Genomic DNA, 288358 nt, shown 5'->3' with positions numbered 1-288358 from the left:
CCAACTGCCCAACACTACAATAGGAAACAACAATGCAAACCAGCCACAGGCTGCACATAGCACAGCCAGTGATTTTCATACAGAGCGCTACGTGGCGTTACCAACACAAAAACCTAAACAGCCTACTTACAGTGTCACTGCAGTATCACACCGACTCATCTTACTGAAAGATCTAACGTATGGAGAATCGAACGGAATCTATGACCAGACAGGGGATTACTGTATCTATTTCAGCACACGTAATCTGCAAGCCATTGAACAGTGCACAGCGGATGGTAAATCGCACCAGTATAATTAATTTTCTTTCTTATTGTATTACACTGAACTGCCAAAGAAACTTGTATATGCATGCGTATTCAAATAAGGAGATATGTAAACAGGCAGAATACCGCGCTGCGGTCGGCAACGCCTGTTCAAGGAAACAAGCGTCTGGCGAAGTCATTAGATCGGTTACTCGTGCTACAATGGCAGGTTATCAAGATTTAACTGAGTTTGAACGTGGTGTCATAGTCGGAGCACAAGCGGTGGGACACAGCATCTCCGAGCTAGCGATTAGGTGGGGATTTTCCCGTACTGCCATTTCACGAGTGTACCGAGAACATCAGAAATTCGGTAAATCATCGAATCTCCGACATCGCTGCGGCCGGAAAAAGATCCTGCAAGAACGGGATCAATGACAAGTGAAGAGAATCGTCCAACGTACACAAGTGCAACCGTACCGCAAATAGCTGCAGATTTCAGTGCTGCGCCATCAACACGTGTCAGCGTGCGAACCATTCAACGAAAGATCACCGATATGAGCTTTCGGAGGCAAAGGCCCACTCGTGTACCCTTAATTACTGCTCGCCTCGCCTGGGTCCGTCAACACCGACGTTGTACTGTTGATGACTGGAAACATGCTGCCTGGTCGGATGAGTCTCGTTTCAACTTGTATCGAGCGGATGGACGTGTACAGGTATGGAGACTACCTCGTAAATCCCAGGACCCTACATGTGAGCAAAAGACTGTTCAAGTTGGTGGAAGCCCTGTAATGGTGTGGGGCGGGTGCAGTTGGAGTGATATGGGACCCCTGATACGTCTAGATACGACTCTGACAGGTGGCACGTACATAAGCATCCTGTCTGATCACGTGCATCCATTCAGGACCATTCTGATGGACTTGGGAAATTCCGGCAGGACAATGCGACACCCCACACGTCAAGAATTGCTACAGAGTGGCTACATAAACACTCTTCTGCGTTTAAACACTCCCGCTGGCCACATTATTGAGCATATCTGAAATGCCTTGTAATGTGCTGTTCAAAAGATATGTCCACCCCCTTACGGATTTATGGACAGCCTAGCGTTTCCTCCATTTATGTCTCTTGTGCCACTGTACCATAGGTGGGATTTTGCATAAATATCAGCAGTGACAATCACTTTTCGTCCCCGCAACGCCGTGATTACTCTTGTGAAGTGGTCCAAGTGTTGGGCGATATTATCTCCGTACCGGAAGTACATACTTACGAGAGTTAATACTCTCGTGGGAGATTTCATTTGCCCGACGTTGCAGCAACTGTTTGTGTATAGCGAGAGAATTGTTACGGACAATAATTTGTTTGTAATTATTATTGCCATTCTCGGGTCGTCGCCATTTTGCGGCTGTGAAGGCTATTTGCCCAGCTTGAGAGTACGCCTCCTGCAGGCAGAGCAGGTCTAGTCTCTTCTCCTCCAGCACCTTATGTAGCTCCTCCATCAACAGTCTGCTGTTGTGAGGGTTTAGTTGACCAATAGTTATTTTTGTCATTACTGCAAGTATGAATGTATGTGATCATCTCGAGAGTTGTTTTGAAAGGTTTCTGTATCCACCTCTCATTAGACCGGTAGCCCATTTTCACAAGCATTTCTCTTTCTTTTCCTTGTTTCTCTTTTCTTATAACTCTCATAGTGGCGTGATTGAATGAATGTCGTTGCTAGACACCGCCGGCCGGGGTGGCCAAGCGATTAAAGGCGCTTCAGTCGGGAACAGCGCGACCGCTACGGTCGCAGGTTCGAATCCTGCCTTGGGCATGGATGTGTGTGATGTCCTTTAAGTTCTAGAGGACTGATGACCTTAGAAGCTAAGTCCCATAGTGCTCAGGGCCATTGAAACTTTTTTTTTTTTTTTTTTTTTTTTTTTTTTTTGCTTGACGGTGGCATAGTCTGCTGCAGAAATTCTGCGATAGTGATACAGATTCAGCAGCAGTTGTACAGAATAGCCAACTCTCGTAGTGGTAGTGGTCAAGTAGGCAAAGAGGTTTGCGCTACTTGTGAGAAATCCACCTGCGCTAGGTTGGTGGCGGAAATGGCATCTTTGGGTTTTCCGGGCCACACGTAGGGTGGAATTGGCTGGAGAAGGAAAGGGGAGGCAGTCTGCCGCCGGTACGGGAAGCGTTCACAACTGTGCCGCAGTCGAAGAAGGGTGAGTTAGACTGACCGCGTGGCGCGTTGTTACTTGGCAAGGGGAGAGCTGTTAGCTTTTGGTGTCGCTTTTCAACTCTGAAAGATTGTTTTGCCTTGTCACAGTAAGGAATGCAAAACTTTGTCAGATTTTTCTTTTAGTAAATTTCTATAGTAGACTTGGATCCGCCGGAAGAGCGCCACACAAAGGTGTCGATATGAAGTGAGCACTCGCTTCTGTATGAATGTCTGTTTGCCTTCAGCTGTGCCTGTATAAGCTTTTATTTTTCTAAATATTAATAGCTTTGCCATCTCGTAAATTGTCCTTGCTTTATGTGTCTTTCGTCCGTGGGGAGCCAACCACGTGGTTGAACATTAGAGTTTGTTGGGCTACCGTCATCACTAACTTCCCGATCTCATGTTTGTTTTAAAGAATGTTAACAGTTCATGATTGTGTGATGTGATATAGTTGCAACTTGGCCACGATACCTAGAAACTGCGTCCCCACAAACCACGTGGGCACGCGGGTGTACTACGAAACGTGTACCGTTTCACGAGTTATTGCGATCAGTTATCAGGCAACAGCAGTTGTAGGAATGATTCACAACAATGATTTTAGGTGCATATTATAACGGTGAATGTATCGATGCTTTTCTTTAATGTTTTAGGAATTAATGTTATCAGGAATTGTGTACATGCCTCACATCCATATCTTAGGAATAAATTATTTTAGCCACAATTGTCTCTTGTATTCCGAGGTTACGTTTTTGCTCTTAAGCCACTCACCTCATATCCTTCCCGTTGGCACATCCAACGCGTTTCCTTACGCACAGGTCCAGTGATTAGCTTCCCCTTTTATTTTAAAACAAATGCTCCAGATTAAGTCTTATTTTCTGGTGTGTTCCTGGGAGCCGATCGTATTCACAGTGTTCATGCACTTTCTATTTTATTTTAAATGTTTGATTCTCGTGAACAGTGCACGGGCAATACTATTAATGACATCGCATTCCCTGCGAGCGACACCACAACGTATGCATTTTTATGAGTTTTTGGTCTGTGATCAAATTAATTTATTTTCCGACTCGGGCAAACTTTTGATTAGTTGTATGGTTAGAGTCGGTGGCGACCCTAATCTTAACGTAATAACCCATAGAAACAGGTTAGTTACACCTTTTCCAATCGAAAGCAATGCGTCCGTTTGACAAGACCGATTGTGTGTAGATATCACCAAGATCAAATTTTTCGCCTCGTCTTTCAAAAACTTCCTTGAGCAGATACCGGAGGGCTCCGAAGTCGGTGGGGAGATTCATCGACTTTGGCTGTATTCTGTCCACAGCCTCCATCACCGAGAAGGTGACCTTCCTACCATGTTTATGCCCTAGCCGGACCAAATGTCGCAACGTAGCGGTCAGGGTAGTCGGCTTCTCCAACCGTGCCAATTGCATGACGTGTTCTGTGTTCGAGTACACTCTAACAGGGTCAGCAGGCGTTATTCTGACAGGAGTGGTGTCTTGTGCAGCTGGGAGCACACTGGTGCTTCTTATTGAATTTTCTTGAACTAGATATTGTTCCAGTCTACGTAGTTCGTTTTTCTGTATGGCCACAGGTGGGGTCTCTACCACAAGATGCCCTTGCCGCTCTGGGTCTTTCATCGGCCTTTGGAGGAGGGAGCTGCAACCATCGTGGGAAGCTCTGTCCCTATCCCGATGCCAACCATTTCTAATTTTTGGGTGCCCGACCTCAAGAATTGCCCTCATAGCGTCCCTCCTCCTTTTACTCGGGGACTTTCGCTTTGGCATCCTGTTCCCATTTATGTTTTCAGCCATATGTATTATGTGATTTTCCTCACCGCAGTTGGAGCAAGCCGGCTCCCTGGTGCAGTGCTTGACAATGTGGTCCAGGTCACCACAGTTATGACGACGAGCTGCCACGAGATGGTCCCTGACGTTGACCACGTGAAAACCAGTATAGAGTTGGCCCATTGTCATTACTTTCTTCCACACGGCTCCGGTGACGTCAGCAAAGTGATGGACGACTTCACGTACCTGAGGCCCCGTCTTAAATCTCAGCTTAAAACTCCTTTTAAACCCTTCATCCTCGGTATCTTCAAAATTCTGTCTTTTTATTGTTTCCCATAATTCCTCATCTTTCATTGAGTTTATAACAATAAATTTCGACACTGGTTATGATTTTTTTTCCAGAAAAGAATTGTCCTCGTTTTACGCGTCAATCAAGTCGCAGCGACGCGCGGAGAGGCCGTGCGGTTATAGGCGCCACGTCGCTGACGGCGCGCTCCCTCCCGCCGGAGGTTCGAGTACTCCACCGCCCATAGGTGTGTGTGTGTGTTGTTCTTAGCGTAAGTTAGTTTACGTAGTGCGTAAGTCTAGGGACTGCTCACCTCATCAGTTTGGTCCCTTAGGAATTCACACACATTTGAACATTTTAACAAGTCGCAGCAAGCGCAAATGTGTTCTTTCTATTTGTACGGGAACCAAGGTGTGCGAGACAAAAAGCACGTAAATATCCCTTTTTCCGAACATTTTGAAGAATTTCTCGAACAATTGCTTCAGAGAAGTTGCTCCATTGCCTTAACAACGTCCGCACAGTATGATCGCACATCCACTATTTAACACTGCTTCTTCGTAAGTAGCTGGTCGAATCCACATCTGTTGTTTACAGTTCCAGCTGTCACTTCAGCGCCAACGTCGTTTTACGTAACGAATAAAATCAAACTCGAATCTTTTCGGACGGACGGTGCAGGTCTTTTGTGTTTTACTTGCTTCACCCTCGAATGGGATAGGAAAGAAAGTGTCTAAATCTGTAGATTTAGAGCAAATCGTTGCAGCAACTCGTCTTGCGTCCGTAAATTTTTCCACCGCCTGATACTATTGTACACCAATACAAAATCTATATCTGTTGCAAGATGAAAATCTGTCATGATCACTTTTTTTTGTTTGTTTTCTTTTTTTTACAGCTGTTCGGTTTTGTCTCTGTTTCGTTACCTTACGATTAAAGCATACCCTTGAGCTGAATTGTGTGTGTGTGTGTGTGTGTGTGTGTGTGTGTGTATGTGTGCGCTAGCGCCCACGCCTATGGAATTGGTGGGAGAGGGGGAGGGGGGGGAAATAAAGTAGGAGTGGAGTAACTTAAATCTGTTTGGTGAAATTTTTCTTCTTTAGGGACAGCAGCGTAACATAAGTCTAATAACGATATGATTGTTAGAGTAGATACACCAAATAGCTGCTTACAATAAGTTATCTTTATTTACGACAGATTGTTTCGGCTTAGTCGCCATTTTCAAGAACATCTAGGCTGATGTGACGTCCATATTGCATATCTACTCTAACACTCGTGTTTCGTGAAAGTAGGAGGGGAGAAGGAAATAAATTAACATGTCTTCCAAAATAAAACACAATACTTGCTTTGAACAATTATACATGACTGTGCTTAAACTGACACACAATATTTTTAGCGCAACGCAATCTGACTTTCAGAAATCCCTACAAAAGAATGGCCCTGACTAACATTAACCTATGCATTTCACAAATCGCTTACCTCACAAAAATCTTCGTTACTCGAACTACTGCAGTACAGCGAGCGCCACTACTGCCAGCTAAATAAAAGATTCAAACTACGGAAGGCACTAACTACTGATAGGCATAGTTAGCAAATGAAAGATTTTAATAGAGAACAAACAATGTATTTACCTTAATAGTCATAATATATATAGCAGTTCATGACAAATTACAAAACTCCGCCATCTCTCTCTGCACATCCACCACTGCTGGCGGCTCACCTCCAACTGCGCAATGCTACGCGCTGTTCACAGCCAGCTGCCTAACACAACAATGGCGAGTATTACAACAATGCAAAGCAGCCACAGACTGCACACAGCACAGCCAGTGATTTTCATACAGAGGTGGCGTTACCAATACAAAAACCTAAACAGCCTACTTACATAGCCCCCATGCTCCCCACAAAAAATTTTACAAATTGTTTTGGGCACTGGGCAATACATATTTGTTAAAATTTTTAATAATCATAATTACAATAACAAAGAAATCAAATGCACACACTTATTGATACAATGTTGGTCAAAAGTAGAATTTTCTCACAGTCCATAAAGACAGTCCTGATCAATCACAGTAAAATTGCAGTGTTTTTCTCAAAGTCTGAGCAGTAAAATAAAATGCACATGGAAGTAGTGGATTTCCATGCAGTCTTGAAGAAGTAGTGTTGTCCTTCCAACGGAAAGACAGTGCTGACTCTTGACATGCAGACAGGTATTGGTCCACAACAGAGCAAACCCACAGGAGAGTCAGTCGACGTTTTGAAGAATATTGGTATGTATGTCATCACAGAGTAGACCCACTGTAGTCCTGGTAGAGATTACGGTAGTGGTATTGGTGGGCCACCAGAGGTGCAGACCCACTGTAGTCCTTGTAGAAATGGCCAGCAGCCATCTGTTGTGACTGTGCAGGTGCACAATCACCATTGAAGAGTCTTGCGGACAATATAGCAAGTCCATAAACCACCACTTGTGCACTCACAAAGTTTTTGGAATTGTCCTTAGAACCAGCAATGCTGTTATCCAGTCCCTTGCTGAATTATTAACACACGTGCAAACACTAACAGTCCCTACTTCTCACATATTGTCCATATACTATGACCAACAGAAATGTGTGCAGTGAAATGGAACTTACAAGTTAATAATATGATGAACTGGTGTCAATTACAATTTTATAACATAAGAATACAATTACAAAGGTACAAAATACATCATTAAAGAACATAACAATACAGATAACATTTGTAGTAACAAACTTTACAAAAGAATCGAAATAACATATACATCAGTGTTACAGGAATTATGACATAAGTGAATATATAAAATAATGAGAATAGTTTTTGAAACATTAATTTCACACATTAGCATTAAAACAGAACAGAATAAATAATGTCTAAACAACTTTACAAAGAAAATAACATAGTATTTGAAAAATTCTACAACATAAATCTTATTAGCTAAACACATAAAGACAGGAAAAAGACAAATACACAAGGGTACATAAAGACATACCAGAAAAACACAGGAGGAAAGGACAGGGTTTGTTTTCAGTGTAACATTTGGTACTGCAGTCCAACCCAAAACTTCATTCCATAGATCTTTCGTCTTATTTCAACATTTGTTTCCACCAAAAAAATCCTATCCATCATGCTTTCTGTATTTATATGTTCACATATTTCTTACCTCATTATTTATTTTCAAGAAAATCCTACCTATACCTGCTTTCTTTACGTTTTTCGTATAACTTCTCAATGCATTTCTTCCAATTCATCGCAACTCATTCTCTTCTATAGTCTACCCCCTCTTGAGCTAACTTAAATCTACTGAGCTCAGATGCTAAACTAAGGGACGAGGCAATGCAGCAGCACAGAACAATTAACACAAACAGCAATAAAAAAATGGAAATTTGCAAAGCAAGCTACAGTAAATCTAAATTACCAAGCAATTCAACATTACAACTAATATGAGGCAATGCACAGCAAACAAGAAAATAAATCTGGCTTAGCAGAGTAACACAAATTAAAATTCAGTAGCACTATGCCTGGCAAACAGCAGCAGTAAATGCTATAACGTATACCTAAGCATGACAAAGCTCAAGCAGAAAAAATAGTACACTAAAGATAACAATGCAGATAAGGGAAATGTATAATCACATCTTAATGTCTAAGTAATTGAAGTGGTGCACCACAAAAACTAATTCTTCAAAAAATTACCAAGTACTTGAAAAGAAAATTATGAATGCAGTTCCTGTGAAGGTAAATGTCTTTTTGTGCTCCCTCATTTTTTGAAAAAAAATTATTATTTACTCGATCTGTAGACAGAAAATATTTATATTAGTACATCTATAAAATTTTATTTTAACCAATGCTGCAGTGCAGCTAGAAACTAGATATCAAACAAAATGAGCAAATATGTACAAAGGAAGGCATGAAACATCAGTCATTAGCCATATAGCACTTCATAAGTTAGTAGAAATTCTCTCAATTCTCAAAAGACAGTAGTCATATACAGGTGTATAGACATAAAAATATTTATCGTCATTTCATTAGGAATTTCAGTAAATATCATAAATTAAGAGCTCCACAGTATAATCATATGTTTTAAAGTTTGAGCGTGTCGTATTTGTGACAAAGGAATGTCAATAGCGAGGATAATGGCCTCTTCTTTTTTTTTGCACCTAATGGCTTTTTCTCAAGGAGGCTGGCACACCTGGCCGCTCACAACGCATTACGTCACGGTCACTTACCTTTCTTACCGAAATATTTACGACAGCAGTTTCCGCTACAGTGACAGTCTCATATAAAAAATTCACAGGTCAAGAATTTGCGTTACAAATGTGTAGAAACAAAATTCTATAAATATAACAGTGCCCAAAAAATTTTCGCCGGCATTGTGATACATTCACGCAGGTACATACATTTCATAAACCTTAAAGTACGATCCTTGGTTTCCAACAACCTTTTTCACAAACCAGAGTCCCTAACCACTACTCATTATTCCTTACCTTATTCGTCGACACTTCTTCAATATTTTATGATAACAGATACGTAGCATACTCAAATAACTCATATAGCATCAGCTTATTGATCATAAACATACCGCAACAGCATAATACACATAGTCATTGTAATAATAGCATCATAACACCTCAGTCAAATCTCAAAAACGTCGTAGCTTCCTCCAATAGTTTCAAAACCAAAAAAAAAAAATTCTCTCCTCATGTCAAAAGTTTCATCCACCTCAAACGTACTTTAAAGATCGTGATCCCATACCAAATATATCATTCAAAGCTCTCATAATATCACAATGGGTCCGAAAAAATATGAGCAGTTCACAAAGTACAGATGAAATACAATTTCATAAGTGTAAAGTTACCCAACTGTGTAATTGCGTAAACATGTGTCCCTGATGTAGTAAAAAAAGTTTATCTCTCAGTTAAATGATGAGATAGCTGTGTAATTTGTGTGTTAGAGAAATATGGTACCGATGTGTAAAGTTGTATAAGCAAATACCATATTAGCTAGGGCTCCTTGTGCTTGCCAAACACATGGTACACAAAGTAAGCGTGTACCCCCCTGAGGATTAATGTAATTATACCCTCAGGTGTTACAGATTACAGCAATGGAATGAAATGTATCACGGAAAACCTTTGTATCATTGTACTTCAAATATCTTTAAAAATAAATGTTTTAAGTACAAAATTAATCACTCAAATACGTGTACTGTAGCGCTAAACTGTGCGTCTTGTTGTAAGATAATCTATGTGGAAGTGTCGTAGTTATCGTCCTCTGAAAGCTAAGTTCTGCAGAAGCCAATGTACTTACCTCATGATACACAAAAGTGAAATGCTTTGCGTATAGATATCTTAGTTATTATGCTTATTTCCGTGATGAAGAAAGTACTGTGCTGTAACGTATTGTTGTGCTACGGGAAAGACTGTCTCATTATTGCTATACCACACAAGTTACTACCAAACATGTTTCACTTTCCAGAATAATGCAGAAAACCTGTGCAGATATAAAACAGAAACACCGCAAAAGCAACATTGTAAATTGTCACTCATTAGTAGCGTCGTGATAAAACCGTGTAGTTGTCACTTAAAGTAACCACTGTGTCGATTGGTATCTCACAGAAAGTACTTTAAATCCAGAATGTATTTTCAAGTAAACCAAAATGTTGCATTAAAATCTCATTAGCAGTACCAGTATATGTTCTAAGTATGTGAGCCTGATAGTTGTTACATAATCGTGCAACTAACAAGCAAGAATGTACAAATACAACACTGTGTCGTCTGTTCACTATGACAATGCAATCGTAATTTCTGTTTAAAAATGTTCCCTAGGTTCTAGACTGGATATTTAACTTCAAACATTGTTGCATGTTAACAGTTTCTTAAGTCTGACAAAATATACTAGAAATGTGAAGTGAAAAGTTTTATGGCAAAGACAAAGTTAAAAAGCAGATTATCTCTCAATAAATGGTTTTACATGTGAAATGTGGTGTAAACCTTTACTCTTCCTAGTACGCAGAGTTTCAACTTCAACGCAATTATCATGTGGTATCCGTCGGATTCTGTATGGTCCATTGTAAACTAGAAAGAATTTGTGACTCAAGTGTTTCTTCTTATGTGACAATGAATGAGCTTTAATGAGAACTTTCTGACCAATGTATAATTTCTTTGCATTTGCTTTACCGTGTAGTTTTCTCCTTTTGTCTGCTGCAGATTTTATATTTTTAAGAGCCAAATAAATTATGTCTTTGTGTCGAAGTTTACGTGTATTTGGGAAAGGTACAAGCTCTCTGATTCTGTTCGGTGGTTCTACATTCTTCAGTACAAGAGTAGGTGGTAAAGCAGTGGAATCATGGGGCATTTCATTCAGCACGTTTTGAAATAAGTGTAAATATCTGTCCCAATGATGATGCTTTCTGTGACAATAAAGTCAGCAAAGCTTATTGATTTCTTTCATAATCCGTTCAGACGGATTACAATGTGGTGAGTACAATGAAATAAAAACAGGTTTGATTTTATGATTCCGAAGCGTGCGTGACCAAACAGCAGATCTGATTTGCGGTCCGTTATCTGAAATGACTTTACTAACGTGTGCAACTTCACGTAAGAAATTTTTAACAAAGGCGTTGGATACAGACCGTCCAGTGGCTTTACGTAACGGAGTGAAAGAAACAAATTTTGAAGTAAGTTCAACAGCGACTAGAACGTACGAAAATCCATTAGATGTTCTGACAAGCGGTCCCAAGAGATCAACAGCAGCAAATTCTTTTAATTTAGAAGGAATAATAGGAAACAACGGAGCACGATGTGAGACAGTAGATGGTTTCGCCTTTTGACAAAGTTTACAAATAGACAAGAATCTTCGAATTCTTTTTTCCATATTGTTAAAATAACAAGTCGTTCGAAGAATATGATAACATTTTCGTGGACCAAAATGTGCGTAGCTGAAATGAATGTACCAAATGAGCTTATTAACAAAATCGTCTGGAATGCAAAGTACCCATAGCTTGTCATCAACAGTGCAGCGTTTGAAGAGTATGTTGTTTCTAACCAGGTAATAATGCCGAATCTGTATGTGTGTCTTTCCATGCCATTTGCTCTTGATGTCTTTCCAAATCGGATCTTTATCTTGTTCATGATCAAAGTCCTTTAAAGATGTGGTGATGAAGTTTTCAAAGGCGACTTTCTGAATGTAAAGAATACTGAAATTTTTCTCGAGTTTGCCTTCTGTGTTACTTTTCTCAAGCCCAGCCGGTGCGCGTGACAGTGCGTCCGCAACGATGTTCTCCTTGCCGGGAATGTAGACTATTGTGAAGCGGAATTCTTGCAGAAACAATGCCCAATGTTTTAACCTGTCATGATTTAATTTTGAAGACAAAAGAAATTGTAATGCACGATGATCACTGTATACTTTTACGTGCTTACCAGAAAGAAAGAAACGGAATTTGTTAAATGCCCAAACGATAGCTAAAGCTTCTAATTCAGTAACGGAATAATTTTTTTTCAGATTTTGTTAGCACTCGGCTAGCAAAAGCAGTGGTTTTCTGAACAGTAGTGTCATTTTCTATGGCTTCTTGAAATAAATGAGCACCAAGACCGACTTTAGAAGAATCCGTGCCAAGGCAGAAATCTTGTGACAGATCTGGATGAGCTAGTATTGGCGCGTTAAGTAACGCTTCTTTCAAAGAATTGAATTCCAACTGTGATTGTTCGTCCCAGTTCCAAATAGTATTTTTTCCAGTGAGCGAACAAAGTTTTGGTGTAACAAGAATTTGCATATTCAGAAAACGACCGTAAAAATTTACGAGACCTAGAAAACTGCGGACTTGTTTTTTTGTGGATGGAACTGGAATGGCTCTGATTGCTTCTAACTTTTCAGGATCCGGCTGAATGCCTTCAGAAGAAATAATATGTCCCAAAAACCTCACCTTTGACCTACCGAATTCAGACTTGTCCAAGTTCACTGTAATTCCAGATTCTGCAAAAATACGTAACAAACTGTTGAGGATGCGATTATGTTGTTCCCATGAAGCTTCCGCTATTAGAATATCGTCCACATATAAGGTGATGTGACGTTTTAAGAACTCAGATAATATGGAATTTAGCCCGCGAATGAATGCTGCCGAAGAAATGTTCAAACCAAAAGGAAGTTTCCGAAACTGATAACAAACGCGGAAACAAAGGAAAGCTGTGTATTTTCTACATTCTGAATGAAGTTCGATCTGATAAAAGCTGGATCTGAGATCAATGGAAGACAACACTTTTACACCATTAAAATTTTGAAGAAGTTCTTCCAACGTTTGCGGCCTGTCTGTTTCAGGAATAATGATAGTATTGATTTGTCTCGAATCTAAGACAAGCCTGATCGATCCATTTTTCTTCTCAACAACATGTAATGGATTGTTGTATGAGCTTACTGCAGGCTCAATAATGCCCTCGTCAAGCATAGATTGTATTTCTGTTCTAACACGTTCCCTATAATGTGCTGGAATTACGTATGGTCTAACACAAAATTTAGTATGCTCACGAACACGAAATTGGTATTGAAATCCCTTGACTGTTCCTGTTTTGTGAGTAAAAACCGTGGAATGTTCTTGTAAAATCTCAAAAAGGTCCTGCCTATCATTGTCATTACAATTCTCAATTGTTTGAATTTTATTCTGAATTAACTCATTAGTATCAAATGCGCCGTCGATATCACCCCTGTCAGTACTTGCAGAGTGATTGTTAGTGTCAAGTTCCGTCGAAAATTCAGAACTGTTGTCTAACAGGAAGTAAAGCCGATTAATTTCTTCGTCATGGTTTGAGAGCCAATCTTCAAATTTCAAAGCTATTGACTTACCTTCTTTCTCTAAACTTATTTCAGCATCGTGAAAGTTTAAGATTGCTTTGTATTCATTCAAAAAGTCTACTCCCAATAATATTTCCGTCGACAATAATGGAACAATGAGAAAGTTCATAGAGAAGCTGTGGCTTTGACAAAAGAATTCTAAATTGGTTTGTTGGCGTACATCTACACTTTTTCCAAAGATTGCACCTTGTAATTTAGTCTTACGTAACGGAAGTGTGGGGCAATCGTTCGATTTGTTGCATTTGCTAAAAGCTGTTTCACTAATTACTGAAATGGGACTGCCAGAGTCAAGTACTGCCGTAAATTTTACGCCATTTACAGTAATGTGAATCACAGGATATGCAATGTTGTTATGTTTTACGTCGTGTTCCTGGAGTAAGATGTCCCTAATGTCTTCCATTTTTACGTAATTACTAGCTACGGCAGCTGCGTCGTCAGTTTCATAAGCACGTTTTGTGGCTGCCAGCAGTATGAGTCATTGCCTATTGTCTCTTTGTTGGCGCGCGTCGTTATTGGGATTTGGAGACCTAACTTCTACAAATTCACCGTGACGAGAGGGCCCTGCCCTGTTTAAATCCCGCCAGTTTTGATGCAGTTCAGGTCTGTCGTTACGATCATACCGTCTGTCGTCATGTCGGTAGATTCCATAGTTTCTTTCTTGTCGGTCACGTGGTGGAGAATTTCTCCCTGAGTCGTAACTGCGCGCTGGACCGTTGCGTCTAAAGTTATTCTGTCTCCCTTGATAATAATTATTTTGGTTCCCATATTGTCTGTTTCTCTGAGTGTCACTGTGATATTCATTACCGCGGAGAGGTGATCTTTCCCTGTAATTATTACTACTCTGCCAACGGTTGTCATGCGGGTGGTGTCTGTTTTGGTCACGATTTGTGTTGTGAGAATAGCCTTGTCGTGTCCAGTTATTACTTCTTTCATCGCGGAATTGCGACGGATGTGACCTGTAATTGTTGTGTTCTTGTTTTCGCGTTCCGCGATTGTCAGTGTCAATTTCTAGTTCTTGTAACAGTCCCTGAAAAGCTTCAATGTCGTCTTTGCAACGTCCTGCTAAAATAATATGCCGTAAATGTTCAGGTAATTTGATTAAGCAAATGCGGATGAGTTCTGAGGGGCTTTATGGGTTTCAAAGGTACTGATTCTTATGCAACATGTCTTCAAAATATTTCATAAGACTGGAAAATTCAGATTGTTCGAAACGTTTCATCATTATGATGCTATGTTTTACTCGGTCTTGTGTAGCTTGAGACCAATATGCTGAGATGAAGGCATGATAAAAATCTCCTTCACTGTGACAATCGTGAATGACCGATCGCATTCTTACAGCTGGTTCATTCTCCAAGTAGCCACACATAAATTCTAACCTGTGCTCCAATGACCAGTTGGGAGGGAAACAATGAGAGAATTGATGGAGCCACGCTTGTGGATGAATGTCGTTGGCAGAATTCTTAACTGTTTTGAATTTACGTGTAGTAATAAACAGCTTATAGTCAAAATCATCGTGTCGGCGAGTAGCATAACTGTCATTGTTACGTCGTGTCGGCGGTTCCATCTCAAAATTCGGTGCACCTTGCCAATTTCTTTCATAATTTCCGAAGTGTCCTGTGTTATTATCTTGTGGGTGTTCCGTATTTCTAAGTCCCTCTTCCCGTGTTGGGGCGCGAGTGTCCTCTGAAATACGTAATTCTTGTATTACCTGTGTCAGCTGATCTTGTACTTCCCGGATTTCTCTTTGGTGTTGCGTATTAATTTGATTCAGATTTTGTTTCAGTTTCCTAATTTGTTCGCACTCTTCTGTCTCATTAAAGACTACTGGTTTTGTGTCATTCAGATTATCATCTACCTTCGTAGATAAATTATTTAGCTGATCCGAAAGTTCAACTACTTTCTCTGATAATGAACTAATTTCCTCCATGTGTCTTTCTGAACCAATTTTCAGAGTATCTAATGTGTCCTTTAAGTTTTCCTGAGTTTTTGCAAGTTGCGTAACCGAATCGGTAGATGCAACTGAGTCAAATTTAGCTTGCAAGGTCTCATGATTTTCATGAACAATAGTTTGCAGTTCTTTTATGGCTGCTTCGTGATTCTGTAATGCATTTTCATGCCGCGAAAAAATAGGTTGGAAATGCTCACAAATTTGAGTTTTTACGTCATTACAGACTTTTTGACATTTCGATTCAATGTTATGTAACTCAGTAGTTAAATCTTCACGTGTTTGTTCAAGAGTTTGTTCCAATGAGTCTAACTTTTTAAGATTTTGTTCCACTGTGTCTAACTTTTGAAGCTTTTGCTGTGTTTGTCTCTGATTTTGTTCCATTGTGTCTAACTGTTGCTGTGTTTGTCTCTGATTTTGTTCCATTGTGTCTAACTTTTCAAGCTTTTGTCCCATTTGTTGCATTAACTGTAATAACAATGCACTGGTGTTTGAAACATGTTCCTCAGTGCTTTTCGGCAGTGAATTTGCACCGGCAACATTCACATTTTGACAAGCGGAAAATGTGTCTAGACTCATTTGAGAAAACGGTGAGGACGCAACACCTGAATCTACAGTATTTGCAAAATTGTGTCCTGTCATTTCCGATTCCTGAGGCGAGCTGTTGCCGAGCGATCGATAGATAATGCTTCCCTGTTCACTACCTGTTTCACTGTCTACGCCATTGTTTGCAGCCCGCTCCATTTCCCTATGCATAGTTACTAAATTACTACTTTGAACGTCTGTTAATTCATTACACAGTGGTGCTGGCAAGCTACGCTCGTCGTCACTATTATTTCTCAGTTTACTTTGGAGCCTAGTGTTACGTTTTTCACACGCCATTATTGTCACAATATTTCAGACGATAACACAGAAAAGCACAATTTGAAAAGCAAAATAAGATAACACATTAACACAGAAATGGAAATAATGTCTACTTAAATACTTAGTGCAAATCTACATGCATGTCACAACTGTTTTACTGTACAACAATGAAAGACTGCAACTACAAAGGAGATTCTCTCTACAATTACGCGCCAGCAATAAACAAAATCTACACTAATTACACAAACTACAAGAAAAAATCAGAAGATTCCAGTGAGGTATCCTCGGCTAAGAGTCGACATATGAAACGTCCCCTTTGAACAATTATACATGACTGTGCTTAAACTGACACACAATATTTTTAGCGCAACGCAATCTGACTTTCAGAAATCCCTACAAAAGAATGGCCCTGACTAACATTAACCTATGCATTTCACAAATCGCTTACCTCACAAAAATCTTCGTTACTCGAACTACTGCAGTACAGCGAGCGCCACTACTGCCAGCTAAATAAAAGATTCAAACTACGGAAGGCACTAACTACTGATAGGCATAGTTAGCAAATGAAAGATTTTAATAGAGAACAAACAATGTATTTACCTTAATAGTCATAATATATATATAGCAGTTCATGACAAATTACAAAACTCCGCCATCTCTCTCCGCACATCCACCACTGCTGGCGGCTCACCTCCAACTGCGCAACGCTACGCGCTGTTCACAGCCAGCTGCCTAACACTACAATGGCGAGTATTACAACAATGCAAAGCAGCCACAGACTGCACACAACACAGCCAGTGATTTTCATACAGAGGTGGCGTTACCAATAAAAAAACCTAAACAGCCTACTTACATACTATAGAAAAACGGCTCTTGCTACCATTTTATAATAGATGTTTACTATCTACAACATAAAATGAAGTATTGTGGTTTGCATGAGAGTATATCATTCGCCGTTATTCAGGTAACGTTCAGATACATGCGAACAGTATATTCAGATCTTAATGTCGTTCGATGTTAGGTACTAACACGAGAAACAAAATCCCGAATTGAAAGTACAATGCTGCTGAATGCTTTGAGAAGTCAGAGTTGTCGGATATATTCCGTTAGCAGGAGAACAGCGGCGGATCGAAAATAGTTTTGATACATCTACAACAAGTGTCTCCAGGTGTACTTACTACTAGACAATATCCATCTCCTCAAAATGGTACTGAACAGAAAGGGCAGTGTGGCGGAGTAGGATTGGATCTCTGTCCGTAATAATAATCATAATCTTCTTCTAAGGTAGCGGGAGTGGTGGGGGGGCTGCAAGGTTGGGGGAGCTGCCTTCCCCCTTGCCGTTCACTTGGTACGCCCGCACCTTAGAATCAAACAATTTACTGTCAAATGGTCATTAGAGAGCTTAGTAGTGTACGCCTCAAGTGAAATGGTGGAAGCTGCATTCATGCTCAAGTCTTAACTATAGTGGTGGCTGTTGTGGGCTGGTATACTTATCAGATGTTCGCATCTAGAGAGCCCTGTACCAGAATTTGAATAAATTTTCTTATTCCGTTTTTCGATGATGACATTTATTTTTTACGTACAACTCATTTTTTACAGTGATTTGTTGAATCTGAAGGTGACTCTGTGACTGACGTAACAGGTTTTTAATGAAAAGTGTTACAGACTGGAGTGTTGCAGAAATTGTTACACACGGGGAGACAGCAAAGACAGGCTACCCGAAATATATCGAGAACCAATCAATACATCGAGATGCGCATTTTTGTTTTTTTTTTTTTTTAGTTTACGCGGCAAGGAAGCTAAGACAGGTCATCCCAAACTATATCTAGAATGAATAAATATATCGAAATGCGATTAATGCCAAATTATAACGGACAATACGACGCGTTTCGTTACGAACACAAGTACAAAGAAAAAGCGGAAAATATGGGATTAATCTCCTGCCGACATCGAGCTCATTACAAACGGAGCACAAGCTCGGATTGTTTCCAGGACAGGGAAGGAAATCCGTCGTGGCCATTCAAAGGAACCATGGCGGCATTTGCCTGAGTGGTTTACAGAAATCACGGAAAAACTAAATCAGGATGGCCGGACGCGGGTTTAAGCCGTCCCACTACCGAATGCGAGTCCAGTGTGCTAAACTGGGGCATTAACTACGAGTATGTATACGGCAATCGAAAAACCTCTATGGCGAATGTCGCAAAACTATTAGAGCGGCGATGCGCTTGTATGCTAAAGAGGATCTACATTATACCAAACACTCACACTCTTTGTTTGCAAACATTAGAAAAACAAATAACGCATGCCAAGAAAATGAAGAGCATCCGATGAAAAAAATGAGACTTACGTTTTAGCAGCAGTAACGCACAATGCAAATGTTATTAGGGGCTCCGGAAAGGCTCAAAATCATGAAAAGTTCTATTTTTACTTTTTTGCGTTTTCTGAATCTGCAGACTATTACCTTTTAATAGATATATAATTTATTCAATTCCGAAGACTACAACTATTTTTAAATGTTTTTTGAAATGTGTTCTACATGGGCGTGACCCACTGTGGCGCTGTTAAACTGCTGTCAAATGGTGTTATTATTAACGTCCGTGTTCATCAGGTACATTTTAGTGATGTGAGATAAAGTATGTGTTGTGGCTAACCTGTGATGGTTCAATATATATCGCTTGTGTGATTGTCGATTGTTTCATGTTTATTTACTCTGTCGTTATCTCGAAAATATTCGTAATTAATTCTGTTTCTTGAGTCTCTGTTTTGTTGAAGTATAATAATGAGTAAAAGTAAAGTTATTAGAAATCCTCTGAAGGCTTTTAAGAAAAGGAGAAATGTTGGAAAGCCAAAGGTATGTGTTATTACTGTAAACAATAAAGACGATGAAAATCCCCAACATAGCTTGTGTCCCAAAGAAGAAGACAGTTGGTGTAAATATAACAAAGGATTGCTAACTGGTGAAGCGTACACTCATAAGCATAGTCTGCCTCATGCAATAATGGAGGTGATAAAACCTATTTTCAGAGACTTAGCAGCACCTGAACTGTTGAATAAGTGTATTCACGGAAAAACTCAAAACCCCAATGAAAGTGTAAATAGTGTTATATGGTCGAGAATCTCCAAGACTGTATTTGTTGGAATAGAAACACTTCACTTTGGTTTGTATGATGCTGTTGCGACTTTCAATGAAGGCAACATTGTAAGGTGCAAGGTATTTAGAAATATGGGAATGAAGATAGGTTCTAACATGGTACGAGCGATGCTTGCTTTAGACAAGGAACGCCTTCGGGCTGCAGACAGGGCTGTAAAGAGTCTAGAAATACAAGCAAGAGAAAACAGGAGGAGGAACAAGAGGAAGCTGGAGGAGGAGTTTGCAGAGGATGAAGATAATCCATCCTATGGACCTGGAATGCACTAAAAAGTTAATCCAATCTTTGTCGCTCGATTCCCAAAACTTTATTTTCTCATACTAATTACATGTTTTCTAAGGATCTTCCAAACATATTTGTTTCAAACTTTCAGTAAATGTTACACAGTACCTTCTGCATAATTTAACACAGCCTTTTTCCAAAAAACTGTATATTTTTGAATATATAAATAAAAAATTGCAAAAAATGTTGAATTTTCATTACAATTGAAAAAAAAATCATCTTTAATAACTGAACTAAAATTTTGTAAAATCCCTGTGTTAAGTTGTAGCCCATATTCCAATAAATAATCTGTAAAAAGTTCAACTTCCTACCTCAAATACTTTGTGAGGAAAGATGTAATTTATAAGCGTTATTTTAACATTGCAAGTATAGGGCGTCCCGGAGCCCCTTAAGAGATATCTAGGAAGTACGACAGAGATCGATCAAATGAGTGTTCTGCGAACACTACATTCCACGCTGTTTCCATGGCTCTCGGGTGTTCAGCCGGATGCGACCGTTGAAGTCCCATGATATTTCGGTGAATAACCTTTCCGTCATCATCAGTAGTTACTGATGGAATGGCCTGTCTGCCCCTCTCTCTCTCCCACCTTTTACTTTCCCCTCCTTGGGGAAGTGTACGGAGGAGTTTGTAGCCTGTTGGCTTTTACTCCACAATGTATGTTATGTGTGTATAGGTGTCTTCGATAATTTTGGCGGTCTATGTATAGTGATGATGCGTCTTGTACTTGCCATAGGTAGGCGAGATGTTAGGTATTTTAAGAATTAAGCATTGGTATGAGGACTTGGAGATTTTGGGATTTTTCTCCTCGACTTAGTCGTCGAAGATCGTCATAGGCCGTGTGCGCATATTGCTGGAGATGTCATACCGACCTAGGGAGTGGATGAGATTATTTCGAGATCTGGAGAAGCTCTCGTAGAAAGCCCTCGCCAGATCTTGGAATCTTTCTTTGAGGAGGGGAATTTCGGCAGCGGCGTGCATATCGTCGGTGGGAAATCCCATGGGTAGATGCAGAGCCCTCCTGAGGTCACGATTCAGCAGCGTCTGGAGTTTGTCCAAATGCTGCTTCGCCGCGTACCCCGAGCCAGGGCAAGCGTACTCCAATACTGGCCACATAGGGGCCGGATACACATTTACTCGTACAGAGCAGGGAAGGGAGCTGGATGTGTTGAGGACTGGGTACAGGATGGACATTCTGGCACAGACCTTCCTGTGGACTTCGTCTGTGTGGCGTATCCACGTTAGTTTCGAGTCCAAGGTTACGCCGAAATACTTGGCGGATCTGCGCCAGGGGAGTAGGGATTCATGTAGTTGTAGGTGGGAGTGGTGGGGAGGGGGGGGGGGCAATGAGGGGATCCCCGTCTCTCGAGCCTCCAGGTGATCAGCATAGACCGTGTCTTTTCAGGGTTGATGGTGATGCGCCAGCCACGGACCCTTTGTAGCCTACGAATGACCAGGTCCTTATTCGCATTATGAGTGTAAAAGGCTGTGTCGTCAGGATACTGTGCGGTGTGCACCAGTCGGCTGTGGGAGTGTCCGCAGTGTACAGACTGTACAAGACAGGCCCCAGGACCGATCCCTGTCGCACCCTGGAATGAATGCGCCGTTTGGTGGAGGTGGCTGTTTCTACCTTTACAGAGAAACTTCTGTTCGTGAGATAGATATGGTTTAACCAGCCTATGCTCCCGGGGAACTCCTGAGTGTTTTACTTGTATAATAGCCCTCTGTGCCATACTGAGTAGAAGGTTTTGGCTACATCATGTTGCACTATCCTTCATAGCCTCTGTGGTTGAAGGCCTCTGTGGCTGCTTCCACCAGTGTCATGATCTGTTGTGGGGCGGAGTGCTTCTGTCGAAATCCGAATTGGAAATCCGGTGGAAGTCGCTTGTTGGTGATGTGATCTGGTATGGGTATTAGCAGGAGGCGGTCATAGATCTTGCTGAGAGTTAGCAAGAGGGTAATCGGCCTGTAGTGCTGCGGGAATAAAGGGTCCTTCCCTGGTCTGTGTATCGCGACCACTTCCTCGTGATTCCAGTGAGCTGGGAACTCACGGGTATGAGTAAACCCGTTGAAGACGTTCGCGAGGTGTTCGATAGCCGAGGGCGAGAAGTTTTTGACTACCTGACTGGTGACACTCTCGTGTCCTGGCGCCTTTTTTGTAGGGAGGGAACTAATTACTTTTGCCACGGCTTCTGGAGCAAAAAGTGGGAGTCTGGGTCCTCCTCAGCATTGAAGAAGGCAGCCAGTTGACGACGGACTACCTGTTCATGTTCATCACCCTGAGGTTGTGCTGCTTGCAACTGCTTCTCGAAGGAGTCGGAGAGCGCGTTGGCTTTTTCAGTACTGTAGGCCAGACACCACTTGCCATGCAGTGGTGGCATCTTATCGCGTCTTTTGGTGAATCGCTTGGTTTCTTGCCATAGTGTGTTGTGAGGCGGTTTTGCCATTGCTGGTTTCTACTGTCACTGAGCGCTACCTTCAGCTCTCTCTGTAGATGATTGAGCAGCCTCCTGGTGGCCTCATTACTGGTGATCTTCCAGTGTTTCGCCAGTCTGTTCTTTTGTAGGATTTGGGCTAGCATTTGTTCTGGGAGTAGTACTTGTAGGGTGGGCCGTCCATTTGTGGGGAGTCGCATCCTCCACTGCCTCCAAGATGGTACCTGTTAAGTCTTGTAGCGCTTGTTCTACTGCTTCGGCAGTACGTGGCGGAGCGCGTGTGATATCAGAGGTGACAGTTTCTCAGTATCGCTCCTAGTCTGTACTTTTTTAAGACGTCTGGTGGCGTGGGAAAGCTACCCATTCTCCCACATCGAAGTCTAGAATCACAGGGTGGGGTCGGAGGACATTCTGTTGATTTTCCTTGTGTCCACAAACCCCATGGTTCTCCTAGGGGGGCTATGTCCAACACATCTGGCCTATCTCCATATTTTGGAAAAGGTGTGGGCTCGACCGGACCACATGTTTCGAAGTGGTGGTCGAGCGTTAGCTGTTGCAGTTTGGTGCCTGCTATGGAGTTCCAATCGGGGTGTTTGGCATTGAAGTCGCCTCCTATTAGGAGTTTGCCTTCAATCTGCTCTAGAGCAGCTATGTCTCCCTCGTCTATCTCGTCTTGTGGGGATCGGTAGATTGCAAAAATTGTTAGTGGTTCGGTGGCAGTCGCTACTTCCACCGCCACCGCTTCGATTTTATTGGTAGCTGGTAAGTATACCTGGTGGTCGTGGATCCCTCTCTTTATATATTTGGCCACTCCTCCGCCTTGCGTCGGCCTGTCTTTACGATAGCTAATGTAGTTGGGAACTGTCGATTTTATTCCCAGTTTTAGGTGGGTTTCCCCATCATGCATATGTCAATGGAGAACTCCGACCTCTTGATTAGTAATGCCGTCTGCGGTAAAGGCGCACATTGTCAGGCCTTGGATATTTGATTGTCTATCCATGATGGGCTTTTCAAACTGCTGAGGAAATCGCAGAGTGAAGTGACTGTGGGACTGCTGCCTGAAGGTCAACGAGGATCTGAGTATTCTGCCTCCTGGCCTCCCTGAACTCATTCGTCATTTCCATGACGAGGTTAGTGGTCTAGACCATAATGCCTAACAACTGATCCGAGGGCGTGGTTTGAGTGTGGGGTTCCGTAGAACTTCCTCTGTCTTGATGGATCTGGTCGTTGTTGTGTTTTTCCCAGTGTTGTACTTGCATGTGTGTCTGGTGTTGTGGTGACAGGGCTTCCGTCGTTTCCTTACGTTTCCGTGGCGGTCTGTCTGCTCATTGTTGGTGTTATTTGTCTCCGTCAGTCGGGCTTCGATTCCCTGAGCCGACGGTCCGACTGCGGCCGCCGATATTCCGATTGCGGGCGCCGACGCTTCGACTGCGGCTGCCAACAGTCGGTTTGCGAGCGCCGACCCAGGTGCGTGCCGTCCCTGGCGTCGCGCCGGCTGGTGGAAGATGCAGAACGCCGTGAAGTGTCCCCGGCGGCCGTCGTGGAAGGATCTTGTGTCCGCTGGAGGCGTGACTCCTTGATGAAGCTAAGTAATTGTTTCCTTTCCTTGCTGAGTTGAAAACCTGTGTCTCGGCTGATAAGTTTGTACATTACGCGAATTCCAATGACCTTCTTGAATATTCTGTCCCAGTAGATGCTGGTAGGGGCCAGGTTCTTGGTCTCTTCGCATTTCGCATTGTGTCCAGCTTCCAAGCAGTGTTCTCCCTGTGCCGATTTGTTGGGCTGGCCTAGGCGCGTGTGGAGTTAGTCTTCTTTGCAGCGGTATTCGATTGTTTGGATTTTTTGACTGATGTAGGATTTGCCGCAGCCGCATGGAATATGAAGCCAAATCCGTCTTTCTCTGCCCCAGTAAGGCGCATATCTTTGACCGTGGTTGGAAGACCGTGTCAATTTTGTGTTGTTTTAGCAGTCTACCTGTTTTTGACGTCACATTGCCTGCATACGGTAGAAAGTCAAGCCTTGTTTTCTCATTTTAGACTGTTCTTCACTTGGATTTCTTCTGTTTCCGTCGTCTGAGGGCTGTCTGGATCTGTCGATTGCTGTACCCGTTCTTGCGGAACACATTTTCTAGGTGTTTAAGTTCTTTGTGCAGATTTTGTTCGTCCGATATCGAGTATGCCCTGTGAACCAGTGTGTTGAGCATCCCATTGAGTTGTGCTGGATGGTGGCATCTGGAGTCATATAAATATAAGTTACTATGTGTGGGCTTGCTGTGCACGCTATGTCCCCGTGTGCCGTTTGATCACCGCTCTACAATTACATCAAGAAAGGGTAATTTCATTTCCTTCTGGTTTCCACGGTGGACCGTATGTTGTCGTGAACCGAATTTAGATGTTCTAAAAACGTCAGTAGATGATCAGGTCCATGGGGCCAGATGACAAACGTGTCGTCCACGTATCGGAAAAACACACACGTTTCCGTTCTACATTAATAAGTTGGCTACCATTGGTGAGAGAGGGCTCCACATAGACACCCCGTCGGTCTGTTCGTAGTATTGGCCGTTGAAGACGAAGTAGGTGGATGTAAGTGGGCCGTGCGTGGCTCGCTTATTTTACATTGTGTTTTTTTTCTTTTTTGCGTGCTGCCACCTCGTTATGTTAGTTTCAATTTCTGTTGTCACTGAATTGCTGCTCTGTCTGCCCGAGAGCGGCAGCAGCAGCGCCTATCGATATAGCCCTCACGTGTTATCTTTGCTGAACTGTTAATAATTCAAGGTTGTCGTCTGTCGTCGGTGATTTGGAACGTGCGAGGAGCGCAGTTCGGACCTGCCAGTCGGAGTGTTGGAAGGCAGCGCTAGTTGAGTCGGCTGGAGCAGCAGTGAGCCCCAAATGTCCATGGGTCGTGCAACTGTGTGTGTAGTTGGTGTCATTTCCACTGACAACTTGTTTTAAATGTTGTCAAAGAAATGGCAGTGAGTCGGTCGGTTGGTGTGTATCAGCCAGGAAATATCCGCGCGACGCACTGGGCAGGGTCCGCTGGCGGTCTCTGCGCAGTGTCGGAGTGTGTGGGAGCTGTTCCGATTGCTACGAAGTTCGTGGCTCACCGACCCAGGACATCAAAGTTGAGTGGTGATTTAATTACCGAAGCCAGACTGTTCACATTGTGCGTTGGTTTTCATGGTCGGCTGTTGGCGGTATTCCCGTGAGCAACAGCGAGTGTTTGAGTCGACGAAAGTTCGGCCACCATCCGGTGGAGTTTAACTGTACGTTGGTTAATTGAAGTCCAAGTGCACCAGCGGAATTTTCTGCCTTGTGGCCGTTAGGGTTCCGGTTACCTGCCCTGGCCGCTGTCATAAAATTCAGGCAGTGTCCTTTCCTCGCTGTGTTGTTGCTGTCCAATGAACTAGGATCAGAATACCAGGTCACCAATTTTTTAAAACCTAGTGCTGGTCTGGAGCAGGTGACAAAGGATTTAGGATCACTTTGCAAAGATTTCACTAAGGAAGACACCGTGGTTATAGTGGGTGGGGCAGGTGACAGTATTGACAGAGATCCTGGGTACAGTATAGAGTGTAACCTGGCGAAGATTGCATCAGCATCGAAGCAAACTAGTGTTGAGTTTGTATCTGTTCTTGGGCGCCATGATCGATCTCATTTGAACTCTTCTGTCAAGAGAGTTAATTTGGAGCTGGAACGGCAGCTCATGTCGGGTGCGGGGTCACACATTGGTGCGGTTCATGTTGATTCTCTCAGTAGGTGGGATTATACTAGGCATGGCCTTCACCTCAACAGGAAGGGGAAGGGTAAATTGGCTGGGGAAATAGCAGGAAAGTTAAAGGGGGAAGGCACTGTCATGAGTGGTAAAATACCAGTGGTTATAGGATTCAGAAAAGACCCTTTTTTAGGGTAGGGAGGACAGAAAGAAAGCAAATTGTAAGAGAGGTTAGAACTGAGACAAACCATCAGTTTGACAAAGAAATCAAAAAAACATAATTCCAGCTTATTACATCAGCATAAACAGCCATTGGTTAAGAATTTTCAACTGTCAGCAGATATTTTAACTCCAACCAATTTTAACTCAGTCAATGAGAAATGTCAGCTATCTTTATTGCATCAAAATATTCGAGGACTGAGAAATAAAATTAATGAATTAACTATCTGCATAGATGAATTAGAGTCTTCAAACCCAGCTGACATAATCTGCCTCTTTGAACATCATGTGACCACTGGTATAGAACTTTTAAGTGTTACAGGGTTTAGGTTAGCATCTCACTTTTGTAGATCAGAAATGGAGAAAGGAGGAGTTGCCACATTCATCAGGAACTGTCATAAATTTAAGAACATAGACATTCATAAATTTTGCCTAGAACAGCATATGGAAGCATGTGCAACAGAATTAGAATTTCACAAAAAATCCTTCATAATATTAAGTGTATATCGAGCACCTGCAGGTAACTTTAATCTGTTTGTCAACCACCTTGAAGCTGTACTGGCCCATTTAACAACCAAAAACAAAGAAATAGTGGTTACTGGTGATTTCAATGTAGTTTTCCATAAAGACTCTCCCAATAAGAACTTATTTGAGTTAGTAACACCATCATTCAACTTAATTCCCACTGTAAAGTTCCCCACTACGATAGCCACTTGCTCACAAACAGCCATTGATAATATCTTTATAGAAAAGTCCAATGAACCAAATTATATTACAAAACCAATAGTCAATGGCCTCTCAGACCATGACATGCAGTTGCTTCTGTTAAATGTTAATACTGAACAGGATATAAAATCTGTTAAATCTGAGCTCAAGAGGGTAATCAGTAAGCCAAAAATTGATTATTTTAGGACACTCCTCAGAGACATTCACTGGACTGATGTTTACAGCGTTCATGGCATGAATGAAAAATATAACATTTTTGCTAATAAAGTGCTTACCTTATTCGAACACTGCTTTCCCCCAAAACTTACCAAGGTTAGAGCAAAGTCTACAAAGAAGCCATGGATTACTCGAGGAATAGGGGTATCTTGTAAAACAAAAAGAAAACTGTATCTGTCACTCCGAAACATTTCCAATGTTGATGCTATAGCACATTATAAGAAATACTGCAAAATATTAAAGACTGTAATACGGATGTCAAAGCAAATATATTACAAGGAAAAGATAGTCATATCAGATAACAAAATAAAGACAATATGGGATATAGTGAAGGAGGAGACCGGTAGAACCAGACATGAAGAGGAACAAATAGCATTAAGAGTAAATGATACATTGGTGACAGATGTGTATAGTGTTGCAGAACTTTTTAACAAACATTTTATAACTGTTACTGAAAAGATGGGGTTGTCAGGTTCGGTAGATGCTGCTATGGATTACCTTAGACCAGGCATTTCAAGTAACTTCCATAATATGAATTTGACCCTCACTACTGCAACAGAAATAATGTCCATCATAAAATCTTTAAAATCAAAAACATCTAGTGGGTATGATGAAATATCAACAAAGTTAATTAAAGAATGTGATTCTGAGCTAAGTAACATATTAAGCTATCTGTGTAACTAGTCGTTTATTAGTGGAATATTTCCTGAATGGCTGAAATATGCTGAAGTTAAGCCACTGTTTAAGAAGGGAGATAAAGAAATAGCATCAAATTTCTGTCCAATTTCACTGTTGCCAGCATTCTCAAAAATTTTCGAAAAAGTAATGTACAGTCGTCTTTATAACCATCTTATCTCAAATAACATACTGTCAAAGTCACAGTTTGGATTTCTAAAAGGTTCTGATATTGAGAAGGCTATCTACACTTACAGTGAAAATGTGCTTAATTCATTAGACAAAAAATTGCAGGCAACTGGTATATTTTGTGATCTGTCAAAGGCATTTGACTGTGTAAATCACAATATCCTTTTAAGTAAACTAGAATATTATAGTATAACAGGAAATGCTGCAAAATAGTTCAAATCTTATATCTCTGGCAGGAAACAAAGGGTGTTATTAGGAAAGAGACACGTATCAAGCTATCAGGCGTCATCCATCTGGGAACTAATTACATGTGGGGTCCCACAAGGTTCCATTTTGGGGCCCTTACTTTTTCTTGTGTATATCAATGACCTTTCATCAGTAACATTACCAGATGCCAAGTTTGTTTTGTTTGCCGACGATACAAACATTGCAATAAATAGCAAATCAAGTTTAGCCTTAGAAAGATCAGCCAATAAAATATTTGTGGACATTAATCACTGGTTCCTAGCCAATTCTTTGTCACTAAACTTTGAAAAAACACACTACACGCAGTTCAGAACTTGTAAGGGGTGTCCCAAGAGTATATGTCTAACATACGATGACAAGAAGATAGAAGAAGTGGACAGTGTTAAATTCTTGGGATTACAGCTTGATAATAAATTCAACTGGGAGGAGCACAACACAGAACTGCTGAAGCGTCTAAACAAATCTCTGTTTGCAATGCGAATTTTGTCAGACATAGGGGATATAAAAATGAAAAAGCTGGCATACTATGCTGGCATAATGTCATATGGGATTATTTTTTGGGGTAATTCATCAAGCCAAGCTAAAGTTTTCCGGGCACAAAAACGTGCAGTGAGAGTTATATGTAGTGTGAACTCAAGAACATCCTGCAGAAGCCTGTTTAGGGAACTAGGGATACTAACTACTGCTTCCCAATATATTTATTCCTTAATGAAATTTGTCATTAAAAATATATCACTTTTTCAAATCAACAGCTCAACTCATGGAATAAATACTAGAAATAAGAATAATCTTCACAAGGATTTAAAGTCACTTAGTCTTGTACAAAAAGGTGTGCATTATTCAGGAACACACATTTTCAATAACTTGCCAGCAGCCATAAAAAGCTTACAACCAATGAAATTCAGTTTAAGAGAAGCCTAAACGATTTATTGGTGGCCAACTCCTTCTACTCCATTGATGAATTTCTTAGTGAAACCAACTGATTTGTATATAAGTACAACATAACTTCTGCATAATTTCAGTGCAGTAATGTGTTCATTAAAAATTTGTGTGTGTGTGTGTGTGTGTGTGTGTGTGTGTGTGTGTGTGTGTGTGTGTGTGCTAGTATAATCTAACTTCTGCACCATTTCAGTGCAGCAATGTGTTCATTGTAAATAAGTATTACAGTAGTTGTATTACCTTATAAATAAATAAAAAACTTTTTTATTTTAAATTCAGTGCATTAGTATTTGTAAAATGACTCTTAGTCTTCATTAAAAATGACGATCATTCCACTTGGGACCTGAGGAATGGTACATTAGCTTATTTGTTTTAGTTGTAAATATTTGTCATGTATTGTTGTTTTTCTGACATGTTCCACATCCTGGATGACCTCCTCACTACGGATCAATTGGAATGAAAGTAAATCTAATCTAATCTAATCAAATACGTGTGTGTAGTTTTGACAGCTTATGCATACTTGGTTATGGGCTTTGGAAATTCTTGTGCACTGGTCGGTTGGAAAGAAAGTCGTCTTTTCTTTGTCGGTGGGTCCGTTGACTGTCTCTTGATTTGGTTGACGGCGGCTCGGATATAGTTGTCTCCCTTTTTTTTTTTTTTTTTTGGTCATCAGTCTACTGACTGGTTTGATGCGGCCCGCCACGAATTCCTTTCCTGTGCTAACCTCTTCATCTCAGAGTAGCTCTTGCAACCTACGTCCTCAATTATTTGCTTGACGTATTCCAATCTCTGACTTCCTCTACAGTTTTTGCCCTTTACAGCTCCCTCTAGTACCATGGAAGTCATTCCCTCATGTCTTAGCAGATGTCCTATCATCATGTCCCTTCTCCTTATCAGTGTTTTCCACATATTCCTTTCCTCTCCGATTCTGCGTAGAACCTCCTCATTCATTACCTTATCAGTCCACCTAATTTTCAACATTCGTCTATAGCACCACATCTCAAATGCTTCGATTCTCTTCTGTTCCGGTTTTCCCACAGTCCATGTTTGACTACCATACAGTGCTGTACTCCAGACGTACATCCTCAGAAATTTCTTCCTCAAATTAAGGCCGGTATTTGATATTAGTAGACTTCTCTTGGCCAGAAATGCCTTTTTTGCCATAGCGAGTCTGCTTTTGATGTCCTCCTTGCTCCGTCCGTCATTGGTTATTTTACTGCCTAGGTAGCAGAATTCCTTAACTTCATTGACTTCGTGACCATCAATCCTGATGTTAAGTTTCTCGCTGTTCTCATTTCTACTACGTCTCATTACCTTCGTCTTTCTCCGATTTACTCTCAAAACATACTGTGTACTCATTAGACTGTTCATTCCGTTCAGCAGATCATTCAATTCTTCTTCACTGTCACTCAGGATAGCAATGTCATCTGCGAATCGTATCATTGATATCCTTTCACCTTGTATTTTAATTCCACTCCTGAACCTTTCTTTTATTTCCATCATTGCTTCCTCGATGTACAGATTGAAGAGTAGGGGCGAAAGGCTACAGCCTTGTCTTACACCCTTCTTAATACGAGCACTTCGTTCTAGATCGTCCACTCTTATTATTCCCTCTTGGTTGTTGTACATATTGTATAAGACCCGTCTCTCCCTATAGCGTACCCCTACTTTTTTCAGAATCTCGAACAGCTTGCACCATTTTATATTGTCGAACGCTTTTTCCAGGTCGACAAATCCTATGAAAGTGTCTTGATTTTTCGTTAGCCTTGCTTCCATTATTAGCCGTAACGTCAGAATTGCCTCTCTCGTCCCTTTACTTTTCCTAAAGCCAAACTGATCGTCACCTAGCGCATTCTCAATTTTCTTTTCCATTCTTCTGTATATTATTCTTGTAAGCAGCTTCGATGCATGAGCTGTTAAGCTGATTGTGCTAGAATTCTCGCACTTGTCTGCTCTTGCCGTCTTCGGAATTGTGTGAATTATGCTTTTCAGAAAGTCAGATGGTATGTCGCCAGACTCATATATTCTACACACCAACGTGAATAGTCGTTTGTTGCCACTTTTCCCAATGATTTTAGAAATTCTGATGGAATGTTATCTATCCCTTCTGCCTTATTTGACCGTAAGTCCTCCAAAGCTCTTTTAAATTCCGATTCTGATACTGGATCCCCTATCTCTCCTAAAACGACTCCTGTTTCTTCCTCTATCACATCAGACAAATCCTCACCCTCAAAGAGGCTTTCAATGTATTCTTTCCACCTATCTGCTCTCTCCTCTGCATTTAACAGTGGAATTCCCGTTGCACTCTTAATGTTACCACCGTTGCTTTTAATGTCACCAAAGGTTGTTTTGACTTTCCTGTATGCTGAGTCTGTCCTTCCGACAATCATATCTTTTTCGATGTCTTCACATTTTTCCTGCAGCCATTTCGTCTTAGCTTCCCTGCACTTCCTATTTATTTCATTCCTCAGCGACTTGTATTTGTGTATTCCTGATTTTCCCGGAACATGTTTGTACTTCCTCCTTTCATCAATCAACTGAAGTATTTCTTTTGTTACCCATGGTTTCTTCGCAGCTATCTTCTTTGTACCTATGTTTTCCTTCCCAACTTCTGTGATGGCCCTTAAGCAAACTTTAATATTTCAAGTACAGACCGCCCCTCGGAAACTTCTGAGGACCGCTGGCTCTACTGCCTTTTCCTATTCGTGTTTGATTGTGTATTTTTAATGGCTTATTGCATTTGAATTTGTATGCTTGTAGTTGGGTGTTTAATAATGGGCCTTCAGCCGCCTTAAGATTGAAAGTTCCTTACGTGTCAAGTCTTGGATTGTTTGGGCCTGCAGCCTGATTTAAAATTATTTTTACATGGATAAATCTTTGGACCTTCTGCCTTTTGGAAAATTATTGAAGTTGTGTTTTTCAATAATAGGCCTTCAGCCGCTTTAAAATTTTGTAAGGTAACGGGCGAGTCGTCGCGCTCTGAAAATGTTCTAAGTTCGGAGGAAGCAGTGGCCGCAAGAGCCGCTCAGCAGGCCGACCACCTACATCTACATCTACATCTACATCTACATTTATACTCCGCAAGTCACCCAACGGTGTGTGTCGGAGGGCACTTTACGTGCCTCTGTCATTACCTCCCTTTCCTGTTCCACTCGCGTATGGTTAGCGCGAAGAACGACTGCCGGAAAGATTCCGTGTGCGCTCGAATCTCTCTAATTTTACATTCGTGATCTCCTCGGGAGGTATAAGTAGGGGCAAGCAATATATTCGATACCTCAACCATTACCGCACCCACTCGGAAGCTGGACAGCAAGCTACACCGCGATGCAGAGCGCCTCTCTTGTAGAGTCTGCAACTTGAGTTTGCTAAACATCCCCGTAACGCTATCACGGTTACCAAATAACCCTGTGACGAAACGCGCCGCTCTTCTTTGGATCTTCTCCATCTCCTCTGTCAACCCGACCTGGTACGGATCCCACACTGATGAGCAATACTCAAGTATAGGTCGAACGAGTGTTTTGTAAGCCACATCCTTTGATGATGGACTACATTTTACCACGTGGTGCCACACGGTGGTCGAAGCAAGAAGGGTCCAGCCGCGTGGCAGGGAATTCCATGATGACGCTATGTTGATGAAGGAGACACCCCAGGAGTGCCAAAGATGGCGGACTTCGTGAAAACTTAATGGCAGAAATTTCACAGTTCGTGCAGCAATTAATAGTAGACTGATGAATCATGATACATCAAAAAGAAACATCTACACTAGTATTATTTGTACGACGATTCTGAAGGTGTAATCAGATTCTCAGTGTCTTTATTAGTTTACCGTTTAGTATCTGACGGTAAATTATACAAATAACACCCAGCAACGAATTTCCAAAATATAAACGCTTCATCCGATTTGTCGATCGCCGTGTCTTTAGAAAGCTGTTAGTGTAAACCTATATTGGTATAAATTACAGGCATGTAACTTGAATAGTACATGAATTATTGGAGGTCAAAATGGCCGATTACTATCGATCGCGTCAGGCCATAAGTACTTCACAGTTACACGAAAAAACGGTAGCAGCATGCTTATAAATATATTTATGCATCTATGTCTTTGTTTATATACGATATATGCTATTCATGAAGAAATTGGTTAAATATTTACTGTGTGTTAGAAAGAACAGAGACATTAGGCTACTGGCCTACCTTTCGTTCTGTTCCTTTGATATATGTTTATTTAATTTGTTTATGTATCTAATAATGTGTCTTAGAGCGTATTTATGGTCCTTCCGTAGGAATATTTATATAATTTCAAGTTATTTTAAAAAAATGGCTCCAAGCACTACAAGACTTAACATCTGAGGTCATCAGTCCCCTAGACTTAGAACTACTTAAACCTAACTAACCTAAGGACATCACACACATCCATGCCCGATACAGCACTCGAACCTGCGACCGTAGCAGCAGCACGGTTCCGCACTGAAGTGCCTAGAACCGCTCGGCCACAGCTGCCGGCTTCAAGTTATTTAAATGCAAAACCAGTACTTCGAATGTGTTTCATTATGTTTGTGTGGGTGCGTTTGCATGAAGACACGGCGCGAGTGCTCTAGTGAGTCACAGCGCTTGTGAATGGGGAGACTGGACGGAAGGGAGTTCGGAACGGCGCGGCGCGCGGGACAGTCGCACAGCACACGGGATGTCCTGGACGCGACGGCGCGGCGGACGCACAGTCGCGAGAGAGACCTGGAGTGTGGAGCGGTTTGCGCGTCGTCGCGAGGGACAGAAATACTTCGGAGTGACCACTTGTGCACTTGTGAGATTTCCGTTGCTTCTACAGTGTAGACGTAGTGTGCGTTTAGAATTGAATATCTCGCGAGCTGTGTTGTTGTTCATAACTAATTACGTGCTGTAGGAATCTATTGTTCCCCTGCTATTCCACTTCTATTTTATTTATTCGCTGGACCATCGACACCAATAAGTGTTTTGCAGAAATATACCGCGTTCTCAAAAGTACTTCTACTGTCGTACTCATCCTTTAAAGTCGTTAAGATAGTACCTAAAGATTTTATTTAATTGCAATCTTTCATTTATAAGTTTTTATGTTACTTTCAGAATTCGCAATTGCCGAGTGATAGAAACCATCGACCATTCGATTCATGTGTGTATTCTTATCGTATACTGTAGAGTCAGCAGTATTTGGCCTGTAAGGCGGCAACTACGATTCCCAGCCCCTAGACAACGAAACCAGCCAAAACCTTTAGTACTGCAACTCTGAGTCGGAGGGCACGTATTTTAGGTCAATCACATCTCATCACCATCATTTCAATTTATTATTTGACAGCCCGCAATTTAAATTCCTTATTTGTTAAATCTGATGTCGTTTGGGCTTTCAGCCTGTGTAAAATATTGTTTAAAGTAAAGCTTTAGGCCTTCTGCCTACTAAAAATAATTTTAGTTGTTTTAAGTTATCGGCTTTCAGCTGTTTTTAAATCGAAGTTCTTGTCTTTCAAGTATCGGCTGTGTGGGGCCATCAGCCTAATTGAAGATAAGGCCTTCCGCATTGTGTTTTTTTTAATTAATTTTTACCTGCAGTCTTAAATCATGAGCCTTCAGCCGTCTTTAAATTAAACTTGTTTGCTTTTCAAGTTCTAGATTTGTTGGGCCTTCAGCCAAGTTATAGAACTTACTTACGTGAGGCCTTCTGCCTTCTAAATATTCTGTTGTAGTCTGTATTTTAAGGTAATGGCTATCAGCCGTTTTTAAATTGAAGTGACTGTGCTCTTTAGGTATAAGATAGTGTGCCCTATTCAGCCGATAACTAAGTTCAAAAAATTTTGCTGTATTGTTTGGACCACTAAATATAGTTATATGTGTTTGAGTGCAACTGACAGCCTCCTCTTGGCCCATTTCCACAATTCCAACTACCTGTTCTGTCATGCGGACTTAAGCAGGGCGTATCAGTAAGTACATGCCTAAAAAGGTGGCTCGACTCGGGACCAAATTTCTCGCTGATAAGGTGGATTGAATCTTCTAGTGGGACCCGTGTGAAAAGTGACACGACATCAATGCTGACCATGATGTCTGTTTCTCGTAGCGTCAGCTCCTTAATACGACGAATATGGTGTTCGCACTTTCCCACATACGGTCTCAGCAGGCCTGCCAGGAGTTGTGTTAGAGGATACGTGGGCGCCAATATGTTGCTGACAATGGGACGCATCCCTTCCTTATGTGTCTTAGGCAGTATATTCTCGAAGCTACTGCAGAGCGCTGTCGAAGTCTCTTGACATCCTTCACCTCAAGTGCGCCATTTTTCAGTAGGGTGGCAGTGCTTAGTTGTATCCCATTGGTCGGGTCCCTCTTGATCTTCCGGTATGCCAGGTAGTCAAGTAGTTGGAGCATCTTTTGTTCGTAGTCCTGTCTGTTCAGAACGACTGCGGTTTATTCTTTGTCGCCTGGAAGGATGACGGTCTGTTTGTCTTCTCTGAGGGCTCGAAGTGCCGCTCTTTCTTCCTGTGAGATGTTGCTGGTGGTCGGTTTCGGCTTGGAGACAATCCGACATGTTTCCGTCCTGACTTCTTCAGCCTTGTCCTCGGTTAAGCCCCCAGAGCGCCTGTTCCACTGTAGAGATGATGTCAGTGTAGGAGACGTGAGCTGGCGTCTGTGCAAAATTAAGTCCTTTTTTGAGTATGGAAGTGGCTGCGTCGCCTAATGGCTTTCCCGTGAGGTTAATCACGGTTTGTTTCATCGGCTCTGTCTCTTCTTGTTGTTTGCCTGGCAGCCTTGCAAACTTATCAATCTGTTTGTCAGTGGATTTCAGGTGTGTCCAGCCAGCCTGGGCCCATGTGACGCCATCCACCCATTCCCTCGAATGGTCTTGAAGCGTGGAGGTTAATTGTAGCTGAAGATGGAGCAGTTCCCCTGGCAGCAACCCCCCCCCCCCCCCCCCCCCACCATTCCGCTACAGACATGGTGACGTCCACACAAAATGCGACAACACAGAGAACACAAACAAATAACTACATTGTCAGTATCTGCGATCCTCTCCCTCCTTCCCCTCTCCTGAGCCCGCTCCTGCTAGCCAACTCCCAAAATCGATTCGCCCAACACATCCTCCACCTAAACGATGGCAAGCAGAAGTCCCGTCAACCGACTAAAATCCTCCCCAAACCCACAACTGCGACGCAAGTCCCTGCCCGATACGAATTCCTTAATCCCCCACACCAAGTGCACGTCGACGAAGCAGCAGCGTGCAAAGAAGGACCACAAGGATAGACATAAGAATTGCAGGAATCCCACCCCCCACCCCCCAACCCAAATGACCCCCCTTCCCCCTTGAGGAGGCCGCTGTTCCTGAGCCACGGTCCTGGAAGGGAACGAGGAAAGCGCCGCCCTGGAAGGGGACCACGGAACCGGGGCAGGATTCGGAAGGCTTTGTGCTGGTGAGAAAAGCGTTTCGCAGCGGAGACTTCCACCTACTCGAGGGGTGGAACTCACACCGAATAGGTTTCAGGCGGTGGCCGATGCGCCACGGGAACCATACGAAACAACAACACAGAATCACACATCACACTGCCTCCCACCGGACGTCGCAGCGTTTTCCCGTAACTACGAGGAACTCCACGACATCATCAAAACACAAATGAAGGTGGACAACTTCAAAGCAAAACCAACAGGGGAGGACAAAATCAAAATCACACTACACAACATAGAAGACTATAACACCATAAAAAGGGCCCTCACTGACAAAAATACACCACACTGCACGTTCCCAATCACCAAGACAAGAAACAAAAACATCGTTATTAGGGACCTCCCCAGGCGGCTATCACCCCCCCTCCCCCCCCCAGGCATTCAAAACGGACCAGACTGCCCAAGGATATTTTGTAAAAACAGTTGAGCAGATGAGCAAAAATGGGGCAGACAGTAAGTGGACATTATTCCAAGTCACTCTGCCAAACATACCCCACAACAGGCGGGAGCTCAAGATTTTTCTAGCAGTCCCTGTCACCACAGAGCCACTTCACCACGAGTACCATATGGTGCAGTGCTTCAGGTCTTACGAACTGGGTCACATAGCCACCCACTGCTAGATGCCCGTGCACTGCCGAAAATGCGCCAACACCACGACACCACAACTTGCACAATAAAACGCATGGAGCCCAAAATAAGGTGCATGCTGTTTGGGAAAGACCACAAGGTAGGGTACCAAGGCCGTGATATCCACATCAAACACACAGAGAAGGTAAAGGGTGCGAAGGGGGCACCCCACACACGAAAACAAGACACCACAACCCCATCAAACCACAAAGAGATACAAAACAGTAAAACACACACAGACAAAACTTTGGTAAAACCAAGGACCGACACACCAGGGGCAATATACGTCTAAGTATTGAAACATCGAGATATCGACGCAGTCCCAGTCACCACAACACCAGCCACACACTCAAGAACAACACAGAGGAAAACAGTACAATGACCAGGTCCACAAAGACAGAGGAAGTTCTAGGAAAACCCACATTCAATCCATTCCCTCGGATTAGTTGTTAGACATTATGATCCAGACCACGAACCCCGTCATGAAAATGATGAATGAATTAAGGTGGCCCAGAGGAATAATATTAAGTCCTCGTTGACCACCAAGCAGCAGTCGCTCCCTTCTGCAACTTCCTCAGTAGTATGAAAACTCCATCATGGATATACAACCAAATAGCCAAGGCCAGACAATGTGGGTCTTTATCGCAGACGGTATTACTAATCAAGAGGTAGAGTTCAGAGAACTCATGGCGGAGTTCTCCATTGATATATGAATGATGGGGAAACCCACCTAAAACTGGGAATAAAAGCGACAGTTCCCAACTACATTAGCTACCGTAAAGACAGGCCGACCCAAGGCGGAGAAGTGGCAATATACATAAAAATAGGAGTCCCCCAACCACCAGGTATACTTACCAGCTCCCAATAAAATCGAAGAAGTGGCAGTGGAATTACTACCACCGGACTCCTAACAGTTGTTGCAATCTACCGATCCCCACAATACGAGATAGACGAGGGAGACATAGCTGCTCTAGAGCAGATTGAAGGCAAACTCCTAATAGGAGGCGACTTCAATGCCGAGCACCCAGACTGGAACTCCATAGCAGGCGCCAAACTGCAATAGCTAGCGCGCGACCACCACTTCGAAACATGGGGTCCGGTTGAGCCCACACATTTTCCAAAAAATAGAGGTAGGCCAGACGTGTAAGACATAGCTCTCACTAGGAGAACCATGGGGTTTATGGCCACAATGAAAATCAACAGGATGTCCCCCGACCCCACCCAGTGATTCTAGAGTTCGATGTGGGAGAATGGGTAGCTTTCCCACGCTACCAGACGTCTTGAAAAAGTACAGACTGAGAGCGATACCGAGAAACTGTAGCCTCTGATATCCTCGTGCTCCGCCACCTACTACCGAAACAGTAGAACAAGCGCTACAAGACCTAACAGGTACCATCCTGCAGGCAGTGGAGGATGCGACACTCCCACAAAGGGAAGGCCCGCTCCCACAAGTACAACTCTGAGAACATTTGCTAGCCCAAATCCGACAGAAGGACACAGTGTCGGAAGAGTGGAAGATCGCCAGTAATCAGGCCACCATGAGGCTGCTCAATCATCTACAGAGAGAGATGAAGGTAGCGCTCGATGAGCGTAGAACCCAGCAATGGAAAAACCGCCTCACAGCACACTGTGGCCAGCAAACAAGCCATTAACCAAAAGACGCTCTAGGACGCCGCCACTGCACGGCGAGTGGGGTCCGACCTACAGCTATGCTGAAAAGGCCAACGCGCTCGCCTACTCCTTCGAGAAGCAGTTTCGAGCAGCAGAACCCCAGGATGATGAACATGAACAGGTATACCGTCGTCAACTGGCTGTCTTCTTCAACGCTGAGGTGGGTCCAGAGGACGAACGCCCACATTTTGCTCCCCAAGACGTGACAAAAGTAATTAGGTCCCTCCTCATAAAAAAGGTACCAGGACACGACAGTGCCACCAACTAGCTAGTCAAAAACCTCCCGCCCTCGGCTATCGAAGACGTCGCGAACCTCTTCAACGGGTTTACTCGTACCCGTGAGTTACCAGCTCACTGGAATCTCGCGGAAGTGGTCGCGATACACAAACCCGGGAAGGACCCTTTATTCCCGCAGCAGTACAGGCCAATTAGCCTCTTGCTAACTCTCAGTAAGATCTATGAGCGCCTCCTGCTAATACCCATACGAGATCACATCACCAACAAGCGACTTCCACTGGATTTCCAATTCGGATTTCGACAGGAGCACTCTGTCTCACAACAGACCATGAGACTGGTGGAACCAGCCACAGAGGCCTTCAACCACACAGGCTACTGCGGGATGGTGCTACATGATGTAGCCAAAGCCTTCGACTCAGTATGGCAAAAAGCGCTATTATACAAGTTGCACACACAAGGGGTCCCTGGGAGCCTAGTCAGATTAATCCAAAGGTATCTCACGAACAGAAGAGTTTCTGTGAAGGTTGATACAGCCACCTCCAGCAAACGGCGCATTCGTGCCGGGGTGCGACAGGGATCGGTCCTGGGGCCTGTCTTGTACTGCGGACACTCCCACAGCCGACTGTTGCACACTGCACAGTACTCTGACGACACAGCCTTTTACACTCGTAAAGCGAACAAGGACCTGGTCATTTATAGGCTACAACGGGTTTTAGATGACACAGGAACCTGGGCTCATCGCTGTCACATCACGATCAACCCTGATGGCTATGCTGATCATTCAGAAGTTAGGGAGACGTGGACCCCTCAATGCCCCCCCCCCTTTCACCTACACTTATATAGATCCCGACTCCCCTGGCGCAGATTCGCCAAGGATCTCGGCATAACCTTGAACTCGAGACTAACGTTGAAGCCCCACATATATTTGGTCCGTAGAAGGTCTGTGCCAGAATGTCCTTCCTATACCCAATACTCGACACAACCACTTCCCTATCCTGCTCGATAGGAGGCAATGTATACCAACTACTCATTCATCCAGTACTGGAATATGAATCTCCTGCCTGGGGGTATCCAGCGAAGCAGCACCTGGACAATCTCCAGAGGCTGGAGAACCGCGCCCTCAGGAGGGCTCTGCATCTACCCATGGGATTCCCCACCAATGATCTGCACGCTGCTGCCGAAATCCCCCTCCTCAACGAAAGATGCCAAAATCTGGAAAGGGCTTACTACGAGAGCTCTTCCAGATCTAGAAATAACCAAATCCACACCCTATGTCGGTCTGACATCTCTAACCATAAGTACCAACGCCCTAAGACGATATTCGACGACTAATTCGAAGAGAAAAAACCCAATATCTCCAAGTCCTAATACCAATCCTTAATTCTTAAAATGCCCAATATTTCGCCTACCTAATTCAAGTAGAAGAACAACCAAAACACCATCAATATACATAGACAGCCAAAACTATCCAAGATAATCACACACACACACAATATACAATGTGGAGTGAAGGCCAACAGGCTACAGAGCCTCCATACTCTTCCCCAATGAGGGGAAATAAAAAGGTGTGTGTGTGTGTGTGAGAGAGCAGATAGACTATTCCATTAGAACCCCCTGATGATGGCGAAAAGCTTATTCGCCGAAATATCGTGGGAATTGAATGCTCGCATCCGGCTGGACACCCGAAAGCCCTTGAAACAACACATACACAGGGAAAGCCTCTGGTCACATAATATTCCGTGCTATTTCATCCTTTTCACATTTCGCTGCCTACACAGATTCAGAGCAATAGCCTACATTTCTCTGAATGTTAGCCACGAGAAGTGCAATATGATGTGAAGAAGGATCATTTACAAAGGACACGGTTCGCGCGGCTGCCCTCTCCGGAGGTTCGAGTCCTCCCTGGGGCAGGGTGTGTGTGTTGTCCTTAGCGTAACTAAGTTAGTTTAAGTAGTGCGTAAGCCTAGGGACCGATGACCTCAGCAGTTTGGTCCCATATGAACTTGACACAAGTTTCTTATTTCCTAACGATGCTGCTGCCATAGTTATTTGCAGACACCGCACTGGACGTAAGGAAAACAGTGTGGTACCATCATGGCGGAGGACCCTCCCTCCCCCCTCCCCACCTCTCATGTAATGACAGACCCACCTTATAAAATATTTGGAGAATATTGCAATGGTCGTTCAGGAAACGGAAAATGAGTCGCATATACACCAGATTTAACACTTCTATATTTTTGTCTGCGGGTAAAATTGAAACGAGAGGCCTATTAGAAAACATCAACGACTCCCGAAGGAGCAAAATGCCTTACAACAATAGCCTGTGCTGCCGCTAACTCCAGATGAAATTCAACGTGCAGTATTGTTTCTCCAGAATCACGTTATGGGATGTAGTAATGCTCGAGATCAATATAGCGATCACTTGCTTTGACAGCCGTGATAATAAACACACAGACCGTGTTTGGTTACATTTGGTATTATAGGACAGACGTCTGTTGAACCCATACTCGTGTATGTCTGTGGCGACAGTGGTTTGCTGATAATATTTCATCAAGTCCCATAGATGTTATGCCGCGGAAGTTCCCTTAGACGCTTCTTTCAAATGCAGCAGAAAACTAGTATATAGTACCTATTAGAAAAAATCACGTTTTATTTGTTGTTTGTCGTGTTTTCTGCTCGTTAGCGAAGTTTTGTGTCGCTGGACCGTCGAGAGTTCGAATAATGATTCATTTGGTGACACATGCTTTGTGAAAATCCGCGTATTTCACATACGGTAGTTAGATGCAGAGACGGGTCAAACAGAAGTGCTTGTAGGGCTCAGTACGTTCATTACGGCGAAAATGTCAGCCTGCCGCACACGGTGAGTAGCCAGAGCGGGCTATTATGATCACTAGCACTGCACCGGCGGCGGAACAAAGGCGAGAGTCGGTGCGGGCAGCCTTCCGCACCGGCGACCGCCCGCACAGAGAGCGCCACCAGCAAACAGCGCGCTGATCAGCGGCAATTTGTCCGCACTCACAAACACCGGCTGGCCCCCGGCCGCGCTTGTCCGCTGCCGTGACGCGCTAACGAACGGCCCGCTCCTGCGCTGCGCGGCGCGGTTGCCGCGGCTGCAGGGGCTGCGCCGCGCCTCGCCGGCAAGATTGCCAATCAGCGTCACTCAATTTGCGACGCTCGGCGCCGCACGGCACTGCGACGCAGACGTCGTCGCGGCATCGCAGCGACACGGAGCGACGCGACGCCGAGCGAGGCGCCAATTACGGAGTCGGTTAGCCAGCACGTTGGCTGTTGCCTGCACGGGCGCCACTTCCAGCACGATAACGCAAAGTGGAAGTACGGCAATTCAGGTGGGCCTGCTACACTGATAGCTACTCATTCTTACAGGTGATCCCGACAGCGCGCAAACCCAAAACTATACCTGTTCATGAAGGGTTCAAATGGTTCAAATGGCTCTGAGCACTATGGGACTTAACTTCTGAGGTCATCAGTCCCCTAGAACTTAGAACTAGTTAAACCTAACTAACCTAAGGACATCACACACATGCATGCCCGAGGCAGGATTCGAACCCGCTACTGTAGCGGTCGTTCGGTTCCAGACTGTACCGCCTAGAACCGCTCAGCCACTGAGACTGGCTCATGAAGGGTAAACTGCACTTGCTGTCAGTTTTCGAAATAGATCATCTGTGGTTGAAGGTAACTTTTTAAATTGGCACTACAGCATTAGCGGTTTCTGTTAATACTTTTAGTAACTTTTTTTTTTGGGTCCCACAGTGCAAAATATGTCCTCTGATCATTTTTATCAATATCAGCTAGCTACACTGCTCTTTAAATGGTTTTTATTTTTTAAATCATTCACGATGAGCCCATTTCGGCATAGTGCCATCATCAGGTGCTCTTCCATGCAATATTGTTGTTGCTGTGTCCTAACTTTTTTTTTTAGAATTATTAGAGTCTACTTAGATATACGTAGGAGACGTCTATCTGACTAGTCGGTTTTGTGAGTGCTATTTTTCTCTTGACACCTGATCCACTGTCATCCAAGCTGTCAAGAAAATGTTCAAATGTGCGTGAAATCCTATGGGACTTAACTGCTAAGGTCATCAGTCCCTAAGCTTACACACTATTTAACTTAAACTAAGGACAAACACACACATCCATGCCCGAGGATGGACTCGAACCTCTGCCGGGACCAGCCGCACAGTACATGACAGCTGTCAAGAGAAATATACCATACGTACAAACTGACTAGACTCAGATATACAACGTACAGCAAAAAAAAAAGTTTAAAAAAAGAGAGACAGAACATGGCAGATGCCGAAATGGGCTAATTGTGAGCCATTTAAAGAGCAGTAGCTATCTTATACATATAAAAATGCTTTGTTCGTATATCAGATTTTTTGTTGCGCAACAAACAAAATACTGAGACGATATAATTCTCGTTGTCTGAAACACCATGTATTTGAATCCAGAGTGGAAAGTTCTGGCACCCATGTGTTTGAAATTGCACGCAACCCAAGGTAGGAGAAGAGGGAAGCAGGAAAGTCAAAGTTTATCCTTTGACAGAATTTTACAGAATATTGGTGTTACATGTAGTTGTTATAAAGCAAGCAGCCTTGCCGCCGTGGTAACACCGGTTCCCGTCAAACCATTGAAGTTAAGCGCTGTTGGGTTGGGCCAGCACTTGGATGGGTGACCGTCCAGTCTGCCGAGCTCTGTTGGCAGCGGAGTGCACTCAGCCCTTGTGAGACAAACTGTGGAACTAATTGACTGAGAAGTAGCTGATCCGGTCTCGCGTACTGACATGCTGTCGGGAGAGCGGTATGCTAATCACATGACCCTCCATATCCGCATCCAGTGATGCCTGTGGACTGAGGATGACACGGCGGCCAGTCGGTGACGTAGGGCCTTCATGGCCTGTTCAGGCGGAGATTTTTTTATGTAGTTGTTTTAGTTTACTGTTGACAAGGTTTAACAGAGCGCAGCCCTCGATGTCCTCAGCAGCTATGAACATTGGAACACGCGTGACCATGTTTGGTGTGTGTCGTGTCGGCAGAAATCCCCACAAAGTGAGAGAAATTTCTTACGTTGAGGTTAAAACATGCAGCTTATTCGCCCGAAAATTAGTGGAACTAACCTTGAAACGCAACATTCAATATCGAGTGTGCAGATGCCCTTTGCAAACAAGAGCATTACCGTTGTTGTTTCGGCGTATTGACAAGCGCCGGCACGAAGACGAAGGTCGCAAGAGCAGAGAACGTCGGCCAATGGTGCGCTGATCAAGACCACACCACGACAGGAACGCCCCCTAGCCGAAGAGAGTATAAGCGCCGCTCCTGCCAGCTTCAGTCGGACAGTATTAGCAGAGACCAGTACGAAGCAGTGACGTGTGATCCACACCAGTGGCTTACATGAACATTGTCTATAGAAAAGGACTTATTTGCATGTCGCCCATCGGTTGCGACACCACTGTACATTCAAAGTTAAGTACTGTCAATCTGCTATATTGAAATAAAACTAGTAATGTTATTTGCTTGGATTGTTGTATAGCATTCCGAGAACGCAGCATCCCCTAGGCACCCTATACGAGACGAGTGGGCAAGACCCCACAGTTGTAATTAGTAAAAGTTTCATCCGGATTACGTGAATAGCCCTATAGTAAAACTTTTATTGTAAGATTGTAACTATAACGGAGAGTGTACTGTCCCAGACGTGAATCAGAATTAATAGTGCAATCAGCATATTCGTACAGAACTGAACTTTCTGATTGCCGGTGCTGTGTTAAGAGGCGACTACAACTCCTTCATACATGAAAACGGCTGCGGCTGGTGTCCCATAATATCAACACATAGACCGTGTCAAACCAGCGGCCTTTCGTGTGCGCGCGGGTTCGTGAACCAGTCGCGAGAGTAGAGCAGAGTGACCGGTGATCTGCGAGGGTGATTACAGCAAAGTGCTGAAGGGCTGCGGGACAGAACTTTGCGACTTTGAACTGCTTTTGTTCTCCACTAAGCCTGTTGTCACCGAAACCATAATATCTGTAGGTACTGCTGTTACCCTGGAGATACTAAAAGGTATCAGATAGATTATATAATGGTAAGACAGAGATTTAGGAACCAGGGGCAGATGTGGACTCTGACCACAATCTATTGGTTATGACCTGTAGATTAAAACTGAAGAAACTGCAAAAAGGTGGGAATTTAAGGAGATGGGACCTGGATAAACTGAAAGAACCAGAGTTTGTACAGAGTTTCAGGGAGAGCATAAGGGAACAATTGACAGGAATGGGGGAAAGAAATACAGTAGAAGAAGAATGGGTAGCTTTGAGGGATGAAGTAGTGAAGGCAGCAGAGGATCAAGTAGGTAAAAAGACGAGGGCTAGTAGAAATCCTTGGGTAGCAGAAGAAATAATGAATTTAATTGATGAAAGGAGAAAATATAAAAATGCAGTAAATGAAGCAGGCAAAAAGGAATACAAACGTCTCAAAAATGAGATCGACAGGAAGTGCAAAATGGCTAAGCAGGGATGGCTAGAGGACAAATGTAAGGATGTAGAGGCTTGTCTCACTAGGGGTAAGATAGATACTGCCTATAGGAAAATTAAAGAGACCTTTGGAGATAAGAGAACCACTTGTATGAACATCAAGAGCTCAGATGGAAACCCAGTTCTAAGCAAGGAAGGGAAAGCAGAAAGGTGGAAGGAGTATATAGAGGGTCTATACAAGGGCGATGTACTTAAGGACAATACTATGGAAATGGAAGAGGATGTAGATGAAGATGAAATGGGAGGTACGATGCTGCGTGAAGAGTTTGACAGAGCACTGAAACACCTGAGTCGAAACAAGGCCCCCGGAGTAGACAACATTCCATTGGAACTACTGACGGCCTTGGGAGAGACACTCCTGACAAAACTCTACCATATGGTGAGCAAGATGTATGAAACAGGCGAAATACCCTCAGACTTCAAGAAGAATACAATAATTCCAATCCCAAAGAAAGCAGGTGTTGACAGATGTGAGAATTACCGAACAATCAGTTTAATAAGCCACAGCTGCAAAATACTAACACGAATTCTTTACAGACGAATGGAAAAACTAGTAGAAGCCGACCTCGGGGAAGATCAGTTTGGATTCCGTAGAAATGTTGGAACACGTGAGGCAATACTGACCTTACGACTTATCTTAGAAGAAAGATTAAGGAAAGGCAAACCTACGTTTCTAGCATTTGTAGACTTAGAGAAAGCTTTTGACAATGTTGACTGGAATACTCTCTTTCAAATTCTAAAGGTGGCAGGGGTAAAATACAAGGAGCGAAAGGCTATTTACAATTTGTACAGAAACCAGATGGCAGTTATAAGAGTCGAGGGACATGAAAGGGAAGCAGTGATTGGGAAGGGAGTAAAACAGGGTTGTAGCCTGTCCCCGATGTTATTCAATCTGTATATTGAGCAAGCAGTAAAGGAAACAAAAGAAAAATTCGGAGTAGGTATTAAAATCCATGGAGAAGAAATAAAAACTTTGAGGTTCGCCGATGACATTGTAATTCTGTCAGAGACAGCAAAGGACTTGGAAGAGCCGTTGAACGGAATGGATGGTGTCTTGAGGGGAGGATATAAGATGAACATCAACAAAAGCAAAACGAGGATAATGGAATGTAGTCGAATTAAGTCGGGTGATGTTGAGGGTATTAGATTAGGAAATGAGACACTTAAGGTAGTAAAGGAGTTTTGCTATTTGGGGAGCAAAATAACTGATGATGCTCGAAGTAGAGAGGATATAAAATGTAGACTGGCAATGGCAAGGAAAGCGTTTCTGAAGAAGAGAAATTTGTTAACATCGAGTATAGATTTAAGTATCAGGAAGTCATTTCTGAAACTATTTGTATGGAGTGTAGCCATGTATGGAAGCGAAACATGGACGGTAAATAGTTTGGACGAGCAGAGAATAGAAGCTCTCGTAATGTGGTGCTACAGAAGAATGCTGAAGATTACATGGGTAGATCACATAACTAATGAGGAGGTACTGAATAGGATTGGGGAGAAGAGGAGTTTGTGGCACAACTTGACCAGAAGAAGGGATCGGTTGGTAGGATATGTTCTGAGGCATTAAGGGATCACCAATTTAGTATTGGAGGGCAGCGTGGAGGGTAAAAATCGTAGGGGGAGACCAAGAGATGCATACACTAAGCAGATTCAGAAGGATGTAGGCTGCAGTTGGTACTGGGAGATGAAGAAGCTTGCACAGGATAGAGTAGCATGGAGAGCTGCATCAAACCAGTCTCAGGACTGAAGACCACAACAACAACAACACAGCTGTTACACGTGAATGGTAAGCAGGAATTGTGAATAACTGATCAAACAATTCCCAGCAGTAGTCGAACGTATCGTCAACAAAAATTTTGTCACTGTCGCAAAGCAGTCGCAAACTGCTTTCAGCTGAAAAGCACAACGGGTTAGAATCACTAATGAAAATGGTGCTTTCTTATTTTTTACGCGTAAAATAGGCGTTTGTCGTAACGCACTACCAAATGCATTTAACTTTTTTGTCAATGGCCGATGAATACATTTTGCAGTCTTTGTAACATCTTAGCTGTAAATGAGTCCTTTGGAGGCAATATCTCTACGCATTAATTTTAAAGATTTCGAATATAATGCAACAATAGCCATTCCTTATTTCTCTGTTAACCATATCAATGGCTGCATGGTTATTGCGAGGTAGCAGTGGAATGGTGGTGTGGGGGTTTACAGGTATACATAATGACATGCCATTGAACAAAGTTTCGTGCTTTTATTACACACGGATTTTTAACCAGAAAAGTCAAGAGGTCAACCCCCAGTTAGACTTATAAGAGAATCGATAAAACAATTTTACGACACATTTTTAATACAACTTTTAAGATCTGTGATCAAGGAAAATGTGAATGTAAACTTTCATCCCCGTTTTACCTTTAAGAAGCAACTCATATTGAAACAGCAGCTAATGAACCAGCGTGACGTAAGCTACTTGGAATCAACCAAAACAACTTTCAGATTATGTACGGGGTTCACCTTCCTGCATTTAGAATAAACAATTGTAAAGAGTTCGCAGACAATCTCTAGGTAAGGAAAAAAATTCCATTAACTAACATGGCACTACAGTCTGTAACCGCGCGCCCGCTACGGTCGCAGGTTCGAATCATGCCTCGGGCATGGAGGTGTGTGATGTCCTTAGGTTAGTTAGGTTTAAGTAGTTCTAAGTCCTAAGGGACTGATGACCTCAGAAGTTTAGTCCCATAGTGCTCAGAGCCATTTGAACTAACATGGCAGACAGAAATCGCACAGATCTCACTAGCAATTAACAAGAAAGATTAAATTTACGCAGTGAGTTCACCGTCCTGGATATCGGAATAAATAACACTAAAATGACCACAGGAAATCATTACACAATAGACAAGTCCATTACCACACGTTAACATTACCCAAGTACAGCCGTAGGCAGGACTCAATGTAATAAAAATGGTTCTTGTCGAGACAAACACGCGCATTCAAAACCCCTTGGACTCAATACAATAACCACGTGACGCACCAGTAGCGTACTTCACTACAACCAAGCTATTCAATCGTGTGAGGAGTAAAGCCGCCTTTACAAGCGTAACGGCCACACAAATCCACACAGGCTAACAGCTGCAAACGGCCGGCCATCTCGATTAACATCACCCTTTTTCTTATGTGACTGTTTGACATCGCTCAGAGTCCACAATTCGGCGAATGGCAGCTTGCAGCAGTTCCAATGGCCCCTTCATAAAATTCTTCATACCCACTCGATCCAACACCGACCCAGAACCTCCGGTTGACCGACCATATGCCCCGACGAGTCCAACGGATCACCAGGGCAAAGCACTGCGGCCAATTTTCCTGAGCCGCCTCTGTCGCAGCGACAGGTTTCCGTCGTCCCCCTCTGGAAGGTTCTGCCAGCAGTATGGACGCGACAGATACCGGGGCAGCCTCTCAGTCGAACGGCCGCCGGAGGCGCAATTAGACGGGAACTCTAAAGAGGCTGCCTCTGGCGCCGGAATCAAACCGCCACAGTTATGACTGACTTCATTAGTAAGCAGAATGGGGCCTGAAGAACTGTTTAACGAAATATGTGACTCATATGCTTTTATGGTACACCTATACGCCACTCCAAGCTGTGTTTCTTATCTTTCTCTGTCTTTCGGAAATTAATTTCTTTCAACAACGATCGACTTATGCGTCTTTCACTGGTCACATGCTCCACAGCAACGTTAAAGCCCTTTTCTGGTTTAATGTAGTTCTCGACAGTGTTTATGGCTTCTGGGAAGTAGACAGTTGCGCAACTAGACAGTCAGTGCTCAGTCTGTTTCCACGTTCCGTAGTAGTAACCTTTCTTCATATTTGATCATTCATTCCGCGCCGGAAACTACAATTCACTGATTTCTGTAGTATTCCTGTGAGTTTTCTCATAATAGTTGAAACACCTAGAAAGCGCCAAGTGTTACATATTCTCGCAAGGGCCTTCATTTTTCAAGTGTATACGTGCTTCAGGCAGAGGAAGATTCTGGTGAGCCGGTGGCAAGGATCAAAATGGTTCAAATGGCTCTGAGCACTATGGGACTTAACATCTGAGGTCATCAGTCGCCTAGAACTTAGAACTACTTAAACCTAACTAACCTAAGGACATCACACAACACCCAGTCATCACGAAGCAGAGAAAATCCCTAACCCCGCCGGGAATCTAACCCGGGAACCCGGGCGCGGGAAGCGAGAACGCTACCGCACGACCATGAGGTGCGGACTATAAACTGATGTAGGCATGCATATTCAACGACAAACATATGTAGCGACACCACGTTTTAGGATAGGGAAAGTTAGTTTTGTGCGATATTCGGAGCACGAGTTGCAGTCAGGTGTGGGCCGGATTGAAGTAAGTTACGCATACGAGAGGCGTTTGAAAAGTCCGTCCAAAAATAAAAACTACTCACATGTTTGGGGTAATCCTTTTTTATTTTTCGACATAGTCTCCTATTAGATTTATACACTTCGTCCAACGCTGTTATAATTTGTTGATCCCTTCTGAATAATAGGAATTGTCCAAGTCTGCAAAATAGCTATTAGTCGCTGCAATCACCTCCTCGTTTGAATAAAATCTTTGTCCCGACAGCCATTTCTTCAAATTGGTTAACAATTACCAGTCCGAGGGAGCTAAGTATAGAGAATAGGGAGGGTGTGAAACGAGTTGGAATCCTATTTCCATTAATTTTGCTACCACAACTGCTAAGGTGTGTGATGGTGCATTGTCGTGATGGAAAAGAATTGTTTTGCAGTCCAGTCGCGGGCGTTTCCCTTGCAGCTCGGTTTCCAGACGGTCCAATGACGATGAATAATATTCACCTGTAATAGTTTTACCCTTTTACAAATAGTCGATGAGGAGTATCCCTTGTGAATACCAAAAGACAGTCGCCATAACTTTTCCCGTCGAAGGAATTGTTTTCGCCTTTTTTGGTGCAGATTCTCCCTTGGTAACCCTCTGTTTAGATTGTTGTTTGGTCTCAGTAGCATAGTAATGTATCCAAGTTTCATCCACTGTGACGAAACGACGCTTAAAGTCCTGGGGATTCTTCCTGAACAGCTGCAAAGCATCCTTGCAACACTTCATACGATTCCGTTTTTTGTCAAGCGTGAGCAATCGTGGAACCGATCTTGCAGATAGCTTTCTCATGTCCAAATGTTTATGCAAAATATTACGTACCCGTTCATTCGAGATGCCCACAGCACTAGCAATCTCATGTACCTTAACTCTTCTGTCATCCGTCGCCAAATCATGGATTTTATCAATGATTTGTGGAGTCGTAACCTCCAGAGGGCGTCCACAATGTTCAGCATCACTTGTGCCCATATGGCCACTCCGAAACTTTTTTTTTTCTTTATTGATTTTCAATTCCCCCCGAAGGGGGCGGGCTGGCAGCAGCTTACTACGCTGCTCTACAGCCTACAGACTTTTGTTTAAAAAAGGAAGAAGAAAGAAAAAAGGAAAAACAGGCGATAAAATGGTGATTTAAAGTGTAAAATGGCGTAAAAATGCGGAAAGTTAAAACAGAAAGCAAAAGGGGTTGGCAATGTTGATAAAATACACAGGAATCAGACAAGTAACATAGGAGACACACAATTAAAAAACATGGCGACAGTCTGGTTTCTATTCGTAAGAGAAAAAAAAAAAAAGCACACCCAGCGACAGTATGATGCCTGTTCGCTACACTTTTCAAAAGACACAACACGGAGCACGCACTGGAAAAACACACTGTAAAACACTGCCCGAAAAAGGCGGCACAAAGATGGCACTCCCGATTCAAGGCAGATGCGGGGGGGGGGGGGGGGGGGGGAACCTGGAGTAGGGGGAAAAACAAGGAGGGAGGAGAGGAAAAAACGAAAAGGGGGGGGGGGGTAACCAAGGAGGGAGAGGGCTAAGAAAGGGGGAGAAGGGCAGACGCGAGACGGAATGAGAGGAGGCAGAGGAGGGAAATGTAAAAGGACTCGGGGGAGAGAAGGGGGCAAAGAGAGGGGAGGTGGGGAAGAAAGAGGATGGAAGGGGGGGAGAGGGAGCCCGGGAAAAGGACAGAGAAAGGAGGAGGAGTGAGGATCAGAGTTGATAGGAGGGATAAATGGAGGGAGAGAGGATATCATCCGGGAGGGGGAGTTGATGGAAGTCACCTTGGGAAAGGAGATGTAGGGTGTAGAGATGGAGGGTAGGGGGGACACAACGGTGAAGATGTGGCAGGGGGCAGGGATCGGAGAGGAGCAACCAGGGGGTGAGGGGGTTAAAGATGGCGGGAGGTGTAGAGGATGCGGATATGTTCGAGGAATAGGAGCAGACGGGGGAAAGGAATGAGATCATAGAGGATCTGCGTGGGGGACGGGAGGCATATACGGAAGGCGAGGCGGAGTGCATGACGCTCAAGGATCTGGAGGGACTTATAGAATTTGGGGGGGGCAGATATCCAGGCAGGACTGGCATAACAGAGGATGGGACGGATTAAGGATTTGTAGGTGTGAAGGATGGTAGAGGGGTGCAACCCCCATGTCCGGCCGGAGAGGAGATTGAGGAGTCGGAGGCGGTTGTGGGCTTTGGATTGGATGGAGCGGAGATGAGGGATCCAGGTGAGGTGACGGTCAATGGTGAGGCCAAGGTAGGTGAGGGTGGGGGTGAGGCGGACAGGATGGGCACAGACAGTAAGGGAGAAATCCAGGAGCCGGAAGGAGTGAGTGGTACGACCTACGATGTTCGCCTGGGTCTTGGAAGGGTTGAGTTTCAGGAGCCACTGGTTACACCATGCAGCAAAAGGGTCAAGGTGATTCTGGAGAAGGCGTTGGGACCGTTGGAGGATAGGAGCGAGGGCGAGGAATGCGGTGTCATCAGCATATTGCAAGAGGCGTACTGGAGGGGGGGGGTTGGGGCATATCTGCCGTGTACAGGAGGTAGAGGAGAGGGGAGAGGACAGAGCCCTGGTGCACACCTGCAGAGGGGTAGAAGGTGTGGGAATTGGCATTATGGATAGTAACATAGGAGGGGCGGTGGGAGAGGAAGGAGGCCACCAGACAGATGTAGTTGATAGGAAGGGCGTAGGTGTGGAGTTTAAACAGGAGACCGTGATGCCAGACACGGTCGTAGGCCTTTTCGAGGTCAAGGGAGACAAAAATGACGGAGCAATGGGAGTTTGCCGGCCGCGGTGGTCTAGCGGTTCTGGCGCTGCAGTCCGGAACCGCGGGACTGCTACGGTCGCAGGTTCGAATCCTGCCTCGGGCATGGGTGTGTGTGATGTCCTTAGGTTAGTTAGGTTTAAGTAGTTCTAAGTTCTAGGGGACTTATGACCTAAGATGTTGAGTCCCATAGTGCTCAGAGCCAATGGGAGTTTAGCTGGAGGGAGAGGAGATGAGTGAGGCGGAGGAGTTGGTCATCAGCAGAGAAGGAAGGTCGAAAGTCACATTGGGTGTTTGGGAGGAGGTGGTTTTGGCGGAGGTGGTGATGGATGCGCCAGGAAAGGATGGATTCCAAGAGCTTGCTGAACACCGATGTGAGACAGATAGGACGATAGGAAGAGGCATCAGATGGAGGCTTGTTGGGTTTGGAGAACATCAGGATACGGGAGGTTTTCCACAGGTCGGGATAGAAGCCAGTGGCAAGGATGACATTGTAGAGGGTGGCAAGGATGGAAAGGAACAAGGGAGGGCAGTGTTTGAGGTGGCGGTAGGTAATGCAGTCGTGGCCAGGAGCAGTGTTGCGTTTAGTGCGGAGTGCGAGGCTGATGTCCTGGGCAGTGATGGGAGTGTTAAGTTCAGATGGTGGTGTGTGGCCCAAGTACTGGAAGCTAGGAGCAAGGGGAGGAACAGAGGTATTCGTACAGTCCATGACATCAGGGAAGAGGGAATAATCAAAGTGGGGATCATCTGGAATGGAAAAAACATCAGAGAGGTGGGAGGCAAAGTGGTTTGCCTTACTGAGGTTGTCAGGAAAGGGACGGTCATTAAGGAGGAGAGGGTACTGGGGGGTGGGGCGGTTCCCAGTAAGCCGGTGGAAAGCAGACCAATACTTGGAAGAGTTTATGGGGAGCGTGGTGTTGAGTTGTGTACATGTCTGGCGCCAGGCATGGCGTTTCTTCGCAGTAAGCAGGTTGCGGATGTGTCGTTGTAATTGCCGGTGGCGGGTAAGTGTATCCCTGACACGAGTGCGGAGATAAGAGCGGTAGAGGCGGCGGGACTCTCGAAGGAGAAGGACGGCCTGTGGAGGCAGGGCGGGGCAGTGAGGGTGGATGGCTTTGATGGGGATATGGGTGGCGACGGCGTCAGACGAGGTCTGGTGCAGGAAGGCAGCAGTGTGAGAGATATCATCAGGAGATTGGAGGGTAAGGTCGTGGCTGTCAACCTGGGTGTGAATGGAGTCCCGGTAGGCATCCCAGTTGGCACGGGAGTAATCATGGACAAGTTTAGGAGGGACGTCAGGGCGAGGAGCGTTGCGGGGATGGCGACCATTAGAGATAGTGAGGAGAACAGGAGCATGGTCACTGCCAATGGGGTCAAGGACATCTGCGGTGATGCGCCCAAGGAGGTAGGGAGAGGCAAGGACCACATCAGGAGTGGTGTTGGATTCGGGTCGGGTGTGCTGAGGCAGGGGAACCAGGTCGCCCTGGAGAGTGGTGAGAAACTGATGCCACCGCTGGAGGTCGGCAGGATCACGGCTGTGGATATTGAGGTCGGCGGCAATCACGTAGGTGGAGAAGGTGCGGTCAATGTGGGCCAGGAAATAGTACGGGATGGGGGTGCGAGGGCAGACATAAATGGTGGCACAGGTGATGGTAAGGGTGGGGAAGAAGAGGCTGAGGGTGAGATGCTCGGCAGGATTGTTAAGGAGAGGTTGGGGCCGGACAGGGAGGTGCTTGAGGTGGCCTATAGCAACTCCACCACGTGCCAGATGGTACGGGTTATCGGTGCGGTGTAGGGTGTAAGGAGCCATGGAGACGGAGATATGAGGTTGAAGGAAGGTTTCATTTAGGACGAAGGCAACCACGCGGTGCTTACGGCAGGTGTGGAGGAAGAGGAGTTTGTGGGTGGGCAGGGAGTGAATGTTGTGGTACAGGAGACGGCAGGGTGCGTGTACCATGGGAGGGGAGAGTTAGACGAGGGTGGTGAGGGGGTGAAGGTGAAGTGGGCCTGGTTGTGGGAGTATGTGGCGGAGGTGGTAAGATGGAAGATGGAATGGGCAGCGAGGGCGATTTGGGAAAGAGTGTGCGAGCGCTGGAAGGGGTGGATGTTTTGGAGCACAATGGTGGTGAAACAGATGATGTCCTCAGCAGTAGGGGGAGGGCGGAGCGAGTTGTTGGGGTGGATGGGGTCATCAACAGGACGGACAGGGACGGTGAGCTCAGGGGTGACTAGTGGAGCTTTCGCTTTACACTTTGAGGAGTAGGTAGGATGTGGTTCATTGCAAGTGTTGCAGGAGGGGGGAAAGGTGAGGTTGGGGCAATTCTTGAGGAAGTGTGAAGCTTTGCAGTGGGGACAAGTAGGCGGGTTCTTACAGGCAGAGGTAACGTAGTCGTTGTAGGTGAGACAGCGTTGGCAACGGTAGGATTGGACTGGGGAACGGGAGGGGTCCACCTTATGACGGCGATTGTAGATGAGGGCTCCCTCGGTGAGGAGGCGGTCAATGGAGGAGGAGGATTCGGTGAATATCCACATGAGAAAAGTCGGCCTGGCATCATTGAAGATGCGACAGGCCGAGCAGATTTCAATGTCGGGCGTTGAGTTCCGCCAACACCTCACATGATCACGGGGCTAAGCTTCGTGATCACAGCGGTGAAGATCGGCAGACGTCGGGGAGGTTGAGGTTGACGGGGAGAGGACGGGGTGTGGTAGGGGGTGAGGGTTGCACGTTGGCCAAATTGGATACGGGGGATGCGGGAGAGGAGATCGATGTGGAAGGAAGCATTGGGGGATTTAATGAGGACCGAGTCCTTGCGAGGAATCAGAAGGGAGATGGGGGCATTGGGGTAGTATTTCCGGATGGCGAGGGTGAGGGAGCGGGCATCAAGGAATTGAGGGTCAGGATTGGAGAGGACAAAGGTGTGGGTGGCAGGCGTGGTGGGGGCGGGGGTCGGAGCCCCGTCCATGGGGGTGGGTGGGTCACGAGGAGTGGGGTTTTTTTTTGGAGGAGACTTTGGGGGAAGGGTCAACATTCGGGCGCTTTGAGGGTTTTGTGGTCACGACCGGGTGTAGAGGGGGTAGGGGGACGGGTTGCAGGGGGAGATGGCGGGGGGCAGGACCACCCTGAGCAGCAGATAACGCAGACTGTGGGGGCGTGGGTGTCACAGAGACTGTGTAACGTCGAGCCGAAATCCGTGCTGGCTTGGAGCCCGTCGGAGGCGGTGCAGGGAGCGGTGGAAAATCATTAGCTGTCGATGGGGCGACAGTGATAGGGGAGGAGGAGTTGGGGGTGGTTACAACCGAAAGTGGTGTAGGGGTGGGGTGGACAGGGAGAGAAGGAAGGACCGGAAGTGGGGTGGAGGATGAGCTCCATGTGATGGTGGTTGGAGCAGCGGAGGGAGAGGTGAAAATGATAGTGGTGGTGGGTTGGGACATGGTGGCGGCGCGCGAGAAGGGCGGCGCGGCGGGAGGTGGCGGCGGCGGCGGCGGCGGCGGCGATCAGGCAGCTGCAGGCAGCGACCGAACGGCGGCGGCGGCGAGCACCGGCAGGCGGAGAACAGGCGGCGGCGGCGGCGGCGGCGATCAGGCAGCTGCAGGCAGCGACCGAACGGCGGCGGCGGCGAGCACCGGCAGGCGGCGGCGGCGAGGAGGACCGGACGGTGAGCAGTAGTGACGGCGAGCAGACGACACGGCAAGGAAATGGCGGGGATCTTCCACGTCGAAGATGCACCCTGAGAGTAGCCCAGGCAGTGAAAGTCTTCGATGAAGAAGTGAAGGAATCCAACCCTCGAATGCATCCACTCCGAAAATTTTGAAACCACTTATAAACTGTTCTAATTGAAGGCGCAGAGTCACCGTAATGTTTATCAAGCGTCTCTTTAGCCTCCTGAGGCGTTTTGCCTTTCATAAAGTAATGTTTAATCATCACACGAAATTCTTTTTCGTCCATTTTCTGACAATCACTCGACTTCCATGATTCACACGAATGCCAAACACAAATAAATGCACCAATATGGCTGAAACGTGGTGTGCGTTCTTCCCAAAGATGCCACTAACCAAGCATGACCTCGATACGCGCCGGTAGTGCCATCTCTCGGACTTTGCACGGACTTTTCAAACGCCCCTCGTAACTGCAGCTGCAAAGGCAAATAGATGCCATGGGGGCGTAGAACTGCCGGAGAGGGTGCACACAGCAGTTTCCATGGCGCCAGTCACAGGCAAAAGTGGGCCACTGGCCAACCTAAGTGTTACGAGTATGTGACGCGAACCGGTGAGCTTGGCAAAACAGAGGCGCACAGCCGAGTATAAATAGGTGTTGTTTCCCAATGAGAGAGCAATCCCCCGTCCACCTTCTCCAGTTTGCCGATGACACCGCCTTCCTCGCCCTTTCCCCCACCCTGCAGCGTTCCCAACACCTTCTCCAATCCCATCTTGACCGGTTCACCGCTTGGTGCTACCAGTGGTTGCTCAAAGTCAATCCCTCCACAACCCAGGCGATCATTGTAGGCAAAACTACCCCTTCCTTCCGCCTCCTCGATTTCTATCTAACCATCTATGGCCGTCCTATCACCCTCCTCACCACCCTTAAGTACCTTGGCGTCACCCTAGACCGTCGCCTCCCCTGGACCCCCCCCATCTCCGGACAATCCAAGCCACGGCACGCTCCCGACTCCGTCTCCTCAAGCTCCTTTCCGGCCGTACGTGTGGTCTGGACCCCTCCACCATACTCCCCACCTATAAATCCCTCATCCGCCCTGTTACGCCCATTTGGCCTGGATCTCCGCCCTCCCCCCCTACCTTTTATAAATCCCTTCAGATCCTTGAACACCATGCTCTCCACCTCGCATATCGCATCCGTCTCCCGTCCTGCAAGCGGATCCTGTACGACATAATTCCGTTCCCCCACCTCCTCCTTTCCCTCGAACGGATACGGGTCCTCTACACCTCCCGTAAACTTGATCCTCCTCACCGCCTTGTCTCACCCATCCTCTCCCACCCCCACCCGCTGCTGTGCCTGTATACCCACATCCCACCCGGTCTCCATCTCTCCACCCTCCTCACCCTCTCCCAAGGTGGCTTCCGCCAGTTCCCCCTCCCTGATGATGCCCTCGTCCCCTCCATCTACCCCTCCTATCAACTTTGATCGTCCGCTCCCACTTCCTGTGTTTTTTCCTTTAGGCACCCTCCCTCCCTCCTCCCTTTCTTCCCACTCCTCCCCCAGGCTTCCCGTACCCCTGTCCCTCTACTCCTCCTCCCAACTCCTCTGCCATTGGCATCTTAGCACTCCTTCGCCCCCTTCTCCCCCTCTTGGCAGGTCCCCGGACTCGCACACATAACGTGAACATTAGTGCGCTGGAGATCATTGCCATCCGTTTCTTGTGTGTGCCACTGTATTTTGTGTTTAGTGTTCTCCGCCACACTCCATCGTTCACATGTGCCATCGACATCTTCAGTGTTTGTGTGTCGTGTCAACAGTTTGTACTGTGGATTATCGTCGAGTGTGAATGGCTCCGTGTTTTTGTATTTATGTGTCTACTGTTTTATTGCCCGACATTATGTAACTTCTGTGTATTCTATCTGTTTTTTCTCATTGTCTATTCTATGGCTGAAGAGCAGTGTAGAATGCTGCTGACAGCCTGCCTGTTGTACAGGTTTTAAAATCACAATAAAGAAAAAAAATAATAATGAGAGTCATTCAAGTTTGGCAGCTCTCCTGGATGGCGGGGCGTGTAACACTACCAGCGACACACAGCAGCAGATGGGTCGCCAGCGTCCCAGTCCACGGCGGGTTGTTGGTTCGAGCCTGTGAGGCTGACGCTGGATCCACAGCCAGCCAGCGGGGGGCAGTCGTCTCGGCTCCCGACACACACCGGAGACTTCCAAGGCAAGGGCTGCAGTCAGCAGGGACGCAGCTCGCCGAGTCAACTGCAGCATCCGGACGACGACGCAACTCCGCTGACTTACAAGGCCGGCACGACGACACAGGCCGCCGGGGTGCTTCCTCAGCTTTGCGGGGCGTTGGGACGCAGACCCAGGGGAATGGAGCACTGTAGTGGAAACAAATAAATCATTTTAAAAGCTCGGACGTGTTTTAATATGGCACATCCTGGCACCCATCACTACATTTGGCTTCTGATATCACAACAGATATGAAAACAGGCAGAATATGGCGCTGCAGTCGGCAATGACTTTATAAGGAAACAAGTGCGGCGCAGTTGTTAGATCGATTACTGCCGCTACAATGGAATGTTCTCAAGATCTGAGTGAGTCTGAATGGTATTAGAGGGAAACAGCATCTCTGAGGTAGCGATGATGTGGGGACTTTCCCGTACGACCATTTCGCGAGTGTACTGCGAATATGTGGAATCTGATAAAATATCAGATCTCTGACATTGCTGAAGCTGGGAAAAGATCCTGCAACAATGGGGCCAATGAAGACTGAAGAGAATCGTTTAGCTTGACGGAAGTGCATCCCTTTTGCAGATTGCTGCCATCAACAAGTGTCAGCGTGCGAATCATTCAATGAAACATCATTGATATGGGCTTTCAGAGCCGAATGCCCACTCGTGTATCCTTAATGGCTACATGACACAAAGCTTTAGGACACGCCTTGGTCCGTCAACACCAACATTGGACTCTTGACGACTGGAAACATGTTGATTGGTCGAATGAGTCGCGTTCCAAATTGTATGGAGCTAATGATTAATCTATAGACCGTGAATGTCAGCAGGGGGCAGTTCGAGCTGATCGAGGCTCTGTAATGGTGTAGGACATATGCAGGTGGAGTGATATGGGACCGCTGATATGTTTAGATAAGACTCTGACAGGTGACACGTACGTTTCCATCTTGTCTGACCACCTGCATCCATTCATGTGCATTGTAGATGCAAGCGGACTTGAGCAATTCCAGTAGGACAATGCGACACGCCACACATCCAAAATTTCTACAGAGTTTAAACACTTCCGCTGGCCACCAAACTCCCCAGAGATGAACATTATTGAGCATATCTGGGATGCCTTGCAACGTCACTGTTCAGAAGAGATCTCCGTCTCGTACTCTTAGAGATTAATGGACAGCCCTGCAGGTTTCGTGGTGTCAGTTCCCTCCAGCACTACTTCAAACATTGGTCGAGTCCATGCCACGTCGTGCTGCGGCACTTCTGCGCACTCGTGGGGGCCCTACATGATTTTAGTCAGGTGCACCAGTTTCTTTGGCTCTTCAGTGTAATGCTCCTTACCTTTTCTATTTAACCTAACCGCTTTAATATATCATTGCAATTTTGCTTCAGGATAACGAAGGATCAGTGCAATAGCCAACTATAAAAATCAACAATAGTAGTCAAACATAAGCAACGTGTAAACTTGAGGATGTATTATTATCCAATCTTAATGTAAATGACCGGCCGCCAGTAGAGAGTAATGAACAACCAAGTTTTATAAGTATTGTGAATTTAACATTTCTGTGTTTCACTGTAAGCGTAGAATATTTTACAACTAACACGTACATTGACATTAAGCAAGAGTTGTATTGTATTGTATTGTATGGAACTGTGGGCCTAGAAACGACGGAGAGGCTTCGACCCTGCTGTAGCCCTCAGTGGTTCACAACCCCACAACAGGCTACAGTATTCCAGTCACCCCACCGCCGCCCCACAACAAACCCAGGGTTATTGTGGGGTTCAGCCCCTAGTGGACCCCCCCGGGAACGTCTCACACCAGACAAGTGTAACCCCAAACATTTGCGTGGTAGAGTAATTATGGTGTACGCGTACGTGGAGAAAGTGTTTGCGCAGCAATCGTCGACACAGTGTAACTGAGGCGGAGTAAGGGGAACCAGCCCGCATTCGCCGAGGCAGATGGAAAACCGCCTTAAAAACCATCCACAGACTGGCCGGCACACCGGACCTCGACACTGAACCGATGGGCAGATTCGTGCCGGGGACCGGCACGCCTTTCCGCCCGGAAAGCAGTGCGTTAGACCGCACGGATAACCTGGATTGGGGACATTATGTTAGTGACACATAAAAAGGAGTTATCAGAAAATCAAACTGCTGAATCATCAATGTAGAATTAGTACGTAATTTTATTGTAGATGTAGATTAAAATTTACATCCTTACTCTGCAAGCCACCCTATGATGAGGTTACGTACAATTGCAGCAGTTATCAGGGCTCCTTCCTGGTCCATTCAGACAAGGCGTTCAAGAATAATAACTACTTAAATGTTTCTGTCCATGCGGTAATTAATCTAATCTCATCATCACATCCCCTGGAAGAGTTATGCATGAGGCTATTGTGTATTTCTAGAATCACATCTTGAAAACTATTAAGCAGGTTTTCTCGGGATAGTTTAGGTTCAGTTCAGTTTTCTCAAAATGCCTCTGAATGTCCCCTGCATAAACATGTGACAATTCGTGCTGCCCTTCAATGTGTACTTTCAATTCTGCCGTTAGATGCGGATCCCACACACCTGAGCAGTATTCTACTCTGGGTAGTACCAGGTAGTTGTAAGCAACGCCTTTGTAGACTGATTGCATTTCCATAGCTTTCTACCAATTAACTGAAGTGTGTTATCTACTTTACCCACGATTGTGCCCATGTGATCCGTTCCATTTCATGTCCCTACGAAGTATCGCACCGATGCATTTTTATGTGTTGGCGGATTCCAACTGGCGCTCACTGACATTACAGTTTTGTTAACTTTGAAATGTTATCAAGATTTGACTGAATTTTTGTGCAGACTCTTTCAGAAGGTACTTCTTTTTAGATAAGCCCATCATCTATAAAAAGTCATTAATATACAGAATGAAGAAAATAATCACAAGACGCTTCCCTGGGGCCCATCCGAAGTTACAGCTACATCTATGGTTGACTCTATATTTAAGATAACACGCTGCATCCTTCCTTTCCAAAAAAATGCACAATTCATTCACAAATTTCAGTTGATACCCCAGAACGATCGAGCTTTTTATAGTAACAGCAGTTCTGTTTTGAATCAAATGCGTTTCGGAAATAGAGAAATCCCAATGTCATTATTAAATTGTACGTCCTAATTAGTCCAATGACACCTCATATCAACCTATACTGTTTGCACATAGCCTCGACACCAGTATGTTTGAACAACATTGCACAGTAACTCTTTTGATTAATTACTACTTGCATGAGGAAACAAATCCCTTAGCAATGCAATTTCACGGTAGCTCAGAAAAACACGACAATTTACAGTTAGTGAAAATAAAACAGCAGTATCTGCAAGTATCACTTTGTTAGAGATTCACCATTTACTTTGCCAGAAAATTGCATGACATCCCAGCTATTATTAATGTTCCTAAATCGTTTGAAATATGTGCCTTTCATCAAAAACATTTATGTGATGTATTTCTTGTTCATTTAAGCAACAGATAAGGAACATTATTTGGGTAATAGAATTCCGGTCAAAAGTGATTTGTTACAGTTCATTTAGTTGATATGGAAACAGAATGTAAATCACTGGTTCCGTTCTTCTACATAACGATTGGCTACGATGGTGTGCGCCGCTGAGGTGTGGGCCTGTATATAGCATTGGCCATTCGTACAGACATAGAGTTGGCGATGTGGGTGATATTTTGTAATGGCAACATCCTTCCATCTCATTGATAAACACGCTAAGAAACAAAGGAATTATCTAATTGGAACTGAAATCCTAAAATCTGTAGATGTCACGTACACGTACAGACGAACAAATGATTACGGTTTCAGAAAAACTGAATGATTTATTCAAGAGGCAGACCTTCACAAATTAAGTTAATAACGTATTGGTCAACCTCTGGTCCTTATTCAAGGAGTTGATACTGCCCTCCAGAGGAATATCGTGCAAAGTCCAGACCAATTAGCGCATTATATCAGCAAACTCCCGAACTGACTGGAGTGCCCTGCCTACAATGCTCCAAACGTTCTAAATTAGGGGGAGATTTAGCGACCTTGCTGGACAAGATAGGCTTTGGCAAACACGAAGACCAACAGCAGAAACTCTCGGTTTGTGTGAGCGCGCTTTATCTAACTGGAATGTAACCAAGGATGGCTCGCCATGAAGGCAGCTGAACGGGGCATAGAACCGATGGTGTCCAGGGCGTCTCCAGACGCGTCTTTGCTTGTCATCGGGGCCTGGAATCTCACTGACAAGAGTAGAACTGTTTTCGGTCCTGCTTCTAACAGGGCCCCGATGGTCACCGATGACATGTCTTGAGACAATCCAAACATTAGTGGGACACCAACCCCACTGTCACCCAACGTACGGCCCGACAGCCAGGAGTGTTGGTCTGTGGTGCCACTTCTCCTCATAGCAGGACCTCTTTGGTTGTCACTTGCGTCACCGTTAGAGCACAGTCCTGCTTTCTTGCCCTTCATAAAACTGCTTGTCTTCATGCTTTCCAAACCCTGCCTTGACCAGAAAGCTCTCCGGATCTCTTCACAGTTTACAACGTTCGCTGCATTATGGTCAAGACCCTCCAACTAGCTCGGCATTTCCACGTCTAATGGCCCAAATTGGACAGAATTTGGCACGACAACCCACTGGAGGACATTCAACAATTCTGGCAATAAAAATCAAGCCGAGTAACTGCTTGCCTTCTGACCAACGAGCATCTATGAATCTAAATATTCCACGAGTTTCATAAAATCTTTTGAGGGACTTGCGACACACATGTCTGTTCAGTCGAGCACTGCCGTCCGACTTCGACTTGTTCCCTGCATCCCGCGTACTCGCCGCGCTCTGCCACCTCCCCATGAGGTACGTGTTTCCCTTATCTGTCTACTCTCTCTCTCTCTCTGTCTCTCTCTCTGTCTCTCTCTCTCTGTCTCTCTCAGAGATTAATTATGTTATGCAAGTTTGATCAATGTAACATGAAGTAGGTAAGTGTGGCAAAAATACATTCACAAGTAGGCTTTTCAAAGTAAACAGTTTTAGCAAATGAAATACTTCTTACTAGTGGTTTTCAAACTTTGGGGGTCTACGGCTTACTTGTCATGAAGATAAACGCCGCCGATTCTTTCACACATGGAAGCCGATTCTGAGTATGGGATATTGAAAATCAGAGAAAAATGACCAGGAGTAGTTATTTTTTATTAACTGTTGACATATCACGTTTTAATCGACTTTTAATGTTACTACACCTTGTAGTTCCAAAGAACTCAATAGGAAGGAAGAGCTTGCTTTTTCATCAGTCCTTCAGATCTCGGTACAAAACTGGAAATTGCGAATTGCAGAGCTTGCAATCCGGCGTAACAGCCAGTCACACTATAACCTCCATACGTATACACATCTACACAATTTTCCTAATTGATGTTGTTTTCTTCCATTATACACTTAAGTATTTCAAAGAAGTCTGTTACTTGTTTTCTGTTCTAAGAGTGCCGGCCGTGGTGGTCTAGCGGTTCTGGCGCTGCAGTCCGGAACCGCGGGACTGCTACGGTCGCGGGTTCGAATCCTGCCTCGGGCATGGGTGTGTGTGATGTCCTTAGGTTAGTTAGGTTTAAGTAGTTCTAAGTTCTAGGGGACTTATGACCTAAGATGTTGAGTCCCATAGTGCTCAGAGCCATTTGAACCATTTTTTTGTTCTAAGAGTGACATCTTAACGAAATTTGTTCCCGTGTAGAAACCGACCGTAACAAATAAGATGCGCATCACTGTGGGTGTCTGTAATATCATTTAAATGACTAGTGGAATAATCTTTAACGCTATGTTTGTAAACCAGATTGCCAGTTGTATGATAAAAGTGCGACGCCCCTATTTGAAGGCCGCGACAGCCCTGTGGGCCGCGGCACAGAGTTGGAAAATCCCTTCTTTGTACAAATAACATAAATAACAATAAATTTATTATATCCAAGAGAAAATTTAACAATTTACTTATGCGTTGAAAATATGTAGTATTATGAGTATTTGCCTTACAGGATCTGTAAATTGTAAACATACAGTAAGCAGTACTAGATCGACCAAAAAATTAGATCTAAAAACATTTTATATCTCTTTGGACATTTACATTATTAATCAGAATGTTAGATTACGTACGACATTTTTTGTATTCTCATATAGCACTTCCATATGCCACGAAACTGTTCATTTTGAGACTAACTGGGTGTACAATAATACATATTTTGTTCTATAGAACCAAATATTCAAAACAATAAGGCAAATATCATAATAGACGTAAAATGTTTTAGTTTTAATTTTCTTTCCCTACATTTACTAAGTAAAACATGTTTACCCTCTTACTGATGTGAATAAAAACTGTACTCAATGAAGATGGCACGTTTGGGCATAAAAATGAACACTTGTTACGTAGCAGGAGCACCTGAACACCTATCATATTATCTGCAAAACTCGGTTGTGTTAATGCTTCAAAACAGAACGGTGATGATACAACCAGCCGGCCGGAGTGGCCGAGCGGTTAAAGGCACTACAGTCTGGAACCGCACGACCGCTACGGTCGCAGGTTAGAATCCTGCCTCGTGCATGGATGTGTGTGATGTCCTTAGGTTAGTTAGGTTTAAGTAGTTCTAAGTTCTAGGGGACTTATGACCACAGCAGTTGAGTCCCATAGTGCTCAGAGCCATTTGAACCATTTTTTTTTTTTGATGATACAACTGCTGATAAACCAGTAGCTCCGTTTCGTGCATGAACTGCATTTCCTTAAGATTCTCCCAATAAAATTATATCGAGCATTTGCTTTTCTTGCTATTTTTATTTTTTGTGTTTATTCAAGTTTACGTCGCCCTGCGTCGTTACTTCTAATTATTTTACGGTAGTAGCTGTTCCCAGTGATTTGTCTCTAATACTGTAATCCTACTATAGTGAATCTCTATGCCTGATTAAGGGCAAAACATTACCTTCACTTACGTTCAGAGTCAACTGCCAGTCCCTTCGCCAATCATAGATCCTTTGCAGGCGCAGTCTTCTGCCGTTCCAGCCTTCCTAAAGGTAACACCGCCTTCCGAAAATATCATCACGGAGCCTCCAACGATATCCGCAACATCCATAACGTAAGTGTTGGTGGTGACGTCATCGTATCGAATGGCCGTGAGGCTTTTAGGTGTCGTTTATTTATTCCAATACAAGTCAATTTCCTTGCAGTTTTATTTTTTATTTCATTTCAATGTTAATCTCTTGTATTTGCAATAGATTTCATGACAATGCTGTCTTTTCTGTTAAATAATAATAATGTCGTGTGACGAGGACCTCCCGTCGGGTAGGCCGCTCGCCTGGTGAAAGTCTTTCGATTTGACGCCACTTCGGCGACTTGCGCGTCGATGGGGATAAAATGATGATGGTTAGGACAACACAACACCCAGTCCCAGTCCGACCCAGCCGGGAATCGAACCCGAGCCCTTAGGATTGACCCTCTGTCTTTTCTGTTGATACCTGTTATGACTGTTTCGTGAATCGAATACCGAGATTACTGTAACTGCCGTTCCGTCACGTGAAGCAATTACAATGAGCCTGCCACAGAGTTTGAAAACTCGTGTTTGACAATCGTCTGAGCCTCTTCTTCAAACATTCAGTACGTCTCCAAACCTGAGCACCGCAGTCGACTCGACTGAGGACAGGACGCTGCAAACGGTGAAGTGTGCTCCACATGCGATGTGAGGCGCCATCGCGTAAAGGAACCGAGGGTAGCCTCAAACACCCGAGGTAAGTATCGTTCGTGCCGACATGATCCGTTGCCCGTACCTGGCATCACTCAGTGTGTATAGCTTAGTCACATCTCGGACTAGACCTCACGGCAAACATAGCGAGTGTACACTGGTATTTTTTTCCCGACCTGCCCGATATTTCCTTGACGGGCTCCATCGCCCGCCTAACGCTGGAGCTCCCAGAAAATCAGATCTCTCTGATCCAGCTGACAACCGGAAGATCAGCTACTGACCAAAGACGAGGACTCCTCAATTGAGTCAGAAGCAATGGGTGCTCTGTTCTATAATTTTTGCCTGCTGTTTCAAAAGTTCCGTTTTAACGAGCTACTGTTGTAGTATAGGTGAAGTGAGACATGAAGCGACAGTTATGGCTGGCGTTTCTTTCTGGTACAGTGATAGACAAGGGATATTTTGTCGTGAACGAACTGTAGAAATCTTGAGTAGACATTTTAGAACGAGCAACGCCTTCGTCACGAGAGGGCTGCGAGGTTCCTCTTGCCCGAGAACGCGCCGGCACAGGTGGTCTGCGCAGGTAGTGTGTAGGAGGGGGGGGGGGGGGGCGAGGTGCCTGGTTTGTATGTGCAGCTCGCGGGGCCAGATTAGCTGCGCGCATTCCTGCACAGTCCATCAGCGCCGCAGCACTGCCTGAGAGGCTTAGCGGCTTATGCAAATCTTCTTACAGTAGTTGCGCGCCCGCCGCGACTTATACACGACTTAATATGCTGCCGGCCCAACTCCGAAGTTCAACAGCGCAGCACGGTGCTCGGCGGTGCCCACTTGCCGGAGTCCTCCAGCCCCAGCCGCTGCAGGCAGGACTGGGCCACTTACCTGGGTAAGCAGACCATTAGGGTAGTCGCGGGGCTGTCAACACTCGGGCCAACCCAGCACAGTGGCAGGTGGAGACGCGGCACAAGTCAGGACGGCCAGTAAGGTCAACACGAGCAACGAGAGTGTGAACGCTTGATGACATGTGACAACAAGCACATATTACACCCCATTAAAAGAGTTTGACACAAGCAGCAAGAGACAGGACACGTGACTTGTGACATATGCCTTAATTTACCTTAACACATTAGGAAAAAGTTAAGGAGGAAAATAACTTCAATCCGATGTATCACTGCACACTAACACAGATCGTAAAACTTGGACCGTACGTAGAATGAACTGCTACATTGTAATACAGAAGGTAACTGAAAGAAATACGCAATGAGGCGAATGTATACGGTACTATTATTGAAAGATAACAATTAGTGAAGTTGTCGCGATCATGATAGTCCACTATTGATGACAGAATGCGGGACATGCTTCTTAATAGGGTGTGTGATCACCACGCACTGCAGTGCACGGTCTGCAACGAGCTGCCGTGCCAGCAAGTAAGGATTTCCTGCTGCAGGGTGTTCTGTTCCTCCGCCGGCACTGCTAACATCTGACAGATGAAACTTCCTGACAGATTAAAACTGTGTGACGGACCGAGACTCGAACTCGGGACCTAGGCCTTTCGCCGGCAAGTGCTCTACCGTCTGAGTTTCGCAAGCACGACTCATTCCCCGTCCTCACAGCTTCAGTTCTACCAGTACCTCGTCTCCTATCTTCCAAACTTCACAGAAGCTCTTCTGCGACCCTTGCAGAACTAGCGCTCCTGGAAGAAAGGATATTGCGGAGACAAGTCTGCGAGTTAGAGTCCGGCACACACTTTTAATCTGCCAGGAAGTTCATATCAGCGCACACTCCGCTGCAGAGTGAAAATCTGAATCTGCTAGATGGTCGCTGGTGCATTTGTACATTTTGCAGTACTTCTCCCCCCAGCGCATCCCACACGTGCTGGATGAGATTTAGGTCAGGGAATGGGCGAGGCAGTACATTCACCGAATATCTTCTCGATACAAGAGCTCCGCCACCTGCGCAGTTCGATGCTGCTGCGCATAGTCATTCATAAAAGTGAAGTCAGGATGGAATGAACCCCTGAGAAGACACACAGTGGGAAGGAGTGCGGTGTCACAGTAACGTTGCCCGCTGAATGTGTCGTGTTCAAAGATTTGGAAATCAGAACGCCAATGGAACATTACGTCTCCCCACACCATAAAACCTGTATCAGCAGGACGATGATGTCCGGTAATGCTGGACATACCCTTGTATGGCCGGATGTGGGAACACCTGATACTCCCAGAACCCTTGTCGAAAATGATCGTTTTGGTGGTCCACGTGTTATGCAGTTGGGACGCTTAATGCTGCATTGGGGCGCACTCCAAATTTTTGGACACGTTACACTCCCCAGTCTATGCCCCTTCCCTGTTTGTGTCTCCTCATGGCGCGGGGGGGGGGGGGGGGGCGGGGGAGAGAGGCGGCGTTCTGGATATCCTGAAAATTCATTGGCCTGCCCACTCCCTCGACTCACAACCAATGGAGCTCGTTTGGGAAGTTTTAGGGGCACGTACTGCAGCACGTCCATCCTCATGCACCAACGACCACACAGCAGTCATCAGTCGTGCTGTTGGTGGAATGGAACACCCTGCATGAAGAGCCCCTTACAAACCTTCAGACCAGCATGGGATCACGGTGCATAGCACTCTCTGCCGTCCGCAGTGACCGCACACACGGTCAACAACCAAATAACGCTCCTTTTATGATGTCCAGATGACCACCACGAATCGCGGTGATCTCCGTGTGATTATTGTCTTTGAATAAAAGTGTCATCTCAGTTCATCTCATTGCTTACTTCTTTCAGATACCTTCTGACCTATATTTTAGAACTTCATTCCACGTATGGTGAAAGTTTTATCGGCGTATGTTACTTCGCCAGTGACATATCATGCGAAAGCTACTTGTGTCTTTACGCTTTGCACTTCACTGTACAGTAATAAATTGATTTGTTGTACTGAAAACTAAAAAATTCGATGTTCAGTGTAATGCTGCGGTATTCTAAGATCTCGGATGAGTTTCTATGTTAGTTTTATAAGTATTTGATGCACGTGTCGCTTCTGGTCCCTAGTCGCACTCTTCATTCTTCGTGTAGTATACTGTAAGCATCGCATGTTCTTTGCTTCCAGCATAAATTGAAATAATAACCATAAAACGTACCGTAGTCTGTGTTTTACTTAGCGCGTGATCCACGCGACATTATGCGCAGATTTGAACCTTGCATTAACCAAGTCCGATTCGTATTTTCTGCTCTCATTCAGATCTTCTCCTAGTGTCATACTTCGTGCAATCACCGTTCACCGTTACCAAACTTATCTGCTCGCCAGCACAAATTCCGGACCCGGCGGCTATGACTGTCAGCTCCTGTCAGTGACAATCGGTTTGAAATCCGACATGTGTTGCTACCGTCAGTAAATTAATGTCCATCTCAACCATTTTCCGAACGAACGTTTGGAATGGAAGTGCGTGGAACGCACAGTTGGACTCGTATTCCTCGAAAAAGGCCACTGCTCACGCCACAGACGAAGCCGCAAGTCTCCAGTGAGCAAAACAACACTGCAGCCAGTCAGCAGGTGGCTGTAAGCGCGTAGTGTGGTCCTAGGACTCGCGAGCTCGCTCCGTATCAAACGAAGTCAGGAGTCTATAGCACTGTCGGCCTGGTGAGAGGTGTAAGCCGCAATGTGTGTGGACGGTGTAGTACCAATCTGACGTCGTTCTGCGATACTTCGGGGGTGTTTTTTGATGTTTTGCGTTCCGTGACTAGCGACCGTAGGCTGAAGTTACCTCGAACGTAAATAAGTGTAAGCTGCATGTGCTTGGTAAAACGAAGAGAGAGAGCCTGAAATTTCCAACAGAACTTTACGATGATGAAAATGCCCTCTTTACTCCAAGTATGTGGACCCACAAAATTATTTTACAAGGCAACTTCAATTCAGGAATATGCTTCCCACAGGAAAATTTATCTAGCGTGATGCTTAATTAGGAATCAGCAATTATTTGTTACTTAATACTCCACAAATTCCCTATCAGAGAAGCTAACAAATGGCGTTGTAAATTTCTTACATTACACTACATAAGAAAAACAAGTATACGGAAAACGCTTAGGTCTTTTTTACAATCCAGAAACATTTTTACAGCGGAGCTCAGAACACGAGTTCTCTAAACAAATGATATGGAACATGCTACCACCAGTATTTATTCAAATTTCTCGACGAAAACTTGCCTTCTGGAACCTTTAATGGGTGTATTAGAATATTACAAGTATTCTTTCACTTTTGAAAATCTATGTAGTTTGGGAAACATGCTTATGAAAATAACGCTCGAGATGATGGCAGAAAATCATACTTATCATTACTGTAAGATGCAGTTGCACCTAGCCTCGCTGTGTAACACCATATCTCTAATACTCTACTGATTTATTTTGCTTTTGTTTTATTTAATGTTACATCGTTGAGCTTCTGTAAATGTTGTTTGATTGAATCGATAACACAAAATTGTATACTCTTTTCTTTGTAAAATCTTTGATGTCATGGTTTGATTCTATGCAATGTAGTATGCCTGTCATTTAAATTCTTTGTCCCAATTGGAGGGAGACAAAACTTACTGTATATATTTGGAATTTGTTTAAATAATTTTTTGTAGAAATGTCCGTATGTTGAAATGTTCTGTTTTATTTAATGTATTCGGTTGCTGTTATGTAAACTGCTGATCCTCACTTAGGGTTTTTAGTTATCCTGTGTGTAAAAGGTGTGGTAGTTCCCCACGGGAACGGAACTGTGTAGCGCGCGCAAGTTGTGGTTGGCTAGGTAGAAAAGGTGGAACAAAGAGTCAGTCGGGGACGAGCTACCAATCTGTGCACTGCCCATGTAAAAGTTGTATATTACGCTGGTTCCGAGAGAGGCTTTTCTGCCACTTTCCAATGCCTCGGATGGACGGATAAATAGCTGGAACGATTCTGGAATTGGTATCTATCATCGCCACCAAGAAGGGACAGAGTCCAGCTATTCTGCCTACGAATCCACCTACCAACATACAGTTGCCACCACATTGCGCAATCGCTGTAACGGAATACTATAATAATGAACAGTGAAGGATCAGCATATTGGATGTCTTAGCGTGCACAAATATAAGGTAACTTATAACTTAATTTATGTACCTACCTTGATTTTTTCCCTATCACAAGACCTCTCAGGTTCCTCTCCATTTGAACTATGATTACCGAGTGTCCTAGTTTGTGGAAAAAATTAAAGCCTCCCAGTGATGGAAACAGTCTAATTTAAAGTTTTGTGGAGTTTCAAAGTCACCTATTTAATAATCTACTTGAAAGTAGAAGACTGTGGTAATAAAGACAATTTGCAGTTTCTTTTAAAATTTAAAATTCTTAATACTGAGGCTTATAAAGTTTTACTTAGTTAATGATCATAGTGCTGCCTGTAGTAAATTTTAAAAGGTGAGTCAGTTTCTTGTAAATTTGTCAACATTGTGTATCACTGCAGTAAAAGTCGTGAATTGCAGTTGTGGAAAGTTGGATGCTTGCTAAGCACTTGTTTCTTTCGGGTATTGAAAGTGCATATTAATAGTGTAATAAGATCCACAGGTTATCCTTTACCACAATTTATGAAAACAATAATTTCTTTATTCAAAAGACAGTGAGAAGTAACCTGTTAGTGAATTTCATTAAACTTTCATTTTAAATAGAATAGTATTTAGTTGAGAGATATTTAATCTGTGACCAGTTCATAATTTTGCAGTGAACTACATTTATAATTTTATGTCACGTAGGAAAATGTTTGAACAATAATACTGAACCTATGTCCAATTTATGATTCTACAGTGAATATTAATAGTACTGTTATAAAGACCATTCAGTCTGAATAAGCCCTGAAAGTAATAGTGTGTTTCATTATCTGTCATATTTATGCAAATAGTTTGTTCTCCTCTGTTAGCTCCCAATCTTAACCGTGAACATATGCAGTTGTCAGAGTTCGTTGCACTTGCGTGTGGCAAAATATAGGTTGTGTTTGTTCGTTAAAGTTACTAATAACTTTCTTAAACAAGAATGTTAATCATACCCTTGCCTATTTGGGCTGGCGACCATTTCCTTTATTCTTTAAACAGTGTATCTAGGTAAAATATTATTTGTTACTGTTTGAATACTTAAGTAATTCTGACTTTCACTTCCGATAAGCCACCTCCGTTAGGTACAACGCGGTCAATATAACAAAATTCCTCTCAGAGGGTAACACTGCTCTGTAGCGTTATACCATAATTGCTTTAACAAAATAGTTTTATTTCACAACCTGCCTCCAACTTTAGGGTTAGCAGTAGCAGACGGAAGTGTTATAACCTCATTCAATGACAACTGTATGTAAATATACTTTAGTGTTTAATTTGTTGATGAAACGACATGGAAGAGATTTTATAATAACGAATGCTTATATAAAGACCACAGAATACAAATGCTTTAACAAGTAACATGGTAGTTAATAAACGCAATAGCCACGTGGCACCCTTAGCCACTGTCAGACAAACGCTTCTCACGCAGAATGCATGTAGAGCTAACAAAATGCAAAAAAAACTTTGTTGAATGGAAAACTTGTTCAACTCGATTACGAAGCAGATACACCGTGTGTAGTTTTAAGATTTGCAATGGTATGGTCGTACGGGATTTATTTGTGAAAAATTTCTGCCGCGGAATGACACTCGACACAGAACCGACCTTAAGAAACACTACTGCAATCTGTGCAGGGGGGACTATAGAAACGTGTATTAATAAAGAGTCTACAACTAGTACTGAATCCTAAGTTGGCGGACGTGATGAAACAATAAAAAACACCTTATCTCCCACAGAAAAAGATCAAAAATTGTGATCAAAGTATACTAATTTTTAACGTGATGAGAAGTTATTCGTCGTGACAGTAGATTCATTGAATAAACCGTGGATTTAATTTGACATTTAAACACCAAACTAAAAAGCACGTATGACGTTGAAACATTTACACATCAAAATCATGTAAGTCCTAATGAGGTTGATCTTGCTGGCATGAGGGAGTGGACCTCTCGAGACGACGCCTTCTCGTTTTTCAGTGTCAACATTAACGCTGTCTGATTGTCCCTGTACTGAGCGACAGTGAGTGCAAACCACTATACTGTAAGAGTATGGTACATGAACTAACTAAACACCTGCTGATGGCAGTCGAAGTAACATGCTGAGGAGGGTGATAGAACACCTGGAATAGTCCTGATGTTCCCCTAGGCGGATTCAAACGATTGACTATGCCGCGGTTACCGCATCCCAGGCGACCGCTGCTATTTCGGTCCTCTCTCCACACCATTCACGAACCAAGCTTCCCGCATGAACTCTCAACAAAATCCTCCCGAAAAAACCTACTCCCCGAAAATACACTTCACGTGGAGCACAACGGAAGTTGCGCGCTAGCAATTTACACACAATAGGTTGTCTCTACTCCAATCCCATAAACGTATTTCGACACACAGCCTCGATCTATGAGATGGGCAAAATTACTCCCGTTGGTTGGGAGTATAATAATGATATTGCAGCTACACGTAAGTTTAGAACATGTACTTACGTTGATCACGTTACTGCACAGCAGGTGGGCAGGAATCAAATTTTACGTAACAGCCATTTAAAAATTTATTGACAGATAATTGGATGGTACTATCTAGTGATAAAATGAAATTTTCACTATACAGCGGAGAGCTTCTGTTAAGTTTGGAAGGTAGGAGACCAGGTATTGGCAGAAATAAAGCTGTGAGGACGGGGCGTGAGTCGTGCTTGGGTTGCTCAGTCGGTAGAGTACTTGCCCGCGAAAGGCAAAGGTCCCGAGTTCGAGTCTCGGTCCGGCACACAGTTTTAATCTGCCAAGAAGTTTCACCTTCTAGTGATGTCCATAAGCACTTCTTTTTAAAAGTACACTTCATTTCGTATCTGTCGCTAAGTTTTTATGATGTGAAAAAAATGTATCTAGTAATGTTACTGATGAAATATTATTAACACACACACACACACACACACACACACACACAAACACACACATCGGAAAAATTATGGTCCTAAGATGAAACCTTGTGGAACATTAGGACACCACACGTGGAGTTTCAGATAAAATTAATAACACTTTGCAAAGAGATTTACAAGCAGTCATTCTACCCATGCTACACATACGCGAATGGGACAGGAAGAAACCGTAGCGTATTGGGTATTGAAAAACACCGACTGCCATGCACCACAAAGTGATTCAGGGAGTATTGCTGTAGATGCAGAAATAGTACTGCAGTCATGTGTTTAGGTAAAGTATTGCCTTCTGTTTGTTACACAAAGGTATTTTGTTAGGCGAAAATATTTGGTGGTTTGATACCAGGTGAACTTTCATAAAGACTTGTGTCTAGTACGATAGACAGCTGCATTACGCAAATAGCGCTATGATACATTTCTCTAGAAGAGCACCCCGTTTTGGTAATACGTCTTTGGACCAGATGGAGGGCAATCCTCGAGCACCTACGATTTCACCTCGGTGACCCGTACGGGTAGGGAAGTTTGCAGCGGAGAGAATCTGTTTTCCTGCCGTCCGCTGCCGCAGCTAAACAGCAACGCCGATGCCGATAACAGCGGGACGCCGCGGCGGCGCGCGGTGAATGCAGATGTACTTATGCAGATGCAGGCTAATCTGTGTGTCTGCTGCGGCGGCACGGGCGAGCCAGCCAGTAGCTCGGCAGCCGGGCGACCTTTCCGAGGCGGCGGCGGCGGCGGCAGCGCCCGTCCCCTTTGTCCCCGGCAACCCGCCGCTCGCCACTCACCTGCTCCCCGGGCCGGCGCGGCTCCGCCCGGACCCTACCTTCAATCCCGCCTCTCCACGGGACGGCGCAGGCATTAGCAAGTTTATGCGCCGCCGGCCGCGCGATAAACACGGCCCCGGATATGGAAATCCTTCCTCTCTACCTGTCCTCTCCTCTCCTGCCTCGTCGAGTCCGCAGCGCGGTACACGCCGCCGGTGCTGAAGGCGTCCAGCCAGGCGCACCGACTACAAAAGCGCTGTCCCCGCTGTCGTACACACATTTCTGCGCCCCCACCTCAGCCCTCCCCCTCCCCCTCCCCCAGCCACTCCTCACTACGTCGCTACTCTGCTACCCTTTCAGCGTTGATGGGACACCATCCCGCGTAACGTCTCTAACTGAGGATCTGTCCTCCGAGGCAGAAATTCTCTCTGCAACAAAGAAGGTAAAACGTACTCAGTCATATATACTTTCCCGACGTAAGCTATCCCTTGCATACAAAAAGCTACTTTAGATCTCAGTGGTGATCTGTGCTTCACGTAAATGGATCCATAAAGATGAGAAGGATAAACGTAAAGCTTTAATTACCTCTAAAAAATAAGATTATGTAATTAATTAAAATTACAGAGGAGCCACAAGTCGCATGTAACTTTTTGCTTTATTCTGACATCATTCGCTCGACACACGCCCGCATCTTCAGAATTGTGGAAATACAGTGTGTCACACTAGCGTACTAAGAAACAAATTCGTATTCTCGCCTTACAACCGGACAACTTACATTACGTAGCCAGGAGTGCACATTACAAATATCGTGCTGTCTATAGCACTGCCGTTATACATAAAATGGAGTACATTGTTTCTGGGCAGTTAATGTAAACTTTCTGGTCAGGAACAGTCTAAGATTAACCAGAAAGACATGTCATTTCTTGCTGAGCGAGTCAAAGCCCTATCAATACGAACTTTGGCTGCAACTACCTCAAGACGCCTAATGTAAGACCATGTAATACAGAGAGCTAATATCAATAAAATCTGGCAAATATCCGATGCTTTTCCGGCAGTTCAGATATACAAATCCAAGAAAATCATACCTGGTTATTAAAAAATTTTGAAAAGACGTAATATAATTACAGGTTTAAATTATAACTCCCTCCTTTACGGGAATTGACACACATATGTCATGTATATAACAGATTATTAATGCCACGAAAACTAAGTAACGTTCGCGTAGGTTAAACGTACCATTCGGACGTGGTCACATCCTTCATTTTACGTCTATGGTTATTAAAGTGCAATATATAGAGAGGATATATCACATTTATAAATTACCGGCCTTGTAGCCAAGCGGTTCCAGGCGCTACAGTGTGGAACCGCTCGACAGCTCCGTCGCAGATTCCAATCCAACTTCGGGCATGGATGTAAGTGATGACCTTAGGATAGTTAGGTTTAAGTAGTTCTAAGTTCTAGGGGACTGACGACCATAGATGTTCAGTCCCATAGTGATCAGAGTCAGTTGAACCATTGAACTTATAAATTAAGAATTTATCAGCCATTGTTTATAGGAATATATTTTACTTGAATGCTCATATAACAACTACAAATAAGTGCCCATTTAATAAACCGAAAATAACTCCACTGTATGACCACGAGCTCAAAAGAGATGTCCACATACGTTCCTTGCGTTCTCATTATTAATAATCAATATCTCTATTGCTGCAATACTCTGTTTCAAATTGTGAAGGTAGCACGGGTAAAATACAGAGAACGGAAGGTTATTTACAATTTCTACAGAACCGAAATGGCAGTTACAAGAGTCGAGGGGCACGAAGGGAAGCAGTGACTGAGAAGGGAGTGAGACAGGGTTGTAGCCTACCTCAGATGTTATTCAAGTACATTCAGCAAGCAGTAAAGGAAACAATAAAAAAATTGGATTAGGAATTTAAATCCATGGAGAAGAAATAGAAACTTTGTGGTTTGCCGACGACATTGTAATTCTGTCAGAGAGAGCAAAGGACCAGGAAGAGCAGTTGAACGTAATGGACAGTTTATTGAATGGAGGATAGAAGATGAACATCAACAAAAGCAAAACGAGGGTATTGGAATGTAGTCGAATTAAATCGGGTGATGCTGCGGGAATTAGACTAGTAAATGAGACACGTAAAGTAGTAGATGAGTTTTTCTATCTGAGAAGCAAAATAACTGTCATGATCGAAGTAGAGAGGATAAAAAATTTGGACTGGCTAAGGGAAGAAAAGCGTTTCTGAAGAAGAGAGATCTGTTAACATCGAGTATAGATTTAATTGTCAGGAAGTGCTTTCTGAAAGTATTTGTATGTAGTGTGCTATGTGCGGAATTGAAACATGGACGATAAATAGTTTAGACCAGAAGAGAATAGAAGTTTTCGGAACGTGGTGCTACAGAAGAATGGTGAAGATAGGTGGGTAGATCACGTTCCTAATGAGGAAGTACTGAAACGAATTGGGGAGAAGAGGAATTTGTGGCACAACTTGGAAAGAAAAAGGGATCGGTAGGCAGGACACGTTCTGAGGCATCAAGGGATTAGTGCTGAGAGAAGCGTGGAGGGTGAATATGGTAGAGGGAGATCAAGAGATGAATAGTCTAAGCAGATTCAGAAGGACTGGCCGGCCGTTGTGGCCGAGCGGTTCTAGGCGCTTCAGTCTGGAACCGCGTGACCGCTACGGTCGCAAGTTCGATTGCTCCCTCAGGCATGGATGTGTGTCATGTAAATAGGTTCGTTAGGTTTAAGCAGTTTTAAGTTCTAGGGGACTCATGACCTCAGATGTTAAGTCCCATAGTGCTCAGAGCCGTTTGAGCCATCAGAAGGACGCAGGTTGCAGTAGTTACTCGAACATGAAGAGGGTTGCACAGGATAGAGTGGCATGGAGAGTTGCATTAAATCAGTCTCTGGACTGAAGGCCACAACAACAACATATATATTACATCTAGTGTTATCCCCGTTTGTGGAAAATAAATACCCCCACTGCGACGTAGGTTGTCTCGGGCAAAGACTCTAGCTAGGGCATAATCATCTGTTGCAAGCTTATATACACCCACAAGCGATAACATCGGCAAGCCCCTCGTATCAGCAACGTTGACTGGATAAGCCAGCTGCTATTAAAGCCAACCAACAGGCTGTAGCAGGGCAACCGACAAGCTCGCACAATGACGCACAAACAAACCGCGAACATTACCCTACACTGTAAATCTGATATATGACCTATCAGGCACAAAACGATGCTGAACGTAACTGTTACAGGTATGCTTGTGTCGTGCAGTTATCAAAGGTATACGAGTGGGCCTTCGGCTCCGAAAGCCCGTATCAATGATGTTTCGTTGAATTGTTCGCACGCTGACACTTGGTGATGGCCGAGCACTGAAATCTGCAACAATGTTCGGAAGGGTTGCACTCTGTCACTTTGAACGACTACAAGGTACGATTGTAGTGAACGTCACTATGGAAGCTACTTGTACCATTTTCCTTCACTATCACTCAATTTAACTGAAGCCACATCATCGTTGCCCATAATTTGAGGTGTCATGAAGAAAATAATGATTACAACGAACAAGAATATAAGCATTCAACTGAGTGATTTGGCGCGTTGGTTAGCATACTGGCATCGCATCTCCAAATGGCTACCCGGATTCAGGTTTTCCGTAACTTCCCTAAATCGCGCCGGCCGGTGTGGCCGTGCGGTTCTAAGCGCTTCAGTCTGGAACCGCGTGTCCGCTACGGTCGCAGGTTCGAATCCTGCCTCGGGCATGGATGTGTGTGATGTCCTTAGGTTAGTTAGGTTTAAGTAGTTCTAAGTTCTAGGGGACTGATGACCACAGATGTCAATTCCCATAGTGCTCAGAGCCATTTGAACCATTTGAACCCTAAACCGCTGGAGGCAAATGCCCGAGTAGTTCAGTCGAAAAGAGCACGGCCAATATTTTTCTTCTCCCTTCAGTAATCTGAGCTTGTCCTCCGTTTCTGACGACCTCACTTCTTCTTTCTAAGTGTTCAGTTGCAAAGAGTACAAGATTTCCAGTTTGTGAACAACAGCTCTTGGAAAAAATTGAGCTGAGAGGGTTTTCCGTACTCGGAGACATGTTTTATGCTCATGTTCGGCAATTTGTTCTACAATATATTATTTTCTGTACAAATCTTTGTTGACAAACAAAAGTACGCATCTTAAATGCTATGTAAATAATCTTTGGATGGTAAATTGATGAGAGTATGCAGCACGAAATGGTGGCCAAAATACAACTGCTCGGACTGCGCAACTAAACATTTCGTACGACTGAGGATGAAGTACAGGTCTGCAATTAAAATGAAAGATATGCACATTACCAGAAGTAAATTCTCTACCGCGTGAAGCTCTAAAATCCAATTTTCTGAGGTTCATTTAAAAATGGCGGCTATATGAAAACGGAAGTGCCGAGAATCGACATATTTTATCGCTTATACATGTAAATAAACGACAAACATTATGAAAATTACAAGTGCCTGTTTTATTAAACCTCGAACGACATCCTATTTTACCAAGTAGTTAGTTTTTAAATATGGGAAACATTTTAACAAACGTCCTCTCCAGAAACACGCATTTAAAGTTTGGAGTTCGATTTTTGGATACATATCTTTAAAAATTTTGAGCTCATCGTTAATGTGATACTCCTGGCGCATACAGTAAAACTTCGTCTTCTTCGTAGATCGCATTTTCGAAAGCTGTAATTCCAGCTTCGTCGCTGCTCTGGAATGAGCGTCGGTACGAATGCTTGAGGCGTTTCTGGTCCTTCTTCGCGACAAGTGAGCAAGTAGTGGCCTCGACAATGACGCCCACGTTGTGCGGGATACCCGTAAATCCCTCGTGAGAAATGCCACACGCCCGAGCGTTAACAATCTGGACGACTTTCACACTCGAAAATATGTGCTTTGGTTCATAAGGCCAAATCAATGAATTCAGTGCTTGATTGTTGTTTTGCATATAGGCTGCAAGGCATATTTAGATCAAACTGTTGACAGTGAGATGTCTGTAGACATCAGTAGTAGCTTCAGTAACTCCACTCCTCAATGGTGGCTTATGATCAACAGTGTCCTGTGTCGCGTTCGTCTGAGCTTGCTTCTGCTTACACCAACTTTCAGAACAGTAATCCTGCTGCGGACTGTCATTCGTTGAACTTGTGTGATAAAGTATCACCATACCCGTTTTTTCCATCTCGCTTTTGACGACGGCGCACACTTCAAACTTGTGGTGGGGAACTACTACACCTGTATCGATAATTTCTTCAACCTAGATGGTTACAATAGCTTCGCAGAGAAAGCAAACGGCTCAAGCGCTAAGATACGGTAGAGTGTGTATATGAGCACTTCCGCTGAAACATGACTCTCAGGTATAAAGAGTAAGTTCTCGACAAAATCCATTTACTCACGTACTCTGTAAGAGTCGAAATATGCTAAAAACAACGATTTCTTGAAACTGGAGAGCGGAAAACACCCTGAACAATTCAAATAAAATGGGTCTTGCGTTAGCTGAATACGACTAAGAAAGACTCTCTTTGTAGGAAGTGAGGCAATGAGGTTCTGACTGCTGTGATGACTTTCATTGCTAGAGGTAAAAATAGTGTGTTATACTTACTGTCTGTGGGGGTAAATATTGAAATGAATAGAAACACTATACAGAACAGGATGTGCGTCAACGGTATGCAAATAGTTGAAGTTGCTTTGTAATATACTACCAAGCACCTTCAGCAGGCGGATTGTTTGAAGAAGGAACACAATTATGAGGAAAAAATTGAACTATAAATTCAGGCACTTTCCAAGACCTGCAAGACGTGTATTTGGAGACGTTAAAGACTATACAGGAAAAAGTCACGTAGTTAAAGTGAATCGTTTTGCAGCGCAGGATGCCAATGAAACTCGTGCCATAAATATTTACATACATTACATTCTCCTATCATTAATATGCTGATACGCAGTACATAACTGCATTATAAATTCTGGTCGTAAAGAATTAAAAAAAACATTTAGCGCAACAAAACTGAAACATGTAATACAGCTACGTTATTTAGCATTCCGCTGGTAACAATTTTAGCTGCAGAACAGAAAGATTCATGAGCGCAGTTAAAAACACTATCGTTAAATCGGCCGGCAACACTAATTAATTTATCATAACGATGGGCATACATAATTATGAAGGAGGACGGCTATAAAACACCCAGAGAGAGAGAGAGAGGGAGAGTGACTTAAATATGAGAATTATTCCTGTTAATCGTTACCTAGGGGTGATGAACAAGTTTCCGTTAGAAGGCCACACAGTTCAGAATCGATATACCAATCAGCCAAAACCACCGTGAGCACTGACGCAATGATCTCAATGACGCACCAGGTCGACGATACACGCTTGGTAAAGCACAGCATCCGGCTGCATGGAGAAGTCCGTAATCCCCCGCTTCACGTCCTCGCCCGACAGGAATGCTCGGTCATTCAAGGCCTTTCTTAATGGACTGAAGGCGTGATGGTCACAGGGGGAGAGATGAGGACTATAGGCCGGGTGCTCGAGTGCCTCCTACTTGGCGTAACGGATGAGGCTGACCTCCCAAACAGACCGGATCCTTGTGTCGAACAGCGACCTGCGTGAACTTGGAGCACCATTCCACAGCGGTGGTTACTCGACGTTCTCCGATGGATGTCTACGGGTGTTGGTCCTTCGGCATCCAAGAAGAGAATAACGGTGTGTTGGTCTTGTTTGGACGCATTTGGTAATAACATCGCCATAGTTCACGTTTCCGCATTTACCGCACGCACATCGGAAGGCCTCGGATGCAACGCTAACCCCTTGCCGACATGTCAGCGACATACCCGCATAGCAGTCGCGTTGCGTTACACTCACGCTGCAGCAATGCCCTTAAATGGAAACTTTTTGACCGCCCCTTATACACTACTGGCCATTAACACTGCTAAACCAAGAAGAAATGCAGAAGACAAACGGGTATTCATTGGACAAATACATTATACTAGAACTGACATGCGATTACATTTTCACGCAATATGGGTGCATAGATCCTGAGAAATCAGTACCCAGAACAACCACCACTGGCCGTAATAACGGCCTTGATACGCCTGGGCATTGAGTCAAACAGAGCTTTGATGGCATGTACAGGTACAGCTGCGCATGCAGCTTCAACACGATACCACAGTTCATCGACAGTAGTGACTGGCGTATTGTGACGAGCCAGTTGCTCGACCACCATTGACCAGACGTTTTCAATTGGTGAAATATCTGGAGAATTTGCTGTCCAGGGCGGCAGTCGAACATTTTCTGTATCCAGAAAGGCCCGTACAGGACCTGCAACATGCGGTCGTGCATTATCCTTCTGAAATGTAGGGTTTCGCAGGGATCGAATGAAGGGTAGAGCCACGGGTCGTAACACAACTGAAATGTATCGTCCATTGTTCAAAGTGCCGTCAATGCGAACAAGAGGACACCGAGACGTGTAACCAATGTCACCCCATACCATCACCCGGGGTGATACGCCAGTATGGCGATGACGAATACACGCTTCCAATGTGCGTTCACCGCGATGTCGCCAAACACGGATGCGACTATCATGACGCTGTAAACAGAACCTGCAGTCATCCGAAAAAATGGCGTTTTGCCATTCGTGCACCCTGGTTCGTCGTTGAGTACACCATCGCAAGCGCTCCTGTCTGTGATGCAGCGACAAGGGTAACCGCAGCCATGGTCTACGAGCTGATAGTCCATGCTGCTGCAAACGTCGTCGAACTGTTCGGGCAGATGGTTGTTGTCTTGCAAACGTCCCCATCTGTTGACTCAGGGATCGAGACGTGGCTGCACGATCCGTTACAGCCATGGGATAAGATGCCTGTCATCTCGACTGCTAGTGATACGAGGCCGTTGGGATCGAGCACGGCGTTCCGTATTACCCTCCTGAACCCACCGATTCCCTATTCTGCTAACAGTCATTGGATCTCGACCAACGCCAGCAGCATCGTGATACGATACACCGCAATCGCGATAGGCTACAATCTGACCTTTATCAAAGTCGGATACGTGATGGTAGGCATTTCTCCTCCTTACATGAGGCATCACAACAACGTTTCACCAGGCAACGCCGGTCATCTGCTGTTTGTGCATGAGAAATCGGTTGGAAACTTTCCTCATGTCAGCACGTTGTAGGTGTCGCCACCGGTACCAACCTTGTGTTAATGCTCTGAAGAGCTAATCATTTGCATATCACAGCATCTTCTTCCTGTCGGATAAATTTAGCGTCTGTAGCACGTCATCTTCGTGGTGTAGCAATTTTAATGGCCAGTAGTGTAAAAGTGTTATTACAAAAAGGACGTTTTTAACTGCAAGTGGAAACTTCAGTAGCTTTGGCAGGAAAACAAAACGTCATACTTGTTTGCAAGATTTTACGTGATTGTTGTTGTTGTTGTTGTGGTCTTCAGTCCTGAGACTGGTTTGATGCAGCTCTCCATGCTACTCTATCCTGTGCAAGCTTCTTCATCTCCCAGTACCTACTGCAACCTACATCCTTCTGAATCTGCTTAGTGTATTCATCTCTTGGTCTCCCCCTACGATTTTTACCCTCCACGCTGCCCTCCAATACTAAATTGGTGATCCTTTGACGCCTCAAAACATGTCCTACCAACCGATCCCTTCTTCTGGTCAAGTTGTGCCACAAACTCCTCTTCTCCCCAATCCTATTCAGTACCTCCTCATTAGTTATGTGATCTACCCATCTAATCTTCAGCATTCTTCTGTAGCACCACATTCCGAAAGCTTCTATTGTCTTCTTGTCCAAACTATTTACCGTCCATGTTTCACTTCCATACATGGCTACACTCCATACAAATACTTTCAGAAATGACTTCCTGACACTTAAATCTATATTCGATGTTAACAAATTTCTCTTCTTCAGAAACGCTTTCCTTGCCATTGCCAGTCTACATTTTATATCCTCTCTACTTCTACCATCATCAGTTATTTTGCTCCCCAAATAGCAAAACTCCTTTACTAATTTAAGTGTCCCATTACCTAATCTAATTCCCTCAGCATCACCCGACTTAATTCGACTACATTCCTCGTTTTGCTTTTGTTGATGTTCATCTTATTTCCTCCTTTCAAGACGCTATCCATTCCGTTCAACTGCTCTTCCAAGTCCTTTGCTGTCTCTGACAGAATTACAATGTCATCGGCGAACCTCAAGGTTTTTATTTCTTCTCCATGGATTTTAATACCTATTCCGAATTTTTCTTTTGTTTCCTTTACTGCTTGCTCAATATACAGATTGAATAACATCGGGGAGAGGCTACAACCCTGTCTTACTCCCTTCCCAATCACTGCTTCCCTTTCATGTCCCTCGACTCTTATAACTACCATCTGGTTTCTGTACAAATTGTAAATAGCCTGTCGCTCCCTGTATTTTACCCCAGCCACCTTTAGAATTTGAAAGAGAGTATTCCAGTCAACATTGTCAAAAGCTTTCTCTAAATCTACAAATGCTAGAAACGTAAGATGTAAGATCTGTGATTAGGAGGTAGAAAAATTACAGATTTATGGTTATTAACTTGATAGGATAGGACATGCTCTATGACAGCCGTCGCGCACTGTGAGACAAGTTGGTATAGTAGACCCGTTAAAAAGGTAAGGTGGGTTGTGTTGCAGGTATTCGATGTGTTTCAGAAGTACACTTTCTGTCAGTGTTTGCTTACAAATATGTACTTGTGTAAACACTATTCCGATTTGGCAGTCACAGTTTTCTTCTACAACATGCGTACGTGAAAATTTATCGTCAGTGTTTTCGTGTTCAAAAACTGTGTGTGAAATCTTCTGGGACTTAACTGCGAAGGTCATCAGTCCCTAAGCTTACACACTAATTAACCTAAATTATCCTAAGGACAAACACACACACACCCATGCCCGAGGGAGGACTCGAACCTCCGCCGGGACCAGCCGCACAGCCCATGACTGCAGCGCCCGGGACCGCTCGGTTACTCCCGCGCGGCGATTTCGTGTTATTCCCCTAGTATCACGTAATCAAGCTGGTGTAGCTGTTGTCTTCTGCAGTGCAGCCGGCATTATGGTACGGTTTGTCATCCATATTTTCACTGTTTCCACTTCGTCATGCCTCTATGCAGACTGTGCTTTCTAGGACGTACTGTGTCACTGTTTATGAAGTTGGTCCGCCATCTTGTATTATGAAAAGTTCGTAGGGTTAATTTCTCTGACTCTACGAGAACGTATTTACGAGGTAATACATAATTTCGGTAGTGTATGCAAGTGCTTCCGTCAAATGTTGACTGTATACACATTTCGAGCGGTTATAGCATTGCCTCCGATAAAAAATAGGAGAAATACATTTCAAAGACTTAACAATGGAGAAGCGTTATCTGCCCTGTCAAAATTACAAACATTATTATCTGTATTATTTTGTAGAGGAAGAACGTTTTTTTTTTTTTTTTTTTTTGTTTCATTGTCTTATCGATTCTGCTGTTCTCGCTGACGGACGTTAATGGTTCGCGAGCTGTAACTTATAAAGTTATTTGTAATAGAAATATAATTGTGCTCAATATATATATATATATATATATATATATATATATATATATATATATATATGAGATCAATAATTAATTGTAGTGCGTGTTTTTGTGAGTAGCGACTACCTCTCCCGTATATGATTCAATACGTAATAATTAAGTGTTGCCGTGGCCATTTCTGTGTTGGTTCATTATTGTAGCGACACCATATAATACTAAAAGTATGAAAAGAATAATATTAATAATTACAAAACGGCGTCTTGTAGTATTTTGCAATTCATATTAGACCAGAGGTACAGTTTTTTTTATTAATAGCAATATCAATGAATGCTTACCGTTCCATTGAATATAGGCAGCTGTCCTGGAGCATCAAGCCCTACAGAGAAAATTAATTAAAAATTGTTTAACTGTATTATCGTGTAATATTAAAAAAGAGTTTTAATCCATCGTGAGTAGGACGGATGTCCTCACGTTGGGATATGTATGCTATTGTTGGTGATAGCGCCCTGAGGAAAATCAGCCGTGGCTTTTAACAAACATAAAAGAGAAAAGACTTATTGTTTCTATTTTTCAAAACCATGTCGTAGAATAAGGATAACGGCACAGTTATCGTTGTATGAAGTATTCAATTAAAAATTTAATTATTCATTACGCGATACGGTGTCTTTTCAGACAAAATTTTTGTGTGACAGTCTCATTCAGTTTCTGCGCATTTTAACAGTTATTTTGCTTCACTTATTCACAAAGTGACGCTGTGTATCCAGTACCTACGGTGAGGAGAATGTTTGATACGATTAATTGTAATTAATATCAATACGATTAATTATAATTATAGCATGTAAGCATGAATGAAGATTAAAAATATAATACGGTAAAGTAATACAGGAAGAACAAACACCATAGAGTTGTTTCAAAGTGTGCCCAGAAAACTTCACACAAGCGTATTTTGGTAGGAGGATGTTTAAATGCGTGTGTCCGTGTGTATGTCTGGGAAGTGGGTGGGGGATGTTTGCACGCAGGGGAGCGCTTTTCTGTGTGTGTGGTAATTATCTCTGTTCTGCAGTCTTTCAACTCACTAAATTAATTCGCATAATATTAACTCAGTTTTATTCTGTAATTTAGAGGCAAATTCAACGTAAAATGCGCCAAATATTTGTGTTTAAATGGTGTATCTTGCTAAGTGCTTGTCTATTATAAAAAAAGTAACAAGAAATATTAATAAAAAATTATTGGTAAGCATGTGGTGCAAATCGTTGATTCGCTGCATATCACAGCAAAACATTAAATGTTGTTTGATAGACTTTCTTTGACACTGACAGGCTTTGAAATACATTCGTTGTGGTGCTGTAGCATATTTCACTAGTACAAACACTTGAAAAATAATCTAATGCGGTATAAATATTAAACAATAACTATTTCTATTCCTTCCCTTCTCATATTAGAAACACTAATGACAACTGAGTTCACACTTTTCCGCAATAACTGAAATGCCGGTGAATTTGTGCTTAAAAGTTCGATACTAGGTATCGAATTCAAACAGCTAAGGCTCGTATAAAATGCGTATTAAAATCTGCCGTATATTTGTACGGGATTTGTTTGTACTAGCGACGCAATGCCACTTAAAATCTGCAGAGCGCTTGTGAGTGAAACGTAAGCCGTACCGAAGTCAGGTGAGTTGAGAGGCAATGTTTGTTGACGAGGAAAATCGTGATGTGCGCATCTAAATGTTCACCGATATACCAGAGATACTGCTTTTCTATCACCGCCCCAATTAAAACAAACTTCAGCTATCCTCAACGTTGTGCAAAGTTTGTGCAGTGCTGAGCTAACATTCTGCGTGGTGTCTGTTTGTTCTATATCGTGTCTCCCTACCACTTTCGCGCAACGACGCTCTGAGCGTGTTTTTTAGGGAAATGACTAGTTTGAACCTGGACCTGTTGCTGGTAAGGAGACGCCTGACCACACATGACATGTAGAGTTCAGAAGAGTTCAGTGAGACTAGCGATAATATAACCAAATACTTAATGATTTCAGCGTCAGCTCCACTGCACTCCCTGTAAAAGAATCTTAATACTAACTAACTTTAGTGGAAGGGGTTCAAGGCATTCCTATTTTTAGTTAGCTGGTAAAATAAAGTCGAAAAAGCAGTTAAGTTTACCATTGGAAATTTTATTCTACTCACAAAACATTGTTTATAAATTGCACTATTGATAAAAGGAAATGTTTTAATACAGGACGATAAAAACCAACTACATTCAACAAAAATGTGAACGAATATTCCCTGAATGGGTTTCCAAGTTCTACAATGGAACGAAGGATGACCTATGCCATATCACATCTATAATCTAGGTTTAAATTAAGTTTCACAAGAGAGGAAACTATGAAAATGGTCTACAGTCACCCTCAATTATCTTTAATTACTTATCTAACTTGTCGTAAATTACAGTGGCTGATGTGGCTTCTCAATAACTGTATAACAGAAAAATCATCGCGTTTCAGACTTTTACTTCAAGTGGCAAATGTGAACACCATGAGCTTTAATTCACGATCGACACTATTATTACGCAAAAAGGGGGTGTAACAGATGAGACTTCTGCAGTTCTGAGTGAAGCTTTATGTGCTGTTATGCGGCATCGCGTGCGTTCATTACCTTGTCGGTGTTCGTCAGGGGGGGCGGGCAGCACAGCTCCGCTCACCTCGCCATCTCGGAAGCAACTCTCTCCTAACTTCTCCTTACTACAATTTACCGAAGTTGGTTTAAAAAAAAAAAACTATCTGGCTGTGTTTTCATCTGACCAATCAGGGTCTCAATGTTAACCTTAAGCTCCGCCTACAAAAATTCTGTCTATCCAATGAGAAACGTTATACTTTTCGTGGTGGGGCAATGTTTTTAAAGTTTGCAACGTAACAGAGACGCGAAAAAGTCTCACACTAAAACTTGCAGCTGGTGTGGTCCTTTTAATGTTATCGTATGATCTATACTGTTCTTCTGGAGGGCTCTATCTTTTAACATGGGCTGGGGGGTGGTCCTGACGTAACAGAGACGCGAAAAAGTCTCACGCTAAAATATGCGGCTGGCGTGGTCCTGGTGGTTAGCTGGCGACGTGGGTGTCCAGTCCGTCCCTTATCATAGGGCCTTCTAGCTTAACACGGTTCTGCTCTCGGCTTCTGTTCTCGTTTCTCCCCTTGGAGCTGCATCTGTCTTACAGTGGGAAGGTATGACATGCATTTAGGCATTCTTGTGTTAGTCTGTGGTATTCCATTTGCTCACTCGTTACGCATATTAATTTGGTTAATTTAATGTCATGATTTATTCGGAGCTATGTGACATACTACTGGATTTGCTTATCATGTCAGAGTTTTCATGGAAGGTGTTGGATTTGTCTGACACCTTACATATCACCACCCTTCGAACTTATTTTTTGCACTCAATTTAGGCAATGATTGAATCGTTGTCTAAGTCAGTCAAAAATTATTCCTTTATCTAAATTTTGTTGCCTCTGTTCAGCCACGTTATTCTGGTTCTATGCTAGTTTGTATTACTAATTAAATTTTTATATTCTTCCACATTATTCTCAAAAATGACAAGAGAAGATTATTTTTATGCTATTATTAATTTTTAATTGTTTTCTTTCTTTATTTAAGTGTGAAGTTTGTTTTTTAACAAGTTTGTTATCGAAAGTGAGGAGTCTTTCACTTCGATTTTCTTAGAAATATATATTATTTTATAAACATAGTAATTAAGTAAAATCTATTCCTAACACATTTTCTAAATATCATGTACAAGTAAAATGTTTTTGTTTCTAGACACTCATTTCAACATTGTTACACTAACAAATAAGAATTATTTCCAAGAATTGCTTTGACAAAGAAATATACATACACAAGTATTGAGATATTATCCTATCAAATGGTACAAACGTTAAAAAAAAGGGAAAACATCCAACAAGATAATTATTTATTTTTTGTTTTTATAAGGAGAAAATAAGTAAAATATAGTTATCCTTTTATTTTTATGAGGAGAAAATAAGTGGCATATAGTTTTAGTGTTTATAATGCCTTACTTTTGTTCTTTATATACTGTCCATTTTAGAACTAATGACTTATTTTTATCGATAGTCTATTTTTTACTTAAGTCCATAGTCAATGACTGTTATTTTGTAGTTTATTAGCTGCCTGGTATGCTTAACTTATTTAGCTTTTCACACGTATCTTTTGGACAATTCCTACATCACATAATTTGATTTCACACATTAACACAATCCTATGAATGTTTAAGCATGAGGTTGGCGAATGTTTTTTTGCACGAAGGTGATGGACTTGAGCGAGATGGATGTGGGCAAGTATTTGATGTACAGCTTCGTTCGTCGTTCCTTGTTGGCTTTGCAAGTGTGTGTTGCTGTTGTGGAGGTCCCATAATGGAATGGAGCTGTGAGTGCAGTATCTCATGGTTTACTGGCTTTGTATGCGTGAAAGTCATCGTTATGTGTCGCTGAAAGTGGTCGTTTTTGGTTGTAATACTTCGCAGACGACTGGTTTAAAATAGGATAGGGATTTGGGAAGGTATGTCGTCTATTCTTCACCCATCTTCTTTCTTGGTCTCAATCTTGCATATCTTCAACTTCTGTTCTTCCTGATTTTTCTCTGCTTCTTACTTGATTCTTAGTTCTTCTCTGGGCAGGATATGGAAATATTTATTGATAACTAGTCGCTTTGAAGTTCTCCTCATAGTAACAGTTTGATAAATGGTTTGGACATGTCATTTCTACTTTGTGGACGTTTTCTTCAGTTTTGTGCATCAGCATGCTGTTTAATAGTGGTAGTGTGACTTTTACACATTTTTTTTGCCAGTGGTGGCTTGCCCAAGCTTTCTCGTCAGGCCGTTTTTTGCTCGCTCCGCAAGTCGGGGCGCTCGGAGACCCATCCGGCGTTCGGCGTCCCATCGCGTCTCTGCAGGGCTCTGCCACTGTGCGGCTCTGTGTTCTGTCCCAGCAGGGTTCCGCCTAGCGGGCAGATTTATTGCCCACTTTCGATACGAGGGCCTTCTGTTGGTCTTGCTGTCCTTTCCTTTCTCTCGACGCTTCTGCCTTGTAGGAATCGTCTCTTGCTAATTATGTTCTTTTCTTTCTTGATACTTCTCTCATTGCAACTAGTGGGTCGTTGCATCTCGGCCTTGTTGGAGTTTTTACAATGGTTCTTACAAAGAGTTTTACTTATAATCATCTAACATATGTACCTACATTGTTTCACACCTTCTTAAAAAGCTTTACAAATTTCGGCGCCCTTTCCATATTACAATTCTAAGATATTTTGAGTCTTAACTTCTACAAGAATCCTCAAATTCGTTTTTTTTTTGTGTAGTGTCATGGTGTATAGCATTTTAGTATTTCATGCTGTTAGACTATCTACACTTTATCCCTTCACCTTACTCTATGCTACTATTGGTGTTATTTTTGTATTTGATTTTATTGAAACTATTTTCTTTTTCCCACTTTCCTCTCTCTTCATTCTTCTTTCTCCTGACGATCTTATCTGCAACATAATCTTGAAATATTGTGCTGCTTGTTTACCAGGTGTAAAATTAATCTTCAAACTTTTTGATATGGGTCACATGGTGAAGTCCTAAGGTTTTGCCTGTTTTTGGGTTCATTAGTTCCACAGCATTGTCATGAGCAATTCGGCAAATTATGACAGGTCCTATGTATGCAGTGTAAAACTTATGTATTTTGTTTCTGTTTGCTGGAGAGATGGTGTGTTTTTACAAATACTTTCTGGCCTACTGACAATGTTCTTTTAATTGCTGTTCTATCTCCTCTTTCTTTTCTTTTAATGGCTGCCTTTCTGATGTTGGAGAGTGCTGTTGCTATGACTTGTTTGTGTTGTCTATGTGGTACAATAGGAAATCTATCATTTTCTCTGGTTATGTTGGGGGTTCAATATTTTTAAGTACAGTAACTGGAGGTTGTAGTGTAGTGCTATGTGGCATTTCATTTATCACTTCTTGAAAATCTTTAAGGTATGTATCCCAAGTGTTGTGTCTTTTGCCTGCATATAATCAGCACTAAGTGGCTATGTCCTTCATAGATCGTTCTGCTGGATTTACGCTAGGTTCGTACTTAGATATGTAGATGGGTTTTATTTTGTGTTGTTTTAACGTGTTCTGCCATTCCACTGATTTGTATTGTGGGCCATTATCTGAAATTATTCATTCCACTCGACCTACTTGTCTGAGAAAATCTTGTCTAAATGCTTTACTTATAGTAAAACCTGTTGCCTGTTTGAATGGTGTCAAGGTAACATATTTAGAAGTAAGTTCCAAAACAACAAATATGAAAATATATATATCATTTGTGCGTGGGAGGGGCCCCATCAAATCTGTTGCAGCTATTTGTTTTTTATTGGAAACATAGGTTGTTTGGTTTGGAAAGTGACGTGTTTAGCCCTCATACATTTTTTGCATTTGACTAATTTTGTTCTTATTCGTCTTTCCATACTAGGAAAATGGCTTGTTTGTTTCATTTTTAAAAAGCATTTCTTTGGTCCAAAGTGGCCATTACTTAAATGTGTATACCATACGTACTTATTAATTAGTTCATCTGATATATAAATTAACCATTCATTCATTGCAACATTTCATCTAAAAAATAAAACATTGTTTTTTACGAGATAGTGTTGTCGAATGTCTGGAAAATCCTTACCTCTCCACTTGTGTTTGATTCCTAGTATTTCGGGATCCTTGTCCTGTTCTTTGCCTATGTTTTTGAATGCTGTCGTAATGTAGTTTGCGAAAGGTACTTGTTTCATATAGTACATTGTAAACTGCTCTTCTGCTGCTTCCAAACCTATGTTATTGGATGCACCCTGTGGATATCGTGATAAAGCATCTGCTAATACATTCGCTGGTCCTGGTATGTGTGTAATAGTGAAGTCAAATTCTTGTAGTATTAACATCCATCTGGCTAACCTCCCATGAGTTAGTTTGGCGGATAACAAAAATTCTAATGCTTTGTTGTCAGTGTATACTTTTGTTTTTCTTCCGAATAGGAAGTATCGAAAACGTTGGAAGCCCCATACAATGGCCAATGCTTCCAGCTCCATGACTGAATAGTTTTTCTCGCTTTTTGTGAGTACCCAACTGGCAAATGCAATTGTTCTATATGATCTTAGCCTTGCCTGTTCGTATTCTTGGAATAAAACAACTCCTAAACCTGTTTTCGCGCTATCAGTGGCCATACAAAAATTTTGTGTTAGATCAGGATGTGCTAAAATCGGTGCTGTTATTACTGCGTTTTTCACTTTCAAAAATTCTTCATTGGCTTGTTGATCCCATACCCATGGCGTGATTTTTCCAGTCAATGCACATAGGCGTGGTGTTGCGAGAGAGTCGATCCAAATAAATTTTTTATAGAATCTGCTGAGACCTAGAAATCCTCTGAGAGTTTTCTTATTATATGGAGTACAGAATTCTTTGATTGCAGTCAGTTTTTCTGGGTCGGACATTACCCCTTTCTCGGAAATTATGTGTCCTAGAAATTTGACCTCTCGCCTTCCAAATTTGGATTTTGTTATATTTACTGTGACCCCATGCTCTTTCATGATTTGTAAAAACTGATTTAATGTGTCGTTGTGATGTTCCCAAGAGGGTTCTGCTATAATCACATCATCAACATAACAAGTAATTTTTTGTAAAATTTCAGGACTGAGTATAGTATTAAATTCCCTAATAAACGCTGCTGATGATATCTTTAAACCAAATGGCAATCGTTTAAGCTGGTGACATCTACTGAATACGATAAATGCTGTAAATTTTTTACATTCCGGGGCCAATTCTATTTGCCAGAAACTACTCCGTAAATCAATTGATGAAAACATCTTAGCATCGTGGAAGTTTTGTATCAATTCCTCTAATTTTTCTGGGCGATCTGTCTCAGTGATTATGATTGTGTTGATCTGTCTGGAATCAAGCACTAATCTAATGCTCCCATCTCGTTTTTGTACAATATGGAGTGGGCTGTTAAATGTGGAGGTAGCTGGTTCAATAATATCGTCATCTAACATTTTAGATATCTCCTGGAATACTTTATTCCTGTAGCTTAATGGGATTGTATAGGGTGGTACTCTAAATGGTTTGTGCTGTTTTACTTCAAACTTGTACTGAATGTGTTTAATACTGCCAGTCTTAGGTAAAAATACCTCTGCTTTATCTCGTAAAATACCCTCTAATTCTCATTTACTGTGTTCCAAAATACCTTGAACTTCTTGCAATTTTTCGTCGATTTCTTTATGGACTTCTAACATGAGTTGAGGCGATTCCCCCTTTTGTGCATACCATTCTAATTCTTCATCCTCTTTATCTCGCGTCATTCTTAATTGTTTCTTTATAACTGGTATTTCCTCTAATTTTAGTTTTTGCTCAAATAGAAGTGTGACATAACAGACAATAACAGAAAAATCATCGCGTTTCAGATTTTTCTCTTCAAGTGGCAAATGTGAACACCATGAGCTTTAATTCACGATCGACACTATTATTACGCAAAAAGGGGGTGTAACAGATGAGACTTCTGCAGTTCTGTGTGAAGCTTTATGCGCTGTTATGCGGCATCGCGTGCGTTCATTACCTTGTCAGTGTTCGTCAGGGGGCGGCGGGCAGCACAGCTCTGCTCACCTCGCCATCTCGGAAGCAACTCCCTCCTAACTTCTCCTTACTACAATTTACCGATGTTGGTTTAAAAAAAAAAAACTATCTGGCTGTGTTTTCATCTGACCAATCAGGGTCTCAATGTTAACCTTAAGCTCCGCCTACAAAAATTCTGTCTATCTAATGAGAAACGTTATACTTTTCGTGGTGGGACAATGTTTTTAAAGTTTGCAACATAACAGAGACGCGAAAAAGTCTCACGGTAAAACTTGCAGCTGGTGTGGTCCTTTTAATGTTATCGTAAGATCTATACTGTTCTTCTGGAGGGCTCTACCTTTTAACATGGGCTGGGGGGTGGTCCTGATGTAACAGAGACGCGAAAAAGTCTCACGCTAAAACATGTGGCTGGCGTGGTCCTAGTGGTTAGCTGGCGACGTGGGTACCAAGTCCGTCCCTTATCATAGGGCCTTCTAGCTTAACATGGTTCTGCTCTCGGCTTCTGTTCTCGTTTCTCCCCTCGGAGCTGCATCTGTCTTACAGTGGGAAGGTATGACATGCATTTAGGCATTCTTGTGTTAGTCTGTGGTATTACATTTGCTCACTCGTTACTCGTATTACGTTGGTTAATTTAATGTCATTATTTATTCAGAGCTATGTGACATACTACTGGATTTGCTTATCATATCAGGGTTTTCATGGAAGGTGTTGGATTTGCCTGACACCTTACAACTGCTTTTCTATCACCGCCCCAATGTAAAACAAACTTCAGCTATCCTCAACGCTGTTCAAAGTTTGTGCAGTGCTGAGGTCGCCAATATTCACCTAATTATGCAATACTCTGCGAAATTCACTATCTTGATGATTCCAGTGAAAAATCAATATATCTCGACATCAGCTTTTACCTAGACAAATAATAACTTCCAGTGTGGTTCACGCAGAGGATTTTGTTGTGCTGTTCAGAATTAAATGCTACAGGGGATAACTACATTGCGTTCCACTGCCCACTGCACGGAGAAACATTTGAACGATGCAACGCTATCTTTTTAGGTAAAGGATATAATTTTGCACGTACAGCTATACCTACATGACTAACAAGTTTTGTGATTGAGGTTGAAGAAGTCGTACCACGTTTCTCTTTTGACGCTGCAGAAGAAATAAGAAGAGAAACTTGTCGTGCTCCCTTAAAAGCTTTTCCTCGACACAGAACGAGGCGCAGTACGAAAATCGCCGAGATGATTCTGACTTAGTGGTACTAGGAGCTGATAAAGAGTGTATGTTGATAAGATGTATGGTCTGCTAAGAGATTTCACCTATAGGAACATTGTTTATGAACCTTTCAAGGACTCGCCTCACTGTGAATATACCTCAAATCCATTCATAAGAACATCCAGTTCACTATTAAATCATAGAAAGATGCGTAAATTGTCTTCCTTGGATGTTTTGGTCAGATGAAAGAACAGTAGGTTTCTGGAGCATTCAGTTTATCGTGTGGCCATATACACCAACGTGTATTTACAATGATTGTCATCACACGTCGCGAGCTATGTGTGTGCTGAAAGCACCTTCCGTCGCAGCGCGCGGCAACGTAGAGGTCAGCTGAGTTTCGCAGTTCCACCAGTAGGTGCGCTGCTGCCAGATAGTGTGGTTCGCCTGTCCACTTGATTTCGAAGTATGCGCGGAATACTCGCAGCGCGCTACACAGGTGGTCGGAAACAGTCTGAAAAGCTTATAAGGGTACATTGTGCTGAGATATAATTGTAAAAAAAAATCGCTACGTTGCGTTGTTTATGAGTTAATTAGTATTTAAGTCAGCCAATGACGGTGTTTCATGAGTGGATTTAAGCGGTCCGCCAGATACAAGTAGTATCAACTGTTCTCATAGTGTAGGTAATAGCGCACGAAACTTCGCAGCCTCTGGCTCGGTTTCAATTCTCAGTACCATCCCACGTACAGTTTTTGTATCGCTCTCTTGTTCGGTTTCAAGGAACCAAACGAAGAACACGTTTGGCGACACCGTCTCTGGTGGGTCGCTTGAATTTACGCGCGCAGTGATCTGGTTGGATAAATTCAGTGCTAATTAACTCAGAAACGGAGCAACGTATCGAATTTTTTTGCTGTCATTTCTCAGCACAACATATCCTGCAAAACCGTTACAAGCTTTTCGGACCACCCTGCACATTGCGTTTCGATGGCTCACTTGAAGATGACCGGCAAGTGCACAGGAGAGATATCGAGTAGTTGAAGAGCCCGAAATTTCTTCGAACAGTAAATTAGCAGGTAGATGGGGCAGAGTATAATTTCACGACTGAACAGTAACGTCACAAGATGATGATGACCGTTTCATTGTTTCCCCGAAGAGCTCATGAGCAGGCCAGCAAAATTAGTTATTTCTGTGCATCACTTGCGAGCGGCACAAGAAAGGTTTGAAATGACAGTGGTGCACAATGTACCCTCGGTCACACACAGTAATGTGGCTTGCGGATAATAATGGTAGTAAATGTAGATCTAGCGATATGTTAAATATTGTGCAGTGTACGCAGACTGAAATAAATAAAGGCTAATTTTACATGAAGACCAATCCGCCACACGTGTTGAATAAACGGTGTTCTAATTTAATCGTTGTTTTTCGCCGTATTAATGTTAACGAACGTCGCTCGATAAAATCAGCCGCAATTTCTTAGAAGTACGGCATTCGACTTGGAAAGTGAGACCTTACTTGACATGCCGCCGTGAAATACGTTATTCTCACGCTTATAATTTATACTCCTGTTTTACGTGTCTATACAAGAAACCTTTTCTGCCGCTCTCTGTTGCTTCCATTCGTAAGCGCAATACGAAATGGGGGGAGGGCAGATTCACGCAACAGCGAAAGCAATCCTTTCGGCTGTCGCCTGTAGGACGCCTGAATAAAGGACTTCCCGTTTATTTTCTTAACCGGGTCGCCACGTAACCGAGTTCCTATGCGCCGAAACGTCCCATAAGAAATCAGGCAATAAATTACGAAGAAGTTCAACGACAGAGCCTGCAAGCAAGGGAAAGTTCCTCTCTCTCTCTCTCTCTGTCTCTGTCTCTAAGCTTATTTATGTTGCCGATAACGTTGCCGCAGATCAAAGGTCAGGAACTCAAGAGTACGAGCAACGTGACTGATGCCTCTTTGTGTATGTTATTTCAGAGAGTTTCCTTTCCCTGTGACGCCGACTAAGCACAAGCAGGGCTGCGGACTGCGCCACGCCGCGGCTGGGGTGGGGTTGGCAGGGGGGGGGGGGGCGAAGACGTTGCGCTTATCGGGAGAATTTATCCCCCGTCTCCGTTTCTCTGCCTTTCTGGAAGTGATTTCAATGCACCACAGCTCTGCCAGTCGTACTGGGCGGCTGAAAGTTCCGACAGCGAATTTGTGAGGGAAATTTCCAACAGGAAACTTTGACGGACACCAAGTCTTCCTGCTTCTCCCTCTGTCCGTCTGTTTCTCCCCTCCCCCACCAACTACCAAATTCTCTCTCTCTCTTTTTCCATTTCTCCCTTCGTTCACAAATGCACAAGCTGAGACACACACAAACTCAGACGATAAGAAACGGAGAAATAGTCTTCGTCGCGTGGGAAGTAATGTTGCACTTTATATTTCTTCCCTGAATAGAAAACTTTTACGTGGACTCGTTCCGCTTTTCTCTGTGCGATCGCAGAATGGACACGAGTTTAACAACACGATTCTGGGGACGCAAGCGATTGACAGTAAACCTTCCTGTCGAAAACTTCCTGTGATGTATCTGACTGCAGTGGGCGAACGATGCTAGGTTTTGTTGCTCTTCGGAGTTCCTGCAGATTTACAAACAGGTGGGAAAGGAAAAGTGAATCCGATAAATTCTTTTAGCTCGAGAGAAGCAACGTGTTGGGGAACATGGAAGATATCTCCACAGAGACGCGAATCAATTACTTTATTTCTATATTTGGCGTTTGAGAACAATTGACCATATGATATTTAATAAGCGCTATACAATCTGATAGTAATCGTTACTGTAGCTTTATTTTAAACAACGTGGATTAATACACATCGCTAGGCGTTTCGAGCCTCATTTTAGCGTGAGGCGGCCATTAAGAACAATTGCTGCATTTATATGCCAAGCTTAACATAAATACATACGTTATTCAACCTTAACGTAAACATTTAATGGACAAATTAACGTTAAGCGTAGCATTTCAATGCAAAATTTCCTCTGAATGATCGCCTTACGTTAGGCAGATGCTCCAACATTATAGCCATATGTATTAATCGACTTAGCTTCAAATAAAGCTTGATTAGCAACTGGTATCAGACTGTATGGAAGTCCATAAAGTGATTTACACCTTATAGATACCTCCAAGGTAACATGCTTTTAATCGTGACCGGTTTCGGTTATATACAGGCTGTCATCAGCAATCACAAGTCTTAAGTGCATGTGGTGAACAGAAAAAGTGACCAGGCAATAAATGTCGTTTATTCTCTGTTAAACGTAAGCTGGTTAACACTTTCGGTTTCTGAAGATAGCCAAGTTGTAGACGAAATAGGTCACCATTATGTGTTATCGTTATTCTGTTCACAACAAATAAAAATGTACAAAATCAAATTTTCAATAGGAAACAGATGTAACATGGATTTCTGGACTTACCATCTAACTCACAAGAATGGACTTTCCACACATGTGGAAGCATAAGTAACATTAACGCCATATCTATTTTAGTGAGAAGTACCTTCTGTCACACATTTCATAATAAAAATTGCCGAGTAGAAATGTAGAAGTGAAAATTTTGCTATTTTTTCGATGTTTTTCAGATCCTAGGAAAGGTCAAATAGGGAAACAGTACGTTACTTAACAGCTCTAGTTACAGGCAAGGTTTCAATTGATGCATGTTCCTAATTTTGTACCAAAGGTGCAGATAGTTCATCAAGCTACCTGCATTCTCCATTTATATCAAATCTGGACGCAGAGTCTCGTATTATAATTTGGCTTCCTAAAACATCCAGAACAATTTAGGACAGCAATTACTCTTCCTGGATGCTTACTAGTTCGTATGTCGATCCTGCGCTTCCTTTTTATGTCACAGTTCCCGACAACATGCGTGTTGATATCGTCTGCATTTCAATTACCCTGGCGCCGATTCATGCTTTGTCTGCTATGGTGGTGATATAGCTGGTAATAGAGAAAGTGGCTTCCGGCTTAGTGCCGCTACAGCATATCACAATGCAACGTAAATTCATTATACCATGACATGGCCAGAAGAGTATCAGCTCTGTATGACAATTTGGCTACCTGACCTATCTAAACAAGAATTACAATTTATAAATTGATGGATTATTGCTTTCATCGTCAATAATTTAGGACGGCACACATAAAACATGGATATCCATTGTGTAGTACCGCATTCCTGTGTTAATTGCTAGTCATTGTATTCAAAATTTCGACGTAAGTTACGGCGGGAATCGCGACGTATGTTGCGGCGGAAGGCATGTGCTCCTTTCCGTTTCGAATATTGACGATAGCTGACATTTTTAACGTCAGAATTTGGTTGGTACGAGCCGTTAGGCTGATTCTACGATTCAATTAGTAAGTTATTCATGCCGACATTAGTCTGGTGCTTGTCAGGTAGGAATACGTTTGACCGCTCAGTTAGTGCCGGAAAAAGGTGTAAAATATGTTAGTGTCAACTTTCTCTCTTACTATCGTCACGAAAATAGATGCAACAGTGAGTGCAGTCATTTAATAGACGGTTGTGAGTAGAAATCAGACTATATTGTGCAAACGAAAGGAGCCAATGAGCAAGCAGAAATGTCTAATCTGTTTAGTACTTTTCCTTGTAACAATGATGTAACTGAATTTCTATCTTCGCCTAGGCTCAGATGAAAGCCAGACCAATAGGCGTTTCTTGCCGTTTCTGTATACGTCAACGGAAAAAGAAAGCGAATTGAATAATTTACAACGGACCCTCTGCAGTACGCTATTAAGGTCCATTGGAATATTAAATGAAATATCAGTTCTAAATAAAACAGGAAAAAGTGAGTTACATGTAGTTGCGAATTGCATACAGATTTACTGCTAATTAAATTGTTATATGCTTCAAAATCTAAAAAAATTCTTTCGAAATAAAATCGATCGAGTCACTTTACGGGCTGTGTAGTGGACTACATACGTGAAATTTGTTAACATTGAGTATAGATTTAAGTGTCATGAAGTCGTATGGAAGTCAAACATGGACGATAAATAGTTTGGATAAGAAGAGAATTGAAGCTTTCGAAATGTGGTGCTACAGAAGAATGCTGAAGATTAGATGGGTAGTCCACATGACTAATGAGGAGGTATTGAACAGAATTGGGGAGAAGAGGAGTTTGTGGCACAACTTGACTAGAAGAAGGGACCGGTTGGTAGGACATGTTCTGAGGCCTCAAGGGATGACAAATTTAGGATTGGAGGGCAGAGTGGAGGGTAAAAAATGTAGAGGGAGACCAAGAGATGAATACACTAAGCAGATTCAGAAGGATGTAGTTTACAGTAGGTACTGGGAGATGAAGAAACTTGCACAGGATAGGGTAGCATGGAGAGCTGCATCAAACAAGTCTCAGGACTGAAGACCACAACAACAACAACAACAACAACCTCAAGTAGGCATCAGCGAAGGAAAGTAACAACGCAAATACAGAAGATTTAAAATTGCAAGCAAGCGACCATATGAATTAAAAACGATTGTATGTAAGCTGCAATAAAATAATATTTATAGAAGCGTGACAGCTGGTAGTAAGAGATACGATAACGAAACCATAAATCTTCCAAGGTTTAAGACTAACAGGAACATTCCCCAAGAAATTTTACTCTGTGCCACAGCATTTGGAATAACATTGTGGTTCTTCTCTAATATTTTTCTTTCTTCTTCTTTTCCCATCGTGTAGTACGATTTCACTGCCTCAGTATTTTCTCTTTTGTTTCCCTCGCCACCTATTTCCCTAAGAGCTAATGCAGCGATCGACTGCGCGCCGTGCCGGAACGAGGCCTGCAGGCTCCTTCTGGCTGCAGCAGCAAGAAGCGGCGCTCGTAGGCGGAACGGCCGCAGGGCCGCAGCACCGTCGCGTCGCCCCTCTGCGCCGCGGCCATTCGCAGCAAATGGTCCGGAACTCTGCTAAACAGTTTGCTGCCGTTACAGGGGCTGCGCGGTTTATTTTTATTGGGCAGATACTGCTTCGGCGGAGCTCTGTCCCAGTAGCGTCAGTGGGCACAACACTCTGATCCGTACAGATAGGCGAACGAGCCTGGCAGCCAACTGGAAACTCTCGCAGCTGTCCTGACCTGGAGATCTCTCTCAGTGGATCGTGGACAAACTGCACAGAGGTCGACTTGATAATGTAACAGCTGAGTCTTAATGGGAGGTGAATGCTAAACAAAAAAAGACAAATATGTAGGAAGACAATGTCGGAATACTAGAAATAAAAAATTGGGTAAATGGCAAAGGACATGAGAAATTCTGTGACATTAGACTCATTGGATGTGCTATTTGAGAGAATGTATTACAGGTTGTCTCTAGGTTTCACCTTTTGCCTGGCTTCCCATCATTCTCATCAAAAACACGGATGTTTTTGTTGTGATCTTCAGTTAGATTGGAAACTTCCTGGCAGATTAAAACTGTGTGCCGGACCGAGACTCGAACTCGGGACCTTTGCCTTTTGCGGGCAAGTGCCCTACCAACTGATCTACCCAAGTACGACTCACGGTCCACCCTCACAGTTTCAATTCTGCCAGTACCTCGTCTCCTAGCTTCCAAACTTCACAGAAGCTCTTCTGCGAACCTTCCACAACTACCACTCCCAGAAGTATGGAAGGTAGGAGACGAGGTACTGGCTGAATTGAAGCTGTGAGGACGGGGCGTGAGTCGTGCTTGGGTAGATCAGTTGGTAGAGCACTTGCCTGCGAAAGGCAAAGGTCCCGAGTTCGAGTCTCGGTCCGGCACACAATTTTAATCTGCCAGGAAGTTTCATATCAGCGCACACTCCGCTGCAGAGTGAAAATCTCATTCAGTTAGATTGTTTTGGTGCAGCTCTCCACTATAGCCTGTCCTTTATAAGCCTCTTAATTTCAGCATAACTACTGAAACTTACATCCATTTGAACCTCCTCTCCGTCTTTCTGCCTTGGTCTCCCTCTACAGTTGTTACCCTCACACTTCGCGCTACAACCAAACTGACGAGTCCTTGACACGCCAGGATTTGTCCTATGAACGAATTCCTTCTTTTAGTCAATGTGGTGAAACTGCGAGATCCCATATACTGACAAATTCACCGACACCACATAACACTCGGTTAGAGTTGTGAAACTACCGTACGTAGTACATAAGAAACTGCAGATTCCGGTAGCTTTCCTAGGACCTATAGTCACTTAAGGCCGTACCGATGTTACATGTATGTTTGGAGTGTTGCATACCTATGGACCGTTTCCTCACAACGATCGCTTTCTTCACGAGTGCGATCAGAGTATTATTAGAGTCCCCTAAAAACCAGAAGTGGTGAACCGTCTAAAACTCAGTGAGGATATATTAAGGGCCGGGTAACCTACAGAACATATTTGTTATACATAATCATCCTCCAGTCTGTTACTTGAAATTGAACAATATGTATAGCAAAATTGAAATTGTCAACGTTTAATTCAGATTTTATTCGAAAACTGTAGATCTGTAACGTGAAACAACTTACGCATTAGTCAGTAATAAGAGGAAACTCTTGCCTTTGGTCATGTTAAAGAACTTTCTAATGAGCACAAACTAAGAGTGGACTAACAGTGAATTATGTGTGGCTCTAATTATGTGCAAAACAAATGACCAAACAAATAGAAAAACAAAGAAAAGTCGTCGGTTCCCACATTCTGTCTTACACATTCATTTATGTTTCTTTCTCTACCAGTCCTACTGGTGATTCTACCATTTACTACTTCATTTATACCGAGAGAGATGGCGCAGTGGTTAGCAACTGGATTCGAACTCGGGAGGACGACGGTTCACTCTCGCTTTCGGCCATCCTGATTTATGTTTTGCATAATTTCCCTTCGTCGCTTCAGGCAAATACCGCGATAATTCATTTGACCTCGCTGTTTGGTCTCTTCCCGCAAATCAACACAACCAACTTCAGTTATGTAGCGTACCAACACTACCGAACCGTAGTTTTGATAGATCGCAGCTCTACACTTATCACATCACAGTCACCACATCATTTGTCATGTGGAACCCCCAAAGGTACCGAAATGACGTCCAGTGGATGGGTTTACATCAGACAATGACCCAAATGAAAAGTGTTTAATGATGTACAGCTCTAATGGATACTGTTCAGTGTGTATAGGGATACATGGGTGCATACACAGAGATTTTTCATTCTTCCTGAAAATAAACCTCAATTATAGCAGTTATTAATTACTGCTGAGCAAAGACAATTTCCAGTAATAGTTCGTAAATAGCTGTTGTCCACTGCTGCGCTTGCATATCAGTATTTTTGTTATGGTGGGTGATGGTGAGTAAGTAAGCCAGAAATTCATAAATATCTTGATGTACAGCGTTGTAGATGTATAAATGTGTGGAGTGTCAGTATATAGATACCTAATGAATTCCCCATCAGGTCAATAATAGATGATTAACATAGTCAATTAGTGGATCATAATTAGATGCAGCCTCGCTAATAGCTTCCCATCTTCCACATGTAAATGACGCAGTCGTTGTGGGTCTTGAAGCGTCTCAGAAGCTATAAGAGGCGCGTTACACTCATCGAATACAATCCGAGTGTCTTGTGACTGTTCTAATATCTCTATAGCTTTCCAGGCCGCAGGACGTTCTGTATCCAAGTTCCAGCTGATCTATGATTGTTTGTCAGTTCGAACTCTCTTAGAACTATACGGTAAATCAGACTTAGAATTGTGAGGCACGTTGTAAAGTAAACAATATTAATAATATGCTTCCTAAGGCTTTGCCTATATAGTAGTTTTAAATACGGATATCGGGCTTTCCTTTAATTATTGTATCGCCACAATATTACACAGTGAAATCTATCCAGCTTCGCCAGATGGCGTAGCATTTTCTTTTTAAAATTTCAGAAACCTCAAGCAAGAGTATACATTGGGTTCGCACTCTAATGTGATAATCTATCAATCCCAGGTCACCGACCTTCGCGGAAGCGTCCTCCGCATTACACTCGCGTGTACCCCTAATGTGATGGTTTTTTTTTTTAATTTAATTTGTGAAGTACCCTTGCTCTTCCATAGAGTTCAAGCTATCACCATACAAAATATCATCAAAATCTGTTGAGGGCTTTACTGGTGAGAAGGTAACAGACATAGATTCACATTTAGAATATTGGTATGGATTACGGAAATTAATTTAATTTCTTTTAAGCGTACTTCATAACGAGCTCTGATTTTATACACTTCACATGAAGGTGTAAGAGAAAAGTGAAAAAGCGTTACAAAGCACGGTAGGAGATCAAGTGGAAAATGGGACTCCTTCTTTTTGAGTCTGACACTTAGCTGCGAGGGTAATATGACATCATGATATAACCTAAAATTAAAAATAAATGATAATATTACACATTTAAACACATATTACACGTTTTAAATATTTTAAAATTCTGAATGGAGTTAATAAAAGAAGATAACTAGTAACCCTTGCAAGGTAAGAGATGTACATTGCTTAATGGAACGGTCTAGATAAACCTTAAAGGCCACAATGAATTTGCAGATAGGAGCATTTTAATAATTTTGGCATTTCATAAACACACTTTATTTCGCATACTATCTGAAGCTCGATGTTTCAAGCCGTTCATTAAAAGTTGCTTTTCAGGTTATTCACATTTATGTAAATTGTGAGTCACTAAATTGTTGCACAGACATCCTGTATTCGGGTTCTCGATTTCTAGGCACACTACGCTTTGGCTGGTGAAGTGAACGCAGGACTACAGTCGACAATTTGGGAGTGTAGCTGGCAACGGGATGCACACCTGGCAGAACTGGGGCGTAGCGTTCCCTGTTGAACGCGGGACTAGGGCAGTCAGTTCCTGGCTTTCTACTGACTCTGTACCCATGTTGGCAGATGCTTCTGCCGCGGTGTATCGAGCTGAGACTACGTTCTGGTGGCCAGTGCCGTGTTGGGAGGATTATGATGAAGTCAAGCCAATGCTTGCGCAGTTTGGCAGATTATTTATTTATTTATTTATTTTTTTTTTTTTTGAAACGGTTGATTTACCTTTAGTCGTGCCCAGAATTAACATTCTTTGTTCTGGAGGACACTTCTTGCTCCATGCTCGCGGCGCAGTATAATTATTTTAATTATTTCAGTTCTCCATCTTTGAGGTTACCGTACGACATTCGTTATATTCCCACTGATTTAACATTACTCAGAGTAACCATCTTGTGGTTGAACAGATTTCTTTTTGTACGTGTTTGCTTCCTAATATATAATATCGAAACTATGGATCTACCTTGAGTAAATACATCACACAGGTTCAATAAAACTTCCCTCAACGATGACAACTACAAAAACGAGGTAGAAATAAACAGTCGTTGAAAATGTATACAAAAGGAAAATGATAGATAAAGTAAACCACAAAGTTAAAATAAAAATTAAAAGTACACCAAACATACAGCAGGAAATAGATCAACGCCATCACACATCCATAGGCACACAGAACATGATCACACAGAACACAAAGACACACAACACATCTCAAAAAGTAACATCCATAACAGCAAATAAATGACACGCACTCTCCCACGACGAAAAATCAGCTCACAGGGCTGGCAACATATTCAGAAAACAAGGACTGAAAATAACCTACAGAACATAACTCTGTACAAAAGAAACTAAGGCGAACAAACACTAACACAGGCAAACACGACACCTTTTGAATCTACCAACTCACGCGCTAAGACTGCTATTCTATTTACACTGGACACACTAGTAGAAATTTCAAGTCAGGTGCACTGAACACAACACGAAACTTAAAACTAACAGCAGTCATTCAACATTTGCTGCTCACCTCATGGACATGAAACACGGACCATCAGACACAAACACAGAGTTAAAAATTCTTAAAAGCAGACAACTGCCCTCCACAGAAACTTATAATACAAGGAAACTGTCACGCACAAAAAGTCATACAGGAAGGAAAAGAAGTAATGAATGAATACACACTGCACTGGAAATCCTGTACGCAGGTCTAAAACAACTATCTGGAGATCAAGACACGTAAAACACACACACACACACACAAAGACACATCCCCCAAAGAACAAAGTCAATGCAAAATTCTAAATTACAGCCAAGAACACACAGAACAGGATGGCGGAAAATGTGAATATCAAACGAACAGTGTGTTAAGAAACACAGGTCAAGTGTGAAAATGCAAAATCTATGAACCTTTACTCATTAATTTAAAAACCCGATTCACAGTCACCATATCTCCAACACATTTTCGAAAAATAGTACTTTATCCTAAAAACTATAGTTAAAGAACAAAACGGCGAATCTTGGTTGACAAAAGAACCTAATAATGAAAAACTCTAATTGCAGATGACCACATGTAACAAAATAGATGTTCTGTGAATGTCAGACAGCCACATGAACATCGGTATGTTATACTAAGTTATATATTTGTCCTGTTAATATTTTTCTGTTATTATTACTATTATTACAACGGATTTGTAGAAAGGACAGAGAACATTTCATTAATGGTATCTGTAATGAAATAGAACAGCATCATAATTGCGATGAGGTACGTGATCTCTTCAAGACAATCAGCATCATCGCCGGTGAATTTAATCCTCGTACGTGGGTGGTAGATGACGAGAAGGGTAACCCTATCGGAGACAAGGAAGACGTTGTTGCGAGGTGGAAACAGTACTGTGAAAAGTTGTACTCTGGAGTTAACAACAGTACGGACAATCAAGCAGTTGAGCAACTTATTTTGGAACCTACAACTTTACGCAGTGAAATAGAGAATGCGATTCAACATCTGAAGAGTTATAAAGCCCCTGGTGTAGACGGTATATCTGGGGAAATGATCGAGGAAATGCGATAGGAAGGTATTCATGTGCAGCATTCATTGTGTAAAAGAATACGGGAAACAGGGGAGTGGCCGGATGACTGCTCACAGTCTCTCTTCATCCCCTTACACAAGAGAGGGTCGCTTAGTACCTGCTCCAACTACCGAACTATTGCCGTCGTATCTCACGCGAGTAAAATTTTGCTCTACATCCTGAACCGACGTTTGAAGCCGTACATTCAGCCTCACATATCCACAGAACAAGCAGGTTCCTTTGTTGAAGAGAAAGGAACTCGTGAACAGATTGTCAGCATAAGACAAACAATAGAAAAATCGCGAGAGTTCGGTGTTCCTGTTTTCATCTGCTTCCTTGACTATAGGAAAGCCTTTGGCTGTATTGTCTGGGAAAAATTGTGGCAGGTGCTTGCAGAGTTCGGTGTCCCACGCCACTTGATAGCACTGATCAAAAGTCTATACAATAATCACTTCGCAGTTGTAAAGATAAGTGCTGGCACGTCTGATTCCTTCAGATTACCAAAAGGTGTGAGACAGGGTTGTGTCCTATCCCCACAACTGTACAACATCTGTGCAGAACATATTAGAAAGGCTCTTGAGGGCTGGACCAAAGGCATCTCAACTGGTGGGAGAACTATCAACAACCTCCGCTTTGCTGATAACACTGTGCTTTTAGCCAACGGCGAAGATGAACTTGCTTAGCTAGTAACAAGAATAAAGGACATCAGTCTAGCATATGGATTAGACATCAAGCTCAGCACGCCTTAACACGTGATAATTGATCGTGAAGAACAGATCCAGCTCACAGGTCGATTAAAGGAACTGGAAGTCGTGCACTACTTCATCTGTCTTGGATCAACCATCTGCAGCACGGGAAGTTGTGAAGATGAGATAAGAAGACGGATCACGCTAGGGCGAGTGGCTATGAAGAAGCTCACCAAGATCTGGCGGAGCAGAGCAATAACTAATAGTAAAAAGATCCGACTAGTTGGAACACTTCTGTTTTACGGTTGCGAAACATGGACACTCAAGCCCAGAGACAAACAGCGAACTGATTCGTTTGAGCTTTGGTGCTGGCGTAGGATGATACGCATATAATTGACCGAATGAAGAACAAATGTGTCCAATGTTGAACTACTCGATGTCTCCAGACGCCTTTGTTTTCGAGTCACCGAAAAAATTCTCCAGTTCTTTGGCCATATGGTGAGAAGAGTTGGAGAAAATCTAGAGAAAATAATATTCCCAGCAAAGATCGAGGGCACGAGACCAAGAGGAAGGGCAGTGAGGAGATGGATAGATTACAGCAAGAAGATCTCCACTCTACCTGTTCAGCAGGCACTGAAAGAAGCTGGCAACCGTCCGGGATGCACACGGTTGGTTCGTGGGGTCACGGCGCTCAGCAATGAGCACAACGACTTACGATGATGATGATTTTATTAATGTAATCACAATAATTCCCAAAAACTGTTATGTATTATGATGCAATAGTTTTTTATTATGCTGTTTTCCAGAGAATAAACGAACCCATTGACGATGGAAAAACTTCTCCGAAACATTTAGGTGTTGAAACAAGATGTCCCACATTTTCCACATACAGGATGTCCCAGCAGGCATGACAGTATTCAGGGATATGAGAGGAACAATCATTCGAAGCAAAGAAACCTAGTAAACATGGGCTTTGAAATGCTTACTTATGGGCTACAAGCACTTCTTCATCTTTGATTATGTCAAAGAAATCTTTTCTACTGCAACGTCTCTGGTTTTTCACATTTTGAGAGGAGTAATATGGACCAAAACAATAAAAAATAGTCCAGTAAAATGGTCTGTAAAGTACATACCTCAAGAGGTGTGAGCACTTGTTCAGTAGAAGATTCACAGTAGGGAAGATGAACAAGCGTGCACAGTTCTTAAGACATGCGCTTTAGAGCTTGTTTTGGTCCGTATCACCACTTTTCAAAAAACGGAAACCTAAGAGCTAGCAGTAGAAGAGATTTCTTTCACAGTATCGAAGACGGAGAAGAACTCATAGCTCTTAAGGTATGCATTCCAGAGGTCATGGTTGCAAGACACCTCTGAGCAATGATCATTCCTCCTGGGACAACTCGTATACTGCTCGGACTATTCCAGAATGTATGAATTATTCTTTCGTCCTGATTTAATGCAGGACTATGCGATGCCAGACAAAAGAAGTGAATACAGGATCGGATGTCAATGTAACTTCGTACACTTACACAGAATTGTTGGGTATGTAAATGATGTACTAATGGACCGCGGCCGATTTGAAGCTACCACCTAGCAAGTGTGGTGTCTGGCGGTGACACCACACTCACCATTTGTCGGAGACTAGCAGCAACTGGTCTCCGAAATTACCGCCCTGACTGGGAAGCATGGTGTGTTTAAGAGTGGCGCTGCATTGTGTTCAGAGACGTATCGCTGTTCTACACTGTCTCGGATGGCCATCATAGACGAGTATGTCGGCGACCTGGGTAGATGTCCTCTATTCCATTGATTTGTAGGAGTGTAGCGTTGTTACTTCTGCCGTTATGGTGTCGCGTCGGACATCCTGCGTCCTCATGAGCTATGTTCCGTGTAACAGTATCGTGATGCCATTTTTCAACAGGAGTACTAGTTCACACATAGCAGGTGGCTCAGTGAAAGGTTTGCGTGATGCCCGGATCCTCTCTTGACCAGAAAGACCCAAGATCTGGCCCGACTGGACGTGTGTGTGAACAGCACGGATGTCAACTCCGTTTCAGTGCCAGTGCGCAGTATATCAAGGACCAGATACAACAGGTGTGGGCCAGCATGCCTCAGGAGAAGATAAAACGGCTTTATGGCACTCTTTTCAACCGCATACACCAGACCAGACGGGGTGCAACGTCGTACTGATAAGTGGGGTTATCCTGACAACTTATTTGAATATCTGATGCGATTTTATAATCACTGAAGTACTATTACTAGACCTCTCAAACAGCAAACTTTAATTTCGTTTCCCTCTCTCCTTCTATATGCTTCTCGATTTTCCATTGTGCTATACAGAATCTAGTCAAAATATTTACGTTTGCTCCATTCAGTTTTATTTCCTTTGGTTAAATAGGTACTCAAAGCTCGCATGAAGGGTTAGTTAAATGCCCTCTAGTGGACGAATGCTTATATGTATGACGCTCGTCCTTTATCTCCATTGATAATGTCGGTTACTCACTGTACTTACTCGTGGTCTTATGGTATAACATTTCCATGTTTCAAAGGCTTTACGAGGACGTGATGGAAAATAACGCATCCGAAGATTTTATGTTAAAACTCTCCAAGATTTTTAAATAAAGAAACGTTATTAATATACTACACCTTTATTCTTCTTGTCTACACATTTATTTCTCGTCATAGTCACTGTGGCGTTGAAAACATTTCTCCCAGCCTGAACGAGTTTGTAGATACCGTCACTGCTCGATGTTTGATTCTGTGTAAGGAGTCACAACTTCAGCACAACTTGCACCGCTTCATCACTATGAAAGTTTATTCTTCGAAGGTATACTTTAAGTTTTGGAAACAAATGAAAATCGGATGGGACCAAGTAGCGACTGTATGGAAGGTATTCGCTGACAGTGAACCCAGGACGTCGGACTGTTGCAGATGTGGCAGCGCTAGTGTCCGGTCTGGTATTGTCATGCTGAAGGAGCTGTATCTTCATGTGTGGACGAACTCTTCCAATTCTAAACTCGATTGCAGCGCGCTGTTTTCCACGCATCGAGTCTGTTATATTACACACCACTATGATACACGCATCAGTTCGCAACCCTCTAATGGCAGATGACTGTAAATTTGTAGACATGAATAATAAAGATCTAGAATGTCAATAACTTTTACTTTGTTTAAAAAGCTGTAGCAGTTTTAACACAAAAAAGGTATTATGTTCCAGCACTCTCTTGTAATTATTTAATTTTTCACTTACATTCAACTTTCGTCATAGGTCTGCATATGGCCGCTAGTGGTGAAACCGACAACGTGTTTGAAACGTATGTCTCTATGCCTGTGAATATACAATTAAAAAAAAAAGATCAGTCGCAGACTGCTGAAATGCTGTTCTGTACAAAAAATTGAGGTGTATTTTTATTGTACCATCTTGTGGATTGTTAGAGATAGTGACTTCGCAAACTGCAGTTGAAAATATCGATTGCGAATTAAATACAGAACCTATGTCGTTGTGAATGTGCACTGATTTTTAAGGGAAAATGTTACTGTACAATGCCACTTAAATTTATTTTGTGTGATAATTTTTTTTAAATTAATCGAACTGTTCTGCAGTTATTTCTTTGCGTTAATAGTTGCAACAAAAAAGTTAAAGAGATAGTGTAGTAAGAGGATGAAACAGGAAGTTAGCAGATAATGACCACCTTGGCTGTAGTACTCTGTGTTAACATTTCCATTCGTAAACGTAGTTTCAAGCGGCTTGGCTCATTGTCAAAATGTCAGCTCATATACTGAAAAATGCACTACTTAGATGAGATAAGATTGTAACGAGACTGCATGAAAGAAGTGTCCGTTCCAGATAGCATGTAGCCTTGTCTTAATTTTGTGATTCGTTCAACTCTCGGTTCGTGGCACTACCACCTTTCTCAGTTCAGATGCAGATTTTTTGGAGGTTTCCTTATTCATTTTAGTTACTGCCGCGTCAAGGATTTAATTACGGTAAGTGTTGAATCAGTACGCGAATTTTAAAGAGGGAGTCATCCCAGAGAGATTCTGAACTACTTCGTCGTATGAAAGTGCAGAGGCTAGTGCTGGAATCTTTTTAGTATTGTTTGGTAGTGCTGATGCTTCGGATCACTTCTTGCACTACACTAGAACCGAACACGATTTCTTATTATATCCTGCTTGATTTAGCGAAACGGTGACGTTGCAAGGTGAGCAGTCACTGCAGTAGTTCTTAGTACACCGAAGGAAGGCGTTGAACAATCGGGACCCACTTGAAGCAGTTAAGACTTCTGTCTCCGCAGCGTCACGCCGGCTTAGTTGTTTTGCAGCTGCACAACTCCTGAGTCGTCATTTGCATACGAAATTGCCAATAGTTCCAACCTCAGACTCGGCGACAGTTGGTAAAGTCGGTCCCACGCGAACATGCAATCGTGACGTCTGTCTTCTCTGGATTTTATTCGGAGCTGTTTTGCATTCCACTAGCTTCAGCTTAGAACCTGTTACGTGTAGTATTGGTGTGGACTTTCCATCTACTCACTACGTGACCTTTTTTTATGGTATAGTTCTTGCCGGGAAAATAAAAATGAATTCGGTTCCAGAGAGTTCATTCCATTACACTGTAGTCAACACACTTTATTTTCTGCTCCTGTTTGAGATTGTAGTGAGAAATCGACCAACAGCAGTTTCAAAAAGTTGAAATACACATACCTTCTTCTGATACGGGTACACTCTCTCCACCTTGTAATATAAATACTGTTATGTAATCCTTTATTTGAATATCTTTTCAAACAACCGTCATGTGGAAATGAAACTTTTCCAATATATGTAACACGAAAAGAATTCGTGTAATGGTATCAGCTATATACCTACCTTTAGTTGGTTGATGCTAATTTAACGTCTGTTTCTTTCCATGGCATTTCGTGTAGAGGCGACTATTACAGATTGTCAGAATCCCACAAAATTTTGTTAATTTGACCTTTATTACTTTTTTCATTTCTTTCAACAAATAAATTATTTACTTTATCACGTCACTCCGGCCATTAGCCTACTCATCTACACTACTACATAAAGACAAATCGTTTTTTAAAGTTGTTACCAAAAAAACTCGAAAAGTTCTCACCCGATTTACTTCAAATTTCTGCACGACACTAAAAGTTCGGACGGACATAGTCTACATAGTCTACATAGTTCTCTAACAGATGAGGTACATCAGGATATATACAATACACTACGTGATCAAAAGTATCCGGACAGCCCCAAAAACATACGTTTTTCATATTAGGCGCATTGTGCTGCAACCTACTGCCAGGTTCTCCATATCCACGACCTCAATAATCATTAGGCATAGTGAGAGAGTAGAATGGGTTGCCCAGCGGAACTTACCGACTTCGAATGTGGTCACGTGGTTGTGTGTCACTCGGGTCATACGTCTCTAAGCGAGATTTCCACATTCCTAAACATCCCTAGTACCACTGTTTCCGATGTGACAGTGAAGCGGAAACGTGAACGGACACGTACAGCACAAAAGCGTATAGGCCGACATCATCTGTTGACTGACAGAGACCATCGACAAGCCGGCCGGGGTGGCCGAGCAGTTGTAGGCGCTTCAGTCTGGAACCGCGCGACCGCTATGGTCGCAGGTTCAAATCCTGTCTCGGGCATGGATGTGTGTGATGTCCTTAGGTTAGTTAGGTTTAATTGGTTTAAGTCTAGGGGACTGATGACCTCAGATGTTAAGTCCCATAGGGCTTAGAGCCATTTGGGCCAATAGAACCACACATCACGCCGGTAAATGGCAAACGACGCCTCGCTTCGTGTAAGGAGCGTAAACATTGGACGATTGAACAGTGGAAAAAGGTTGTGTGGAGTGACGAATCACGATAGACAATGTGGCGATCCGATGACAGTGTGGGTATGGTGAATGCCTGGTGAACGTCATCTGCCAGCGTGTGTAGTACCAACAGTAAAATTCGGAAGCGTTAGTGTTATAGTGTGGTCGTCTTTTTCAGGGAGGGGGCTTGCACCCCTTGTTGTTTTGCGTTTCACTATCACAGCGCACGCCTACATTGATATTTTAAGCACCTTCTTGCTTCCCACTGTTGAAGAGCAATTCGGGGATGGCGATTGCATCTTTCAACACGATAGAGCACCTGTTCATAATGCACGGCCAGTGGCGGAGAGGTTACACAATAATAACATCCCTGTAATGGACTGACCTGCACAGAGTCCTGACCTGAATCCTACAGAACACCTTTGGGATGTTTTGGAACGGCGACTTCGTGCCACGCCTCAACGAACGACATCGATACCTCTCCTCAGTACAGTACTCCGTGAGGTATATGTTGTCATTCCTCAAGAAACCTTCCAGCGCCTGTTGGAACACACGCCTGCGGGAGTGGAGGCTGTCATCAAGGCTAAGGGCAGGCCAACCCCATACTGAATTCCAGCGTTACCGATGGAGGGCGTCACGAACTTGTAAGTCATTTTTAGCCAGGTGCCCGAATACTTTTGATCACATAGTGTATATAAATCGTAAATGATGTTTGAAAAAATAAGTCGAAGAGTTCCTGACCAATTTAATTCTAGTTTTTACAAAGCACTATAATAAACGTACAGACACATGGGCTATACATTTCCTAATTATATGTGGTATATGCATATATAAACAATATAAAAATGGGAAAGGTTTTAGGAAAATTATCGACAAGTTCTTCACCGATGTACTTCAGATTTTTAATTGGTGCTCTAATAAATATTCAGATTGACATAGGCTGTATGTTTTCTCAAACAACCGAGTTAAGGGTGTCTACTAAAACCGACAGCGAGGAAGATAAATTTGTGATATGTCGTACTGCGGAAATGTGTGGTTTCATCGTCTCTTCTGCAGTCAGTCTTAACTACAATGGCAGAGTCTTTAAACATAGGCTAATTGTTTCACGCATTCATATCTTTTCTCTACATTTATAATTTTAAAGGAAAATTGTGTACTTACATATATGCTGTTTTGTTTTCTTCCTCGCTGTCGTTTTTAATAGAAAACGGGGAGATTGTATTTATTGCTTATGGGGTTATGATTAGAATGCTGCCAAGGACTCTGAGTCGTCCGAAACTTTATAGTCATACCCTTTCACAGATCAAAACTATGCGAAATACGAGGGCTATCCACAAAGTACATTACGTTTTCGTTTGTGTCCGTTAGGGGCGGGGCTAGCGCGGCCATCTTGGTGTCATGGCATTCCGCCGCTCAGTCGGCATCCTGCCGTGCTAGTGAGAGGTTCGTGCTGTACGCCGTTGAGGTACTGTGACAGTTTGAGATGTCAGCGTTAATTGAAAATGCACCGAAGTGTGAAGTGCGTGCTGTAATAAGGTTACTGACTGCAAAAAACTGTACACCGATGGAAATCTATCGGCAGCTTTGTGAAGTGTATACGGACAACATAACGAAGAGCGAAGTGGAAGACCCAGCATAGTGACTGCCGAACTTGTCGAAAAAGTCGATGCCGCAGTCCGTCAAAACCGTAATTTAACAATAGCGGAACACTCTGAGTTTTCCACAAATGCCACGAAGTTTGTTGCACGAAACCATTACCAAAATGCTTGGTTACCACAAGTTTTGTGCAAGATGGATACCAAAAATCTTGACAGAGATTCACAAAAATCAGCGAATGGCTGCAGCGTTAACGTTTTTGGACGCTTACGCGAAAGATGGCGACTCATTACTCGATCGCATCGTTACTGGTGACGAAATATGGGTTAAGCATGTGAACTGCGAGACAAAATTGCAGTCAATGCAGTGGGGGCACACAAATTCCCCCCAAAAACCCAAGAAATGCATGCAGACAATGTCAGCAAGGAAGGTGATGGCGACTGTCTTTTGGGACAGAAAAGGTGTGATTTTTGTGGATTTGCTGGAAAGAGGCACTACAATAAACTCTCAAAGGTATTGCCAAACTCTGCACAACCTCAGAAGAGCAATACAAAACAAGCGCAGGGGAAAGTTGGGCTCAAAGATCTTGCTGATCCACGACAACGCCCGGGCCCACACGGCAAATGCCACTCGTGAAGTTCTCGAATCTTTTAAGTAGGAGTTGTTTCTCCATCCACCGTACAGTCCCGACCTGGCACCGAGCGACTTCCACTTATTCCAGCAATGAAGAAGTGGTTGGCTATGCAGCGTTTTGATGACGACGCACAGCTTCAAGAAGAGGTAACCACATGGTTGAAGGTGCAGGCGGCCGAATTTTACGACGAACGAATTTCCAAGCTCGTCCATCGCTACGATAAATGCCTTAATTTAAATGGCTGCTATGTAGAAAAGTAGTATTTAAGTGTGGCTTTCATCTGTATATTAAAAAAAATATTTCCAATACTTTATTTTTAATTCCAAAACGGGATGTACTTTGTGGATAGCCCTCGTACTATCGTTGGAGGTACTAATATCACACATGTAGCAGCAAGGTAGGTTTGTCGTAGCCTATATAGGACTTATCCATTCATTTTAAGCGAATTCAATCCCCAGTCAAGTATTCGTAGGGAATAACAATAAACGAAGTTTGTCAAAGGGCTTAAGAGAAAAGGGACGGGTTGGAGAGGGGGGGGGGGGTTGTAAATTGATATAGTGAAAAGCGAGGAGCGGTTGGACAAGTAGAGGGGGAGGAGAGAGAGACAGGGGGAAGGGAAGACGGACAGAGAAAGGGGGTTGGATGTGATGGACAGAGAGGCCTGGAGAAGGATGGAAATGGACAAACGGAGGTGTGACGAGAAGATGAACGGAGACAGGTGGAAGAAGGAGATTAGGAAGTATAGCCAGTTACCATACATAATTAGCAATTGCGTGGCACTGCCGGGTTCGCTAATTAATGATATTTTCACGATGGATATGCCGTCTAAGAAACATGCTACGACAGTCACAAATGTAACATAAATTCATTGATTTACAATAGCACTACAGGGTAGACTGTGTTTTAATACAATAAAAATCAAGATAATCGATATGGAAGACTTCCTTTTAACATATTCAGTCATGGGACAGGAAACCATCATCAAGTACGTTTAGTCTCACGTACAACTTGACGTTGTCTTACTGAAAGGAAGCTTCTATATCTATCACTTCCCTGTACATTTTTCTTTATTTGTTCACATATTTATTTGCTTCATCATAAACTCACAGCTAAACATCAATGACACTTTCCGCACACTATCTTTATCTTAGATACTCGTATAATACTTCAGTCGCATCTGTTGTAGCTTTACATGCGGTCACCCTTCTCTTCATGTCAGAATGTGGCGTAATCAATTAAACCATCTCTTATTACTTAATGATATCCGCTGCCACTTGTTCTTGATCTGATGAGAATAGACTCAGTCGCCAAAATGTGTGAGGAAGAAAGTAGAGGTTCTGACGTTTTGACGCCTGCCCCTAGGAAGCAGAAGTATTTTGTCCGATTGGTTTTTGATTCCATGAATCAGAGTAACCAAGTATTCCACGAAATAAGCCAGATAAGATATTTTTAAATAGCTGTAATAATATTTAGTACAACTGCAGAGTACAAAGTCTTTCTTAAAATCACGTGCAGCGTCTCGAGAAATCTTCTTAATAGGGACTTTGAGCTTCATGTAACTCCAAAAATCGCTTACAATCAGAATGAGTCCTACGCTCAACAAATTGACATTGGAAGCAATGCTGGTATCCCTGACTGCTTCCCTGAAAAAGTCCAGCAGAGATGTTATGTCATTTCGTCCGCTATTAGGTGTTAGTACGGTTTTCCTGTTGCGGTGTGGAGTCAGTAATGAGTGCTTGAGTGCTGTACTTTATGTGTTGTTCTGGGTGAAGGGAAGGCGGAACGTGAAAGCTGACGCCGTCACAAAGCTTTCTCTCTTCGTAAAACCAGGATGGAGCAGCCCCTGTAGCGGCTAAATTCTGCATCTGGTTTAAAGGTCAGTATCAGATGTTACATGATCCTACTCTACGACACACTGCGATGAGGGTCTAGATTCCAAATTTTGTTACCACCCGTAGCGTAAAATTACATCCAGAGCAATTGAAGATAAGGTTTAATTACAAAATTACATCAAACTAAAATCAAATTTTTAGAAAATCCCAGTTTTTCTTAATAAGATCCTATTACATTTCTCACTGATATATTATTATATTTATTATTTTTCATGCAGTAAATCGTTACTGGCGTTGACCCACGAACTACGGGTGAAAGGCAACAGGTAGATTCCATATTCCTAAATTTCAGGAAAACGTTTGACTCGGTGCCCCATTGCTGGCTGTTAAGGAAGGTAGGAGCATGCGGAATAGGGTCACAGATATGTGAGTGGCTCGAAGACTTCTTAAAATTAAGAACCCAGTATGTTTGGAATTTTCTAAAAATTTTATAAAAATTTGGAATACTTACTGCAACCTACATCCTTCTGAATCTGCTTAGTGTATTCATCTCTTGGTCTCCCTCTACGATTTTTACCCTCCACGCTGCCCTCCAATGCTAAATTTGTGATCCATGGATGCCTCAGAACATGTCCTACCAACCGGTCCCTTATTCTTGTCAAGTTGTCCCACAAACTCCTCTTCTTTGATTTGGAATTTTCTAAAAATTTGTTTGTAGTTTGACATAATTTTGTAATTAAAACTTATCTTCAATTGCTCTGGATGTAATTTTACGTTATGGGTGGTAACTAAATTTGGAATCTAAACCCTCATCGCAGTGTGTCGTAGAGTAGGATCAGGTAACAGATCTGATACTGACCTTTCCACCAGATGCATAATTTAGCCGCTACAGGGGCTGCTCCATCCAGGTTTTACGAAGAGAGAAAGCTTCGTGACGGCGTCAGCTTTCGCGTTCCGCCTTCCCTTCACCCAGAACAACACAAAAACTACAGCGCACAAGAACCCAGTATGATAATGGAATGTTGTCGAATTAAGTCGGGTGATGTTGAGGGAATTAGATTAGTAAATGAGACACTTAAAGTAGTAAAGGAGTTTTGCTATTTGGGGAGCAAAATAACTGATGATGGTCGAAGTAGGGAGGATATAAAATGTAGATTGGCAATGGAAAGGAAAGAGTTTCTGAAGAAGAGAAATTTGTTAATATCGAGTATAGATTTAAGTGTCAGGAAGTCGTTTCTGAAAGTATTTGTATGGAGTGTAGCCATCTATGGAAGTGAAACATGGACGATAAATAGTTTGGACAAGAAGAGAATAGAAGCTTTCGAAATGTGGTGCTACAGAAGAATGCTGAAGATTAGATGGGTAGATCACATAACTAATGAGGAGGTATTGAATAGAATTGGGGAGAAGAGGAGTTTGTGGCACAACTTGACAAGAAGAAGGGACCGGTTGGTAGGACATGTTCTCAGGCATCAAGGGATCACAAATTTAGCATTGGAGGGCAGCGTGGGGGATAAAAATCGTAGAGGGAGACCAAGAGATAAATACACTAAGCAGATTCAGAAGGATGTAGGTTGAAGTAGGTACTGGGAGATGAAGAAGCTTGAACAGGATAGAGTAGCATGGAGAGCTGCATCAAACCAGTCTCAGGACTGCAGACCACAACAACAACATGTTGTCCTCAACGGCGAGTGTTCATCAGAGGCAAGGGTCTCGTCAACAGTGCCCCAGCGAAGTGTGATAGGACCACTACTATTATCTACACACGTAAATGATTTGCAGAACAGGACGGGCAGCAGTTCGTTGTTACTTGCTGATGATGCTGCAGTGTACGGTAAGGTGTCGAAGTTGAGTGATTGTAGGAGGATACAAGACGATTTACACAAAATGTATGGTTGGTGTGATGAATGGCAGCTAGCTCTAAATGTAGAATAATGTAACTTAATGTGGATGAATAGGAAAAGCAAACCCGTAATGTTCGAATACAGCATACAGCATGCTGCTTGAGTGAGTCACGTCGTTTACATATCTGGGTGTAGCGTCGCTAAGCGATATGAAATGGAACGAGCATATGAGGATTGCGGTAGGAACGACGAATGGTAGATTCGGTTTATTGGGAGGAGAATTGGGGGGGAGGGTGGTTCATCTATAAAGGAGACCGCGTATATGACGTTAGTGCGACCTATTCTTGAGTACTGATTGAGTGTTCGGAATCCCGACCAGGTCGGAATAAAGGAATACATCGAAGCATTTCAGAGATGGGCTGCCAGCTTTGTTACAGGTAGCTTCGAACAGCACGCAATTGTTACGGACGTGCTTAAGTAACTCCAAATGGGAATCGCTGGAGGGAGCTCGACATTCTTTTCAGAGAACGCTACTGAGAAAATTTAGAGAATAAGCATATCCTGCCATCCTGTCCATTATCATTGGCAGTGTTTTCCACATATTCCTTTCCTTTACGATTATGCACAGAACGTACTCATTACTCACCTTGGCTGTCTACCTAATTTTCAACGTTCGTGTGTAGCACCACATCTCAGGTGCTTCCACTTCATCTGTCCCGGTTTCCCACAGTCCATGTTTCACTATCATACAATGCTGTGCTCCAAACGTACATTTTCAGATGCTTCTTCCGCAAACAAAGACCAATGTTTGATACTACTACAGTTCTCTTCGCCAGGAATGGCCTTTTTCCAGTCCTAGTCTCCTTTTGATGTCCTCCTTGCTCCGTCCGTCATTGATTAGTTTGCTGCCTAGGTAACAGAATTCCGTAACTACATCTACTTCGTGACCATCAATCCTGATGCTAAGTTTCTCCCTGTTCTCGTTCTGCTACTTCTTATTACTTTCGTCTTTCTTCAATTTACTCTCAATCCTTACTCTGTGCTCATTAGACTGTTCATTCCATTCAGCAGATCCTGCAATTCTTCACTTTCACTCAGCATGGCTATGTCATCAGCGAATCGTATCATTGACATCCTTTCACCTTCGGTTTTAACTCCACTCCTGAACCTTTCTTTTATTTCGACCATTGCTTCTTCGATGTACATATTGAACAGAAGGGCAGAAAGACTTCGTTCTTGGTAGTCCATTTTTATTATTCCCTCTGGGCTCTTGTACGTAATGTACTCGTATATTACCCGTCTCTCCTTATAGCTTACTCCTAATCTTAGAATTTTTAACGTCTTGCACTATTTTCCATTGTGGAAAGCTTTTTCCAAGTCGACAAATCCTAAGAACGTGTCTTTATTTTTCTTTCGTCTTCCTTCCACTATCAACCGTGACGTCAGAATAGCCTCTCTGGTGCCTTTACCTTTCCTAAAGCCAAAGTGATCGTCATATAATACATCCTCAAATTTCGTTTCCTTTCTTCTGTGTACTATTCTCGTCAACATGAGCTGTTAAGCTGATCGTGCGATAATACTTGCACTTGTCAGCTCTTGCAGTCTTCGGAATTGTGTGGACGATATTTTTCCGAAAGCCTGATATTATGTTGCCAGACTCATACGTTCTGCACTCCAACGTGAATAATCATTTTGTCGTCACTTTCACCAATGTTTTTAGAGATTATGATGGAATGTTATTTATGCCTTCTGCCTTATTTGACCTTAGGCCCTCCAAAGCTTTCTTAAATTATGATTATAATCTCCTCTAAACAGACGCCTTTTCCTTCTTCTACCACATCGGACAAATCTTCCCCGACACAGAGCCCTTCAATGTACTCTTTCCAAGTATCCGCTTTCTCCTCTGTATTTAACAGTGCTATTCCCGTTACACTCATAATATGACCACCGTCGCTTTTAATTTCGCCGAAGGCTATTTTGACTTCCTGTATGCTGAGTCAGTCCTTCCGACAATCACTCATATTTCGATTAACTTCTCATGGTTGTGATCCACAGTCATAATATTTCTTAAAAGACATCATAGTCACCGTTCACTGTATGTAATATTTATTATCACAATTGCAATTTCGGCCTTAGGGCCATTTTCAAGTAACACTGCAAAAGTTATATTCTCTCAGAATATAAGACTTTCTGACATGAGTACATGTCGTAGTCAAAGTGCACCCTTGGGACTCTCGCAGTCAAAAGGCTGGTCTTTGACGAGACATGTACTCATGACAGATAGTCTTATATTCCTACAGAATGTAACTTTTGCAGTGTTACTCGAAAATGGTCCCTAGGCCGAAATTTCAATTGTAATAATAAATATTTCATACAGTGAACGGCGACTATGTCTTTTAAGAAAGATGTATTTTTCGACTTTTTTACATTTTTCATGTAGCCATTTCGTCTTAGCTTTCCTGCACTTCCTATTTATTTCTATCCTCTGTGAATTGTATTGCTGTATTTCTGTATTTCCCTGAACAGTTTTGTACTTTCTGCTTTCATCGATCAGATGTATTTCTCCTGTTACCCATTGTTTCTTCGCAGTTACCTTCCATGTACGTATGTTTTTCTTTCCAACTTCTGTGCTTGCCCTTTTTGGAGATGTCCAGTCCTCCTCAGCTGTACTGCCTACTGAGCTATTCCTTATTGCTGTATCGATAGCCTTAGAGAACTTCAAGCGAATGTCGTCATTCCTTAGCACTTCCGTATCCCATTTCTTTGCTTATTGATTCTTCCTGACTAATCTCTTAAACTTCAGCCTCCCCTTCATCACCACTACATTGTGACCGGAGTCTATATCTTCTCCTGGTTACGACTTACAATCCAGTGTCTGATTTCGGAATCTGTGTCTGACCTTGATGTAATCTAACTGAAATCTTCGCGTATCACCCAGCCTTTTCCAATTATACCTCCTCCTCCCCTTATGATTCTTCAATAAAGTATTCGCTATTTCTAGCTGAAATTTATTACGGAACTCAATTAGTCTTTCTCCTCTCACGTTCCTTATCCCTATCCCGTGTTCTCCTGTAACATTTTCTTCTATTCCTTCCAGTGCAACTGCATTCCAATCCCTCATTTCTATTAGACTTTCATCTCCCTTTACGTACTTTATTACCCTTTCAATATCTTCACATACCTTCTCCAGCTCTTTATCTCCAGAATGCGACGTCGACTTGTATACCTGAACTAACATTAACGATGTTGGTTTGCTGTCTATTCTGATAAGAACAACCCTATCACTGAACTGGTCACAGTAACACACCCTCTGCCCTACCTTCCTATTCACAACGAAGCCCAGCTGCAGAAAATTACCATTTTCTGCAGCTTTTGATGTTACTCTGTACTCATCTGACCAGAAATCATTACCGTCTTTCCATTTCACTTCACTGTTCCCTAGTATATCTAGATTGAGACTTTGCATTTCCCTTTTCAGATTTTCAAGCTTCCCTACCACGTTCGAGGTTCTGACATTCCACGCCCCGACACGTGGAACTTTATACTTTCGTTGGTTATACAATCTTTTTCTCGTTGTCACTTCCTGGAGATCCGAATGGGGGACTACTCCGGAATCTTTTGCCAATGGAGTGACCATCATGACACTTTTCAATTACAGGCAGTTATTCAAAGTATTTTCATTGGGGGGTGGGGGGGGGGTGCAGTGGGGAAGCCAGTGGGCATTCTAGCGTGATCCTCTCCTGGGAATGCAGAATCTGTAGTAGAAATAAGTTAATGGAGGAGCATGAGCGTAATCTCTGTCCCCTTCAAGTGAAGTTACAAGACGCAAAAGTGAAGCTAGATAGGTTTAGGAGGGTGAAGGGTCTGGGGAATGGGAAATTGCAGTTGCTGAGAAGGCAGCTAAGAGGAGGAGGTATTCAGATAGTTATACATTGCGTATATGCAATAGAATTGACCAGCTCTAAGAGCTGAGTAGATAGGAGCCTCTTGTGGCTGTAGGTGTAGGGGACATGCAGCAGTCCGCAACAGTTGGGAGGCAGAGGTCAGTTGCAAAGTCTAATAGAAGGAAGAAGGTTCTGCTGCTGGGTAGTTCACACGGTAGAGGTGTGGGCCAGCAGTTGCAGGAAGTGTTGGGGAGTGAGAACCATGTCGTCAGTATTGTGAAGTCTAGTGCAGGGTTGGCTCAGGTGACTGACACCATAGGGGAGTTATGTAGGAATTTTACGAAGGACGATCAGGTAGTGATAGTGGGTGGAGCAGATAACAGTACTTGATAGGACGGGGTATATAATGTAGGTGGTGACCTGGTAAAGATAGCTACTCAAACTGGTGCCACTAATGTACATTTCGTGCAACTGTCAGCGTCATGGTCGGCCTCATCTTAAGGCAGCTGTCAGGCGCGTTAACATGGACCTGGAGAAGGCACCGGTGGCAGAGGGCATGGGTCACATTTCAGTGGTGCCACTAGAGCCTATCAGTAAATCGGGCCTCACTAGGCATGGCCTGCACCTCAATAGATTTTGGAAGGGAAGGCTGGCAAAGCTTATAGGTAACAGTGAAGTGGGTGATGCTGGGATCACTCATGGAAAAACTCCTGTAGTAGTTGGAGTTAGAACTGCACCTTTTTTTTAGATTGAAGTCTGCTGATAGGTATACCTGCTTAAAGGAAGTCCCAATAACTAAGGGCTCATCGTCAGAGGACGTCATGTTTGAAAGTAAAGAATTAGCATATTTCATCAAAACGTAAGAGGTATAAGAGAAAATTATTAAACACTTATAGATGTTAATTCTGAAATTATTGGTATATCTGAGAACCACTTCAATAATTAGACAATTCAGGTGCTTCCTATAGCAGGATACAGATTGGCTGGCTGCATTTCAAGGAGTTCCTTGAGGGGTGGAGGAGTCCATAGACGTATCACGGCACTGCACAGAACAGATATTTGAGTGTTTTGCAGGGGCAGCTGAATTTAGTGAAACTAAACTTCTAATTGTTATTGTTTATAGGTCCCTTACTCTGACTTAAGAGCGTTTCTCCTCAAGCTAGAGAGGGCTGTTGATTCACTTTATAGGAAGTACCAGAAATTAGTTACATGTGGTGACTTCAATACAAATTTTGTACATTAAGGTGCAAGGAAGAAGATGTTGGTCTGATTAGCAGCAGAATTCCGACGATACAAAGTCCGTTTGTAGAAAAGAAAACTGTTACTGATAAATCACATATATGTACAATATTTAACAATCATTTTCTGAGCACTGCTGGTGAATTAAATAAAAGTTTAGTTTCTGCAAAGATTCATATAACTCTCTTGACAAATGCCTTTCCGAGATTGATATATGAAATATTCCTCTGTAATAGAGACAAGGGGGAGATTAAGTCAATAATTAAATCACCTTATATTAAGGACTCTCACGGATATCATGGAATGCCGAGCAGAATATTAAAGTACTGTGCTGCACATGTTAGCCCTGTATTTAACCATATTTGTAATTTTTCCTTTAAGAATGGTCAGTTTCGTGAACGATTAAAGTACTCAGTAGTAAAGCCGCTTTATAAAAAGGGAGAAAGGGATAATGTAGACAGGTTTAGACCTATTTCTATGTCGTCAGTGTTTGCTGAAATTATTGAATAGGCTGTGTATGTAACGATAATTGATCATTTTATATCACACGATTTGCTATCAAATGTACAGTTCGGCTTGAGAATTCGTTTATGAGTGAAAAGGCTATATTCTCTTTTCTCTTTGAGGTACTGGATAGGTTAAAAGAAGGTTTCGAAGGCTAGGCATATTTTTTGATTTAACTAAGGCGTTTTATTGTGTTGATCATAAAATATTGCTTCAGAAATTGGACCATTACGGAATATGGGGAGTAGCTCACAACCGGTCCACCTCTTACTTTAGCAACAGACAAGAAAAGGTCATTATTCACAGTGTTGAGAATGGTTGTGATGTGGGATCTGAGTGGGGTATGGTCAAGTGGAGGTGGTGCCCCAGGGATCAATGTTGGGGCCACTCCTGTTCCTTATTTATATAAATCATATGCCCTCTAGTATTATGGGTAACTCCAATATATTTCTCTTTGCTGATGACACTAGCTTGGTAGTAAAGTATGTTGTATGCAACATTGGCTTGGTCTCAAATAGTGCAGTTCATGGCATAAGCTATTGGCTTGTAGAAAATAAACTAACCCTAAATCACAGTAGGACTCAGTTTTTACAGTTTCCAACACACAATTCAACAAAACCTGACGTTTTAATTTTACAGACTGGGCATATGTTTAGTCAAATTTTTAAGCGTGCGGATAGATATTAAACTGTCGTGGAAAGCCCTCATTCAGCATCTTATTCAAAGACTTAATACTGCCATTTTTACTATTCGAACGGTATGTGAAGTGAGTGATCGTTCTACACGAAAATTAGTCTACTTTGCTTATTTTCATTCGCTTATATCGTATGGTATTATATTTTGGGGTAAATTCTCCTCTTCTAAAAGGATATTTTTGGCTCAGAACCTGATGGTTAGGGCAATAAGTGGTGTAAGTTCACGAACCTCTTGTCGACCTCTGTTGACGAGTCTAGGTATTTTGACATTGGCCTCTCAATCAATAAATAAATAAATAAAAAATAAATAAATAAATAAATATATATATTGTAACGTTGTTACTTTAATTTTCTATGAAAGCGGTACTGATAAACAATAAAAGCGGTTTAAAGGCTGTGAGCTGTCTGGGGAAGTTAACCATGCATTACTGCGCAACTGTTTCGTCAGGTATCTAGTCTAGCTTACCAAATTCCCAACCAGACTAACATTAATTATAATCTTTTAATAGTCATACAACAACCGGTAATATATGTATAAAAAAGAGAATTTAAATAAAAAGAAATAAATCAGTTTAAATTTTGAAATTTATTTTAACATTGATCATTGAAATTTCAGCATATTAAACTTGATTCATTACTAAGGTGGTGCCTTATTTAGGATTGTGAAAATGTGAGTTTGTAATCTTACGGAACACATCAAATAGGGAGCCAAGATTGGGAGACTACATACAACACTGCATTCATAGAATAACACACAAAGAACGTTGAAACACATGCAAGAGGAAATTAACCACAACCAACCGATTCAATTTTCACCCAAAGAAGTTACGTTCGTAGCACAATACTGCCCGTCATGTAATTACCACACACTGGTATACTAAATTCATACTAACTCTCTGTGAAATCTTCCCGAAAAGAATAGCTGAGGGCTACTTTGATGCTTTCACCACATGCTTCACGTGGTCAACTTGGTTTATACAAAGAGTGTAACTCCACAATAATTTTGATAATTAAGATAAATTACATCGAAACGCAATTTACTAACGAAAAACCTCGAACTGGTTACTATCGTCTTACTATTAACCTGATGGGTCAAACAGTTGTATAAGTACGTGGTACTGTCTCATAAAGTACACCCCACGTGGGTTGAACATAAAGAAAAGTTGCTATATAAAAAAATATTGTCAAGACGAGACGTTATAATCACACGAGCATTCGCATTTAAGATTGATGATCTTAGAGTTACTGATCAACACGTGGTTCCACTTTACTCACAAAGTAGTGACAAAGCAACTACCGGAAGATATTCTGAACTTCACAACCGAATTACACTGCGTTGCAAGTTAAGATAACATTAGATATTTTAGAGCTAAACCTGAAATAAAGGTGATTAAATTTTCAGTTAGGCTGAACTTAAGAAATCCATTGTCCTACGGACTTAGCAGACACGCACTTAGCCGGAGATCTTACCACTTCGGACGCTCGCCACGGACAGACTGACCAGCGCTCCTACCGAGTGTGCTTCCCAGATACAAACGGAAGTGACCAGAGAGACAGCTTCCTATGCCAACATGACAAGGGACAGACAGAAACATGCTAAGAATTGAAGAAGCCTCTCTGCTTTTAGAAAGCGTAGCTACCTGTTCCGACGTTGGTCCTACTGTTCTCTAGCAGACAGGCTTGTCTGCTACCCTCAAGCATGCAACTAAAAACACATTTGCTCATTCATCCTCTCACACGGAAGGGAAGGGGGATGACAGTATCTTATATACAGTATATAAAAGAAAGTGGATGAAGGTTCCGTATGAGACTGTGTGACATGAATTACATATAAATTGTGTTTTAAAGTGTAGTAGTGTGACAGATCGTTCTTGTTTATGTGTAAAAGTAACACGTTTCACTTCTCAGTCTCCTTCCAGATAGTCAGAAATACCACAGCAAATGTAGAAGAGGAATTTATGCCGTAAATGACAAAAGATTTAAGAAATTAACATGAAAGGAATCCAACAGAGACATATATATATATTTCTTACTGTCCTTTCTTATTAACAATATAAATTTATTCCCAAGCCTATTCCCAGCTTTCATGTAGTTAATACTCGGCAGAAATCACACCTGCATGTGCATCAGTCTTCCTTAACTCGTGTGCGGAAATGTGTGCTGTATACTGCTGCATCCGTTTTCAATAAGCTATCACTAGAATTCAAAAATCTTAGCAGGAATCCACGGTCTTTCAAATCGAAACTGAAGAGTTTCCTCATGGGTCACTCCTTCTATTCTGTCGAGGAGTTCTTTGAAAAATTAAGCTGATTCTTGTTGTATTGCTGATTTGCGTTGACTTCAACATATGGCTTGACTTTTTAGTGGTTCATGAACATTCTATTTTTATCTTTTATTAAAATGGTTCAAATGGCTCTGAGCACTATGGGACTTAACATCTGTGGTCATCAGTCCCCTAGAACTTAGAACTACTTAAACCTAACTAACCTAAGGACATCACACATAGCCATGCCCGAGGCAGGATTCGAACCTGCGACCGTAGCAGTCGCGCGGTATCTTTTATTACTTCAATGTTGTAATTTCATGTAGATTGCTCCTCAATTTGGTCCTACGGAACTTGACGTGTAAATAAATAAGGCCGTAAGTCCTGTGGATATGCTTTGTGTCTTTAATGCACTGGTTTCCGTTGTGCTCTGCATCATCATGCCGTTGATCATTGCCGGCCGAAGTGGCCGTGCGGTTAAAGGCGCTGCAGTCTGGAACCGCAAGACCGCTACGGTCGCAGGTTCGAATCCTGCCTCGGGCATGGATGTTTCTGATGTCCTTAGGTTAGTTAGGTTTAACTAGTTCTAAGTTCTAGGGGACTAATGACCTCGGCAGTTGAGTCCCATAGTGCGCAGAGCCATTTTTTTTTTTTGAACCGTTGATCATTGCTGATGCTTCCGCCTTTAGGAGCAGTTTCCCACCCCAAGGACAAGAGAGAGCCCTGAACCTCTGTTCGCTACTCCGCATTCTTTGACCAGGCAATTGGCAGAATGAGGGTTACTTCTTACGCCGGAAGTGTTCGGCCGCCAATGCTGATTATTAATCAAAATTGAAGCTGTGGCGGGTTTCGAATCCGTGACCGAGGACGTTCGATTACTAATAAAAGACGCTAACCCCTTCTTTATTTTTATTTTTATTTATTTATTTTTGGCAGACGCTCGATCTTAGTGAGCCTTTTTTTATACTCTCCAAGTGGAAAAAAAATTTCTCGACCCATGTGGGAATCGAACGTGGGTCCTTCACTGTACAAACCTCCACTTTTCCAGTCCAAAGCACTTATTTAAGGCAGTCAATTAAAATCAAACACAAGAAGTCATTTCGACAACAAAAAAAAGAGTTAAATCAGAAAAGGTATACGAAGAAATGTGGCGTTAATTTTAACAAGCCCACATCTTTCCCCAGTCACTTCCACATCGTGTAACATTTAAATCCAAATACGAGTGTTCAAAAAAAGGGGGGATTTCAACTCATCTCACTCCTTGTCGATAAAAAACAAGATACAGCAAATTAGAAAAGAGCTCACGGTAACGTGGCACCCTGAGCCACGTCCAATGGGCTGTGGCCATGTATTGGGAAAAGGCACACGGATCTGCGTCATATCCACTCACCATCACGTAGTGGACATAATGTCCAACAAGCCACATGATGGCATTGTTCTTCGGTCGGGGAAAGTGGGTTGAATCAGGACGCACGAGAATCTCCGAGATAGCCGCCTCCGCTCCGACGTCCTGAGGACAATACCCAGTTGTCGGCGAGGTCCTCTCCAGTGGCCATGAGCGCAACAGATCAACCAATGATGTATCAGTTTCATGGCAACGACTGCAGCGATCCGTCACATTGAGGCCAATACGAAGAAGTCGAACGTTGGTGGGTACAGTATCATGAACAACTTGGTACAACGAGGACGTCACTTCCATCGGGAAAATCGGGAGGCTAACGTTAAACCAAACAATCTTCCAATTCGTTTCTGGCGACAGGGCTTTCAAAGCGGAAATACTGCGAGGAATTGGCCAGCGGCTTAACAGCATTTTTAGGGAGAGATTCGCTGTGGAAAGGATATTAACTCCTAAATAACTGACTTCAAGAAAAAATTCCTTAAAGTGCCGTAGTTAATAACTAATCCTACTAATATCTACTGGAGGTGTTAAATTCGCCAGTCGGATACAGTCATGAAGGCGAGCTGTTAGTGACTGGGGGGGGGGGGCATGTTAAAACGATGCGACGGATGATTAAGGCAGAAGCCTTAACCCGAATGTCAGGGAGGTCCAAACTTCCCAGCAGACGGGGGCGCGCCATGACCCCATAACGCACACGAAATATTGTTACACCATATAAACCTTCAACTTCGCAACTTGCGGTACATCATCGTAGGAAGTGGAAAGATTTGTGCAATAAAATAGGCCTTACTTAACACATACGTTTCCATGACCCGAACCTTATGCAGAAGTCAGAGGGAGCGACGCTCGTGTTCAATGATTGCTCCCTGAACCTTATCCGTGACAGACTTCCAGTTTATCGTAGCCATCTTCAGCGGAAAACTGTCAATTATAACACCTAACGACCGATATCGGGTGACCTTCAAAGCCCGTGGAATTTCAACAGCGTCAAATGCTCGCAAACTGAGTAAGCGACATTTCTGATCATTAACCCGCGCTCCCGTAACATGGCTAAAGGCATCCAAAACTTCCTTCGCAGTGGTATATCATCATGGGTAAGATGAAGAACCATGACGTTATCGGCATATGCACGAACGGTAAACCTTTCTCCCAACAGCAACCATCCACCCAAACGAGCAGCTATAGATCGCAGTAAGTGTTCCAGAAACAGCACGTAGAACAACATAGATAATGGACTCCCTTGAAGGACGCCCTGACACACCGCGATGGGGGAAGTAAGACGGCCATTTTCGTCAATGGACTCCCGAATACCAGTAATTAGAGAGCTAAACAGCCGTTGTGCGGCATCGTTAAAACCAACAGTCGTCAATATTCGCGTAAGGAACCCATGATTAACGTGGTCGAACGCTTGGTGAAAATCAATGAAAAACAAAGCGCTTGGCTCGGGAATCGTGGAAGCAATCTAAATTAAGTCTCGACATTCAGCAACGGGAGTCAGGAGAGTACGACCCAGAAGACAACTTTGATGGCTCGCGATGATGGTAGCCAACAACACTGATAGTCTGATATTTACCACTCGCGCCACTATTTTATAGTCACAGTTGATGAGGGTTATCGGACCTGATCCACACGCAAACGTCCCGGCTTTTTGGGGATCAGGACAATTTTGGCAACCTAGAAGCTGGGCGGAAGAAGGTGTCCGTGGAATACTTCATTCACCATGGAAGTTATCGTTTCTCCTATCAGGGGCCTAAATCGAATATAAAATTCTTTGGGAAGGCCATCAAAGCCAGGCGATTTGTGGGAGGGAGAACGAGCCAAAATATCAAGTACATCATCGCGATGGAATACAGAGAAAAACTCTTCCTGGAGAGCTGGCGTAACATCACTATCAAGTAGGCAGGTAAAATCAACAGACGGTGGACAGTCTGAATCCACTTCAATATAAAGTTCGGAAAAGTACTGGTAAAGTTCACGCATGATATCAGATTCGGAGGACCACTCACGCCCTTCTAGAGAACGAATGGTAGTAGGACACGTCCTTTGAAAACGACTGTGAAGCCAAAGAAGATGATAGAGAGAGGTCAACTCATGCTGTAGGATTGAACGAGGCTGGGAACGCAATCGGACACCATCCATTTGCCTACGTTTGAGTTTTAGAAGTTTTGCCCTCACACGGTTGACGTCGACGACGCTCAAGGGGGCATCACGAGCATTACCGTAAAGATCGCGAAGGACTGCATAATAAAACTCCCAGTGCGCCTTATTTCAGCCGCTTCTTCAGCGCTAAAATGCTTGAGTGTCTTTCAAATCCGAGGTGTAGCAAAGGTAACCCACCATTCTAGAACTGAGGAATAACGCGCCTGGGACTGGGACTGGGTTGTCCGCCGCCATACGTCTGCTATGATGGCTTCCAGAGAGGGTCCGCGAGATGTAGAGTGTTAAGCTTCCATAAAGGGCGCGAAAGATGGACCCGCTGCGGGACGTGGTTAAAAGTCATTGAAACAGCACACTGATCAGTGAAACTGGCCGGAATTACATCACTCGATACAAGCTGACTGCATAAGGGGGCAGATAAATAAAAGCGGTAAAATCGGCTACTTTAAGTAGCTGTAAGAAACGCAAACCGCCCCAATGTAGGATATCTGCAAACCCGAGCATCTTGGAGATGCAAAGATGTCACCATATCATTAAGTTCACGACAATATGTATAACTGGGGGTCTGATCTACACGACGTAAGAAGCAGTTAAAATCGCCCCACCAACAAAACCTTGCGCGGGCTCCTTTTTTTTTTTTTGTTGGGGTTTAAGGGCGCTCAACTACTGTGGTCATTAGCGCCCAGTCACAATTGTTAGAGCACATAGAATCTAGTAAAACTCAAGGGGAGGGGGGGGGGGGACACCAGAAAGTCCTTACAAAGATGCAGATAAAATAAGTAAAAGAAATAGATGTCTTTGGACAAGCCAGTCAAAGTTATAAAACGAAGAACACGAGCAGCTGCTCGAGCGTCATCAGCTAAATTATCCGGTAAAGTAGATGGCAGGGACAGGACAACACGAGATTGACTAAAGCGGGGACACGACAATAAAACATGGCGCACTGTTAATGCTTGACCACAAGGGCACTGCAGGGCTGTGTCACCGGAGAGCGGGTAGCGGTGGCTAAACCGGCAATGCCCAATCCGCAACCTGGTCAGAAGGACCTCTTCTCGCCGAGATGGTCGGGAGGAGGTTGTCCAAGCAGTTGGTAACGGTTTTAATGCCCAGAGCTTGTTTCCTTGAAGGGATGACCAAGTATCCCACCACAACGAGACAAGCCTCTTACAAACATCCCCACGAACGTCAGATGACGGGACACAATGGGAGGCTGGCCGAGGCAGGAGGACTGCAGCCTTGGCTGCAGCATCTGCAGCCTCATTCCCAGGCACTCCTACATGTCCGGGAACCCACAGAAAGCTGACAGGAGAGCCATCATCAGAGAAAGAATGGAGGGACTGCTGGATCCGTTGCACCAAGGGATGGACCGGATAGGGAGCTCCAAGGCTCTGAAGAGCACTGAGTGAGTCAGAGCAGAGTACATACGATGAATGGCGGTGGCGGCGGGCATACTGAACGGCCTGATGGAAAGCAACAAGCTTGGCCGTAAAGCTGGAACATTGGTCGAGGAGCCGGTATTTAAAGGTGACGGCCCCGACGACAAAGGCACAGCCGACACCATCGTCAGTTTTGGAGCCATCGGTGTAAATAAAGGTGTGACCGGCAAGTCGAGCACGAAGTTCGACAAACCGTGAGCAATACACTGCAGCCGGAGTACCCTCCTTCGGGAGTGAGCTGAGGTCGAGATAAATACGAACTGGAGCCTGGAGCCAAGGTCATGTCGGGCTCTCACCCTCTCTGAAGGTGGTAGGGAGGGCAAAATCCAACTGTCGAAGCAGGCGACGGAAACGGACTCCAGGGGGCAGCAGGGCAGACACACACACACAACCCGTACTGACGGTCGAGAGAATCGGCGAAGAAGGACTGATAAGAGGGGTGGTCGGGCATTGACCACAGCCGGCAGGCATACCGACACAGCAGTACGTCGCGCCGGTAGGTCAATGGTAATTCGGCAGCTTCAGCATAAAGACTCTCTACGGGACTAGTGTAGAAGGCTCCGGTCGCAAGACATAACCCCCGATGGTGGATGGAGTTGAGACGGCGTAAGAGGGATGGCCGAGCAGACGAGTAGACGAAGCTCCCATAATCCAGCTTCGATCGGACTATGGACCGATACAAGCGAAGCAGGACAGTGCGATCCGCTCCCCAAGATGAACCACTAAGAACTCTGAGGGCATTAAGGGAACGTGTACAACGGGCCGCCAAATAAGAGACGTGTGGAGACCAACAAAGTTTCCTGTCCAATGTGAGCCCTAGAAACTTAGTTGTTTGCACGAATGGGAGAACAACGGGACCGAGATGTAAGGATGGCGGAAGGAACGCTTTATATCGCCAAAAGTTGATACAAACCGTCTTCTCTTCAAAGGACCGGAAGCCATTTGCCACGCTCAATGAGTATAGGCTGTCTAGACAACGCTGAAGGCAGCGCTCCAGGAGGCATGTTCTCTGGGCACTGCAGTAGATGGCGAAGTCATCGACAAAGAGAGAGCGTGAGACATTAGGTGGAATGCAGTCCATAATTGGATTGATCGCGATGGCAAAAAGGGCTACGCTCAAGACGGAGCCCTGAGACACTCCGTTCTCTTGAAGGAAGACGTCGGACAATACGGAACCCACACGTACCCTAAACTTTCGATCTGTTAAAAAGGAATCAATAAAAAGGGGCAGGTGACCGCGTAGACCCCACCTGTGCATAGTGCTGAGGATACCTCCTCTCCAACAGGTATCATAAGCCTTCTCCAAATCGAAGAACACAGCTACCGTTTGGCGCTTTCGCAAAAAGTTGTTTATGATGAATGTCGACAAGGTCACAAGGTGGTCAACAGCGGAGCGGCGGCGACGAAAGCCGCATTGAATATTGGTAAGTAGCCGTCGAGATTCAAGAATCCAGACTAACCGAGCGTTAACCATGCGCTCCATCAACTTACAGACACAGCTTGTAAGAGAAATGGGGCGGTAACTAGAAAGAAGGTTTCTATCCTTCCCAGGTTTGGGTATAGGAACAACGACGGCGTGACGCCAACGCATGGGGATCTGACGCGATTGTAGGAACGAAGAAGGAAGCTTTTGCCCGCCAGAGAAAGGTGTGCCAGCATCTGAACGTGAATGGCATCTGGCCCCGGAGCAGAGGACCGGGACAGTGCAAGCGCACGTTCGAGTTCCCGCATAGTAAAGGGGGCATTATAAGTTTCCAGATTCAGCGAGTGGAAGGAAGGTCGCCGAGCCTCTTCTGCCTCTTTCCTGGGAAGGAAGGCAGGATGGTAATGGGCGGAGCTTGAAACCTCCGCGAAAAACCGGCCGAAGGCGTTGGAGACAGCCACAGAATCAACAAGGACCTCATTACCTGAGGTAAGGCCAGGTACCGAGGAGTGGGCCTTAATGCCCGACAGCCGGCGCAGGCCACCCCAAACGACAGAAGAGGGAGTAAAACTGTTAAAGGAGCTGGTGAAAGAGGCCAAACAAGCTTTTTTGCTGTCTTTGATGACTCTACGGCATTGCGCTCGGAGTCATTTGTATCCAATACAATTCGCCAACGTAGGATGTCGGCGAAAGGTGCGTAAAGCACGTAGTCGAGCACGGATAGCGTCTCTAGAAGCCTCATTCCACCAGGGGACGGAAACGCGACGTGAAGAAGAGGTAGTATGAGGAATGGAACGTTCGGCAGCATTGATGATAGCAGCCGTGAGGTATTCGACCTGACTGTCACAACTGAGAAAATCGTGGTCCGGAAAGGTCACCAGGGAGGAGTAAAGACCCCAGTCAGCTTTCGGTATGTTCCAGCTCGAAGGACGTGGGGATGGGGTGTGGTGCAGGAGACGAACGACACAGGGGAAGTGGTCGCTCGAATAGGTGTCAGAAAGGACATACCACTCGAACCGACGGGTAAGAGTGGTAGAACAGATCGAGAGGTCCAAGTGGGAGTAGGTATGAGTAGAGTCCGAGAGGAAAGTCGGGGCGCCAGTATTGAGGCAGACAAGATTGAGATGGTTGAAGACATCCGCCAAGAGGGAGCCTCTTTGACAGGATGCAGGAGAGCCCCAAAGGGGATGATGGGCATTGAAGTCGCCAAACAATAAAAACGGCAGAGGAAGCTGAACAATCAGGTGCATCATGTCAGCCCGACTAACTGCGGATGACGATGGAGTGTAGACGGTACAAACTGAAAAAGTAAAGGCAGAAAGAGTAATATGGACAGCTATTGCTTGGAGTGGGGTGGTCAATGGGATGGGATGGTAATAGACATCGTCCCGAACGAGCAACTTCACCCCACCATGAGCTGGAATATCGTCCACAGGGGTGAGGTCATACCGCTCCGAGGTATAGTGGGTAAAGGCAATACGGTCAGTTGGGCGCAACTTGGTTTCCTGGAGACCAAGGACGAGCGGACAGTGCAGGCGGAGGAGCAGTTTTAATTCCTCCCGATTAGATCGAATACCTCTTATGTTCCAATGTAACAAGGCCATCGCTAGTCAGAAAAAAGGGGGAACGAGACGGGGGAAGAGCTGGTCATCTCGACGGCCGCGGAGGGCCAGGTTTCGAGGGAACAACGCTACAACTGGCGGGAGGCGGATCCTGTTCCATCGAGTCGTCGCCAGCTGCGGCCGCTGTCCTGGGTTGCGTAGGAGGGGCAGCATCATTTGCCGACGAGAGGCCAGCTGAGCGCCTGGCAGCAGAGCGTCCCGGCGAAACTGAGGATGGCCGGGAGCAGCGACTCACGGATGGAGCGTCAGACGAAACGCGCCGGGGTGGAGAGGGGGATACAGACTTCTTCTTGGAGGCCTTCTTGGAAGTATTGTTTACACTTCGAGATGGTTCCATTAATCAAGTCCTCCTTGAAAATGCGACACTCGAGTATACTCCTGTTGGAATTTATAACCTTCCTCCTGAAGTGGAAGAGTCATTTCTTAAAACAGCGTTACTTCCGTTTGGAGTAAAACGTTATATCCGGTGGGAGCGCTGGTCAGCACAACATCGCTTCCAGTGTTATAATGGTATCCAGACTGTCGACATGTGCGTTAAAAAGAATATTACTTCCCACCTAACTGTTTTTAATCAAGTCATCCTCGCACAGGGATGGTGGGCTGGACCCAAAGAAGGTCCTCTCGCGCGGTGTCCGTTTTGGAACGCCGGACCTCGGAAGTCGGGGTCCAGAACATTTCCCCGATGGACGCCTGAGAATAGGATCGCTTCTCAGGCGGCGGGGGGGGGAGGAGGAGGAAGGGTGGCCCCTGGGGCAGAGGGGGCGGGGACTGCGGGGGAGGAGGATTTGGAAGGGAGGGATTTGGGAACTGGAGGCATAGACCCCAGATGGGGCGAGGAGGTGGAGGGGGGACAGGATAGGGGTGAGGATACTGTGGAAGGAGTGGACACGACTGATGCAAACGAAGTTGTCAACGTCACGGGATGGAGGCGGTCATACTGCTTTCTGGCCTCAGAATACACGGGGCAGTCTAAAGATCTAGGCGAGTGGCTGCCAGGACAATTAACGCACCGAGGTGGTGGGGTGCATGTACGTTCCTCACGAAGAGGACGTCCACAATCGCCACAAAGGGGCTCAGCCTCACATCGTGACGACATGTGCCCAAAGCGCAAACATCGAAAGCAGTGCATAGGAGGCGGGACATAAGGTCGCACGTCGCACCGGTAGCACATCACCTTTACCTTCTCCGGGAGAACGTCCCCCTCGATGGCGAGGATAAAGGCCCCGGTGTCGATGCGACGGTCTTTGGGGCCGCGCTGGACTCGCCGGACGAAATGCACGCCTCGGCGCTCCAGGTTGGCCCTGAGCTCCTCATCAGATTGCAGCAGGAGGTCCCAATGAAAAATAACCCCCTGCGTCCTATTCAGTGCCAGATGCGGGACAATGGACACTGGGATGTCCCCTAGTCGGTCGCACGCCTGGAGCGCCGCCGACTGTGTGGCGGAGGTGGTCTTTATAAGAACGGACCCCGAACGCATTTTACTGAGAGCCTCGATTTCCCCGAAGATGTCCTGGATGTGCTGAACAAAGAACATGGGCTTGGAGGTGGCGAACGTCCCCCCATCGGTCCGAGAACAGACCAAATAGCGGGGGAAGTACTTCGCCCCAAGACGGCGGGCCTGTCCTTCCTCCCAGGGAGTGGCCAAGGGGGAAAGGGCAGGAGAACCTGAACCAGAGACAGTACCTTTCTTTTTAAAAGACTCGGCCGCAGAGCGACCTGATACATGTTGCCGTTTCATCTGCGAAACGTCCGCCCCGATACCACCCACTCCGACCAGGGGCTCTCCCCACGGGCGCCACCCAGCCTCAGCAAGGGCCACCTGGCAGGATGACCGTTGCCGGGAGTCCTGATGCCCCAAGGAGATGGGCATCTACTCCTTGGCCAACGTGGGGAGGGTGGAGCTCAGGTATCGGCAGTACGATCCCTGTGTTGTCAAGGGGCTACAACCTAGAGGGTACATGACGACCCCACCACAACGGGCTGGCTACCGTGCTGGATTTCGGCTGCCATGGAAAGTCCATCATGATCGTAGGTGCAGATGGGGACGCACTATGGGCGTAACTTGTACAACCCATCAGACGTTTAGGCCCAATTTGAGGAATAGTGGGTGTGGTTACAACGCCGTTACAATGCTGAGTGCCAAGGTCTTAGTGCACTGAGTACCAGTGATACACCACGTAAGGCGTCCTTCCCCAAAATGCTTGTACTTCTGTAGAATTTTGTAAAACGGAGGTCAAACCCCAAGGGGGACCATCACATGAAAGGCCGAAACGGTTGAAACTCCGTTTAGTCGCCTCTTACGACAGGCAGGAATACCTCGGGCCTGTTCTTACCCCGGACCCGCAGGGGGGCGCGGGTTCCGTCGGAGTAAATAAACAATTTCTTCCTATCAAAACCGCACACGATCGGGTGAACGACCGGATCCAGACGGAACGTAAAGAAAAATTAAGGAGAGGTCATAAAAACTACAACCCATACCGCGACGATCATCTAGCATTTCGAAGTCCGTCAGCGGGATTCCATCTCGATAAAGCAAAGCCATACCGTTAGAATATTCAGGCGCGACATTGAAAAACAAACTATCCAGGAAGACAAAACACATCAAATAATACCTCTTGTAAACACGCGATATCAGCTTCGGAATCGTAAATAAACTAGCGTAACGCAGCAAGCCGTAATTGGGAACCTATCCTGTTAACATTGAGGGTTAGAAATGTGTATGCCTGCGTCAGTTAGCACAGGTAAGGTCAATGAAACAACACTAAGGCAAGTGCACTCATCAAGTCATTCTCTCCTGAGCGTTCGGGGGCGGAGGAAAAAAGGTATAATTCTAATCCTCCCCACCGGATGCCGAGGAATCCTCGTTTTTCTTTTGATGACGCGCCGCTGCACGTGCAGGTTGACAACGCTGTTTCACACCACTCCGTGAAAACATACACTCTTGAAGTGGAACGGCTGGGGACACGTCAAGCTCCGATTTGATAGAGGAGCCATTGCCACTGCACTCATCGGAAATCGGGGAACACAACTCAGAAAGACTAACAGCAACACCAGGTACAGAAGAGACAGGTAATGCATTGCCGGTGTCGGATGGCATCTCCTGAACATCATTAGGAAGAGAACCTGTAGAACCCTGTTGCCCCACGGTCTAAGCGTGGAGGAGGGGTGGTACTGCACTGTAAAGGCTGGCCAGCAGGAGACGTCTCTGCGGGAACATGGGAACTCGCGGGAACCGTCACGTCGACGAGTCAAGTGGGGGACGCAGATTCAACGCACATTTCAACATCAACACAAGCAGCTACATCATCTCTGGTAATACTGTAATTACCATTAACGTCAGTAGACAACTCATTACCGCCAGAAGGTGCACCCTCTGTCAACGTCGTGTCAGAAGAACGAGACTGGACTGGGGCGTCCTCGAAATCTGTACCGTGCTCAGTCCACCTGCGTCAGAGTTGCGCTGCAGGAGCCGTCGTCCCCTCGTGGACAGAGGCCACACTGGGACGCGCCGGTAACGGTGGAAATTCGCTAGGAGTATGGGGTGATGTTGCCCCTACATCGCTTACAGCTGGAGACTGACTGCCAGCAGACCGCGATGACACTACGTCTGCTAATGTTAAAGGAAGGCTTCCTCGATAAGACGACGTCAAAACAGTAGTGCGGTGCGGACAATCGGATCTGAGATGACCGCTTTCGTTACAGAGAAAACAAGTTCCTTCTTACCCTGCGTACGTAACATGCATCCGGTAACCACAAACAGTTAGGTGGGAAGGAATATTATTTTTAACGCACATGTCCACAGTCCGGATACCATTATAACACTGGAAGCGATGTTGTGCTGACCAGCGTTCCCACCGGATATGACGTTTTACTCCAAACTGAAGTAACGCTGTTTTAAGAAATGACTCTTCCACTTCAGGAGGAAGGTTATAAATTCCAACAGGAGTATACTCGAGTGTCGCATTTTCAAGGAGGACTTGATTAATGGAACCATCTCGAAGTGTAAACAATACTTTAGAACCAACCCGAGAGAGAAGCTGTTCTACTTGAACAGGATCATGAAACTTCACAAAGAAAGCATACAAATCAGAATCAAAGTAAGCAGTATCTACCTGATCAGGTGTAACACGGATAACATCAGCCAACCAATCGTGAATTTCTAAAGAGCCCGGCTGAACTCGAGGCGTACTCTTGTCAAAACTGAAACGAACAGTAGCTCGACGAGGAACAGACTTAGGAGACTCGACAGACACCGTGGCGCGGGCAGAAACACCTCCGCCAAGGGAAGAACGTCGACAAACTCCGCTCCGCAACTACGGTGTGTCTCCGGCCGATACACCAACAAGACTGAGTAGCTTCGACACAATCGGCGCTGCGGCACAGGCTGAAGTTAACTACGACCAGCTCGTTCGACGCGCAAGGCGACACTGTCAAGTCATCGGTCACTAGACTTACAAACTACTTAAACTAACTTACCCTAAAAATGGCACACCCATGCCCGAGGGAGGACTCGAACCTCCGGAGGGAGGGACCCCTAGACCACAGGCTCATAGGGAGGCATATAGACATTTCTGTTAGCGAGTGGAACAGGAAAGGAAATGACTATTAGTGGTGTGGAGTATCCTCCGCCACGCACCTTAGGATGGATTCTTCAGTATCTATGTAGATGTAGACCCAAAGCACTATGGAACTGGCATGCTATGATCAATCTGAGAAACGAAGTCAACGAGCGACCGGAGCTACACGATGTGGCCACACATTTCCTCCTATTCACTGCGAATCACTTGTGCAATACAAGTCACACTGTGTTGCTTTGAAGTGACTGGAAGCAGACGTAACTGAAACAGAAATCCTGATATTTATAGAAATTATTTTACTGCTTCATTAAACTATTGACTTTTTTTTATATTTAAGATTGCTTGCCAACAGATTCTTGTCCAGTCTTTTTTATTTACTCCTTCTCTACTTCCGTACTACGATCAATAAAAACTGGCTTTTACTTGTGCATGGTTTTTTCTGGATTATTTTGACGCTTCCAATGCAGCTCCTCTACTCATTTCTGTTATGTGTTATCTCTGGCGGGATGCCATTGCCATTCATGTCTTTTGATATTTATTCTACATCCAAAGATAAACATTTTTGCTCATATTTTTTGTTCTCTCTGACACAAACTTCCACAAAATTCCAGCCTTCCATTCCGCATTAGGCCTGTGTTATTCTTCGGTGTGTTTTCTATATGAATTTATTGTGTAATTTCATGTGCCCTTTTTTAAGTTGGTGAAATTTTCCTCGAGATCGTCCTTTCCGCTTTTTGAAGACTTGGAAGGTCTACTCTCTTGTTCAGTATAAGATACTCTGAGCCATTTAAGCCTTCTGGTTTCTCTATCGCATTGCACTATCATATTTTGGCCTTGTAATTTGGCGCTTGGGTATTGTGCGCATCCTAGATTATTTTGTCTGCTAATCTGAGATTTTTGGTTCCTTCTTTGTTACTCATTCCCCCCGGATATCAAAATTTTTCAGTTCACGTGATTTCCCTTGTGTGTCTCATGTCAATCTCTCTTTGATATTTACTTTTTTCGCTTTTAATCTTTTCATTGGAAACTTTCAAACTTGTTTTTAAAGCAATGTCCTGCTGGATATCCAGCATCTCTGAGACATTTTATCGGTCATGAGTTAATAGGCCAAGACCACATGAAGGGCTGACACCCCAGTCTCCCAGGTTGTTTTCCTTCCTCCAAGTTATACACTTTTCTCCTACATAATGCTGAAGATGACTGACGACAGCTGGCCCCTGTGGCCGAGCGGTTCTAGGCACTTCAATCCGGAACCTCGCTGTTGCTATGGTCGCAGGTTCGAATCCTGCCTAGGGCATGGATGTGTGTGATGTCCTTACGTCAGTTAGGTTTAAGTCGTTCTAAGTCCAGGGGACTGATGACCTCAGATTTTAAGTTCCATAGTGCTTAGAGTCATTTGAACCATCTGACTGATGACAATACAATTAGCAAATATGCAGCAATCGGTCGCAAAATCATGTTTTATTTATTCACTTTTGCAAATCCATTTCAGCTGATTAACAGCCATCATCGGTGCTACAAATACAAGAATAAAAATAATTAATAACAGTGACGAAATGAATAAATGTACATAAAGCATCGTAAACAAAATAAATGTATATAGACGTATTGAACCATTTAAAAGGAACATACAAATTTACCTTTCAACCAATATGTGCCTTGAGTAGTAATACTGTCTCAAAGTGATACATCGAGAATTGACTATCACAACGAGAAACCATAAGGGGGCGCTGCAAAGCCAACCCGCCCTCTATGCGAAAAGATACAGCTAAAGTAAAAGTGAGACGAAGAAAAAAGAGGTATGACATACAAAGTGAGGTAAAATATAATGATATAATACTAAAATATTAACATTAAATGGATATATTTAAAAAGATTTTGTCAAGCACATAGTACAGTTATATACGCCAAAAAGCGATAATTACTAAAAAGGAAAAAACATAGATGAGAGGCACACCTTCAAAAAACAATTTTTTAATTTTAAATTTTTAAAAATTATTTATCATATTTTTATCCAAGAGCAAAAGTTAATCATAATGTCAAAACGTAAAACGGTGTTGGCATCCATCTAGCGTACAGTTAATGACATTCAGGGAGATCGGATGTCTTTTTCTCTCCGGCAGATGGCGCCACATTGCTGAATGCATATGTAACGTAAACTAAGTCGAGATAAGAACATTACGGACGCGAACGAAACAAACGTATTAAAGAAACAAGGCCAAATGCAAAAATAAAGTGCTAGTACGCTTCATACATGGGAAAATTAACAGTGGCTCGATAGGATGAATTGAGGACTCGTAGGGCGGTCGCCTCCCTTCGTCGATAGCGGAGTGGGGCTTCGGCCTCAGTCAGCGTTTCGTCGTCTTCGTCCGCCTTCGTGAGTTCCTAGTTTTCTTCTTTCGTTTTGTCCAGTCCTATCCTGTTCTTTTCCTTGTTTTCCCATTGGCATCATGACTACCCCCACCACCACCGCCGTCCTCTATACAGCACCGTCCACTGCAGCCACCACGATTACGTGGTTTGCCCAGTCACCACCCCCTCATTCCAACCCCCACTTCTCACCCTCCCCTCTCCTGCACTCTTCGTCGCTCCGTCCTCGACCCCTTCCTCCTCCTCTGATCCCTTCCGTACCCTTCCCCACCATGTTGCCACTGTCCCAGCAGCACCTGCCATGGCCCATGCGCAATTGCCTCCATCGCCTTCACCTTCTCCATCGCCTTCACCGTCGCCTTCACCATCGCCTTCGCCAAAACCAGCACCAGCACCAGTGCCCGCAACGGGACCCGCCACCTCCTGCCACCTCCCTGTTGCTCCAATTCCCCATGCCTCCTCTCATCCTTCTGTAGCAGTCAAACGTCCCAGTGCTACCCCTGCCTCTTCTGGTCCCAAAGAGTCCCAGCCTCTTCCTCCTCCCACCCCTGTAGATGCTATGGATGTCTCCCCGCCTGTCCCTTCTACCACCTCCTCTTCCTCCTCCCGCTCCTCCTACAAATATCTCCTGTCCTATCCGGATCCCACACTCCTTGAAGCCCAGAACCTCACCCTGCTCTTCTGCCAGCACTTTCCCGGAGCCCCCATCTCCCTCCTAACTCCCCGCTGAGACTCCGTTCTCATCACCTCCGCCAGCCTCACCCTTCACACAGACATCCTCTCCAGAACCCCGTTACCCACTTTCGCCCTAATTCCTCCCTCTCCCCTGCTCCTTCCCTGTCCCTCTCCCACCAACCCCAACCCCCACGTTGCCCGCCGACCCTCACCGCCACAATCACTTGGCTTAGTCCGACGATCACAGAGGAGGAGATGTTGGCGGAGCTTAAGGCACACCCATATTTAGAAATACCGGCAGTACGCCGGATCTTCATCTTTGCCGGCCCCACCCGCCTTATGCGGGTGTTCTCTGAACCTGCCCCGTCCATCGACCGTCTCCTGAAGGAGGGTACCCTCCTCTTCCATCAATGGTACAAAGTCAACCTCTCCCGTACCCCTCCTCAGTCCCTCCGCTGCCAGAGGTGTCTGCACTACAATGCACACCCAACATCTGAGTGCTGCAAGGCCCCCGTCTGCCCGCACTGTAAACAGGCGCACTTCCTCCAGCAGTGCCGCAACCTAAAGTCCCCTACTTCCTGCAACACCTGCAATCTCCCGCATCACGCTTACTCCCAGAAATGCAAGGCCTGACCTCACCCCCCCCCCACTCCTGAACTCACCGTCCCCGTCCGCCCTCTGGACGCCCCCACCCGTCCTGGCAATTCCCTTCGACCACCCCCCCCCTCACCGCTGAGGACATTATCAGGTTCGTCAATATTATCCTCCAAAACATTCACCTGTTCCAGCGCCCCCATACCCTCCAGCAGATATCCATTGCTGCCCAATCTGTCTTCCACCTAAACACATATGCCACCTACTCCCATAACCAAGCCCATTTCACCTTCTCCCGTCCCAACACCTTTGTCTAAACCCCTGTCATGGCGTGACAGCACCATATCTTGTTTAATAACATCCGTTCCCTTCTCGCCAATAAGAACCTCCTCCTGCACACCCTGACAACCCACCACATGGATGCCTTCCTCCTCAGTGAAACCTTTCTTCAGCCCCAGCACACCGTACACACCTCAGCCTACCTCCTTCACTGCTCCGATAATTCCCTCCTGATAGCGCATGGCAGAGTAGCCAATGGCCGCCACCGAGATCCCAGTTCGGCTCCAACCCCTCCTTCCCGACCCCACATAACACCTGATCCCTAGTCTCTTCTTCCCAGGCCTTACCATCACGAGCCTCGTAACGACCCTCCCCCAAAATACATCCATGATTATTCCCGTGGCGACTGGAATGCCTACCAGAATACCGTCTCTACCTAGTTCGGTAGCCATCCATCACCTACCACCACCCTGATGATGTTCCCCAGGCCGCCTCCATTCTCCAGCAGGCCTTTTCTGAGGCCATGGAGGCGCATGTCCCTTCTGTCGCCATCCACCCACACCGTCCCACTCTACCCCCACAGGCCGGCCTCCTCCTCTGTGATTCCCGCCGTCTCTACCGTGCCTTCCATCACACGCATGACCCAGACACACTACGATGCTACACTTCCTATCAACTCGTCCAAGTACTGGTCTGCCTTCCATTGCCTTACAAGATCCAACCCCCCCCCCCCCTACTACCCTCTCCTTCATGATAACCAACCCTTCCCTGTCAACCTTAGTAAGGCCAATCAATTTGCCTCCTACTTCTCCGATATCTTTACCCTGCCTGACGATCCCCAGTTCGATTACTCCCTCATCCCAGATGTCTGCGATCGAACTGACACCTCTGTCCCTCCTCTCACCCGTGGCCTCCAGTGCTTGGACAACATTGCACACAAAGAACTCAATGCACCCATTATTACTCAGGGTATCATCACTACACTCCACACGAAACGCAACACCACTCCCGGTCACGATTGTGTCACCTATCGCCACCTTCACGAAGCTCCTGACTCCCTCTCCACCCTGGCCAGGCTATAAATATGGTCCTATCCACTGGCAATTTTTTTGAACAAAGTAGTTGTAGGGAAAGTAACCCATACCGGCCGGCTGATACGACATCAGCCAGGATTTGTTGAATGGCTGTTCCCGTTCTTTTGTCAATCTCAAATTTCTTCAAAACGCTCCAAAATGCTTACCAGCCAATTGAGACATACAAATTGTTACTGTTAATAAAAATGACCCATGTATTCTGATTCTTATGGTGAGTTTTCTTAGAATGCTCTTAAGTATCGATTCATACATAACTCCCCGGGCTTGGTGTCGTTTGACGTTTGTCTACATGTTCTTTGGATCTTTTTGTTGGGGCCCAAATAGTGCTAAAATTATTTTGATTGCCCATGAAGAGAAATTTGAGCTGCAACCTGTGATAAGTAAAATTACTCCAAAATTCTAGGAATAATGTTTTTCCAAAAGAAGGAAAGGCAATCAATGTATGTGACTTCATCATTTTAATTCAAACCTGTAAGTTAACCTATAAGTTCTATTTTCTATTTGGTTGGTAAGCACTTTACATCAAATCAGTATTCTCAGAACAGAAAAAATATTTTAATAACGTCAAGGTAATAAGCGTCTGAGCAAGCAGTCTGAGACATATTGTAATATTTGCTGCTGCTGATGCCCTGAACAACCAATTACTTATTAATTTGCCCATTATGCATTTCATTGCTCCTCGCAAAATGAATGTAATCAGTTCTGTTATTTTAGAACCAATTCGACAACGATTCTCTGAAGGTCAAATGTGTGCCCAACGCAAAGGAGAGCACAGTCAGCAAATAATACGCTACCGTCCGTTGCTGAATCAACACAGTCAAAATGAAATTTTCTTCGGAGCAGCAGAAAAATAAAAGAACATTTAAGTACTCGTGATGACCACAGCCGCAATGGAAATAACGGTGAACGTGGAATGGAGGAGGTGGTAACACAGAGAACCAGACACTAAGTAAGTTTCTACCAGGTTTCGCAGCATGCATAAACGAGCGTGGCTGTATCGAAAGTGCAGCAATCGTCATCCAGCGATCCTCATGGACGTGCGTCCAGAAGGATACTAAACCTCATAAGCCGCATATGACCAGTCTAGTTGAATGTGCTGCCAGTTCTAAAATAACCGCCTTCCGACGTGATATGCCACGCACTATAACGATTGTAAGGAGAAAGGGAATATTTCGTACCATTTCTTATTTAACAGTGATGAGGATGTTCCAGTGTTGGTGGGCCACAGTGCACAGATTCCAACCAACACTCCTTCTCTGTACAAGCAGATGCTTGTACGCAAGATACCGCTCTAGAATGTGTTACCCCCTTCATCGTATATTTCCTTCAGTTGGCTTGGACGACAATAAGCTCACCTACTAACAATACCTCAAGGTTTTTCTGTATGTTTGTAACGCATTGATACAGTGCAAGTAAACTGCTAATGGAAAGTGATCGGACTTCACAACTGCGTACATCAGTTATATGTGTAACGCAGCTTACTTGCGCTTCAACTAAACTGTTTCCATTAGTGTAAACCTACTGCTGGTTTTTCTTATATGCGATGCTCTTAAACATTTGCAATAACGTAAAACCTCTATGTCGAGAAATAGATTCTGTTTTCGTGGTGTTCAAAAGAACAAGCCAAAATCCAAGATGAAGACGTTAAAGCCGGCGTTAGTGGCCGTGCGGTTCTAGGCGCTTCAGTCCGGAACAGCGCGACCGCTACGGTCGCAGGTTCAAATCCTGCCTGGGGCATGGGTGGGTATGATGTCCTTAGGTTAGTTAGGTTTAAGTAGTTCTAAGTTGTAGGGGACTGATGACCTCAGATGTTAAGTCCTATAGTGCTCAGAGCCATTTGAACCATTTTTGAAGACGTTAAAATGACAATGAAGTCAGGTATAAAGGTCCAGCGGTCAGCTACACGCCTCGAACAGACACTACTACAATTAGTAATGAATGTGAACTTGTAGACATGGCTGACGATTTAAAAGGCGAAAGTGGAAGTCAGTAATGTTGCAAAAACTAAATGGATGAAGTTTCTGACAGTTTGCGTGTTCGTAGAGGACACGATACCAGCTGTGAATACCAACTGATTGTTATTCTCATTTTCAAGGTAATCAGAAAAATGGCACCTTTTGTGACTGATAGAGAATTATTCCAAGGCAAATTGACTGAAGAGACTAAACTAAAATGTATAAATAATAGGTCAAGCAAGCCACAGGCTCATCACCTTACAGACACTAAGAATAAAATGTCGTTAATAACAATTATACTAAAACAGGTCAGGGTATTGAACGACTTTAACAGTGCTATTCTCACGCTGTAAGTGCTGCGAGTTGCGTAGCGTGCTGGTTATTCGGAGACGAAGGAAATACTTTGCGTGATGGAAAAATAAATGAGTTCATCAAAAGATGATTTTATTTTATTTTAACCTGAAGTATGGCGTGTGATTGTCCAATGTTGCATACTACTTCTTTGAAGTAAAAATGGTTCCGAAACCTTAGTGACGTGACTGGCTGCTGCTATTAAAGAAGAAACTGTAGAACATTACGCATCGTGAAACTAGCACAGGTCCGCTACTTCTGTTAAGGAACGATAAACTAATTTTCCATCCTTTCTTTTCCCGATTACGGAAACAGTGTTAATCTCTGGACATTTTTTTCTGAACATATCCGTGAACCATGGACCTTGCCTTTGGTGGGGAGGCTTGCGTGCCTCAACGATACAGATAGCCGTACCGTGGGTGCAACCACAACGGAGAGGTATCTGTTTGAGAGGCCAGACAAACGTGTGGTTCCTGAAGAGGGGCAGCAGCCTTTTCAGTAGTTGCAGGGGCAACAGTCTGGATGATTGACTGATTTCGCCTTGTAACACAAACCAAAATGGCATTGCTGTTCTGGTACTGCGAACGGCTGAAAGCAAGGGGAAACTACAGCCGTAATTTTTCCCGAGGGCATGCAGCTTTACTGTATGATTAAATGATGATGGCATCCTCTTCGGTAAAATATTCCGGAGGTAAAATAGTCCCCCATTCGGATCTCCGGGCGGGGACTACTCTAGAGGACGTCGTTATCAGGAGAACGAAATCTGGCGTTCTGAGGATCGGAGCGTGGAATTTCAGATCCCTTAATCGGGCAGGTAGGTTAGAAAATTTAAAAAGGGAAATGGATAGGTTAAACTTATATATAGTGGGAATTAGTGAAGTTCGGTGGCAGGAGGAACAAGACTTTTGGTCAGGTAAATACAGGGTTATAAATACAAAATCAAATAGAGGTAATGCAGGAGTAGGTTTAATAATGAATAAAACAATAGGAGTACTGGCAAGGTACTACAAACAGCATAGTGAACGCATTATTGTGGCCAAGATAGACACGAAGCCCACGCCTACTGTTGTGGATTGGCAGGAGCCAACCCACGGGGTTTGGAGGAAGCCGAAAGGCACGTGTTTAAGCTCACGCAGGCTGGCGTGAGGTCTGGAACAGGACAAGGTATGTAGACTAGAAAAAAGGGATGTAAATGGTGGAATACTTAACTTTAATCCATTAATGTTGAACGTAGCTCTTGTCTGTACATTCATTACAATATCAATAGCAACTGATAATGGCGCCTTGCTAGGTCGTAGCAAATGACGTAGCTGAAGGCTATGCTAACTATCGTCTCGGCAAATGAGAACGTATTTTGTCAGTGAACCATCGCTAGCAAAGTCGTTTGTACAACTGGGCGACTGCTAAGAAGTCTCTCTAGACCTGCCGTGTGGCGGCGCTCGGTCTGAAATCACTGATAGTGGCGACACGCGGGTCCGACGTATACTAATGGACCGCGGCCGATTTAAAAGCTACCACCTAGCAAGTGTGGTGTCTGGCGGTGACACCACATTCCTCCCCCGCAAATCGGCGTACGGTTGTGTTATAAGGCTTCCGCCCACCGTTGGGAGGACCCCATGTTGACTTATGCGACGAGGTGGGGAGCCTAACAACAGGCGAGGCCGTGCCACCCGCACCCTGCCATTCGATCCGAGCGGAGCTAGAAAACGCCTGAAAACCTGCTCCAGGGTGCACGCCAACATGCGGTGTATGCGCCCGCAGAGAGACAGGAGGGGCCAAAGGGTCGACCTCCATCGGGCCGGGGCACCCGACGGGCGAATACGCCATATGGTCCGGAGCGGGCAAGAGATCCATGTCGGAGGACAACTGGTCACGGGAAGCGATCGGCGGCGCGTGACCCAGGGAGGCGTCCGGCGGTTGCAGCGACGCGTCCACTGCGGGCGTCGCCGGCGGGAGAACAGGCGGTGGCGGCGGCGCGTCGCCATGGGGCAAAATGGAAGGCAGCGTCAGCAACACCTGGGGCTGAGGCGAGCCAGTAGATGGGTCCCCAGGGTGCTGACCGGACGGCACCGTCGCTGAAAGCAGGCGGCGAGCGGCAGATCCCATGCGACGACAGAGGCGCAGCTGGTTGAGATGCCGGCGCACCTCACCAGAGGCCCCCAAAACCAGATACATAGCGCGGCAGAGGCAGCGAAGAATGCGCCCTTCAATCCAACGCCGTAAACCTCGGTAGTGACGATAGTAAACAACGTCGCCTGGAGCAAAAGCAGGCGTCTGCCGCTGCACAGGAACCTGATGCGGCGCATGTAGCAAAGACATCAAGGTTCGATGAGGACGACCGTGGAGCAACTCAGCCGGCGAGCGACCATCTCGGGGCTGAGAGCGATACGAGAACAAAAAGAGCAATAACGCGTCCTCCCGAGAATGCGACTCTCAACTTCAACATCTGTGACTTCAAAGTCCTGACCAATCGTTCAGCGGCACCGTTTGACTGAGGCGAAAACGGCGCGGATGTCAGATGTTGAATATCATTGGCCTTGCAGAATGACTGAAATTCTGCGGACATGAATTGTGGGCCATTGTCGGAAACTATAGTCTGCGGAAGACCTTCAATGCAAAAGATAGCACATAACGCTTGGATGGTGGCAGATGACGTCCTGGAAGACATCCGGACAGCAGAAGGAAAATTACTGAATGAATCGACCAAAACCAACCATCGAGCATTCCAGAATGGACCAGCAAAATCGATGTGTAAGCGTTGCCAAGGGGAAGTGGCTTTCGGCCACGCAAAGAATTTTCGCGGTGGTGCGGATTGTTGTTCGGCACACGCCATGCAAGAAGAGCACATATTCGTAATCGCAGCATCGATTCCGAACAAAGTACAGTGCTGACGAGCAAGTTGTTTCGTTCTCACTATACCCCAATGTCCTTGGTGGAGAAGCCGTAAGACAGAGGACTGTAACGAACGTGGGACCACGACCCTGAACTGATCAGTATCAGAACGCAACAGCAAAACACCACGTCGTACAAAAAGTTTCTCCTTGTGAGCAAAAAATCGGCGAAACAGCGGATCCTCGATCCGTGACTTTGACAAGGGCCATTGCGTGGCAACAAAACGCAGAACGGTAGCAAGGACAGGGTCAGCAGCTGTGGCTGTAGTTACACGACGAAAACCAATCGGAAACGATTCGACCACGTCATCGGTTTCCGCATCAATGAACATGCAAGCAAGTTCGGAAGAATCGAATGCTCTATCCTCAGCAACAGGCAAACGGGACAACGCATCGGCGTTTCCGTGCTTAGCAGTGGACCGATACAAGATATCGTAGGGGTACTGCGAGAGGAAAATAGACCAGCGAATGAATTTCTGCGCTGTACGTGGAGGTACAGGCTTTTTCGGATGAAAAAGCGATGTCAAAGGTTTGTGGTCTGTGATGATGGTAAAGTGACGTCCATACAAGAAATCATGAAACTTAGTAACACCAAATACGAGAGCCAATGCTTGTTTCTCGATCACTGAATAATTTCTTTGCGCAGACGAGAGCAATTTGGACGCAAAGGCACTAGGGCGATCGTGCGATCCATCGGTGTGCGCAAGCACAGCACCGATCCCGAAATCCGATGCATCCACCATCAACAAAAGGGGCTTCTGGGGATCGAACGGCGTAAGGCAAGTATTGGAAAGAAACGCCGATTTTAACTGGCGAAAGGCGCGTTCGCATTCCGTCGTTCAGACGAACGGAACACCTTTACGGCGTAAGTGATGAAGCGGAGCTTAAAGGGAAGAGGCGTGGCGCACATAGCGATGATAATAATTAATTTTTCCCAACACACTTTGTAGCTGCTTCAAATTCTGTGGCGAAGGCAAGCCTTGTATGGCACGGAGGTGCTCGGGACTGGGATGTATGCTTTGGGCATTGATTACTTGTCCCAGGTAGGGTAAGTCACGAGCAAAAAACACACATTTGTCCTTCCGCAAGCGAAGACCATTTTGTCGCAAGACCTGAAATAATGTTCTGAGATTGGCTAAATGTTCTTCTCCCGTTTTTCCGGAGATCACAGTATCGTCCAGATAGTTTGCTGCAGTAGGGACCGACGCACAAACAGTTTGCAGATATTGCTGAAACAATGCAGGGGCGGATGCACACCCGAATGGCAGTCGTTTGAAGCGATACAAACCAAGATGCGTGTTAACCACCAAAACGCGCAGGGATTCTTCGTCCAGCGGTATTTGCAAATACGCATCTGCTAGGTCCAACTTCGAAAAATATTTACCCGGGCACAGTTTGTCAAAAAGATATTCCGGGCGGGGTAAAGGAAAAGTTGCAATCACTAGTTGTGGATTCACTGTTGCCTTGAAGTCCACACAAAGTCTAAATTTTCCGGAATGTTTCGGCAAAATTACCAAGGGTGATGCCCAGAGAGAAGCCTGCACACGTTCAATCACACCTTGTGATTCCAAATCGTTTAATGTTCTTGCGACCTCATCACGCAATGCGTGGGGAACATTGCGCGCTCTGAAAAATTTCGGTTGCGCGTTTACTTTCAGTTCCAAATGTGCTTTATAGGTCTTAGCGCAACCAAGGCCCGGTGCAAAAATGTCTGCAAACTCTTCACATAGACGAGAAACACTGTCTGAAGGCACAGTCTGGTTCACTGATAGGACCTGATTGACTATAGACAAGTTAAACAACTGAAATAAATCGAAACCAAACAAGTTCACTGCAGAAGAAGAACGAAGGACGTACAATGACAAGTTTTGTTTGTCCCTTGGATGTTGCAAGAAGGCTGCACTGTCCTAACACAGGGAGCCCGTGACCTGAATATGTAGTTAGCTTAAGATTTGCTGCACGCAATGGAGGTGTGCCCAGCTGTTTGTACTTGTCTTGATTGATCAGTGAAACTGCAGCTCCGGTATCGAGCTGGAACGGTATCACATTGCCATTAATGTCCAAGTCTACAAACAGTTTATTGTCCTGTTGACGACAAGAGCGACTGTCTCGTGCAACGTGAACTGACACTGGTACAGAATCACTTGCGACTTGCGGGATTTCCGGCGATGTCGACGCACACTATTTGTGGGACGAACACAGTCACTGTTAGAGAGAGTGGCACTGGGCGGAGTGGAATGAACTACATGAATTTCCATGGGCGAAGGTTCACGAGCCGGAGTATCCTTGGTTCGATACCGATTCCGGCACGAAGCAAAGGGCCGGGAATGGTTGTGAGTGTCCGATCTGAGCTTTTTCTGGCAAACACTTTGAACATGTCCTTTTTTATTACAGAAAAAGCAAATAGCTTGGGCAATTCTCACGCGAATGTCTAGTAGCACACCGCGGGCATGATTTGAGCACTGCATTTGCTTGCCTGCACGGCACACGTGGCTGAGAGCCTGGTGGCAGCTGCGTGGACCGTCGCGAGGGCTGTTTACTGTTCCGTGCAGCGCGCCCGGCGGGACGGTTAATTTGACACACGGCTGGTGAAGTTTCAAATGATTCCTGAGCAAAGTCAAGTGTGTCCTGTCGATCCAATATTTCCATCACTTGTTGAAGGGAGGGATTGACTAGTTTCAAAATCTGTTCCCTTATACGAACATCAGAAACGTTCTGTGCAATTGCATCACGTACCATAGTATCTGAATGAGGGAGTCCACATTGACACTCAAAAGCACAATCCCTAGTAAAGTCTTGCAAGGTTGCAACCCACTCCCTATTAGTCCGACCTGCCGTACGTTTTGTACGAAAGAAGGTATACCTTTTTGCAATTACATTGACTGATTCTTTGAAATATGCATCTAATACAGACAAAATTTCGTCGAAGGGCAGAGTTGCTACGTCGCGTCGGGGAAATAATTTCACAATCACACGGTACGTTCGGACGCCTACGGAGGAAAGGAGAAAAGGCTGCCGCTCATTACCTTGAATTCTGTAGGCGGCGAAATAGAATCCAAATTGGCATGACCACTCCGTCCAGCTTTCCAGAGCAGAATCAAAAGGACGAAAAGTTGGTGCAACAGCGTGTTGTGGCGGCGGTAGCGGTGGAGTGGCGGCTGCCGCATCGTTTTGCATTGCACGTTGACCCTGGACGAACTGTCCAAGGGCATCCAGTAAGGCCTGCGTCTGCTGATTCTGTAAGCGATAAAATTCGGACAGTACATCTCGAGATTGTGCCATTACACAAGTAAATCAGGGCAGTATAGTTACGAGCGCGGTTTGGCCTCATCGCCAAAATGTTGTGGATTGGCAGGAACCAACCCACGGGGTTTGGAGGAAGCCGAAAGGCACGCGTTTAAGCTCACGCAGGCTGGCGTGAGGTCTGGAACAGGACAAGGTACGTCGACTAGAAAAAAAGTATGTAACTGGTGGAATACTTAACTTTAATCCATTAATGTTGAACGTAGCTCTTGTCTGTACATTCTTTACAATATCAATAGCAACTGATAATGGCGCCTTGCTAAGTCGTAGCAAATGACGTAGCTGAAGGCTATGCTAACTATCGTCTCGGCAAATGAGAACGTATTTTGTCAGTGAACCATCGCTAGCAAAGTCGTTTGTACAACTGGGCGAGTGCTAGGAAGTCTCTCTAGACCTGCCGTGTGGCGGCGCTCGGTCTGAAATCATTGATAGTGGCGACACGCGGGTCCGACGTATAATAATGGACCGCGGCCGATTAAAATGCTACCACCTAGCAAGTGTTGTGTCTGGCGGTAAAACTGTGGTGTCACCGCTAGACACCACACTTGCTAGGTGGTAGCTTTAAATCGGCCGCGGTCCATTAGTACATGTCGGACCCGCGTGTCGCCACCGTGTGATCGCAGACCGAGCGCCACCACACGGCAGGTCTAGAGAGACGGACTAGCACTCGCCCCAGTTGTACGGACGACATTGCTAGCGACTACACGTACGAAGCTTTTCTCTCAATTGCCGAGAGACAGTTAGAATAGCCTTCAGCTAAGTCCATGGCTACGACCTAGCAAGGCGCCATTAACCGTATCTGGAGAGAGTCTCACTTGTATTATCAAGAGCAATGTACAACAAGAAATTAAAGTTAAGTATACGAGAAGCTCCGTTCTTTTCTTTATAGCATTCATAAAGTATCCTGTTTCAGACTTAACGCAAGACGGCGTGAGTTGACGCGTGCCCTTTCGGCTACTTCTCAGTGTGGCGTAGCTAGCTTGTTACGCCACAACAAAAACCACACCTACAACAGTAGTACAAGTTTATATGCCAACTAGCTCTGCAGATGATGAAGAAATTGATGAAATGTATTATGAGAGAAAAGAAATAATTCAGGTAGTGAAGGGGGACGAAAATTTAATAGTCATGTGTGACTGGAATTCAACAGTAGGTAAAGGGAGAGAAGGAAACATAATAAGTGAATATGGATTGGGGCTAAGAAATTAAAGAGGAAGCCGCCTGGTAGAATTTTGCGCAGAGCATAACTTAATCATAGCTAACAATTGGTTTAAGAATCATGAAAGAGGGTTGTATACATGGAAGAACCCAGGAGATACTAAAAGATATCAGAGGGATTATATAATGGTAAGACAGAGATTTAGGAACCAGGTTTTAAATTGTAAGACATTTGCAGGGGCAGATGTGGACTCTGACCACAAACTATTGGTTGTGAACTGTAGATTAAAACTGAAGAAAATGCAAAAAGGTAGTAATTTAAGGAGATGGGACCTGGATAAACTGAAAGAACCAGAGGTTGTACAGAGTTTCAGGGAGAGCATAAGGGAACAATTGACAAGAATGGGGGAAAGAAATACAGTAGAAGAAGAATGGGTAGCTTTGAGGGATGAAATAGTGAAGGCAGCAGAGGAGCAAGTAGGTTAAAGACGTGGGCTAGTAGAAACCCTTGGGTAACAGATGAAATATTACCAAAATAACCACGAGTGTACTGCCGGTCTACAGTGCCCAAGAGGCCCGTTGGACACTGTAGACCGGCAGTAGACCCGTGGATATTTTGATTATCAAATACGCCGGGAGAAACACAAGAATCACAGAAGAAATATTGAATTTAATTTATGAAATGAGAAAATTTAAAAATGCACTACATGAAGCAGGCAAAAAGGAATACAGACGTCTCAAAAATTAGATCGACAGGAAGTGCAAAATGGCTAAGCAGGGATGGCTAGAGGACAAATGTAAGGATGTAGAGGCTTATCTCTCTAGGGGTAAGATAGATACTGCCTACAGGAAAATTAAAGAGACCTTTGGAGAAAGGAGAACTACTTGCATGAATATCAAGAGCTTTGATGGAAACCCAGTTCTAAGTAAAGAAGGGAAAGCACAAAGGTGGAAGGAGTATATAGAGAGTCTATACAGGGGCGATGTACTTGACAATATTATGTAAATGGAAGAGGATGTAGATGAAGATGAAATTGAAGATATGATACTGCGTGAAGAGTTAGACAGAGCACTGAAAGACCTGAGTCGAAACAAGGACCCGGAGTAGACAACATTCCATTAGAACTACTGACAGCCGTGGGAGAGCCAGTCCTGACAAAACTCTACCATCTGGTGAGAAAGATGTATGAGAAAGGCGAAATACCCTCAGACTTCAAGAAGAATATAATAATTCCAATCCCAAAGAAAGGAGGGGTTGACAGATGCGAAAATTACCTAATTATAAGTTTAAAAAGTCACGGCTGCAAAATGCTAACGCGAATTCTTTACACAAGAATGGAAAAACTGATAGAAGCTGACCTCGGAGAAGATCAGTTTGGATTCCGTAGAAATGTTGGAACACGTGAGGCAATACTGACCCTACGACTTATCTTAGAAGAAAGATTAAGGAAAGGCAAACCTACGTTTCTAGCATTTGTAGACTTAGAGAAAGCTTTTGACAACGTTAACTGGAATACTCTCTTTCAAATTCTGAAGGTGGCAGGGTAAAATACAGGGAGCGAAAGGCTATTTACAATTTGTACAGAAACCGGATGGCAGTTATAAGAGTCGAGGGACATGAAAGGGAAGTAGTGGTTGGGAAGGGAGTGAGACAGGGTTGTAGTCTCTCCCCGATGTTCTTCAATCTGTATATTGAGCAAGCAATAAAGGAACAAAAGAAAAGTTCGGAGTAGGTATTAAAATCCATGGAGAAAAATAAATACATTGAGGTTCGCCGATGAGATTGTATTTCTGTCAGAGACAGCAAAGGACTTGGAAGAGCAGTTGAACGGAATGGACAGTGTCTTGAAATGAGGTATAACATGAACACCAACAAAAGCAAAACGAGGATAATGGAATGTAGTCAAATGAAGTCGGGTGATGCTGAGGGAATTAGATTAGGAAATGAGACACTTAAAGTAGTAAAGGAGTTTTGCTATTTGGGGAGCAAAATAACTGATGACGGTCGAAGTAGTTAGGATGTAAAATGTAGACGGGCAATGGCAAGGGAAGCGTTTCTGAAGAAGAAAAATTTGTTAACATCGAGTATAGATTTAAATGTCAGGAAGTCATTTCTGAAAGTATTTGTATGGAGTGTAGCCATGTATGGAAGTGAAACGTGGACGATAAACAGTTCAGACAAGAAGAAAATAAAAGCTTTCTAAATGTGGTGCTACAGAAAAATGCTAAAGATTAGATGGGTAGATCATATAACTAATAAGGATGTATTGAATAGAATTGGGGAGAAGAGGAGCTTGTGGCACAACTTGACTACAAGAAGGGATCGGTTGGTAGGACATGTTCTGAGACATCGAGGGATCACCAATTTACTATTGGAGGGCAGCGTGGAGGGTAAAAATCGTAGAGGGAGACCAAGAGATGTATACACTAAGCAGATTCAGAAGGATGTAGGCTTCAGTAAGTACTGGGAGATGATGAAGATTGCGCAGGATAGAGTAGCATGGAGAGCTGCTTCAAACCAGTCTCAGGACTGAAGACCACAAGAACACAACAACATCGCATACTCCGACACTCACAATCACATACACACACACACACATTATATATATATATATATATATATATATATATATATATATATATAATCTGCCGGGGAATATATATATATATATATATATATATATATATATATATATATATATATACTCTCTACTGGAATGTGTGCTGAAACGGACCTTCCCGGTAGATTAAAACGGCTCATTCAGCTGCCGGACCTTTCGCGGGCAACTGTTCTACCGACTGTGTTACGCAAGCACAACTCACATCCGTCCTCACAGTTTTATTTCCGCCAATATATCGTCTGCTATCTTCCAAACTTCACAGAAGTTCTTCTGCGAAACTGCAGGAGTAGCACTCTTGGAAGAGAGGATATTGTGAAGACATGGTTTACCGACACCCTGGGAGATGTACCCGGAATGAAATTTTCACTCTACATTGGGAAGCGTGGAGTAAAGAATCTGGCATGCCAGACTCTTGCCTCATGGAGAGGAACGTGGCTAGTGTGATCCGGCAACGTTTAAACAAGCAGTTGTTAGAAGACAAAAAACTGTATGACGTTAAAGTCTGTATTTGGTCGGTTCTTTAGTTATAGAGTAAGCGTTATGAATGTAAACTGTTTCTATTCATCACCCCCAGAACATTGAAGCTCTCTCGAAAAACCGTCGTGTTAGGTACGAATTGTTGTAATAAAATGATAGGAAACTGCACATCCGTAGTTCCATTATTTGATGTTTTTTGTGTTATAACTTATGTACCACGAAAGTATAGCGCTTCAATCATAGGCACATAGTATACATCAAAAGCACGTCGGTTTACGAATAACTTTTAGTTAAATGTCAAAAAATCATGTCTATAGATAAGCCGTTACACAGTGTATACCATATAGCTAAGGCGCCATACTCACGTTGAAGCCGTGGTATGAAGTTTAAAGGAAAAGATGGGAGGTTCACATCTAGCTACTCCCAAATATTTTTTCACCTTTTCTTTTCTAAAAAGTTTCGTGTCTTTCTTCTTAATTTAATAGAAGTATTATCTACAATAGTCGATGTTATTTATTATAAATAATGAATCTGCTGCAATTCTTGTTGTATAAGCCAACGATTAGAATGTCTCCCCGGTGGCCATATATCTTGACGTGACTGCCCGTCTGTATCAGAAAGTAAACTCATGTTTATGCTATTATGGAACTTTCGTAAACTTTCTTGGTTTTATGGACTGCTGTTAGACGACCGGTGAGACGTCAGAGAAACAGTACTGGCAGCACAGACGTCTGTTATTCAGAGTACAGCGACAGTCGGGCCGTCACTCCGGGCAGCGAGTCGGTGCTCTGAAGGTCGGACGCGGCGCGCGCCCCGCCGGCGGATGCTGTAGCCAGCGCGTGACACCTGCTGACGTCAGAGGTGCAGCGCGACCGCCGAGGTGTCGCAGGGGGCTCCCCGGCACGCCTGGTGCGCCGCTTAAGCCATCCTCACACGGAACGCGTTTGTCACCGCGAAGCACGCCGGACATGCTGTCCGTCGTGGCTGCTGCACGCTCTGAAAATGCCTGCTACATATCACCCCAGCGCCCTCCGGCGACTATCTCCGATTTCTACCGTCTTACGGGGACCACACCCTGCCTATCTAACCCACGTTAATTTCGGCAAGTATTTAACGCATTTCTGAAAAACCTATTTGATACACGACCTTAATATTTTTACTGAATGTTACGTGATGCTAACAGAGTCAACTGTACTAAAATCTACTTTATCCATTTTATAGTTTTTAAGAAATACTTTTTTAAATTTATTAACAAAAATATTAAGTATTTTCTCCCGAAAATATTTTTTGTAAACTTCCTAATGGGGGAATATTAATGAATGTAGTACCAGAGGTGGATTTTTATGCTATGCAGAGTCTCTGAAAATTTCATTCATTTATCTATGAGAGTTTCTGATATTATGGGGTATATGTACTGAAAATTTTAGTTTGAGGGAAACTTACTTTAAAGAAAAAACTTTTGAAATTTGTTACTTACAGTTAATTAAAACCGTCCTGCTGCATATGATGGCCCTTCTTTGGCCTCTTGCAGGTCTTCCAGCTTCTTTTTCATCTTCCTGGATGTTTGTCTTGCTTTCTTGGCCATATTAGATGCAGACCTGTCTGCATCGGCTATCATCATTTTATCGCAATGTTGCAGCCCAGAGATCATATTTTCACCAGGATTAATTGCTAGCTTTATCAGTAACCAACACTTTCCCATATTACCACAACTGAATGAGCTCCTAGTTTCATTGTATGCATGCCTACAAATACAGTTTTAGGAAGGCGGTTCCAAATTATGCTGTTGAAACATTCATTTGGGTTGTGTGTCTGCCCATGCAGACATTTCCTTAGAAGGTAAGGATCAGCCAAGTCCCTGAAAATAGGTTTAATTGCTGTAATAACAGCAGCAGGGAGAGAATGCTGGTGAGAATAAGATTCTCCAGTTGCCTGAGCCCTATTGTATTTGCACCACGAATTTTCTGCTGATGGACACAATCCATGACATGGCTTATCAGCAGTAGAGGACGTATGGAAGAATATGGGCCAAACATCTCTCTTCATTGCCTCCAGATTCTCTTCATTTCTCCTAATTGCCTGCCCATAGTATACCTGCAAGTTTTCAATCACACTTGAACAAAACTAACTGCATGTTTGAAAGCGTGTTGTTTACTAACAGCAGAAACAAAAGATACCGACCGTTGCATTCCAAGGATAGCCAACACACTCTGGAGTGAAAAAAAAATCCCTAATGTGCAATGTAGGGGATATAAAGATCTAAACTTTATGCAGAAAGGTGTGTGCAGACAAGTGGGCGTGGCACATAAACACACGTGGTAAGAAAATGCTCTTTAAATGCTCGAAAAAAAATTTTTCAGCAAAATCCTTTTCAGAGTACTTAAATAAAAGGTTAATCTACCGAAATATGATTAAAACCGAAAAACTATTTTTTTCGACCTGAACCACGGCGTGATCCCCTAATTACACAGTTTCTTTACGAAAGTGGACACGCAATAAACATCCGCGTTAACTCAGTGATTGTCGAAGAAAAGCGAAGGAAGTCAAGAAGAAGATTCTGGACCTGTCGATGGCTTGAACAGCGGATAACGATGTACAACGATATGACATACATACAAGTAATTCTTCGTTCACTCTATTGCAGCTTCCTGACATTTTCGGTTTTAATTCAATGCAGTTGACATATAGTGTCTATTGTCAGTCTGCGCCTACATAATATCCATATTCTCGAAACTGCATTAACTAACATCGCTCTGAAGTAACGAACTTCACTACAGATTTAAAGATCGAGATCCGTTTCGTAATTTCATTTGAATGAACGAGTAGTTTTTTTCCTAAAGTGCTCAAAATCATTGAAAAAGATATTTACCAGCAAGATACAAACATGAGGCAGTCCATAAAACCAATACAAAGGTGTATACATACACTCCTGGAAATTGAAATAAGAACACCGTGAATTCATTGTCCCAGGAAGGGTAAACTTTATTGACACATTCCTGAGGTCAGATACATCACATGATCACACTGACAGAACCACAGGCACATAGACACAGGCAACAGAGCATGCACAATGTCGGCACTAGTACAGTGTATATCCACCTTTCGCAGCAATGCAGGCTGCTATTCTCCCATGGAGACGATCGTAGAGATGCTGGATGTAGTCCTGTGGAACGGCTTGCCATGCCATTTCCACCTGGCGCCTCAGTTGGACCAGCGTTCGTGCTGGACGTGCAGACCGCGTGAGACGACGCTTCATCCAGTCCCAAACATGCTCAATGGGGGACAGATCCGGAGATCTTTCTGGCCAGGGTAGTTGACTTACACCTTCTAGAGCACGTTGGGTGGCACGGGATACATGCGGACGTGCATTGTCCTGTTGGAACAGCAAGTTCCCTTGCCGGTCTAGGAATGGTAGAACGATGGGTTCGATGACGGTTTGGATGTACCGTGCACTATTCAGTGTCCCCTCGACGATCACCAGTGGTCTACGGCCAGTGTAGGAGATCGCTCCCCACACCATGATGCCGGGTGTTGGCCCTGTGTGCCTCGGTCGTATGCAGTCCTGATTGTGGCGCTCACCTGCACGGCGCCAAACACGCATACGACCATCATTGGCACCAAGGCAGAAGCGACTCTTATCGCTGAAGACGACACGTTTCCATTCGTCCCTCCACTCACGCCTGTCGCGACACCACTGGAGGCGGGCTGCACGATGTTGGGGCGTGAGCGGAAGACGACCTAACGGTGTGCGGGACCGTAGCCCAGCTTCATGGAGACGGTTGCGAATGGTCCTCGCCGATACCCCAGGAGCAACAGTGTCCCTAATTTGCTGGGAAGTGGCGGTGCGGTCCCCTACGGCACTGCGTAGGATCCTACGGTCTTGGCGTGCATCCGTGCGTCGCTGCGGTCCGGTCCCAGGTCGACGGGCACGTGCACCTTCCGCCGACCACTGGCGACAACATCGATGTACTGTGGAGACCTCACGCCCCACGTGTTGAGCAATTCGGCGGTACGTCCACCCGGCCTCCCGCATGCCCACTATACGACCTCGCTCAAAGTCCGTCAACTGCACATACGGTTCACGTCCACGCTGTCGCGGCATGCTACCAGTGTTAAAGACTGCGATGGAGCTCCGTATGCCACGGCAAACTGGCTGACACTGACGGCGGCGGTGCACAAATGCTGCGCAGCTAGCGCCATTCGACGGCCAACACCGCGGTTCCTGGTGTGTCCGCTGTGCCTTGCGTGTGATCATTGCTTGTACAGCCCTCTCGCAGTGTCCGGAGCAAGTATGGTGGGTCTGACACACCGGTGTCAATGTGTTCTTTTTTCCATTTCCAGGAGTGTATTTTACAGAAAAACGTGTCACAACAGGTAAATCTGCCATTCTGTAACTTGTGGCTCTGACAGACTGGCAGTCACGATAAGATTTGTGGCAACTGCAAAAGCATACCAGTTGTTGGCCTATACAACAAGAATTGTAGAAAATACGTAATTTATAATAACATCGAGTATTGCAGATAATACTCCCATTAAATTATGAGAACGTGTTGAAAAGTAAAGCCTCGAATTTTTGTTTCAAAACTATTAAAGCTTTTTAAATGAGACAAACGTTATTAACATTCTACATCTTTATGCTTCGTGTCGCCATATTTTTAGCCCTCTTCCGTAAGAGGGCTGACTGGTTTGACGCGGCCCGGCACGAATTCCTCTCCTGGGGCGACCTTCTCATCTCAGGGTAACACTTGCAACCTACATCCTCAAATATTTGCTTCTTGTATCCCCTCTGCAGCTCCCTCTATTACCACGGAAAATTATTCTCTATATTTTAACAAATGTTTTATCATCCTGTCCTCGCTTCTTGCCAATATTTTTCATATACTCTTTTTGCTCGCCTGTTCTTCGGACGACCTTCTCATTACTTACCTTAGCAGTCCACCTAATTTTCAATATCCTTCTGTAGCGCCACATCTCAAATGCTTCTATTCTGTTTTTCCACAATTCATGTGTGACTACTATACAATCTTGTGCTCCAAATATACATCTTCAGAAATTTCTTCCTATGTTTGATACCAGTAGACTTCTCATGGCCAGGAGTGCGCTTTTTGTCGCTGCTAGTCTGCTTTTTATGTCCTTTCCGCGCCCGTCGCGGGCTATTGTCCTGCCTAGGTTGCAGAATTCCTCAATTTCGCCTTTTTCAGTATGACTAAATCTGATGTTAAGTTTCTCGCTATTCTTATTTCTGCTAAAACACATTTGGTGTTTCTTCCATTTACTCTCAAACCATATTCTGCACTCATTAGACGATGCATTCCGCTCAGCAGATCTTTTAATTTTCCGTCTCTTTCACCGTGGATAGCAATGCCATCAGGGAATCTAAACACACATATCATTTTTACCTTGAATTTTAATTCCAGTCTTGGACCTTGTTTTTATTTCGGCTACTGCTCCTTCTACGTACAGACTCAACACTCTTCGTTCTTGGTCTTCCAGTCTTGTCGTTTCCTCTTTGTTCTTGTTCATATTGTAGATTACCCGTCTTTCTCTATAACTTATCCCTATATACCTTAAGCATTTCCATCATCTTGCACTATTATTCATTACCGAACGCTTTTTCCATGTCGATAAATCCAATGAAAGTGTCTTGATTTTTCCGCAGTTTTGCTTCCGTTATCAACCGCAACGTCAGAACTGCGTCTCCGGCGGCTTTACATTTCCTGAAGCCAAAGTAATCATCATCCAACCCATCCTCGATTTTCCTTCCTATTTTTCTGTATACTATTATTGCCAGTAGTTTTGATGCATGAACTGTGAAACTTATTGTGCAATAATTCTCGCACTTTTCGGTTCTTGCAATCTAGAGAATTGTGTGGATCATGTTTTTCCGAAAGTCTGATGGTATATCGCAGTTTCATACACAGATAGGGGGCTCTCCTGTAGGACGCCTCGACAAACTTCTATGGGGGGACTAAGACGACCATTCACGTCAATAGACGCCTGAATAGCAGTAATTAAAGAAGTGAATATCCGTTGTGCCGGACTATCAAAACCAACAACCATCAGCACTGGCAACAGAAAATCAATACTAACACTGTCAAATACATGATTAAAATCATTGAACAAGGAAATCTCCCGACACAGGAACAGTGGAAGCAATAAATGAGATCACGACGTTCAGTAACGGAGTCAGAAACGTGCGACACGGGAAACTACTTCGACAACAAGCCGCAATGTCAGCAAGCAGAACCGACAAACCGCTATTTATCACCCGCGCTACGATCTCATAATCAAAATTGAGTAGCGTTATCGGTCGAACCCGATCCACTGACAGACGTCTCGTCTTTTTGAGAATTAAATTTTTTTTTTCCATCTTAAAGGATGGCCAAACGCTCCTCAGGGGGAGCTGCGTAACAACACTATCATGGAGGGAAGTGAAATCAGCACGCGGTTTACCGTCCGATTCCATTCCAGTGTGAAGGTCGGAAAAATACTGGGAAAGTTCACGTATTATATCAGGTTGAGAGGACCACACACACCCATTTATAGAACAAATGTTAGTGGGACACGGGCTTTGAGATCGCGTTCGAAACCGAAATAGACGATACAGAAACGCCACTCATCCTGGAGAATCGAAAGAAATCGAAGACCATCTAATTGTAGTCTTTTGAGCAGCAGGAGTTTCGCCTTCAAGCACTGCACATCCGTAACTCTCAAAGGGATGTCTCGAGCACCTTCATAAAGATCACGAAAGACAGTATAATAAAATTCCCGAGTCCTCCTCTTTTCAACCTCTTTACCAGCGCTAAAACCCATGAGTGCAGTACGAAACCCAGGTTTGGCAATAGCAACCCAGCATTTCATGACCGAGGTATAATGTAAATGACCCCCACACGGTAGCGATGTTATCATCCAGACAGAGGGCAGCGGCGTGGTTACGTTCATCCAGTACCTGCACCTATCTGTGAAATCATTGCAGCAGATCGCCGGTAGGAAAACCGAGCAGAAACCCTCCGTACTGCAATCCGCACCAGGCTGCATACGAGGTAACTATGCTAAGAATCGTGAAAAGGTCTTAATTTTGAATGAAAGATGGAAATACTGGCAAAACTTCGATATATTCTGAACCTTGAGACCTACACGTTCACTGCCAAGCCCGTGCTAATCTTAGCACAGTCATGCACAAATCCTTTCATTCACGTTATCAAGTTTATGGTGACGTATTTCCCGATATCTGAACAGCTACTGAGCACGGATTGTTCTTAAATGAAACTGCTCGTCATACTATTAAGATCACAGGTGTCTAAAAAAATTTAAAATTAGGTCGTATGAGACCAAACTGCTTAGATCATCGGTCCCTGAGCTTGCACAATACTTAATCTAACTTAAGCTATGGACAACACACAACCATGTCCGAGGGAGGACTCGAACCTCCGACAAGGACAATGGGGGGTGGGGGGGGTGGGGGGGGGTGCTCGTGGACCGTGGAAAGAGGCCTGAGACAGCTCGGCTACCCCAATCGTTGTCTAATGCACTCAAGGTTTTACTCACCGATCTGCTCAATATGCCACGCGGAATTGCTGTCTCTTCTCATACATAAAATTAATTAAAAAATCCGTACTTTCTAAAAAAAAAAAGACACCAGTATAAATAGGCCTTCACTTTAAAAGACTTTTGAAACATGTAGCACAACCAAAACGGGCAAACTATAACCTTCTTTTGGAGATCATACTGCACACGACCGTACCATTGAAAGGCTGGGCTCCGACTACTTAGACTGTTGAAGGCATTCTCGATCTCCAAGAGAAAAGGCGTGCGAAGAATACTCCGTTCCGATTGGTCAATTTTGTTTAAGGCCAATAGAAAAACATTATTTTCCAGCGTTAGTTCGCGCTTTTGATGACAAGCCAATCAACAAATAATACACTCTAGAATTGTACTTTTCCCCGAAATAAATATTTAACATTCTGATATTTTGTTTATACTTTACGTTGTTAACTATTTGCACCAGAATTAGCTTTCTCTTTACCATAAATTTACTTAACATATTATGATACAAAATCCCCGTCGTCGGCATTCACACTGTCTTAAAACTTTCTCACACTAGTTCGTACAGCGTTCATCAGTAGAACAATGATCTACATACTTAGTTTAGAATACATTCACACTACTAAAGGCATATACAAAACTGTACAAACATAAATAAACAAAACAAACTTGAAGAAATAAACAGAACAATTCACAAAAACATTCTCTTGGCCTGTTTCATGAATGTCTCTGTGGTCAAAATTCGTAACTACATTATAGTTCAAAAAATGGTTCAAATGGCTATGAGCACTATGGGACTTAACTTCTGAGGTCATCAGTCCCCTATAACTTAGAACTACTTAAACCTAACTAACCTAAGGACATTACACACATCCATACCCGAGGCAGGATTCGAACCTGCGAACGTAGAGGTCGCGCGGTTCCAGACAGTAGCGCCTACACTATAGTTCTTTCTGTTTAGTCCTGTCCGCTGCTGTCCTCTAGCAGATGAAAATTAGAGCTATGTACTCGACTGACCCCGCTTCAGACCATGTGTCACTGTGCACGCATGAGTCATTCTCTCGACACACAGGCTCTGGGCAGGTGCGTTATAAGCCCCCAGGCCTCAAGGGATCCGCCATATAGCGCGAGAGTGATGTATCCGCTGCGGGACGTGTCGAAGAGTCACTGGCAGGAATTACATAAACTGACAAAAGTTCGCTACATAGGGAAGCAGACGAATGAAAACGGTCCACTCGACTACCAAAATCAGCTCTCAAATATGTAAAACGTCCTAATGTGGTGTATTTGCAGATCCAGGCATCCTGTGGGCTCAACGACTCCAATATATTATTAAATTTTACGAAAATAGTTAAGATTGGGAGTTTGATCCACTGGACCTAAGACGCAGTTGAAATCTCCCCCCATAAAATGCTTTCGTGGATTCTGACGAAGTGAATAAAATACGACCTGATCCAGATAGAGATTAGAGAAAAATTAAGGGGAGATGATCAAAACGCCATCCTATATTCCGACCGCCGAGCAGCGTTTTAAAGTTAGGTCGGAACACTGTTGCAGAGTCAACGAAAAAAGCGTACGGAATTTAAGAGAATGCTAAATCCCCAAGGTGGCGGGTTTTTACGAAAAATCTACATTTAGCGCGGACTTCAATTCGAGATGCCTTCAATAGTTTCCACAACGAAACTCTGTCTCGAAATCTGGCAGTAATTACAAAGACATCCTGGTCGTGTGAGGTGGACAACAGCGACAGACAAAATCAACACCTTCACCGCGAGATAGCGATGGTAATGTTATCGACGAAAGTGACGTTAAAGCGTAGTTACAACATACGGTTCTCCGTTATTCGGTCACCAAAGAATAGAAGTAAATATTCCAGAAATTGGAACCGAAAGCGGCTGCAAACATGAGTAACTTAGAAGTAGATATTTTCTGTGTAACCAATATTCAGGGAAGGAAACAGGAGAAATCCAAATCCATATCACTGACGTTAATTTGTAGTAGCATTTTGGAACGTATACTGTGTTTGAATTTGTGAATTTCCTCGAAGAAAAAGATCTATTGACAAAGAGTGAGACAGGATTCAGGAAATATCGTACTTGTGCAATACAACTAGTTCTTTATGCTTATGAAGTAATGTGTGCCTTCAACAGAGGATCTAAGATTGATTTGACTTCATAAATGATTTAGCACTTGCAACCTTCAGCCTCAGTTATTTGCTGGTTGTATTCCAATCTCTGTCTTCCTCTATAGTTTTTGCCTCCACAGCTCCCTCTGGTGCCATGGAAGTCATTCTCTGATGTCTTAACAGATGTCCCTTCTGATTGTGTTTTCCACATATTCCTTTCCTCTCCGATTCTGCGCAGAACTCCCTCATTCCTTATCAGTCCAACTAATTTTCAACATTGGTCCGTAGCACCACATCTCAAATGCTTGGATTTTCTTCTGTTCCGGTTTTCCTACAGTCCATGTTTCACTAGCATGCAATGCTGTGCTTGGTCGTCCACTCTTATTATCCCAATCTTGGCTCTTGTACATATTGTATATTACTCAACTCTCTCCAAAGCTTACCCCGTTTTCCTCATTTTTTCGAACACTTTGCACCATTTTACATTGTCGAACGCTTTTTCTAGTTAGACAGATCCTATGAACGTGTCCTGATTTTAGTTTAGTCTTGCTTCCATTATCAACTGCAACGTCATAATTGTCTCTCTAGTGCCGTTACATTACCTAAACCAAACCGATCGTCATCTAACACATCTTCAACTTTCTTTTCCATTTTCCTGTATAACATTCTTTCAGCAACTTGGTTGTATGAGCTGTTAAGGTGATTGTGCGATAATTCTCGCACTTGTCAGCTCTAGCAATTTTCGGAATTGTGAGGATGATAGTTTTTTGGAAGTCAGATGGTGTGCGCCAGACTCATACATTCTACACACCAATGTGAACAGGCGTTTTGTTGCCACTTCCCCCAAGCATTTCAGAAATTCTGATGGAATGTTATCTATCCCTTCCGCCTTATTTGATCTAAGGTCCTCTAAACTCTCTTAAATTTTGATTCTAATATCGGATTCCATATCTCTTCTAAATTGACTACTGTTTCGTCCTCTATCACATCAGACAAATCCTCCCCCTCACAGAGGCCTTCAATGTACTCTTTCCACCTATTCGCTCTCTCCTATGCATTTAAAAGTGGAATTCCAGTTGCAGTCATTATGTTATCATCCTTGCTTTTAATTTTACCGAAAGTTGTTTTTATTTCCTACATGCTGAGTCGGTCCTTCCGACAATCATGTCTTTCTCGATCTCCTCACATTTTACATGCAACAATTTCGTCGTACCTTCAATGCACTTTCTTTTTATTTCATTCCTCAGCGACTTATAACTCTGTATTCCTGAATTTCTTTAAATATTTTTGTACTTCTTCCTTCAATCAGCTGAAGTATTTCTTCTGTCACCCATGGTTTCTTCACAGTTACCTTCTTGGTATCTATGTTTTTCTTTCCAGCTTCTGTGATTGCCCTTTTTCGACACGTCCATTGCTCTTCAGTTGTACTGCCTACCGAGCTATTCCTTATTGTATGTCTATAGACTTAGAGAATTCAAGCGTATATCGTCATTTCCTTAGGGCTTCTGTGTCCCACTTCTTTGCATATTGATTCTTCTTGACCAACCTCTGAAACTTCAACTTATTCTTCATCACTAGCACATTATGATCTGAGTCTACAGTATATCTGCTCCTTGGTGTGCCTTACAATCCAGTATCTGATTTCTGAATCTCTCTCTGACCACGATGTAGTCTAATTGAAATCTTTACGTATCACCCGACCTTTTCCAAGTACACCACCTCCTCTTGTGATTCTTGAACAGAGTTTTTGTTACAAAACTCAATTAGTCTTCCTCCTCTCTCATTCCTTGTCCGAAGCCCATATTCTCCTGTAACATTTTCTTCTTCCCCCACAACTGCATTCCAGTCCCCATGACGACTAGATTTTCATCTCCCTTTACGTACCGTTTTACGCTTTCAACATCCTCATATACTTTCTCTATCTCTTCATCTTGAGCATGCGACGTCTGCATTTGTGCCGGAACTATATTTGTCGGTGTTGGTTTCCCGTCGATGCTGATAAGAACAATCGCTTTACTTTATTGTTCACAGTAACACACTTCGTGCCCTACCTTCCTATTCATAACGAAGCCGACTCCCGTTATACAATTTTCTGCGGCTGTTGATATTACCGTATACTCATCTGACCAGAAATCCTTATCTTGTTTTCCATTTCACTTCGCTGATCTCTACTGTATCTAGATTGAGCCTTTGCATTTCCCCTTTTCAGATTTTATAGGTTCCCTACCATGTTCAAGCTTCTGAAATTAGAGGCCTGGACTCGTAGAACGTTACCCTTTCGTGGGTTAATAAATATTATCCTGATGGTCACCTCCCCATTGGCAGTCCCCTCCCGGTGGTCCAAATGGTGGACTATTCCGGAATCTTTTGCCAATGGAGAGATCATCATGACACTTTATCAAGTAGAGGCCACATGTCCTGTGGATAGACTTTATGTGTCTTTAATGCATTGGTTTTCATTGCCATCTGCATCTTTGATCATTGCTGATTCTTCCACCTTCAGGGGCAGTTTCCCACGCCAAAGACAACTAAGTGCCCTGAACCGTTGGCAGTATGAGGCCGACTTCTAATGCGGTCGCGGTTTCCGAACCCGTGATCGAGAACGTTTTGATTACTGATCAAAGGTACTACCCCATTTTTTTCTTTTTTTCTTTTGAAGAACCCTCCCGGCACCCAAAGAGAGGGGTGGGGCAAAGTGGACAGGGCTCGCAGCACGATGCCTTGCCACCATGTCCCGTTCTGACGCCCAGGAACAAAGGAGTGTAGGGAACGTGGAGGAGAGGCACAAGGAACATCGTTTATTTATGTGTTTTCCTTTTCTTTCTTTCTTTAGTTTTTTTTATTTTAACATTAATACTACCGAGAATAGCGGGAAACCGGCGTCGCGAAGAGGAGGGCCCAGCAAGACGTCAGATCCACTGAGACTATCAACGTATACTTTTTCCGATGACCAGAGAATATATCGGTTCAAAGTGTGGAAGAGGCGGGGATCAACTCTTCATGATAGTGAAACTTCATGGTTTAATTCTAAAACTGCTGAATGCAACTGAACCTTCTTAAACTGCTGAGTGAAAAAGAGTGTAATTGGACCCTCTTGTCTATTTGTTTTCATCATTTCAACACTGACCTACAGAATTTTCTCTGACAGATACAACTGAAACTTACTCTATCCATTTATGACCCACAATATACAAACGCAACGCAATCTCACTGCAAATAATTAACACAAAAGAATGCCCGTAAATTAGAAAAAATCCTAACAATAACCCATACATTTCATAAGTCACTTACCTCACAGAAAGTCTTCACGACTAAAGTAACGATAGACATGTGGTTAGGAAAGGAATGATTTTTTTGCAGCGCAAACAATGTATTCAGCAGATTTTACCTTATTCATGTGACATCCAGTTCGAAAAATTATGTAATCGCCAATAATTCCATTATCCAAGCATTAGCAACTACATAAATTATCATTTTACAGTCCATGTCCAACCAATACTAAATCTCCATGAAGGACACGACCAAATCGTCCACTCGCGCTCAAACCGCAAACCTCCACCACTGCTAACTGTTAACTTCCTAACTGCGAGTCCGTCCAACCACAGAGTCTCTTATCAAGGGCTCAGAGCACTGTCAGTGATATTGATGCAGTCTATAGCGCTGCCAACATAAGAACGTATAAACAGGCTACTTAGAACAGGAACATCCCAGCTGTGGGGTGTGTTAAGAAAGAGAGTGCAAAGGAAATTGCGGGCAATTGCACAATGGCGTTCAGTAAGGAACTACCAAAAATCAAGAATACTTTTCTCGCAATCAGGAAACAGTTAGTGAGCTGCGTGTCCGCAAATCCACTTCACAGCGTGCGTCATCGCTTGCGAAATGTACCCTTTGCCTGGGAAGAAGGAGCAGTTGAGTAGGCATCAGATGAGGAGTCGTACGGGTAATTAGGGACAACATCTGTCGCACCAGGAACCAGACACTTCTCTCCGATCTGTTCACCATGCGGTGCTCGACTATGTCCAAAACGTGACTGGCGACACACATCAGGGTGTCTGAAAGGTGAAGCCAGTAAACGCGTGACCGGCATACTTATTTCCCATTGACAGTAAAGTACGATGCAGACTGGACGCCAGTGTCAAGATAAGGAGCGCACACCAATCGCCAGAAGACGTGCCAGCTGACGTGGGGATGCTTCCCCTCAACCACATTAGGTGACCTACGGTGGTGAAGGAAACCATAAATCGCGTTCGTGGATGGCAAGTGCGTTGGCAGTATCACAGTACGGACGTAATTTAATTCAAGGAAAAAGTCTCAGAAGTAAAAGAAGGGCGCCAGGACTTCCGAAGGCTGGGTAGGAGCTGAGAGAGAGTGTGGCGCAAGGGCCTCCAGCAGTAGGCTGGTAAGCTACGTAGGCCTACTGCGCCACAACGTCATGTGAGTCAATGAAAAGGGCTACCGCTCTGTCAGGCACATGATACAAACCTAAACCAACACTGCACCGCGGGAGGGGGGAGTGTCTCGTACCTTATCTTGAACAGCAAGCTGTGGCAAGCAAATGAGTCCAAAACCGCTAGCTTGCGGCGGGCCATGGATGGCGTAATAGGAAGTTCATATGACAAGTGGGGGATACGTGACGCTAAATATACATTTACGTATTGTTTTTGTTGCAGGGGATCGAGTGCTCGTAAACGGTGATCTAAGACCCCAGCTCGTAGTTGTGAAAGTAGGCGTCGGCGGTTGTGGGAAATAGTCCGCCGCAGATCACTTGCGAAATCGAGTCCTAAGCGTCAGAGAGCATCAGCTACACGCTAAGGAGCAGCACCGATCGCAGGAAGCCCCACACCTGTAGCCACGGCGCTCGTTTTGCGGACGATACGGCAGCTACCAGAAGCTTCGTGCAGGTGGTAATACATGCCAGTGGCTTCCTGATCTCATCACCGCTACAAATACATCGAAATAAGTGTCCAAGGAATAGAAAAGCAACTGAAATTACTCAGAGGAAAGTCCACTGGACCTGACAGGATACCAATTCGATTCTACACAGAGTACGCGAAAGAACTTGCCCCCTTTCTAACAGCCGTGTACCGCAAGTCTCTAGAGGAACGGAAGGTTCCAATGATAGGAAAAGAGCACAGGTAGCTCCAGTTTTCAAGAGGGTCGTACAGCAGATGCGCAAAACTATAGACCTATATCTCTGACGTCGATCTGCTGTAGAACTTTAGAACATGTTTTTTGCTCGCGTATCATGTCATTTCTGGAAACCCAGGATCTGCTCTGTAGGTATCAACATGGATTCCGGAAACAGCGATCGTGTGAGACCCAACTCGCTTTATTTGTTCATGAGACCCAGAAAATATTAGATACAGGCTCCCAGGTAGATGCCATTTTCCTTCACTTCCGGAAGGCGTTCGATACATTTCCACACTGTCGCCTGATAAAGTAAGAGCCTACGGAATATCAGACCAGCTGTGTGTCTAGAATGAATAGTTTTTATCAAACAGAACACAGCATGTTGTTCTCAATGGAGAAGTAACCTCTAGCGTGCCACAGGGGAGTACTATGGGACCATTGCTTTTCACAACATATATAAATGACCTAGTAGATAGTGTCGGAAGTTCCATGCGGCTTTTCGCGGATGATGTAGTATACAGAGAAGTTGCAGGATTAGAAAATTGCAGCGAAATGCAGGAAAATCTGCAGCGGATAGGCACTTGGTGCAGGGAGTGGCAACTAGACCCTTAACATAGACAAATGTAATGTATTGCGAATACGTAGCAAGAAGGATCCTTTATTGTACGATTATATGATAGCGGAACAAACACTGGTAGCAGTTACTTCTGTAAAATATCTGGCAGTATGCGTACGGAACGATTTGAAGTGTAATGATCATATAAAATTGTCGGTAAGGCGGGTGCCAGATTGAGATTCATTGGGAGAGTCCTTAGAAAATGTAGTCCATCAACAAAGGAGGTGGCTTACGAAACACTCGTTCGACCTATACTTGAGTATTGCTCATCAGTGTGGGATCCGTACCAGGTCGGGTTGACACAGGAGGTACAGAAGATCCAAAGAAGAGCGGTGCGTTTCGTCACAGGGTTATTTGGTAAGCGTGATAGCGTTACGGAGATGTTTAGCAAACTCAAGTCGCAGACTCTGCAAGAGAGGCGCTCTGCATCGCGGTGTAGCTCGCTGTCCATGGTTCGAGAGGGTGCGTTTCTGGATGAGGTATCGAATATATTGCTTCCCCCTACTTATACCTCCCGAGGAGATCACGAATGTAAAATTAGATTCGAGCGCGCACGGAGGCTTTCCGACAGTCGTTCTTCCCGCGAACCATATGTGACTGGAAGAGGACAGGGAGGTAATGACAGTGGCACGTAAAGTGCCCTCCGCCACACACCGTTAGGTGGCTTCCGGAGTATAAATTTAGATGTAGATGTAGAGGAGATGGTCTGCGTAAGTAGTGCAGCTGAATTCATGGTCACCGAGAGGCATCCAAATGGCTCAAATGGCTGTGAACAGTATGGGACTTAACATCTGAGGTCATAAGTCCCCTAGAACTTAGAACTGCTTAAATCTAACTAACCTAAGGACATCACACACATCCATGCCCGAGGCAGGATTCGAACCTGCGACCGTAGCGGTCGCGCGGTTTCAGAGTGAAGCGCCTAGAACCGCTCTGCCACAGCGGCCGGCAAAGACAGACATCCCAGAGAGGCGTTGATGGAGGCCACAGAGCAATGGTTCGACGGCAAAACCATACAACAGCGCACAGAGCGGGCAGCCTTGAAGCACTGGTAGACAAATCGAGATAGCAGGACTGAGACGGCCATTGTTCAATACACGGGGACTTAGCTCGAAGAAGGAGACGCATGACGACGTCGACGGTAGTATCAGGGTAGCCGATATTGTAGAGCACCGCTTCCAGGTAGTCGTGATCGACCCTATTGAACACCTGACTGAAGTCACTGAGCTGCTAGAAGTCCACGCATACGACGAGCCTGACCAAGTCCCATTATGTCTCGAGAGCGGCAGAGGACAGTACGGATGTTACACGCACCTTCCAAAAACGATTGATCGGGGGATAACACGTACCGAGCTGTCCGTTTAAACCAAACAGCCAACAGCCAGGTAAAGGCCTTCGAGCCGCTGTTGAGTAACATCAAGGGACAGTAATCTCCTATTCGTGGTGTAACCCGTGGCTTGTGGATGGAAATGAGGAATCCATCAAGGAAGGCATCTGGAACCGGCACGATAGGTGGCATGAGATTCTGACAAATTTCCGTCCACACTGGCACCAGAAGGGCACGAAATGTCCGATAAAAGTCCATTGGGAGGTCGTCAGGTCCAGGTGACTTGTTCATAGAACCGCATGGATAGCGTCATGGACTTAGTCCTCCGTGACGTTAGCAAGCAGATCCGTCGTCGAATCCACGTGAACCGAGCCAAAGTCTGGGGACCGTCGTAATGTTGGCAGGGTGGTGACGTTGTTCAGAGTACGGCATAACATGATGTGCATGGAGGGCAGACCCGATATGCCACTGGGTAGCTAAAAGCTGCCCGTCATCGGTCGTAACAACATTAATGATGGTGCAGTCGTTCCGCTATGACATGATTCATAGGTGGACGCTCTTGCACTAACCCTCGTATGTGGGCGCCCTGACCATAGCTCCTTCAAGGTGGTGGTGAGGGTGGGATGTGAGCTGTACCATGGCACAGTTCACCATCGCCAGGCGCTCTGGAGAACACGGCATCACAGTAAATTCCCTGATAATGGTGAAATATAATTCGTCAGTCCGTCGCTGCCAAGCCAGAACCTCCTTTCCCTAGCCAATCAAGGCCTTGCGGAAGTCAGGCATTGCACAGAGCACCCACCAGGACAGGGCTCACTGACAGCCACCACAGCGCCGACAACAAGCTGTCCAGGTGGTCTCGACAAGCTGTCAGCAGTCGGGTGAAGTAAGGTGGCTCGTGTTCAGTTTCCATGTTCCACAGCAGCGCCCCACTCTGTGGCGGCAGAGACTGATGGCGTAGGTATATGTGTCACGGCCAGGGAACACATCGGCCAGGCTTCAATAGCCAGCACCCCACTGACAATATGGCGTGAGTTGTAAACTCGATCGAGTCGGCTGGAGGAGTGGATAGTGAAATGCGTAAACTACAGACGATCGCCATGAACGTGGTCCTAAGAGGCTGAGGTGCTCGTGAAATGTCGCTAGCGCCGCGCACGGAGAGTGACGTGATAGTTGATCTTTGGGTGCCTGGGTGCAGTTGAAATCTCCTCCCACGATCAATGCATCCTGCCGACCCAGTAAGAGAGGCCTGACTGACTCTGAGAAGAAGGTGGAACGTTCACGGCGGCGACCCGAACCAGATATCGCATAGACACTGACGATCCAGCCGCCACTAAAGGTGAGAGCCATACAACTACCATCGGGGACATAGGCAATTGCATCAGCGAGGATATCATCATGTAAGAGCCAAAATATCCACGGCTGTACTGCCAGTCTACAGTGTCCAACGGGCACAATATTTCGGCGATCATACATGTCGCCATCATCAGGTGAACTGACGGACTGAGCTCCTGTGAACGTGCCGGCACGGAGATCCGTACGCTATGGCTGCTCAGAGGGAACTGGGTTCGGTCGCGGCGGCGGCCGATTTAAATACCCTCCGCCCACGGCGCGCTCCTTCCGCCGTCCGAGCCCCGCGCCACGGTGGCGCGGTGAAACAGATTGCGACGGCGTCTGAGATTACGTCGGTGTGATGGCTCTGTCCGCCGTGGTCGTCAAAACTATACGTTTGCTCGATTTACTCTTGATTAGCCCAATCGCTGGTTCCCAAGCCTTGGTAAGATTATAGCCACAGTCACGGTTTATGAGGTCGTCACTGGTGCGAATTTCGATGGCCTCTCTAACAACGCTGTCCCAGTATCTCGACGTCTGTACCAGAATCCTCGTGCGGTTATACTCCATAGCGTGATTTTCCGACAAACACCGGGTCGGAACTGTGTTTTGTCCTCCGAATAAAACTCGTGCACTGGTGGGGACCGCCAAAGATGACCTCGGTTTGAGGAAGGCCGGCGTGTACCAGATTCCGTGTCAATGTGGCAAGTCATATTGGTCAGACGATGCGCACCGTCGAGGATCGATGCCGTGAACACCAGAGGCACACTCGACTGATGTATCCGAGCAAGTCGGCGGTTGCTGAACATTGTTTGTCGGAAAATCACGCCATGGAGTATGGCCGCACGAGGATTCTGGTACAGACGTCGAGATACTGGGACAGCGTTGTTAGAGAGGCCATCGAAATTCGCACCAATGACGACCTCATAAACCGTGACTGTGGCTATAATCTTACCAAGGCTTGGGAACCAGCGATTGGGCTAATCAAGAGTAAATCGAGCAAACGTATAGTTTTGACGACCACGGCGGACAGAGCCATCACACCGACGTAATCTCAGACGGGTCGCAATCTGTTGCACCGCGCCACCGTGGCGCGGGGCTCGGACGGCGGAAGGAGCGCGCCGCAGGCGGAGGGTATTTAAATCGGCCGCCGCCGCGACCGAACCCAGTTCCCCCTAAGCAGCCATAGCGTACGGATCTCCGTGCCGGCACCTTCACAGGATCTCAGTCCGTTAGCTCACCTGATGATGGCGACATGTATGATCGCCGAAATATTGTGCCCGTTGGACACTGTAGACTGGCAGTACACCCGTGGATATTTTGATTATCAAATACGCCGGGAGAAACTCAAGAACCACATCATGTAAGAGGATCGCCGTCCCATTACCAGTATAGTAAGCATGATAGACATGTGCTGTAAAACCATGGAGACCACAGAAAGTTGCAATGTGCACTTCCTGAGAGCAATGTCGACATCTACGGTATATGTCACGGAGTAAAGCCAGTTTGTATTGTACGCAAATGGTGTTGACATTGACCGTGGCTATCCGATAAGATTGGGAAGGTGCCATCGGTGCGATTCAGACGCGGGGCAAGCACAAGGAACTCCCTGTTAAGCCCCAGTGGAAGGCCACATCACGCTGACGGGGAGAGAGCCGACCCCGCCAAGATGGGTGCATCGCTCTCTACACCTCCAGAATGTCCACCTCAGCATCGACGCGCTCCGCGCAGGAGACAGACGCGTCACCGGGCGGGTTCACTGGAACACTATCAGAGGAGCGCCCACAGACACAGAAAGGGAGGCAACCGCATCAGTCGCAGGCGGGCGAAGGTCGGTGTCCGGAAATGGATGCTGACGTGATGGAGGCGGAGATGGACGTCGCGTCGTCAGCTATCAGGGCGTCAGAGGCCAGCGCACCTTCAGTAGCAGGGTCGTCATCCGGTGCAAAATCCGATGGACGCAGTCATCAGTGTTGTCTCTTCCGTTTCCTCGTCTACCGTTGCTTCCTAACGTTCTGTAGAGTGTCGGGTGGCAGGCGGCTATCGAACGACATGTGGCCATATGACAGGAAAGCGGAGGTATGTACAGCTGCTTGATCAACAACTGTGCGGTCGGGACAGACAGCTTGTGCCTGCTGACGGTCATCGTTCATTTGTATTTCTTCCGGCAGGAGTGCAGGAGAGACGAGCGAAACGTCCATCGCATCGTCGAGCGGAGTCGACGCTGTATTGAATGACTCTGAGGGGGCATAGCTGGCAGCACCGTCGCAGACGCGTAAGACAGAGGTAACTGTAAGGGGTCCGTAGGCCCTTACTATAACTTTGCACTCGGCACAGGTCGATGGGGCGAAAAATCACTTGTGACGTGTTGCGAGAGCGAGTGTCGAGATGCGCCAGAGTGGTTGACGGGAATGGTGTGTGTATGTGTGTGTGTGTGTGTGTGTGTGTCGAGGCCATTATTGGAATACAGGGTTTTTAACCGAAAAGGGTGTCACCATCGCCGTGGTTAGACCCCTAAATAATAAATGAATGCCGGGAAAGTACTGAAGTGTCTTTATAAAAGGGATCAGTGACGTTACTAGTGCCGATATTTGGTTTCGCGTCCACCGCGCCGGCCTAACCTTGGATTGCAGTGTTGAATGCAGTGATGGATTATCGTGTGACGATATTGGCAAATGAAGAAAGCGTGTGCTGAGATTAGCCGTAATTAGATATGTATGACGAAGGCAGTGACTGTCTCGTTTTTGTGTTTTGAGAAGAATACAAGTTCGTAATTAGTAAAACAGTGTTGGTGTTCCTTATTACCATACATTCAGTATTACAGTATCGAACAGGAAGAACTGGAAAGTAACAACTTCCGTAGCAGTCAATTCCGATTACGAGCCCCATTAGGTTCACGGTCATGTTAATAATAAATACTATTCGATCAGATCAGGTCGGGATAAAAAACGGAGGTGTTACATAACACAGTGGGCGCCGCAGGAAATGGAAATTTCTGGTACGTTCCTGTGGGACGGAACTGCTGATGTCGTCGCTCTCTAGACTCACACACTTCGTAATCTAACTTAAACTGACTTACGCTAAGGACAACAGACATACCTACGCCCGAAGGAGGACCCGAACCTCTGACGGGGGCAGGGCGCCGCAGGAAGGCCGACGTCCCCTATCAGCGTCTGAACCAGTCTACGTCGGAGACATTCATAACGGACGTGGCCTTCCTGACAGCAACCTGAACAAGTCCGCGGCTGGCCGTTCGACATGACGACGGTCCTGCAGCCAGCAACAACCGAGCAGCAGGGCACCTGTTTCCGTAGTTCAGGTTTCATCTAACGAACAACACTGAGGTCGCGGTATGTTTCGAACGTGTTCCACGTTTCAGCCGTAAGGTTTACAGGCGGCCACCACAACGTCCGACGGTAGATCAAACGGAAGTTTGAAAACCCACAAAGTTCGGAGGCCAGAACCAACGTGATCAATCTCAACAGTCCCTTTACGTCCGTTAGAGTATCGGAACTTGAGAGCGTTAGCGCACACCTTGTGATTCGCCAGCTTCATATACACAGTAGTACTGAGGACCGACAAATTAATTCCGAGAACATCTTGTGGCGGGAGATGCATTTCATCCCGTATAACACGTTCTACTTCATACGCCTTCGGACGTTCGTGATCCAGTGCAAAAGTTAATTTAATTGTGGCTTGGCAGTAAGAAAACGCCATGATGGTCGATGAAGACAGACTCTGCGACACAAACGTGCGCTCCCTCGCAAGTAGCAAAACAGACGAGAACCAAACAAGGCGTGCGCGAATCACCACGGCCAAAGGCCGACTGCCTTTACACCACGGATTCCCTTTACAGTCTAGCAAAGTCATCAGCAGATATGAAAACCAATTGCAAGGTGATTTACACAAAATATGTGTATAGTGCAATAAGAAAAAGTGCGAGTACTAAAAGGAACCTGCAAACTGCCACAGAAGTAGAAGCTGTCAATACAACTACACATCTACGGATTACAACTACGAATCTCTTAAATCGGAAAGATCACATAGAAAATGTAGTGGGAAGACGAACCAAATACTGCCTTTTACCGGTAGAATACTTACAATGCACACCTTTGATCTCGAACGCTCAGAACCGCTTAGAATAACACTCCATCACTAAAAATAGTCGCTTGTGTAATTTCCACGCAAAATGTTACATTCTGTAACAAACGACTTTTTAACAGAGAAAAACAACTAACACGATATCAAATTACAGGAGAGAAATTATACGTAATTCAATTACTTTAGTGTATTATTACATTTTTAAGCAACAGTGCCAAAAACCCTCTGCTTAGTTTAATAACAGTTGCGCAAAACGAACTACGCTACACACCTGATAGCATTAATACGTATTAGTCCTCGTAGTGCAGATGCGGGATTTCGATGAAGTGGTTAAAACGAAGTGAAGGACAACAAGTGCACACCTCACTAAAGCCGCGTTTTTACATTCAAAATCACTTCTGCATGTAAGCAGTCCAGCATCAAAAGCTGCACTAATTACATTTTGAAATGATGATGTCGGTATGTCAACATCATCTGCGCCTTTCGCCAAGCATACTACAACATAGGAGTGTACTTTGGTGCAGAAAATTTACTGTAAATCGCAGAGTGAAGTTTGATGTTGGAATAACGATCATGTATCTTCACGTGTGATTTGGTACATTGTATGCTTACATAAGCAGTAGTCCCTGTGATATAGAGCTTACGTTGCGGGAAGAAGTAAACATGAAGGCGCTGGCAATGTTTTGTTGTTTTCGGTGGCAATATCTTCAGTATAACATCTTTGTTTGGAAAACGTGCGTCTGGGAGGGTACGATCTTTATGGCCTGACCAGAAATCACATAGCAATAGACTCTTCTGTTACATTATAGTGAACGACTGAAGGTAGAAAACGTTCCGTGTGTTCTTTAGTCATTTTTCTACTTTTGCTTGCCTCCACACGACGTTTCGTGGGCAGATTGTTTCACGTTTCTTTGCTATATTTCGTCCAAAAGTGCCTTGTGCCACTTGAAACCAGATGTACAGCTTATTGGCTACGTCTGCTTGTCAATGACAAAGCCGTATCACTTGTGTAGCTGTGGGCAGCGCCATGTACAGACTGCAACACACAAGGTGTAATTTCATCCTCTCTGTGAGGCAGTGTTGATGAAGAAGACATTTCATTAACTGTGTTCACTGCTCCAAACGTTTCCTTTCTCCATACCCTGCTCTGTCGTAAATTTGTTCATTTACTGCACAAACTGCTGTGCCTTCTGACGTATACTATTATCGTCTTCTGTGTACTTTCGTGTGACAAATGTAGTAATACAGGTATGCCTGGATGAAATGCCATATTCAGCCTTAAGATTGTCGATAAAGTTAATCGAACCTTTGAAATTGCCCAAGCCAACGCTTCCAGTACCCACATTTGCACGTATGATAGTGGACAGTACATTTTTACGACGTTGCTCTATCGCATTGCATTATTACATGCTCCTTTGTAGTTCGTACTTGAGACAGTCTGTTACCTTTCAAATGAGCTCCCAGTCGCCTCTTTCTAGACACATAATTTAGAATTAATGTACAAGTTTATTTACTTTTAATCCACTTATAGCGCTTCATTATTTTGCTATAGGAATTGAAGCCATGATTGTAATAAATTCGTGGTAAGATCTTATGGGACCAAACAACTTAGGTCATCGGTCCCCAAGCTTACACACTGCTTAATCTAACTTAAACTAGCTGACGCTTTGGACAACACACACACACACACCCATGCCCAAGGGAGGCTACCCCGCGCGGGACGATTGTAATAACCTTCATAAATGTTCTCTAATACGATGTCATCAATACCTTCTAATACACTGGGCCTCGACTGTTTGGGTGGAGATAATTTGTACTCAGTTTGACAGGACTGTTCCTCTGGCGATGAACGTCGCGTATTGCTTGAACAGGTTCTTCATGTCCTTCAAAATCAGTAGATCTATCCGGAGTAACGTCATGTGTTTCTGTGTCATCTTCATTCTATTTATGCATTATCATGTCTTATAATACATCTTCAAACCGATGCTTACACACGATCTACAACAGCTTTGTACTTACTATGAAAAGAATTAACTCGTACCCAATCCTAAGAAAAGTCAAGTGCGTTCATTCCATCTGAAACATAAACAAGCTGACAGTAAACTTGAAATATTTTGGAATGGAATTGAACTAGAATATTGTTCCCGCCACAGGTATCTGGGTGTCACTTTAGACCGTACACTGACCTAAAAGGAACATTGTCTAAAGCTGTAGCAGAAAGTATCCTCCAGAAACTGCCTTCTTCGGAAACTAGCGGTAACCATCCACAACATTAAGAACAAGAGCTCTTGCCTTATGCTATTCTGCAGAAGAGTATGCTATCCCAGTATTGTAGGGAAGCAGCCTACTCACGCCGTAGTAAATTCACATCAGTCTTTCCATTGTGTGCCAGCCAGTCCGCTGCAACTATTTCTGACGTCATAAATGTTGCGCAATACCTTAAAAATCAAGCAAATAACCTAAAACATTTCTAGCACGTCAGGAGTAATATTAAAACAACATGTGTTGAATATCAGTTCGATAACTTTAGCCATTTTCGAAATTTTGACGTGTTTCTGTAAAAATCATTGGCGCAACAGAAAAGAGCTAGAGAATTAAAAATTGATATTTAGAGTGCTTTTTCATAATAATTTAATAAAAACAGTACTTTGGATTTCACAAATTAAAATTTTAGTGGAAATTCATGATTTTCTGGTTTTTGTCTTAAAACTTAAGGAAGCAAGATAGATTAAGTAGGCTAATAAATAAGGCTGGGATGTTTATATTTAAGAAGCTTGGAGATCCGCTATAACTATGAAGATGTGAGAAGTTACATTTGAATACCTATAAAACTATAGCGATAGCGTATCTCCAAAGGGCCAGTTCAGAGCTCGTCTACTGCGTGCAGTGTAATTAAATTAATTCTCTCGCCCAAAATATTTAACTTAGCCACATCAAAATTTTATTATGATTACTTACCTGTGTGCTGAATGCACATTTAAATTGAGAGCTTCATCGGCCATCAGCAAAAGAAGCTATGATTTATTCGGTAACTTAATGTGGTGCATTACTAGCCCAGCGGCTAGTCGGGAGAGCCGATTTGATCAGGCGTTCCCTTAGCCGTCCGCACTGCGGCTTTATATATAAGAACGCTGCGCGACGAAGGTAGGCCCCAGTTCTCTCCAGACGCTGAATAGCACGCCATATGTGTCGGTATCATTGCTACAAACAGCCTCGGATGCCGTATTAAATTACTCGAGATACGCGTAACCATGAAATCATTTTCGAGTGAAGTGTTAATTCTGGGTTGACTTTAATTATCGATCTTCAGTTTGCGTATGTCGTATTTTCACGTGCCGCCGCAGGACAGACATTCTACCAATTATTTAGCGTGGCGTTTGATGAAACTAATCATCAAATTATGGCGAGCATTCATTTAAACATTCAATTTGGACATTTATAGATGCATCAGCGCATTAGACTCTGAACTGCTCTGTTAGGTTGTGTGGATTCTTTTGTTTTACATCTGTGACTTTCAGAATATACGCAACTATTTTAGAAAATCGTTTTTGATTATAAATCCCGGACAATCTCCTAATTCCTCAGAGCTATAAGCTGTAACTATAAGTGTATTCTCAGATGAAGTGGGCACTCGGAATTCTAATTACAGGCTTCACGTTTTGCTAATCAATTTCTGGTAGCCAATATTGTAGTTAGAGAGGCAGTGTTGAGAACGGTGAAAGACAGCATAAATAACATTCTAAATAACGGGAAATGAAGTGTTTCAACATTCAAACAAACATTTATGCAACGGTAAACAATTAAATCCACCCGCCACCCGCCTGCGTGCATCGGCCTGGAAAAGAAATCGAACTGAGTAAAAGTGAAAGTGATTTTTAAATATTCGGATTCGCGAGTGAAATGCGACACGCAGCTGAGTAATAGAACAGTGAAAGTGTTACGTGTGCATGTGGACGACGCAATTGGATTAACGACGCATCTGGATTGACGGAGCTGGCACTGAGTCGAGCGGCGCTGCCGGCATCGCGAGAAGCCAGTTTCGCCTCACCGCAGTCGTCTGCCAGAGCAGCCAGAGCCGCGCCTGCAGTTGCGGGCCACGCAAACACACAACAGCCGTCGGAGTGCCGTCTGCAATTCAGCGAGCTGTGTCTCATCAATAATCCTGGTACGCCACGCCGGCAACGCCATACATCGTGCAGAAGGAACTAAGTTAAGTGAAAAGCTGTTAAAAATTTTACTAACCTGCACTAAAAGACTGTCGGCGATGGAACCGCCAAAAGAAACTGAGGTTAAACTTATATCAGAACCTATGTCTGTTGAGGGAACTGTAAATCCAGACAACGGTTCAAGTGTAAATATGCATGAAAGTAGTAATATTAAAGTGAAATATGAAGTATTGTCTCCTGACAGTAGTGTAAAAAGGGGCAATGATTCAATAATAGAGACCCCTGTAGTAAAGCAGAAATCAGAAATTGTTAATTTATTGGATAATAGTTTACCTGGTGAGTTCGAAACGAAACAGTCAACAGAGGTGGTTGAGTTTAAAAAGGATGAGTTCAATATGACTGATCAATCAGAAGTTTCATTTAGTTTTGATGATTCTGGTGTTGGAGCTAGTTTTTCGTCACCTGAGTGTGATAAAAAGCCAGCTAGTGAGCAACCCAAAGATGCTGGGGCTATTGATTTGAATGTTATATTACAAGCAATAGCTGCCAGTAATGCAAAAATAGCTGTCAGTAATGCAAAAATGACAGCTGAATTAAAGTCTGAAATAACTCAGGTCAAAAGCAGTAATGCTGAATTAAAATCTGATATAATTGAGGTGAATAACAGGATTGTGGCCAGCCAAACAAATTTTAATAAACGGTTTGAGGCAATGGACAATAAATTAGAATCCAATAATGCTGAATTAAAGTATGAGATTGTGGCCAGCCAAACTAATTTTAATAAACGATTGGAGGTAACGGACGATACCTTCAAGGCTGGTTGCAATAAGCTGAAAGAGAATCTAGACAGTTTGAATTATAAAATTGATTATAATCATGAGGATATTAAGAAAAAGGTTGCTCAACAATTTTCAGAAATGTATAAAACAGTAAAATCCGAAGTTGCTGAGGTTCGCAAAGACTTCCAATTGGAAGATGCGAAGCTGGAGCACAAGTTGACAGAAATGATCGAGGCGGAATCTGAACTGTGCTCAGATAGGTTTAAAGTTGTTAATATAAAAGTAAACATATGTCAAGCAGAAGTAGATGCAATCAAAACTGATACTACTCATATTGTGCAAAGAGTAGATAATGTTGAAATGAGAGTAGAAAATATTAGTACTAACATTGCTAACATTGAGAGTAAAGTAGCTTCAGTAACTTCTGGTAATGGTAGTATGCAACAAATTGTAGCTGCAAACGCCGCTTTTATCGGGTGTCGGCAGTTCTTGCGGTTCGATCCAGATAAAAATATCCACCCGCTAGATTTCTGGAACGATTTTGAAGATGTGATTCCACCAACTTGGTCTGAACGAGAGAAAATCTCTTTTATTAGAAGCCATTTAGCAGGTGACGCCATGCGTTGGTCAGCTGATGTTATGTCGAAGTGTAAAACATTAGCGGAGTTTAAAACAGCTTTCATTAATGAGTATTGGTCTAGTAATAAGCAAAATGAAGTGTTGAGAGAATTTTGGAGTGGAAGACGCTTCAATGCAGGCAAGGAATCCATTAAAGAGTTTGCTAGGTCATGGATTTCACGTTCGTCACATTTGGACGAAAAGCTAATACCTGAAATGATTATACTAGGTCTGGAAGCCAAACTGCCATGGTATTGGCAAACTAGAATTATATCTGCCCCTAGAGACAATATGGATCGTTTCATTGAATATTTGGAACATGTAGAACGTGTTGCTGCCAATGAGGAGCAAGCACGTAATAACAGAAATGCTAATAACAATAGTAGTAATTTTAGGAACGAGCAAAATGGCAATGTAAACATCAGAACAGTAGGTGTTCGCCATCCTAAGAGAGGTAGGAATTGGAGAAATGATTATCAGAACCAACAATGGCATCCAAATGATAATTTTGTTCCAAACAAAATTATGCATGTAAACAACAGTACGGAAAGCAATGCTATGTCAGTTAACTATAATGAAAATAAAGGAAACAGCAGTAGGCCGAGGCAGGAAAACTAGTTCCCGTCTATGAGGACACTGGCGCTCACCAGGCGGTTACTTTTCCTAAGCCAGTAATTACAATAATTGGTAAGACAGATCAGAATACTCAAACTGAACATGTGGATGAAGTGTCGGTAGCATCTAAGGATACAACAGAAATATTAGATCACTCACAGTATTTGATAGATACCGTGTTAGAGACGCTTTCTAAGTGGGAAGAGAAAGAGAAGGCGCAGCAGTGTAACGATAGGGAGGAGCTACATAATACTGAATTGTCAGGTGAAGAAGCAGAAGAAATTCATGCTTATATTTACGATGAGGATGAAGTGCTCTTATCTAAAGTGCCTGTGCAGGATGTTGATAATGTACTAATAGATTTAGGACAGGAGGTAAATGAGAATGTAGAGGGTAGCCTGTTGGGGGTCGATGAACCCAGTAGCTGTGACCAGTTGTCACTGGAGAAGGAACCCGACGAAAATAGTAAAAGTGGTTTAGCTGTAACTAGTGTTATGCCCGGTCTGGAGGCGCAGAATCGCCCAGACTACAGTAATTTGGGTTATGTTCAGCAAACGAAATGTAATGAAGTCGTGCGGTGTTTCGATTTGAAATTAATAGACCGACTGGAAAAGGCAGCTGAAAATGTAATTCAGGAAACCCCTACACACTGTGACCTAAATGTAATGAAGACAGATGTCGATCACTTTAGTTGGAGACAAATCCAAAAGGAACTATTGGATGAGTTTGAGGAACCACCTGCACAACCTAGAATAAGCCACCCTATAATAATAGTGAATATGTTGGGTATCAATGTACGTTGTCTCTTAGACAGTGGAAAAGAAGTGAGTGCGATATCTCAGTCCTTCTTTGATGCATTACCTGGTAAAGACAAGCTTACAGTAATGAGGGTATCAGGACTAAGAATAATTGGTGCTACTGGCAAGGTGTCAAAAACGGTAAAGCAAGAAGCTTTGCTGCCCTTTAACATTAATGGTAATTTAATTGATCATCCATGTTTAATTGTAAACAATCTAAGTATTGAAGTTTTAATTGGCATCGATTTCTTGTCAAAATATCAGAGTGTTGTTGACTTTGAAAGAAGCCAGTTAAAAATGGTCTTGCCAATAACCGGAGTAATTACAGTACCTTTTAGTGATAAACATGTAGTTGCTAATGATGACACTTGGGAGCTGCCTATACGAGTTCTGAAAAATAGGAGATATTGGGACGAAGGTGTTAATCTTAGTAAAAATAAGCTGAACACAGAAGAAGAAGAAGCAATTATATTAGACAAAATAGAAGAAAAATTGCAGGAAATTGATAAAATTTCAGCTAATCAGAAGGAAGAACTGAGACAGGTTCTAAAAAGGCATCATAAGGTATTTTCAGATCGACGTGGCGTGATCAAAGGTTATGAATGAATGCTGTAGAGAGGAGGTTGTTCTGTAACCTCTACACAGTGTGGCAGCTGTGCAGTCCCAGCTGTGTGAGATCTTCTTTCCTTTTCAGGTCTCACTCATTCTTCATCTTTCCTATCCACCGAAATTTCGGCGCTTACTCTCTAATACAGAAATTTTCCGTCATGACTATCAAGCCATGAGTTCTGTAACCATTCTATCCACCGATTAGTGAAGAAAAATACCTGATATGACAAACCTAACCGTGACATAAACAACAGAGAAGTATGGTGTAATTAAGATACAATGTATTTGAGTAACAAGTATGTATAGAACCCAGGTAATATAGTAAGTACAAAGTGTTGTTTTATTGGAAATGGTCCACCAACAATATTTAAAAAAGATATAAAAGTTCGTTTACAAGCAGGATCTGAAGTGGCAGTGAAACCTATTGTGTGCTGTAGAGCTAACTAATTAATAGTAAAAGAGATTGCTTAGTGTTATGAAAAATATGCAGATAAGTTGTAAGATTAAACTCACCTGGTGTAGCAAGGAAAGGCAGTGTAATAGAATTGAGCAGTGTTTGTGGTTGAGACGTGAAGGACACGTCCCTGAAGTATTTATAAGGTTGGAGCTGGCCATTATTTGGTGTAGTGTGTGACAGGACACACCTACACGTATTGAGGTTATGAGTTGGAGGCGTGAATGCGACCATAGGTACCCTTATGTTAGATGAGACAGAGCAGCTCATGGTGTCCTATAGGTTTAAGGAATTTAGCATTACGCTCGTCCATAATTACTTAATGCATTTTAGTGGTAGGTCGTGAGAGACTACCTGTCGTTTCAGCGTCCGATCGAGTGGAAATGGATTGCCACGTGAGCAAACTGATCAGCTGCAATACACTATAGATATGAAATAAATGTGCTATCCTGTGCTTTAAATTTTAATGGAGTGAGTATTACTTAAGTTCATACACTAGCAAAGTAAGTAAGTACATAAAGACAGACGTGAAACATTATTGATAGCTTAGCATAAATACACTTCAAAGTAAGTAAGTACATAATTGCAGATGTGGAACTGACACAGCAGCAGAGGACCAATAAGTGGATTTAGTCAACTAAACGTAGTATGTTTGAACACTCACAACTGTACTGTTACCAAAAGTTACTCACATGTACAAAGAAGCTGAGAAAACAACTACTAATCAAATATACTCATACTATCTCTAAGAAAAGGTAATCGAAGATGAGTCAGCTAAATAAATAAAATACAAATGTATCAGGAATGTACCGAGCATTGGTTCAGTGTTCTGGCCCAGAAAGAATAAATTGAAATTAAATAGGATTCATAATTGTATGCCTTGAGGATAAATTCTCTCTAGTAAGGGATTAACGGCGTTTGAGCCATTTGTTTACCGATTTTATGACAGTCAAGTAACCGTGAGAGTAAAATTAGAAAGGTTCTGTTAACTTTGTTCCAGCAACATATTGAAGGATAAAATGTATATATCCTCATTTTATTGTGACCCACCCTTAGATATTAAGTGAACAGAGTCTGAGGCACTCTTTTTGTTTGTTCTACGGGATAAACGAGATAATGGCAGCCTGGTAGCTGGAGTGACTTGGACACAACTCACAGTGACCCCTCCCCTTTCCCCATGTAATTTAGAGTGAACGTGAAGGACGCACACCATAGCAACTTCCCCTCCTCTACCCTTGTGAATGGAAGTGTAGAACGCCAGCCAAAGCGGCTACAACCACGTGTGTAAAAATAATTTGTGAGATTTTCTTTCAGGTTTAGAAAAGACTACTAAGATATAATCATCTGTTTATGTATCATGTTAATTTCCTTGAATATGTGTATGTAAAAATGTATTTAATGGATTTAAGATTTTCATAATTTTACATATTTTTATGTGTTTGTCTAAGGCAATGAGTATGCCAAAGTGTTTCATTGACTTTGCATAAATTTTGAGTAATAATGTTGCTTAAGAGGCAGTGAACATGCCTGCAATTTAAATAATTAATGTAGGTAATCAGTTTTCTTTTAATATTTCTATATGTTTCCATTTCAATTTTAATTTTCATACGAAGTTAAGCTGTACTCTTGCTTCCCTTTTTCTAATTAAATTTTTTTTTCATTCATTAACATTCAAAAACAAAAAATTTAAGTAGAGGGTGATGTATGGAAGCAGCCTACTCACGCCGTAGTAAATTCACATCAGTCTTTCCATTGTGTGCCAGCCAGTCCGCTGCAACTAGCTCTGACGTCATAAATGTTGCGCAATACTTTAAAAATCAAGCAAATAACCTAAAACATTTCTAGCATGTCAGGAGTAATATTAAAACAACATGTGTTGAATATCAGTTCGATAACTTTAGCCATTTTCGAAATTTTGACGTGTTTCTGTAAAAATCATTGGCGCAACAGAAAAGAGCTAGAGAATTAAAAATTGATATTTAGAGTGCTTTTTCATAATAATTTAATAAAAACAGTACTTTGGATTTCACAAATTAAAATTTTAGTGGAAATTCATGATTTTCTGGTTTTTGTCTTAAAACTTAATGAAGCAAGATAGATTAAGTAGGCTAATAAATAAGGCTAGGATGTTTATATTTAAGTAGGTTGGAGATCCGCTATAACTATGAAGATACATTTGAATACCTATAAAACTATAGCGATAGCGTATCTCCAAAGGGCCAGTTCAGAGCTCGTCTACTGCGTGCAGTGTAATTAAATTAATTCTCTCGCCCAAAATATTTAACTTAGCCACATCAAAATTTTATTATGATTACTTACCTGTGTGCTGAATGCATATTTAAATTGAGAGCTTCATCGGCCATCAGCAAAAGAAGCTATGATTTATTCGGTAACTTAATGTGGTGCATTACTAGCCCAGCGGCTAGTCGGGAGAGCCGATTTGATCAGGCGTTCCCTTAGCCGTCCGCACCGCGGCTTTATATATAAGAACGCTGCGCGAGGAAGGAAGGCCCCAGTTCTCTCCAGACGCTGATTAGCGCACCACCTGTGTCGGTATCATTGCTACAAACAGCCTCAGATGCCGTATTAAGTTACTCGAGATACGCGTAACCATGAAATCATTTTCGAGTGAAGTGTTAATTCTGGGTTGACTTTAATTATCGATCTTCAGTTTGCGTATGTCGTATTTTCACGTGCCGCCGCAGGACAGACATTCTACCAATTATTTAGCGTGGCGTTTGATGAAACTAATCATCAAATTATGGCGAGCATTCATTTAAACATTCAATTTGGACATTTATAGATGCATCAGCGCATTAGACTCTGAACTGCTCTGTTAGTTAGGTTGTGTGGATTCTTTTGTTTTTCATCTGTGACTCTCAGAATATACTCAACTATTTTAGAAAATCGTTTTTGATTATAAATCCCAGACAATCTCCTAATTCCTCAGAGCTATAAGCTGTAACTATAAGTGTATTCTCAGATGAAGTGGGCACTAGGAATTCTAATTACAGGCTTCACGTTTTGCTAATCACTTTCTGGTAGCCAATATTGTAGTTAGAGAGCCAGTGTTGAGAACGGCGAAAGACAGCATAAATAACATTCTAAAAAACGGGAAATAAAGTGTTTCAACATTCAAACAAACATTTATGCAACGGTAAACAATTAAATCCACCTGCCGCCCCACAGTATGGTACAATCCAGTACATGCGAAGCAGGTTCATGCAGCCTTAAATGACAGCTGTAGGATTGTTACAGGCTGCCTAAGGCCAACCCCCATGGACAACGTTCAGTGTCTCGCTGGGATTGCTCCATGTGACATCAGTAGAGAGGTCGCCGCTAACATCGAGTGTCATAAATCGAATACAGTGACCTCTCATCCACTCTTTGGACATGAAGCTGCCGAGCCAAGACTGAAGTCGAGGAAGAGTTTCCTAACAACTTCACAGCCCTTAGAAGGATCAACTGCGGCTACCCGACTCACCAAGTGGAAAGAAAGATTCCGAGACCTGTCAAAGTAGATGGCACCACAAGAATCCCTGCCGCCTGGATACATGGAGTAGTGGGTCATCTTGAAGTCCTTGAACAGACTACGGGCCGAAGTCGCAAGATCGAGGGACCATCTCCTTAAATGGAACTTCCAACTTCCAAATGCCAACACAACACTGTGCGAATGCGATGAATTGCAGACAATCCGGCATCTCTTCAAATGTAACTCTTGCCGAACCAGCTGTAGCATGAAGGACTTAATGTCTACAGTACCCAATGCTATCAAAGTTGCCCAGTTGTGGGTGAATACTGTATAGTTGTATGTATTTTACATGTGTTCATTCTAGAAACCTCTGACACGAATAAAGAAAAATATAATATATCCACGAAATCTCTATTCAGAACACCGATTTCATTTCCATATGGAGCACGTCGTAATTCGTAGGATTAATTCTCTTCGTGACAAGGGATGTGTCATTGTACATGGCAAATGTTTCAAATGGCTCTGAGCACTGTGGGACTTAAGATCTATGGTCATCAGTCCCCTAGAACTTAGAACTACTTAAACCTAACTAACCTAAGGACATCACACACATCCATGCCAGAGGCAGGATTCGAATCTGCTACCGTAGCGGTCGCGCGGTTCCAGACAAACGCCTAGGATCCCTCGGCCACACCGGCGGGCCCAAAATAAGGGAGAGGGTGATACGATACACGCGTTCTGGTGGTAATCATTAAAATAACGGCGTTTTCTGATGCGGTAAGAGCTTTTCATGAAATTTCAGTCTTCAACTTTCACCTACAAATGCGAAAATATTTTTCCTATTTAGGGATACATATTATCATCGTAATAAAATAAGAGAAATCAAAGCTCGCACGGAGAGACTTGTGTGTTCATTTTTCCCGCACGCTCTTCGAGAGTGGAACGATAGAAAAATAGTGTGAAAGTGGTTCAGTGATACTTTTGCCAGGCACAAATAAGTGTGAATTGCAGGGAGGGCAGTCATGTAGGAGTAGGCATACGCAGTTGTCGCCATTGACTGTCGTTGATTTCATTCTTTCTTTTCTCCCTGTTATGTCAGCTAATGAAGGAACCAATCCCGAGCTGTAAGTTGCACAGCTTCACTCTTCAGATGTACTGCCTAGCTCCTTCCGCTTTGTCGGCTTCCCGAACAATCATTCGCGCAGTCTGATTAAGTTTCCTAACCTCGCAGTGTGTGGTCACCACAATGATGGAACCGCTCTCCCTACGAAGTCGTTTTGCCGCTTTGCCGCCAGTCTGTCCAGTCCCTCAACACTCCTCCGCTCCGTGGCTTCTTGTGTTGCCAGGGAAGCCATCTTAATTTTTACACGACTACAGAAAGTACCAAACACAGGAATTACACGGCGATAAGTTTCCAAAGAACTGTTCCTTACAATTGACTTAAGTCTCGACACTTTCTAAGGGTGTCTTCATCAGTATGGAACTTTGAGAAATCGTGAAATTACTTGCGAGAAAGCAATGGTCCAAAATTAGACAGCTTTGTTCAAGTCAAAAATAAAGTACTTTTGAGCCTTATTACGTATACCTAGCTATGAATAACATCTCCACACCAAGTGCATTATTCTGCGACATTACAGTACAGAGGCGTCTTGCACTTTGCCACTATGCAAAAAATTCCTTCAACTGTTTTGCAGTCCTGTAACAAACTATGATGGGTGTTTTCGCTCATGTGCTCAAATCCATTATTGCATTCTGATATTCCGTAATAATGCAGTGATGGTGAAAAAATGCTGCAATTCCAATACAGTAGCAAAAATCGTCAACAATATATTCCAGTGGTGGAAGCTTCATTTAACACAGATATGTGCTGCTAAAACATTTCGGTTTGTTGATAGGTCCTCAGATGAAAGACGTTGTTCTTTTGAAAGAGTTTGAAATTAATACATGGTCTTGATTGATCTAGTCGAGTCTGATTGGCTTTCACGAGGAAGGCATGTGAGTTGTGTCACTGGGCCCATGCAGCTTCTTAACGGTCTGTACCATCTCTCACGAGTTCCCAGTAGAATGCACTGATTTCGCACTGGAGAAGGTGGTTTGAATCCTCGTCCAGCCCTCCAGATAATTCGTTTCAGAAGAACAAGGCCGACGTCTTTCCCCCAACAGAACTTGTTTCTAATTACGTCATCATTCTCGGTTTGTGAAACCCTATCGTTCATTTTTCTTTTCTTTTTCAAACGTAGAGGATGCGTTACTAAGCCACAGATATTTCAATCACGGAGACCAGCTATGGATTTGAGCCCCATTCATTTTCAATACAAGTTCGACAACTGTGTCACTTCGATTGGTGCAAATAGGTACAGAGTTTGAGATACCACTTCTACAGTAAATTTCCTTCAGCTGTCAGATATGATTACAACAAAACAGATCCGGCCGGTGCGGCCGAGTGGTTCTAGGTGCTTCAATCTGGAACCGCGAGACCACTACGGTCGTAGGTTCGAATCCTGCCTTGGGCATGAATGTGTGTGATATCCTTAGGTTAGGTTTAAGTAGTTCTACGTTCTAGAGGAGTGAAGACCTCAGATGTTAAGTCCCATAGTGCTCAGAGCCATTTGAGCCAATACAAAACAGAGACACTGGATAACAAATTAGTCATCCCCAGAAGACACACCTGCGAACTTAACTACACCCTCCCCAGTTTGGGTGTTAAACGCCTCATTACGAAGCCTGTGTTCTCTGCGTTTCGTATCACTCGCAAAAGAGGCCAAATCGCAACTCGTCAGACCACACCACACGCCTCTACCCAGCTAGTGTCCAGTTTCTGCGTTCTTTGGCGCACTGAAGACGGGCAACTTAATGTGGCGCCGTGAGGAGTGGCGGTCTGCCGTGTACCCGACTCGTAATTGCTAGAAACCCCATGGCGCATAGCTTGCGCTACTCTGGACCGCTGTTAATGGTAGCTTCTTTAGGGTTTTCAATCTGTCCTAAGGCTGCAAATGCACGGAGTCCACTGCAGTGATCGCTCCTTGCTGGTGGTGTGCCGTGCATGCATTTTCAGCCAGATGATCGACTGAAAACGCAGAGAACTGACCATCAAAAGCTGTCAACTGCATTGACAATGGTGCACTACAGGGTTAAATTGCCGTTATGTCCGCACTGACCGGGCGGAGACTCATTATTATGGACCTGCATTTACTGTGGATAACAATTCCTCTTGTGTTTCAAACCATCTGTCACTGACCAGCCGAGCGATCTAAGGCGAGTCTTCCCTAGGGCATGCGTGTGTGCGTTTGTCCTTAGGATGATTTAGGTTAAGTAGTGTGTAAGCTTAGGGACTGATGACCTTAGCAGTTAGGTCCCGTAAGATTTCAAACACAATTTGTAATGTTGATCCATTAATTTGTTCTGAAAGCGGTGCTGATATTCAAGACAATAAAAGCGGGTTAAAAGCAGTGAGCTATCTGGGGAAGTTAACCTTGCATTACTGAGAAACTGTTTCACCAGGTATCCAGCCTAGCTTACCAAATTCCAAACCAGACTAACATTAATTATAATGTTTTAGTAGTCATCTTACGATAACTGATGAATATATATATATATATATATATATATATATATATATATATATATATATATATATATATATATATACTCCTGGAAATTGAAATAAGAACACCGTGAATTCATTGTCCCAGGAAGGGGAAACTTTATTGACACATTCCTGGGGTCAGATACAACACATGATCACACTGACAGAACCACAGGCACATAGACACAGGCAACAGAGCATGCACAATGTCGGCAATAGTACAGTGTATATCCACCTTTCGCAGCAATGCAGGCTGCTATTCTCCCATGGGGACGATCGTAGAGATGCTGGATGTAGTCCTGTGGAACGGCTTGCCACGCCATTTCAACCTGGCGCCGCAGTTGGACCAGCGTTCGTGCCGGACGTGCAGACCGCGTGAGACGACGCTTCATCCAGTCCCAAACATGCTCAATGGGGGACAGATCCGGAGATCTTGCTGGCCAGGGTAGTTGACTTACACCTTCTAGAGCACGTTGGGTGGCACGGGATACATGCGGACGTGCATTGTCCTGTTGGAACAGCAAGTTCCCTTGCCGGTCTAGGAATGGTAGAACGATGGGTTCGATGACGGTTTGGATGTACCGTGCACTATTCAGTGTCCCCTCGACGATCACCAGTGGTGTACGGCCAGTGTAGGAGATCGCTCCCCACACCATGAGGCCGGGTGTTGGCCCTGTGTGCCTCGGTCGTATGCAGTCCTGATTGTGGGGCTCACCTGCACGGCGCCAAACACGCATACGACCATCATTGGCACCAAGGCAGAAGCGACTATCATCGCTGTAGACGACACGTCTCCATTCGTCCCTCCATTCACGCCTGTCCCAACACCACTTGAAGCGGGCTGCACGATGTTGGGGCGTGAGCGGAAGACGGCCTAACGGTGTGCGGGACCGTAGCCCAGCTTCATGGAGACGGTTGCGAATGGTCCTCGCCGATACCCCAGGAGCAACAGTGTCCCTAATTTGCTGGGAAGTGGCGGTGCGGTCCCCTACGGCACTGCGTAGGATCCTACGGTCTTGGCGTGCATCCGTGCGTCGCTGCGGTCCGGTCCCAGGTCGACGGGCACGTGCACCTTCCGCCGACCACTGGCGACAACATCGATGTACTGTGGAGACCTCACGCCCCACGTGTTGAGCAATTCGGCGGTACGTCCACCCGGCCTCCCGCATGCCCACTATACGCCCTCGCTGAAAGTCCGTCAACTGCACATACGGTTCACGTCCACGCTGTTGCGGCATGCTACCAGTGTTAAAGACTGCGATGGAGCTCCGTATGCCACGGCAAACTGGCTGACACTGACGGCGGCGGTGGACAAATGCTGCGCAGCTTGCGCCATTCGACGGCCAACACCGCGGTTCCTGGTGTGTCCGCTGTGCCGTGCGTGTGATCATTGCTTGTACAGCCCTCTCGCAGTGTCCGGAGCAAGTATGGTGGGTCTGACACACCGGTGTCAATGTGTTCTTTTTTCCATTTCCAGGAGTATATATATATATATATATATATATATATATATATATATATATATATATATATATACAATTTAAATAAAAAGAATTAAATCAGTTTATATTTGGACATTTATTTTAACATTCATCATTGTTCCGTTAAAATTTCAGCATATTAAACTTGATTCATAACTAAACTGGTGCTTTATTTAGGATTGTGAAAATGTGTAACACATCTAAAATGGAGCCAAGATTGGGAGACTGCATACAACACTGTATTCATAAAATAACACACGAAGAACGTTGAAACGTATGCAAGAGGAAATTAACCACAACCAACCGATTCAGTTTTCACCCAAAGATGTTACGTTCGTAGCGCAATCCTGTCCGTCATGAAATTACCACACACTGGTATACTAAATTCATACTAACTCTCTGTGAAATCTTCCCGAAATGAATAGCTGAGGGCTACTATGATGATTACACTACATGCTTCACGTTGTCAACTTAGTTTACACAAATAGTGTAAGTCCACAATTTTGAAAATTAAAATAAATTACATCGAAACACAAATTACAAAAGAAAAACCTCTAACTGGTTACTATCGTCTTACTATTAACCTGATGGATCAAACAATTGTATAAGCACGTGCTACTGGTCTCACAAAGTACACCCCACGTGGGTTGAACATAAAGAAAAGTTGCTATATAAAAAAAAATATTGTCAAGACGAGACGTTATAATCTCACGCACATCCGCATTTAAGACTGATGATCTTAGTTAGAGTTACGGATCATCCACAAGTGGTTCCACTTTACTCACAAAGTAGTGACAGAACAACTACTGGAATACATACTGAACTTCACACTCTAATTACACTGCGTTGCAATTTAAGATAACATTAGATATTTTAGATCCAAACCTGAAATAAAGGTGATTAAATTTTCATTTAGGCTGAACTTAAGAAATCCATTGCCCTACGGACATAGCAGAGACGAGCTTAGCCGGAGATCTTGACACTTCAGACGCTCGCCGCAGACAGATTGCCCGTGGGCCCCTACCAAGGGTGCTTCCAGATACAAAACGGAAGTGACCAGAGAGGCAGCTTCCTATACCAACATGACAAGGGACGGACAGGACCATACTAAGAATAGAAACCTCTTTTCTTTTAGAAAGGGTAGCTAACTGTTCCGACGTTGGTCCTACTGTTCTCTAGCAGACAGGCTTGTGTGCTACCATCAAGCATGCAACTAGAAATACATTTACTCATTCATTCTTTCACACAGAAGGGAAGGGGGATGACAGTATCTTATCATATACAGTATATAAAAGAAAGCGGATGTAGGATCCGTATAATGACTGTGTGACATGAATTACATATAAACTGTGTTTTAAAGTGTAGTAGTGTGGCAGATCGTTCTTGATTATGTGTAAAAGTAACACGTTCCACTGCTCAGTCTCCTCCCAGATAGAAACACCACAGTAAATTTAGAAGTGGAATGTATGCCGTAAATGACAACAGTTTTAAAAAATTAACATGAAAGGAATCCAACAGAGACCTTTTAAATTGAACTTTTTCATTTGTCACTGACAAGATTTGACTGTCGTCTCTGGTCGATAATAGTTCGGATCTCTTTAAAACAACAGTTCGTACGCCATGTTACTCGGCTGCAGCTGGTACACCAGACCTTGTGCCGCGTAGATACCGCAAAAAAGTGGGCAGCTTCAATCATGTGCAGGACCAGACACGACAGTTCGTTTCTGTCATACATCCCTGTCCACCCCTCTCAATGTACAGATATCACACGACGGGCTGGTTTGCTTGGTTGGTTGATTTTGGGGCGGGGACCAAACAGCGAGGTCATCGGTCCCATCGGAATAGGGTAGGATGGGGAAGGAAATCGGCCGTGCCCTTTCAAAGGAACCATCCCGAAATTTGCCTGAAGCCATTTAGGAAAATCAAAGAAAACTTAAATCCGGATAGTCGGACGCGGGTTTGAACCCACGTTCTCCCGAAGGCGAGTCCAGTGTGCTAACCACTACGCCACCTTGCTCGGTTCACACGAGAGACAGCCACATAATCACCACTTCACTGACGGGACGCACATCGTCGGTGGAGAATCACATGAGCATCTGATACGCGTTCTTACCACTTTTTTTTTTGGTCATCAGTCTACTGACTGGTTTGATGCGGCCCGCCACGAATTCCTTTCCTGTGCTAACCTCTTCATCTCAGAGTACCACTTGCAACCTACGCCCTCAATTATTTGCTTGACGTATTCCAATCTCTGTCTTCCTCTACAGTTTTTGCCCTCTACAGCTCCCTCTAGTACCATGGAAGTCATTCCCTCACGTCTTAGCAGATGTCCTATCATCCTGTCCCTTCTCCTTATCAGTGTTTTCCATATATTCCTTTCCTCTCCGATTCTGCGTAGAACCTCCTCATTCCTTACCTTATCAGTCCACCTAATTTTCAACATTCGTCTATAGCACCACATCTCAAATGCTTCGATTCTCTTCTGTTCCGGTTTTCTCACAGTCCATGTTTCACTACCATACAATGCTGTACTCCAGACGTACATCCTCAGAAATTTCTTCCTCAAATTAAGGCCAGTGTTTGATATTAGTACACTTCTCTTGGCCAGAAATGCCTTTTTTGCCACTTACAGCGTAACAAAGCGACTAGTGTGTTCCCTTAACCCGGCTGTGGTGTGACCTGGTGTTCTAAAGCTAGTGATGTGTGGGGTGCAGCACACGAAAGTTATTACTATGGATTAATATTGTTGTATATTATTAATATGTGATGACAACTACAAAATGGAATATTATTCATTAATTGTTAGTCATATACAAGTTACAAATGTTGGGTCATACGCTTATAATTTTTCATCCCGTGTAACATATTTACTGACAAAGAAAAATTTCTTAGAGTTACTCATAAACTGCTCAAGAATGTCTCTAATTGAAGTCAATGTTACTACTTTCTGGCTGCTTAGAGTATCATAGTCATCAAAACGAGGACAGCGCAAAAGTAGTCTAAATGTTTGGGAGAACGTAATAGCCCTAAAAAAATCTTCTTTCCTTCCCATCATATGCCCAAATCCATTCTACTTTGCTTTTAGTACAGGAGTCCGCCGTCATTTCGTGCTTCGTTATGCGTATCAGTACCTTCCCTGTGAGTAGCTTCTCTCTGACTATCCATCCGCTTACTAGAAAACGAAACAATTTCTTCAGTAATATCGGAAAGTGTAAAAAGAGTGCAGCGTTTTAATGGTGTAGTTCATTGTTTGGCACCACCGAAAACGCCTGAAAAACGGGTAATAATATGCGACCTCGTTCCAAAATTACGTCGTGGAAATTCTTTTCTCCATTTACTCGTTCCATCTTTTCCCAGATGACATCACTGACCTCATTATCATCGTTTTCATATTCTTCTTGTTCTGCTGATGTGTTGCGACAATTGGTAGCGCACTTGCCCGAGAAAGGCAAATGTCCCGAATTCGAGTCTCGGTCCGGCACACAGTTTTAATCTGCCATGAACTTTCATATCAGCGCACACACCGCTGCAGAGTGAAAATCTCATTCTGCAAGTACATAATCATTCAACACTCGAACTGTTCCCCCTTCCAGGTCATAGGAATCGATATATTGCTATTAACTGAACGGTCAAATAAGATACCTTTCAACAGCGCCTCACGAAGTCCTATCCTCACCTAATGTTACAGAAACACACTTGTACCACTCTAGTGACTTCTCGCAGCAGCTACCTGCAATCAAAAAGCAGTGCGATATGCCATCGAGCGATTAACTGCAGGAGGTCGTCAACGGGCTTGTACCACACCTTGACCCACCCACACACGACTGACGGGTTAGGGTTATTAATAATACTGCACCCGGCAAGCTCATAATATCGGGGCTTCTGACACAGTCGTCCACGTGCACCACCCCACTGCTCCGCGAGTTCGCTCCCGCCATTGCAACTGGCCGCTTTGACACGTACCTCAGTGCAGTCGTGCCACGTAATAACTCTCCCGTTAATATTTAGTGTTAATTAAAACGGCCACTCGCCGGTCCCCGGGGAGCGCGTGTTTAGCTAGTAACGCATGCGTGTTTATGCAGCGTGGTGGGCGCCGGCGCATCGGACGCGGCTGCGCGCCGGACCCGTGACGCAGCCGCGTGCCTTATTCAGGGGGGGGGGGGGGGGAGGGGCTGCAATACGGCTCCTTGGGGGCGGCGCTTGCCGTCCGCACGCGTCGCCCCCTGGACACGGGGCTATCCCTCAGGCCACGTGGTGTCTTCAGCCGCCAGCCCTGTCTCCCTGAGCACAGCCCAGCACTGGAGGAGGCCTCTCTGTCGTGATGTACGCTCACAGGCGTTCGCAAGGAAGAGGGGGGGGGGGGGCAGCTATTGCTTGTGATTATACTAAACCGTGTATTCGACACTGCCAAGCATTGCCAGACATATTGTCACTCTAATTAATTTAGAGAGATCTGCTTCAGTTGTACTAATTATTTATTCAAACCACGACCGAATTCAGCGTTATAAAATCCCTTCTAGGCGCTACAGTCTGGAACCGCGAGACCTCTACGGTTCCAGGTTCGAATCCTGCCTCGGGCATGGATGTGTGTGATGTCCTTAGGTTAGTTAGGTGTAAGTAGTTCTAAGTTCTAGGGGACTGATGACCTATGAAGTTGAGTCCCATCAGAGCCATTTGAACTTTTTTGTTTATGTAGGCACAGAGATTTTGGCGGTTTCCTTCCACCCACTGGACTGGCCCTTCCGCACATTTCTATTCCGGTCTTTGAATGTTGTGGGTGAAGCCACGCCAAGGGAGTCATCAGTAGTTTGAGAATCACACACGAAGTGTTGAGTGCCATGGGCAAGGGGTTTCAAATTGATTCCGTATTTATAGATTTCCAGAAGGCTTTTGACACGGTACCACGCAAGCGGCTTGTACTGATACTGCGTGCTTATGGAATATCGTCTCTATGTGACTGGATCCGTGATTTCCTGTCAGACGTGTCACAGTTCGTAGTAACTGACGGAAAGTCATCGATTAAAACAGAAGTGATTTCTGGCGTTCCCCAAGGTAGTGTTATAGGCCTTTTACGTCTCCTTATCTATATAAATAATTTAGGAGACAATCTGAGCAGCCGTCTTAGATTGTTTGTAGATGTTCTGTCCTTTATCGTCTAGTAAAGTCAGAAGATCAAAACAAATTTCAAAACGATGTAGAAAAGATATCTGTGCGGTGCGAAAATTGACAGTTGACCATAGATACTGAAACTCTGAGGTCATCCACATGAGTGCTAAAAGGAATCCGTTAAACTTCGGTTACACGATAAATCAGTCAAATCTAAAGGCCGTAAATTCAACCAAACATCTAGGAATTACAATTACGAAAAACTTAAATTGGAAGGAACACATAGAAAATGCTGTGGGAAACGCTAACCAAAGACTGCGTTTTATTGCCAGGACACTTAGAAAATGTAACAGATCTGCTAAGGAGACTGCCTGCACTACACTTGTCCGTCCTATTTTAGAGTAACGCTGCGCGGACTGGGATTCTTACCACATGTGATTAACGGACTTCATCGAGAAAGTTCAATGAAGAGCAGCACGTTTTGTATTACCGCGAAATAGGGGAGAGAGTGTGAGTGACATAATGCAGGATTTGGGGTGGACATCATCACAACATAGGCGTTTTTTCGTTGCGGCGGAATCTTTTCACGAAATTTCAATCACCAACTTTCTCCTCCGAATGCGAAAACATTTTGTTGACGCCGACCTAGAAAGGGAGAAACGATCATCGTGATAAAATAAGGGAAAGATAGCGGTGTTCGCTTTTTCGCACTCTGTTCGAGATAGGAATAAAAGGGAATTATTGTGAAGGTAGTTCGATAAACGCTCTGCCATGCACTTAAGTATGATTTGTAGAGTGTATCTGTAATTGTAGATGTATATGAATCTCCAGCGCTACGAGGACGTCCGGCATAAGACGTCACCCCGGCCTTGGTAGGAAACTGTCCCTAAAGGCGGACGAATCAGCAATCACAGCGGCATGAGAATGCAGAAGGCAACGGGAACCACTGCATCAGAGACATGTCACGTATATCCACAGGACTAGTGGCCTGTAATTGAAAAAAGTGTGATGATAATCTCTCCATTTGCAAAAGATTCCGGAATAGTCCCCCATTAGGATCTCCGGTAGCTGACTGCCATGGGGCAGGTGACCATGAGAAAAAGCAAGAATATCCAAAGGAAGGATAAGTTCAGAGTGTCTGGGCGTGGAATGTCAAAAGCTTGAAAGTTGTAGCGAAGATAGAAAATCTGAAAAGGGAGATGCAAAGGTTCAATCTAAATATTGTAGGAGTCAGTGAAGTGAAATGGAATGGAAAGAAGGCAAGGATTTCTGGTCAGATGAATATAGGGCATTATTGAACAGCAGCATTAGAGGCCGACCTCATTCTGCCAACGGTCATCTCAAAGAGGGCGGAGGAGCGGATAGAGGATCAGGGCACTTAGTTGTCCTTGACGGAAGGATCAGCAATGATCAAAGATGCAGACGAGTCGAGGAGTCTAATGTCAGAAGCTTGAACGTGGTAGGGAAGCTATAAAACTTGAAAAGGTAAATGCAAAGTCTGAATCTAGATGTAGTAGGTATCAGTGAAGTGAAACGGAAAGAAGACAATCATTTCTGGTCAGTTGAGTGCAGAGTAACATCAACAGCAGCAGAAAATGGTATAACGGGAGTAGCATTCGTTATGAATAGGAAAGTGGGCAGAGAGTGTGTTACTGTGAACAGTTCAGTGATAGGGTTGTTCTTATCAGAATCGGCAGCAAACCTGCACCGGCAACGATAGTTCAGGTACACACACCGACATCGCAAGCTGAGAATGAAGAGAGAGAGAAAGTGTATGAGGATACTGAAAGCGTAATACAGAATGTAAAGGGAGAGGAAACTAATAGTCACACGAGGTTGGAATACAGTTGTAGGGGAAGGACCAGAAGAAAATGTTACATGAGAATATGGGGTTGGGAGAAGTAATGAGAGAAGAGAAAGACTAATTGATTTCTGTAATACATTTCAGCTAATAATAGGGAATGCTCTGTTCAAGAATCACAAGTGTGGGAGGTATACTTGGAAAAGGCCCGGTGATGCGGGAAGATTTCAGATACATTACATCATAGTTAGACAGAAATTCCGAAATCAGATACTGACCTGTTAGACGAACCCAGGAGCATAGACAGACTCAGGTCGCAATGTAGTAGTGATGACGTTTAATAATAAGTGAGGAAGAATCACTATGCAAAGAAGTGTGACACGGAAGTACTAAGAAATGACGAGATAGCCTTGAAGTTCTCTAAGGCTGCAGATACAGCAATAAAAAGTATCCCAATGGGCAGTACATCTGACGAAGAATGAACATCTTTAAAAAGGCAGCCACAGAAGTTGAAAAGAAAAACAAATACAAAGGTAGCTGCGAAGAAGCTATGCGTAACAGAAGAAACATCAGTTAATCGATGAAAGAAGAAAGTACAAATAGGTACACGGAAATCTAGAAATACAGAAATACTAATCGCTGAGAAATGAAATAAATAGGAAGTGCAGTAAAGCTAAGACCAAATGGCTGCATGAAAAACAAAGAAATCGAAAAATAAATGGTTGTCAGAAGGAATGAATCAGCATATAGGAAGTCAAAACAACTATCAGTGGTAAAATTAAGAGTGCAGCGGGAATTCCACTGTTAAATGCAGAGGAGAGAGCGGATAGGTGCAAAGGGTACATTGAAGGTCTCTATGAGGGGGAAGATATATCTAACGTGGTTGAAGAAGAAACAGGAGTCGACAGAAAGAAATAGGGGATCCAGTATTAGAACCAGAATTTAAGACAGTTTTGGAGGACGTAAGATCAAATAAGGCACAATGTATAGATAACATTCAATCATAATTTCTAAAATACTTGGGGGAAGTGGCAACAAAACGACTATTCACATTGGTGTGTAGAAAGTGTGAGTCTGGCGGTGTACCATCTGACTTGCGGAAAAATATCATCCACACATTTCCGAGGACTGCAAGAGACAAGTTCGAGAGTTATTGCACTCAGTTTAACAGCACATGCATCCAAGTTGCTTACAACAATAACACACAGAAGAATGAAAAAGAAAATTGAGGATGTGTTAAATGATGGGGATACGGAATCACCTATCCCCGCAATGTTAATATATGCCTACTATAGGGAACATTTTCTCACAAACTACTGGAGACAGAGAGGTAAAAATTTTACTGTATGTGCATTCATATGTTACAACAATACTGAAACAACAGTTTATTGTCAAAGTATTTTCTTACAGAGATATTGTACATTTATTTTTAAGTAAATTTTTTCCATCGCTTTTTACTAGACTATCACCCCTAAGTCTTTTGTAAATCAAGTAATTAAAAAATCGTTGTTTCAGTATGTAATAGGGACCTATGTCACTACGTCATAAAAATTTCAGACTTCTAGGTTGACCAGTACCTGAGATAATGTTCCTAGATGAAGTAAAAAGTAAACTTACGGGAAACGGAGAAAGAAGATTAAAACATTCCTGATCCGTAGCTAATACCCCCTTCACAGTCTTCATAATCATCTTCAAGTCTTCTTTTGGCACCCCTCTGCACCTGTCTTGCTTTTTTCACTAATGTCTTGATTATATTATCAGCATGCCTTAGTCTGTGCTGATCTAAAAAGAACATAGCACGTACCGTACGGGAACCAACACACATACCCAACTTTTGAAGGACCTGGCATTTAGTTATATTTCCAAGATTGAAGGTTGCCACAGCATCATACACACCAAAATGTAGTGTATTAATTCCGACAAACACTGTTTTTGGGAGACGATGCCATATCACACTATTCAAGCACTCGTTGGGGTTCTGCGTTTTTCCGTGAAGACATTTCATCAGAAGACTTCTGTCAGCCAGATCTCTGAAAATGGGCTTTATTTCTGCCATGATGGCTGATGGTAGACTGTGGTGGTGAATGTATTTCTCTCCTGTTGTTAGTCCCCTATTGTATTTACACCAGCTGTTTTCACCTTTGGGGCACAAACCATGTTGTGGATGCTCATCCGTGGATGCGGTGTGGAAATATAAAGCCCATATAGCTCTCCTCATTTCTTCAAGATTGCCTGTATTTTGCCTGATTGCAAGGCCATAGCAGTTCTGAATGTGGTCTATTATGGAATCAGTCAATCTTCCTCTGCCATCCAAGGTTTTCCCATCATCTAGTTTTTTCCCTTTCATAACTGATTTTAACCTTCTCAGCCTGGCACCCATTCTCTTCTGCACATGTCCTATACATTCAAGTTTGCTTATATTTACACTGTTCCCATATGGTTTGCTTTCCAAAACTTCTTTGAATGCTTTAGAGTCACCATCTCCCAGATATTTGACATAGCGAACATTATACCACTGTGAAGAGCGATGAAAAATTTTCTTCACCCCAGCAACCTCCATGCCACCACTACTACCATAATAATTAGCAATATAGTCATCACTGTGTTCATTTTTCAGCCTGCCTGTGCACCTACAGTATTTAGACATTATTGCAACATCAATAACCTTGCCAGTATCAACACTAGTTGCTGTTACAACACCATTGTTGGAGGTGTGGCCCCTTTTCTGCCACGTGCCATCAAACGCCACTGTGAGGTCACGACTGCCGTCATTTTCTTCCACTGCTTCTTCCACAGCAACCTGCATTGACTTCTGTGCTACATCTTCAACTGCAGATCCTAGTACATAATTGTAAGCTTCAAACTTTGAAGGTGCACTTGGAAGATTTAGAACACCACATAGCATATCACCAGCTGCTTTGCCCTTACCAATTGCTCGCAATCCATAAACTAACCTAATATTTACACTATAAAGTTCAGTTTTCTTGTATCCATTATTTACAGTTACTGAAACCGAACTTGGAAACTTACAGCTGTATTTACAAACACTGCATATTAAATTAAACTGGGCAGCCAGGCCAACATGGGATTCTACTTTCAGAGAAACGTTTCCATGACATTTTTTGCAGCACAAACTGTTTTCAAGAGCTTCACACAATATATTCGTATCAATGAGTTCAAAAACTTCATTCCCTCTATCAAGTAAATTATATTTCTCTTCCAAATCTCTTAGTTTTTTATGAGAAGCACTGTTTTCATTTGGTGTAAGTTCGTTCGGCAAATCAGTAATAAGTGGATTCACATTTTCCAACAGTGATGATGATGAACTGCTTTGCTTTGCTAATGAATCATTATTTCTTTTCTTTTGCCAGTTCACACGCTTTTTAAATACTTTTGCTTTAGCTCTAGGCATTTTCACTGCGAAAAATGAAGCACTAAATACGAAATAACTCAACAACAACTACTTTCTTATATCACACTGTTTACAAAACAGTCCCGCCACAAAGTCAAAGAGTAACTTGAGGAAACCAGAGAGAAACATTTTCGGGCAACTAGTGTATAAATAGTCGCTGGAAACCGGGATATTTGAATTCATGTCACTTTAAAGGTACTGCCAAAAAGTTCATGGTCAGCCACGAGAGACGTGTATAACTAAAGCGCAATACCCGATCTCACAAATATATAAAAATAAAATAGTTATAATTGTAGTAGAGCTATGTATGATACGTCATTTTAAAGAGGAAACATGGCAGAATATAATACGCCAATAAAAAAAAATTCGATTTTTTAACCCAAAATCCGATTCCGTATCCCCTTAAATGATTATCAGTTTGGCTTTAGGAATGGTAAAGGCACTAGAGACTTTGCGTTTGATACTAGTGGCAAGACTAAAAAAAATTCAAAACACTTTCATAGGATCTGTCGACCTATAAAAACCGTTCGACGATGTAAAACTGTGCAGTGGGTTCGAAATTATGAGCAAATTGGGGAAAGCTATAGGAAGAGACGGGTAATATACAATACGTACAAGAGCCGAGAGGGAATAATAAGAGTGAACGACCAATAACGAAACGCTTGGATTAAAACGGGTGTAAGACAGCGATGTAGTCTGTCGCCCCTACTGTCAAATCTGTACAGAAGCAATAATGGAAATAAAAAAAGTGTAGCTGTGGAATTAAATTTCAAGGTCAAAGGATATAAATGATAAGATTCGCTAATGACATTTCTATCCTGAGTGAAAGTGAAGGAGAATTACATGAGCTGCTGAATGGAACGAACAGTCTAATGAGTACAGAATGTGAATTGAGGGTAAATCGAAGAAAGAGGAAAGTAATGAGAAGTAGCAGAAATGACAACAGCCAGAAACTTAACGTCAGGATAGATGGTCACGAAGTAGATGAAGTTGAAGAATTATACTTCTTAGGCCCCAAAATAACCAATGGCGGACGGAGCAAGCAGGACATCAGAAGTAGAGTGGCACTGGCAAAAGGGGCACAAGAGAATCTACTAGTATCAAATTTGAGGAAGAAATCTGAGAATGTACGTTTGGAGCACAGCGTTGTATGGTAGTGAAACAGGGACTGTGGGAAAACCGGAACAGAAGAGAATCGAAGCATTTGAGACGTGGTGCTGTAGTCGAATGTTGATATTTTGGCGGACTGATAAGGTGAGGAACGAGGAGGTTCTGCGCAGAACCGAAGAGGAAGGAATATGTGGAAAACAGTGACAAGGAAAAGGGACAAGATGACAGGACATCAGGAAATAACCTCCATGTCACTAGAGGAAGCTGTAGAGGGCAAAAACTGTGGAGGAAGATGGAGATTGGAATACATCCAGTAACTATGATTCTATCCATACTGGATGAGAGGTCGTGGTTGTGAATGTCAATGGTAAAAAATATATCGGCTCAACCACTTGTTTATAGTGTAAAACACTAAAATTGACGCGTTTCGGAAGTCAAGCTTCCGTCATCAGAATAATAATAAGTAAAAGAACCTGTTAAAACTCGCTAAAATGGAATTTGCTCGAGGCACAATAAAATTGATAATAAAATTAAAACATCGTGGCTACTTCCCTTGTTGCAGCCGTGTCTTCCAAGGTGCTTCTCGGTATACTCGTCAAAATATAAAAAACTCTAAAATGGTGTCGCCTATGGTGTTCAACATCTAACCACATGGCTCTCTCCTCTATCGTCGTAAACCGCCCGTGCGTCTTCGTTGATACCACACACCACGTAGCCAAACACGACACTGAAACGCGAGGGAGCTCACGCGCAAGTAAACAAGGAAGTCACAGAGATGTCTATACACACAGATAACGTATGCATGTTCCAAGGACCTCGTGAAATGATGGTATCCTGCCAATTGCTAAAAATGTAGTTACTAAAAGAAACCAGTGAAATGTCTGAAAAAGTTATTTGTATCAGTAGTTAGCTGTTCATTCAATGTGTTCTGATTATCCACGCTATGTATCGTAATTTCCAGCTGTTCTAGTAGATTCAGCTTTTTGCCTTTGTCCTGTCTATGTAATATAACGAGATCCTGATCTATTCCCAACATGGGGTGTCCCGTTTCCCAAATATTCGTGGCTACAGCTCACTTTTCGAAATTATTAAGCCGGAGAGCTATGTTATCTGTAACGTACTTTAAAGGACCTACCAGTTTGGACTACATAGCTTGCCTTGCACGTGTTACACTGAATTTTATAGACCCCAGCTCTCTCATATTTATCGCTTTCCTGCTGTAAATTATTTCGTAGTTGTCAATAAATTAATACGACAGAAACAGCGCGCGAATGCAAGGAAGAATACCGCAAATAATATTACGAGAGTCACAATACCATACTTCTATGATATTTCGCAAAAAGTGGCTAACATTTTCAAACCTTTTAAAGTTGATACCGCTTTTCAGACCAATAATACGCTGCGATTTAAAGTAAGAAATACGGTTTACGACGATAGAGGAGAGAGCCATGTGGTTAGATGTTGAACACCATAGGCGACACCATTTTAAAGCATTTTATATTTTGACGACTATGGAGATGCACCTTGGAAGACACGGCTGCAAGAAGGGGAGGGGCCACGATGTTTTAATTTTATTATCAATTTTATTGTGCCTGGTGCAAGTTCCATTTTAGCGAGTTTTAACAGGTTCTTTTGCTTTTTATTATTCTGATGACGGAAGCTTGACTTCCAAAACGCGTCAATTTTAGTGTTTTACACTATAAACAAGTGGTTGAGCCGATATATTTTTTAACATTTCCAGCAACTAATTGTTGACATAGATCGAAAGTGCTAGTCTGGGATGAAGAGGTTGGCAAAGGAGAGGGATTCGTGTCGTGGCGCATCAAAACAGTCAGAATCTGATGAGTGAGAAAAAAATAAAGACGTCGAACATAGTTTCTGGGCCGTGTTCACCTGTGATGTTGTTACTCATTAGTTGTGCTCCTTTCTCTTATAGTCTTCTTTGTTTAATTTTTCAAATTGTTCATTCTCCAGAAACCAATTCAAGTAACTCTTTGATCCGGAGACATCCATTACGGCATAACACATAAGGAATTTCTTCACATTGAAACTTCGCCAATACTGTAAACGTGACTCGAACCTGAACGTATTCTCGAGATGGGGGCAATTCCACTACGCTTGTACCGAAACACACAGCTACGTGCTTGTGCATTGCTATTAGTGAGTTAAATATTATGCCTAAAGCGAACTCATCGCCAACGATTACGATAATCCATAAAACATTGTCAGCAGGCAAAGATTATTTTTACTGCAGCATACACTTCAATCATTGGTTGCTGCTTGACCATTGATACTCATTATGCAACCAAGTAAAGAATAAGCTTAACAATTCAGAATAAGAGTTATGTATAATGAGGAACACATACAACTGCTGAAACTACTCAGCATTTTAAGAGTACTCCTTGTAATGGGACACCCTCCTCTAACATTACCTTTCTTTATAGAAATAGCCGATACCATGGTTATTTTCGAATATCTTATAGGTGAACATTATCTCTGCCGTGTCAATGAAAGAATTTCATATGATTTTGTATACGATGTATTTCAGCCTAAAATCTATAAAAATAAATTAGTTTGTTACAATCGATATTTACTAGCTCTATTTGCATAACTAAAATTCTTCTTCTTATCGAAATATTTGAAATTACGAAATATCTAGCATACTTAAAATCATTTTATTAGTTGCACCATCCAACGCAAATTATTAAATTAATTTCTGGATTCATCTACAAAATAATGATATAGGTTGGTGATGATTCTTATTTTGTCAAGAAAGTTTGTAAACTCTTTTGTTTAGCAAACTCTTTGGAATGTGTTAGTACCACATTATTAGTAGCGGGCATGCCTCTGATGGAAACGAATGTGTTTTTAATTTTGGCAATAATAATGTAATTTTTTGTTTTTATGAAAATGGAGATTGTGAGGTCAATGTGATATAGAAGAAAGGGATAAAATTAAAAAAAGTGATAGAAACAGAAAGTACTTCATTAATTATTATGTCAATTGGAACCCACAAAGTCAAAATTGTAGCCTCAAGAGGCTACACCCAGACGTACTGCAGCCAACAACGAGAAAATGAGGATAAATAAAATAATTGTATTTTTTACGCCTCTCGAAGCTTTTGAAACTAATGAAGAGACCAAAAATTTACTGGTGACGTGTGGGAGGGTAAGATTACACCATTCAGTATATTATTACTATTCAGTTACAGATTGTGTATGGGGTGCGTCAAAAGTACATTTACAAAAATTGGAGACAGGATTCTTATTCTAAAACAAGAAAAAAGAGATAATGCAGACATGTGTCCGAAAATCTTTGGTTTTCGAGTTATTAATGAAATTTGACGTCAAACGGCTTTGGAGGTACAGCGGAGCAACTTCACTTACCTACGCACCTGTTTGACTCACTGTATCGTAGACGGCAATTTTTACAGGAGACATGTTAACATTCGTCATTAATCTGTCAGCAACGTGTTCATTGCGTACATGCTTACATGTACCACAGGTAGTGCGCTGAGTGAAACTGCTCCGTTCAAACACGGCAGGCTAATCATTTCGAGAACTGGCGTACATGATTTTTAGGTACGGCGCCACGAATGTGAGTGGACGCTAGGTTGCCCCCGGTGATGTGTACCGTCGCATTGCAGAGACAGGATCCGTAACACTCCAAACTATTGAGCGAGGAAGCCCTGTGTTGCTCGTATGCCTGACCAGGAAGAGCACTTTCAACGAGCTGTGGAAGAAGGGTCTGGTATCAGCTCAAGACATGTGCCCTGGCATGTGGCCCAAGTTCAGCGTGGAGGATACTTAGCGAGGAACACTTGTAGCCGTACCATCTTCATCACGTGAAGGGCCTTAAGGCTGCCAATCATACACTACGGGAGAACTTTTGCACATGGCTTGTTGCATGAAGCTTGTTGCATGAACGGTCAATCCGTTGTTTGTCTTCTCAGTTTTATTTACAGATGAGGCAACGTTTGGAAAAGGTGGAATAACGAATGTCCGCAACCAACAGCTCTGGGCCATTCGCAGCCCTCGTGCCATAGCACAGGCCACACATCAGCGTCAGTGTAACATCAGTGAGTGGGCTGGGACGGTAGGCGACTGCGTGGTCGCACCAGGCGTTCTCTCAGCACCTCTTACAGACGCTGTCTATAGGGAGTTTATTCAGAACACCCTTCAAGACGTACCAGCACATGTGTCCCTGCAAATAAGAAGAACTTCATGCACGATGAAACTCCAACACATTTCAGTCTCAGAGTTCGAGGCGCTCTAACTCATATCTACCATGACAAATGAATAGGTAGAGGAGGATCATTTCCATGGCCTGCACGATTTCCTAATGTCAATCCTTTGATTATTACCTCTGGAGAATCTTATAAAATAGGTCTATGTAGCACAAAATCTGGATACAGAAACTCTTCATTGACGTTTGATAAAAGCCTGCGAAACCATTCAAAACTGTCAGGGAGTATTTGAAAGTGTACGTCATTCCATGATTCGACGAGTGCATGTATGTTTACAAGAAAGAGGAGGACGTTTAGAGCTTTTATTATGAGTTTATGTGTTGTTGAGCTCGAATCACGCAAATTGTAAACATTCATTAATAACTAGAAAGCGAAGGATTTTCGGACAAGTGTTAATCTGACCTTCTTCTTTTGTTATGTGGTAAATAACCTGTCCCCAAAGTTCTTGAAGCATTTTTGAAACATCCGGTATATAGGTTGGATAACTTAAATCCTGCACCCTTTCACTTTAACAATTTTTCAAAATATTGAGTCAAAATTTTCGGCAAATGATAGTAGGAAAGGAAGCCTGTACTACCCTCTCTTGTAACAAACGAGGTACTGAAGCAAGTGTAGCCACATTTTGCAGGACGTGCAGTAAGAGTGAGTGGGGCTGTGGAAGGCACAGACAGGGATGTAGAGCAATGCTAACTCGAGTGCCGTAGACAGCTGCGGTATGTTTCTCGGTTGAAAATCCATGGCGCCAACAGCCGGATCGGTGTGCTCTCACAGATTGTCGGTTAGCGTGTAAAGTCTGGTGCCCAGGGGAGTGCCGGAAACTCGTGATGGTGCTCTGCGGACCACCCACGTGCAACGCGAACTGTGATACAAGTTGGAGTGTCCTGCTGGTAGGTGTCATGGTGCCGAGGAAAAACCAAACTCCATGTAGAGGTCGATATGGTCACCCAAGGATAGATGCATACACCTAGTGATCCATTTTGCCGTCCAGAATGATGATGTAATCCAGGGAATGTCACGAGAACATACCCCAGACTCCCTCCTCCAGCCTGGACCCTCTAGGCTACTGTAGTGAGGTGTTTGATTTCGGACGTTCCACACCGTACGTGGCAACGTCCTTACGTCCACTGTAGCACAAAACGTGATTCACTTGGAAAGGCCACCTGTCACCATTCAATGTCCAGTTCCGGTACGACGTGCAAGTTCCAGCTTTCGTCGTCAAGGAACAGCAATTAATATGAGAGCATCAACCAGGAACCTCATGTGGACGCCCGTACGCAGCAAAGTCCGCTGAACGGTCTTTGAGAAGACAGTATCTGTACCTCCTTGGTTCGTCTAGGCGGTCAGTTGGTCCTCCATTGCACGGCTACTCGACCGCACACGCCTCTGCATCCGTCGTCCGCCCCTGTCGTCTGTGACCCGTGGTGCAGCAGAGTTAACTTAGAGCCTGTTTTGGGTGGCACTACTTTGCCATACACTGAATACTTTCATCACGTCGGCGGACGAACAGTTTACAGTATTAGCTGTTTCGGAAATGCTTCCATCCTTGGCACGAAAACCAGTGATTATGCCCTTCTGGACGTCAGATAAATGGCTCCGTTTTTACATTACGATAAAGAATGCACTGTTTCCCGCGTCCACCTGCCCGCCCCTTCTCCCGACACGCTTCACACACCCTCCACTGCTGGTGCTTCCAGCGGTCGTCTGTGACTGGTTGTCGTATGCTGCCGCCTAACATAGGCGGTGCTCAAATCAACATGACTGTATAGTGTACTAACCATAATGTCAAAAACAAATAACATAAATAAATTTCACCGAGGCAACCTGTCGAATGAGAACAACTTCAAAACACATAAGTAGCAAGTCATCCTGACCGGACGTCAAGGCATTGTACTGCGGAAAGTTTGTCTCTCGTGCATCTTCTGCTATCAACTGAAATTTAGTTTTACTAAACTTCTAAAAAATGTTAAATCGGTTTACATCTCCCTCCTACAGCTTCTATACCAGAAGATCCTGTATATTTTGTTAGCGTAACTGAATGATGAAATAATAATCAGATTCTTTAAATTGATTATGTTCTATTTAGCAGAGTATATTTAATACCTTACTCCACTATTCCAAAACCTTTTATGTACTTTTCAGCCTGTTAAATTAGTTCTAAGTGATCGGATTCGTTGCAACGATCGCGCACCATGAGTGCAGTCTATAATTTCAGCGAAGTCCGGTCTTAATTATTATTTTCATGGAAAGCTGCCGTCACCCGTACGCACCACGAGTGCAGTCTATAATTTCAGCGAAGTCCGGTCATTATTACTATTTTCATGGAAAGCTGCCGTCACCAAGCTTACTGTTTCCAAACTATGACCTCTGGCTATGACAATCTCAACGCTACGACTAGGAAAGGTATTTTATGGCTCCATAGATAAACTGGCAACATATCATTGAATTTACCAGCGAAATATTTTGCTTTCCTTGTCACTGTATGACGTGTTACTCCTTTGTCAGCAATTTAAAAAATGGCTCTGAGCAGTATGGGACTTAACATCTGTGGTCATCAGTCCCCTAGAACTTAGAACTACTTAAACCTAACTAACCTAAGGACATCACACACATCCATGCCCGAGGCAGGATTCCAACCTGCGACCGTAGCAGTCGCGCGGTTCCGAACTGAGCGCCTAGAACCGCTAGACCAGCGCGGCCGGCAGCAATTTAGCTTTCAAACGTTTAATACTTAGAGAACGTAACGTCACATAAAAAGGGAATACATTATACGGTAGTAGACACACTATGGAGAGAGGAAAGGCTGCTTTATGTGTTAAACTCTCTCACAGTGTGAAAAATTAGGAAACAAAAAAATTTTGGGTAGAGCAACTTATAGAAGCATAAGCGTGTGACGTTAAACTAAATAATGGTACTTTTGTAATTATAGCCTTGTATAGCTCCCCACTGAAAAATTTACAACCATTTTTCAAAAACTTGCATTCTTTATTGTGCTGTCTGTCAGACAGAGGAAAACAAATTATTGTATTTGGGGATTTCAATGTAGATTTTCTGAAAGAATCCGATAGAAAGGTTGACCTTGAAGTATTACTTGATTCTTTCAAATTGACATCATTTTCTTAGACCAAGATAAATTGAATCAAATAAAAATTTTTCCTGTTAACAATGGTCTGCCTGATCAGGATGCACAGCTGGTTACAGCATACGATATAACTCAATACAGTAATGGAAAACATTTCTCAAAAATATCGCGTTCAATTAATGATTTAACAATTGAAAATTTTAGGGTAAGCTTGCAACAGCTGGGATGACGTGTACAGGGAACCTGATCGTAATTTAAAATTTAACCTAGTTCATAATACCTTTGTGAGTATATTTGAAAACAGTTTCCCTCAGAAAACAGTGCAACGTATTTGTTAGAAACCATGTAAAAAACCATGGCTTACTAAAGGGATGAAAATATCTTATAAACAGAAAATTGAAATGTATCTTATTGCTAGGAGGATTAATGATCCTGAAACAGTGAAACATTATAAAAACTACTGCACTGTATTAAGAAAAGTTATTAAAAATTCCAGAAGTATGTGCATTATATCTGAGATTAGGACATCTGGTAATAAAATAAAGACAATTTCGAATATTGTTAAAAGTGAAACAGGACAACCGCGAGCACAGGAATACCGTATTTCTGTCAAACTCAATGAAAAGTTTGTTAGCAAGAAGTCAGAAGTATAAAACATTATTAATAATCATATTTAAGTGTTGTTGTTGTGGTCTTCAGTCCTGAGACTGGTTTGATGCAGCTCTCCATGCTACTCTATCCTGTGCAAGCTTCTTCATCTCCCAGTACCTACTGCAACCTACATCCTTCTGAATCTGCTTAGTGTATGCATCTCTTGGTCTCCCCCTACGATTTTTACCCTCCACGCTGCCCTCCAATACTAAATTGGTGATCCCTTGATGCCTCAGAACATGTCCTACCAACCGATCCCTTCTTCTGGTCAAGTTGTGCCACAAACTCCTCTTCTCCCCAATCCTATTCAGTACCTCCTCATTAGTTATGTGATCTACCCATCTAATCTTCAGCATTCTTCTGTAGCACCACATTTCGAAAGCTTCTATTCTCTTCTTGTCCAAACTATTTATCGTCCATGTTTCACTTCCATACATGGCTACACTCCATACAAATACTTTCAGAAAAGACTTCCTGACACTTAAATCTATACTCGATGTTAACAAATTTCTCTTCTTCAGAAACGCTTTCTTTGCCATTGCCAGTCTACATTTTATATCCTCTCTACTTCGACCATCATCAGTTATTTTGCTCCCCAAATAGCAAAACTCCTTTACTACTTTAAGTGTCTCATTTCCTAATCTAATACCTTCAACATCACCCGACTTAATTCGACTACATTCCATTATCCTCGTTTTGCTTTTGTTGATGTTCATCTTATACCCTCCTTTCAAGACATTGTCCATTCCGTTCAACTGCTCTTCCAAGTCCTTTGCTGTCTCTGACAGAATTACAATGTCATCGGCGAACCTCAAAGTTTTTATTTCTTCCCCATGGACTTTAATACCTACTCCGAATTTTTCTTTTGTTTCCTTTACTGCTTGCTCAATATACAGATTGAATAACATCGGGGAGAGGCTACAACCCTGTCTTACTCCCTTCCCAACCACTGCTTCCCTTTCATGCCCCTCGACTCTTATAACTGCCATCTGGTTTCTGTACAAATTGTAAATAGCGTTTCGCTCCCTGTATTTTACCCCTGCCACCTTTAGAATTTGAAAGAGAGTATTCCAGTCAACATTGTCAAAAGCTTTCTCTAAGTCTACAAATGCTAGAAACGTAGGTTTGCCTTTCCTTAATCTTTCTTCTAAGATAAGTCGTAAGGTCAGTATTGCCTCACGTGTTCCAGTATTTCTACGGAATCCAAACTGATCTTCCCCGAGGTCGGCTTCTACTAGTTTTTCCATTCGTCTGTAAAGAATTCGTGTTAGTATTTTGCAGCTGTGGCTTATTAAACTGATTGTCCGGTAATTCTCACATCTGTCAACACCTGCTTTCTTTGGAATTGGAATTATTATATTCTTCTTGAAGTCTGAGGGTATTTCGCCTGTTTCATACATCTTGCTTACCAGATGGTAGAGTTTCGTCAGGGCTGGCTCTCCCAAAGCCGTCAGTAGTTCCAATGGAATGTTGTCTACTCCGGGGGCCTTGTTTCGACTCAGGTCTTTCAGTGCTCTGTCAAATTCTTCACGCAGTATCGTATCTCCCATTTCCTCTTCATCTACATCCTCTTCCATTTCCATAATATTGTCCTCAAGTACATCGCCCTTGTATAGACCCTCTATATACTCCTTCCACCTTTCTGCTTTCCCTTCTTTGCTTAGAACTGGGTTTCCATCTGAGCTCTTGATGTTCATACAAGTGGTTCTCTTATCTCCAAAGGTCTCTTTAATTTTCCTGTAGGCAGTATCTATCTTACCCCTAGTGAGATAAGCCTCTACATCCTTACATTTGTCCTCTAGCCATCCCTGCTTAGCCATTTTGCACTTCCTGTCGATCTCATTTTTGAGACGTTTGTATTCCTTTTTGCCTGCTTCATTTACTGCATTTTTATATTTTCTCCTTTCATCAATTAAATTCAATATTTCTTCTGTTACCCAAGGATTTCTATTAGCCCTCGTCTTTTTACCTACTTGATCCTCTGCTGCCTTCACTACTTCATCCCTCAAAGCTACCCATTCTTCTTCTACTGTATTTCTTTCCCCCATTCCCGTCAATTGTTCCCTTATGCTCTCCCTGAAACTCTCTACAACCTCTGGTTCTTTCAGTTTATCCAGGTCCCATCTCCTTAAATTCCCACCTTTTTGCAGTTTCTTCAGTTTTAATCTACAGGTCATAACCAATAGATTGTGGTCAGAGTCCACATCTGCCCCTGGAAATGTCTTACAATTTAAAACCTGGTTCCTAAATCTCTGTCTTACCATTATATAATCTATCTGATACCTTTTAGTATCTCCAGGGTTCTTCCATGTATACAACCTTCTATCATGATTCTTAAACCAAGTATTAGCTATGATTAAGTTGTGCTCTGTGCAAAATTCTACCAGGCGGCTTCCTCTTTCATTTCTTAGCCCCAATCCATATTCACCTACTACGTTTCCTTCTCTCCCTTTCCCTACACTCGAATTCCAGTCACCCATGACTATTAAATTTTCGTCTCCCTTCACTATCTGAATAATTTCTTTTATTTCATCATACATTTCTTCAATTTCTTCGTCATCTGCAGAGCTAGTTGGCATATAAACTTGTACTACTGTAGTAGGTGTGGGCTTCGTATCTATCTTGGCCACAATAATGCGTTCACTAAGCTGTTTGTAGTAGCTTACCCGCACTCCTATTTTCCTATTCATTATTAAACCTACTCCTGCATTACCCCTATTTGACTTTGTGTTTATAACCCTGTAGTCACCTGACCAGAAGTCTTGTTCCTCCTTCCACCGAACTTCACTAATTCCCACTATATCTAACTTTAACCTATCCATTTCCCTTTTCAAATTTTCTAACCTACCTGCCCGATTAAGGGACCTGACATTCCACGCTCCGATCCGTAGAACGCCAGTTTTCTTTCTCCTGATAACGACATCCTCTTGAGTAGTCCCCGCCCGGAGATCCGAATGGGGGACTATTTTACCTCCGGAATATTTTACCCAAGAGGACGCCATCATCATTTAATCATACAGTAAAGCTGCATGCCCTCGGGAAAAATTACGGCCGTAGTTTCCCCTTGCTTTCAGCCGTTCGCAGTACCAGCACAGCAAGGCCGTTTTGGTTATTGTTACAAGGCCAGATCAGTCAATCATCCAGACTGTTGCCCTTGCAACTACTGAAAAGGCTGCTGCCCCTCTTCAGGAACCACACGTTTGTCTGGCCTCTCAACAGATACCCCTCCGTTGTGGTTGTACCTACGGTACGGCTATCTGTATCGCTGAGGCACGCAAGCCTCCCCACCAACGGCAAGGTCCATGGTTCATGGTAGAGAAAATAGGATCCAGCTACTCATTAGAAAATGCAAAGCATTATATGGAAGAGGCACTACCTACGCAATTTGATGAAACTGAAATTCAACCCATCTCTCCGGCTGGAATAAGGAAAAATAATAAATTCGCTCAAAGTGAAAGCTCACATGGAACTGATGGCATTTCCAACAGAGTACTAAAAGCTTGTTCCCAACAAATAAGTAGGATTCTCAGCCACATATGTAGTAGCTCACTGAAACAGGGCATTTTTTCAGATAGATTGAAATACGCTATTGTTAAACCATTGCATAAGAAAGGGGATACGTCCGATGCTAACATTTACCGCCCAATCTCACTTCTGACAGCTTTATCCAGAATTATTGAAAAAATAGTGTAAAGAAAACTTGTGTTAAAGTGACACGTTCCACATCATTACGAAATGTCGTATTCATGATCTCTGGAACAAGGATTAATGAATGAACGGAGAAGATTCAGAAACGAATTAGCATCACACGGACGAGAGCATCAAATACAGTATCACTAACAATGAGAACCATGAATGGCTAACTACAGAACCTAAACATGTCCATAATTTTCAAAATGCGTTTTATTGTATCAAAGAAGTCCTGCCAGGTAGGTGCATCGTTTGCTACATGTACGGAACATATCCATAGTGAATACAGAGTGCTTGTAACAACAGGTGTACTTCAATGCTTACTGCAGGAAGGGAACATGTCCTGGGCGCTTTCCCTTTCTGCTGTAAAGAACATTTCCTGTAGGCAGCGATATTGCTATGTCAATGAGGTGATATGCCTCACACTGAATTCTTCGCAGAAGAAAGATAAATTTAGTGTTGTTCTCATGAGAACCAAAGATTTTGAATTCTATAACGAGTGGCCTAAATTCTATAACAAACTTGTCTATAGTTACGGTTCTTACGGAAAAGATTATCCAAAAGAGCAAAAGATCTCTTTTGTCATACCAAAATAGCATCACTTTAGGTTCAGGAGAGATACACCACAGGCAGCTCATAGTAAAATAAACATCCATGGCCAACGAGCTGAATCACTTATATATAAAGAATTCTCAGATGAATGAAGAAATTCCCAAGGGACCTCCCGGAAAAGCTAGACTACACATAAATGTCTTTAAAATGGTAGATATTGAATACGTTTAACTTATTTATCGGAAGAAAAGTTGCAGAGTTGCAATGAAATTTAGACGTATCCGACCACAAAGAGAGTTGAAACAAAAGTTTTCTGTTGTAATAACTTTTAACGTATTTAGCTTGTGAAATATATGTAAAATAAATTTGTGTCCTCAAAATACAAGGCTTTTAATTTATACACATCCGGAGAAACGTCATTACACCTGGAAGGAAGTGGCGAATCTGATCTGATAACGGAATATACCACCTGGGGGATAGTAGATATATTGATAACGGTTTCAACGTCGTCCGCCAACAGGTAGCGTAGTGGCATAGCTGCCAGGGTGCCGTCTGTGTCTACCCTTTAATGGGGAACACACACAACCAGAAGGCTCAGTGTGGCACAAACGTGTGAAGAAAGAAGGCAATCATACCGTGGACACGCACTCGTGCTTTCTACATCCAACTGAGCGAGAGTGAAAGGAGCCAACTTGTACGCATCACACTGGCGAGATGGTCCTCTCGGAGAACTGTCACACGTGTTGCAGATGCTGCATCACTTGTGGAACTATGCTGGTATTAGTGATCACGTAAACACTCTCACAGCCGTAGTCGAGGTTCTGAACGTCCAGGCAGCACACACGTCCACCAGGATCGTCATATTGTAAGGGCAGCAGTGGCAGACCGTACAGCTCCGTCAGCACAGGTAAGGGAGTTTGTGAGCCTAGACGTTTCAGTACTAACCGTCACGGGTTCACTTGCAATGGCGAGCCGTGGTCTTCGGCGATGAAAGTATATTCTGGCAATGAAAATCGTGTGCTGAGTTCGAATCTCGATCCGGCAAACAATTTTAATCTGCCAGGAAAGTTTCATGTCAGCGCGCACTCCACTGCAGAATGAAAATTTCATTCTGGAAGCAGATTCTGCCTGCATGCCAGTGATGGCCGTTTGCGCGTCTCAAAGAGTGCATTCGCCCAAAACACACTGGGCCCACATCAAGCCTTATGGTCCGGAACGCGATAAGCTACAACAGTTGTTCACCTATGGTATTTTTGGAGAGGACGCTAACCAACGCTCGGTACGTGCAAAATGTTGTTAGACCGTTCTTTTGCCGTAATCGCAACAGAAAGGTGATGCGTTGTCACAACAGGATCATGCTCGCCAACACATTGCCCGTCAATCTCAACGTGCTCAGAAAGACGTGCAGCAACTTCTCTGACCATCAACAGTTCCGTACTTGTCTCCAATCGGGCACGCGTGTTATGCGATCAGGCGAGAAGAGACTCGATAGACCCGTCAACCAACAACGCTTACGGAACTACTAAACCGGTCGAGCAGGCATGACTTAGCGTATCCCAGGACAGTATTCTCCATCTATACGATCGCCTGGATGGCGAGGTTAGCGCCTACAGTGCCGCCTGTGGACGCAACACCACGAACTAATATGGATCTTCCAGCAACTATCGATACCTGGGACCTCAGAACCGCATGTGATACTCATCTGTAAATGTAATCATTTCATGTACTCCATATGCACTGTTGCAACAATGAATCTTAGTGAATTGGAAACATCTAAAATGGAGTACCATAAAAAGAAGAAAGAGAGAAATTAAAAATACAAAAAGCTAAGTGTAGTACAAAATTCGGTAAGAAATAATTACACACATCAAAAAAAGTTTTGCATCACCCAGCTTCCCATAATTTCTGAAGACAGACGTTGACTGTTGATATTGTATCACAGACACAGTCCCTTTGACTGTTCACAGATGTCACTAAACCCACCCAAAGATGTAAACAACCATGCATGAGCAGCTCCTCTTAGACGAAGGGTGTCCGACAACCGATCAGTTCCAGTCATTCCACCAGGAAGGCTGTACACGGCTGGGGCTTTTATCTGTAGTTCATCCATGCCTAGAAGGTCAATACCGGTGTTCTATCACGTCCGCTTTGATACTTTGTGCCAGGAAGGGCTCTCAACAAGGGAAGTGTCCAGGCGTCTCGGAGGGAACCAAAGCGATGTTGTTCAGACATGGAGGAGATACAGAGACATTAGAACCGTTGATGACATGCCTCGCTCAGCACACCTAAGGGCTATTACTGCAGTGGATGACCGCTACCTACGGATTATAACTCATAGGAAGCCTGACAGTAACGCCACCGTGTTGAATAATACTTTTCGTGCAGCCACAGGACGTCGTGTTACGACCCAAACTGTGCACATTAGGCTGCATGATGATCAACTTCACTCCCGACTTCCAAGGCGACGTCCATCTTTGCAACCACGACACCATGCAGCGCGGTACAGATGGGCCCAACAACATGCCGAGTGCACCGCTCAGGAATAGCATCACGTTGTCTTCACAGATGAGTGTCGCATATGTCTTCAACCAGACAATAATGTTCGGAGGCAATCCTGTCAGGCTGAAAGCCTTAGACACATTGTCCAGAAAGTGCAGGAAGGTGGAGGTTCTCTACTGTTTTGGTGTGTCATTTTGTGGGGCCGACGTACGCCGCTGGTGGTCATGGAAGGCGCCGTAACGGCTGTGCAATACGTGAATGCCATTCTCCGACCGACAGTGCAACCATATAGGCAACATATTGGCGAGGCACTTGTCTTCATGGACGACAATGCGCGCACCCATTGTGCACATCTTGTGAATGACTTCCTTCAGGACAACGACTTTGCTCGACTAGACTGGCCAGCATGTTCTGCAGTCATGAACCCTGTCGAACATACCTGGGATAGATTGATAAGGGCTGTTTATGGATGACGTGACCCTTCAACCAGTCTGAGGGATCTACGCCGAATCGCCGTTGAGGAGTGAGACAATCAGGACCAACAGTGCCTTGATGAATTTGTGGGTAGTATGCCACGACGAACACAGGCATGCGTGAATGCAAGAGGACGTGCTACTGGGTATTAGAGGTACCGGTGTGTACAGCAATCTGGACCACCACCTCTGAAGGGCCCGATGTATGGTGGTACTACATGCAATTTGTGGTTTTCATGAGCAATAAAAAGGGCGGAAATTATGCTTTTGTTAATCTCTATTCCAATTTTGTGTATACGTTCCGGAACTCTCGGAACCGAAGTGATGGAAAACTTTTTTTGATATGTATATCTAAAGCACCGTACCACTACATATTTTGAGGAAAAATACAGAGTCATTTTGCTTTAGAATTTTTGCATAAAGCAGTTTTCCGTCTGTCCTGCAACATTTGAAAAGTGAATTTGCTCTCTTTCTGCAGTTAGCAGTTCATATACTGCATCTGAATATTTGCTCTAAATAACGATGGTCAATGTCTCTGCCAAAAATCCACAGTGACAAGAAACCAGAAACACAATAAGGCGTAAAAATTTCTTTACGGTTCAGAATAAAAAAAGAATGAGAGAACCTCTCCAAATAACTTCCCAAAATGATTTTAGGCCTTGTACTCAGACCTGGCATTATGGCGTTAGCAAGATTATGCAGGGTTCATAACTCACTCTGCAGAAGGAACCAGGGCGGTAATTACAGCAAGATCATATCGAAGGCAGCAAAATATCCCTAGGGTTTGCTTTTAGACGCGCTTACCTCGTATGGTAAAATTACATAACCTGGCGGTTAAGTACATACTACAGCACAACAGACATGCAGTTATAAATAGTCAACCTTGGACAGAGCAAGAACGAATGGACACACGAATAACATTGTCTCCTCTTTCCCATAAGCCATTACCAGTTGTGTAAGGGTTGTAAGCTGACGACCAGCACCAGAAACGAAAGAAGCACTGTATGACAACAATCTCACACAAATGAAGACGCTGCGCAATTCGTGCCTTCCACGAACTGCCAGGAACACACTGCCCCATAGCAAACAGCATCGGGCGTGCCGTACTTTCACTATTCGGACAGCACACACTTATTATTAGCCGCTGCGTAGACTAGGGTTATCCAGGCGTCCCGTCTAATCCGCCCCTTTCGGATGCTCTGTGGTACTCTAGGGTTCGCTATCACGTTAGTCACTCGGTCGCACTGCCAGATCTGCCGATGTGTCCAGCTGGTCTCGCCTGCCGCACTGCGCCGGTGCTGCTGTCGGGGTGCTCTCGCGAGCAGCGCCCTCAGGGAGCCATCCTGAAACGGCCGCTACTCTCTTCGCACTGCTTCTCAAACTGCCGCAGATGAGGGTCGTCCTGTGATGACACACAACAGAAGCGGTTCACTCAAACAATACTCTGTTCCCATATAAGAAATAGTTTTCTGGTGCCCATTCTGATTGGCTAGATGTTAGCATGATTTCTATTTACCACAGTGGTAACTGACGTGAAACTATGTCCTATGAAGCAAGGTCAAGAGGAGGTATGCTTTATCTTAAGCCCAACTTCTTGCAGCTTCTAACGATGGAATCTGATGTGAGACTCCCATATGAGGTAGCGAAGGTAATGGTGTGAAAGTAAATGATATGTGGATTCTGGTACTGAAGGAAATGTGTAACAGCCTTCCTCCGCGGGATGATACTAACAGCGGAGGACAGGAACCGGCAATGGCTAACTGCACTAGAGTTTCCAAAACATGCCACATCGTGCCTCTGAGTGGGACCACGCGGAAACGATATTTTGTTTCAATTATCAGCGACCACGGTGTGCATTGGACCTTAGAAAAAGCTACATCTATCTACATCTACATCTACATCATACTCCACAAGCCACCTAATGCTGTGTGGCGGAGGGAACTTTCGATACCACTATCTGATCTCTCAAACCCTGTTCCACTCGCAAATAGTGCGTGGGAAGAATGATTGTCGGTAAGTCTCTGCATTGGTTCTAATTTCTCGAATTTTCTCCTCGTGGTCAATGGACGAGATGTATGTGGAGTGAAGTAATACGTTGTCCGATTCCTCCTCAAAAGCGCTGTCCCGAAATTTCAAAAGTAAAACTCTCCGCGACGCACGACGCCTCTCTTGTAGCGTCTGCCAGTGGAGTTTGTTTAGCATCTCCGAAACGCTCTATCGCCAGCTAAACGATCCCGTGACGAAACGCGCCGCTCTTCGTTGGATCTTCTCTATCTCCTCTATCAGTCCTACCTGATAGCGTCTGCAGGTACATCAATACTACTCAAGAATGGGGCGAACAAGCGCCTTATAAGCCACTTCTTTCGTGGATGAGTTACATCTCCGTAAGATTCTTCCGATGAATTTCAGTCTGGTGTCTGCTTTTCCCACTATCTGTTTTATATGGTCATTCCACTTAAGGTCGCTCTGGATAGTTACGCCTAGATATTTTACGGCAGACGCTGTCTCCAGTTGTTTCTCATCAATAGTGTAGCTGTACAGTAGTGGATGTCTTTTCCTACGTATGCGCGATACGTACATTTATTTACGTTCAGGGTCAACTGCCAGAGTCTGCACCATTCATCAACTGTCTGCAGGTCGTTCTGCACATCTTCAGGCGATGCTACTTTGTACAGACAACTGCATCATCTGCGAATAGCCTTAAAGAGCATCCGAAGATTTCTACTTGATCGCTTATACATATTGTAAACATAAAGGTCCTACCACACTTCCATGTGGTACTCCGAGTATTACGTTTACATCTGTCGATTTAGCTCCGTTAAGAGCGACGTGTTGAGTTCTATCTGCAATAAAGTCTTGAATCCAATCGCAAGTCTACTATGATACTCCGAAAGCTCGTATTTATTAAACGGCAATGCGGGACGGTGTCAAATGCCTTACTGAAATCAAGGAACACGTCATCAACCTGAGCGTCGTTGTCCACTGCCCTGTGGATCTCATGGAGGAACAGAGCGATCTGAGTCTTGCAGGATCTCTGTTTGCGGAATCCATGTTGATTTTTAAAGAGGATATGTTCATTTTCAAAAAACGTCATAATTCTTGAGCATAAAACATGTTCCATAATTGTACAAGAGATTGACGTCAACGATATAGGTCTATAATTGTGTGGAATTGTCTCACGGCCTTTCTTAAAAACCGGAACGACCTGGGCTTTTTTCCTGTCGTTAGGTAACTTTCGTTGCTCAAGCAATCTACGACAAATTACTGCTAGAAGGGGACGGAGAAAGTTCTTTCGCATAATCTTTATAGAATCTTATAGGTATCTCACCTGGTCCTGAAGCCTTTCCACTACTAAGCGATTGTAGCTGTTTTTCAACTCCGCGATAGGTTATCTCAATATCTGCCATTTCGACGTTCCTACGACTATTGAAAGGAGGGATAGTGTTTCCATCTTCCGCGGTGAAACAACTTCGTAAGTCCGCATTCAGTATTTCGGCCTTCTCTCTGTTATCTTCCGTTTCGGTGCCAGTGTGGTCGCTGAGAGACTGAACAGATGATATTGACCCACTTACTAATTCTACATACAATCAAACTCTCTTAAGGTTTTTACTCAGGTGGGTTGACAGTGTCTTACTTTCAAAATCATTGAACGCTTCTCTCATTACTCTCCCTACGCTCATTCCGCTTTGTTCAGCTTTTGTTTGGCAGATAGGGTTTTACTTCTCTTGAAACTGAGATAAAGTGCTCTTTGTTTTCGTAGTGCTTTTCTAACACGACTATTAAACCATGGTGGATCTTTCCCATCCCTTAAAACCTTACTCCGAACATACTTGTCTAGGGCATATTGAACAATGCCTTTGAATTTTTCCCATTTGTTCTCCATGTCTTGGTCCTCATCACTGAATATTTGATGCTGACTGCTGAGATATTCTTCAATTTGTATCTGGCATCCTTGCTGAGCAAGTATATCTTCCTGTCTTCCTTAATATAAGATTCCTTGTAGGACCCGTCGTCATTGATGCTGTCACAGCCTTATGATCACTGATAACTTCCTCTACGCTAACTGATTCGATCAGTTCAGGACTGGTTTTTCTTTTTTTTTCGGACAAGACATCCAGAACAATGCCATACGAATCCCTGTCTCTGGCACAAATTTTGATGGCATAACACTGCCAGTCTATACCTGGCAAGTTGAAGCCACCCCCTATTACAACGGCATGATCAGGAAAATTTCTAATGATATTCTGCAATTTCTGTCTGAAGCGCTCTACAACTACAGCTCCTGACTCAGGTGATCCATAAAAGTGTCTGATCACCATTTTTGACTGTTCTTTGACACTCAGTTTCACCCAGATTTATTCACATTCGGAATCCATGATAACCTCGCTAGATTGTATCGAATTTTTTTCTGTAATAAACACGCCGCCACCATCGGCGACTAACCTATCTTTACGATTAACATTCCAATCTGAACTTAGGATTTCATTGTCATTGACGTCTGGTTTCAACCAGCTTTCTGTTCCCATTACTATCTGTCCATTACAACTTTCAGTAAGCGATACTAATTCTGGGACCTTTCCTTGGATGCTCCTGCAGTTTACTAAAATCATATTAATCTTTTCTGTCTGTGATCTGCGAGGATCAAGATTCCCTTAGGTCACTGTGGCTGACTTAACAGGCAAATCCTCTTTGATCCCAATGGTGGGGTTATCTAACCTAAAAGAGCCCTATGTGCCAGCCACGCCGGCCGATGTGGCCGAGCGGTTCGAAGCGCTACAGCCTGGAACCGCGCGACCGCTACGGTCGCAGGTTCGAATCCTGCCTCAGGCATGGATGTGTGTGATGTCCTTAGATTGGTTAGCTTTAAGTAGTGAAACGTCGCCTTAGAAAAATTTACCAATTACTGTGCTGATACACCTCTTACGTTATTTGATTTTCAAACAGCTGAGCAAAACTGAATGTACTCATACATTTGTCTCTTTACTTATTCTGATCATCACTAAACTGACACACAATATTTTTAGCTCAACGCAATCTGACTATCAATAATCTCTACAAAAGAATAGCCCTGACTAACAATAACCTATACATTTCATGAATCACTTACAGAAATCTTCGTTACTCGAACTACTGAAATACAGCGAGCGCCAATACTGTCAACTAAATAAAAGATTCTAACTACTGAAGGGACTAACTACTGATAGGCATAGTTAGAAAATGAAAAAATTTGATAGAGAAGAAACAATGTACTTACCTTAATAATGTTCAAAAGTCATATATATATATATATATATATATATATATATATATATATATATATATATATATATATATATTCTAACTATGCCTATCAGTAGTTAGTCCCTTCAGTAGTTAGAATCTTTTATTTAGTTGACAGTATTGGCGCTCGCTGTATTTCAGTAGTTCGAGTAACGAAGATTTCTGTAAGTGATTCATGAAAGGTATAGGTTATTGTTAGTCAGGGCTATTCTTTTGTAGAGATTATTGATAGTCAGATTGCGTTGAGCTAAAAATATTGTGTGTCAGTTTAGTGATGATTAGAATAAGTAAAGCGACAAATATATATATATATATATATATATATATATATATATATATATATATATATATATATATATATATATATATATATCAGTTCATGATATCCAATATTACAAATTTACTCTTTCTGATGGGCACACGTCCAGATCGTCCGCTATTAAAATTCCGCCATCTCTCTCCCCACATCCACCACTGCTGGCGGCTCACCTCTTAACTGCGCAAAGCTACGCGCTGTGCGCATCCAACTGCCCAACACTACAATAGCGAATATTCCAACAATGCCAACCAGCCACAGACTGCGCACAGCACAGCCAGTGATTTTCATACACAGCGCTACGTGGCGTTACCAATACAAAGACCTAAACAGCCTACTTACAGTAGTTCTAAGTTCTAGGGTACTAATGACATCAGAAGTTAAGTCCCATAGTGCTCAGAGCCATTTGATTTCTTGCACGCCACGCGTACTCCGCTACGCTATTAGCCGCTTCCTGCGTGTTGTGCACGCCTGACCTATTAAGGGGAACGCTACAAGTCTGCACCCAATAGCGGAGGTAGAGAAATTCACATCCGATACCGTCGCAAAATCGCCCGAGCCTCTGGTTTAGACCTCCCACTCTGCTCCAAACCAGAGGACAGCGATCAACCCTGGGTACGATGCTACAAATAGACAGCCTAGCCTGCATCCCGCACGCGTTGCTAGTTGCCTTCACGAAATCAGCCAGCCGCCGAAAAGAGCCGAGGATGCCCTCAGACCCAAGCGGCAGGCTTCATTCATGCCGACATGTGCCACTACATGCAGCCGGTTGCGCCCAGTGCGCTCGACAGACGCCGGCAGGGCCTCCTCCACATCACGTATGAGACCTCCCGGCAAACATACCGAATGCACACTGGAGTTCTTTCCCGCGTTGCCTGAGCTCTCCCTGAGGGGCTCCATCATCCCCCTAGCATTGGAGCTCCCAATGACAAGCATATCCACCCTCTATACTTGTCCGGACTGGGCAGAAAATTCGACCGCTGACCCAACAGGTGAGGCATCCCGTGCTGGCTCAGAGTTACCATCAACACAGGGTAGCACCTCGTACCTGCTGCTGAGACGTAGGGAGCCAGCCGCACGGCCTGCTCCCTCTTTCTCTTTCCACCCAGTGACACGCGAACCCACCACTGTCTGCCACCCGCTCTGGAGTGAGGACGGACTGGTCAGATGTTGCGTATCAGAAGCCGCAGCGATGACCAGGTCACCAGGAGGTACCAAAGGTGTCGCAGATCTCGTCACTGGCGCCCCGACATCGTCGCAACTTTGAGCATTAGCTAGAAGCTTGTAGGCGGTAGCCAACGCAGTTTCCAGTTGTTTACGGGCAGCACCCAACTCTCCTTGTATACGCTCACAACAAGCACAGTCCTTAGCCATATCCTACTGTGTATAAAATAGATATAAGGTCTCAAATGGCGCTACTGAGTTTAAAATGTATACAAAAATATACCAAAGGAGAACTAAAAGTTGCTTTGCAGATTTCTCACTGTACTCTGAGAGCGCAAGCTCATTCGTCATTTTCTTGAGGCCTTATTCCCGCGGCAGTGCGGGGACGGCCTTGTTACTACTGGTTTGGCAGTGTTGGTTGCAGAGGGTGGCCGGACGCCGCCCCCCCCCCCCCCCTGCCACCAACCCGAACCCCCCAGGACGGAAACAGTGTACCCCAGCTGTCTGCGTCTAGTGTAAGCCATGGAATAGTGCGAACGTTTTTTTTTTTTTTTAATGTCTGCGAGTCTTGTAACTGCGGCGCAACGTGAGGACCAGCCCGGTATTCACCTAGGAGGATGAGGAAAACCGCATACAAACCACATCCAAGCTGGCCGGCATAACGGCCCTCGTCGTTAACCCGCCAAGTGGATTCGATCCGGGGCCAGCGCGCCTGCCCCGAGTCCAAGAAGCAGCGCATTCGCGCTCTCAACTACTCTGGCAGGTGAAAGTGCAAGCTATTGAACAGAAATAGATTTCTCTACTGAAGTTGATGTATTTACAGATATCTGTCATTAAAAATCCTGTTCACCGAATAGTTACTGCACGAGATAAACATTTAAACTAGAATGCATTGAGCTAGACTGTATGCTGTCTACTAGCACAAAAGTAAAACTTCGTGGCGTGAGGGCGTTTCTGGCGACGGGAAATTTCACACCAGGAAGGCGCCCTGCACAAGGATATTCACAAGACTTAAGCAAAAACAAAAACTATGATTAATTTTCTAATCACTAGTGTGCACCATAAAACACGCACGTGTAGTTCACTTCTTTGCAGAAGCATGTGGAAAAGAAACAAAGACTAAATTAATTTACTGTTTATCAGATAAGTACTGCTCCTGCTGTTGCGCGTCCTGTCGGCTAGGCGGCTGCCATCACCCTTAAAGATGTCTTCCACAGCAGGGGATGTAGCGTTGGGTTTCAGTAATGAATTCATCAGACACTGGCGTAATAGCCCGGAATATTTTAGTGAGCGTGAGATTTACAGCCGCGAAAGTTTGAATTTCGGAATTCGATTGGTCGACCTCGTTTTATAGGGAGAATTCTTGCAAACTATGGCTCATATATAAGTTGCAGTCAAATGAAAGCAAGACAGCTGGAACGTAATAGGATCTAAGGTCCCTTGGTGGTGTAAATAATTTAAAGCTTACGTGAATGCAATCAAAAGATATGACCATTTATGTCAGATATTTTGATACAAACTGATCGAAACATATAGGATATTTTGCGTTGAGCTACAGTCATGGAATTTGGCAAGAAGAAAGGTTTCACTGTACAAGTAACGTAAATTTGACCTGAACCATTCGAATTCTTTTTCCTTCTAATTTTTTATCCGACTGTCTGTCTCTCCGTTTGTTAACAGCCCTATTTGTTTCACCTACGGATCCTAAGTGGTGCAAAAATCTTAAGCTTCTGCGTCAATGCGATCAAAACATACTGCCATTTACCTCATATAGTTCGGCTTCTTGCCATTATCAGTACTGCTATCAGGCAAAAAACATAGAAATTATCTGATGTACAAGTAAGTTTGTAGGGAACCCTGTTTGCACGAGTGCTGCGCTTACGTATCCATATTTTTATTTCCATCTGTTTCGTTTTCATTCGATTACCCGTTATAAACAGAAAACACAGTACAAGACACATTCGTGACCCATCCTTGTGTACTGCTCGAGTGTCTGGAATGCCCTACAGGACGAAGTAAAGGAAGACATCGAAGCCAATCAGACGCGTGCTACTAAATTTTTTTATTTGTCATCAGAGGTTTCTAATAACATATGAGTATTAATAAAATTTTCAGTGACCTTCAATGGGAATCACAGCAAAGAAGAAGATGTTCCTTTCGCGAGACAGTATTGAGAAAGTTTCGAGAATGGGCAGTTGCGACGAAATGCACAACGATTCTACCTCCACCAACAAGGTAATCAGGGTTTATGAGGAACGACGTAGACAGTCGCTTCTCTTGAGAGTGGAAAAGGAAACGGAAATACTGTCAGAGGGCGGAGGTACCCTCTGCCATTCACTGTAAGGTGTTTTGCTATGTACATAGATTTCGATACAGATTTTGGTGTACCCTATCTGCTAATAAATAAAGAATTTTATTCGTATCTTTATTTTTCCAAACTACCCTCTTAGTCTGCAACGAGCCACCGGAGACCACAATTATCGTATACTAAAATACTCCTCTGAATAACCTCCAGAATGTGGTCGGTGTAATTAGGGCTCACCTTGAAGACGCCGCGCCGACTACGGCAGTCGCGCATCCACAGCTGCAGCCCCTGGACGGAGCGGTTACCCGCGCTGCCTGCTGCTGCTACACAGTATGCCGGCCGTGTAAGGGGCCGCAACCCGGCGCATGGGAATACGGCGCGGCGCGGCGCGATGCGATGCGATGCGGGCTCGCCCGATAGGCCATCGACCTGCGGTGGTCGCTGCTTCCTCCTGCGCGGAACGGAAAGGAAAGGAGGGCGTATACCTAAAATAACCCATCCAATCTGCCCCGAATGAAGATAAGGGAAGCCCTTCTGGATAATCCAATTTCTTTGAAGCGTTTCCATAGATACGCGGTTCCGCTCATTCCGCAAGAAGTATGTGCCAGCGACGCGCCTGCTGCAAGTTTGGCAGAGGGCGTGAATATCAAACAGATTAGACCGGCAGTTTTACCTCAAGGGCGGGGAGACTGCAGCCGTTTTATACACATTCGATTTCGTCTAGTGCAACTACTTGATAAGAACAAGGCAAAGAAAAAAAAACCAATATTGTCTGACTCATAGAATATACGAAAACTTTGTACGTAGAATTCGATGAACTTACATAAACGTAAAAACAACTTTTGTAACCTGAAAGATGTGTACACAAAACAGGCAAGCTTTCCCGTTCCTTATTTAACTTCTGAATACTTCTCCACAATGGGACATGTTTACACAAAATATTGTTTTCTAAAGTGAACATAGCAGGAAACATCCATACATACAGGTACTCTTAAGACGTGTTACTAGTGTTAGGATTTATCAGTCATTTGAGAATGTCCTACACTCAATGATATTTTGTATTTCTTTCAGTGAGTGATCTTCAGTATTAGACCGAACGGAAAGAGGAATATATAAGTCCGAAGCCATCGGCTTTGGTCTTCGACGTAATGGCTATTGTGAGGACACGTTTGGTGCGTATTCTGAATTGAATTTCTGTGTAGTCTTACAATCTATCGACTGTAATCTCGTTGATTTATGTATAAAGTAATCTGTTAATCTTTGTGCGGGGTTTGGAATTGCTTTTCAAGTACTAGTAGCATCGCGAAATATGGAGGCAAATGCGGGCCAAGTTCTGTTCCTGATTTTGAAGATGTGCAAAATAATGGGAATAGGCCTAGTGAACAACATGTTCCTCGCGTTCGTTTCTGTATTGTGAAACTGCCTGATGAGCTGAGGGAAGCATGAATGCCATTAGTTCTGCCAGATGGAATTAATTGCTTGCTGTTGTAAGTATAGTGCTTGTTGCAAAGAGATGACATTATGTAATGTTTCGAAGAAACGCAAGAGCGACTTGTGTGTGAGGCGTTGTGCAAAAGATCGTCTTTGGCGGTCTGTTCGTATAGGGACGCGGTTTGAGGAATCAAGGCTTCTTATTTTTTTTACTTACTTGTTTCTTTGTCTAGGATCTCCTATTTGACTTTCTACTCATGACACAGAAACAGACCGAAAAACTGTTTTAGACTGGTTTTCGTCTTGCCAGAAAGTTTGTTCCGATTTTGTTATGATGAGGGGCAAAATTGATGGGCCGAGTATTATTACAATTATTGACGAATCGTTATTTGAAAAAAAAAGGGGGGGGGGGGGGCATGATGTTGTTGGATCACGTGTGTCTGAGGGAGAGGGGCGCAGTTGTTTCAATGAATCTCTCTACTCCAAACATTATTTTTAAGGTAATTAAAGAAAGAACACTAGAAGGAGGTTTCAGTTTGTAAACAGGAGTAGCAAATGGGTCAATCATAATGTCAGATGGGTGGTATAGTTATAATGGATTATACGAAATTGGGTGCATGCATTTGGCTATGAATCATTCCGCTGAAGTTAGAGACAAAAAAAGGGGGAACGTAGAAACACAGGTGAAGGGTATTGGGGGCAATAAAAGGTGTTATTGAGCGAGCAAAAAGGAAAGTTCCAGTACCACGTAGCTATTTAGGTTAGTGTATCTGGAGGAAGAATGTTCCACAAAATCGGTGCTTAAGTTGTTTTCGGAAAGTGTGTGGAGAAAGGATGTGTCAAAGAAAGAAAGTTAAGTTTCTATTTTGGAAGGGAGGTGCATTTTCGTTTTTTTTCTTTTTAATTTTTGCATTTACTTTTATTTCGTTAATTTTGTCTCACGTTTGGTTTTCAAGAATTAGGATCTTTTTAATAGGTCGTAGGTAGCCTTGATTTCTTGGACGTCAACCTACTGGCGATACTAATATGCTATTGGTAAGTACTGGTGCGTACCTTGTTACAGTAATTTTATTTTTATATTTGTTTTATCTAAGTGACTTGCTATGCAGTGGCTCTTGCACTGTGTGCTGATGTTGGTAATTGTTTGACGTTGGTGTTAGCGAATTTGTAGATAGCAGTTGGGTACATATCGAGAAGAAGATGGAGTGGAAAGAGAGGTGTATTTTTTGAAATTATTGAAGAAGTTCCGAATTTCCGAGAGAGCCGTTACCTCGTGAGTGAACAGACCAGCTTAATACCACGATAATGTACTGGTTTAGCCTGGTACTTCCGCTGGGATGAAATGTGACGACTGGGATGAAAAGCCGACGAATCTTTCAATTGAAAGGTTATCTGTGGTGACACACTGACATGTAGCGTAACCCGACGTCTAGGTTAGATAGGATGGAATGCAACAGTTTGGTTGTAAGTTGGAGAAGCCAACGAATGTGACAGCGGAAAAGCTTTCTGTGGTGACAGACTAAGGTCCAGGTTAGGTTGGAATGCCGTAGTTTGGTGTGAATTGCCTACTAGTCTGACAGCGGTAAGGCTTTCTGTGGTCACTGGCTGATTTCTAGCGTAACCCGTGGTCTTGATTAGGTTATAATTCAACAATTTTCTTGTCGACACGAATTTACGGTACCTGGGTGAGATCTGTATCGGTTGTCGTGATATACGGCGTTCTTCACAACATTCTACCTGTATTTACTATTCGTATTTCGCCGAACATTTGTACTATGTGGATCAATTAAGAGGTATTAGTTGAAAACAGCAGCTGATATTATCTACGAATGAATATTGTCATTGGCTGACAGCATACTAACGATTTAACGTTTTGTGATACTTGTTTGACTTAGTTCGGAATATGACTCCTTTTGATAGGAATTATTTATTAGAAATATTTCGCTGTTCAGTGAATATTATGAGCTACGTTTATTCTCGACGCAAATATTATTTCCGAGTATCATCGACGCTATTTTCAAAGGTACCAAACTTTGGAAAAGTAGCTGAGCCTATCTCTAGTTTACATTTTTGTGTGATAGTTTCGACTCTTTCGTTTAGTAGCATGGTTTTTTCACTTCCGTGAACTGTATTTTGACAAAATTAATGTGTATTTTTTACTTTTATAGTTTCTTGTGCTGTCAACACATATCCGTTGTTATGGTTCTCTGTTATGGTTATATGTAGTTTCTAACAGTTCATCTACAGTACTTGTAAATCCGTAATGAAATGATCTTTATATATTTCTTTTATTAAAATGTTCGTAGTTCGAAGTTTTTGTTTTGCGATTTTGTAAATTTTTTTATTTCTATTTGTTTTCTTATGTTATTTAATTTTTTTTCTCACTGTTTCTATTACGATGGAGAAATCCATATATGACGTCACATTAGGCAAAATATTTACCTCGTTTGTCGCACGTTTACTACGTCACTTGCCGAAGCCAACGACTAGTATCGAAGACTCCTCCTTATCTGAAGGATTTTATTGGCTCTGAGCACCATGGGACTTAACATCTATGGTCATCAGTCCCCTAGAACTTAGAACTACTTAAACCTAACTAACCTAAGGACATCACACAACACCCAGCCATCACGAGGCAGAGAAAATCCCTGACCCCGCCGGGAATCGAACCCGGGAACCCGGGCGTGGGAAGCGAGAACGCTACCGCACGACCACGAGATGTGGGCTAAGGATTTTATTTTATATACAGTTGCGAGAACACTGGTTTACAGTGTATCGCTATGAAGTGTTGTGTGGCGTAAAGTTCAATTCGGAATATTTAGGGGCGACATAGTAGGTGGTGACGCTGGAATTTGTTAGAAGAGTTATATTGCTACGAGTAAAACGAACAGCAGCGATATTCACGCAATAAGTTAAGACGTATCCCGGACAATGACAGTATTCCACGAAGTACAGAATTTATTTTTCTTAATTCCAATCAATGATCACAAAGAAACTGTCGTCAGACTATTGATTTCAGTCAAAAATGGCAAGCTTGGGATATGATTAATACACCCTTTCCCTGTGAGGCAGAGAGAAGTTCCTTCAGCCACAAGCAGCTTTTACGAGACAACAGTAGACGGTTTGCTTTCGAACACCTAAAACGTAGAGCGATTCTTAAGTGTAACAGAAGGGAAGTGGAAAACTAATTGTGAGTACGGTAGCTTTCCGTAAATTAATATGAAATACTAGTTCTATTGCATGATTAGTTTACGTTTCTCTGTGAATGATTCACAGTCATTTAAGTAAGTCCTTTTTGTACTAAAACGATTCCAGTTCAGCTTCTACATCATTTTATGCGAACATGTTAGTGCATATTTTATGTGCATAGTATTGATTTTGTGCTGTATAAATGCATACGTATTTAAGGGATTGTTACTGCATGAAAATCCGAGCCCTAAGATGATAACGTTGCGGTCTACGGAATTGTGTCGTCGCTGAGTGACGGAGGGAGGATACGAGATAACTACACAAAATTTCAGTTTGATATAATGAATGGCAGTTTGCTTTAAATGTAGGTAAAGGTAAGTTAATGCATATCACTAGGAGTAACAGTCTAGTAACGATTGAATTCAGAGTAAGTAGAGCTCTGCTTGACACAGTCACGTTGATTAAATACCTAGGCGGAACGTTGCAAATCGACATAAAATGGAACGAGCACGAAGAACGGTATTAGGGAAGGCGAATGGCTGACTTCGTTTTATTACGAGAATTTTACGACAGTATAGCTCATCTATATAAGAGTCCTGGTATGGAGCAATAGCGCGCCCATTTTATAGGAGTGGAGATCGGGGCACATTTCCGCGGATTTCTTTACGGATTTTTTAAGCTTTTTTGCTTATATTAGTTGTGTTTGAAGTTGTTTAGTCTTATAAGATGGCTAGTGAAACATATATTGCTATATAGACTTCAATTCACCCGCCCCCGCCCATGAGCCATGGACCTTGCCGTTGGTGGGAAGGCTTGCGTGCCTCAGCGATACAGATGGCCGTACCGTAGGTGCAACCGCAACGGAGGGGTATCTGCTGAGAGGCCAGACAAACGTGTGGTTCCTGAAGAGGGGCAGCAGCCTTTTCAATAGTTGCAGGGGCAACAGTCTGGATGATTGACTGATTTGGTATTGTAACAATAACCAAAACGGCCTTGCTGTGGTCGTACTGCGAACGGCTGAAAGCAAGGGGAAACTACGGCCGTAATTTTTAACGAGGGCATGCAGCTGTACTGTATTGTTAAATTATGATGGAAACCTCTTGGGTAAAATATTCCGGAGGTAAAATAGTCACCCATTTGGACCTCCGGGCGGGGACTACTCAAGAGGATATTGTAATTCTGTCAGAGACAGCAATGGACCTGAAAGAGCAGTTGGACGGAATGGACAGTGCCTTGAATGGAGGATATAAGATAAACAAAACGAGGATAATGGAATGTAGTCGAATTAAATCGGGTGATGCTGAGGAAACTAGATAAGGAAATGAGACACTTAAAATAGTAAATAAGTTTTGCTATTTGTGGAGGAAAATAAATGATGGTCGAAGTAGAAAGGATATAACTGGCAATGGCAAGGAAAGCGTTTCTGAAGAAGAGAAATTTGTTAACGTCGAGTATAGATTTAAGTGTCAGGAAGCCGTTTCTGAAAGTTTCTGTATGGAGTGTAGCCATGCATGGATGTGAAACATGGACGATAAATAGTTTGGACAAGAAGAGAATAGAAGCTTTCGAAATGTGGTGCTACAGAAGAATGCTGAAGATTACATGGGTAGATCACATAACTAATGAGGAGGTATTGAATAGAATTGGGGAGAAGAGGAGTTTGTGGCACAACTTGCATAGAAGAAGGGATCGGTTGGCAGGACATGTTCTGAGGCATCAAGGCATCACCAGTTTAGTATTGGAGAGCAGCGTGGAGCGTAAAAATCGTAGAGGGAGACCAAGAGATGAATAAACTAAGCAGATTCAGAGGGATGTAGGTTGCAGTGGGTACTGTGAGATGAATAAGCTTGCACAGCATAGAGTAGCATGGAGAGCTGCATATAAAAGCAGTCTCTGGACTGAAACCCCCCCAAAAAAACATACTTGAATTTCACCATTACATTTAAGAGTGGAAAATAATTTTATACATTCCCAAGTCGAGTGCGTAAATGTGTGCCGGGCATGGGGCTAGTTTACACATCAATGGGGACAATTTACGTCTATTATACAACATAATGTGTGAACAAAATCCAGTACCAAAATTTTGAAAATGTGTTTCATTTGGAGCACATGAAATTACAGGCTTGTTTTCACCAATTAACATGGTAAAATACATATATTTTTCTTCTAGTGATGAAATCTTTTGGCGAATTCCACCTGTTACTGTAAAGGTCCATAGAGAAGTTTAAAAGTTAATTAATGCTCTATTCCCCATCACTGTCCGAGTTGCTATTAAAGAAAGTAATGTATTTCCTGTGGCATAACCGTCGTGAAGGCACCTTTTCCACGTAATGAAGGCAATGGACCCCTTCTTGATTTCTTTTGATTGGTTGTCTCGTTTCAAGCAGCAGATACAATGTCGGTTTTCAACATCTTTATCAGAAGGCAGCAAGTTATAAGAGAAACGAAGAAGAACTGAATAGGCCATTCATTAAGACGAGAATGTTTATTAACAGACACTTTGGAAAAAGTATTTTGTGAGAGGAGATTTAGAGGAAGGAGGAGATGCAAGATGACGAACGACATAAAGGGGACAGGATATTTCGCTGACCTGAAGGGGATGGCAGAAAACAGGATTGCATGGACAGTTACTGCGTGAGAATCCACCTTTGGTCAGAACACTAAAGTTGACGTCAGAAGTAGGACAATCCTCATATTTCCTTACTCTTGCTTTTAGTAATATCTTGCACTTGTCTCTGTGTTATCACAGAAATAATTGCAATGCTTCAGTTGGTTTTGAAACAACGGTAGCAACTTTCAGGCTTTTAAATTATACAAATGCACTTTGTTAAATAGAATAAGCTCCTGCAAACCAACATATGTTTAATTATTCCACATTCTAAAAGGTATGGTCACTAGGAGCTTCGATATTTGAGTATCAAAATTTTCTCACATTGCCCAAAAACATAAACATGTTCTTTACGCTAAGAAGTGTACTCAGCTGGTTCCGTGATGTTTGTGGAAACGTGCCCCTGGTTCCGCCACTCCTCAAGTGTTCGGAATCCCCAGTAGGTCAGACTGAGGAGAGATACCGAAGCAATACAAAGGCTCGCTGCTGGATTTGTTTCTGGTAGTATCGATCAACACGCACGTATTACTGAGATGCTTCGTCAACTGAAATGTGAATCTCCGGAAAGAAGGCTACACTTTTTTCGCGATACGCTGTTGAGAAAATTTAAAGAAACGGCATTTGAAGCTGGCTGAGGAACCTTTCTACCGCCGACAGCGTAAATTGCGCATTAGAACCACGGTGATAGAGATTAGGGCTTGTGTGGAGGAATATGGACAGTCGTTTTTTGCTCGCTCTGTTTGCGAGTGGAATGGCAAAAACATTGCTACTAGTAATACAAGGTACCCTCCGTCATGAAGCATACGATGGCTTGCGGAGAAGGTATGTAGATGTAGATGTATGTTATGCGCCTCCTCGTACTGTCTCGGACTTTAGTTAATAGACCATTTCATGAATTACAATACCTCTCTTGTAGCGTCTGTTGCTGGATATTTGTTGAGCTCCTTCGTAATGTTTTCCCGCCGACTAAACGATGCCGTGACGAAAAACGCAGCTCTTTGTTGGATGTTGCGTATTCCTTCAACAAATTGAACCTGATAAGTGTCGCAGGTTGATGAGCAATACTCAAGGACTGCTCGAAGAAATGTTCTGTAAGACACTAGTTTCGTCGATGAATTACTTTTCCTTTAGATTCTTTCTCTGCAACTCAGATTAACAAAAAAAAATGGTTCAAATGGCTCTTAGCACTATGGGACTTAACATCTATGGTCATCAGTCCCCTAGAACTTAGAACTACTTAAACCTAACTGACCTAAGGACATCACACAACACCCAGTCATCACGAGACAGAGAAAATCCCTGACCCCGCCGGGAATCGAACCCGGGAACCCGGGCGCGGGAAGCGGGAACGCTACCGCACGACCACGAGCTGCGGACTCAGGTTAACATTTGATTTGACTGCAATGAGTTTTGTGTGGTTATTTCTCCTTAGGTCGATATGGTTACTAATAGCTATTTACGGTAGTTACTGCTAACAACACAAATCATAAGAGATTTGTTTATAAATAACTCATCTGCTACCAGTCACTATTTTTCTTTATTTTATTTTTCGGACGACGCCTTTCGGGAAATGATCCATATTTTCAAGTGCGCACTTTAGAAAATGTGAACAAAGACTAATCGTGACTGGCAGCAGATGAGTTATTTATAAACAAACCTATTGTTTTCACAGTCGCAGGTTTTCAGAACCATTTATAATGGATAAAATTAGATTTACACAAATCATAATACTGATACTGGAAGACGAAAACTGAAGTACGTATTTTTAATGTGAACGTTCAACTATCACGTTTGGAGTGGTCTTTGATGATTTGCCAGTAGTTACGCATCCTCTGGATGTGTTATACCTTCCTCTCCTGTGTCCAGAGGACCAATAATCCTTATATGATTCGAAAGGTACCTTACCACAGATGTGCGCAAAGCAAAATTAATGTGTTGATGTAGTCTTTTAAGAGTGGTAAGAGGAAGAGAAGCTTTCACATTCATAACATTGATGTTACATTCTCTATCTTCTTATTTTGTATAGGCCAACTAAGGACCACGACGTTCAGCTATTGCGCCTGGAGTGGGCTTTGAAGTTTGCCCAGTAGTTACGCATCCTCTGGCTGTGTTCTTCCTCCCTCTCCTGTGTCCAGAGGGCACCAATCTTCTTTCTAGATAGTCTGTCCTTGAACCTCTTATGTCTAAGCTTCGTCCTGAGTATTGTCCGATCCTTCAATTTTCCTTCTGTTCTGGCCAGTTCCTGAAGATCTTTCTCCACTTCCATCAACCATGCTGACTTGGTCTTCGTCTTTTGTCAGTAACAGACAAGCTGGTTGGTCTATCTGTCACGATACATCCTGTAAACGTGTCCATAAAATGCTAGACGTCTTTTCCTAGCTACATCTGTGATTCTTTCACAGTACTCGTAGAGCTCTCGGCTGGGTCCCCTTTTATAATTGTCGCCTTCCTTGACTGGCCCCAGTATCTTCCTCATTATCTTTCTCTCCTGGATTTCGAGCTTTTCAGTAAGTTCCTTCCTATTGAGTATTAAACATTCTGATGCCTGTAAGGTTTCAGGACGAGTGCTTCAGTTTAGCGTTACAGGAGAGACATTCTTTATTATAAGTAATCTTGGTCAGCTGGTATGCCAGCTCCAGCTTGTTGATAGTGCTGTTCCTTCAGATAGATTAAGCTCCAGCCATTCTCCCAAGTATTTAAACCTGTTAGTTTTCTTGATCTCTCCCTGGTCTAGATGCAGTGTACTAGGAGATTCACCTACGTTCGTGATGTACTGCGTTTTTACAAGTGATACACGAAGCGCAAACCTGGGCGCTTGCGGTCTGAGAACATGAGTGAGCCTATCAACTGAGTCATATGCCTTCTTGAAGTCAACGAAGATGACGACATACTTCTTACCAGCCATTCTTACTTGTCGTAGCACTGACATCAGGTTCAGTATCTGTTCAGTACAAGAGCGTCCTTTTCTAAATCCTGCCTTGTATTCCCCTAGCTGTGGCTTCAGTTGAGGTTCGGCTCTGTTTAATAAGGCCTCGGAAAAAATCTTGTATGTGACAGGTACCAATGATATTCCTTAACAATTACTGATGTCAGTCAAGTCCCCTTTCATATGTAAGGAATGAATCAGGGCAGAGGTCCAGTCACTAGGTAGTATTTCAGTCTCCCAAATGTTTAAGATTTCCGTCCACTTGCTTACAGTATTGTTTCCCGCCTGCTTCCATAGTTCGGCCACTATTGTGTCTTCTCCTGATGCTTTGTTGTTTTACAAGGACTTGATGATTTCTATTACTTCTTCTTTCGTCGGTGGTTGCGAGTTTGGATGCAGGGTGCTGTCCTGGTAATCAAAGAATGTGTCAAGTGATTCACACTTCAGGATATTCTCAAAGTACGTGGCCAGAAGATGGCAGTTGTCTGTATCGTTGTAGGCTAGCTTCCCATCTGGTCCTCTGTCTGCCTGTAGTGGCTTTGGTTCCGTTTAAAACCTCTGTAGAAATTCCTGGTGTTGTTTTTCTTGAAGTCGTCATCCAGTTGTGTCAGCTTGTCTTTTGTGACCTGCCAATTTACTTGTCTGATGGTTCTGACAGATAACTTTCATTGTTCCATGAACTTGTCTCTGTTCTCTTGTGTCTTCTGCGAGTTCCGCTGCAGCCAAGCCATCTATCCCAGCATGACTGCTTCCTCAAAGGTAATTGTCCACCAGGCATGTTTCTATAGTTTCAGTAATGGTGCAGTCTCTGTGTCAACTTTCACTATGTTCTTCCTCAATTCTCCCCAATCTCTACTTTCCAGTGATTCCAATTTCTCTGCGAACTGGTTGCAAGTTGAAAGTTTTTCTATATAAAACTTAGTAAGCTTGAGTGACTTGGTTCTCTTAGTGTTCCTAGGCAGAAATCTCAGCTTTATTTTGGAGAGGTAGTGATCAGAGTCCAAATTTGCTCCTCTCAACACTTTTACATTCCTCTATCATTCATGAAAACCTCCAATATCTGAACATCGAAAACTGAAGAGCTACCTATCTCTGCCCTGCGCACCGATCAGGCGCTATGATAAAAATAGCACACGAAAGTAACAAAATCTCGTGAAATCGCATTCTAGGGGCTTTCATGTTCACATCGTTCAATTGCAGTGAAACAACCGTACAACTGCTAGGTTGATGATGTGAGCAGTAAAAATCAACATATCGCAGTAACGAAGTCTGTAAATAACGTTGTATATTGGCGTCGTTATTTTGCTTACTTTTCTCTAAGAGTAATTGTGTGGTCATTTGCTACCACTACCAGAAAATTTCAAGTAAGTTCCCAATTTTTAATTTCTTCATTTTGAATAACTACAACTTCCAACTTCCCTTACTATGCGGAAACTATATTTTTTATGGTATGCCTAGAAGGAGAATGCCAGCGGATCAGAGTGAAAGACGCAGAGACAGATAGACACAATTTTTGCATAGAGAAAGTAATAGCAATGTGGACATACATGACGGTAATGCATCTGTTTTATTTGACGATCATAATATCAATACGCGAGCATCGAAAATTGAAGCATCGATTTTTTAAAATTAATTATAGAAGGAGGCCAATAAAACGTACACAATTCTGTGCTGCAGATGTGCAGAAAAGAATAAATTGTGTTTACACATAGCCATTAGGATAGGTCAAAGGAAGTAGAGACACACATGTGGAAAGTTTTTCTTTGCCTCCGACATTGCTACAGACTTCTACCACGCGTAACGATCGGGTGCTATGGTAGAAACGACACATGAAAGTAACAAAGATTCTTGAAGCTACATGCTAGGGACGTTCATCTTTAAATATTGCAGGTAGTTCATCTTCAGAAACGCACTTATACCGGACGGCTACAATGACACAAATGCTATGTCGTTGCTATTGTCGACAGCGGAAAACGAAACGTAATTATCGTCGGGGACATCGAACGTTGTTTATTAGAGTCTTTTTTTGCTACTTTGGCCTACGACTAAACGGAACTACACTACTGGCCATTAAAATTGCTACACCACGAAGATGACGTGCTACAGACGCGAAATTTAACCGACAGGAAGAAGATGCTGAGATATGCAAATGATTAGCTTTTCAGAGCATTCACACAAGGTTGGCGCCGGTGGCGACACCTACAACGTGCCGACATGAGGAAAATTTCCAACCGATTTCTCATTCACAAACAGCAATTGACCGGCGTTGCCTGGTGAAACGTTGTTGTGATGCCTCGTGTAAGGAGGAGAAAAGCGTACCGCCACGTTTCCGACTTTGCTAAAGATCGGATTGTAGCCCATCGCCACTGCGGTTTATCGTATCGAGACATTGCTGTTCGCGTTGGTCGAGATGCAATGACTGTTAGCAGAATACGGAATCGGTGGGTTCAGGAGGGTAATACACAACGCCGTGCTGGATCCCAACAGCTTCGTATTACTAGCAGTCGAGATTACAGGCATCTTATCCGCATGGCTGTAACGGAACGTGCAGCCACGTCTCGATCCCTGAGTCAACAGATGGGGACGTTTGCAAGACAACAACCATCTGCACGAACAGTTCTACGACGTTTGCAGCAGCACGGACTATCAGCTCGGAGGCAATGGCTGCGGTTACCCTTGACGCTGCATCACAGAGAGGAGCGCCTGCGATGGTGCACGTCTCGGTCACCTCTTGTTCGCGTTGACGGCACTTTGAACAGTGGACTTCACATTTCAGATGTGTTACGACCCGTGGCTCTACCCTTCATTCGATCCCTGCGAAACCCTACATTTCAGCAGGATAATGCACGACCGCATGTTGCAGATCCTGTACGGGCCTCCTTGCTGGATACTGGCCAGCACATTCTCCAGATCTCTCACCAACTGAAAACGTCTGGTCAGTGGTGGCCGAGCAACTGGCTCGTCACAATACGCCAGTCACTACTCTTGATGAACTGTGGTATGGTGTTGAAGTTGCATGGGCAGCTGTACCTGTACACGCCATCAAAGCTCTGTTTGACTCAATGCTCAGGCGTAGAAGGCCGTTATTACGGCCAGAGGTGGTTGTTCTGGGTACTGATTTCTCAGGATCTATGCACCCAAATTGCGTGAAAGTGTAATCACATGTGAGTTCTAGTATAATATATTTGAACAATGAATACCCGTTTATCATCTGTATTTTCTTCTTGGTGTAGCAATTTTAATGGCCAGTAGTGTAACTCTGTGTTTGTTTGCCGGTGTCACCACAAAATTTAATTTGTTCCTAATTTTCAGCATCTTCATTTCGAGTAACTACAATGTCCCTTATTACAAGAAAACTACATTTGTTTTTCGCTATGCCTCAAAGTAGAACATTAACGGGTCGGACTGAATGACGAAGAGCTAGAGAGACACAATTTTTGTGTAGAGAAAGTAATAGAAACGGTGCAAATGTTGCTAACGATAGTTCTATTGTCGTTCTGAAACATACATTTAAATATGCACGGAACGTAATTCCAAATAATTTTGAGAACTGTAACTGCGGTTTAATAAATTTAGAGTGCAAATTTTGTAATACAAATCATTTGGAATCTGAGGTGACTTTACGCGATTGATTGTGTTGTCATAAGGGAAAAGTTAGTTTGCCTCCATTAACACAAAATTCATTTTTCAACACATTGTATCAAAGACTCTCTTCAAATGATCGAACAGCTAAAGAGAAATCAAAGAATTATTTCAAGAATACAAGTTGGTATAATGAAACATTTGCCACCGATCAGTTCTGCGGATAAAACTTGAAACACTTTAGCCACATGACATTTGCTATCACGGATCAGGTCCACTGACGCAACTGGTCGAACTTCGCCCACAGGCCATACCAGTATGAGTTAATTTGTAAATCTGATAAATGCTCTCATGGATTGTAATATCGCTTTGACATTGGCTATGTGATTATACGAACCAGAGATGTTGGTCAGAAAGATTAGCTTTACTTTGTCAGAGGAGAGACAGAGAGTGATAGCAGCAACTGTGTCGCTAATGTTAAAGTGGAAGCTGGCATGTTCGGAAGTGCAGGCAGTATTATTTAGAGCTGTTTTTGTAATATGATGTTTAAAGAGAGATATCAAACGGAAGGATTATAATATTGTATGAATGAGAAAGATAACGTTTAAAGGTGACGTGGTTTATTATATTTGTATTTACTTAGTATGCTGATTGTTATAACAGTGCCTATGATTTAAATTTTCTGTGAGATTTATTGTGATGAAGTTATATGTTTCTGTCCTTCGCTGCAGTGATAAATGCTAAAGAGACATTTTACGAATTATCAGTAAACACTTCCGGGATAAATTGCCGTGGTCGATCTGTAGAACTTCTTCTCCGTGACGTTTCGTTCTCAACTACGGAGAACATCTTCCGAGGTGAGTCGACGACTGGCTGCTAGGAGCTGGGGCCGCCGCTTATATGGAGATCGTAGAGGGCGCCACCGCACGTCACGTGGCGTCGATGTGCAGCTATCTCTGGCTATCGTCTGTTCTCTCGATTGCAGGCAATCGATTGTCACGTGATTGATGAAACGTCGAACGCCATATCTTCTCCAATTTTAATCCTTCTTCTTTACGATTAAAATTGTACTGATGTTTGTGGATTTCAATTGCCTCTCTATACATACGTGTATAATAATGCGACGTCCTCGCTAGCACGCTTGTCTCACCAAATTTTATTTCGTGATTTCTATCCTTAAAAACATGTTCCGCTACTGCCGATTTGTCGATATGTCCCAAGCGACAGTTTCTTTTGTGCTCCGTCAAACGTGTATTGATGCTTCTTTTTGTAGTTCCTGTGTAAATATGGGATGATTTTACGAATTAGTTCATGTGTGAGAAATGTGGAAAGTTGTATTGTAGCTGAGACTTAATGAAGCTCAGTTAAAACGTAAAATGTCGATTCTGTCATTCCTCTGTCGGTGAGATTAGTACCCGATTTTTCATTTGCATTCGTGGTTTTGTTTGTCTGCATACTCCCATTTCACGTCGCGAGTTGTGCACTGAGTAAGATGTTTGAGTAATGATGAAATCCCGTCCCGCATTTCACATTGCGAGTAAGGCGAGTGAAACTTAATTTTGACATACACGTCATTATTTCACAAACAACGAGGCTGCAGAGCAGACGAGCAGCCCACTACGCAAAAAATTCATATTCATTGTAGTTAATGCAGTCAGGCGCTGTGATTGCCAAAGCGCATTCCCGACAATAATACCTGTACAAACTCAGAGGTTTAATGCGGGTGAAATACGAGGTTTGTTCAAAAAATTCCAGAACATTCGTAATTTCGCGTCAGTGGTGTGTTGGAGCGATGTGTGGTTGGTATCCCTGCACATGCTTCTGTTTAATGTGTAACTGCCGGAAGAACGTTGTGTCGCACACTTTGCGAATTTATTGATGGCAGACTTAGAGGAGCAGCGCGTCTGCATTAAATTTTGCGTGGATCTCAAGACAACCGTTACACAGACACCGAATGATGCAGAAAGACTGCGATGGTGAGCGCTCGGTGAGGTCACGAGTACTCGGTGCTACGAATGCTCCACGCGGTTTAAAAGTGGCCGGACGGAAGTTGAAGAGGACGCTCGACTAGGCCGCCCTTCGACGCCTACCGACGCCGTTCATGTCAGGAACGTCAGCGAAACCGTGGGTGCCAATCGAAGACTGAGTGTCCGAGAGATTACAGAAGAACATAACATTCCAACTGTATCATGGTCATGAAATCCAGACACTCCCGTCTTGGAATGCACCGTGTTGCATCCAAGTTCGTCCCACAGTTCATGTGTTAAGACCAGAGAGACCTTCGCCTCGCAATCAGTGACGATCTTGTGGATTGCGCGAATGCGAAAAAGATGTTCCTTAAGAGAATCATAGCCGGTGATGAGACGTGGGTCTACGGATATGATGCTGAGACCGAAGTTCAGTCTTCACAGTGGGTCGGGAAACGTTCTCCGAGACCAACAAAAGCTCGGCAGGTCAGGTCAGGTCTAATGTCAATGCCAGGCTGATAGTTTTCTTCGAATTTGGACGATTAGCTCATCATGAATTCGTTCCACAGGGACACACTGTGCAGCGCGGAGTGGCCGCGTGGTTTGAGGCGCCATGTCACGGGTTGCGCCACCCCTCCCGCTGGAGGTTCGAGTCCTCCCTCGGGCAAGACAGTGTGTTGTTCTTAGCGTAAGTTAGTTTTAACTAGTGTATAAGTCTTGGGACCGATGACTCAACAGTTTTCTCCCTTAGGAATTCACACACGTTAGAAAATTTGAACAAACTGTTAATCGATGGAACTATCGAGACGTGTTGCGACACCTCCGAGGAAATATGAGAAGGAAAAGGCCTGAAATGTGGCGAGACAATTCACAGCTCTTGCATCACGATAATGCACCCGTACCTTCATCCCTGGTAGTGTGAGGCAACTGCACAAAAAACTAAATCACTGTGCTGCCTCACCCTCCGTGCTCTCCAGACTTGGCCCCTCCAGATTTCTTCTTTTTTCCAAAGTTCAAAACCATGTTTAAAGGACGAAGATTTGCAACCATAGATGAACTATAGATGATGCAACTGCACAAAAAACTAAATCACTGTGCTGCCTCACCCTCCGTACTCTCCAGACTTGGCCCCTCCAGATTTCTTCTTTTCATCCAAAGTTCAAAACCATGTTTAAAGGACGAAGATTTGCAACCATAGATGAACTATAGATGAGGCAACTGCACAAAAAACTAAATCACTGTGCTGCCTCACCCTCCGTACTCTCCAGACTTCGCCCCTCCAGATTTCTTCTTTTCATCCAAAGTTCAATACCATGTTTAAAGGACGAAGATTTGCTACCATAGATGAACTATAGATGAGGCAACTGCACAAAAAACTAAATCACTGTGCTGCCTCACCCTCCGTACTCTCCAGACTTGGCCCCTCCAGATTTCTTCTTTTTTCCAAAGTTCAAAACCATGTTTAAAGGACGAAGATTTGCAACTATAGATGAGCTATAGATGAGGCAACTGCACAAAAAACTAAATCACTGTGCTGCCTCACCCTCCGTACTCTCCAGACTTGGCCCCTCCAGATTTCTTCTTTTCTTCCAAAGTTCAAAACCATGTTTAAAGGACGAAGATTTGCAACCATAGATGAACTATAGATGAGGCAACTGCACAAAAAACTAAATCACTGTGCTGCCTCACCCTCCGTACTCTCCAGACTTGGCCCCTGCTTTTTTCCAAAGTTCAAAACAATGTTTATAGGACGAAGATTTGCAATTATAGATATAATAAAAGAAAATTCGCATACCGCGCTTCCCACGATCGAACGACAGACTCTGTCCGGAAGCGGAAAAGGCGTTGGGACCGGAGTATCAATTGTGGATGAGAGTATTTCCAAGGAGACCAAGCACAATAAGTAAAACGTAAGCGCAAAAAAATTTCATGGACAAAGCACCCTAATTTTTTGAACTGATCTCCTGTTTTATGAAAGTGGTACATTGTGATTTCAAACAGATTTAAAGCCGGTATTGCACTATCATATTTCTTTGACTAACAAATATGATCAAATATTCGTAAAATTTCTTTGGCAAACATCTCTGAAGCGGAGCTTAAGGTAAGTTTGATCGGAAAAATTATTTTTAACACTTCCGGGTTTTCATGTCATTATAAAATTTACAATTTTCCGAATAATTATAAACATACATTGGAAGTATTTTATTTTCTTAAATATAATCTACACCACCTTCCCCATGAACCATGGACCTTGCCGTTGGTGGGAAGGCTTGCGTGCCTCAGCGATATAGACGGCCGTACCGTAGGTGCAACCACAACGGAGGGGTATCTGTTGAGAGGCCAGACAAACGTGTGGTTCCTGAAGAGGGGCAGCAGCCTTTTCAGTACTTGCAGGGGCAACAGTCTGGATAATTGACAGACCAGTCCTTGCAACATTAACCAAAACGGCCTTGCTGTGCTGGTACTACGAAAGGCTGAAAGCAAGGCGAAACTACAGCCGTAATTTTTCCCGAGGGCATGCAGCTTTACTGTATGGATAAATGATGATGGCGTCCTCTTGAGTGAAATATTCCGGAGGTAAAATAGTCCCCCATTCGGATCTCCGGGCGGGGACTACTCAAGAGGACGTCGTTATCAGGAGAAAGAAAACTGGCGTTCTGAGGATCGGAGTGTGGAATGTCAGATCCCTTAATCGGGCAGGTAGGTTAGAAAATTTAAAAAGGGAAATGGATAGGTTAAAGTTATATATAGTGGGAATTAGTGAAGGTCGGTGGCAGGAGGGACAAGACTTGTGGTCAGGTGAATACACGGTGATAAATACAAAATCAAATAGGGGTAATGCAGGAGTAGGTTTAACAATGAATAAAATAATAGGAGTGCGGGTAAGCTACTACAAACAGCATAGTGAACGTATTATTATGGCCAGCGCTCCAAGAGGTTGCATTTCACATTGCAGTGAACAGGATATGAACGACTTTTATGATCAAATCTACGGCGAGGCTCTAGATTTGATCATATTTATTTGACGACAGGCGAGATTTGTGAAACTTCCGTATTACACCATAAATATTTGGCACATGAACTTTGACCCCAAAAAAATGATAGCGTAATACCGGCCCAACAGATAACGTCAGATGCGTTTTATTCAGTGATAAACGTTGTGTTATTAAGAATAACAATTCAAGTATACCAAATGTTTTCTAAGCTAACAAAGATTCGCAACATTCATAGTGATAGCGTACGTATATTTTATTGAGAGTAGGAAATAATTAAAAAAGTATGGATTAAAAATAAATAAAGATAAGAGTGAAATAATGGTATTTGGAAGAGAGAAATGGATCAACGGAAATATTACCTTGAATGGAGAACCCCTCAAAGTGGTAGAAAGTTTCACTTATTTAGGGACTGAAATATCTAGGGATGGAAGAATAACTAACGAAATTAATAGGTTACAGAAGGGAGGAAATTTCTACCAAACAATAAAACACCTGATTTGGAATAAGGAAGTTTCAGAAAAAGCAAAACTCCTTATGTATAAGAATTATTACTTCCGTGTTGTCACCTACTTTGGAGAAACATGGACAATAACAGAAATGGACTGGAGCAGACTGCAAGCAGGGGAAATGAAATTTCTCAAAGCAGTTATGGGAAAAACAAGAATGGACAGAGTAAGGAATGTAGAGATTCAAAATGTTAAAATGTGTGTGAAATCTTATGGGACTGCTAAGGTCATCAGTCCCTAAGCTTACACACAACTTAACCTAAATTATCCTAAGGACAAACACAAACACCCATGCTCGAGGGAGGACTCGAACCTCCGCCGGAACCAGCCGCATAGTCCATAACTGCAGCGCCTAGACCGCTAGGAATGTAGACATTAGAAAGGACGTTAACGTAGAAAGTACGAGAGAAGAAACTGAAAAAAAGAGATTAAGGTGGTATGGGCATGTTAAGAGGATGCATGGGCAGAGACTCCCCAAAATTATGGAAGAACTAAAGATGGATGGGAAAAGACTTAGAGGGCGCCCAAGAACACGGAGGAAAATGGGAGTGAGAATATCTGTTGAAAGGAGAGGTGTGACCTGGCAGCAAGTGGAGGAAGAAAAGTGGTGGGAGGACCGAGCGAAATGGGGAGGACTCGTCAGCACCCAGACCCGGCAGTAGCTGGAGCGGGATCCAGATATAGGTAGATTTATTTCTCGCTTTCGTATCGTTTCAACAATCTCTAACATGATTGCACATCGTATAGCGTGAGCTTCACACATTTCATTATCAATTAAACTTCACACACTTTCAGCCAAAATTTCTCATTTTCTCAGATTTTCGCATATTACGATCTGACCTCACCATTATACAAGTATTAAAATATTTGGAGGATACTTTCACACTTAAATGAAAAGCCCATTGATTTGAAACCTATTTACTGAACTTTCCATTACCAAACTCATCCCACTGTGAATTGTTGACCCTGATGCAATAATTGCTCACCTACGCTCGCTAGTTCTCCACCGAACTGATGAGCTAATTTCCTAACTACATACATTGATTCTCTGTTCAAACCTGAAGTTAATTGCCCTCCAAAGTTCTGAATCTGTTTGCTAAAATAACGTTCGGCTTCACCCTGGCAGTACTGCAATGGATATACGCAATATGATATTAATAAAAGCAGAAGAGGTTACATTGTCTTCCCCTCGAGAGATGAACTGACATCCGAAGTTAGGATAAATTGTGACTGTTCAAGTGTTCATTTCCCTCATACAAACGCCTGCTACTCCTCGTGTCTTCTTTTCTGCTCAGAATATTAAGCAGAGGACATTCCGGTTATTTCTTCGCTGTGGAAAAACACTCAGGTTTCTATGCCTTTACTGGCTAGCACTTTATGAGTTTCGTTAAGCGTAGCCTTTTGATATTTTCATGTTGTAGCACACGTTTATTTCGTTTCTCTGTAATTCCGTGTACTACTGTTTCATTTCTCTATTTGTCGAGTTTTGTTATTGTTTAGCAGAAGTGGCTACATTAGAGACGAGAACTCCACTGGATTATAAGCAACATAAGGATGTTCCGTAATATTTGTTACTAGGACTGTTCGGAAAATAAGTTCCGATCGGTGGTGACGTGAAAACCACAGTGAAAATCAAAAATTTTTTGTTTGCAACAGTTAGCCACACCTTCCAGCTACCTCTCTAAATACTCACCGCTCCGACTTACACATCTGTCGTCCCCTTTTACAAACTTTGCAGTACCCTCGTCACAGAAAACAGCCTCCTGCGCTTTCTGCCAATTCTCTATGCTGGTCTGCCTTTCGTTGTTTGTGACAAAATGTTGTCTTCGTAGTCAGCGGTTCGTGTGAGCAGAGATGAACAACGAAAGGAGCCAGTTAAAGGCTGTATTGTGCGTCATCAGACACTTTCCATTGAAAACGTTGGAGGAGCGTCTTCGTTACCCCAACAGAATGCGGCTGAAAATTGTCTTGAAGAAAGAAACAGATGCCATTTATGTTATGTGGGCTGCATAGCTTAAGGCGAAATCTCACCAGACTCACATACTTGGCGGGAGAAACTGTCGTTTTAAGCATTTCTGCGTGATCACATTGCACTCCGAACTGAAAAGAGCGAGGTGAAGCGACCGACAGGCACACTAAAGACCCTGGCCAATACATCTGTGCAAAGTTCCATCGAATTTGCACAGTGGTTTCCATTTTGCACTTAATCCGACCTTAATTTCGGAATACGCCTCGTATTAATTTCAGGTTACGCTTGCATCTGTTCAGATGTCCCTAACAAGAACAGAACGAATTTCCTGCACAATCTCCTCCATGTCACTACCATTCCAGGCCCTGGCAGTATGGATCACTGGGCACCGGTGAATAGGAGAATTTCTTTGCATGCGAAGCACAGAGATTGGAATGAGTTCCAAGAGTGAGAACTTGACAGAATAGGTTTGTGCGAAAGTTGGGATCACTGGATTTAATAAGGACAGTAGCTTCATGAAGCATAATATCAGCGAGTTACTTAGCAAGTGAAAACTTTTTAACTTCTTTGATTAAAGCTTCAAGATTCTGGATTGGTCTGAATTGGAGAGTAAGTAAACGTACCTCGTGGAAGCAGTTGGTTGAAAGTAAAGAAGAAGTCGGTGTTGAATGCACATAATATTTAGTGAAATCTTCTTGTCTCGTCTGGATGCGTTTTTGTTTAGATGTTGGTCAATGGAATTTCGTTTCGGAGGTCTCGGACAGGATGATTGAATCACAAACGATGCTTGAGGTTTTTTTTTGGGGGGGGGGGCGGGAGGGAGTGTATCTGGTGATGGCCGATGGCACTGAAAACAGAGACGGTAATGGTGTTCGTGACAGAACTGGTGATGGAGCTACGTTTACTACTGCATATGATTATCCGGATAGTAGTGCTTCGGACTTTGGTGGTTTGTTTGGTGGCGATGTGGTTAGAGGCAGAAGTGGTGAAAGATTTGATTGATTAGAGGAGCCCATCTAGTAGCGATGTACAAGTGTTAGTTGAGGAGGCGAGGTACGTGAAGAGGTGGGGTAGGTGAAGGAGTATATGACTGCAGGTAGGGGCGGTGTCAAGGGGGGGGGGACTAAGGAGGCTATACCCCCCCCCCCCCAATGGAGTATCATATTACACTGGATAAAATGACTTCAGAAGTCAGCGAATATTTTTTATAATTACGTAGCAATATAGGTTGCAATGTATTTCAAATACATTTTAACAAAAGAATAATAGCGACAACTTACTATCTAAACCAATAAATACAATTTAACTTAAAATGGACGTCTTATTATTTATTAATATACACTGGATGTATATTAATGTACGAGTACCACTTACAATAATCAAGCAAGCTAAATATGCCGGGTATGCCTACCAACACGTTAACTGCTGAACCGAGACAAAAACTTCGAAATCGCCGGACGCCTGGGTCAAATCGTATTATTTTCTCGTACACACATTCTGTAGACACGTTTTTACCCTGAACTCCAAAACACTTACCAAAAACTACTCTAAGCAACACGAAATTATACCAGTTTGTCGGTGGAGGGCCCCAACTCTCCTTTGTTAAGCGATATTCCATTCATCCAACCCTCCTCCCCCCCCCCCCCCATTAGCCACACACCCCCCCCCCCAACCCCCACCTTTGACCGACTTCTGGAATCGTCCGCGACTGTAGGAGTGGAATCTAGAAGCATTTATATGGCTTTTGGTTGGACAATTCATCACATCTACGAAAGTGGTGCATGGGTTGTACGGCGGATACGTGGACAATGACGATACAGCTGATGCTGCTTGACCATGTGAATAGCACGAATGAAGACCAGATAGGAAACTTCAGTAGATACCATCCCAGATGAAGGAAAGGTATCACTTACGCTGCAACTGGAAACGTGATGTGGAGGAGGCTATTTAAGCAAAATTATGATCGTTGAGGAAAATCAAGACGGAAGATGGCATTAAGGGGCGGAGAGGCGGCGCGGGCAGCAGATAATTCGTAAGAATTTGTCTCTGGAACATTTTGGTCACAGAAGGTCTCATCTCCTGGAATTATGTGGATATCCGACAACGTGTGAGGAAGGTGCAGCTAGAAAATCCACAAGAAGGATTTTCTGACAGTTTCTAACAGCTATACAACCGATGCAATAAGTGAGCTGTACCTGATGGTCAGTACTTTGAAAGCCAGTAAAGGTACTTCGTTTGTAACTCTTGTTTCATTTATTTTCTGAGACCACTCACCGAACTTTCCAGATGCACCTTGTATTCTACACAACAAACCACTATGTGCAACATATCCTCTGTGTGATGAAAACTGTCCAGACACCTGGTTGAAAATGACTTCCAAGTTCGTGGCGCCATCCATCGGTAATGCTTGAATTTAGTATGGTGCAGGCCCAACCTTAGCCTTGATGACATCTTCCACTCTCGCAGGCATACGTTTAATCAGGTGCTGGAAGGTTTCTTGGGGAATGGCAGCCCGATCTTCAAGAAGTGCAGCACTGAGGAGAGCTAACGATGTCGGTCGGTGAGGCCTGGCACGAAGTCGACGTTCCAAAACATCCGAAAGGTGTTCTATGTTTCTGCTCAGGACTCCGTGCAGGCCAGTCCGTTACAGGAATGTTATTGTTGTGTAACCACTCCATCACTGGCCTTGCATTATGAACAGGTGCTCGGTCGTGTTGAAAGATGCGATCGCCATCCCTGCATTGCTCTTCAACAGTGGGAAGGAGAAAGGTGCTTAAAAGATCAATGTAGGCCTGGGCTGTGCCAGTGCCACGCAAAACAACAAGGGGTGAAAGCCCCCGCCGTGGAAAACACGACCACACCATAACACCACTGCCTCAGTATTATACCCACACCCTGCCAGCGCATCGCCACATTGTGTATTGTGATTCGTCACCCCACACACCGTTTTTCCATTGTTCACTCTTTCAATGTTTGCGCTCCTTACAGCAAGCGAGGCGTCGTTTGGCATTTACCGGCGTGATGTGTGGCTTATGAGCAGCCGCACGACTCTGAAATCCAAGTTTTCTCACCTCCAACCTAACTGTCATAGTACTTTCAGTGTATCCTGATGCAGTTTGGACTTCCTGTGTGATGGTCTGGGCCGGCCGGAGTGGCCATACGGTTCTAGGCGCTACATTCTGGAACCGAGCGACCGCTACGGTCGCAGGTTCGAATCCTGCCTCGGGCATGGATGTGTGTGATGTCCTTAGGTTGGTTATGTTTAATTAGTTCTAAGTTCTACGCGGCTGAAGAGCTCAGAAGTTAAGTCGCAGAGTGCTCAGAGCCATTTGAACCATTTGATGGTCTCGATAGATGTCTGGCAATTACACGTTACGACCCTGTTCAACTGTCGGCGGTCTCTGTCAGTCAACAGACGAGGTCAGTCTGTCCGCTTTTGTGCTGTACGGGTCCCTTCACGTTTCCACCTCACTATCACATCGGAAATAGTGGACCTAGCGATGTTTAGGAGTGTGAAAATCTCGCATACAGACGAATGACACAAGTGACATCCAATCAGCTGACCACGTTCGAAGGCCGTGAGTTTCGCAGAGCGCCCCATTCTGCTCTCTCACGATGTCTAATGACTACTGAGGTCGCTGATATGGAATACCTGGCAGTATGTGGCAGCACAATGCAACTAATGTGAAAAATGTATGTTTTTGGGGGTGTCCGGATACTTTTGATCACACAGTGTACGTACTAGTGCTAATAAATTTTGTAGGTAATTATTTGTCAGTCTGAACTTGGAGTGGATTATTTTATCTGCCTCATGCTCATAAAACTAACATAATTTTGAAATGACTGTGGGTAAATAAACAGACAACTATGTTATAGTCTCATTGAACGACTCCACTGCAGTCGATCATTGCGGTCGCGGTGCCTCAGTGTAGTTCCTCGTCTGCCAGCCGGCAGCACGAGTGCAGAGGGGCGGGGAAGTTGAGTCCTGGCGCTGCTGTGTGCTGTACCGCAACAGGTGGCAACAGGGCGCGCTTCGATTGCCTCCGGTTAACTCGATAATCGCACCTGCGCGACTCTGCGCCCGCGGCTCGCCAGTATCTCATCTCACACACCTGCCGGCTGCGAGAGCCCTTGTGTCGGCGACAAACCCATTTTTGAAGCCGAGGCTACAGCCTGTTGATTCTCTGCCGAAGGGGCAACATTTGTCACTGGAGACCAATAGAATGCCACCTCTTGTTTCTGGGGAGCTCCCCAACAAGTATGACGTCGTAGCATGCAGTTAGTGGGGGTCATGAGAGCCTCAGTTACTTACTCATGGAACGAGCCGCTAAATACTCCACAGGAAGGACCTCAAAAACAAACAAAAAGATTTATAATAGTGCATACAAATGAATGAGAACAAGTTAATGAAGCAAATCTTCCTGTCCTTCTGAAAAAGTAAATCAACAATAACACGGATTCCATATTGAGAATGAGGAGTGAAAAATAGGATAAAATTATGGAATAAGTTGTTACGTCATCCTATCTGTATGTAATAAGTTGCGAGTACGAAAAATAAGGAAGTTTTGCACTTCTGTGCCGAGTTGTTTGCATTACTCTTATGATAAACATAGCAAAATCTAGTTAATACACGGGATCCCGCAAGCGATATTTCCAAAATAGGTTTCCATCTATCAACTGTCCCGAAACATTAAAGTGTTCGATTTACTGACAATTTGATCACCTTTCGACAGTAAAATTTACCTTCTCAGTTCCATGTTGTTGCAGTTATGGATCACTTTCATATCTGATCTTACACTCTACCATTCTTGCCGTAACGTCCATGTGACATTCCACATCTATAAAACAGACACTCGTGTCATCTGCATGTAGAAACGTTTCTGATTTACCTTCCCCCATATTGGTTGATGGTTCATAAACAGTAGGAACAGCACTGGACGAAGAATGGAACCCTGTGAAGCCCTGAACTGTCCTGCGTCCAGGGCGGATTCAAATATATTTCCCTGTCAATGGCATTGGTTATGAACTGTAGATTAAAACTGATGAAACTGCAAAAAGGTGGGAATTTAAGGAGATGGGACCTGAATAAACTAACTACACCAGAGGTTGTACGGAGTTTCAGGGAGAGCATAAGGGAACAATTGACAGAAATAGGGAAATAAATACAGTAGAAGAAGACTGGATATCTTTGAGGGGTGAAGTAGTGAAGGCAGCAGAGGATCAAGTACCGGTAGGTACAATGACAAGGGCTAGTAGAAATCCGTGGGTAACAGAAGAGATACTGAATTTAATTGATAAAGGAGAAAATACAAAAATGCAGTAAATGTAGCAGGCAAATAGGAATACAAACGTCTCAAAAATGAGATCGACAGGAAGTGCAAAATGGCTAAGCAGGGATGGCTAGAGGACAAATGTAAGGATGTAGAGGCTTATCTCACTAGGGGTAAGATAGATATTGCCTGCAGGAAAATTAAAGAGACCTTTGGAGAAAAGAGAAACACTTGCATGAATATCAAGAGCTCAGATGGAAACCCAGTTCTAAGCAAAGAAGGGAAAGCAGAGAGGTGGAAGGAGGATATAGAGGGTCTATACAAGGGCGATGTTCTTGAGGACAATATTATTGAAATGGAAGAGGATGTAGATGAAGGTGAAATGGGATATACGATACTGCGTGAAGAGTTTGACAGAGCACTGAAAGACCGAAGTCGAAACAAGGCCCCGGGAGTAGACAACATTCCATCAGAACTACTGATAGCCTTGGGAGAGCCAGCCCTGACAAAACTCTACCATCTGGTGACCAAGATGTATGAGGCAGGCAAAATATCCTCAGACTTCAAGAGGAATATAATAATTCTAATCTCAAAGAAAGCAGGTGTTGATAGATGTCAAAATTACCGAACTATTTGTTTAATAAGCCACGGCTGCAAATTACTAACGCGAATTCTTTACAGACGAATGGAAAAAGTAGTAGAAGCTGCCGTCGTGGAAGATCAGTTTGGATTCCGTAGAAGTATTGGCACACGTGAGGCAATACTGACCCTACGAATCATCTTAGAAAATAGATTAAGGAAAGGCAAACCTACTTTTCTAGCATTTGTAGACTTAGAGTAAGCTTTTGCAAAGTTGACTGGAATACTCTCTTTCAAATTATGAAGGTGGCAGGGGTAAAATACAGGGAGCGAAAAGCTATTTACAATTTGTACAGGATCCAGATGGCAGTTATAAGAGTCGAAGGGCATGAAAGGGAAGCAGTGGTTGAGAAGGGAGTGAGACAGGGTTGTAGCCTATCCCCGATGTTATTCAATCTGTATATTGAGCAAGCAGTAAAGGAAACAATAGAAAAATTCGGGGTAGGAATTAAAATCCATGGAGAAGAAATTAGAACTTTGAGGTTCGCCGATGACATTGTAATGCTGTCAGAGACAGCAAAGGACCTGGAAGAGCAGTTGAACGGAATGGACAGTGTCCTGAAAGGAGGATATAAGATGAACAACAACAAAAGCAAAACGAATATAATGGGATGTAGTCGAATTAAATCGGGTGATGCTGAGGGTATTAGATTTGGAAATGAGACACTTAAAGTAGTAAATGAGTTTTGCTATTTGAGGAGCAAAATAATTGATGATTGTCGAAGTAGAGAGGATATAAAAAATAGACTGGCAATGGCAAGGAAAGTGTTTCTGAAGAAGAGAAATGTGTTAACATCGAGTATTGATTTAAGTGTTAGGAAGTCTTTTCTGAAAGTATTTGTATGGAGTGAAACGTGGACGATAAATAGTTTAGACAAAAAGGGAATAGAAGCTTTCGAAATGTCGTTCTACAGAAGAATGCTGAAGATTAGATGGGTAGATCACACAACTAATGTGGAGGTATTGAATACAATTGGGGAGAAGTGATATTTGTGGCATAACTTGACTTTAAGAAGGGATCGGTTGGTAGGACATACTCTGAGGCATCAAGTGATCACCAAATTTAGTACTGGAGGGCAGCGCGGAGGATAAAAATCGTAGAGGGAGACCAAGAGATGAATACACTAATCAGATTCAGAAGGATGTAGGTTTCAGTAGGTACTGGGAGATGAAGAAACTTGAATTCTGCTTCAAGTTTCCTCTGACGCTATAAGGTTCCAACTTACTTTTTTGTTAGATAAATGAAAATACCTGCTGTCCTCACGTTATCATGTAGTCCTGCATAATACAGCCCAGTCAATAGAACAGATCACATTTTCTGTTTATGCCCCGCTTTTGAAATGTAGCTGCGAGTCTGACGACTAATAATGTAAACTACGCTCTTGTTAACTGAAAGTCTGGAAAACCACTCATAGCAATGAGACTGACAGATGTTTATACCTATCAACTCTTTATCCACTTTATTTAAAAAAAAAGTATTTTTACGAACTAGTATTTCTTCATAAGTCAGCTTGATATCTCATCATACCTACGTGACTTAACTTTTCACTAATGTAGTAAATAACTCAGTCTCATCCTAACTTGTTCACTGTTCAACTTATGACTCAAAACGCACCTACAATTCATATTACTTCAGTGCTGTCCATACCATGTACAAGCGCACTCAAATAGCGTCTTCGCTGTTTTTTAAGAACTTATAGACTGTATATTATGAAAATACTTAATGCCCACTATTTCACTAACAGCACTTTTTGGATATTTTAACTGACGCCTCGAATTCATTACACACAAGGGAAGCTCTCATCCTCAATAGCACAGTTCTTGCTTGAAGGTATGTGTTATTCTCAGCTTTTGAACATGCATAGCTTAAGTTCATTTCTGTCGGCCACACTCTCATTTCGGTACACATACAAGTAGTCTGATCACGAAGGGTTGCATGTTTATATTGACCGTCCGAGAATACAATTCCAACAGACTCATATCGCAACCTCGCAATACAATTTTTAAGACTGTCTTCCCAAATCAGAAGCAACTTTAGATTATACCTGTGATTAAATACAGTAAGTACATTAACATAAATACATTGTATGGTCTACAAATATGAATGAAAAATAATGCACATCTGCTTCAGAGATGCCTTATGTATATCCTTCCTCGGATCCTAATGCGACCAGATAGTTCTTGTGTACAGAACTTACACAGTAAATAGTACCTCACGTCTTATTACGTATTCTATTCGATACCATCGTTACTAGCATCTCTTCGAGATCATAGCCACACGCACATTTCATTTCATACCTTCTCATTGTTGCAATGTACTCATTTAAGTAACGTAGACAACTAATGTGCCAGCAGCGCCAAAAATAACTTTTTCATTCTAGTGCTCAAAAGCCTACATCATATTCAACGCTAACGTAACTCTATAGCCACAAGTAATAGTAACGGTTGTCTTTTAATCAGTATCAGAAATCATGATTATACCTATGTACACACAACTATGCCCAGCGTCCAGGCTGTATGAAATTTGTTCTTTACTTACAAAAGTTCATCTGTCAATCGGGAAACAAAGTCCACCAAATTACTAATAGCAATTAATTAAAAATCGTTTTAGATTTCTTTCAATGTGGAATGAACATTAATCAATACATAGACATACAAACTTCATTCCACATATAAATACATCTTGCACAATGCATATTTGTGTAAGTGTAAAGCAGTTCCTGTCTAGAGGTTAAAAACTTTTCACGCTACAGGTAAAACGTCCAGTTACAGATATTCACTCCGTAGTACATAAATTCTACATTCACATAATTACTTACACATGCACCTACGGAACACTACTGGAAGTTTATTTTCAGATCCAACATGGGGTGCAGTCGGCTGAACCTAAGTAAAAAAGGTCCATCGTTTGGCACGATGTGTTGTTGTTGTGGTCTTCAGTCCTGAGACTGGTTTGATGCAGCTCTACATGCTACTCTATCCTGTGCAAGCCTCTTCATCTCCCAGTACCTACTGCAACCTACATCCTTGTGAATCTGTTTAGCGTATTCATCTCTTGGACTCCCTATGCGATTTTTACCCTGCACGCTGCCCTCCAATACTAAATTGGTGATCCATTGATGCCTCAGAACATGTCCTACCAACCGGTCCCTTCTTCTAGTTAAGTTGAGCCACAAACTTCTCTTCTCCCCAGTCCTACTCAATACCTCCTCATTAGTTATATGATCTACCCATCTAATCTTCAGCTTTCTTCTGTAGCACCACATTTGGAAAGCTTCTATTCTCTTCTTGCCCAAACTATTTATCGTCCATGTTTCACTACCATCCATGGCTAAGCTCAATACAAATACTTTCAGAAACGACTTCCTGACACTTAAATCAATACTCGATGTTAACAAATTTCTCTTCAGAAACGCTTTCCTTGCCATTGCCAGTCTACATTTTATATCCTCTCTACTTCGACCATCACCAGTTATTTTGCTCCCCAAATAGCAAAACACCTTTACTACTTTAAATGGCTCATTTCCTAATCTAATTCCCTCAGCATCACCCGACTTAATTTGACTACATTCCGTTATCCTTGTTTTGCTTTTGTTGATGTTCATCTTATACCCTCCTTTCATGACACTGTCCATTCCGTTCAACTGCTCTTCCAAGTCCTTTGCTGTCTCTGACAGAATTACAATATCATCGGCGAACCTCAAAGTTTTTATTTCTTCTCCATGGACCTTGATACCTACTCCGAATTTTTCTATTGTTTCCTTTACTGCTTGCTCAATATACAGATTGAATAACATCGGGGACAGGCTACAACCCTGTCTCACTCCCTTCCCAACCACTGCTTCCCTTTCGTGCCCCTCGACTCTTACAACTGCCATTTGGTTTCTGTACAAATTGTAAATAGCCTTTCGCTACCTGTATTTTACCCCTGCCACCTTCATAATTTGAAAGAGAGTATTCCAGTCAACATTGTCAAAAGCTTTCTCTAAGTCTACAAATGCTAGAAACGTAGGTTTGCCTTTCCTTAATCTAGCTTCTAAGATAAGTAGTAGAGTCAGTATTGCCTCACGTGTTAGAATATTTCTACGGAATCCAAACTGATCTTCCCCGAGGTCAGCTCCAACCAGTTTTTCCATTCGTCTGCAGAGAATACGCGTTAGTATTTTGCATCCGTGACTTATCAAACTGATTGTTCGGTAATTTTCACATCTGTCAGCACCTGATTCTCTTTGGGATCGGAATTATTATATTCTTCTTGAAGTCTGAGGGTATTTCGCCTGTCTCATACATCTTGCTCACCAGATGGTAGAATTTTGTCAGGACTGGCTCTCCCAAGGCTATCACTAGTTCTAATGGAATGTTGTCTGCTCCCGGGGCCTTGTTTCGACTTTGGTCTTTCAGTGCTCTGTCAAACTCTTCACGCAGTATCGCATCTCCCATTTCATCTTCATCTACATCCCCTTCCATTTCCATAATATTGCCGTCACGTACATTGCCGTTGTATAGGCGCTCTATATACTCCCTCCACCTTTCTGCTTTCCCTTCTTTGCTTAGAACTGGGTTTCCATCTGAGTTCTTGATATTCATACAAGTGGTTCTCTTTTCTCCATAGGTCTCTTTAATTTTCCTGTAGGCAGTATCTATATTACCCCTAGTGATATACGCTTCTACATCCTTACACATGTCCTCTAGCCATCCCTGCTTAGCCATTTTGCAGTTCCAGTCGATCTTATTTTTGAGACGTTTGTATTCCTTTTTGCCTGCTTCATTTACTGCACTTTTATGTTTTCTCCTTTCATCAATTAAATTCAATATTTCTTCTGTTACCCAAGGATTTCTACTAGCCCTCGTCTTATTATCTACTAGGTCCTCTGCTGCTTTCACTACTTCATCTCTCAAAGCTACCCATTGTTCTTCTACTGTATTTCTTTCCCCCATTCCTGTCAATTGTTCCCTTATGCTCTCCCTGAAACTCTGTACATCCTCTGGTTCTTTCTGTTTATCCAGGTCCCATCTCCTTAAATTTCCACCTTTTTGCAGTTTCTTCAGTTTTAATCTACAGTTCATAGCCAATTGATTGTGATCAGAGTCCACATCTGCCCCTGGAAATGTCTTACAATTTAAAACCTGGTTCCTACATCTCTGTCTTACCATTATTTAATCTATCTGAAACCTGTCAGTATCTCCAGGCTTCTTCCATGTATACAACCTTCTTTTATGATTCTTGAACCAAATGTTAGCTATGATTAAGTTGTGCTCTGTGCAAAATTCAGGCGGCTTCCTCTTTCATTTCTTAGCCCCAATCCATATTCACCTATTACGTTTCCTTCTCTCTTTTCCTACTACCGAATTCCAGTCACCCATGACTATTAAATTTTCGTCTCCCTTCACTACCTGAATAGTTTCTTTTATTTCATCATACATTTCTTCAATTTCTTCGTCATCTGCAGAGCTAGTTGGCATATAAACGTGTACTACTGTAGTGGGCGTGGGCTTCGTGTCTATCTTGGCCACAATAATGCGTTCACTATGCTGTTTGTAATAGCTTACTCGCACTCCTATTTTTTATTCATTATTAAACCTACTCCTGCATTACCCTTATTTGATTTTGTGTTTATAGCCCTGTATTCACCTGACCAGAAGTCTTGTTCCTCCTGCCACCGAACTTCACTAATTCACACTACATCTTACTTTAACCTATCCATTTCCCTTTTTAATTTTTCTAACCTACCTGCCCGATTAAGGGATCTGACATTCCACGCTCCGATCCGTAGAACGCCAGTTTTCTTTCTCCTGATAACGACGTCCTCTTGAGTAGTCCCCGCCCGGAGATCCGAATGGGGGACTATTTTACCTCCGGAATAATTTACCCAAGAGGACGCCATCATCATTTAATCATTATGGCACGATAGCAATCTCAAATGGACTTGTATATAGAGTTCCCATTTATTATTTTCCTTACGCTGTCTAGATGTATTCCATGGGTTTCAATATGCTGTAAGAAAAATTTGGTATCCGAATTTTGATCTTCATAAGTTGGTACTTACGACAGCATCCAGAATTTCACGTATTACGCTGTCTATAAGTTCAGTATGATCTTGCCATATTTTTGTCGCTATTAGGAAATTGTTCACAAAGAGGGATACCCTATTAACCAATTCTGGGCCTAGTACAGATATGGCTCTGCATTAATGACACCTGAACAAGCGTTTAAGAAGGAGGATAACACATTAAACTGATAGTTTCTACCTCCATAGACAAAGTAGGTATATTTCCACTACTCCTCAGATAGAGGAATTTGCGAACTGGAGGTAGAGAGATCTGTACTACTTAGATATTTAATTCCATGGAGCTTTTGTATTTGTTCCTCGGTATCTTCTGGCTGGGTCCAGACAGGCACAAAGATCTTATTAATTTATTAATTGCTCGGGCATTTATAACCAGCCTGGTATTCCCTCCTGGTTTCGCTACTGCAAGTAGTGGCCTGCTCACGGATGATTCAGTTGCGTTCCAACTCAGCAAATTTCCTTATTGCCCCAGTGATGTCAGGGCTTTTGCTCATGGAATGGAGTAGCAATTGTAACAGAAGATTTCATGTCGAATGATATGAAGGTGGCAATTATAACCTCCTATTTAACTAGACCTTCCTTCAAAGCCTTCTGAATACGATAAAAAGTTCTTGCTAAATCAGACTGCTGATCACCGCTTAAATATTTATATTCATCTACTTTATTAATGGTTTGTTCCCTTAACACAGATAATGGCACTTATCTCAAGTGCTGCCCGTGTGTACTACTAGTCTTACTCCTGATCAGTTTTATTTCTATGCCTCTGTGATATTTACCTCGGCCAGTAACTGTTTTCATAATTTCACGTTCACCACAGCACAGTCAAATACAACGTGGCATTTCCTGGAAGAACTGTCAATCACATCATCCCTTTGTCGAACCAATCTACATGTAAAATACAATCTGTAACCGAAGAATTAATAAGTACAAATATGTACTGTTTTGCTAAATTTCCCAGCTTAACAGGTAATTACGAGATCTAGTGCCTCAAGTCTCCAGAATCTTGCAGTGAGTGTGGATGGTTTCAATAGCTACATCTACATCTACATCCATACTCCGCAAGCCACCTGACGGTGTGTGGCGGAGAGTACCTTGAGTACCTCTATCGGTTCTCCCTTCTATTCCAGTCTCGTATTGTTCGTGGAAAGAAGCATTGTCGGTATGCTTCTGTGTGGGCTCTAATCTCTCTGATTTTATCCTCACGGTCTCTTCGCGAGATATACGTAGGAGGGAGCAATATACTGCTTGACTCTTCAGTGAAGCTATGTTCTCGAAACTTCAACAAAAGCCCGTACCGAGCTACTGAGCGTCTCTCCTGCAGAGTCTTCCACTGGAGTTTATCTATCATCTCCGTAACGCTTTCGCGATTACTAAATGATCCTGTAGCGAAGCGCGCTGCTCTCCGTTGGATCTTCTCTATCTCTTCTATCAACCCTATCTGGTACGGATCCCACACTGCTGAGCAGTATTCAAGCAGTGGGCGAACAAGCGTACTGTAACCTACTTCCTTTGTTTTCGGATTGCATTTCCTTGGGATTCTTCCAATGAATCTCAGTCTGGCATCTGCTTTACCAACGATCAACTTATATGATCATTCCATTTTAAATCACTCCCAGATAATTTATGGAATTAACTGCTTCCAGGTGCTGACCTGCTATTTTGTAGCTAAATGATAAGAGATCAATCTTTCTATGTATTCGCAGCACATTACACTTGTCTACACTGAGATTCAATTGCCATTCCCTGCACCATGCGTCAATTCGCTGCAGATCCTCCTGCATTTCAGTACAATTTTCCATTATTACAACCTCTCGATATACCACAGCATCATCCGCAAATAGCCTCTGTGAACTTCCGATGCCATCCATAAGGTCATTTATGTATATTGGGAATAGCAACGGTCCTACGACACTCCCCTGCGGCACACCTGAAATCACTCTTAATTCGGAAGACTTCTCTCCATTGAGAATGACATGCTGCGTTCTGTTATCTAGGAACTCTTCAATCCAATCACACAATTTGTGACAGGGACGTTGGTCTGTGTCACACTCCTGGGCTGGGGGTGATGTGGCCTTCTGCAGGCACCCCAGCAAGGACAAAGGTAGCTGGTATTTCCTCTCATACTAATGGGATGCCGGCCAAGTGTGGAGCTGCCTCAGCTGTCTGGAGTCTTACGTGGCAGGCAGTCATTCATGCCGTAGCAGAGGCAGAAACGTTTGCGTCATCGGCGTGACGCAGAGTACCATAGGCTCGACATTATATCTCTGCGCAGCTGTTCAGTGATGACGGGCTGGTTCAAATCTCTTGCTTCTTCGTGCTGATTTCTGATGTTTACCAAGGTTAGAGTGTCGCACCAAAACATCTGGAATGCGTCGGTGATGCCCTGGCTGACGTAATTCTGTCGTAATACTCCTGCAGGCTGCTTCACGAATTGGGTGAGTTTTCTGTCGTCGCAGAATAGTTTATCACGCAGTCCCCTGGTCCGGTGTGACCACCTTGGTGGCCTGGTTTTAAAATGGCTTTTCTCTGCCGGTTTCTTGTGTCATTTTGTAACTTTATTCTTTTACATTATTGTTGTCAGGCTCTTACCTAGATATGCAGTTTTCGGCGACTATGACGTTCTAGCGTGTCGATCTTTACAATGAACTGCATCGGACTGAAATTCATTTCTAATGTCATTTGTGTTGTCATATCGTACCAGCTACATCGGTTTGTTACTGCACTTACCCCACTTCGTGATCATCATCTCGGGGTATAAGTAGACCGCAATTAGTTTCCCAGTGCTGATGTAAATGGGCGACTGCCTTTCTCTGCGACATTTCTGTCAAGAACCTGATTGCCCCAGTTTTCATCAGTTTGATGCCAACGATGTCAGTTTTTCCACTGACTGTGTGCTGCTATTTGCGCCATCAGGGCAGTATCTACTGTCATTGAATCTTAGTCTGCATCTGCTTGAATGATTATAATGATTCTGATGGTGGCTGTTCTGTCCTCCTGGCACAGTGTGCAGCTCGGTAGGATTTACATCTTGATTTGGCCCAGAATTGTGACTTTTGGTGTCGCTGTATTTAAATTTTACACTGTGTGTCCGTATTTTCACCCTCTATGAATGAGATTAAAGGATTCAAGTACAGACAGGAATTTCTCAAGATTTGTTTTGGGAAAGAACTAAGACTTTCCTCTTACGTTTCTGGGCCGTTTCGTCCTTAATATTCTCAATATATCATAGTGAGATATGGCGATATCCCAGTACCTTGTTTTGTTGGTGTATTTCCACAAGCTACCTCGACGGGCATGAAACAGTTTAGTGTTGAAATCCTCATTGTTGTGTCGTTCCTGTATTCCCACAGACCAGTATTTTGCTACAAAACACTTCTCAAATCTGTCTTGTGTCTGGTAATACTCGGCTACCTCTTAAGGGCAGAATAGGGCGTGTTCGTCACTGTAACGACTAACAAAACCTTTTTTCTGAGGATTGTACCAGGAACACAGCAATGGTCTGCAGAACGCTCAAATGAATAGAATTTTATGAACATTTATTTAAGACAAAAAGGAATTACGGACATTGGCTGCGAGCGGGCATTCATTTAAATCCACGAAGAAATTTGAAAATTTGCGCTGGGCCAAGATTCGAGAACTTGTCTCTTGCTTACTAGGCAGATTCGCTGACCAATGTGCCATTTTTTCCTAGGAATTGAGTTCCACGGTTTGGTCGGCTCCTTGCTTTTGCGAATTTTAGCTGGTGAAGATTTGTTTTCGGATGAACTGCATCATACAATGCAGCTTCCATGAGCTCGTCTCCACCATGTATTTTCACCTTTTGTGTAACTGAGAGAGCAATATCCTGTCTCAACGTATCCAGAACAGGACCTTTTCAGCTTGAATACAACATTCTCTCCTTTATCGAAAACTAGTACCCTGGCATTGAATATATGAAACACTATGGTTTCCATGTAATCCCCTTCATGAGTGTGCTTGAAATTGTATAAGTGATAGCGGGCGTTATTAGTAAGAACTTACTGGCTTCATTTAGCTACAGGAACATTTCTAGCAGTGGCAAGATGTTTGTTTTCTTCATCGAGATCTATCCTTACCTGTACGTAGTTGTATGCGGCATCAAGCTTGCCGAGCTACTTTTGTGATGGGAAAGGCAACTCCTGACACAGTCTGGTGTCTGGCGTCAGCATTGACACCAGCTTCAGTGCATTTGAGTTCTGCTAGCTCTTCTTCGGCTGTTGTCAAAGGCGCTGGCTCCTTTGCAGCCTGTTTATGACGCATAAAACCATGTAATGCAATGCCTTCCAAAGTTGTACCATGAAGTTCTTGTTTCATCTGACCACTACCGAATTCTTTTCTAAGTATAGCTTTCTTGATGCATAAAGCATTTCCTGACGGATACGAGAGCTGTCTGGCGACCAGCTAATGACGACCCATTCATAGCCAGACGTATTTTTTGACTCCAACCTCTATAATATGTATGATGGCTGCTCATCTTCGACAAGAGGAATAATACCGTTGTCAAAATCTTCTTGCCATGTTCCAACTGCCTCTTTAAATGTTGCCAAAGAAAGTTACTCGTTCTCTATAGAGACCTTAATACAGGAATATTTCTTCCTTCACATTTTCAAAAAGCTTTTTGAGGGCATCATTTGCGCGTTTTACCGTCTGATGAGACATTTAATACTGTAGTAAATATAAATATAGAAACAAAATACTTCCCAACGCTCCTTTTCGGAAAACCAACAAAAGTCTTCAATGCCATCGAGACACCGTATTCATCGCAACGGCATGGAGTCACCTAGCACGCCTCCCAACAGAAACAAATTTCTAAATCAGCCCCTTACACATTATCCTCTTGACTGGCATCTTTTCGCGAATTCTTGTAACAGTTCGAGCCTGATGTGCATCTGCACTGAAGGGATAACTAGCTGCGCTCGCCTTATATATATATATATATATATATATATATATATATATATATATATATATATATATATAGTGGCTGCCGATTCAAAATGGCGTCTGTTCTTTTGGACATCTTCGAAAGAATAGACACCACACACACAACACACACACACACACACACACACACACACACACACACACACACACACACACATATATATATATATATATATATATATATATATGTGTGTGTGTGTGTGTGTGTGTGTGTGTGTGTGTGTGTGTTGTGTGTGTGTGGTGTCTATTCTTTCGAAGATGTCCAAAAGAACAGACGCCATTTTGAATCAGCAGCCACTATGAATTAAGACACAAAGTAATTGCAGACATTGGCTGTGAGCAGGGATTGATTTAAATCAATCTCCTGTTTATCGGGCAGATGCACTGAACACTGTACCATCGAGACACAATGCATGGACTACCCTAACACGTCTCCCACCAGACTAAAATTCTCATCTTACCCAAGCAAAACTAACGCAGTGCCCCACGTCAACTATCCTCGTTACTCGCGGCATTTCACCGATTTCCGTAACAGTTCGTACCCGGTGTGTATCAGCCCTGAAGAGATCTTTGGTCGTCCTCACCTTACTTATATATGTCCAAAAGAACAGACACCATTTTGATCCAGCAGGCACATGAGTTAAAACACAAAGCAATTACACACATTGGCCTCGTGCTAGAGTAGAACGCGCACTTGCAATGAACACTGTGTCTGGATGGCTCAGTGGTGCCAGCGTGGTAGCTCAGCATGTTTTCGGACAGAGGGAAAGACTGGCCTATGTAATAAGAAAAAAATAAAAAATAAACTGAGTGAAAGGATCAACGATGAACTTGGAACGGGTGTCACGTGACGTCCGCCCCTGCCAAACGCTACCAATACTACTGTACAAAATGAAAAAAGTGGTCAGCGCATCTGCCTAATAAGCAGGAGACCTGGGTTCGAATCCCGGTCCGCCACAAATTTTCAAATTTCTCATTGATTTGAATCAATGCGCGCTCACAGCCAATGTCTGTAATTCCTCTGTCTTAATTCATAGTGGCCGCTGGATCAAAATGAATAATCTTTTGTGTGAGAAAATCACCTGTAACTGCTGAAGTCTGCTCAAATTTTCCTCCAGCAGCGCAGAAGTAACGAGGGTGCAGCCCCATATTACTTGGTGCATCGAGCAGTAACGCCAACATCTCACATTGCCTCACTGCAGCTTGGCTCACGTGGGTTCAAAATTGTGAATACGTTTCGAGCTCTGAACCACTGCCTGCTTATAATGCACCAATCCTTTACCACAGATAATTATTTTTTCTCTTTTTTGGTTTGCTCACTGATGGCGTTGCACCACAGTTCCACATGTTGTTCCAATTTTCGTTTCATTTTACAGTTCCAGTTCTGCATAACTGATTGGACGATCCTGTTCAGACGTAACATCATTTTTCATTCTACCGGTTGCTTGTTGGAACTTTGTATGTATTCTTTCAGTGATCAGTGAGTCATTTCCCGACATCCAGGAAGCTAATTCATCTGTAAATTTTTGTTGTTGTAAATAATATTGTTCGTGTATTGATTTCCCTGTTCGGCAGCAACATGGTTTACCCAATCTGAGGGCAGTCTAACAGTTTCAGATAGTAATTTTGCACCTGTTTGATTTTAAGGACTTCATTGCTTAATTTCTGCACGGATTCTGGCAGACGTGCTGGTGCTGACTCTAACGCTAAAATTTCAGCTGATAATCGCTCTGACACATCGTCTTTCTTTGGACAAATTTCGGTCGAGTATAATATTTTCTTTTTCCGAAATTTCTATCGCTAATTCCTCATGCTTTTCTGAAGTCCTTCTGCTCTGCAGACAGAGTCACTTGCTCTAACGAAATTTCACCTACGCGTTGTAAGACTATGGGCATTGTCGAAAAGATTAACTCTTATTCCTTAAAGAGTTCTGTTAATGGATCAGTCGACTGATGATTGACTTCCCTGAGCGGTAGATTCTTCCAACGCAGAGTTAATTCGACTTCCCTAATCTAAGTGCAATACATCTCTAGTTGTTTCGATATTTTTCCTATAACACGCAGATGAACAAAATTCCAAAAAATTAAACTTTCCTCACTACCAGAATAATTAGTACATTCAATGACTGATAATAGTAATAGTAGCGTCGTTATAACCTTATTATAATATACAATCTAGCAGCCCCTGTCCCTGTTGTTGACACTACCCAATTTATCAAACACTTGTCTCATTAATATACTGACTGACAAAAAAGATGAAGCTCCCAGAAGTGAAGAAGAAAGTTTATGGAAAAGTGGCGGGTTCAGAGCGTATGTGTTTGAGCTTTAGCGTCTCATTTCATCTTCTCACTATCGATACCTTCTAGCTCGCATCTTACCATGTGACTTGAGGCGTAGCGCCGTATACCGATCCTGCCTTGGAGGCGGTTAAGTGGGAGATGTGTCTCAGAGCTAGATAGTTACAGATGGTGACGCGAGACTGGACGCGCATGTAGTTTAAGTATCAGCCGATAGAGGACAATATTGCATAGGGGACTGTGATTTTAGTTTCGATTGTGCCCACTAGAGTGCACTAAAGTAATAGAATGTTTTTCATAAACTGTTCTAGTATTTTCATAAAGTGTTATTATGTCTTTTCGTGTAGGTAAAATGTTGTAAATGTGTTTTAGCAGTGTGAATGATACGTGAGTGTGGTTTAAGGTTAATATGAAGATAATTGTTTAACGAGTTATGTAGTGGGATTTAGTGTTGGAACATTTCGAAGAAGTATGGATGTGGAAAAAGGGGATTTTTGTAGAATAGATCCGTAAAGTAAGTTTATGGTAAAGGGAAAGTTAATTCAGGTATAAATAACAATAGTAAATAACTTTATGCATAAGCAAAACTTCAGCATATTAAATAATTACGTCGGTAAAAAGTGCAGTCGTTAGGTTTACTATTTCGCGATTGGTTACCGATGAAAAGCGCGGATTGACGCGGGAGAGTGTTGTTTTGCTGTCGGCTGTTGAGTAAACTGACCGATGGTAAGGCAATATTCTTCGCGCGCCTTTTTCTGCTGGTAGAGAAGACTTAGAGTGTTCTAGAGAGGAGTCGAAGCCTAGCCTTGAAACAGTTCGGACGTGTGTAGGAGTAGTTCCGATGGGAACGATAAGTTGCCGGATGTAGCAGTGTTTCATACATCAAAAGTGCGGTAAAGTGACGGCATGATTATTCCGATGAGTGTGTAGAAATTTCGGAATTTTTAAGTGAATTTTGTGACGAGAAAAGACATATATTCCGCGTGGCGTATTGAGCGGGTCGGTGGCTAAAAACTGCGACTGCATTTGGTACCGACAGACTTAATATTTGGCGAGCATTCTCAATCAAAAACAATACATATTTATGTAGCTATTACGTTTTCGGGAAATGCAACACCATAAACTTGCTAACGTGAGTGAAAGGGTTTGTGAGTGACTGTGTTAAGATACTGTTCACCTAAGTTTGAGAATATATCAATTGAGGACAAAATTTCCAACCTTTCATTTCGCGTGAAAACTTTCTCCCGAAACGTAGATTAGTGACTTTAATTGCAGCCTGGTTCACGTCGAAGTACATTAGCTTTCGCCCGGCTTCCCTACTGATGATATGCTGAGACAATGTTCACAGGTAGGTGCAGGTTCGTCGTAAAGGGACGGAAGGAACCGCGCCGCCGCAGACTCTATGTGATTCTAGGGCCAACTTATTGTACTGTCTGCCCTGGTTCTATGTGTTTCTAAAGTGACTTGTATTAATAAGCGGGCCCCGGATTTTTTTCTTAGTTTTTGCGCTTGTATGTAAGTTGTTCTATGGAAGAGAACAAGCTCTTTCTGAATTTTAATATTTGTTTTCACTGCGTTTCACAAGCTGGTGTACCCTCTGGTATTATTACTATTCAGTCCTTTAAGTTTCCTAAGTTACGACCTCCAGGTAATGGTAAGACCTTAGCGAGTTGTTATTTGTATTCCTTCCTGGAGGAATTTACAGCTCCCTTTGAGTAGTTCTCTTTTACGCCTCACATTTTTAGGAAGGCTTATTTCGTAGGACCCATGGCCTTATTGGGAAGGTTCTATAAGGGCAATATTGGTTAAAGAAGAATTTTCAATTATAGTGTATTTCGGTGAGTCATTTCTATGTTCGTTTTTGGTTGACAGCACCAACTAAGATGCTGTGAGAGCTTTCCGTGTTGGCGGCTTACTGCCACATAAGCCTGGCTTGCTTGCGAGTGTGTTTTCGCCTCTCGAGCGTTTCCTAGCGCGGCTTGCTATTTGTTTGGAGTTGCGTGTCCTGTCTGCGCTCAAGCTGAGTACCTTATGTTATCTGAGTTGCACTGCAAATGAAACTTTTCTGTAGGTCAAAAGGCGTTAATCTCATTAATTACTTCCGCACGGGGAATTTTCCGTTTAATTTTATTGTCCCTTTTAACAGATTATGTAACTTTTCTCTAAATCTTATTTTAAATTATTTGGTGTAAACCCTTCGAGTAAGCCGTAAAGGAGAACTGTTATATCTTGTTAAATGGTTAATATTTATCATTTGGTTGTGTGCCTAATACTTGGTTTTAAGCTCGCTCACAGAACTTTATCTAAGACTCAGTTTTCATTACTTTTATTTTTATGGTTTATTTAAATTTTTAAATATAACTTTTTTAAAGCCATAATTATAAAAGTCTTATCTTCTAGCATCTTGTTTAAGTTCATTATTACTGTAATTGAGTGACTGTGTTATTCACCATTTTGCACACTTTCAAGTGTGTAAATTTAAAAAGGCAATTTATCTTGGAATTTTCCTACCTACTTTTCTTAAAGGGGACCTGTTGTTACTTTGAAAAATAAGGGCCTCGTGCTTCCATGTCGTTTTCCATCATTTTACTCGTACGGGGGCACTACACAGATGATCACAAGAACGAATCCAATTTACCGTTCGTAATGGAAACAATGGTCATCCAGTGAGCGGCGAGCCGCAGCTCGTGGCTGCTCATAATGCGACGCCGTACAGCGGCAGTCCTCGTTTCCTGGTCACGGAACAACGCCTAATGCAGCCGTTTGTATTGTGGTGTCAACGGCCGCTTAACGCTCTGGTCAGTATACAGGGGATAGGTAAAATAATGTGCGCACCTGTACTTACTTGGGGTTGGTTCATTAATAAGGGCTTTAATACAGCTGCGATTCTTCTTGGAATACTTGCATACAATGATTGTATAGTCCCCAGTGGAATGTTATGCCGTTGTTTGATCAGAACCTCTTGTGACTCCTGTAGTGACGAGGGAGCCGGAAATTTGTTCCAGAGTCTGCCCTCCAATACCGCCCACAAGGGTTCTTTAATGTTAACGTCCGCGGACTGTGTTGGCCAGGGAAGAAGCTGCACTTCAGCTGTGTGAATGGGTGGATTGTAGTCCTGAAATATGGCATCGTTGTTGGGAGACAACACCTGAATCCCGGGGTGCACCTGATCACCTAAAATGATCACATAATCGTTGGCTGTAACACCGCCTTTGAGAGTAATGACGTGATCAGCAGAATACCATGATACGGCTGCCCGCACTATCACACTTCCACCTCCGTGCTTAACCGTTGGCATCAAGCAATCAGGATTGTATCCTTCTTTTGGCGATCTTCAGACGTAGACACGGCGCGATGTTGTAAATACCGAAAACGTTGACACGTCGGCCCATGTGACGTGTTTCCAGTGATCAGCCTTCCAGGATTAATGCTCCTGATCCCACGGTTTACGCTTCTCTGCGTTGGTTCTCGTATTAATGGTTTCGGTGTAGCAGCTCGCCCACGAATACTCACTTTATGGAGCTCTCGGTGGACAGTGTCGATAGATACGGGCTATCGAAGATGGATATTGAGCTCTGCAGTCACTTTAGGCGACTTAGTTTTGCGTTGTTTTGACTCAGTTAGTGTTAGCGTACGACGCTCTCTGTCATTTAGTTTTGATTTGCGCCCACTATTACGTTTACACGATGATGCCTTTCCACGCTTTGTGTAGGTTGTCATGACTGTTGAAACAGTTGCTCTTGAAATATTAAATAAGCTGGCTGTCTCGGTTCCTGATGCTCCAGCTAATCGGGACCCCACGATATCTTTGGAATTCTGTTAGGTCTTTCATTGAATGTCGATCTTGACATATGCATGCAAATACGAAGTGTACACTGCTTGTAAAAAACCTGCACTGATGCCTAGTCCGTACTGAACATGAACACTCCAGCGCGACACGTGCATTACCTGCGTTGTTGACCGTCAAACACAACAATTCCATTGCCACCACTGTTCACATTATTTTGCCCATCCCCTGTACCTCTAGTGCAGCTGCTGCTGGGGAGTGCATTACTTATACTCGGATGACAGGCGCACATTTGGTTATATGATGCGTATTTGATGTGCTTGGTGCTGCAGTCATGGACTGTGCGGCTGGTCCCGGTGGAGGTTAGAGTCCTCCCTCGGGCATGGGTGTGTGTGTCTGTCCTTAGGATAATTTAGGTTAAGTAGTGTGTAAGCTTAGGGACTGATGACCTTAGCAGTTCAGTGCAATAAGATTTCACACACATTTGAAGATTTTATGTGCTTGGTGCACAATAAGGCAATCCGCCTTTGTGCTGGTCGGTCGGAACCTTGATTACAAGTATATATGCCCTGACTTTCCGACGCAGTCCAACATCTGGCCTCTGTCATATCTGGATGCCCTGCAAATCTGAATACTGCACGATTTGAGCTGGCTGCCATATGGAGTCACACAATGAAAGACCTTTCACGCTCTGTCACGTGATGATTACGCTGTCTCACGCGAGTACACGGATCTTAGATGTGATCACTCAACATCTGACGTTGTTCACTCCCCTTGTAAACCTACCACGCCAGATATCGACGCTAAGCACTAACAACTCAAATATACTACGGTGGCCATTTGCTCACAGAGAATGTCAGCTTATTCAAATAGATACCGGTGGTGATGTACGAGTATATGATTATATTGACATTTTCTCACGTCTTCTGGGTTCTTTAATTTTTTTAGGAAATACACATGGACAGACAGTCGCATAAATTATACTATGACATTAACACTTTATTACATTGTATACCCGTACTTTTCCATTCACAAACCACCTTTTACTATCACGATAATTGTAGTCTGATCCGTCTGGTGCTTATCTACGACAAGCATCATTTCGCCCTACGACTTATTTCGATACGTATCGGTAGCAGATACAACTCCACCCCATCGTTGGTACTACTAAAAAACTGTCAACTGTGTTAAGACAGAGAAACAATCAGCGGTACATTGAAATGAGGTGAAAATTCCTGTTTGATGTTATCGACATGCGCAGTATGTTGAACTCATTCCATAGATACTTCTACTCTAACTATTAGCAGTTGCACAAACTGCCAACGACGCGGCTGCTGAGATTTCTGATCAATGATTATCAGCAACGCTTCAGTCACTTTGTCTGTACAGGGTGTTTCAGAAGTGATGGTAAATTTCAGGGATATGACAGCAATGACCATTCTAAACAATAAAGTCAACTAAACATGGGCTCTAAAACGCATGACTTAAGAGCAATGAGCAGTTCCTGATCATCAATATTGTGAAGCAAATCTCATCTACTACAAGCTCTTTGCTTTCCATATTTTGGGAAGTGGTAATATGGACCAAAACAACAAAAAAATGTCCAGTAAACATGTGCGCTAAAATGCATACCTTAACAGCTATGAGCAAAAGTCAACCGTCTGAGAAAGCGCTATTTAGGAATAATTGTCTCTCGCGATTCTCTTTCGGCGTTCGCTCCGATGCTGCAAAAGTTCCACCGCAGAAGAATTTATGTTTTCAGTGAATTTTAAAGACTTGACAAGGACGTCTGCCACCAAAGAAGTAAAAGAAGGAAAATGAAGCGAGAGACAAGGGCAGAATTACAAAGCGTTTCGATCAAAGAGAAATTTCCCCGAGAATAAATGGCGAGACGCCTACTGAATAAGTATGGAAATTACTTATTCTATATTCAGCAGTGTAGATACAAAGGTTTTTGAAATACTTTCCCATTGCGCAAAGAATTCGTCATGTCACCAGACGCGTGGGCTCGTACCAACTCGACATACTGCTCGTGTGAGTTAAAACCTTTGCAGGGGCTATCGCTTTTTCTACGCTCTTCGGAATGTCACTTACCAAAAACTATTTTCTGCCATAATACGCTATTTTCCATTTAATAACCGAAAGTACTGAGTCACAATATTCAGAAATAAATGTTACCGGTGTAGTTTATAACTAAATTTTCATTTGTAAGAATGAAGAACAATGCAGTGAAATTTTCAAATCATAGCACAGAGTAGTTGAAGACAACACAGCAATTACATCAAAACGTAGTTGAAATTACTTCCCCTACAACTATGGTCTGTTTCGAAACACAGAACCGTCAGTTAGTTCCATCACCATCTGCACTGTTGCCATGGAAAATCTGGCATTGAGAAATGAAGGTTACAGAAAAGGAAATAAACTCGAAGAAAGCAGTAACTGCAATCAGCAATATTCCTTTGAAATGAGCCAAGCATTACTGTAATTATAGTACCAGTTCGTTTATTACCGCCATCAATGCTGTGTTGCTGTCTGATGTTGCTAACTAGCTAATTAAAAAGGTAAAATTTCATTGCGATCCGTGAAAAATCAGCCAAATACTATTTTGGACCAATTACTAGGGAATTAAACTGGTGTTAAGGCCCTTAAATAACAGAAAGGAGTCATAACACTCTAATTAAAGATCCAGAGTAAGTAACTTAGTATTCTAATTGTTGGTGTTCCGTCTGTATCTCGTCATTCATTCTCCTTTTCTTGCACAAGAGTACTGAATGACTGATGTGATACTGCAACAGTAATTATATGCGGCTCACATTCTGGGGAAAGCCTTACGGTATAACGTAACTCTGAAGGTTTGAATTCAATATCGCTCATTAAATTTTAATTAGACTTTCATTTGCCACCAAGACGACGAGAAAGCTTCGAACTACCTATAAATGTGAAATTATATCCATAAATTGATACCGTAACCTCATCATAAATAACTGTACGTTACATTGCCACAATAAAAAGAAGTCCTTTCTAAATGGTTTTAAAAGTTACGCAGCAGTATTTCCATTACTGAAAAATTTCTTCAGTTTGATAGTAAAAGAGAGAAAAGAATGTTTTGCTACCATCTCGCAGAATACATTAAATTATGATATGAGGTATATTATTGGTTTCAACTCAAGCCTATCATTCTCTGAAACACTTGGAGTCACTCAATTCTACTAAGAATCTTGTCTGCTGACAGTACTGTCACAGTATACTCTGAGACAGTGCTCTTAAAATAGCTAAATTGAAGTAATACGTAAGCATTATTGAGCTTACAATGAGTATAAATAATAGTGGCTAAACAGGCTAATTACAATTGGAATTACCTGCCATCTGCCGAATAAATCGTAGTACCGCATTCCATGGCACCGAACATGCCCTCTCACGAGAGGGGAAGAGTCGATTATGTGCCGTGGAAACAAAGACGATCAGATGAACAGCAGACAAGCTAGAGAGGACGATTTTCCAAATAATTACATCAGGAAATACTTCAGCTTTGTGTGTCGATACAAGAAAAAATTCAACAAAGCTGTATTCGGGCGCTTAGATATGTGAAATGAAAAGAGTTCCACGATATGTTTTCACAACACGAATACAAAGCAGATCGGGTTATAGATGAGGAAAGTGGCTTCAGGATAATTTTTTTTTCCTTTCCTGATCTATGACCTCGTGGACTAGTTCTGGTCGTCTGTAATTTAATTAAACGTCACTGGATTGTGTTAACTCTCGTGTGCATAATAACAAGTACCACTGCAACACTGGAAAAGAATCGTAATAAGCAGAAAATAATTAAATATGTAGATGATTTAATGAACTCAGTAATTCTGCTTTTAGACGATAATTATTGGATTTACAGTGCATTACACGAATAAATGTGCGGCGTAATTTGAGTTTCGTGAAACTCTGTGCTGTTACGTTAGCACTGATTTCTAGAATTTCAGTAATGATGTTAGGATGTCCTGTTCTGATTAGTCTCTACTCACTTCTTAACCATCACTCCAACACACAGTCTGCAGCCCGACATTTGAAAGGGGGAGAAAAGAGGCAGATGAACAAATCAACTTTTTAAAGAGAAACACGAATGACTTAATCTGCGCCACTAAAATAAAAAGCCTATAGAATAGTTTACAGAATGCACTTCAGGAAAAAAATAACCGAATGGTAAACTAAATAGTGTCAAGTATGACACATGGCTCTGTCACGGAAGGACAAAATTAATTTGGATTTGATGACATCCATCCTAGGCAATTAACAGGACAAGAAAGTAAATAACAAACAGTGAGTGAGACAAACTTCTGATGCAGCTCATTCATAGTGTCTATCAAATAACATCTATGCCCAATTTCAATCCTCTAGATTTCAATCCTCTAGATTTCCCTTTGTGCTCATTCCGAAATGAACTACCACCTGTCATAAATTTTTGTGTCCTACTACTAGCAATCGACTCCAGATGATTTTTCTCGCACATTCATATTAATAATAACTGAGTTCGCACATATTTGTGGTAAATGAGATATTGTTTGGTTCCTTGTTGGTTCTTCCTTTGCATATGATGTCTTTTTTCGTGTGAAATGCGTCTCTCATAACATGTCTTCTAATTTAAAAGCATTGCATTTTGCGTCTTCATCTTTTATTTCTTCCTCTTGTTACTCTCGATTTGATGTAAAGCCTGATAACGACGAATATTGGCTGACAATATTTCAAGATACTTAGCGTAGACTAATACTCAGCCTTGCTACGTACTGTGTGTGGGCGGAATTTTCGTAGCATTTTACCAGCCTCCAGCAGCGGGAAAGCACGCCGTTAGCGAGGTGAGGCGCCAGCGGCCGTCGGCCGTGAGACAGAGGTGGCCGGAAGTAGGCGCAATCCTTTATTTATTGAAACTTCCGAGCCCCGACCTTACTTCCGCTGTTTCATTACGCTCTCCCTACGCGTGTCTGTATGCAATGGAAGCGTGCATAATTTAGCAGCTTCCAGCTTTCGCCGACTGTTCCTCGACCCTCGCCCTCGATTTAGAGCACTCCCGTCCCAGACCCCTTTCTGCTACACACGCACACACACACACACACACACACACACACACATACACTCCCGCAAGCATACCGGCATGGTCACACACATATACACAGAGGAGAGGAAAAGGGAGAAAGACGAACACGCCCCTATCCAGTTTTCCCCAGGAAGTGAAATAAGGAACTATGCCGTAACAGAATGCTAAATATTTAAAGTGCGCCCAACGCCCCGACCGCCAGCAATCCTACCTTGAACCGAGCACTAACGGGTTAACTTGCGTTGTTCGCAGAGAGGTTCTCCACAAAATACACTGATTTATGATTGCCGTGGATTAACCGGTAAGTATACTGTAACTACCATTGTCATGTCTACTGGGACAAGAATATATGACGGCTTCCTGAAAACTGATTCCTCCGAATCTCTTATGTGACAACTCTTAACGCTTTACAAATAAAGCAAACGTTGAAACTTCCTGGCAGATTAAAACTGTGTGCCGGGCCTAGACTCGAACTCGGGCCTTTGCCTTTCGCGGGCAAGTGCTCTACCAGTTGAGCTACCCAAGCACGACTCACGCCCCGTCCTCACAGCTTTACTTCTGCCAGTACCTCGTCTCCTACCTTCTAAACTTAACAGAAGCTCTTCTGCGAACCTTGCAGAACTAGCACTCCTGAAAGAAAGGATATTGCGGAGACATTGCTTAGCCACAGCCTGGGGGATGTTTCCAGAACGAGGTACTGGCAGAAGTAAAGCTGTGAGGACGGGTCGAGAGTCGTGCTTGGGTAGCTCAGATGGTAGAGCACTTGGCCGCGAAAGGCAAAGGTCCCGAGTTCGAGTCTCGGCCCGGCACACAGTTTTAATCTGCCAGGAAGTTTCATATCAGCGCACACTCCGCTGCAGAGTGAAAATCTCGTTCTGCAGAGCAAACGCTGTTACCATTGTACAACTGTTGTCCAGAAAGTAATTCACTGCAGTTTTTTCTCAGCCGAAAACAATGTTGCGAATGCGAGATGTTATGTATTATCTGTCCGAAGTCTGCTGAGTGAGCGCGCCAAGTTTCCCTCACTTCCGACAGAGAGCGTAGCTGCAGGACAGTTTAAAAATGGCGTCTGTAGGTGACGTCCGTTACAAGCAACGTGCCGTCATTGAATTTCTCACTGCAGAGAAAGAAGCTGTGGGGCATATTCACAAAAGCTTGTGCAAAATCTCTGGAGCATCTGCTGCCGACAGAAGTACAGTTAGTCGCTGGGCACGGAGGGTGCAGTCATCGGAAGCTGGTTCGGCGGAGCTCCACGGTTTGCAGCTGTCGGGGAGACCATCGACGGCTCTCACATCTGACATTTACAGCGAGCTGGCGTTGTTATTCTCGAGGACAGACGTACTACGATTCGGCAGTTGTCGCTGCATCTTCAGTCAGCAAAGGAAGTAAGGACGCAATTATCTGCATTCTTGGATATTGGAAAGTGTGTGCAAGATGGCTCCCGCGGTGTCTAACGGCGGATCACAAATCGCGAAGTAGAAACATTTGTCGTGATTTGTTGCAACGGTTTGAAGCTGAGGGGTAGGCCATTTTGTCCCGGATTTCGACAGGTGATGAAACGTGTGTTCACCATTTTGAGCCCGAAACTAAACTACAGTCGATGGAATGGCACCATTCCCACTCCTCACAGAAGAAAAATTCAGAGCCACTGCTTCCGCCGGTGAGATCATAATCACCGTGTCCTGGGACTGTGAAGGTGTGATTCTCATTGATGTGATGCAAAGAGGCGGTTGCATTAATTCAGAAGCATATATCAACACATTAAAAAAACTCGAGACACGCTTCAGGCGATACCGCGCCACAGCAAACCAGGAGATGTTTTGCTGCAGCACGATAACGCTCGACCCCACACAAGTCTGAGGACTGCTGAACGCATCGCAAAACAGGGTTGGACAGTGTTACCCCACCCACCCTACAGCCGTGACCTAGCGCCCATGGACTTCCACTTGTCTGGGCCCCTGAAAGATACCACTCATCGAAGACATTTTGAGGAGGTGATTGACACAGTGAAGGACTGGCTCCGCCACCAGGACAAGGTTTAGTGCCGACACGGCCCACACGTCTTGTTCTGTGCTGGAGGAAGGCCACAGATGGGATGGAGATTACGTGGAAAAGTGGAGTGTGCAAATGGAACACCATACTTTCGTGTGTGTAATTCTCATTACGTTCAATAAAGAATTGTTGGAGAAAAATGCGTGCATTACTTTCTGGGTAATCCTCGTACATCTTTATTGTTCGTGTCCACATGTTTATTTCTCAACATAGTCACCCTGGCGACGAACAAATGTTTCCCTACGAGAGACCACTTTGTAGATACCGTCACAGTAGAACGTTTGACTATTCTGACGGTTCCACGAACTCACGCCTGTTTGCACCGCGTCATCACTATCAAAGTGAACGCTCCGAAGGCGTTATTTAAGTTTTGGGAAAAATGATGAACATCGGGAGGAGCCAAGACGAGGACTGTATGGAGGATGATCGATGACAAGTCCAAGGCGTCGGATTGTTGTAGATATCGCAGCGGTCTCGTGTAGTCTGCCATTGTCACGCTGCGCGGAAGAACTGTTCGAATTCGAAACACGATTATAGTTCGCTGTTTCTCATGCACCCACGGAGTTACATTGCACACCACCATGTTACATGCTACAATTCGGAACCCTCTGGCGGCAGAGGACTGTGATTATACAGATAAGAAGAATGAAGATGTAGAATGTTATCAGCGTTTGTTTCATTTGACAACCTTTAAGACGTCTCACATAAAAAAATTCGGAGACACTGGTTTTCAGCAGGCCCCAGTAATTGCCAGTCATCGCATTAGAATCGAAAGATAATACCTGGTCTGTCTCTCATCCTAGCAGTGCCCATCCATGAAATAAAAATGTTCGTGAACTCACACTCTTTTGCTGCTGTCTGTGTCTGGAACAAGCTAACCTGTATTCTGTGGAGAATTCAGTGCCAAGTGGCATTTAACAAAACGCTGAAGTACTTTGTCAAATCGCCTTCATAACTTTTTCCCAAAGGTTAATGTACGAGGGTTGGAACTTTAATAGTGGCAACTGTTTATTTACAGCTCGTACAAGACAGATACGTGTTTCAATGTGTTACTGACCTTCAAAGTAGTCACCAACATTGTGTATAACCCGCTGCCAGCGACGTGGAAGTCGTAGGATACTCTTAGCAGTGCCAGTTGTGTTGACAGTTCGAGCGGCGCTGTCTATTGCGCGATGAATTTGTAGCAGTTCTGAAGCGAATGCCATGAAGTGTTGAAGTGTTTCCAGCTTAGAAGTTAGAAGTCGAGATGAACTTACGGGGGGGGGGGGGGGGGCCTTAAGTCAGGGGAGTGCAGTAGATGGTATAGCACTTAGCAGCCGCATCAGTCAAACAAATCAGTAACAGCTTGCACTGTACGTGCTTGAGCATTGTCCTGCAAAATGGTGGTCAGGTCCCACAGAAAGTGTCAGCACTTCTGTCCATATGCTGTTCATTTTTGGAACACAACCTTCGACCAGCTGAGAGTTCCAGCCCTGTGTCAGACATTTAAGGAATTTCTTCCATCCTGTGTCAGGTACGCTTCTGTGTCTTTCCGTTTCCCAATGGGCCACGCAACTGTGTTCCCCTATTTTGTGTTTTATCTTTCTCTGCACTGTGTTCAGAAATTGCCATGGAACGCAAGGGGCCATAGATCCATTATTGATTATGCCTTAGTGAACAGGAAGGTGGGCTAGTACAAAATGTAAGAGTACATATACGTAGGGATATAGAGACGGGTCATTTTCTGGTGATTGTCAAGGTACACCTGATTACTGGGTGGAAGAAACAATTACGAGGAGTAAATTCTAAGGCGAAGTTTACGAAGTCTGCCTTTTGTAACATGACAATGTAAGAAGTCTACTTAAGCCGCTACTCGTACAGTATTTCCAAAATGAATTTACAGAAAGTAGTACAAATACGGAACATAACACCTTGCGTGATCCAAGTGGGACGGAGGTAACAGGGAAGAAAAAGAGATTTAGCAGGACAATGGATATCTAAATATGGAATTGCAGATATAGGAGATTCAATTAAAGAGAAACGAAAAACTAACACTACTAATCTAGAGGGTGGTCCATTGATCGTGACCGCTAGATGGCGCTGCCGTAGGTCAAACGGATACCAACTGCGTTTTTTAAAATTGGAACCCCCATTTTTTATTACATATTCGTGTAGTACGTAAAGAAATATGAATGTTTTAGTTGGACCACTTTTTTCGCTTTGTGATGGATGGCGCTGTAATAGTCACAAACATATTGCTCACAAATTTAGACTAACAGTTGGTAACAGGTAGGTTTTTTAAATTAAAATACTGAACGTAGGTACGTTTAAACATTTTATTTCGGTTGTTCCAATGTGATACATGTACCTTTGTGAACTTATCATTTCTGAGAACGCATGCAGTTACAGCGTGATTACCTGTAAATACCACATTAAACCAATAAATGCTCAAAATGATGTCCGTCAACCTCAATGCATTTGGCAATACGTGTAACGACATTCCTCTCAACAGCGAGTAGTTCGCCTTCCATAATGTTCGCACATGCATTGACAATTCGCTGACGCTTGTTGTCAGGCGTTGTCGGCGGATCACTATAGCAAATATCCTTCAACGTTCCCCACACAGAGAAATCCAGGGACGGCAGATACGGTGAACGTGCGGGCCATGGTATGGTGCTTCGACGACCAATCCACCTGTCATGAAATATGCTATTCAATACCGCTTCAACCGCACGCGAGCTATGTGCCGGACATCCATCATGTTGGAAGTACATCGCCATTCTGTCATGCAGTGAAACATCTTGTAGTAACATCGGTACAACATTACGTAGGAAATCAGCATACATTGCACCTTTTAGATTGCCATCGATAAAATGGGGGCCAATTATCCTTCCTCCCATGATGCCGCACCGTACATTAACCTGCCAAGGTCGCTGATGTTCCACTTTTCGCAGCCATCGTGGATTTTCCGTTGCACAATAGTGCATATTATGCCGGTTTATGTTACCGTTGTTGATGAATGACGCTTCGTCGCTATCCGGCGAACGATCCGAACACGTGGATGATGTCGTCCAGGATAGCGAGCAGCATGCATAGCACACGCCTGTTGGGCCTTTTGATCACAACGGCCATACATCAACACGATATCGAGCTTTCCCCAAATTGGTAAACGGTCCATGTAATGTTTCACGAAGCAAATACCGTCCGCACTGGCGGAATGTTACGTGACACCGCGTACTTATACGTTTGTGACTATTACAGCGCCATCTATCACAAAGCGAAAAAAGTGGTCGAACTAAAACATTCATATTTCTTTACGTACTACACGAATATGTAATAAAAAATGGGGGTTGCTATTTTAAAAAACGCAGTTGATATCCGTTTGACCTATGGCAGCGCCATCTAGCGAGCCAACCATAGAGCCATCTGGTTTCCCCCTTCAAGCTAGACGAGTTTCGTTCTTTGTAGTTTTTTCGTTTGACGTTTATTTCGTGAGATATTTGGCCCGGTCACTATCAATGGACCACCCTGTATAGCACAATACAATAGCGCAGTGTAAGGTAAAACGTAGTTATGCTAAAAAAGTAGTGAGAGAAGCTCACCAAGAATTCTTGTGTAATATTCTCCGGAAATAACAAACAGGAAAATGCTTCTGCACGATCTCACATACACTCCTGGAAATTGAAATAAGAACACCGTGAATTCATTGCCCCAGGAAGGGGAAACTTTATTGACACATTCCTGGGGTCAGATACATCACATGATAACACTGACAGAACCACAGGCACATAGACACAGGCAACAGAGCATGCACAATGTCGGCACTAGCACAGTGTATATCCACCTTTCGCAGCAATGCAGGCTGCCATTCTCCCATGGAGACGATCGTAGAGATGCTGGATGTAGTCCTGTGGAACGGCTTGCCATGCCATTTCCACCTGGCGCCTCAGTTGGACCAGCGTTCGTG

At 43.4% G+C, this 288358-nt stretch overlaps 1 pseudogene; it reads right to left on the bottom strand.

Moving 5' to 3' along the window:
* Positions 1-159378: 159378 nt before the first annotated feature.
* On the bottom strand, positions 159379-270909 carry LOC126195167 (twinfilin-1-like; annotated as a pseudogene).
* Positions 270910-288358: the final 17449 nt, after the last annotated feature.

Source organism: Schistocerca nitens, chromosome 7 (assembly GCF_023898315.1).
Source record: "Schistocerca nitens isolate TAMUIC-IGC-003100 chromosome 7, iqSchNite1.1, whole genome shotgun sequence".
Taxonomy (NCBI): Eukaryota; Metazoa; Arthropoda; class Insecta; order Orthoptera; family Acrididae; genus Schistocerca; species Schistocerca nitens.
This window is presented reverse-complemented; position numbering and strand designations above follow the sequence as displayed.